This window comes from Ascidia mentula, chromosome 6 (genome assembly GCF_947561715.1).
Source record: "Ascidia mentula chromosome 6, kaAscMent1.1, whole genome shotgun sequence".
In the NCBI taxonomy this organism is placed as follows: Eukaryota; Metazoa; Chordata; class Ascidiacea; order Phlebobranchia; family Ascidiidae; genus Ascidia; species Ascidia mentula.
The window spans coordinates 860,666-1,095,345 of NC_138571.1; the positions used below are offsets into that span (position 1 = coordinate 860,666).

General features: G+C 37.0%; 18 protein-coding genes, 1 long non-coding RNA gene and 1 pseudogene across 49 annotated transcripts; 9 read left to right on the forward strand and 11 right to left on the reverse strand.

The window, feature by feature from the left end:
* The first annotated feature begins 1,437 nt into the window (after positions 1-1,437).
* LOC145905800 (metallophosphoesterase 1-like) lies at positions 1,438-4,847 on the forward strand. Its single transcript, XM_082993088.1, has 8 exons — positions 1,438-1,749; positions 1,876-1,944; positions 2,097-2,333; positions 2,768-2,930; positions 2,993-3,067; positions 3,313-3,432; positions 3,769-3,909; positions 4,053-4,847. Exons 1-8 carry the CDS (start codon positions 1,595-1,597, stop codon positions 4,248-4,250), a joined length of 1,158 nt encoding a protein of 385 aa, XP_082849214.1. The 5' UTR covers positions 1,438-1,594; the 3' UTR covers positions 4,251-4,847.
* A 192-nt stretch (positions 4,848-5,039) lies between these two features.
* LOC145905516 (uncharacterized) lies at positions 5,040-17,110 on the reverse strand. The gene is made up of 31 exons (XM_082992741.1): positions 16,937-17,110; positions 16,506-16,644; positions 16,128-16,280; positions 15,961-16,019; positions 15,845-15,902; positions 15,474-15,626; positions 15,242-15,309; positions 14,999-15,140; positions 14,711-14,787; positions 14,259-14,387; positions 14,072-14,111; positions 13,589-13,892; positions 13,259-13,382; positions 12,943-13,109; positions 12,644-12,826; positions 12,268-12,406; positions 11,696-11,953; positions 11,109-11,343; positions 10,800-10,851; positions 10,453-10,556; positions 9,911-10,108; positions 9,243-9,363; positions 8,822-8,992; positions 8,378-8,577; positions 7,927-8,127; positions 7,494-7,655; positions 6,922-7,053; positions 6,513-6,665; positions 6,087-6,209; positions 5,691-5,875; positions 5,040-5,291 (listed from the first exon to the last, which is right to left on the reverse strand). The coding sequence occupies exons 1-31, from the start codon at positions 17,047-17,049 to the stop codon at positions 5,183-5,185; spliced, it is 4,452 nt and encodes a 1,483-aa protein (XP_082848867.1). The 5' UTR covers positions 17,050-17,110; the 3' UTR covers positions 5,040-5,182.
* A 1,808-nt stretch (positions 17,111-18,918) lies between these two features.
* LOC145906324 (3-oxo-5-alpha-steroid 4-dehydrogenase 1-like) lies at positions 18,919-20,737 on the forward strand. Its single transcript, XM_082993742.1, has 3 exons — positions 18,919-19,142; positions 19,489-19,701; positions 19,966-20,737. Exons 1-3 carry the CDS (start codon positions 18,936-18,938, stop codon positions 20,350-20,352), a joined length of 807 nt encoding a protein of 268 aa, XP_082849868.1. The 5' UTR covers positions 18,919-18,935; the 3' UTR covers positions 20,353-20,737.
* Positions 20,738-21,863: 1,126 nt separating this feature from the next.
* On the forward strand, positions 21,864-22,800 carry LOC145906788 (protein kish-A-like). The gene is made up of 3 exons (XM_082994238.1): positions 21,864-21,947; positions 22,009-22,153; positions 22,610-22,800. Exons 1-3 carry the CDS (start codon positions 21,945-21,947, stop codon positions 22,675-22,677), a joined length of 216 nt encoding a protein of 71 aa, XP_082850364.1. The 5' UTR covers positions 21,864-21,944; the 3' UTR covers positions 22,678-22,800.
* A 113-nt stretch (positions 22,801-22,913) lies between these two features.
* On the reverse strand, positions 22,914-25,380 carry LOC145906787 (proteasome subunit alpha type-7-like). The gene is made up of 6 exons (XM_082994237.1): positions 25,244-25,380; positions 24,981-25,107; positions 24,686-24,810; positions 24,179-24,301; positions 23,621-23,803; positions 22,914-23,228 (listed from the first exon to the last, which is right to left on the reverse strand). The coding sequence occupies exons 1-6, from the start codon at positions 25,340-25,342 to the stop codon at positions 23,130-23,132; spliced, it is 756 nt and encodes a 251-aa protein (XP_082850363.1). The 5' UTR covers positions 25,343-25,380; the 3' UTR covers positions 22,914-23,129.
* Positions 25,380-26,550, reverse strand: LOC145906786 (cytochrome c oxidase assembly protein COX18, mitochondrial-like). Its single transcript, XM_082994236.1, has one exon. It carries the CDS (start codon positions 26,439-26,441, stop codon positions 25,386-25,388), a length of 1,056 nt encoding a protein of 351 aa, XP_082850362.1. The 5' UTR covers positions 26,442-26,550; the 3' UTR covers positions 25,380-25,385.
* A 2,205-nt stretch (positions 26,551-28,755) lies between these two features.
* On the reverse strand, positions 28,756-46,892 carry LOC145905811 (NACHT, LRR and PYD domains-containing protein 3-like). Of its 2 annotated transcripts, XM_082993098.1 has the most exons (19): positions 46,771-46,892; positions 45,158-45,221; positions 44,516-44,625; positions 44,256-44,441; positions 43,845-43,995; positions 36,925-38,576; positions 36,054-36,215; positions 35,680-35,835; positions 34,894-35,055; positions 33,869-34,030; positions 33,373-33,507; positions 32,936-33,097; positions 32,635-32,748; positions 32,349-32,446; positions 31,622-31,804; positions 31,083-31,317; positions 30,940-30,994; positions 30,772-30,876; positions 28,756-29,429 (listed from the first exon to the last, which is right to left on the reverse strand). In XM_082993098.1, the coding sequence occupies exons 2-19, from the start codon at positions 45,183-45,185 to the stop codon at positions 29,416-29,418; spliced, it is 3,870 nt and encodes a 1,289-aa protein (XP_082849224.1). In that variant the 5' UTR covers positions 45,186-45,221; positions 46,771-46,892; the 3' UTR covers positions 28,756-29,415. The 2 variants fall into 2 exon arrangements, with proteins under 2 accessions (XP_082849224.1, XP_082849225.1); XM_082993099.1 differs by lacking the exons at positions 33,373-33,507; positions 33,869-34,030.
* Positions 46,893-83,131: 36,239 nt separating this feature from the next.
* Positions 83,132-127,082, reverse strand: LOC145905981 (uncharacterized). Of its 27 annotated transcripts, none has more exons than XM_082993332.1 (44): positions 126,935-127,082; positions 122,948-123,037; positions 122,318-122,479; positions 121,688-121,849; positions 120,805-120,966; positions 112,493-112,654; positions 111,597-111,758; positions 110,942-111,103; positions 107,058-107,219; positions 106,412-106,582; positions 106,157-106,210; positions 105,793-105,948; positions 104,232-104,393; positions 103,347-103,508; positions 102,460-102,621; positions 101,574-101,735; positions 100,688-100,849; positions 99,369-99,539; positions 99,114-99,167; positions 98,750-98,905; positions 97,959-98,120; positions 97,076-97,237; positions 95,755-95,925; positions 95,500-95,553; positions 95,135-95,290; positions 93,572-93,733; positions 92,686-92,847; positions 91,801-91,962; positions 91,149-91,310; positions 90,480-90,650; positions 90,225-90,278; positions 89,861-90,016; positions 88,383-88,544; positions 86,979-87,140; positions 86,774-86,896; positions 86,429-86,590; positions 85,971-86,081; positions 85,467-85,564; positions 85,196-85,378; positions 84,420-84,651; positions 84,274-84,337; positions 83,887-83,981; positions 83,660-83,771; positions 83,132-83,381 (listed from the first exon to the last, which is right to left on the reverse strand). In XM_082993332.1, the coding sequence occupies exons 1-44, from the start codon at positions 126,989-126,991 to the stop codon at positions 83,350-83,352; spliced, it is 6,123 nt and encodes a 2,040-aa protein (XP_082849458.1). In that variant the 5' UTR covers positions 126,992-127,082; the 3' UTR covers positions 83,132-83,349. The 27 variants fall into 27 exon arrangements, 26 of the variants coding, with proteins under 26 accessions (XP_082849458.1, XP_082849457.1, XP_082849462.1 ...); XM_082993331.1 differs by having other exon boundaries at positions 122,948-123,109; XM_082993336.1 differs by lacking the exon at positions 110,942-111,103 and having other exon boundaries at positions 122,948-123,109.
* A 7,015-nt stretch (positions 127,083-134,097) lies between these two features.
* On the forward strand, positions 134,098-140,777 carry LOC145905646 (nucleolar protein 11-like). The gene is made up of 16 exons (XM_082992900.1): positions 134,098-134,300; positions 135,319-135,483; positions 135,856-136,071; positions 136,259-136,400; positions 136,533-136,630; positions 136,893-136,962; positions 137,053-137,129; positions 137,492-137,653; positions 137,881-137,931; positions 138,395-138,579; positions 138,701-138,826; positions 138,982-139,035; positions 139,291-139,369; positions 139,706-139,780; positions 140,363-140,470; positions 140,651-140,777. The coding sequence occupies exons 1-16, from the start codon at positions 134,172-134,174 to the stop codon at positions 140,768-140,770; spliced, it is 1,857 nt and encodes a 618-aa protein (XP_082849026.1). The 5' UTR covers positions 134,098-134,171; the 3' UTR covers positions 140,771-140,777.
* LOC145905647 (inositol polyphosphate 1-phosphatase-like) lies at positions 140,766-143,892 on the reverse strand. Its single transcript, XM_082992901.1, has 7 exons — positions 143,581-143,892; positions 143,155-143,306; positions 142,884-143,011; positions 142,596-142,767; positions 142,262-142,337; positions 141,767-142,043; positions 140,766-141,498 (listed from the first exon to the last, which is right to left on the reverse strand). The coding sequence occupies exons 1-7, from the start codon at positions 143,797-143,799 to the stop codon at positions 141,317-141,319; spliced, it is 1,206 nt and encodes a 401-aa protein (XP_082849027.1). The 5' UTR covers positions 143,800-143,892; the 3' UTR covers positions 140,766-141,316.
* A 3,030-nt stretch (positions 143,893-146,922) lies between these two features.
* LOC145906025 (secretagogin-like) lies at positions 146,923-153,129 on the forward strand. 2 transcript variants are annotated; one of them, XM_082993398.1, is made up of 10 exons: positions 146,923-147,059; positions 147,589-147,659; positions 148,832-148,921; positions 149,067-149,156; positions 150,219-150,275; positions 150,987-151,064; positions 151,296-151,397; positions 151,583-151,642; positions 151,849-151,962; positions 152,508-153,129. In XM_082993398.1, the coding sequence occupies exons 1-10, from the start codon at positions 146,954-146,956 to the stop codon at positions 152,628-152,630; spliced, it is 891 nt and encodes a 296-aa protein (XP_082849524.1). In that variant the 5' UTR covers positions 146,923-146,953; the 3' UTR covers positions 152,631-153,129. The 2 variants fall into 2 exon arrangements, with proteins under 2 accessions (XP_082849524.1, XP_082849525.1); XM_082993399.1 differs by having other exon boundaries at positions 151,849-151,917.
* Positions 153,130-153,490: 361 nt separating this feature from the next.
* LOC145906830 (RNA 3'-terminal phosphate cyclase-like protein) lies at positions 153,491-154,811 on the forward strand. The gene has a single exon (XM_082994304.1). It carries the CDS (start codon positions 153,559-153,561, stop codon positions 154,687-154,689), a length of 1,131 nt encoding a protein of 376 aa, XP_082850430.1. The 5' UTR covers positions 153,491-153,558; the 3' UTR covers positions 154,690-154,811.
* Positions 154,731-161,285, forward strand: LOC145906829 (U4/U6 small nuclear ribonucleoprotein Prp31-like). Its single transcript, XM_082994303.1, has 10 exons — positions 154,731-155,017; positions 155,403-155,585; positions 155,913-156,039; positions 156,271-156,469; positions 156,820-156,963; positions 157,099-157,178; positions 157,430-157,552; positions 157,984-158,199; positions 158,578-158,743; positions 160,852-161,285. Exons 1-10 carry the CDS (start codon positions 154,839-154,841, stop codon positions 160,986-160,988), a joined length of 1,554 nt encoding a protein of 517 aa, XP_082850429.1. The 5' UTR covers positions 154,731-154,838; the 3' UTR covers positions 160,989-161,285.
* A 22,536-nt stretch (positions 161,286-183,821) lies between these two features.
* Positions 183,822-186,839, forward strand: LOC145906027 (uncharacterized). The gene is made up of 2 exons (XM_082993402.1): positions 183,822-184,276; positions 184,820-186,839. The coding sequence occupies exons 1-2, from the start codon at positions 183,842-183,844 to the stop codon at positions 185,795-185,797; spliced, it is 1,413 nt and encodes a 470-aa protein (XP_082849528.1). The 5' UTR covers positions 183,822-183,841; the 3' UTR covers positions 185,798-186,839.
* Positions 186,840-187,103: 264 nt separating this feature from the next.
* On the reverse strand, positions 187,104-195,491 carry LOC145905920 (kelch-like protein 38). The gene is made up of 18 exons (XM_082993248.1): positions 195,278-195,491; positions 194,688-194,801; positions 194,283-194,400; positions 193,964-194,149; positions 193,362-193,460; positions 192,891-193,004; positions 192,268-192,394; positions 191,728-191,934; positions 191,248-191,496; positions 190,840-190,904; positions 190,595-190,683; positions 190,470-190,529; positions 190,132-190,296; positions 189,702-189,794; positions 189,193-189,362; positions 188,982-189,044; positions 188,584-188,778; positions 187,104-188,233 (listed from the first exon to the last, which is right to left on the reverse strand). The coding sequence occupies exons 1-18, from the start codon at positions 195,459-195,461 to the stop codon at positions 188,093-188,095; spliced, it is 2,439 nt and encodes an 812-aa protein (XP_082849374.1). The 5' UTR covers positions 195,462-195,491; the 3' UTR covers positions 187,104-188,092.
* Positions 195,492-198,808: 3,317 nt separating this feature from the next.
* LOC145906422 (zonadhesin-like) lies at positions 198,809-202,335 on the reverse strand. The gene is made up of 7 exons (XM_082993840.1): positions 202,316-202,335; positions 201,876-202,126; positions 200,939-201,118; positions 200,426-200,662; positions 199,862-200,110; positions 199,379-199,484; positions 198,809-199,084 (listed from the first exon to the last, which is right to left on the reverse strand). The coding sequence occupies exons 1-7, from the start codon at positions 202,333-202,335 to the stop codon at positions 199,066-199,068; spliced, it is 1,062 nt and encodes a 353-aa protein (XP_082849966.1). The 3' UTR covers positions 198,809-199,065.
* Positions 201,914-203,909, reverse strand: LOC145906656 (uncharacterized). The gene is made up of 4 exons (XR_014402847.1): positions 203,855-203,909; positions 202,827-202,961; positions 202,262-202,441; positions 201,914-202,049 (listed from the first exon to the last, which is right to left on the reverse strand). It is a non-coding gene; the product is annotated as an uncharacterized LOC145906656 (long non-coding RNA).
* Positions 203,910-205,100: 1,191 nt separating this feature from the next.
* LOC145906597 (zonadhesin-like) lies at positions 205,101-209,460 on the reverse strand. 2 transcript variants are annotated; one of them, XM_082994052.1, is made up of 9 exons: positions 209,359-209,460; positions 208,955-209,089; positions 208,215-208,394; positions 207,748-207,921; positions 207,402-207,581; positions 206,843-207,064; positions 206,353-206,592; positions 205,656-205,750; positions 205,101-205,244 (listed from the first exon to the last, which is right to left on the reverse strand). In XM_082994052.1, exons 1-9 carry the CDS (start codon positions 209,408-209,410, stop codon positions 205,152-205,154), a joined length of 1,371 nt encoding a protein of 456 aa, XP_082850178.1. In that variant the 5' UTR covers positions 209,411-209,460; the 3' UTR covers positions 205,101-205,151. The 2 variants fall into 2 exon arrangements, with proteins under 2 accessions (XP_082850178.1, XP_082850179.1); XM_082994053.1 differs by having other exon boundaries at positions 205,652-205,750.
* Positions 209,461-211,800: 2,340 nt separating this feature from the next.
* On the reverse strand, positions 211,801-215,476 carry LOC145906599 (SCO-spondin-like). 2 transcript variants are annotated; one of them, XM_082994056.1, is made up of 8 exons: positions 215,403-215,476; positions 214,594-214,773; positions 214,210-214,455; positions 213,844-214,017; positions 213,485-213,670; positions 212,790-213,020; positions 212,381-212,557; positions 211,801-211,904 (listed from the first exon to the last, which is right to left on the reverse strand). In XM_082994056.1, the coding sequence occupies exons 1-8, from the start codon at positions 215,458-215,460 to the stop codon at positions 211,891-211,893; spliced, it is 1,266 nt and encodes a 421-aa protein (XP_082850182.1). In that variant the 5' UTR covers positions 215,461-215,476; the 3' UTR covers positions 211,801-211,890. The 2 variants fall into 2 exon arrangements, with proteins under 2 accessions (XP_082850182.1, XP_082850181.1); XM_082994055.1 differs by having other exon boundaries at positions 212,790-213,023.
* Positions 215,477-219,966: 4,490 nt separating this feature from the next.
* Positions 219,967-221,947, forward strand: LOC145906423 (uncharacterized; annotated as a pseudogene).
* Positions 221,948-234,680: the final 12,733 nt, after the last annotated feature.

The window sequence follows — 234,680 nt, forward strand, 5'->3', positions numbered from 1 at the left end:
TGGACTTTATTCAAATATGGGTAAAGATGCAGGAGTTCCAGCGTTTGCACTGCACGAGTCCCTGCATAAAAATGCCCCAAATATAGAAATCATACCATGGATCAAATTACTAGCAACAAAAACATTGCGAGTGGCATTGCATCCACGTCATGCTACTATGATACTTAATTGTGATGAAATAATCAATCGACTGAATCAAGGGTGCAGAAGAATTGACCTGATCCTCAACTCAACTTTAAATTCTGATGCATTGTTCCAAGTGTACTGCAAAGTTGTGAGTGGAATTTTACGTGGGTCAGTTGTGAACGCTTTGGTGATCTGCAACTTACATTCCGTCGACAAATCTGATTGGTTGTTTCAAGTCTGCTTTGGTGGTGAGACTCAATCTATGAACAAGACAAAACCTCCAGGAAGTAACGTTGATGTTTGGGATGTTGCGTTAGGAGAAAGCTTCGATGAAGAAGATAATATTTCCAGCAATGAAGATGGACTTTATGATGATTTAGTTGTAACGGATGAAACTGGCCACACTGTGGTGCCACAGAGCGTAACTGAAATATTTTTGGAATATTCCACGAAACTTTCATTGGGAACCTTGTTAAATGTGGAGAAACTTAAGTTGACGTTCGTTCCAGGAGAAAATCTAGTTGATGATGCATTGAATAAACTAGAAATCTTAGTTTCAAATCCCAGTTCAAATGTTAGTTTGATATTTCTGCAAAACTTTGAAGTAAAAATTCATCGGATAATAAAGTTTTTTGAGGGACTTTGTTTGTCAACATTATATAGAAATCAACAAGTAACTGAATTACGATTTGCCGATTGTTATATTTATGATGAAGGTGATGACTATAATGTGGAAAGTTGTTCAGAGATTACTGACAGCGACCTGGAATATTCTTTAAAGCATTTGTTTATGGACAGTGTGAGGTTTTCCTGCAACAAATCACTGGAACTTTTTTGTCAGTTTGTGTCTGACAAGTTGATGCCACAAGAATTAACTGTCTCCAGACAATGCATTAACTTTGAATCTCTAACTTCTGTGAACCTTAAACTTTTTACTGAACTTCATCGAGTTTTCCCCAAAAAGAGTTTGTTGAAAAGATGTAACATTTTTATTCCAAAACCTTTCAAAACAGCGGAAAGTTGCACAATTGAAGCATTAGAAAGTTTATCTCTGGAAACATTAACTCTATCCCACGAAGTTGGTGACAAACCTTCAAAAGATTTTTTGGAGATTGCAAAACACCTTGTTAGAAATTTTCATATCAAAAATACGAATGTTGTTCATGAATTCAGTGGCAATGCTATTGAGGATTATGTTTCACAAATGTGACTTTTCGTGCTATTATCAAAATCAAATAGTTGTTAAAATTTTAATTAAAATATATTGTTGAAACCTCATTTCTTTCAGAATATTTCTTCAATACCATTTTATATTTTCCCTACATTTCAAATTTTTGTTAAAATCACAACTGACCAAACATGTTTTGCATCTAAACATTATTTTTGAATTATTGTTTTTAACATGTTTAAATTACTAACGTGCAAAAACTTCTGCATTCAGATGTCTGTCTTGTAATCGGGGTCTGTCATGTGGAAACCTGGGGCTAAAAAAGTTGCATTTCTGTCTCTGTCCTGTGCAATATCTTTGGGTTTTTTTAATGAATTTTGTGTTTATTACCTTGTTTTATGGAAATGTAACTGGCCGCAGGTTCCACAAACCTTTTCACAAACAGGAACATTAAGGTATGAGTGAGATTAGAACATTTAGTTAATTGCATTGTATGTGGTGATAAAAAATTAACTTTCTGCCTTCAAGTAAATTTAACTAATTTTCTGTCACATTAAGGAAATGAAATTTGCTTTTTTTAGAGCAATGGTTTTGGCAGACCCCCATTTGCTGGGTGACAGGGAGGGTCACTGGTTTGATCAACTAAGAAGGTGGGGATTGTTGGGGATTATCTAAACTGTATTGAAAAATTACTTGGAGATGTAGAGGATTGTCAACTTGTTTCGTGTTTGGCAACAAATCTCACAAAATATTGAATTGCATTTAAAATAATATTCTGTAAAACAACAATCATGTACTTTAGGGAATGGCAAATGTACAGATCTTTCCAAACAGCGATCCAATTGCATGAACCAGAAGTTATTTTTATACTCGGAGATTTGTTTGATGAAGGAAAGTGGGCTAGCGACACCCAGTGGCAGAAATATGTCAAAAATGCCCGACATATTTTTGCAACGCCAAAGAATATTCCTCTACATGTTATTGTTGGCAACCACGACATCGGCTTCCATTTTGATGTAACACAAAACAAGCTTACGCGGTACAAATAAAAGCATGAGAAATCAACTCTTTTTTCACTACATTTATTACAAATATGATTTTTTTATGTTTATGTAATAAGTTCCTAATTTTTGAAAATGTTACATAAACAAATAACAATTCTGAGTATAAAGAGACTGGCCCATATTGTTATTAACACTGTCATGTGACGTCACCACCCGTGCGAGCCTTATCTGTGACATCGGTCAGGTCAGCTCCTTATAATAATGGAGCTACACCAACCGCGTCATTTAAACTGATGCTGACATAAGTTTTTGTCAAAACGTCTTATTTTAACATGACAATTATGAGAAAACCTGTGAGTTGTGTTCACAAAGTTGTCACAATGAAGTCATAAAAATATGTGTTCTCCGGTGCCAATATTTAAATCTTACGGCTGAATGACTGCAAACCAATAACAAAACTTTCTCAAAGGTTTCTGCAGACTTACCACAGGAGGAATGTTGAACTGCTTCCCATCAAAGGAATCAACTTTGTGATTATCAACACAATGGGTTTTGGTGGTGACAACTGCCTCATGTGTCAATCAACCAAAACACAATTAAAGAAAGTTGCAAATATTCTAAATTGCTCAGAGGTTTAATCCTAACCCTTAAAGTGGATTTGTTAGTTTGTTTTTTATCCAAAGTTTTTGTTTAGAAAAATGTGTTGAACAGTGAATTTTGTGAACCTGATGAAAGATCCGTTATCACATCAGCTCCTGTGCTTTTACAGGTGGATATAAAGGTTGTTTGGTTACAGTTGTGTCACAGTCCGGCATTTACCCAACTTAATATATTTTCACATTTGAAAACATGAGCTTTCCCCATTAACTTTGACTTTCAGTCACAAACTTAATGTAATAGTTTTTCTAAATTACATTTTTAACTGTTTTCAAACAAGAAGACATGAAGTTGTGATTTTCATAATGGTTGGTGAATTAATTGAAACTGTTATATTTATATCAAATTTGTTTAAAGCATTTTCCAATGTACCGAGAATCTGATGAGAGTTGCAGCGAGATCGATTCAACTCCGAGAAAAAAGTTGTACAAATATGTTCAGAATCATGACGTGTTGGCCAAACAACCTTCAGATCAGGTTAATTGTTGTTGTACCTTATGTTGGTGGATTTTTTTTGTTCTTGAAATAAAAAAATGCACAAACTAAAAGAAACTATCCAAACCCTGTTGTTAATTGCATACAGACCGATATCCTAATCACACAAACAGTTTTACTTACATGCCTGTTAATAATGAGTTGTGCCATATGGTCAAAAACTAAAACATGCTTGATGTTATTGGTGTGTTGGATATTGGATTGTTTTATATTTTGTCTTCGTTTTTTTTGTGCATACATATGAGCATGACAGCCACAAACCACAAAATCTACTTACACTGACTGTCCCTTCATCATGTTTCATTTGTTCACATGCAGATAATGGAAATGTTAAAACCACGACTAATACTGAGTGGGCACGTACATGATGCATGCGTCTTTAAACACAAAAACAATATCACTGAAATAACTGTGCCTTCGTTCAGTTGGAGAAATAGAAATAATCCAAGTTTTTTGCTGGTAAGTTTTAACAAAATGATCAAAATGGTAAATTGTGTAAATTTTATACTGACCTCATTTCAATTTGTTAAAGGTTTAACTTGGGTGCTTCTCTAATTTGTAAAAAATTTTAGGTTAAATACACCTACTTTGTATTTCTGTAGATCACCTTAACTTCTTCAAGTCACAACACTGAAAAATGTTTCCTTCCAAAGGAAACAAATGTTTTACTCATGTATGTAATCGTCATAGCAACACTGTTCCTTAGTTTAATCCATCGATCCGTTGCTTGTGTAGTTCGAAGCCCATTTGGGTTTGCAACTTTTGCCATTCTTACTTTTGCCTTACATTACTGCACGTAACTCACAAGGTTTTAATATTTTTACCATTTGTGCCTTTGTCTTTAAAACAGGTTCCTGAATTTTATAACGTTCCCTAACCAGTGTGTTCCAGGGCTTGCGTGTGTTTGTTGTTTTTACTGAAGATTTTTATGCATTTTATTGTATGTAATATGCAAAGTATTTTTTGGTGATAAAAAATGCAAAGTTGTGAAAAGCTAATTTTAATGTCATTTATAAACTGTTAAAAGCTATTGTATTGTGTGACAATACCAACGACAATTATTCTAATATGTTTTACTTAAATAAATATTACTGCGTTCATTCCTCTAGTGTCTTATGGTTGTTGTTACTGTGTTTTTACTCCAATTGAACAAAAACTGTTGCTTTTGAATGCACTGTAATGTTGAACTTAAGTCAAGGTTACAAAATAATCTTTCATTTTGACACTTGTGTTTTAAATATTTACTGAGGGTTTGCAACAAAGTTCAATTGTGATGAAACAATGTCCATTCTTTGACAATCAACACTTGTATATTTGTTCATAATTGTCATGTGGTGTTGGAACTATTATAATGTTGATATGTTACTTAACATATTCTCTGTGTGTTTCAATATTATTCAAACCATCATTTTGTTCAATGCAAATCTTTAGAAAGTTGGGTTGGTAGGATATAAAATTTAACGCAAAAAATTGACCCAACTTGAAATGATATCATTTGGACAAGCAGGTAAAAAACTTGTTTGCACTCTGTTTGTTGGAAAATATTTGAGTTTTATTGAAATAGCTTGGAAACAAGTTTATTTGTGCACAGTGGACAGGTGCTTACCCCAACATACAAATAGTCATATTGCATACATCAAAAGTAGTGAAAATACCCCATGAAATAGGAAGTAATAGTACAGAATATTTTCAAATGAACCAATTATGAAGAGCATTAGGTGGTAAAGATGGATTAGTAAGCCATGTGAACATAAGACTTCTCAGGTACAAAGTATTTCTGGTGAGTGTTGGACTTCAGAGTGATGAGAACTGACTGATATCCACTGAACAATTCGTCAAACCTGAAACAATTTCTGATTAATTTCAAACTTGCTCATTACAAACATATCTTGAGTTAATGAATCTGAAAATAATTCCTTCCAACGTAAGTTTGAAACTTTCATTTCTATTTTTAATTTTTAACTATTAGTTTTTAGGCTAAAGTTTCAACTTCATTTTATGGACGTAAAAAATATTTCATTTCCAAAAATTTATGCATTCATAGAAATGATATCAAGGAAGTAAAGTTTGTTAAAACAAAACCATATGCTTTGGTCCTGGTAGCAAATAAGAAAATTATGTTGTGTGAATAAATGTTGATGTTTGCCTCAAATTAACATTCTTAAAATTCCTCAATATTTTTACATTACTTGCTGTGGATGCAACCTGTTGGCAAATTTGCTCCGGAACGAACAACTTACCTATCGACTTCACTCGGGAATGGATTTAAAGGAACTCTTGTGATTGGGAGATTCAGTTTGTTTGTGAATGAAGCCATGAGATCAGGGTAGGGTCGAACAAGAGGATTTAACCGATATTCGAATGCGAGTTCCTGTCGGTGGCGGATTCTCTGTGCCGTGTGCATCTCCCCAAGACGAACAATCGCCTGGAAATATTTCAAAACTTATTTGGTTTGAGATCTTTGTCCATTAACACTGAGAGTTTGTGTATGTTAAACATTGAAGCAAACATATTGATTGAAGGTAATTTGTCGACAAAAATTTAATATTTCAAAACAAAATTGCAAGAATTTTTCCACAAGACAAAACCAAATATTATTTTTTAATCAATTTTCTCAATTGTTGTCAAAACTTCACCTGTGGTCCCTCGAGTTTGGGAAGAACGAGGACGGTGTTCTTGGTCGGTTCCGGTTTCACGTTCGCGAGTCGAACTCTTTCCAACTCTTCCTCAAGCATGATTTCGCAGAAGTAATTCACAACCTGATCCCAATAATTGCCAAGGAAACATTTGGTTTAAACTCATCACCATCTTATTAACCGTGAAGGTTATACCAAATGCAAAGGCCGAAAAGTGATTTTTTCTGAGTTTTTTTTTTTGAAACGAAATTGGAATGACAAGTTCTTAAACCAAACTTCTTGATTGGATTTGAAATGAAAACCCACATGATATATTTAGTTTTTTGGCCAAAGAAACATTTTTTTGTCTAACAGTGAGGTAAACCAACCAAGAAAATATATGAAAAACTGATGATTATAAAAAAATGATAAAATAATAATTTTTACCTCAATAGGAGAAATATTTTTGAGAGATGAATCTGAAGGTTGGACAGAAAACTGAACCCTCTTTCCTTCAGAAGTTTTACTTTGACCTGAACGACGTATTTTGCCTTTGATGTCCCCCCTTCGAAGTTGCTCCATTGTTTGTTCCAAGTGGTTCTACAACAAGTATAAACTGTGAGGTTTTAATGGTTTTGATAATCTAAAAAATTGTGATCAAAGAATCCACCCCAACACTGATTTACCCCCAAGTTTGCACATGGGGATGGGAATGAATGTGATTAGATTTTATTAGTTTTAATTCAAACAAATGAAAAAGACAACTTTGAGTAAATGCAAATAAAAATAAAAAATTAGCTTTCAGCCACAACCAAATTAGCTTAAATAAAGTGGGATCGTTTGTCAAACCACAAACCCTGAATCTCATGTTCCAATCCATGAACCACCTCTGGACCATTGATCGGATTTGGGATTTAATCGGTTTTGTTTCATCCAAGTTCCAAATTTCCCAGGATTCAAGTTCTTTGCTCAAATACACATGTGGATCCTGTTTCAAGACACAAGCATTATTTGTTTTAAATTCAAGATTAAAATTTATTCTAACACAATTAGGATGGGAAGTCTGATAATAATATGTAGACAATCAGCTTGGTCAAACTGCATGTCTGTGGACCAATTACAGATCGAGATCTAATTTTTAATGATTCTGGGACTTCTTCAAGCTAATATCCATGATTTGTTATTCATAATTTTGTCAATAAATAACAATTCAAAACTTTGTTGATACCCATTTGTTATGTGTATTATTATCATAAAGGCAAACTTAGAGGCAGTTTTTTATGTTGCATAAATATGGAAAATTAGCAAAGTTTTTTTTCATTGGCCACACCGAGTACATCACAATTTTTACAAATTCTGGGATTTTATCAAAGTACGCTTATCTATTCTGCATGAGCGCACACACATTGTTGAAATCTTCCTGCTCACCTGCAACCCCAGATCAATCAAACAATTCCTCACAAAGTTTTTATACGCTTGATCGCTCTCCAGATACTGGGTGAGAATTTCAATGAGGAAATCCTCACTCCCTCCATTCACCGTCTGATAAAGTTTCACAGTCGACCGAAGAAACATCGCTTGGTCCGGGTCCTGGGAATAAATGGATGTTGTACTTTATTACAATAACGTCAAAGTTTCTTAACTGATGAAAAATTCCATACGATTTTGAGAATTAAATTTTACCATGATCCAAACTGGACACATGGATGAAATACCACATTTATGTAAGAAAATATAGGAATTGCATCAGATATATTTTTCTAATTTATCAGGTAAATCGAAGGCATTCATTCCTTTCGAAAAAAATGCAAATTTTCTTGCAATCTTGGAAACTAAATGTGTGTGATTCAAGAGAACAAACCTTAGGATTGGGAGGCACTGAAGCATTAAGAATTGAACCAAGTGCTGCCACCAGGTGGCGATGATCCCGCAACTCCTCCTGTTGCCATAACAACAGCAGTGCATCGGCAATCCCACATCGATGAGCCCAGTCAATAGATATTCCGATCACATCACAGATAACATTGAAGTATTGTGAAATGGAATAAGGTTTTGTGATTCTCTGAAATGATTGGTTGTTTCAAAGTTGGGAGTTTCCCTTATGCATTAATTTTTTTTCAAATCAACAGATAATTATTATCTTTATCCATTCGATGATAATATCATTCATTAATTAAAAAACTGTTGTGAACAAAGTTTATGATTTAATTGGCTTTATGGGGAATATATATTTAAACAATCTTAAATTTTATTCCAGAAAAACCATTTTGAGACAAATCAAAATTTTATTAGTAAAAAATACCACCACAAACCTGGTTGATGTATGTCTTGTGTCTCTCAAACCATGACAACCCATCAAACTGTGTGAGGTAATTGGGGGGTGGTGTGGGTGGAGGTGGTGTAGGTGGGGGCGGTGTGGGTTGAGGTGGTGTGGGTGCTTTGGGTGGAGGGGGTCTTGAGACAAACTTGACTATCGGCTTCGATGGCTTGGCCGGAACCTTTACTTTCGGTTCTTCAACAAAATATAAAGAATTACTCTGAATGGATAATCAATTTTTCCATTAACAATATTGCAGATGTGTTTATTACATATAAAGTAAAAATTGGTGTAAAAACAATTGTACAAAAATAAATTTTATTATCATGAAAATGTTTTTATTTTCTTTTGGTTCATTTTGCAAAACACAGTAGACATTAAGATTTCAGCAAAGCAGTAATTGTTAAGATTTAACCACTGTCTATAACTCTACTGCCACCTGGTGGTTGTGGAGGTGGCGTGGGTGGAGGAGTTGGATCTTTAGGAGGAGGAGTTGGAGTCCTCATTGCAGATCTCATCTTCTCCATCAAGGCAGACGGCTTCTTCTCAATTGTTTTCTTCTTCGGTTTCTGAATGCTGACTTTCTTCTTTGGTTTGGGTGGAACTCCAGCTAAAGTTTAAATAACTTCAAACAGAGCAAGTAATCATGTGAACCATCATGTGAGTAGAGCAAGTAATCATGTGAACCATCATCTGAGTAGAGCAAGTAATCATGTGGACTTTCATCTGAGTAGAGCAAGTAATCACATGGACTTTCATGTGAGTAGAGCAAGTAATTACGTGGACTTTCACGTGAGTAGAGCAAGTAAGGAATTTTCAGTAAAACATCCAAGATCATATGGCAGTCTAATTTGACTCACCTGATGGTTCGATTGTTTCTTCATCAAAAACTTCCTCCACGACAGAATCTGTGTCAGACTCCATGTAAAAGACAGCATCCTCATCTTCCTCCACTGCATCCTCTTCTTCTGATGGAAGTTGCTGAGTAACAACAGATGTTGAGTGAATTACAACAAAGGTGTTAACATGTAGCCCACTTTCCAGCAACAAAAACACCTTAACAACTAATTTTTGCATTTTTTTTTACTGAAATTTCAATTTTAAAGACTGTGCTCTGTGCAAATGTACTGAACTCAATTCAGAATAACATGGATTAGTTCTTGCACTTTGTACACTTGACTGATCTGTTTAAATAGGCAGATCTGTTCTTGCACTTTCTACAACTTTTTTTCTATTCTGACTAATTCTTTAATATTATTCCTTAGAAGTCATACCATGCCTGTTGACAATGGTGGCAGCTTGATATCTTTGTCGGCCCAAGTGATTTCCCCCTGCCAACAAATATCAGCTGGTTTTCTCCTTTTAAGATTGACAGCTCGACATTTCAACATAACAACATACTGCACTGTATCTCGTGTGAATAATTAAACATAGAAACCTGAATACCTCTATAACTAAGAGTAACAAAAAGTGATGATATGAGTTTCACTGAGGCCAACACAGATGACTCAACATTAAACATCCTTACAGCTTTTGCTTCCTTCTCCATCTCAGCAATCATCTTCAATTGTTCCTCGGAGAGAGTTGGAGGCTTCCATGCATCCTCCGCCAACTTCTTCACCTCACTTTGTGGCCAGAGGAGTTTGACGAGGATCGAGTTAGGAATAAAACCACAGGGATTGGTGATAAACTTGTCACCGTAATCGGGACCAGAGTCTGTCAGATGCTGTGGAAAAATACAAAAAAGCCACAAATAAACAAATGTTTTTATGTCTTTAATATTTATACCCATAATTAAAACAACTGTCAGTAAATATAAAGCCATTTTTTGTAGTTTGTTCCTTCGCTGTTTTCAGATTAAAATTATATAGGAATTTGGTCCTTAAGTAAAAGTATAATTATTGAATTATGTCGTGAAACATAAGGGGTTTACTGAGCAGAAATTTTAACTTTTATTTTTGCATTTTTATGCTTTTCTTGTAACTAGGCAACGAGTTATATTCCAATAGAAGTTTTTTATCCAATTTTACAAAGAAACAACGAATATTACAAACAAATTTTAAATTTAACCTTTTCCTTCTCGAGTCCATCTTCCAAAATATCTTTCATGGGTTTTGCAGTATCAATTGGGGGGAAAAACCCAATCTTTCTTTCAGGAAGCCATTCTTTGGGAGCTTGACAAAAAAAAATAATTTTTTCAAAATAATTGTCCTCAAAATTCTCCAAAACTCTGGGAGCCCCAAAACTACTAGAAATGTGAAGTTGTTTCAAACTTTCTTGTTTGTTGGAAATTTAAATTTTGTGGCTAGTGGGCTTTCTTTAATTAATAGGATTTCTATAAAGATCTCCAATAAAATTAAAAGCCAGAAATTCTTTCGGTTCAAATAACTTACTGTTAGCAACAAACTATAACTTACTGGGTTCACGCACAGGGTGAGGGTCCGGGTCGAAATCGTCTTCATCAGGAATCTGAACCAGAGAACAAACAAGTCAAAGATTATGTTTGAAAAATACCAAACAACACACATGGATGCTTTCAACCATGCGTTACCTTTACAATAGGAAGGGAATTAAGTTAGTTCAAAGCAAACTGTTCAATATTGTTTGTTGTATCGTCTTGATTTTTTTATTTTTGTTGCTTGAGGTTTTGCAAAGTATTGCTAATATCCAGTTTAGTTATTCACATGCCTTGAAAATAAAAGTTTGTCGATAAATTCAATTACAACCTTGACTTTCTTGGGTCTGTCCCAAAACAACGCCATGTATTTTTTGAACGCAATCGACTCCATTCTCTTGCTTGGTTTCCTGGAGGCTCTCTTTGGTCTCAACATTCCATCCCGGATGTGAGCAACATCCGACTCTCTCTGTAGGAGGAGTTGATATGCTCCCAACCTCCCTCTCCTCTCCTCTGCAAGCTTCTCCTGCTCCTCCACTGACATCGGATCCCACTCATAATCCATCCTGCATGATATTGAAGACATGATTTCAAGGAGATTTGTTTTCGTGACATTAAGTCTGACAAACACTGATTCGAAAGAAGAAAACAATTAATCGGTTTATCAGCCGAGTGGCCTCCTAACATCCAATGCACCCTGTAGTAACCCACAACTCCTAAGTGTGATAAGCTATGATTCTCTGTAAGGAATAACTTGGTTTTGTCGATTCTTAGCCCATGTTTATTGAAGTGCGCTTGGAAACTTTAAATATCATTCAACTCTTTTTTTTTAAAACTGATCAAAATTCATGACCAACTTTCAGGGAACATTTCATGTCAGATCTTTTCAAATTTTAATTTGTTAAAATTGTGCAAAACCTCATGTAGAGCGCTTTGGCTCCTTGGATCTTTCTCAGGATGTCTTTATCCAACTTCATCATCAACTTCCGATTGATGGAGATCGGAGCTTCCACCTCCTCCTCTGGAAATTCCATGCAAACCATCTTGAAGATGTACATCCGAGGAAGATAGCTCTTGTGCTCCACCCGGTGGAGGTTTCTTCCCAGTCCGATTAGAAGATCACCTTTCTGGTTGCAGAAGTCGATGCTTTTTGGCTCATCGTTGATCTTCAGGATCCTGTGAGTTACGATTAAAACTTAATCAGTTGTCTGTGTTTTGCAAATTTAATGTTGGTGCTTTTTAGATGTAAATGGCTGCAGAAAAAAATCAACGTGGAACACATTTGTAACTCCTAAGCTTTAATCATTTGTCTCTACGAAAACATTCTAATGATACCTTTTTTTTTTAAACTTATGACTTGAATAGAAAAGTTTTTACTATTTAGGTTCATTGTGCTCCAGTAAATCCCCCCAAAATAACATCTAAAGAAAATATTGTCACAATAATATCTTTAATTAAAATTGTCTACGAAGTTAACATTCATAATCCACCTGACGAGATCATTTGTCTCATTCCATATCCTGATTGTTCCATCTCTGCTCGCTGAAGCGAAAAGTTTGAGTCGAGAGCAACAAGTGAGCCCAGTCAGCTCGTCTGTGTGGTCGTGGTCGGGACTGTGATCAGAACGCTCTAAAAACAAATAGGAAACACTTTTTTAAGTAAACAGTTTGAACGATGCAGATTGATTACATCATAAATAAGTCAAGACAACAGTTTGTGATGAATACAAACAGCTACGCAGTTAAAAACACTTAAAAACTTGGGTTACCACAAAAATTACACTTGAAAAATGAATTTGCATTTACTTGGACTTTACTGTTTGCATTGAACAAAATACAAAGGTGACAAAAAAACAACAAAACCAACTTTTTGATTCCAGATCATAGATAACCATTGTGTAGGTGGCAGTAGCGAGCTGTTGAAATGCAACTGCTAGTTTTGATCCAGATATGGTCATGTGACGTGGGGTGTGAGCACAATAGAACGACATCAGTAAGCTCATGGATTCCATTGTGTTCGGAAATATTCTCCACACTTTTACAACATTGTCTATAAAAAAGTCAATTGTTGATACGAGACAACTTACTAGAAATGCATTTTGCGAAACAAAAACAGAACAAACAAGGATTGGTAAAGTTTAAAATAACAAAAAACATGCAAGCAACCTTGTCCAGCGCTGATAACTTGGTCATTCCTGACGTTAGAGAGCAACCCGATCACACCTTTCGCTCCATGAGCTTCAGTTCGAAAGAGAACTTCTCCTGTATTTGTGTCGAGGCTGCTGATGTAACCATCCTTGCAGCCGGCCAACAATAATATTCTGTTGCCATATCTGCACAAAATTAACATGAGTTGGAGTGAAAATAATCCGAAACAAATATACTGTGATGCATTTTTAAAGAAAATTATTTTTTTCATTTTCCCACTGGTTTAATATTAAATTAAATATTTCATTCCTTTCGCAAATTTTTTAATTCTTACTGTGGATTTCTTTGTTTACGTTTCTTGGTGAGAATTTTTGCCTCTTTTAATTTTTTCCATTTCTCTTTAAGTTCAGTGATGTTGAGAATATATTCATACATACACAAGCAGTTGGCATGACAACCTGTTTGAAGACAAAATCATTCTAAAACTGAAACCACATGAAGTCCTCTACAAGTGAGTAATATTAATACATTAAATCCTTGAGTTACAACAAAATAATGGAAATAAGGTAAAGCAACAAAACTAATCAAGAATTATTTCTGTAAAAAAGTGGATTGATTTTAATCTTATTGATAAATCTAAGTTATTGTTTAAAACCAAATTGACCTTCTTCAAATTTCCAGGTCTTTTCCATCATGGCCGGGTTTGAAACCGCGGAAGCTTTGATGAGAACTCCGTTGTTGTAAGCAACAAATAACATCTCCAGTGGAAGACAATAGACGGCGTCAAGTAAAAACTTTTCATTGTCAGGAACAAAGGAGCTGGCGGAGGATCGGCTCCGGGCACTGTTGACTGGGGGGAGGAGGGGATCGATAACGGGGGGTGGAAGAGTCGTTAGGATGGAACCATCGACCGGGGATAATAGACGAACGAATCCATCTTCAGTTGAACAAACTACTCGATTCATCAGCTAAAAAACAATCGACTACATTTAAATATCACTAAGTGCAACTTGTTAATTTTGAAGCAAACCACTGTACGTATTGATAAGTAGATATTGCAATAAATATTTAATATTTAATTTCACAAATATTAAAATATTCAAAAGGGAAAGCATTTAGTGCTGAAGTGGTAAAACTGCTATTAAACCTGTAAGTAATTTGTTGTATTCAATTTCTGAACAGGATTTCTGTAAAATAAGAAAGAATATTTTTATTCATGTGATTTTAAATGTTAAAGTTTTCGATATGATTTTGAGTGTTTTTAAAGCAGCAAAGATTTACGCCAATTATTTCAACATTAGTTGTAAATACATAAAGTGATCGGCCAGTCTTACCCGATAGCTGTAAATATCTGGTGGACATGAGTGATCGCCCACAAGTTGACTGCATACTGTGAGAATGAAAATAATGTGGAATTGTTAGGAGTCGTTCCAAGCCCAACAACCGGTTCATCCATGTTTATTCTGGTAATAAAATACATACTCTTTTTGACAGTAGAAACAGAGTTAAATGGTAAAGTCTGTTTAAATGTTTAATGGTAAAAATTATTACTGGCGAAATTTTTTTTGCAATTTATGCAATTTATTACCGAGGTAGAATTGTACGTCGTGGAAAGAGGTTTCAGCTCGACATGTTTGATTACAAATTCATTAAAATTGTGTTTAGCATTGAAATAATCCTGTTTCGGTTGGCAAAGGGAAACGCTTTTTGCTTATTGTTGAACGGGATGTTTTTATTCAAATCTTGAAGGTAAAATGTTGAATCAGGGGCAGTGACACAAACTCACAAGTCAACTTCATCACACGTATCCATGCTCCATACCCTGATGCTGCAATCGAGGGACGTTGACATTATGTAGGGACCCTGAAAAAAACATGGATTTGCTCAAAATATTCAACCAATCATATTTCAACACAACTTGTAACTATGACAACATGCACGGGGACTGTAGGGAAAACAATTTAAACATCTTATATTTTAGTAGGCATCATTGGTCAGTTATGTCTGGCACAGTTTCCACAAAATGCTTAGTGGTGTTCTGTATTATTACACAATATTATTTGCACAACTTTACCTGTGGGTAGAGATTGAGTGAAGTTACCGGGCCGTGATGACCGACAAACACAAGTTTTATCCCGAATTCTTCATCCCACACTTTAATGGAACCGTCCCGAGAACCCGTTACAATAAATTTGAGTGGATTGAAAAACAAAATACTGCAAACGACAACACCAAGTGTTTTTATTCAGCACAGAAGGATTTTTGTGCACTAATATTTAGAGTCATCGTGTAACTTATAAACCTTGAAACATCTGACCTAGTAATATTTCTGACATGAAGATCTTTCTTGTATGTCAGCAGAATTCCATCATGCAAGTTGAAGACCTGACAAAAAACATACAAAAAAATATTTCTTCAATCTAAACAAATTTAGAAGATCTTCTGGCAATTAAATTAATGTAGATTTTATTGTAAAGTATTTGAGTAGCTTGAAAATATCAGTTAGAAAATTGCCTTGACCAAGAAAACATATTTAAGCACAAACTTACAGCAACAGCGGTCCCACAAACAGCATAACATTTCTGTGTTTGACTTGCTGTGTTTTCAAGTGTGATTTTCTCGAACACATCCCGACAAGTGAGACCTTCCATTATGACCTTGTGTGGAATCATGTAACGATTTCCATATCGGAAACACCAGGTCTGTTTAAACAATTACTTGTTTCCAATGGGTTCTCACAGCTGATATAACTTGCTGTTGCATTTAAGCATTAAAGTTTTTCATTATGTCTAAAAATGTGTCTGTGTGTGTTTTGATTTGCTTTTGTACATTTTGCATATTTTACATTACTCTCCTCTCCTCCAACTGTGTGTGTGACAACAGTCCAACAACTCTAACATGAGATTATATTTTAACTTACTGTAATGTTTCCTGGTCCAGTTGTAATTACTTCGCTTGTACTTTCGTTGTAAATTAAACTGAAACAGTGAAGCAGAAATGTTGGTTTGTTTGCAGAATTAAATCAGAGGTTCTCACCAATATATTTTGTGTTGGCTTTTTGCTGCTGAAACCAGTTCAAATTCAGAATTAAACAGCTGTAATTCAAAATAAACGTGTTACGTATTTTTTTCTCAATTTCCCTAAAATGTAGCCTTGACATTTTTAAATTGTGACATTAATAAAATAAGCACATTAAAAATCACCTTCATTTCATCGTTGTTGAAAAGTCCAACATATTGAAGAGAATGACGACAGAATATTATTTTGTTGATTCCATCACTGGAGTCGATGATGTCTTTTCTTCTTCCATCTTGATAATAAACACGAAGAAACTGATGATCCAACGTCACAATCTCCTAAACACAAAACGTGAATAGAATATGAGGGAAAATACACCTATTATTAGTCAATAATACACCACAAAAATTTAAAGTCTAAAGTTGGCTGTCATTGTTACTAGATAACGAAAAAAAAGAAACAATCAAAGGTTAAATCTGTGGTTGTAATGCAAGTTTAATTCTTGCAAAGTATATATTTTATATTCTGTTTGATTTGATTTTTTTTAATCTGTTAGTCGTTACCTCAGCCAATGGGTTGTAGAGGACGTCAAGAATTGTTTCATCTTGACTTATTTTCCTCACATGATGAGCTCCGTGACTTATTGTTGAGGGTTGGACGTCAGCTTTCTTCACTCGTTCAGTTGTTAACTTAACACTGTCCCTAAAATAATCAGTTAAGTTTGTTAGATCCTGGGACAATGTCCATCATTTCTAACTGTAACATGACTTGCAGTCACATCTCATGTCTGCTGTTCACAAAGCTGTGATCCAATAGTTATGTAAATTTACTTAATTAATAACAAAGATAGAACTGATTTTACCTTGTTTTCGGGCTAAATCTCGGTGGGGGCCCTTATTTTACTCATGTGAAAACTAGTTTTTATGATACCGCAAAATTAGTAAAAAAGTAGCATTTTTTTTATTGAAAGTTGACATAAAGCAATTATTCCAACCTCAAAAGTGTCCACAATTCTTTTGCTCTCTCTTTATTCTTTTCATTCCAGCTTGGATTATCTTGTGGTGTTCCAGGTAAATTAACTGGATGCTCAACAACTTCAGCAGCCATGAGAATTTTCACATATTTTTCAAAACATTTTCAACAAACCTAAATCCATATTCTGCAATCATATCCTGGTGCAAACAATAACTGAACAATATAATTGAGAGCTGGAAACAGGTGTGACACAATGATCCAACATGTAAGGTCTCATCAGTGCAGCTGGTGACTGTGGCATAGCTCTCTCAGCATTATTGTTGTTTTGCACGTATATAAATTGGATGCACTATCGGATACCAAGCAGTCGTTTGGCCATACACTCCACAGTGGTTTATATCTGTTTATTGGTACCTAGTTGAGTACTCAAAGGATCAACGTTGACCGAAAGGAACCACAAAGTGGAAAATAGTGTGCCCGCTAGTGTAAAAGCAAGCCCAGTTACCAGCTGCACTGATGAGATCTTATTGACCGAAGCAGTGTGTACACCTGTCTACAGAAGTGCCATACATAAGAGGTCCAAGTGTTCAAACAGCTGCAAGTGCTGTATGTCTTTGGTATTATATTCTGAATTATGTAGACCTTGAAAAATTTTGTTTATGGAAAAAAGTTTAGTGAATCACAATAGAATAATTTTCAGGGAATAAAATAATTACATTTCTAAAATCATCAAAAATGTCTGCATTTTCAAGAAAATTAACTGTCTTTTGACCCGGGGCATATTGGCTTTAAAACCGAAAATAAACTCAAAAGTGAGGTTCACTCTGGAACTCTACGTACGCCTAACCTAAAGCGCTACCTTTTGTACCAAACGTTGCAGCATCTTTCAACAGATTTATCAAAACAACCCTTATAAGATATTTCTACAACAAATTACAACGATTACAAACAATCAAAATACGAAATTATTGAAGATAAGAAATAAAAACAAGACCAAGTTCTTGGGGAAGTACCCAGACAAACTGCGTTGCTTAGCAACTCAATAGATCAAAACTCATAGAAATTGTACTTATATTCATGACATGTAATTAACATTAATGAATATGTATAGCGGTATTAAATATAACCAAAATTCTATGATCAAAAAACAAATAATTTTTTATAACCACATAAAAATAATTGATGAAAAAAAGCGGCTGAATTAACTTGATTAAAAAAGTGTGCAAGGAAATGCAAATAATGTATTTGAATTTAATACAAAATACACAAACATATTTAAATCAGAATATGTAATACGGAAAAACGGAAGTTTAAAAAACCATGACCTTTGACCACCTCTGTATGTTATCACGTGGTTTCTGAATCAGAAGCGGGTTTCGTGTTTTGTCCTTGGAACAATCAAGCGAGTTGCTATTCGAAAATGTTGGAAGTCGGTGTGATAACGTTGCTGAAGTATTATGTTTTGTGTTTTAAACAAACACTATGTGTTTGACGATCGTGCAATGTGTTAATAGATTATCAATGATTTGTAATTTGCAAACAGGATTTTTTTTCCGCGAACGATATCAAATCATCAGCTCGTTTTACGTAGATTCCCGATAAAATGTATGTGGAAGGATCTCGGCATTCCTCCACTTCACTCACATTTGTGAAGTTGGGTGCAATCCATATGCAAGTCCAATGCCTGCTTTTGTGGAATATGTTTGTTTATTATTATATAGACTCGAATTTCATGTAAACCTTCTATTCCGAATTTAAAACCAGTCTACACACTGCACCTTATTGTGTATAAATTTACTTGTAGCATCAAAGTGTTAAGTGGAACTAAAAGTGCCAACAAATTATCACTTATGCTGTGTGGGCAAATTAAACTTAAACTACAGTGTTGAGTGGTTTGCTTGGCACAGTAGCATTGCAAGAGGTGGGAAATTTTAAAGCTTTGATTAGAAAATAAAAAATAAAATAACGAAACAAAATTATTTTTCTCTTTTGCTATTTGCTAGTAGGCTTTCAGCACTATGCCAAGTTACTTGTTTAACTTTTACAACATCTTGATAAGTGGTGATGATGAACTGGCCAGAATTAACCTAATGGCTGGAATTTTGATTGGCATTTCACCAATTATCCATCTGATACTCATGTCTGGTATCAATGCACCTTATGGAAGATACACGTCAGATAGTTGGGGCATTCTACTGGATGCAAGATTAATTTGGTTCCTACAGGTAAATATTGTGTGCTTAAATTCCATGTAAGGTATTTATAAGGAGCTTTGTTCTGTTGTGTTTTTGTATCACTGTTGGCCTGTAAGGAAAGAATAGCAGCCTCAATAACTACATTTTTTTTAATGCCCCTGTCATTTGTTAATAATTTGAAGCAAATTAACACTTTTGTTAGGTTTCTGCAGCAGACCAAAAGTTATTTTAGTATTTTCTTGTGTGCTGTTGAAAATATGTGTAAAATAACCAACAACTTGCATTTTGAGTAGAAAATCTGATGTGTGATATGATGTTTAGAAGCAAATAGTAGTCATGAAATGCACATATCCAATTCCTAAATGTTTGTTTGAAGGAACTGCCCTCGTTCGTGATCCCAGTTTTTATGTTTCTTACGAACGAAAGATCCGACCTCTCTCTCCCCTCTACCATCCTCCTCAGTATCTTCATCGTGCATTATTTCAATCGGACGTTTGTGTATTCCTTCTCGATCAGAGGGGGAAAACCAACTCCACTTTCAATCTTCTTCATGGCTCTCTTCTTCTGTGTATGCAACGGATACATGCAGGTAAACATTCACTTGGTTGTTTATGGCCTGTGTTATAGTAACATTATTACATGTAAGCATTGAAACGTTCGTATCCAGGTTGAAATATATTAATTAAGTAATATTATGACCAATCAATTTTAAGTGTTTTTTAGTCACTAGTTAAAAATCTGTAGTTAAAAGTAAGCAATTGGTGGATTGAATAATTTACATTTTCTCCATTGTTCCATATTTTGCTCGTTCACCTCAAAAGTTATCGTTTGCATTACAAATAATGTTTTCCAGTCTTCATACCTTCTCCATTTCTCCGACTACAAACCAGAGTACATACTGGAGTGGAACTTTGTTATCGGAATGGCAATTTTTGCATTTGGATTTTATGTGAATACAACCTCCGACCAGATATTGAGGAACCTTCGGAAACCTGGTGAAGTGGGGTACAAAATACCTCGGGGTGGAATGTTTGAGTACGTCGCAGCGGCAAACTTATGGGGAGAAGCTGTAGAGTGGTGTGGTTGGGCGTTGGCTGGTTGGTCACTACAAGGGTTTGCTTACGCTGTTTTTGCAGTTTTGTATCTTTCCGCGCGAAGTTACAACCACCATGTTTGGTATTTAAAGAAGTTTGACGATTACCCAAAGAATCGCAAAATATTTATTCCATTCATTGCATGAGTGATGTATGTTTTTTCAACACGTTTTCCTGAGTGGTTATTTCATGTTAATGCTGCTATAATGGTTGTTTTAATTGTGTTTTTAATTATGCTTAAGTTATTGACTTGTGCTGCTGTCCTTGACTGATTTTTGTTCAAATTGTTTGGATAAATGTTTGTTCCCTTAACAGATTTTCAATTTGGAACTTCTAGATTATTAAAATCACTGTGAAATAAAAAATATTTTTTTGCCAGCAGTTACGTATATTCGTGAGTGCAAAATTCTGTCGTATGTGTTTGTGTGTTTGTGTGAAACAGTACAAAATACAGTGACTGTTGCTGTCAGACGTAGTAAATTTAAAAGAGCTGTCAGTTGATTCTATTGTGACGACGTATCCATCCGGCGAGACTTCAGGGTTTTGGAACGCAAAAAACACCAAAAACTCGTCACGTGACCAGGTGTGCAATAGGTTTGTAGTCGCTGGAAAGTACACACATTGTCCCTTGTCATTCACACAATGGTTGTTCTTGTGAATGTGGAGCGTCTCTAGGAATAGACGTTTTGTGTGGTCCTCCTCCATCTCTAGGACTCGGACCTCGTCAAAGTTAACTCGGTGACTGAGTGTGGCAGCGTTAGTGATGTGTTGCACCGGATCAGGGTACCCGGACCCGGCCGGATATATTGACCAATTTTTAATACCCGGAACCGGCCGGATAATACACTTAATTTTACCGGGTAGTTGGGAAAGCATTTTTGTCCTAAAAACGGACACTTTTTGCAAATTACTCGTTTTTGGGACCCAGTCTGTGATACTCGCCGACTTCCGATTTTCTGTTGTTTGTTATCAAGGTTTTTCGTGACGTGTTATACCATATTACTAAATGCCCACGTTTATTTGTTTCACTAATGATAAACATAGCATTCTGTTTGGCAATCAAACAGTTTTGCCATGCCGATAAAATACACGAATCGGTGTTAACTAACTGCCGGATCCAAATTATCCGGCCGGATTTGATTGAAAGCTATCCCGATCCGGCCGGGCCGGATAATTTGGATCTGGGAACATCACTAGGCAGCGAGTCATTCAACCCCAAATTTGACCTTACTGAATCACCGGTTTGAAATCATACAAGAAGTATAATGTGGATTTGCGAGGACCAGTTTTGGCGATCACGTAAAATTATAAGTGGAACCCGGCCTTCACAAACGAAAAAGAAATCCCCATTGCTGTTCTCTAAACCTCATGTGCCCTGGTGCGCCAAACCGTTTGAACCCTCTCGTGGATCCTGCTAGGGCTGTCTTTACGTTTGACGGATTGTTAGATCATTTTTAACTCTTGTACATTTAAATTTTGGTCTGCTACTGGTTATTTAATAAATTGCTTCGAAACATCAAGTTTTGATAAATTGCAGCATAGAACACTAAAACAAATAGAATGCTGCTTTAGTATTCTATGATTGCAGTTTATTAACTGAAAATTACCACCGATTACTAAAATCTGGGGAACCACCAGGTACTTACGTGTCGCCTATTTGGAATTTTGTTTGAAGCGAAATTTGTGGTTTGATCGTTTACTGTGGAAGTTTAACAAACCTGCAAGAAGAACCACAACCATGGTAAGGCAATAGGTCGGTTATAACAACATTGTAATGTTTTTTTTAATCAAATTAATTACAGGTAGCGATATTCAACTTCCAAAGCATGCTAGCAGTCGTGTTGTTGTCCATATGTACATGTGCTTACGTTCGGGCGATGGCGCCGAGCTTGCTTGACAAAAACAAGACTGGGTTTTTGGGAATATTTTGGAAGTTTGCAAGAATTGGTAAGATCACTTTTGTTGCTGTATTGTTGGAACATTTATGCACAAAATTGTGAGTTTCCAATTGTCCAAACGCTTCCTTACAAAACCGGACAGATTTTTGCGAATAAGTGTTATTTATTTCTGTTTGTGATTCACAAGCTCTCCTAGCAAAAACTTTATACTTGATCAAACTTTTGTCTGTTATATAATTGACATACATTAGGACATAGTGGACAAGTCTTGCACAATTTGTACTTAATAAAGCCATATTTTAAAATTACAACCTAGTTTGTTGCATATTGAAGTATCTATGCAAGTCAACTTCATTGAAAAATATTGTAAATTGAAAGTTTGCAGGCACAAACCTAAAATAAGTTCATACAATGAAGCGTTATTGAAGCTTTTCAAATAAATAGATTAAAAAATAGGCTCCTGTGCCCCTCCCATTGAACTAACGCCACCTTGTTTTTGTTGCAGGTGAAAGGTTAAGTCCCTACGTAGCAATCTGTTGCCTAGCGATGGGACTAAGTGTTCTCTTCTGGTGACAAAAAATTTTTAAATTTACAAAATCCATCGAAGTTTTTAATATGATGGAAGGTAAATGTTATTTTTGCGCGCTGTGATAAAGGTTTGCAAATCCTTTATGCACAAACATGTTATTTAAGTTGGGTTGTTTTGCTGATTATTGATTCAGAATATTCATCGTTAGGATTTTTTGGTTCTCTGTGAAATATATTTTATGTCATTGGAACGTTAAATTATAACAAACTTTGTGATGATCAACGGAAACATGTTTGATTTTATTCTCATTCACAGCAATAAATGCTTCAATGCAAATCACCCAAACGTTTTCAACGACAAACAATGGTGCAGTTAGCAGCACAAAACTGTATCAGTTCCTAAATGTGGAGAGGAAATTAACAGAAAACTTTGTCATCAGAAAGTGGTTCTGCTTAACAACAGATGTGAACTTTGGACAATATTTAAAGTTTAAGTTTTAGGAACTTTTTCCCTTCTTCTGTTTCTTCTCAGCTTCTTCCTGTTTCTGCTTCTCAATTTCAGTCACCATTTTTTCCACTTCATCAGCATTCAACATCTGCTCACACAAATGCTGTTATTAAAGTATGCAAAATGTTTTTTCTAAATGAGTAAAAAAGTCCCAGGTTTTTTTCTTCAAGGAAATTACGGCCAATGTAAATGCATCGTGCAAGTACACCTAGTAATGCTTTGAGATCTCAATAGCTGAAAATATGCAACAGGATGTACATTGCCACATAAAACTCCAGAGATATCGCTCATTGATTTGTAACAATGGATTTTGTTATTGCGTTTTGACAATTGCTGATTATACGTGGTAAACGTCCGACATTTGAAACTTAAGTCTCACTGAAGGAGATGAAATCAATTGAAAGTGGTCGCAAGCAAAAAGTTTGGGAAGCCTTACTTTGAACTATGACACTACGTGTTAAGTTATATTTATATATTTACCTTTAAAGGTTGATTTCTTCTCATGATGGCAATCTCCATACTTTTACTTCCTGATTGAACGACTTCCAACAAAGCCTTCACGGCAAGTTTGATCGTTTTCTCTTCGCTCGCTGCAACGTCAGCATTGTAATTTTCTTCAAGGAACTCCCTCACAGTTTTAGCACTTCGACCGATAGCATTTGCCTGCACACACATTGTGATGCATGAGTACGTGTTTAAAATGGAAAAATAAAATTTAACCAATTATAATTGGTATAAATACCACATAATTGCCCCTTGCTAAATTATTGTCATACAAAAAGCCAAACAATACCAAAATGTGTTGCTAGAAAATAACGGAAGTTACTTTTTGTTAAATTCCTTCAATTTTTTCCCAAGCAATCCAAAACCAAGCTGGATTAAAATCAATGCAAAGTATAATGAATAGAAAGAAAACTAACTTTACTAAACTAACATAAACTATTTGTTTTAGATTAAATATTATTGCACGTGGTAACATAGTTTTCCAAAATCCCACAATGTTAATTTGGGTTATTTACAAATTAATTTTTAACCTACTTTCCATGCATGGTAAGTTCCAGAGGGATCAGTTTGATACAAATTGGGAGTTCCATCGTAATCAAAACCCATAATGAGAGCAGAGAGACCGAAAGGACGTCGACCATTGCTTTGGGTGTATCTCTACATTACAAATATCAAACGTCAACAACGCCAGCTATAAACGTTCAACACACCAGCAGATTTTACCATATTTATAAAACAAATTTAAGTACAACTACATGTACAACATGCATAAAAGAAATGCCTGGTAGCGTTAAATTAGACCAGCTTGGTTAAATTAGACCAGCTGTTTGTGTTTTAAACACCCATTAACAATAATAAACAAAATTCCATCAACTTGACAAACAAGCTGATCTACAAAGCAGATAACAATGACCTGTATTTAAACATAAACTGGGCAATGCCGTTTATCCCGATATAAGTTGGCAGTGAAATATTTAATAAACTCTGTATTGTAGAGCATTTGTGTCAGCATCAGAAATTCATGTTCAAACCTACACCAACCTGTTTAACAGTTGCAATATATCTAGTAATATATTCTATGGTGACGGGATCCTCAACAGTAAGACGATGACTTTGACATTCTATTCTTGCTTTGTTCACAATGATTCGTGCATCTGCTGTTAAACCTTTAACAAAAGCATTAAGTTTGAACTAAATGCATTAGCAATCAAAATATTGGTGAAATGGGTTTGATGGCAAAGTTCCAACACAAACTTCTAATGTCTAGGCAATTTCCAGTAAAAACTACTGCATTTATAGAAAGTTTACAATATCAATATATTGGATTTAAACTCACCAGCAAATGCCATACACACATGATCATCGATCGTGCAGATCTTTCTCACTGTTCTTTCCTCCTGTAACTTAGCAACCGACTTTTTTTCAACGCCAAGTACCACAATATTGTCCCCGCGGACACCAACCTGTTTGCATCAAAACATTACTCACTAAATCCTAAAAAATGCGAAAGAATGAATTTGAAATACTTCACACAAACACCACATGTTGGCCAATTAAAATTGTTGTCAGTCCAATAAGCTCACAATAAACTTTACTCACAGCAGTTGAACCTTTCTTCACAGCTTCTTGAGCGTACTCAACTTGAAACAAATGTCCGTCAGGTGAAAATACAGTGATGGCTCGATCATATCTTGACATCTTGCCTAACTCTTATTCAAATTATTTTTACCTGTAAACAAAACTACTTTTTTGTAAAATTGAACCGACTCAAAATATCTCGATACGGGGATTTCGACTCATTTTTCAAAATAGGAATTTTAAAAAATTGTTTTACTTTAGGAGATCTTAAGAATAGTGCTTGCACTACTCCATATAAACTTGAATAAACCCAGTATAAAACTACACCAGAGGGCAGTTGACAAGCGACAGGAAGCAAAACTATCGACAAGCCTCGGACGCTGTAAACCAGGTATTTATAAAAGCCCTGCAATGGAGTTTTTCCATCGCCACGGTAAACTTCAATAACAGACAAATTTGCCAAACAAAAAATTACAGGCAGAATAAAATAAGGGTCCGGTGCCAACAAGTTGGTGAACCACAAACAACCTTCATGCAAAAGTTGGTCAGCAATGGCCAACTTTTCTATGCTGGGTTGAGTTAAGGTTGGTAAGCTCATTGTTAGGTCTCTCAGTGCAACTGACAATGATACCCACAAAGGTATTTGGACCCAGGGTAATAGAAAGCGACGAAATACACCCGGAACTTTGTGCTTTTCAAAAATATTTTTCTGATGACGTTTAATGTTCGATCGATACTGCAAGTTCGCCATCTCATCTGACCATTCATATTCATCTTTTGCTACTTTTACTTCTGCTTTAAGTTCCTTGTCGACCTTTTTAAGCAAGGGCATTATTCGTTGGAATTTACCCATACTTTGCAGTTGTACGATCATCAACGGAGTCATGACCAAACTTCTCATTGCAAATGTACAAATCAAAATCGACAGCCACCAGGGGGATCCAGTGACATCATGAACCGTTGTTAAATATTCTTCAACAGTTTTTATCCAGCTTGTATCAACTAATTCGTGATAGATGCTTTCAACTTTGCTTGGTTCTGCATATTTCCCATAATCTGAGCCAACATTTCCACCATAGCACCTTACGGCGGTGTTGGACGGATGGAAAGGATTTGTTGATGAAGTTTTGATTAAATTAGCAGCACTTTTATCACAACATGCGATAATGTTATATACATTAAACACTGAAGTTTGTCGGTTGCACAGAATACGAATCATCACGTCAAGAGATTTTTGCGGCACCCAAGCATCGTTGCATTGTCACTGCAAAAACTTAAGTTCGACCTCATTTAGAATAAATACAATTTGCAATTTCATTCACGTTCCTAAGGTTTCATTCATGCGTGACGATTTATCAAATCCATGTTGTCATGATATTTTTAATCCAGGTCTTCACAGTTCAAAACAAAAATTGTGAATTTCGACAATTTGCGTGAAACGCGTTTTCTGATCAAATCTAGTTTTACCTCCATTGCAAAAAATCATAAGTGAAAAAGTTGAGAAACATGGCACAAAATTCCAACGTGGAAATCGAATTTCTTGTTGGTAAAGGAGTTGGGAATAACATTTTTTAGATTCAGGTAAAAATGTTTTTTTACAATCTGAATTCTGAAACAGTATTCTATGCTAAAACAAAAAATATTTCTAATGGAAAATAAAATAAATCAAAACAAAAGTATCTTTTTCAACAGGAAACATATAAGTTAGTAAAAACTACATCGACAGAAGAGTCTCTTTGTTCGCTGCAACATTTGTAATAGAATAGCAACACATTGGTTTGAATTTGGAAGGTATCATTCACAAATCTGTCAACAACCTTTTACTATAAGGCAAACTTTCAAATAAAAGGATTTTTAGATTACGTGAACAGCATGGAAAAAAATCAACCGACTGCAACTTAAAACGTACATTCGTATCTCATATTTTTAGTTCGCTGCCATGTCTGACATGAAACAAAACGCTTCTTGAAATAAAAGGTATGAAGTAATAAGGTCACCTAAAACGCAGTAATGTTCCATGCAATCGACCCTCTGCGCAGGTCGTTTGGCGAATCGAGATCATCAGGTTTACAGGCTTCGTGGCCCCGACATTGCATCCTACTTAGATTAGCCACTTTTTCCCGACAAGTCGGAGCGAGATTTGAAAGTTCAAGCTCCTGGTGAGGCTTGAAGTCACAAATGCAAAAAAAAACACCGAATCTCGAGCGTTTTAGCTGCAAGCTCAAAAGAGAGAACACGAAATACTATACGTTTGTTCTCTTAATGTCTGACTTTGTCACTTAAATCAGCAAACTATTTATCAATGGAAGAGTTGCAACACTCAAAGCACGCACGCCACTCAAACGGATGACCAACCGCGACCCAAATAAAAAAAACGAAACGAATAGAGAGCACGTTGCAGTATCGGGCATTGAAGCGCTGATTTACAGATGGACTTAACGAGATATAAGTTAGAGTAGCCACGCGTGCCAGTAACAGTGACTACAAAACTAACTCATAAAAAATAAAAAAAGTTTTTTATTACGTGGCGTCAGGGAAAACTTGTGTGGTCGATCCGGATGCCTGAAGGCTGTTGGAGTTCTGCAAGAAAGCCAAGCTTCGTTTGGGTTGTGGGTGCTTGAGGGAAATGCCCTTCTCGAAACCAAGTTAATTGTGTGTGACATTAACAGGCTACGCATGGGTGCCAGAGTTTGGGTTGAATGAGCGCAGATGCACAGGCTGTTGCCAGGGCAATCTTCAGCGAGTTTGGGGCAGTTTTACTTTGGTTTTCAGGGTTTTTAGTCTGGAAGTCAATTGGTAGAGGGCGCTGTTAAAAATGTCTAAATCATTTAGTTGGGTTTTGTGGAAATTTGAATTACAAAAAGATTTAGTGTTATAGTCTTTTATTTACGAATTATGGTCAAATTTATTATTTTCGAGGCAACTACCTTAACCTCTCCCCAAGGGCAATTTTTCCACTGTTGGAATGGCAGTTTTGGGGCAAGCCTGTGCAAAACCTCAACGTGTGCTGTCTTACTGCAGCTGCAATCTTTTTTTTTACTGTTGAGCAAAAGTAGTCCTCTTCCATGAGTCATCAGACCCCGCAATTGTTTTGCAGGCAGCATAAGCGTTGTTAGCGCCCTTCACGTTTTCCTCGTATTATTTCGTTGTATTTATCCCTGCTGAAATTCCAGTTAAGACATTTTGTAAACACTTTCTGGTGTCGATCATGCGTGACCAGTTTCAACCAATCACGTTCTTAGGCCTCTTTCGAGGGCGACTGTATTCCCATTCTCTTTTGTCACGCCATTAAATGTTTACTGAATCGCAGAATTATTGATCACAAGATTGATGCCAACCTTAGGGTTTGTTTGATTACACTCAGTTATAATTGTTGTCCATATTGTCCTGGAAAGCTGAGCATGCGTGCAAAACTGGATCTGCCACATTCTCCAACTTAAACATTTCGACACCCAAGGCCAAAATACCTGTTCTTGATATCAGACCTGACAAAACTTTTCTATTATATTTTGTATTTTTATTCGAATACAGGAAGAATGAAAAAAATTGAAATATACACCAAAATACAGATATCCTGACAATGTGTTTGTCGGCTAACCTATCTACCAGCATACAAAACGTCCAACTGAGCAACGTAACTAAAATCCGCAATGATTTGTGCGTATATCGAGTGTGTGAATTAAGTTGCAGAATATCAAGTACATGAAGGTATCAGTTGAATCTGGTATGAAAATATATCATGGGGTCGAGAAATGTAACGGTTTATGAAGGAACGGAGCAGTGTTTTTATCTGCGGTGAAGGGATTACTTTTTCGAAACAAAAGGAAACCGAAAGTACGAGAAAACAGAACACAATTCATGCAAACGGAGATTAAAACATAACAATTAAATATGGCGACACAGTCATGATTTGCATATAATGCAGGTGACTTCAAGCAAGATTTGAAAAAATACAAACGAATACGCTACATCTTCTATTGATTATGAAGCAGTAGTTTAAACAAAGATAATCATAAATTTGTACACCATCAAAACCTGTGGTTGGGCCGTTTAAACCCCGGGGTACGATATAATGAAGGAGATATAATTTGCACAATGAACATGCGAATTTTTGAGCTCTTTCCTCATTCAGTTGAATGTGATTGAATTCTATATCAGTGATGGCCATCATAAAGGAATTGAAAACTGTGGCTTCAAGGTCCATCATCTAAATAAACACATATTACATTAAACGTTAACTGCTATTGGTAATTGATACCAGCTTTTGTCACCTGAGGGATGTTAGTTGACAAAAAAAAATCGCCATTTAACAAACGTTTGAACGCGAGTTACTGTCGGGTTGGAGTAAGTTATTGTTGAATTCCGCATAGCCAACCGGAGCCTTATTTGTTAATTTTTTTTTGATTGTTTGATTTCATTCGATAGTAGGAGGTTATAAGATTGTTTTTGCAAAAGAACAGCCCGGGCAAGGCTTGTGCGAAGTTTTATCGACGTAATTATGCAGCGAACCACTCCTAGACCGTGTTAACAATAGGGGGGTATGCGTTTAGGTGTATTCGACTCGTACAGCGGAAGTTCCCTGTATTTTTAGACAAGTTTAATATTTTTGGAAAGCTTGATTTACGTGCTTTCATTTGGTTGCAAATTGAAAGTGGGATCGTAACTATGGAAAAAGTTATTGAAGAAAAGTCGATATTTTTTCATGTTTTCAAAACATAAATTCATATTTCGGGAATTTTCCAATCGATTTTTTAAAATATTTTAATATCCTTTGAAAGAGTTACGCGCGTAGAATGCTTTGCGTTTAACTGGGCGAATCTCTCTTTCGCTACTTATGACATGATCTTTAACGTGTAAACTGTCAGACGACTTTGCTGACCAAACGGCCAAGCAAAGACTTCCACTTTGTGGTGACTATGTCACCACCGTCATCCGTTGGGCACCAAACTAGGTGCAACCAAAACGGAGAAAACAAGGTGGAAACACTATGGCCAAGCAAAGCTGAAGCAATAGTGCCGTCAGGCCCTATTTCACAATTTCAGTAAGTTTTTTTTTGGCAGGAAATACACTTTTTTGCCCTCTGTCTCGGTGGTTAAGAATATGGATTAAAAACTAACGTTAATTTGTGGGAAATAAATCACAAAAACCTTGTACTGTCCAATGACACAAGCCAGAAATTGTTTTGTAAAATAAGCAGAACAGTGGGTATTATAAAGAGGGCCCTGAAAGTAAACTTTTTGAATTTAAACTAATATCGGGTCTTGTCATGCAAACGTTGAAAAATTAACTTCTTTAAATTGTTGCACCGAAGTTTTCAAAGCCACATCTTTTTGTTTAAAGTGCAGATAACTTGAGTTAATGTGTAACTTGAGGTCACAATTGTGACACCATGAAAATTTGGCCAATTTTTAGCGCCGTTATGCGGAATCAAATTAGAGTACTTTTGCAACATCTGTTGAACATAATTAAATAAATTTGTGTGTCCGCAGGAATAGAAAAAGAAGCGTTCTCTAATAACTATTAATGAATTAAATGAGCACCATACAAACCTGGTGATGAAGTTGGTGGCGGTTGTTGAGTGTTTGATGTGGTTAATGAGCTACCTGATGTGTTTACGTTTGAGTTATTCAGCACACAGTCAATAATTGTAACATCTGGATATGACAAATAAACAAGATTATAAAAAGCATTTACATTTTATATGTGTTTTGACATACTTGCTTGTGGTCCTTGTGGCCTAGCACTTCCAATATCACACTGCTGTTGTTCATTCTGGCAAAAAAAAGTATGTATGGTTAAATCATAAAGCAATATATGCCAGTTCTTACAGTAAACTGACAAAGGATAAATTATATCTTACTTGGTTTCGTTGTTTTTTATATTCTACAGGAAAGCTGGCGTCCTTTACTCCGCCGTTGACTAAGTCCAGTTTAACAACAATTATTTGGTAACCATCGTGTGGGTCCAATTTTAAAACAAGCTGGTGTGTTGCTGTATTGTTTTCGTAAAAATCGCTTAACTTGAGTCGATTTTTAACAAAGGTAACTCGACCACTTTCATTTTCAAGTGTTAGTGTTGCTTCATTTTGATCCCGTCTAGAAAAACATTATGTAATGCGGTTGGTTTCTAACAATATTCAAAGGAAATTTTGTTAAATTAAATACAAGATATTTCTTATTCACTTCTGTGCATTAACATGATGAAATATTGCACTTTTCAGTTTGCTAGTGATGTGACAACCAGAAGACGTCAAAACCACTGTACAGATTCTTTGCATTGTTCACCCATTTTTTATTTAGAATTTTGATTAATGGACTTAACGCGTCTGAATTAAATATCCCCTGTTGATAAGTTTTAGGAGAATAACATATGCATAACAATTATTTTTTGCTTTATTACCTTAAAGGGAAACTGAATAACTCGTCTAAATTTTGAGGATTTTCCTGGTTAAATTCCAACTTGTCACAAATATATAATTTCCATACTCTTTCAATGCTGTCTAAACTTTCATGTTTTGGAAATCCACCAAAAAACTGTTTAGTTTTTGACCAACCCCAAAAATTGGCAATTGATGTTCGAAACCTGAATAAATTACATTAGATCCGGTGTTGTTTATTGTATTTTCATCGGCAAATTACATTAGATTTACAAAAATTCTTATCTACAGTATTTATTAATTGTAGGCCGCTTGTTTGTAGGCAAGTGTACAAAAAAAAAATTAATATTAATTATATATATAGTAAGCCACATATAAATGTTTAAGGCCAAGTTAGGAGCCTTACAATGATAATTGTAAACAAATCTGTCCTCCAAAGATATGGTGATAACTGTGCGTAACTAAACTTATCCGTACATTAGAGTCGGTTAATAGTGAATTTTATTCACAAACAGAGCTATAGAAATAATGTTGGTGTAACATTAAAATATGTACGCTGACTTCCATAGTAAACTGCACAAACGGTAGGTTAAAAGAGTTGACTTACCATCAAGTAAATACGGTGATACAAATATAATTGGGATACAAGGAATTTTTTTTTCACATAACTATTGACTATCATACACTTAAAAAGTGTTTTTGGAACAAGAATGACGTCAAACAAAACAGACAGAGAAATGTTACACTTACCACGTAAAGTGAGTTACTTTAAATGTAATCTTCCCTTCCCCATTGTAGGATAAAGTTTGATAATCTTCCCATGTTTTGCCGTCTTGACTTGTTTTAACCTTAAATTTGGGATTATGTCTAATTATACTTCCTAAAAAAACACAACTTAGCCAAAGATATAAACAAACATTTGTTTGGTTCTTCACACTCTAAAGTTTCCAAACAACAATGAATTAATATTGAAAGCTATACAAATGTTTACAGGTTTATAAAAAATCCTGGCAACCTGGTACTGCTTTTCACTTACCACAACAAATTGTGGAAAACTTTCACACACAAAACATGTTGGTAAAGTGATGGTGACATCTTTGGTGAACTCCAACCCACTTGGTCCACAATACAACAATGGAGTAATTTCCATCTGTGAAATTAAGTAAATGCAAGTTATTCAAATTTGTTTGCTAGTTATGGTGGACAAAGCTCTTCAAAACAATTTAGTTTAGACACAAAAAAGTGAAAAAAAATTCTGTTCCTGGAAATTTAAATGTATTGAAATAAAAAGTCAATTATGCTGATTTCTAATGAGAATTGCAACATGAACCACATACGCTAGGCTCCTTATTTCCATAGTAGCCTCTTAACCAAATTTTTGCATCTGTATCCAGTGCATTAGGAGGAATATCAACAATACAACCCATCACTTCAAGTTTGCCACCTTCTACACCAACGAATGTGGATGTTGACTGGATTACTTCATAATCGGTGTGTTTCTGTAAATATTTCAAAAAATTGTTCGACCAAAACTTTTCTTTCGTTTTTAGTTAAATTTTTTTCAATTATTTCTATTAATGTTGTAAAAATAAAATTTATTTTGACATTTCCTACTGGAGCATTTGTTTAGTAAGAATTTAGAGAAAGGTAATATTTTGACATTTTTTGATTAACACAGACTCCATAAATCTACGATAATGCTGAAAGAGTTGCTTGCTACATCCCAAATTGATACACATATATATCAACAGGTTTAGTGCTGACTTATTTCTACCTTCAATCTATTGAAATCCTTATTTGCTTGTCCCCATTCATAAATACACAGTGTATTAATGTTGTGAACGCATGCAGCCAATGACTCAGCACTTTCATTCGTCAAATCATTGAATAAAACATCAAGAAACCCCATCTAAACAACAAAATAACTCAAAAAAAAATAAAAAATTGTCCAGATGCAAATACAATATTTTTGGCTGATTAGAATTTATTCCTTGTAAGCCAGAAACTGCAGCCTCTAACAGTGCTTGGTTTATAATGTTACACAATGAAAAATGTCTTTATTATGTTTGCTGAATGTATGTATATTTCTTATGTAGCAAGAAGTCTATGATTGATATCAGTTGAGGATTGTAACTGAACACTTCTCATAATTTGATGTTGCTAATGTAAAGACCATGCTTGGTTTCCTCTGGTAAAAAGAGATAAATTTGCTATGTAACTATGTTTATTTTCTATGACCACATATTTGTAAATGATAAATGTTGTCTTACAGGATTTTCCAAATCTTTAATGTTCTTTGATAAACTTTCCACACCATGATCACCAATGTTACAACCTCTAAGATAAAGTTCTCTAATGTTGTGAATGCAATGGGCCAATGCAATTGCTCCACTATCTCCTATCTTGTTACCGGAAAGGTTGAGTTTCTTAAGCTAAATAAAATAAGAAACAAATGATAACAACATTGTTGCAGCCATGGATGTGAAATGAAATGTGATAGGCATAGGCTTATCCAGAATTTTTTAAAGGGGGGGGTCCAATTTTTAGGTGTAAACCAAGGTTAATTGTGGTCGAGAATCGCAAAATACAAACGCCTGGCGCGAGTAGTCACATAAACGGTGGCTTCCTGGCTTGCGCAATTGTGTAACGCTATGGAACACTCGATGCGAGTTTTAGCGGTAGTACTTTCGCCATAGTCTTATTACCACGACCTTCAAAGAAAGGCTTGAATATATTTGTAACCAAAAGGGATCAAACGTGGGCTTACGTTGTCAAGAAAACAAACAAATAAAAACTATTTTTCCAAGCAGTAGCCTTATATCCCTCTTTGCACCTATGCGAGCGCTAACATTTGTTTTCAACATGCGTAATATTGGCAACGTGTTTAACAACTAAACTAATTGACTTAACGTGACCTCTAAAAAACGACGTTTCGTCATTAGACTGACGAAAAATGACACTTATTCCGTAAAAATGCAACATGTTTGGTAACAATGCCAAGTGTTCGGTAACAATGCTCCCTGTTTGGAAACAATGGCGAATGCAAGCACGATGCGGTTTTCAGGTCAACGTCAAAGATATTTCTGGTTTTCACGCAGATTTTGAAAAAAAAAATACAGTGGCGTTTTCTTAGCTACAAACACAGACCAAAATATTTCCCAAAACGGTGCGTCTGGGTTTCACACACTTCAGGACCTTGTAATACATGGAGCAAATTCACATAAATACAAGAAAATTTGACACATGCAGTTGTGTTGCTAATTTTTTGTTACATTTTGTTTTATTTCATTCTTACAGGTTTGGGCAAATCCTTAATCTTCTCAGAGATGATTTCTATGCCATATCCTCCGATCTCACAATCCCTCAGATCAAGTTCTTCAATGTTATGAATGCAAAGAGCCAATGCAGCTGCTCCAATATCCCCTATCTTGTTAAAGGGGAGATTGAGCTTCCTCATCTAAATGAAATAAGAGAACAGCACATGACAAGAAAAACCTTGGTTAAACGCCATTGGTTAAAAATGAATGTGTCAAAAAAGAGTGTGTAGTAGCCATTCTGGACAATCAGAAGGCATCCATTGCGGTTATTAAGCTGGACAAATCAATTGTTCACTTCTGTGTGAGAATTGGCTGGTGATTTTAGGGGTGCCGACAAGTAAATATGTTTTGTTTCAAGTGTGAAAGACCACAAACGCTTAGAAGATAAGTATTCTATGCCACCTTTCTGAAGCACAGGCCCCTCTTTCAGGAGTGGGACACGGTTTTGTCAAATGAGTCAGGGGAGAACCCGTAGTTTACCCCCCCCCCCCCCCCCCCCCCGAACGCAAGAGAGTAATGGTATTCTGGATATGTTTCAAAAATAAAGGTTGATGTGAAGTGTTTTGGTGGCAATTCTTAATGTAAAGAAAAGGTGGGTTTGCAGTCTGTATGAAAATCCATAAAAGTTACCATGCACCAAAAAAATACAGAGAATCATTAACCAACACTGTTAGGGAGTGTTTCTTCATATTTTTATATGCCCACAGTAAATAAGCATGAAAAAAACGACAAAACAACATTTATTGATGCCTGCTGCTTCTTACAGGTTTTAATAAATCTTTGATCTTCTGTGATAGAATTTCTACATCTCCTATGTGACAATCACCCAGTCCAAGTTCTTCAATGTTGTGAATGCAATAAGCCAAATCAGCTGCTCCTTTATCTTCTATCTGGTTGCCATAGAGATTGAGTACTTTCAGCTACATAAAAATTACAAATTTTGTTACAATAAACATAGGCGAAGTAGGTGACTGCCTATCTTAACACAAGTATTAGGGAACAATGATACAAGCTAAGAAAATAATTTCTCTGCAAAAAAGGTTTAATAATTTTTGCAACAAGTTTGGTACATATTTTATTCCATTTAAATCTTGCACTTTGCACAAATTTGACAGATTTTCAAGATTAAATCGCTTACTGAATTTTTCAACAGTTTCATCGCCTTAGATAAATGTCCTGCACCACTGGACAATATGCCGCAATTATTAAGAATAACTTGTTCAACGTTTCGGATGCAGTATGCAATGTAAACTGCACCATGGTCTTCTACAGTGTTGTCGGCAAGGGTGAGCATCTTCAGCTGAATGAAGTAAGTTGAAACAAATTATATATAGGTAACAACTTGGAATGCATACAGGATGAACATAACATGCTTTTAAAATTTGTGCTTATTTTGTGATAGTGTCTTACAAAACGTGCACATTTTGGACATGCTTTTCCCATCTAATCATTTTTCATTAAACACAGATCATGAGTGATATTGAATTTTGGGACAGACTAGCTTGACCTTATTAACCATTAGAAAAATTCGGTATAAAAAACAGAAATGAGAAATTTCGTTTGCAATGTGCAAAAGAAATCTGTCAATTCCGCAGATAAGTATTGGTCTAGTTTTTCATGGTTGACTCAGTAATTTAAGTCCAGATTACACAAGTATGTTCACAACTTCGAAGCATGGTAAAACTTTGCCATCAGTGGTAACATCCGGTATTGATAGTAAGTTTAAGTCTGCTTGCACATAGTTGTAGTTAAAGCATTGACGCACACCATGTAATGATCATGCAACCGGCAAAAGTTTATATGAAGCATATTGATATAAACAGAACAAAGATATTATGGTTATAATACATAACCTGCAATGTATCATTCTTCATTCAACATTTCTTTAAACTAAACCATTTGCTTCATTTTGTCTTGTAAACTTTTAAATGACACAGCAACTAAATTGAGAATTAAATGGCCAAAAATCAACTTTGTTTTAAACAAATTTAAATTTAACAACATCCTACCGGTTTGCTTCTCCTTAAAATCACTGGGGTGAGATTCTCGAGGTCGGTCAGAAAGACTGATAACGGGTTAAAACGGATCTCCTCAGGGAGTAAGGAGGACACGGATGAAGTTATCTCCTCATCGTTCGCTTCATGAGCCCAGCTGCAACATCGAAGTATCGCTTGGTTGGTTGGTTCCCCCATATACGACGATGCGAGATCCTTCAGCAGCTTCTTCTTCGCTTTCAAATATTCACGTGAACATCCGGGAACTACGGCTTCAATATCGTTGAAAACTGAAGAATCGCAAATTCCGAACGCGATCTTGGCAACAACCTCCCATCTAGCATCGGTAAATCGGGTGTATTGTTCCCTGAATTCTTTCAAAGGCATGATCGTCATCAGGTAAACCGCGGAGAAGAATTCTTGCCAAATGAGTTGTGAAAAATGCCTACGTTTATCTCCGTCCAATATTGTCAACTTTAAGTTTCCCTTCTTTGCAACTGAGGTATTCATAAAAGCATTAACTGTTGAGTCATTCAATTTTGCGCTTTTGAAATCTTGTACTTTGAATACAACTTTCTTGTTCCGAAACCCGTCCCAGGCCAGTTTTGAAAGTTTGTTCAACTGTGGATTTTCATTCTTCAGGTGTTCAGTTTGTGAGTACTGAACACAAGTAGATGCCAGAACACGGGTAAGCGAAATATGCTGACTATCATCATCATGATTCAGCAGATAGTTGACGGTCAGTATGAAATTAACCGGAACGTAACAGTAAGAGAACATATTGGTGTTTTGTTCAAGTTTGTTCTGTACAGAGTCATATCTTGCACCGAATATCTGTTGTCCAAGTTCTCTCTGTGAGTTTGGAGTTAAGCCGAGTATCTGAACAATAAACCTTGGTCGATGTGAAGGATGGAGTTTGTAGAATGGAGCCGGTCGTGACGTGAATATCTTCCGGGAACGTGGAAGCAAATTTCCACTCAATAAATGCCTGAGATAAACTTCTGCTTTGTTTTCTTTATCCAACAGGGGAGTTGGAGCTTTACTTGAGAATGATTTAAAAGCTGCTTCATTGACTCCGTCGAAAACCAAGAGAACATCTGGATCACCATTGATTGCTTGCATTATGCCCTGAGCTACCTCTGGGTTGTATTCCCAGCTAAGTAGCATGGCGTGGAGGAGAAACCGAAGGAAAGTCATGCTTGTTTTGAAATTTATATTTCGGATTACAATGTAGAAGATGAAGGATATTTTCCCAAACAACTCTCTATGCAAAGCTTGTAAAGCCCATTTTTTGCATGAAGTAGTTTTTCCGATGCCCGCTTGACCAAGAACGCCAACAATATTTCCATGTTTTTCCACGTACTGGAGTTTTGCTTCCACTTGTTCTCGTTTAAATTTCTGTTCTGCTTCTCTCTGTGCTGTTTGCTTTGCACGAGTAAACATTTCTTCAGGGCTAATGTCACCGGATGGTCGATCGTAAACTTTAGCCAACTCCTCTCTACGATGGTAATGTCCTTCTGCTTGAAACTCGTCATCAATTTGTTGTGGTTTGCTGACTATGGATAGGTTGACTGGTGTGATGTTTCGTTGGATAATTTCTGCAAGTGATGATTCTTCACTGGCGATGAATTCCACTTTATCTTTTAAAGTTGACTTCAGTTCTTCGCCTACAATAATATGTTTTTTTTGTAGAACGTGTGAGGTGTTTTGTAGAACAAAAAATGGATGCCTACGCATTGGTTTGTGATGTCACAAAGTAAGCAGATGAACCCTTAAATTCATGTTCTTAAACATGAAGCACAGTTAATCCCACGAAACCAAATAAAAAGTATGACCCAACGAATTTGCATGTGTTGATAAAACAATGGCGAAAATGTTCGTTCTGTTTCACTCAACAATAACTGACGATCAGTAATTGATTATATTGCATTATGTCCTAATAATATGTTCCTTCTAGAACGGATAAAGTTCCGCCACTTGTCGCTTCATGGTGTTGGGATTCGACAAAACCCAAGTCCATGTTTATACCATCCGATTTGGTAATGCCCACCGTACAAGATAATAGCTTGTCGTTCAAGTTGATGTAGTGCTCTCCCTCGGCGGCAATTTAAAAATCATACAGAGTCTGTTACGGTGGCTAAGGACAGATATTCCACCAGGAGCGACAACGAAACACTAGACTGGGTGGGCTTCATCGCGAATACATCCAACTCGCTTTTCGCGCAGCTCATTGAGTACTCGTTGATCAGTGCCATCCTTCAAGCCACAATCTCGAATGTTGACCTCGGCGATGTACGGTTTTTGACAAGAAATGGTCAAACGCATAACGACTTCTTACGAAACGATCACGTCACCCGCTTGAAATGATATCGGTTTGCCTCCACCGTCATATAAAGCAATTTCGATGACGTCGACCTCGTCGCACGCGAACCGGATGTTAAGCCAAACGCGTGTAGCGCACTCGATGCGTTTTGCCGATTTCACCCTCAGCCGGAACGATCTCCAGCAGCGGGCTCATGGTATTACCAACAGAGCGCGACTGTACGATGTCTGTGTAGACGAATATCCCCGAGAAATCCTAGGAAACGTCGCATGGATGCAATCTCGTATGCCGGCCTGGTGGCAGCTCGGTGCGCTTGAAACCAAGCATTTTGGTCGAAAGCGGCACTGCAAATCCTTACGGAATGTGTGCAGAGGAGCGTGTTTCGTCGAACGTAAATAGACCGTGACCGACCAGGCGCTTGATCTTGAAATCGCATTCGTTGTACCAGAATTCGACCAGTTTCGTAATGACCGGTTTCGAGCGTGTATCGAAACGTGCTTCCACAGTGCGAAATATCAAACCAGCCCTCGAATTCGTCTATATTATCCAATGAGCGTGGGAAGATTATTTCGCTGAGGCCGATCTCCCATTCACCGGGCTCCAAGGAAATGACCGTCGGCAGATTCGTTGTGAAATTGGACGGGCTATTGTTCGGAAAGTGTTCGACCGAGTTGTTTGACGGAAGGGTCACGTATATCGCGCTATTTCTTCATATTTGGGGCCGGTAATATACCCACTGAGCTGGAAAGCAGGGCGGTCCACAGGGTTTGGTAAGGACTCTCCATCGTTAGGTTAAACAAGCTCGTCACAACCACGGAATATATGATGATACTCTGAAACACGAACACCACCTCTGATCACGGAACGTCCCTGTCGAAAAAGCTCAACGATTCTTCTTGGGTCCCCTTCTGAAAACTCGTCTATCGATCCAGGAGTTAAACTGCTCGCCATAATGTCACCACATCACCAGGTATTGCTTGACGCTAAATTGAGCGACCGCGACCGGGTCCATGGCAATGCTACGATGATGGCTAGGATTGTAACTCGCCACTATTTGCATCACATCGATAAACTTTTGTCGACGCTCGTCAAATAGCGCCACACTCGATCTTCCAGCGTTCGATTAAATCGTTCCTCGACCGACGCTTTCGTTTCCTAATCGTATGTGACGTAAAATCGAATTCGACGCCTGGAAAGCCACTTCTGAAAGATCTCGTTGAAAAACTCACGACCCGCATCGGTTTGTAACAGATCCGGTCGATGTCCGCTGGCTCGCATCACGTGATCGAAAACACGGACAAGATTTGAACCCGTTTTTCTTTTAATGCCAACAAACCCAAGCGTGTTTCGTAAAAACATCGATGATGGTTACCAAATAACGCTCACCACGGTTTCGAGATGACAGTGATTGCACATCAACCAGATCCATTTGCCATACAGCGTCGATACCCGATACAACAACACGCGAACTGACCGACGTCTGCGTTTCACGCTGTCAACGCTGACGCCGCCCAAGCTACCAGGATGAGCAGGATTAAGGTAAGCAGCACCTAAATCTCTTGCCGTCGCGTCAATGACTCACGTACAATGTGTGAAGTGGAAGGGATTGGAGCCGGCGCAGACCTTTTACCCAAAAGCGTCTTGGGCGCGTTCTGGTGATTTAGAGCCACGATAAATTCAGCCTCACCGGTCGGTTGCAAGTTTCGCGGTTCCCTTTTCCGCAACACACTGTGTATCAGGTCCTCGATATTACTATAAGGGACGCGTTGTCCTTTCAAAACTAATTCGCCCGACGGCAAAAAATCAATACCGCTTCCCGAATAAACAAAACTAAAGAATCCGCTTTAACTTCAAGTGTTTTGGGGATCGTCCGGATGACGCGTTGTGCAATCGACTGCTTTCGATCGATCAGGTTGTCAGCTGGGCGCTCGGTTATCGTCATCATTATGATTTCATTCGTCTGCTCCTTGCTGAGTAATCGAAAGAGCTGCAGGGCTTGATCATAAACCTTCACTTTATTTTCATCAGACCTTATTGCATTTAGGATATTCGACATTTCACGATCATATTCCGTTAAAAACAGCTCCACAGTTGTCACGCATTGTCTTTAAAACATTGGGATCAACCAGAGCCATTTTTGCACGGATTCCATTAGCAAGGAGCGACTAAACCCGCTTCAATGAGAGGCCCCAGGAGTGCGGACAGGAATCCACAGGGTTGAATCAACTTCCGGATCGCCCTGTACGAATTCAATTGTGTCAGGTAGGTTCTGGTACGCAGGATGCCATTGACCATAGTACGAAATAATCCGTTCTGGACGGGGCACGATGAGATTTTCCTTTATCATGCGCGCGACAAAACAAGTCTTTCCACTCCCGGTTGGCCCAGAATTAAGGCATGCAAACGGGTGCGCCTATTCCATATTAACGCAAAAACGAACAACGCAAATTAAATACTTTCCACCGGTCGTTGCCCGTAACCCGCACACGAATCGGTAATTAAGCCCAATTATACCAACATGAATTTCAAACGCAATGTCGCAAAACCCACACCGAGATCAGCTTCAAACAGCGATAGGCAAAATAATTTTCACCGAAAGGCATAATTTACACATGCGATCAAAAATATTGACGAATTACACTTTTATTGCCACTGAGCGGCGAACATAATTCACGAAATTATTTAACTCACCCGCCTCCACGCAATCTTTGTAATGATATTATTCATGACGCCATGTAGACATTGTCCGAATGTAGGAAGCAATTCAACCTCCATTAACACGATTTAGCTTTGCAATGGCCGAGATCAACAAGCTTCGGCACACCGAGACGAAATGTCGATGTAATCGGAAATAAAGCGACAAAACGTCATATTGCCATGCGCTCAGCTAAGTTCACAGAACATATTGTCGCAAGCTGCATGTAACATAAGAAACAGGAAATACAACAGGACTTTGGTAAGAAAATTTCTGTTTGATTTTGAGGGGGCGGGGCTTAATTAACACCCCTCTGCGATTGTGTATTGCGAGTGACCGGATAATCAAGCCTGTACATTGTGAAACATACATATGGCCCGACATTGGAGGGATCATTAAAATCATGACGCATTTAATTTGAGCCATCGTGATGTCATTAAAATCATGACGCGATTTAGACCTTACCCGAATCATACAGGAAGCAATTCAACCGCCATTAAAACGATTTTGCTTTGCAATGGCCTAGACCAAAACAAGCTTAGGCACACCGAGACGAAAACGCCTAACAACTCGATGGACAAGGGTCAAACCGGGGTCAAGACTACACGTTGTGAACGTAATAGTTGTTATGATCTGCCTTGGCGTCCTTCCACGCTGCTGAAATGTCGGACTTAAATCCGAACCCAAATGCGTGAAGCGATCTTGGGGCATTTTGTTAATTTCACCCCAAGCTCTGACAATCTCCAGCAACCAGGCCAATAATCTGCTCCGGCCGCGGCACGATAAGATTTTCCTTTGTTTGACGCGCGACTAAACAAATCCTTTCACTCTCAACGTAATCTGATCGATCAGCTGACCGAACAAACGCTTTTCATTCCTGCTTTCAAATCAGCGCCGAACACCTGCACACGATCAGTGCCTACTTGATGATGTGGCAAGTCAAAAAATACGAACAATTACAACTTAATCAATCACAACACCCTAAAATCTCACTGCGAAATTAACTACAGAGGTTATAAAAATTCCGCGGTAAATCGAGTGGAATAATTCCGCAGAAGGATGAAATTTCACTCGTATGACGTCAAAAGTGTTAACAGCAGTTTTCCAAATCACACAAAGAAATGCTCGTAAATTAGAATTATTGTTCTAGCGACAACCGTGTCGGATTAAAGGGGTCACGACCTTCCTGATGTCATTAAAATTATGCTACAGGCAAAACACATTTCCACTGATGTATACAGGAAGCTGTTCACCCGCCGCAAAACGACTTAGCTGAGCAAAGACCCAGGACACCACTGCTGTCACCCACCCTCGGCTTACAAAGTTCTTTGTGCTCGGCGATGGATGGAAAAGGGTCAGGCAGGGTAGAAGGCAATAAATAGAATCACAGATTTCTCCCGCGTTAGGGAGAAGAATATGGAACTCCCAATCGAGACCGAAACAAGATGTAACTGCGTCTTCGTAAGACGATTTGCGATTTAAAATGCACGGATGTGAAAGGAAACATATCTTCCCTGTCCCCAAATCGAAAGAGGAAACACAAAGACAGGAAGCAAGAATATTCAAAATGCATTGTGTCACACATTGTTGTGTTTAATGCGCTTCTATAGAATATGCCCTCAGGTTTCGTGCAGGTATTCGTGGCCGCTTTGACATCTGCATGATCGTTTTGGTCGTTACATTACATAATATTATAAACAACCCTATATGTAGAATAGCACAGTAGCGAACCGCGAATTTATTCTGGAATCTTATTATTATTCATTGCATGAATGTAAACAAATCACTTCTTTCGGGCTAGCGACTTTTCAGCCCTCACCCATGTAGAATTTGTGACGTACTGTGCAGCCTTTGTATATTCTAGGGTGGCAAGTTACCCATGTGTGACAACACTTTATTCTACCAATGTTTACTCACATTTTTCCTGTATTTCTAATTGTAGGTTGGATTGTTGTGGTGCTGTATGTTGAACAACGTTGACCTGTTGTTTGATCGTAACTGCGTTGAAGACTGAACCAGTTGTGTGGATGTGTTGGTCGCCAAGGATAGGGCCTTCTCCTTGGATATTCTGCATGTGACGTGTCAAAAATTCAGGGTTGAAATAGGCAGCTAGGTGTACTCGATGTGTAGTTGATACAACCAAACATTTCTATCGACAAGTTGCACTAATCACAGACAGAATATTTTGTAACAACAGATTATTCTAGTTCATGAGAAATAAACAACACATGGATTGGCCTCAAAAGGAAAATTCAACCTCGTCATGCAGTGATTGAAAATACCAGCAGGCCTAGCAACGCTTACCACACAGGGGAGTCACCGACTTACAATTTCACGTTGTCCAGATGTCCCTGGAACATCAACTACGTCATGTTGGCTGGTCATTGGTAGAACATCCAACATTGGTTCTGGGTTTTCTGCACATTTAGGAGCAGTTTGATTCACATCTTCATCTGCATCACTCGATTCCTGACTGGAGCTATGTTGTGATGAGTCATCCGTCGTTTGTGATGACTAAGCAGAATCACACATTGCAACATTGTAGCAAAATTATATTTTCTAATTGATATCTCTACATTATAACTTACCACTACACGTTGTGCAGATGTCCCTGGAACATCAACTACGTCATGTTGGCTGGCCGTTGGGAGAACATCCAACATATGTGAGAGATCATCCACATCTCTTGAACTGCCAGCTTGATTGATATATGAATGTTTTAGTTGTATGGAACATGTTAATTTTAATTGCATTAAAATTAACCACACAAAATGTTTATTCCTAGAAACGCTCCACATTCACAAGAACAACTATTGCGTGAATGACAAGGGACAATGTGTGTACTTTCCAGCGGTTTAGAACAATTTGTTGTGTTACGCCCCGCTACAAACCTGGTCACGTGACAATACAAGCTGTGCCAATGTTACCCGTTCCCCCCTTTTTCTTACGTTTTTCTTGCGTTTTTACTGTTTATGCGTTTGATGCATTATCGTTGACATAACCCTGAGGAAGTCTCGCCGAATGGCAGACGAAACGTCAAATAAACACTTTAGAAACTAAGTGCCAGAAGAGCTATTCCGATTAATTAAAATTACTGTTTTGTGAACATGCATGAAGCTTACGTTATAGCAGTTAAACTATTTCATGTGGACAGAGCAGAGGGATTATATTCACTGAACCAACTCATTTCTAGAGCGCTTATATATTTATAAAAGTTGATTCGACGTTACCTGGTTCTTGTGGAGCAGGAGATGACATATTTGTTTTCAAGTTTCAACGTTACTGCTATGTTTTCTGAAAATAAAAAAATAATGTGAAAATAAAACTCACGATTTTATAAATCTTTAAGACAAACAAAGACCATGTGACAACTAAGATATTCATTTTATGGACGTTTTGGTCGTTGCCATCGTTACCGCTGTATTTTGTCCGCATTGAGAATGATTGCAGTAACCATTGAAACGTCCGTAACATTAATTTCGTTGAAGTTACATAGGCTATATTTTTGTCATGCAATATTTAATTTTTTTCTCGTCATAGAGATAATATAACAAAATACACTAGGAGTTCTGATCAATAGCCAGTTTGCCTGGATAGTTTGTGACACGACAAAATTTATGAATTTATATATTCGCACCAAACACCTGGCAAAGTGATATTGACAAGACGCCCAAACCCAACTGCTGCACAACTTTTATTTGACGTTGCATTCACAAATACTTATTTGACAAACATCAACCTAACCTAAAACTGATAAGGCGACAGCATATTTGTAAATACTGAGCAAGATTCACTAAAGTCTTAAACAACAAAATATCACATATGTACTTTCCTTAAAATATCTCCTTCTGAATTCTCAAGCTTTCGCAACCACAGCAACTTCACGTTCATCTAAACCCAGCCTGTCAAAAGCTATTTGATCACACCCGACTCTACTGTGTTCATCAGAGTGGAACATAAGCATCACTTTAACCAGCCGACGGTTTATCCAAGCCACACTTACCCCAGCCAACGGTTTATCCCAGCCACGTTTACCCCAGCCACGTTTACCCCAGCCACGTTTACCCCAGCCACGTTTACCCCAGCCACGTTTACCCCAGCCATGTTTACCCCATCCAAAGGATTACCCCAGACACGCACATCGTCGCTGAAGCGTATAAACCTTTACCCGAAAAATGTACAAAATTTGTTTTGACCTCAATAATAAAGATTTTTCAATTGCTGTTGCAAGTTGGTTTTAAATAATGAGTCAAATGACAGTTATCAATACCATACAATTGTTAGTGATTTGCATGAAAACGTCAACCAAACACATATCTTGTTGGTTTCGCTTTTCTCAATAAGTTTGAAAAACTGTGCTTTAGTGTTTGCGATATTGTTTGTGTATGGAAACGGTTTGTATGGACGTTATAATTGGTGCGGTTACAAGTGACGTACGAATTATACATGTGCTTCCTTGATTAAATTTTCGGTGATTCTTATTTAAATGCATCAGAGGAATGACAACCAAACTTTACATATTACGCCTGAATTCAAAACGCGTTGTTTGAGTTGAATGGTTTTTGAACGAATACAATCAGGATCGGAGTATTGGACTGAACTACCGTCAGGATAAGTCAAGCGAAACGTCAGGAGACGACGCATTCTTTGTGCAGCCACCTGTAACGAACGCTTGGTAACGAACAACGTTTCGCCAACGTACATAAACTGAAACGACTTTAATGCACTGTACGATTGTCAACCAAACTTTTATCTGACAACGCGAAAGTCTTTCATGCAACCACGTGGGAGATAGGATTGTCGCACTGTCCAGACTGGCGTTTAATTTCAATCCATAACTTACCTTATAACTGGGCTTGGTCAGGCTTTCAACATTACTTGATCCACGTTCAATTCACTTTCGACCACACAACAAATAATATCCTTCACTATAATAAAACCTAATTCCTAAACCTGCAGGTTTCTTTGCACAAAGTCTAACATACAACATTTAAATGCAGGTTCCATTAATTACTTACAAAACAAAACCGATTTTTTGCAACAACAAAAGTCCCAATATGTTGTTAACATTGAATAAATTCAAAGCTCTTCTGGCTGAACTTATTTATTCGGTCGATGCTTTGAAATTGTTTTAGGACGCGGATTGGTATTTCTATAAAAATAAATTTTAGTGCTGGGAAATGCCCACCGTGTAGACTTGTGTCACAATGTCTACAAATTTTGATCAAAATTAGTCCCTGGAAAAATGGTTTAGCCATCCCCCTAGGGGCATTTGCCCCCCTGGTTAGTCAATATTTTGGTTGTGTTTTGTTGTTTTAATGAATCGATGTGTTTGTTGTTTTAATGAATATAATTGGAGGGTAAATCTTAAAGGTCTGAAGACTTTGTTTAAACAAGTAGAGCAGGATTCAGATATACGGCAGTGTTATATTTTGTACTACGCCCCAGTACGGGTCAGTGCACCTATATAGGTCCTTAAATAAAAGTTTCCTTTAGCAATTCAAACATTTACTGACATCCTGAAACAAACCCCATGCATTTAAATGAATTTGGATGTCACACACTTATGATAATAATTAATAATTCCTTGCATTCACAACAACAAACCTTCTTTGAACAACATTTACCCAAACACACCACGCTTCAGTGAACGCCCTGCCCTTTCTGGAGAGAGAGGTTGATGGGAAGGTTGGTCGTGCATTTGGCAAGCTGAGGTTCCCGGTAAACACTGACATCGACCGCGACAAATGTAAACGCTTCGTGTTTTTCGCTCAAACCAGGCAAGCTAAAACCTCCATAAAATCATTTTCCCCAGTTTTCCCAGGAAATTGTTTTAATACAGAATAGAAATATTACTTTCAAATCATTTGTTCTCGTTTGAAATTAGTTTTGATCTTGTCAGATTGACGAATGACACCAACGTTGACCAACCGCTTACTTCGTTCAACTTCGATGGAATTTCACACACGACTTACTCTGTTTAATCTATTTAAACTTCAACACTTGTTGGAGATATCAGGTGTCCAAATTGTGACAAAGCAAGCAGTGTAGGTTCGTGTAGGAATCAACAATGCAACAAACCCACGGTCAAACATCTCAAAACTTTTACATTCAAGGAATGGAATATCACAAAGTTCTTGAATCGAGATTTTTTCATTTTCAGAAAAATTAAATTGTTGTTGAAACTAAACCATGTTGTAGACTGGAGAGAACATTTCTAACTCGGTAAACTAACCTGGTAACAAAACAAACAACAAGTCGGCTTTATGACGGGACAAAAGTGAATTCTTACGTTCTGTCAACATAACGTCCCTACTAACTAATACGCGGGTGTTAGTTAATACCATATAAGGGCATGGAACGAATGATGGCAAACATTTATAAGTAAATAATGAATAGTTTTGCATCACTATTGCTTCCCATATATGAGAGTTTGGTTATATGACGTTTCGTCACGCTTCAGTGAAGGCAGAGAAATATCTCAACAGAAGAAGGGAGGGAGATTTAGGTGAAAGTTTACCGCACAGTGTGACGATATGGTTGGCGTCAAACACCGACATCTGATGCGAACCATTTCTACTCATGAGCGACATCTAGCGTATCACCTACTGTGTCTGGCGAGAAGAAGGGAAGGAGATTTAGGTGAAAGTTCAGCTTACACGAAAAAATTATTGTTTATCAATCAGTCGTACCTACGGATGTTGTGTACAAGAACCAGTTATAATTGTGCAATGTATGCGTGGAGTCTTTAATCGTACGCTTTAATTCAATTCAACACCACATGATGAAAAGGCCGAAGACCTTTCTCCCAACAATTGCGTGCTGTAAACCAACTTATTCCAACAGGAATTTGGTGATATGTGGAAGTGATATGTTCAAAGGTGGGTAATACAAGTCCTATGGATTCTATTTGAAAAAGATATTGAGGATGATTTTCACAAAAATATCTCGCCTTACCCAGACTGACAGATTTTACCTGCGAAAAAACTTAATGACTTTGCCCGAAAAGTTTTCTTGATTGTGGTACAAGTCCTATGGAGACAACAATACATTATTAAGACAGGCCATATGCTTTCAAGCCTAAGAAAACATGAGTGCAATACCCCCAACAACGAGAAGAACCGAAAAATGCAAAGTACAATGTCTTTCATGCTTTTATAAGACACACGAGTTCAATAAGATCAGAGAGATGTTAACAATGCAACTGGGATCTTCTGCCATCGGGGAATTAACTTGAACTTCACCTTTAACATGACCGGTGCAGTTCCTTCACTTACAGAAGAAGTTGCACTCACTGTCGCCTACTTGTGTAGCCATGGAGCACTTCGTTTTTATAACTTGTAGTACTGCTTGAACTTTATACTATCTTTTGTAGGCTACACTAGTATGCGTTTCTATCCTCTTTACGCTATATTTTGATGGGTTATGACCGAATACGAGCAAAATTACTTGCAACCTCAGCAAAACAATTCAATAAACTTTTTATAATTTTAATGCAGAAAAGTCACGTTTCTTGCAAGAAATGTAGATAAATGTCATTGAATAAGCGATTTAGGAAAGTTGTAAGGACTGAAATGAGAGTGGAGTCAAATTGGGCAACGTTGTTTTGCCGAGTGATTCACTTGGTGCAATATCAAGTGCAAGCACTTTGCCGAATCCTGTTGTGTGAAGTTGCTCCAATGAGTTTAGACCACATCACTGCTGCGGGTGTTTGACGATAGTGACCGCAAAGTAAAGTAGTCTGCCTGGTTAGGTAACTGGCCACCTTGCTGTGATGTGAGTGTCGACTCCAGGAAGAAACATCGTGATTGTGTGATGTGAGTGTCGACTCCAGGAAGAAACATCGTGATTGTGTGATGAGAGTGTCGACTCCTGGAAGAAACATCGTGATTGTGTGATGTCAGTGTCGACTCCAGGAAGAAACATCGTGATTGTGTGATGTGAGTGTCGACTCCAGGAAGAAACATCGTGATTGTGTGATGTGAGTGTCGACTCCAGGAAGAAACATCGTGATTGTGTGATGTCAGTGCCGAATCCAGGAAGAAATATCGTGATTGTGTGATGTGAGTGTCGACTCCAGGAAGAAACATCGTGATTGTGTGATGTGAGTGTCGACTCCAGGAAGAAACATCGTGATTGTGTGATGTGAGTGTCGAATCCTGAAAGAAACATCGTTATTGTGTGATGTAAGTGTCGACTCCTGGAAGAAACATCGTGATTGTGTGATGTGAGTGTCGACTCCAGGAAGAAACATCGTGATTGTGTGATGTAAGTGTCGACTCCAGGAAGAAACATCGTTATTGTGTGATGTAAGTGTCGACTCCTGAAAGAAACATCGTTATTGTGTGATGTAAGTGTCGACTCCTGGAAGAAACATCGTGATTGTGTGATGTGAGTGTCGACTCCAGGAAGAAACATCGTGATTGTGTGATGTAAGTGTCGACTCCAGGAAGAAACATCGTGATTGTGTGATGTGAGTGTCGACTCCTGAAAGAAACATCGTTATTGTGTGATGTAAGTGTCGACTCCAGGAAGAAACATCGTGATTGTGTGATGTGAGTGTCGACTCCTGAAAGAAACATCGTTATTGTGTGATGTAAGTGTCGACTCCTGAAAGAAACATCGTGATTGTGTGATGTCAGTGCCGAATCCAGGAAGAAACATCGTGATTGTGTGATGTCAGTGTCGACTCCAGGAAGAAACATCGTGATTGTGTGATGTGAGTGTCGAATCCTGAAAGAAACATCGTTATTGTGTGATGTGAGTGTCGACTCCAGGAGGAAACATCGTGATTGTGTGATGTGAGTGTCGACTCCTGAAAGAAACATCGTGATTGTGTGATGTCAGTGCCGAATCCAGGAAGAAACATCGTGATTGTGTGATGTAAGTGTCGACTCCAGGAAGAAACATCGTGATTGTGTGATGTGAGTGTCGAATCCTGAAAGAAACATCGTTATTGTGTGATGTGAGTGTCGACTCCAGGAGGAAACATCGTGATTGTGTGATGTGAGTGTCGACTCCTGAAAGAAACATCGTTATTGTGTGATGTAAGTGTCGACTCCAGGAAGAAACATCGTGATTGTGTGATGTGAGTGTCGAATCCTGAAAGAAACATCGTTATTGTGTGATGTGAGTGTCGACTCCAGGAAGAAACATCGTGATTGTGTGATGTGAGTGTCGACTCCAGGAGGAAACATCGTGATTGTGTGATGTGAGTGTCGACTCCTGAAAGAAACATCGTTATTGTGTGATGTAAGTGTCGACTCCAGGAAGAAACATCGTGATTGTGTGATGTGAGTGTCGAATCCTGAAAGAAACATCGTTATTGTGTGATGTGAGTGTCGACTCCAGGAAGAAACATCGTGATTGTGTGATGTAAGTGTCGACTCCTGAAAGAAACATCGTTATTGTGTGATGTCAGTGTCGACTCCAGGAAGAAACATCGTGATTGTGTGATGTGAGTGTCGAATCCTGAAAGAAACATCGTTATTGTGTGATGTGAGTGTCGACTCCAGGAGGAAACATCGTGATTGTGTGATGTGAGTGTCGAATCCTGAAAGAAACATCGTTATTGTGTGATGTAAGTGTCGACTCCAGGAAGAAACATCGTGATTGTGTGATGTGTGTGTCGACTCCTGGAAGAAACATCGTGATTGTGTGATGAGAGTGTCGACTCCAGGAAGAAACATCGTGATTGTGTGATGTCAGTGTCGACTCCAGGAAGAAACATCGTGATTGTGTGATGTGAGTGTCGACTCCAGGAAGAAACATCGTGATTGTGTGATGTGAGTGTCGACTCCAGGAAGAAACATCGTTATTGTGTGATGTGAGTGTCGACTCCAGGAAGAAACATCGTGATTGTGTGATGTCAGTGTCGACTCCAGGAAGAAACATCGTGATTGTGTGATGTCAGTGTCGACTCCAGGAAGAAACATCGTGATTGTGTGATGAGAGTGTCGACTCCAGGAAGAAACATCGTGATTGTGTGATGTCAGTGTCGACTCCAGGAAGAAACATCGTTATTGTGTGATGTGAGTGTCGACTCCAGGAGGAAACATCGTGATTGTGTGATGTGAGTGTCGAATCCTGAAAGAAACATCGTTATTGTGTGATGTGAGTGTCGACTCCAGGAGGAAACATCGTGATTGTGTGATGTGAGTGTCGAATCCTGAAAGAAACATCGTTATTGTGTGATGTAAGTGTCGACTCCAGGAAGAAACATCGTGATTGTGTGATGTGTGTGTCGACTCCTGGAAGAAACATCGTGATTGTGTGATGAGAGTGTCGACTCCAGGAAGAAACATCGTGATTGTGTGATGTCAGTGTCGACTCCAGGAAGAAACATCGTGATTGTGTGATGTCAGTGTCGACTCCAGGAAGAAACATCGTGATTGTGTGATGAGAGTGTCGACTCCTGGAAGAAACATCGTGATTGTGTGATGAGAGTGTCGACTCCTGGAAGAAACATCGTGATTGTGTGATGTCAGTGTCGACTCCAGGAAGAAACATCGTGATTGTGTGATGTAAGTGTCGACTCCGGGAAGAAACATCGTGATTGTGTGATGTGAGTGTCGACTCCAGGAAGAAACATCGTGATTGTGTGATGTAAGTGTCGACTCCGGGAAGAAACATCGTGATTGTGTGATGTAAGTGTCGACTCCTGGAAGAAACATCGTGATTGTGTGATGTAAGTGTCGACTCCGGGAAGAAACATCGTGATTGTGTGATGTGAGTGTCGACTCCTGGAAGAAACATCGTGATTGTGTGATGTGAGTGTCGAATCCAGGAAGAAACATCGTGATTGTGTGATGTGAGTGTCGACTCCAGGAAGAAACATCGTGATTGTGTGATGTGAGTGTCGAATCCTGGAAGAAACATCGTGATTGTGTGATGTGAGTGTCGACTCCTGAAAGAAACATCGTTATTGTGTGATGTAAGTGTCGACTCCTGGAAGAAAGATAAGATGGAAAATAATATCAACACCTGAACTAATAAGAGGATACACGGGCAGATCCGACCCGGGTAACAGAATATACGTCAATTAAAGAGAAAGTTACAGATAGATGAAGGATGCAAACAAGGATACTTAAGACCGATAGATGAAGGATGCAAACAAGAAACAAGGATACTTAAGACCAGCAATGATCCTAAGTGGCGTCTGTGCAAGGAACACGATGAAACGATCAGTCATATCCTGACCGGATACCACAAGATCGACAACACCGAATACCTAAAGAGACATAATAACGCACTTGTTCACAGGAGCATATGCGAACATTACAAACTCCCAGTGGCAAAAAGGCAGTGGATGCATAAACCGGAGACCTTAACCGAGAACGAGATGGTGAAGATTCTGTGGACAGGGAAATATGAACTGATAGAAAGATATCAGCACGGCGCCCCGAAATCACAGTGATCGACAAGCTATCTAGAGCCGCGACAATAATAGTCTTCGCATTCCCGGACGACGGAAACATCGATCTCAAGAAGCAGGAGAAGATAACCAAGAGAGTCGTGAGATGAAAGCGGGGCCCCGGAGAAAAAGAAATTTAATTTTATTTGTTGTTGATTAGTTGGGATTACCCTGAGGAAGCCTTGTTGAATAACAGGCGAAACGTCGGTGAATAAAGTTACGTTTTTGTATATGCCAGAAGAACAGATTATTAAGTTGGGATTAGATTTAAAAAATGTTTTTGAGGCCACAATGCTGCGAAAAAAATTAATAGACCTTCCCGACGGTGTATCAACTGACTCTCCCCACTTTTCATGCTACGATTCAACGAATTTGTTGTGCTAAAAGTAAACTTGGTCGGTTTCGGCCTTTTTGCTTGTATACGAGCGAATTAGGTATTGCATGTCACTTGTTCATACCTGCTCCATATCAGAAGGTTTTCTACTGAATGCTCTTCAGAGTAACTGTGCAGTCTATTGCCAAGTTATTTTATAACGTCATCACAGCAGGTCTGTCGTAATCAACACTGTTCCATTCCCATTGCCAAACATCTTGCCATCGACATTGTAATACAACACAGGCACATTATAGAAGAAAAGGCATTTTACCTATTGTAATATGACTTGCCTTTAAGCCAGGTTACACAATGTTAGAAACAGGTTCTGCAGTGACGAGCAAACGACGAACTCAAACAATGACAACAACGTCCTTACGTGTCAGGGGAAAAGTTGGAAACGAGCTTCACGGCATTTACGGTTGTTTTGTTTTAGAATCCAAGTCACAATTACATATTTTATAAATGAAATATTAACATGTTCGCAACAAGGGCACGCGCGTGCCAAATGTGGATGTAAAGTAGTTCACACAAATGTTTTTTACGGGAGTAAACACAACAAACACGATCCGGCTTACTACAAACTATAATGCTTCGAACTTGTGTTTACAGTGGGCATTAAGTAATACCATTTATAATCTATTGCTAATTTTCCATGATATATAAAAAAATAAGGCAGCCCAGCGTTTAGTGCAAGGTTGTTTTCACTTTTATTGAAAATGTTAAGCATCTGAATTTAAAAGACATCTTTAAGTATTATAGCATCACCATATTAGGAATTATTGTCAAACTGAACTCGAATGAAAAAGCATTTCACAAAATTTTTGCACGCAATCCAAGAGTCCTAACTTGCTTCTCGTAATGCATCGCTGGATTTTGGTCACGGTATACTGCCCCCGAAGGCAAAGCACGTGTGTTGACCACCCTCATTCTGGCAGAATTCTGGCAGAATTCTGGCAGAATAATTTTGCAAATTTGCCACATTTTACAAGGAAAAACAGGCATTTACTCAAAAACTGGTTTCTTTTGACCTAATACAAACAATTCTGCTCGGCGTTCTTGTAACAGGTGCCAATATTGACCAACACAAAGAGAACGGAAATTTAATGTTCTACAACATGCAATTAACAAATTTGAAATTAAGGGCCGGACGATCTCCAAATCGACCATTGAAGACGACCCGCTTTTCGCGAATCAGCATAATAGCGTAATGTTGGCATGCGAAAAACTTCCCTATTAAAACAATCCTGCTCGGCGTTCTTGTAACAGGTGCCAATATTGACCAATATCAAGAGAACGAAAATTTAAGCTGGTAGAATATCTGTTCACAATCTAAAGGTGTGATCACCCTGTTTCCTAAAAGTGGGAAAGGTTTTCTTTATCCCCAAAATTATCGCCCGATACCTTTGCTAAACGTGGACTACAAGATCTTCTCAAAAGTCGTCAACTCAAGATACGTGGTTTTGTATTGAAGGAGCGACACGGCTTCCAACCGCACCAATATATAGGGTCAAATATCCGGTTGCTGTTCGACATGATTGACATTAGGGACCATTGCCATTTTTCCACATACATGTAAATTTTCGACACTATATTTCTTGGAATCGTTTGACATACGTGGCGTCAAACAAGGTGACCCACTCTGCTTGTATAACTTTGTTCATGGGCTGCATGAATAAAAATCATCCCTATTTGCAGACGATACCATTGTTTTACGAAAGGTTCGGATACTGATTTCTCAAAAATCTTTCAAATTTTATAGGACTTTGGTGAAATGACTGATTGCAAAGCGAATATGGAAAAGTTCTCTGCCTTTTTCGTGTGCCCGAATCGCTGAATCCATGCAATATAAACCCTTTCAACATACTGGACTTCGGACTTAAGGTGGTAATAAAAGGATCTGGAAATAATTGAATTGAACTTTCTCCCTTCCCTGAAAAAGTCAACATAGTTATGAACCTTTGGGCGACCAGAGGTATAACCCTTATCGGGAAGATAACAACACCTAATGGGAAAGAAATAAAAGCGTTACCATATTCTAAATTTTGGATGGGCGGGGCGGGTATGATAGATAATGAGAATCATATGTTGCCTCTTAATTTAAAGCGCTGTTATCCAAGTTATCCAAGTCCCCATAGCTTGACAAAATTATAAAAAAGCGCAGTAAATCATTTTTTAGAAAATTTTAACGAGGAGGGAGTATTTGCTCTTGTTGACCTGTTGGTATATTCGTTACAGAGTTTGGTTTTGAGCCAAATACAACATTTTTCTTCAAGTTTCTAAAGTTTGTAGCAAGTCTACATGAGGAGTGGGTCGCAGTTCCTTTGCAAACAAAAAAGCCAACATACGTCTCAAAAAATATCTTACAACACTGTGGGTACACAAAGACCTTGTATACTTGGTTACAGAATGGTAATACAAATCCAGCCAAAGCATTGGTTTATGGGACTCCTTATTAGCGGATAGGTTACCCTGGAGGCTAATCTCCAAAAAAGCTGTAGTGGAGAGGAAACTAATAAGCTCCAAGTTTAAACCGAACCCCATGGCTGTCACGACCAACAAACAATTAAAGGAATTTAAGCTGGCAAAACGGGCGATTTGAAGGTCATCCGGCACCTTAAATGTGGCAAATTTTCAAAATTATTCTGCCAGAATGAGGGTGGTGATTTTTGTGGCACCCAAGCATCGTTGCATTGTCACTGCAAAAACTTAAGTTCGACCTCATTTAGAATAAATACAATTTTGCAATTTCATTCACGTTCCCAAGGTTCCATTCATGCGTGACGATTTATCAAATCTATGTTGTCATAATATTTTTAATCCAGGTCTTCACAGTTCTAAATAAAAATTGTGAATTTCGACTATTTGCGTGAAACACGTTTTCTGATCAAATCGAATTTTACCTCCATTGCAAAAAATCATAAGTGAAAAAGTTGAGTAACATGGCACAAAATTCCAACGTGGAAATCGAATTTCTTGTTGGTAAAGGAGTTGGGAATAACATTTTCTGGATTCAGGTAAGTTGGAAAAAAATGTTTAGAGAAAAACATGTTTTTTTTTTCTCTCTTTGTCACTGCAACCATAGAATAGAATACTGTTTTAGTATTCTGTGCTGCAACATTTGTAATAGAATAAATTTAGAAGGTATCCTTCCCAAATCTGTCAACTACCTTTTACTAAAAAGCAAACTTTTAAACAAGGGGGTATCTTACCTGAACAGTATGGCATAAAAATAAACCGGCTGCAACTTAAAACGTACATTCGTATCTCATATTTGTACTTCGCTGCCATGTCTGACATGAAACAAAACGCTTCTTGAAATAAACGGTTTAAAGTAATGTAGTCACCTAAAATGCAGTAATATTTCATACAATCGCATGATTGGCAGGATCGCCCCCACTGCGCAGGTCCTTACTTGGCGATCACAGCTATCGTATCGAGATAATTAGATTTACAGGCTTGGCCGGCCCGACATTGCATCCTAGTTAGATTAATCACTTTTCCTAAGAAGTCGGGAGATTTGAAAGTTCAAGCTCCTGGTGAGGTTTGAAGTCACAAATGCAAAAACACACACAATGCCGAGCGTTTTAGTTGCGAACTCAAAAGAGAGAACACGAAATAATATACGTTTGGCCTTAAGATAAAACATTTGTTAATGACTGAATTTGTCACTTAAACCTGCAAACTATTTATCACTGGAAGTGTTGCAACACTCGACCCGTGAAAAGCACACGCGCCACTCAAACCGACGACCAACCGCGACTCAAAGCACAAAAACGAAACGAATAGAAAGCACGTTGCAGTATCGGGCAGCGGGGCGTAATTTACAGATGGACTTGACGAGATAAGGTAGAGTAGTAACAGTGACTACAAAACTAACTCCGAAAAACAAAAAGGTAATTTTTTACGTGGCGTCAGGGAAAAGTTGTGTGTCAATTGGTAGAGGGTGGAAATGTCTAAATCATTTAGTTGGGTTTTGGAAATTTGAATCACAAAAAGTACATTTCAAATCACAGAAATATTTAGTGTTAGTCCCCATATCTACTAATTCTTGTCAAAATTATTTGCGAGACTACTACCTTAACCTCTCCCCAAGAGCAATTTTTCCACTGTTGGACTGGCAGTTTCGGGGTAAGCCTGTGCAAAACCTCAACGTGTGTTGTCTTACTGCAGCTGCAATCATATTTTTTACTGTTGAGCAAAGGTAGTCCTCTTCCATGAGTCATCAGACCCCGCGATTGTTTTGCAGGCAGCATAAGCGTTGTTATCGCCCTTCACGTTTTCCTCGTTTTATTTCGTTTTATATTCGCTGCTGAAACTCCAGTCCCCACATCAGTATTAAATCCCCAAAATCAAGTTTTGAAGGCTATTAACATCAACACCCATACTGAGTGATTGGCTTGTTTGCCAACAACAATTCCTGTGGTCAGCTGCATCGGGCAAGACACAGCAAGGATTTAAGGAGCCTCCAGGAGGATCTTATGTCCTATAGGATAGCAAAAACAGTCCCAGGGGGTAACCAAAGCAACTTTTCTGTGACAATTTTTTGGGAAACTGCGTAGAAAAGGGTTGGGGCCAACAATAAATTGCAAATTGGATGAGGTTTTTGTGATTCATTTTTTGCAAAACCAACTTACATTTTCTGCAGCCTGTTCAGCTAAAATAATATCTCACCATGGGCCGAAATGCCCCCTGGGGGGCGCTTCAAGCAACTAACTTTGACCTGAATGCGTAGCCAAGAGGCGGGCCTAACATAAAATCACATATTAAGGCATACTTCTGTGATTCAATTTTGAGCTATGAACTCTTGAACATTTTGATGCTTTTTCAACTAACTTTTACGTCCCGTAAATAAAGTTTGCCAGAAGGGCAGTATTCAGCAACGCCATTGAATGTTTACTGAATATTGATCACAAGATTGTTGCCACGTTTCGGGTTTGTTTGAATCCAATACTCAGTTATAATTGTTGTCCTGGAAAGCTGAGAATGCGTGCAAAACTGGATCTGCCACATTCTCCAACTTAAACAAATCGGCACCCAAGGCCAAAAGACCTGACAAAACTTTTCTATTATATTTTAAGTTTTTGTTTGAATACAGGAAGAACGGTAAAAAATATGTTGGTTGGCTAATTTATCCCACAGCATACAAAACGTTTAACTGAGTAACGTAACTAAAATCCGCAATGATTTGTGCGTATCTCGAGTGCACGAAGTTGCAGAATATCAAGTACATGAAGGTATCAGTTGAATCTGGTATGAAAATATATTATGAGGTCGAGAAATGTAACGGTTTATGAAGGAACGGAGCGGTGTTTTTTTATTTGCGGTGAAGGGATTACTTTTACAAAACAAAAGGAAACCGAAAGTACGAGAAAACAGAACACAATTCATGCAAACGGAGATTAAAACATAACAATTAAATATGGCGACACAGTCATGATTTGCATATAATGCAGGTGACTTCAAGTAAGAATCGAAAAAATACGAATACGCTACATCTTCTATTGATTATCAAGTTGATTATGAAGCAGTAGTTTAAACAAAGATAATCATAAATTTGTACACAATCAAAACCTGTGGTTGGGCCGTTTAAACCCCGGCGTACGATATAATGAAGGAGATATGTTTTGCACAATGAACATGCGAATTTTTGAGCTTACAGCAGAAAAGCTTTCCTCATTCAGTTGAATGTGATTAAATTCTATATCAGTGATGGCCATCATAAAGGAATTGAAAACTGTGGCTTCAAGGTCCATCATCTAAATAAACACAAATTACATTAAACGTTAACTGCTATTGGTAATTGATACCAGCTTTTGTTACCAGAGGGATGTTAGTTGACAAAAAAAAATCGCCATTTAACAAACGTTTGAACGCGAGTTACTGTCTGGTTGGAGTAAGTTATTGTTGAATTTCGCATAGCCACCGGAGCCTTATTTGTTAATTTTCCATTCGATAGTAGGAGGTTATAAGATTGTTTTTGCAAAAGAACAGCCCGGGCCAAGGCTTGTGCGAGGTTTTATCGACGTAATTATGCAGCGAACCACTCCTAGACCTTGTTAACAATAGGGGGGTATGCGTTTAGGTGTATTCGACTCGTACAGCGGAAGTTCCCTGTATTTTTAGACAAGTTTAATATTTTTGAAAAGCTTGACTTACGTGCTTTCATTTGGTTGTAAATTGAAAGTGGGATTATAACTATGGAAAAAGTTATTGAAGAAAAGTCGATATTTTTTCATGTTTTCAAAACATAAATTCATATTTCGGGAATTTTCCAATCGATTTTTTAAAATATTTTAATATCCTTTGAAAGAGTTACGCGCGTAGAATGCTTTGCGTTTAACTGGGCGAATCTCTCTTTCGCTACTTATGACATGATCTTTAACGTGTAAACTGTCAGACGACTTTGCTGACCAAACGGCCAAGCAAAGACTTCCACTTTGTGGTGACTATGCAAAGCTGAACCAATTGTGCTGTCAGGCCCCGTGTCACAATAATAATAAGATACGCAAAGAGGCCGACACAGTGGATGGTTAAGAATATGGATTAAAAACTAACGTTAATTTGTGGGAAATAAATCACAAAAACCTTGTACTGTCCAATGACACAAGCCAGAAATTGTTTTGTAAAATAAGCAGAACAGTGGGTATTATAAAGAGGGCCCTAAAAGTGAACTTTTTGAATTTAAACTAATATCGGGTCTTCTCATGCAAACGTTGAAAAATTAACTTCTTTAAATTGTTGCACCGAAGTTTTCAAAGCCACATCTTTTTGTTTAAAGTGCAGATAACTTGAGTTATTGTGTAACTTGAGGTCACAATTGTGACACCATGAAAATTTGGCCAATTTTTAGCGCCGTTATGCGGAATCAAATCAGAGTACTTTTGCAACATCTGTAGAACATAATTGAAGAAATTTGTGTGTCCGCAGGAATAGTAAAAGAAGCGTTCTCTAATAACTATCAATAAATTAAATGAGCACCATACAAACCTGGTGATGAAGTTGGTGGCGGTTGTTGAGTGGTTGATGTGGTAAATGAGCCACCTGCTATGTTTAAGTTTAGATTATTCACTGTACAGCCAGAAAATGCAGCATCTGGATATGACAAATAAACAAGATTATAAAAAAGCATTTCCATTTTATATGTGTTTTGACATACTTGCTTGTGATCCTTGTGGCCTAGCACCTACAATATCACACTGCTGTTGTTCATTCTGGCAAAAAAAAGTATGTATGGTTGAATCATAAAGCAATATATGCAAGTTCTTACTGTAAAGTGACAAAGGATAAATTATATCTTACTTGGTTTCGTTGTTTTTTATATTCTACAGGAAAGCTGGTGTCCTTTACTCCGCCGTTGACTAAGTCCAGTTTAACATCGATTAGTTGGTTACCATCGTGTGGGTCCAATTTTAAAACAAGCTGGTGTGTTGCTGTATTGTTTTCGTAAAAATCGCTTAACTTGAGTCGATTATTAACAAAGGTAACTCGACCAGTTTCATTTTCAAGTGTTAGTGTTGCTTCATTTTGATCCAGTCTAGAAAAACATTATGCAATGCTGTTGGTTTCTAACAATATTCAAGGAAAATTTTGTTAAATTAAATACAAGATATTTCTTATTCACTTCTGTGCATTAACATGATGAAATATTGTGCTCTTCAGAAATATTGTGTTTGTTAGTAATGTGACAACCACAGGACGTTAACACCACTGTACAGATTCTTTGTTCTGTTCACCCATTTTTATTTACAATTTTGATTAATGGACTTTATGTGCCTGAATTAAATATCCCCTGTTGGATTCGTTCACTATTTATTGTAGTGCCATTTATGTCTATGGGGTAATACTTCACTAATACGTTGATTGATAAGTTTTAGGAGAATGACATACGTATAACAACTTTCCTTTATTACCTTGAGGTGAAACCAATTAACAAGTTTAGATGTTGAAGATTTTCCTGGTTAAATTCCAACTTGTCACAAATATATAATTTCCATACTCTTTCAATGCTGTCTAAACTTTCTTGTTTTGGAAATCCACCAAAAATCTGTTTGTCTTTCAACCAACCAAAGAAATTGGCAACTGATGCTCCAAACCTGAATGAATTACATTAGATAAAAACTTCTTAACTACAGTATTTATTAATTGTAGGCTGCTTGATTGTAAGCTAGTGTACAAAAAAAATGAATACTAAATTTATGTAATGTAAGTCACACATAAATGTTTAAGGCCAAGTTAGGAGCCTTACAATGATAATTGTAAATAAATCTGTCCTCCAAAGAAGTCAGATATGGTGATAACTGTGTGTGACAAAACATATCTGTACATTAGAGTAGGTTCAAAGTGAATTTCATGAAAAAACAGAGCTATAGACATAATGTTGGTGTAACATTAAAAAATGTATCTCTACTTCGATTGTAAGCCACACAAATGGTAGGTTAAAAGAGTTGACTTATCATCAAGTAAATACGGTAATACAAATATAATGGGGATACGTGGAATGTTTTTTCACATAACTATTGACTATGTTACACTAACCATGAAAAGTGAGTTACTTTAAATGTAATCTTCCCCTCCCCATTGTGGGATAAAGTTTGATAATCTTCCCATGTTTCACCATCTTGACTTGTTTCAACCTTAAATTTGGGATTATGTCTAATTATACTTCCTAAAAAACACAACTTAGCCAAAGATATAAACAAACATTTGCTTGATTCTTCACACTCTAAGTTTCCAAACAACAATGAATTAATATTGAAAGCTACATAAATGTTTGCAGGTTTATAAAAACTCTTTACAACCTGGTATTGCTGTTCACTTACCACAACAAGTTGTGGATCTTCACACACAAAACATGTTGGTAAAGTGATGGTGACTTCTTTGGTGAACTTTAACCCACTTGGTCCACAATACAACAATGGAGTAATTTCCCTCTGTGTAATAAAGTAAATGCAAGTTATTCAATTCAAATTTGTTTTCTAGTTATGGTGGACAAAAGCTCTTTAAAGCAATTAAGTTAAGGATTTATTAAAATATAAAAATAATGCAAACAAAGGTAAACATAAAAAGAGAATAAAACTTCTGTCAAATAAACTGAAATAAAAAGTCAATTATGCTGATTTCTAATGAAAATTGTAACATGAACCACATACGCTAGACTTCTTATTTCCATATGGTCGAAACGTCGATATAATAAAATTATTGCCAGAAGAGCCGTATTGCAGCTACATCTTTTTTCTTTATTTCTGAAATAAAGTCCGATTTTTGTTACCAACACCGAAAAATTTTCGCACTAATAACTATAGTTTCCTACAAAGTATTGTAGGAAAATTGTAGTCATTCTGATTTCGGGTTTCAGATCGATGACGCGGTGGTCGCCGTTAACACCTGACGATTTTCTTCGCCTAAGCGTAATTTATGTTTGCAGTGCTTGGAACTTATAGGTTTCAAAAATTTCTGCAAATAAATCGTCCCGATTCATGAAAACTTCAAAAATATTTGATGCCCGAATGCTGATATTGCGCCGACTTTGATTTCAGTTGATTTTTAAATAAAAAAAAATGTTTGTTAAAACTTGTTAAAAAGCACTATTGTCATTCTGGCAGAATCCTAAATTAAATTTGTACCAAAAACGTTCCGCTTCAATGAGCAGCGTTTCACAACAAGGTTTAACTTCCACAACTGAGTTTCTACTGGGTGTATAACAGAAAATGTTACAAAATTGAAAAATAATTCACTTGACAATTATTTCGCATAATTATTACATCATAAATCTATGTCTTTCATCAGAATGACCTCAAACACGGACCTTTATTACTATTTATTTTTTTGCCGGTGACGTCACGTCCAATCAGGTGCGAAACCACTTTCCGCTCCCTAGAATTTTTTTTAAATCTCTGTATCTGTCAAGAATTGCGTGCTGAACAGCGTGAAAGTAATAAAAATCGGTAGAGATATCACGTATTCCATTAGAATGACCTCAAACATGGCCTTTTAACGTTTTGCGCTTTACCGGTGACGTCACTTTCAATCAAGTGCCAAACCACTTTCAGCTTCCTAGAATTTTTTTATAATCTCAGTATTTGTCAAGAATTGCGTGCTGAACAGCGTGAAAGTAATAAAAATTGGTAGAGATATCACGTATTCCATCAGAATGACCTTCAAACAGGGCCTTTTTACGTTTTGCGCTTTACTGGTGACGTCACTTTCAATCAAGTGCGAAACCACTTTCCGCTCCCTAGAATTTTTTTTAAATCTCAGTATTTGTCAAGAATTGCGTGCTGAACAGCGTGAAAGTAACAAAAATTGGTAGAGATATCACGTATTCCATCAGAATGACCTCAAACAGGGCCTTTTAACGTTTTGCGCTTTACTGGTGACGTCACTTTCAATCAAGTGCCAAACCACTTTCCGCTCCCTAGAATTTTTTTTAAATCTCTGTATCTGTAAAGAATTGCGTGCTGAACAGCGTGAAAGTAATAAAAATTGGTAGAGATATCACGTATTCCATCAGAATGACCTCAAACAGGGCCTTTTAACGTTTTGCGCTTTACCGGTGACGTCACTTTCAATCAAGTGCCAAACCACTTTCCGCTCCCTAGAATTTTTTTTAAATCTCAGTATTTGTCAAGAATTGCGTGCTGAACAGCGTGAAAGTAATAAAAATTGGCAGAGATATCACGTATTCCATCAGAATGACCTCAAACAGGGCCTTTTAACGTTTTGCGCTTTACTGGTGACGTCACTTTCAATCAAGTGCCAAACCACTTTCCGCTCCCTAGAATTTTTTTTAAATCTCAGTATTTGTCAAGAATTGCGTGCTGAACAGCGTGAAAGTAATAAAAATTGGCAGAGATATCACGTATTCCATCAGAATGACCTCAAACAGGGCCTTTTAACGTTTTGCGCTTTACTGGTGACGTCACTTTCAATCAAGTGCCAAACCACTTTCCGCTCCCTAGAATTTTTTTTAAATCTCAGTATCTGTCAAGAATTGCGTGCTGAACAGCGTGAAAGTAATAAAAATTGGTAGAGATATCACGTATTCCATCAGAATGACCTCAAACATGGCCTTTTAACGTTTTGCGCTTTACTGGTGACGTCACTTTCAATCAAGTGCCAAACCACTTTCCGCTTTCTAGAATTTATTTTAAATCTCTGTATTTGTCAAGAATTGCGTGCTGAACAGCGTGAAAGTAATAAAAATTGGTAGAGATATCACGTATTCCATCAGAATGACCTCAAACAGGGCCTTTTAACGTTTTGCGCTTTACTGGTGACGTCACTTTCAATCAAGTGCCAAACCACTTTCCGCTTTCTAGAATTTATTTTAAATCTCTGTATTTGTCAAGAATTGCGTGCTGAACAGCGTGAAAGTAATAAAAATTGGCAGAGATATCACGTATTCCATCAGAATGACCTCAAACAGGGCCTTTTAACGTTTTGCGCTTTACTGGTGACGTCACTTTCAATCAAGTGCGAAACCACTTTCCGCTTCCTAGAATTTTTTTTAAATCTCAGTATTTGTCAAGAATTGCGTGCTGAACAGCGTGAAAGTAATAAAAATTGGCAGAGATATCACGTATTCCATCAGAATGACCTCAAACATGGCCTTTTAACGTTTTGCGCTTTACTGGTGACGTCACTTTCAATCAAGTGCCAAACCACTTTCCGCTCCCTAGAATTTTTTTTAAATCTCAGTATCTGTCAAGAATTGCGTGCTGAACAGCGTGAAAGTAATAAAAATTGGTAGAGATATCACGTATTCCATCAGAATGACCTCAAACAGGGCCTTTTAACGTTTTGCACTTTACTGGTGACGTCACTTTCAATCAAGTGCCAAACCACTTTCCGCTTTCTAGAATTTATTTTAAATCTCTGTATTTGTCAAGAATTGCGTGCTGAACAGCGTGAAAGTAATAAAAATTGGCAGAGATATCACGTATTCCATCAGAATGACCTCAAACAGGGCCTTTTAACGTTTTGCGCTTTACTGGTGACGTCACTTTCAATCAAGTGCCAAACCACTTTCCGCTTTCTAGAATTTATTTTAAATCTCTGTATTTGTCAAGAATTGCGTGCTGAACAGCGTGAAAGTAATAAAAATTGGCAGAGATATCACGTATTCCATCAGAATGACCTCAAACATGGCCTTTTAACGTTTTGCGCTTTACCGGTGACGTCACTTTCAATCAAGTGCCAAACCACTTTCCGCTTCCTAGAATTTTTTTTAAATCTCAGTATCTGTCAAGAATTGCGTGCTGAACAGCGTGAAAGTAATAAAAATTGGTAGAGATATCACGTATTCCATCAGAATGACCTCAAACAGGGCCTTTTTACGTTTTGCGCTTTACCGGTGACGTCACTTTCAATCAAGTGCGAAACCACTTTCCGCTCCCTAGAATTTTTTTTAAATCTCAGTATCTGTCAAGAATTGCGTGCTGAACAGCGTGAAAGTAATAAAAATTGGTAGAGATATCACGTATTCCATCAGAATGACCTCAAACAGGGCCTTTTAACGTTTTGCACTTTACTGGTGACGTCACTTTCAATCAAGTGCCAAACCACTTTCCGCTTTCTAGAATTTATTTTAAATCTCTGTATTTGTCAAGAATTGCGTGCTGAACAGCGTGAAAGTAATAAAAATTGGCAGAGATATCACGTATTCCATCAGAATGACCTCAAACAGGGCCTTTTAACGTTTTGCGCTTTACTGGTGACGTCACTTTCAATCAAGTGCCAAACCACTTTCCGCTCCCTAGAATTTTTTTTAAATCTCAGTATCTGTCAAGAATTGCGTGCTGAACAGCGTGAAAGTAATAAAAATTGGTAGAGATATCACGTATTCCATCAGAATGACCTCAAACAGGGCCTTTTAACGTTTTGCGCTTTACTGGTGACGTCACTTTCAATCAAGTGCCAAACCACTTTCCGCTTTCTAGAATTTATTTTAAATCTCTGTATTTGTCAAGAATTGCGTGCTGAACAGCGTGAAAGTAATAAAAATTGGTAGAGATATCACGTATTCCATCAGAATGACCTCAAACAGGGCCTTTTTACGTTTTGCGCTTTACCGGTGACGTCACTTTCAATCAAGTGCGAAACCACTTTCCGCTCCCTAGAATTTTTTTTAAATCTCTGTATCTGTCAAGAATTGCGTGAAAGTAATAAAAATTGGTAGAGATATCACGTATTCCATCAGAATGACCTCAAACAGGGCCTTTTAACGTTTTTCGTCTTTGCCGGTGACGTCACTTTCAATCAAGTGCCAAACCACTTTCCGCTCCCTAGAATTTATTTTAAATCTCTGTATTTGTCAAGAATTGCGTGCTGAACAGCGTGAAAGTAATAAAAATTGGTAGAGATATCACGTATTCCATCAGAATGACCTCAAACACGAGTCTGTTTACCGTTTTTTGTTTAATGACACGAAAATCTTTGCAAATCCGAAGCTTCACAATTTGGAAGGTAAAAATCGGCTTCCCCTCACCATATGGTGGAACACTAATTAGACCTGCATGACCATTTTATTGGCTGATAAGCATTTAAAAAATTTCCCGATTTTTTGAATGTGTAAAAATGACCATTAAGTTAACACAAGTATAATAAAAAAGAAGTTTGAAATGAAATGAACAAAATTACACGATGTATATGAAAGTATGTAAAACACAAATTTATGCATGATATTAATGCATGCATGATTGGTAAAAGTTAATCACAATGTTTGATGTAAAAAATTTGAGAAAACTCCAATGACAGTTTTGATAGTGGCACAATAAAACAAGCATGCAGGTTTTTTTTTCTGGCAGTTTTAATTGATCAACACAGACTTTTAAAAACTGCCAAATTTGTTATATTTGGATCAAAGATGGCATGAAAAACTTCTGTGCCATAGGTGGTCGCTTCTGGTGACAGGATAAAGCATTGCTGTAGTTTTATGAATCTGAAAAAATAAATATACCCCAGCAGAAAACTACTCTTGAAATAAGGAAATATAACATTTCTGGCAATATTATTGTCAATCACCCTTGTTCAGTATAATTGTACAATGCATACAAGGGCAAAAGCTAGAAATATTCTATAAATGCAGAGATAAGGTGGTAATATCAATGATGATTTTAAAATTATTGAAAAATTTTTTTCCTTTATTTTTTAACAAGTTACCTTGGCACATTTTTTGTACGAACAATTACAAAACACAATGATACCATTTTAATGTTTACTTAAATATGTGGCAATAAAACCTAAAGATAATGATGCCTTGTTATATGACAGTTTTTCTGTAAACATCACTAACAAAGTTATACCTTCTATATACAAAACTTGTGATAAATACGTATCAACATTCAGCAAGTTACTCTCAAGTTTTTTCTGCAAACTACTTCCATAGACAACAAATTCAGGTTTTATAACTTTACCAACAAAAGATTCACGAAAAAGTTGATCCCCAACAAAGCACTGTCGCCACTGATGTTGACAAATGGAATAATTTAGAAATCGAATAAGGTTTTCAAAATCAAGATTTCTTAGGTTCGTGTTGGTTAATGATAATAAAGAGTTGAACTCAATTAGTTTTTTTCTCTGGTCACTGAAAAACAAATGAACCCTGTAAAATTCTGGAAATAGATTTGCTTCACAAACAGTTTGGCGCATTATTATGGATAATGTTTTGAGTATTTGTTGGTAAGTAAAATTTACATTATTACTTAACATCGCTGGGGTTGCACTATCAATTAACTTGCCATCAATATGCTGGGTTAACTTGACATCTTTTAAAATCAGTTTTTCACATGTTTTGACTGCATCCAAGTTGCAGTGGCGACGCTTTCTGGGGATCACTTTAATTGGCATTTTAACAAATTCCTCTACAACACGGTAATAAAATATACATCCACCAGTATACAGAGCCTCATTCACTACTCCTAAAGGCACACACCTAACCACTTCATCATTAAATTCAAGCACCCATTCCTCATCAATTAACTTATAAGTAACATAATGTCCACAATTAACATTTGACCCAACATGAACAATTACAGAAACCAACTTAAGCATAAATTTATGGGAAGGGGACTGAAAAGTCAAGGTTTTGTCTGGGATTACTTTCTTCATACATTTTTTACCACCAATGTTTCTATTTAAAACTATGCAAACAACTTGAGACATCTTTTCAAATGTCATTTCAAAAGCCATTTTACCTTTAGAATTACAAGCTTGGCAAAGACTGACTGAAGTAGTATTAAATTCAGTTTTACAATAACTACTAAGAAAACAACCATCCAACATATTTTCAAACATAGGCAAAGTGAGTGCTGATTGGTTTCTGACAAATCTTTCAATTTTACTGCAGGAGTGACATTTTTTTATTGTGACCAATTGAAATGTGACATCTAACCCACACTTCTGAAAAACAGTACCTAAGTCAAAAACAAAAATGAACTCATTGGGATCTTGTTGCGCATTCAAAACCCAGTGTAGGTGCTTGCATATATCTTTAATTAATTGAAGATACATGACCCTGTCTAATCTGCCACATGCAACTTCACTAATCATGAAAGCTAGTCTACCAGCAACACCACCTTTGCATTCCAAACTCATAGGGACTTCTTCGCAAAGACATCTAATACCCTGTACAACAGAGTTTAACCAACAATTGTTATATTTATTTGTAAGTCCAATAAAAACAAATTCAAAACTCTTTAAACCACACCTGTAAATTGCTTCCTCACAACTATGTGAATTACACACTAAACTAAACACCATCCACATTCGAAACATCAAAGCATTAAAAGGTGAAATTTGCACTTTTAAGATCTTACATGCAATACAATCCACTGCGTAACAAACACACAGACCACAACTAGCATCATCACATTGTTTCACAATTGAACCATTTTCAAACATGACTGCATGGCCAGTAAACATTTGCAAAGTGGGAATTAGGTTATGCTTGATCAATGCTGTCAATTCTTCATCAAAGCTCAAGAATGAGTTGTATAATACCAGTTTATTACCAGATTTGTTAAACCACAAAACAACGAAGTGACTCTTAAACAAAACAGGAATGAAAACATTTTCACACATTGTTTTATCATCACAAAAAATACTAGCGAAAGCCTTAGGCGCATTCTTAAAACATTTACCACTTAACACTTCCATAGTCAAAGCAGTTGACAAACATGCAAATGTTTCAGGCGATACAGCATTACACAATGTAACTGTTCTGGCTATGTAAACATCAACTACCTTATCAGTTAGCCAACCTAAAGTGGAGTCCGAATGTGACTTAGCAGCATTTTCTGTCAAAGCGATGTAAGTTTTATTACATGGTTTCAAACAGAGTGAACACAAATCCAACCATGACAATGACTGGTGACAATGCATAATCAAAGCAGTTTCAAATATTGAAGTTTTGTTTAACTGGTCGTGGGTCCATATTTTATCAGCTATGGGTTTACAAATCCGGTGAACTACTTCTTCAGGGGGGCAGAAAATATATGGTGAGGCAAAGGGAGAAGGTTTCATGTTGTTATTGTACAAATGTTGAACTGTTTCATTTTTGTACTTAATTCGTTTTGAAGCAGTACTGGATGAATAATAGCTACTAGGATTGTTCTTACGTTTTTTAAACTTCGATTCAAAAACATGGGCCCCATTTCGTTGTAAATTTGAGATATTCGAACTACAAGATTTGTCCCGAAATGTTTTAAATTGCATAAATGTATCACAGAATATCTTAATCAAAATCTTTAGAGAATTGTAATATTTAACAACAAAGTCATCAATTTTTGACATTCGCTTGCCATCTAAAATGTTAGTCTTTAAATCACGAAAATGTTCTTCTATTATACCTTGAGTGTGATTGTCGCGCATTATTGTTTGGTGATCCTTATTTTTTAATGCATTACAATGGACTTTCTGTGGATGATACATTTGTGCTTGTGCATTACTCGTTGTGTCACCGTTAACATGTCGGGACAAATCTCCCAGCATTAATTTGGAAGTTGAACATATTCTTGAAACAATTACCTCCAAAACTTTTGTACAAAAATCAGGGTTGTGATAAATGTTCTTTGAAATTTCTGGGTCAATATGTTGCTTATAAATATCAGAGATAAAAAAATCATCAAGCTTTTGCTTATATCTTTGATAAAATGGTGAGCGTTTTTCCTGTAATCTATCTGTTGCTTTTGCAGTAAAAAAATAATCAGTTCTGTCTATGCCATTGTCACCATCAATGTCATGGTCAGTTTGAGTTTGAGTAATCCTTTCTTTAATATGATTAAAATGAAATTCAACAATTGAGGAAGAAGCTTCACAATTAGTTAGAATAAAAAAACTTTCCATTACTTTATCTAGTCCAGCCAATGTGTCACAAGAAAACATTATGTTAATCCAATACAGATATGTTTCAACAATTTTCTTACTTTTGCTATGTTTATGACAAAAAATTTTGGCAGCCCTCATTGCATGGCTGTAGCAATTGTGCAATACAGTCTTGCTCAAATCTTTCTCATTAGGAATACCAGTTACAATACGATAACAACGATTGTAAAAGTCTAAGCGCAATTCTTGACAATATGCCTTCAAAACTGCATTCCACATTGCCATGGAGCCATCAATGATGAGCAGGCTGGGCTTTTTTGCCACGCTACACAATTTTAAGCAATCAAACATAAATTTTTCCAAAAAATGACTAATCGTACTTGAATCATGGTGCGTTGTCAAAAAAGTTGCCACAGGAAGTGGAGCACCACCCTGTTTTGGATTTCTGACAAGCAAAGTGTAAATTTGAAAATCTGAATACCTATCAATACGTCGGAGGACACTTCCCGTGGCATCAAAATAGACAATGTCCCGACAGCATAAATGATTAAATATTTTGATCTGACTATTACAATACAATGCAACTTCTGGGGGATGAATGGCTATTGTTCGAATATAATGTTCTCCTTTCTTTAGCATTTTCAGACGGATTTCATTTAAATTAATAAACCATAAGTTACTAATTTTTTTACGTTCGCTTTTGATGTTGTTTAAAACAGATTGCGATGGCAAAAAAGTATGAGCCCCAAGCCAGCGTTCTTCTGGTGATAATTCGTTGTAAATTTCCCGAAATCGTTTAACAGCGGTTTTATTTTCTAATGAATTGCGAAGCTTCTTCCTCATTACTCCTGTTACCCGCCTACATTTTTTGCAGCCAGGACAATGGCTTCGGTTACCAGACACTTTAACGCGCCCCTCAACTTTGTCAACAAACGACCAAAACGTCACCACAAAAACAACTTCACACTTGCAATTCTTACACTTCCTATGCGCACAATACAGGTTCACCCATCCCTCTCTATAGCAATCATCATTCCGTGTAATGTTCGCAACACTTTCTTCACTTCGTAAATAATTGTTTAAGACGTTTGGCACGCAACCATTATAAATTTGATGCACATTTTTAACTGTTAAATCCACATACAAGTTGTTTCCAAAATGATTGGCCGTTCTATTTTTTATCGTGTTTTCCCATTTCTGAACTGAAATCATAAATACACCACTAACATCAACTTCAACGGAACGCCTAAATTTGGAACGAATGTCTGCACCAATTTCACTCACATCGAAAATTACATTATCATCATCATCATCATTATCATTATCATCATCATCAACAACAACAACATTCTCGCCCTCAAAAACAATACAATCCTCATCACGAACGGTATGACTTGCAGAACAATTGCTACAATCAGAGTTCCTATCTCCTGAACTCGCGTAAACAGGCGTACGAGAATTACTGTCAAACAGTTCATTGTGCTTTTGTTCCTTACCAAATGTTTCAACAGGAGCATAAATGGGCGAAGCATACAAAATTGTTGATTTCTCGTCATCCGAACTAAAAGAATTTGGGCTGTTAGCTACAGTGTCATTTAAGCTATTGTTGCTTCCGTAAAAAACAGTCGACACGTCATCGTCACTGCCAGAAATAGTGCTACCCACATGCGAATTGGTCCCAACTAGCGCGTCTGTATTTCCAGTTTGATTTTCGTCTGCAATGCACTCAGTTGTTTTGTCAATGGTCGATTTGTGCTCAAAACGCGGGTTTAAAAACGTTCCAGCACCAGGACAAACCAAATGAGACCGATTCCATTCATTAGCTGACAAAGTCGCGGCAACACATAGAGGATCAAAAACACAGCTCGGGTGAAACCATTTGCTACAAGTTTCGCACTCGACCATCAACCTGCCATCATACGGAGTATTACAAACGCAGTACAACTTAATTACATTAGATGATTGACATGGTTGAAAACAAACTGACAGTTCCTTTGACGATTCACAGTTGTTGTCAAGAGCAAGCTTGCATTGGTTTTGAACCATTCTCCTAAATTTGTCGCTTTTTACCCAAACCTGGTTCATTTTGAAGTAATTTTGTTTGGTAAATTTTTTTTTCATGTGTGTTAGCATTGTTCTTGCAACAACTGACGGTAAGTTTGTCGTATTAGGGTAGTTCTTAAAGCATTTTGCCAATTTGGAAATGAAGTTTGGGCAAAGCAACTTTGACTGCGTATTGTTGCCATGTTTGTTAGTACCGGAGTGATTTATAACAATCGAATCTATTTTTGTCCGATTTAATTTGCAAAACTTTAAAAGAAGTATTAGGCGTTTCGTTATATGCTTATCTTGCCAAAAAGTGTTGCTTTGCAAAAACTCCTTTCCTGTTTTGACATCAAAGTGGTTGAGGTTATGTGTAACAAAATACTGGGCAACAGCGTTAATCTTGTCTCCTGACGTAGCAAAATGTCCACCGCCTGTCATTACCAAACGAGCAGGATAGCGCAGAATGTTGAAAAAACTAGACCGACGAAACAAACGTTTTCTGTCAATGGCAGTCGGTTTGGCGCAATTTACGGGAAACAAGGCCAACAGGTGGTTCAAAAACAACTTCAAACAATCCAAAACCTGCAGAAATCCAGAGGAACAAACCAAAAAATACAAAAAAAATGCATAAAACAAAGCCAGCAATATAAGACAGCGAAACACAAGTTTGCAAAACCGTAATACTAGCCACAAACTCGTGAGCAGCCCAAACGCGCTGGCCAAACCATGATAAAAAAATGACTGCCTTAAATTGTAATTACCACCAAAAACTTCTACATCACCTTTTTTGTGGCTCAAACAAGGAACGCGTTTCCGTGGTAGTTTGTGGCTCGACGTGGACTTGGGTGGCACCGCTACATCTCTGGCATGTAGCTTGGGGCCCGCCGTGGACTTGGGTGGCACCCCTTCATATCTGCCATGTAGCTTGGGGCTCGGTGTGGACTTGGGTGGCACCCGTACATCTCTGGCATGTAGCTTGGGGCCCGGCGTGGACTTGGGTGGCACCCCTTCATCTCTGGCATGTAGCTTGGGGCTCGGTGTGGACTTGGGTGGCACCCCTTCATCTCTGGCATGTAGATTGGGGCGCGGTGTGGACTTGGGTGGCACTCCTACATCTCTGGCATGTAGATTGGGGCCCGGCGTAGACTTGGGTGGCAACCGTACATCTCTGGCATGTTGCTTGAGGCCCGGCGTGGACTTGGGTGGCACCTCTTTATCTCTGGCATGTACCTTGGGGCCCGGGGTGGACTTGGGTGGCGCTCCTACATCTCTGGCATGTAGATTGGGGCGCGGTGTGGACTTGGGTGGCACTCCTACATCTCTGGCATGTAGATTGGGGCGCGGTGTGGACTTGGGTGGCACTCCTACATCTCTGGCATGTAGATTGGGGCCCGGGGTGGACTTGGGTGGCACTCCTACATCTCTGGCATGTAGATTGGGGCGCGGTGTGGACTTGGGTGGCACTCCTACATCTCTGGCATGTAGATTGGGGCCCGGCGTAGACTTGGGTGGCAACCGTACATATCTGGCATGTTGCTTGAGGCCCGGCGTGGACTTGGGTGGCACCTCTTTATCTCTGGCATGTACCTTGGGGCCCGGGGTGGACTTGGGTGGCACCCGTACATCTCTGGCATGTAGCTTGGGGCCCGCCGTGGACTTGGGTGGCAGCCCTTCCTCTTTGGCATGTAGATTGGGGCCAGCCGTGGTTGTACGTTGTCTTTTTGTGGCATGGAAATAACAGTTGGTGACACATCCAAAACATTCGATGGTGCGAAACCGCTTTTTTTTTTCCTTTGTAGTAGCAGTAGTGGATGTTGATGTTGAAGGTTCTGCAATTAACGGAATCCTAATGAAACCATCATAGAGGATAACATAAACTGCATGCAATTTGCATTTTGTTGCATGTCGTTTTAATTTTGCATTGATTAATTATGTATATATTTAGGCCTAAACAGGATAGCACAAATTCCAGCATTAAGCACGGTAAGGTCAATCCTGAATATACTCATTTATCATTTTCAAACCTTTGGTATCGGAAACAGCAAAAATGGTATGGACATGAGCTTCCAGGCTGTCCATATAATGGCGCAGCCCGACGTCCGAGAGATGAAGGTTGTCGCTCCAGTTCTCCCGGTCGTCAGTAATATTAAAATCAAGGAAGGTCAATCCATTTTCCACAGCGAGGTTTTGAAGTACCTGGTTGACGCAATAAACGCAACGTAGATGGAAGCCTGTTTGCGGTAGAATACCAGCTACAACAATCTGTTGAAAATGAAAAATCCACAAATTGTAATGCTGCAGAGGCCAATTACAGTATTCTTTCTACCAACCTGACATTGCGGGTACTTCTGTTGACAAACCTCAATCAACTGTTGATACTCGGCCCCGATGCTGTCGTGGTGGTGATCAGCGCGACGGGAAGCAACGTCGTTGGTGCCAAGAGCCAGGATGATCACATCGACTGGCTCTAATCTATTCCCGTACACAATCTCCTCAGCGCCGTGTCCGATTTTCCCCCCTGGAATGGAAATCGCATTTAAAGCAAAATGCTCACTGCGAGACGATACTACCTGGGGACAGACAATGTTCCTCCCGTTGCTATCGGTCACCAACAACACGGAGGGAAGTTGTGAACCTTTAGCACGGAGGTAACAGGTCTGCTTTCCGCAGATCCCTGTGCTGTAGTGAACAGGTGGCGTTCTTCTTCCCATGATGTTTAGCCTGGATCAATTCTTTTGAAATGCTGAGTTGATCTTCGTCTGTTAATGCGTACTTGGACCCTTTTCTTCAGTGTAAATATTCAGCAGTAGATATTGCAGACTTAGTAGCTGATGCTTTGTTATATCAGTTTTCTTGGAAAATAGGAAGAATTTTTAACTAAACAACAAAATGATATGCGCTGAATGCGTTATTTCTGAACGCCCCTATATTCACTGTCACAAAAGTTTACCATGTACAAACAAAATGTAGCAAAACTTGAGGTATTCATACGACCCCTTTCCAAAACATCCACTAAGCAATGTGAAATAATGCAAATATTTTTTTAAATCATCAAGTCAACTTAGCTGGTTGTTTCGTAACAATTGGAACTATGATATTGGAATGCATCACCTTGTGATTGGCTTATTCTGCGTGGCCTGACTTTCAGCAAGAGGAGGAAAGCGTCAATGAAGAGAAAGGATGGAGCAAACATAACTTTAAACACGTTTGGCCAATTGAAGTTAATGTATACTTACAAATTATAAGTTGTTGTTGTGCAACAGTATCTTGTCCGGGTTCCTTTGCTTGAAAAATGTCATGTACTGTAGTTTTACATACGAACTTCGTCAATATCCAGGGGTTGCCATTATACCGTCCATATTTTTAATTTGCTCCCTATTTGTGACTGGGCGTCCCTCATTTTTGGCTTTTTAAACTGGTTTGGTTTTTATTCGTTAATTTTGAATCAGATGTTTGATTGATATTTTTACACCCATTTTCACAAGTATATCATTTTACCGAGGACTGATTTGTGGGATTCCTAACTTAAACCCTCAACCCTACGTCAGAATAAAACAGCGCATTTTTATTTAAGGTTGTTTATCGTTCCACTTCTATCACTGATGCTACTTGAACAAGCAACATCAAATTGGAACAAACTGTATTGTATAATAACAAACAACAATGGACCAAAAGGTTTGGCCAAAAACTAGTGGTCTTGTCCCAAACATAATCTACGTTTAGGATTTACACGTGAAATTACAATTTGTCTCGATGATCTTGGGCCGATGGGTCTCAATTAAAAAGGTCGACTGCTCTGCTGGCTATTTGCCTCTAAATTGTCCGTTCGCCAATGCACTAGGCTGAGATGCAGACAGATGCGTATAATTGTTTATTAATATAATGCAACCAAATAGCATAGAATAATAATGGATTCAAATAGAATGGAATCGATTCAGAATCAAATGAAATGGTCAGAAAGGGCAAAAGCGTTACCGATTAAACATTATAGTCTCGTGATATGAAAAAAATTTTCATCACTACCGTATGTATAGTTGCTAAGTAAATACGTTTCCACACGTGCTAGACCTCTGTTTGAGCTCAGTTTTTTACGCTGCTTCTGTGTTTTGCATTCCGAAAAACTGATGACGCCCTTTACAAGGCCTGTCACAAACAAACTCCCCGAACGATGGAATGCGCTACAAAAATGCAGGTTCCAGCTTTGGCATTGTCCCGCATGCGGCTTGGTAGGTGTCAATGCAAATTCTTGTCAACGCGATTGCGTCCCCTATTTCACCCTCAAAACAATTACCCATATGTCAAAGGCGGCTTACATCACACGACTGCAATTTAACCGAATGAAGCTACAAAGTACTCAATCCCAGATATTAGGATATATTTTTATATATGGGATGTGTCATGTGACAAAGGATTACCACATAAAATATGTCATGACAAAAACATATAGGCGTAAATGAGAAGAATTAAATCGATAAAGGGCATGTAAACAAAACGTCAGTTTCACAATTTTTACTCGAAGAAATAATGTATGTTTACAGGAGGTTTTACACTCCAAAATGACGATAAAGGTGTGCATAATGCTAATAATAGGCCTAAAAAAAAGAAAAACAAACGAGAGGTAAAATCAGTGTTTCAAACCTTCCTGGATCATGAAACCACGGAAGTTAATGCCGGCATAGAAATAAGTTAAGAATCCGACGATTTTGACACTAACATTCGTCAATACAAACTTCCAATCGGATAGTATTAAGTACTTCACAGGCTATATCGATGGTTGATAAACATGGGAAACTCACCTTCATGATAAGATGTTAAGCAGAAATGTTTCATATCGCACGACAAGACAGGATCGCCACACTGCAAAAATCCTCATTTGGTAGCTATGGTATTTAAAGCATGAACTGGAAACATTATCGAGTTGTCTGATTACAATGGTAGATATCGTAAACTGTTATTGTTTTTCAGACATTTTTAAAATCTTTTATTATGTTTACTGCAGGAACTGAAGATGCCCAAGGGGCGAAATATATATCCCTGATTATAAGCCGGGCTGATCCTATAATAAAAAGCTACTGCTGCTGCATTTTCTAGTAGATATCGTAAATGTACATTTTGCCAGGCAATTTGTGCACTTGCGAAACAGTGCATCTAGGCCAAAATCTGTATTCTCTAATCGATGTGATCAAGTATAGCTTATCTGGTGGAGCGGTGGCTGTGATTTTAAAACGATTTTCTGATGGAATACGTGATATCTCTACCGATTTTTATTACTTTCACGCTGTTCAGCACGCAATTTTTGACAGATACAGAGATTTAAAAAAAATTCTAGGAAGCGGAAAGTGGTTTGGCACTTGATTGAAAGGGACGTCACCGGTAAAGCGCAAAACGTTAAAAGGCCCTGTTTGAGGTCATTCTGATGGAATACGTGATATCTCTACCAATTTTTATTACTTTCACGCTGTTCAGCACGCAATTCTTGACAAATACTGAGATTTAAAAAAAATTCTAGGGAGCGGAAAGTGGTTTGGCACTTGATTGAAAGTGACGTCACCGGTAAAGCGAAAATCGTAAAAAGGCCCGTGTTTGAGGTCATTCTGATGGAATACGTGATATCTCTACCAATTTTTATTACTTTCACGCTGTTCAGCACGCAATTCTTGACAAATACAGAGATTTAAGATAAATTCTAGGGAGCGGAAAGTGGTTTCGCACTTGATTGAAAGTGACGTCACCGGTAAAGCGAAAATCGTAAAAAGGCCCGTGTTTGAGGTCATTCTGATGGAATACGTGATATCTCTACCAATTTTTATTACTTTCACGCTGTTCAGCACGCAATTCTTGACAGATACTGAGATTTAAAAAAAATTCTAGGGAGCGGAAAGTGGTTTGGCACTTGATTGAAAGTGACGTCACCGGTAAAGCGAAAATCGTAAAAAGGCCCTGTTTGAGGTCATTCTGATGGAATACGTGATATCTCTGCCATTTTTATTACTTTCACGCTGTTCAGCACGCAATTTTTGACAGATACAGAGATTTGAAAAAAATTCTAGGAAGCGGAAAGTGGTTTGGCACTTGATTGAAAGTGACGTCACCGGTAAAGCGCAAAACGTTAAAAGGCCCTGTTTGAGGTCATTCTGATGGAATACGTGATATTTCTACCGATTTGTATTACTTTCATGCTGTTCAGCACGCAATTCTTGACAGATACAGAGATTAAAAAAAAATTCTAGGAAGCGGAAAGTGGTTTTGCACTTGATTGAAAGTGACGTCACCAGTAAAGCGCAAAACGTTAAAAGGCCCGTGTTTGAGGTCTTTCTGATGGAATACGTGATATTTCTACCGATTTGTATTAGTTTCACGCTGTTCAGCACGCAATTCTTGACAGATACAGAGATTTAAAAAAAATTCTAGGAAGCGAAAAGTGGTTTGGCACTTGATTGAAAGTGACGTCACCGGTAAAGCGAAAATCGTAAAAAGGCCCGTGTTTGAGGTCATTGTGATAAAAAACCTGGAACTTCTGCTGTGGTATTGATGCGATATAGTTGCCTAGTTGATTATTTTTCAAAATTATGTTTCATACTATGACATAAACCCAGAAGAAACCCATTTGTGTAGGTTTAACCTTATCCTGAAATGCTGCCTAATGATGTGGAACTGATTTTTCGAAAAATTTAATTTGGATTCTGCCAGAATGACAATAGTTAAAAAGCTGTCCAAGATATCACCGGTCTCATCCGATGTTACCCCGGTACCGGGGTGACTTCGGACATTTGAGACCTGATTAAAAAATGAGCTGAATGGGCAATTTTCGCGAATCTTCTGTTTTTTGAGCAATGCTTCACTACAAAGTAATAAAATATAGGAATGTGGTACATAATGTAAAAAAAATATGAGCAATTTTCTAAACATAAAGTGCGAGCTATCTCCGGTCACAACTGAGAACTTTTAAACAACGAGCTATGCATTTTTAGTGAGCTGAAAGGAACGAAACGCCTTCTGATGTTTGGCCAATGCTTTGCAACGTACAAACTTTCCGAGCTAACCAGGTCTGCCTTCTGGTTTCATTTTTGTTGAATTTATGGCATTAGGTTGTCGACATTCGAGTCGTTTGCCATTAAATATGTTTCACAAACATAATTTACAAAACTTTTTTTTCTCATGTTGTTGTTCTCAAAGTACTCACTGCTCAAAATATGTAAATAACTTGGTAACATTTTATTAAAACTTTAATTTAGTTAAAAAATAAAATTTTCAAAAAAAGGCACAAAAAACTTCGCAACAAACAGTGATTCACTGTAACTTTTGTCATCTGCGCATTACGAAGGAAAAACACAAGCATTGGCAACCAATGAATAGTAGTATTTACATAGGTATCAAATCAACAAAACAAGCTGAGCTAAGGAAATGGAAATGCGGAAATTATACAATCCATGGAGTAAAAGAACACAAGAAGTTTGAAGACAATAATACTAAACAAGAAAGCTTTTATTTTATTACATGTTTTTAGTCGCATATCAATTTGTCTTGTAGCTATGTTGGTTAACGTTAGACACTTGATGCAATTAACATTACATTGGTTGAAGTGGATATAATTGTAATCAATCAAAAGCACAGCATGGATTGGAAGATGGAATTAACAATCTTTGCTGCATGATGGTTCAGAATCTAAAAATAAATTAAAACCATAATTGTCTAGTTACTGTTTCCCTGACACAATTAAACGTAATTTTTATTGACCGGCGTTTCACCTGTTCTTACACTAAGGAAGCCACTATCTGAATAGCAGGGGAAAAGCCGGTCAATGAAAATTACGTTTAATGAGTCAGACGAACAGACTATTGAAGTATAATATGCCTGATAGCAACAGCAACATTGTATATACAAGTTGTTCCGCAATTTCGTTTGCGTTAATTTAGACAATAATTTTAATCTTGTTTACTGGTAAATATAACACACTCAAAGTGACTTGATTGTGTATTAATTTATGGCCATTTAATCAAATGACTTTCAGTGAGATTTATTACGGATGTGTTACGCTAAACAAACGAATTCCCCAAAAAATAACATATTTGCCGGATTATGTAACAAAATTGTGCATCTTCACTACAATCGACGTGACTTATTGGAAATCATTTATCTTAGTTAACAAAAATACAAACCTTCTGATGAAGTTTGCATCAGTTGTTGACTATTTGTCATTTTACCTGAGGTTTCTGTCGCATTGACTTTTTGATTTATGAATATATTTACCCATGCTTAGTCATGAGCTGATTAGACCGGTGTATATGGTGGCATAATGCGCATCTCGCACCTCCACATGGGTATGTCCCAAAGTTCTCCTTGGTTGTAGTCCCCGTGTGGGTTAACAATGTTTTCAGGTTTGGTGGTTGGCGATAAGCGATAACCGGAAGCTGCGGGAACACTGCACACAGTCTGCTATCACCATGCAAGATGGGCTGTAGGTCTTTTGCGATTTTTTTTCAATCTTGCCATCGGTTTGTTGTATGTCATGACGATGGGGATCCGTGTGTTTTTGCTACCACGCTGGATCTCTTGAATAAGCCCGGCCCGTGGGACGGTCGTCGCTCTTGTCATCTCCGCCTTTACTTAAGTGCTTAAACTAACGCATAAAGAGAAAGAATTGAAAAGCCAAGCAAGAATTGTTTACAAACGACCGCCATCTTTGGGAAATATTCTGACCAACTACCGGCAACTGGCATTGCAAACAGACTGCAGCAGTCCTGCGGGGAGTTACGCTTGCAGACGGTGCGCAATGTGCGGACATCATGTCAACCATAAATCTATGGTTATTGAAACGACCAATTTAATGACTACAAAAACAATACAAGCTAACGCAACATCTAACCTGTGCAAGTTGTGGCATTTACGTTGCAACGTGCCAAATCTGTCATGAGCAGTACGTTGGTCAGACCAAAAATAAATTCTCAAAACGATGGACGCAACAAAGGTCAGATTGGAACATGACAACAGGCAAAACGGGGAGTACCGAAAAGACGGCCCTGCGCCACCATTACTTATGCGCACACCCTTCGTCAAGTCAACACCAGCCGATTGACAGCTCTTTTGCGGTGACGTTTTTGGAACAACCGACGGTCAACAGACTGGATGTTTTCGAAGCCAAATGGTTAAACCTTACGCAGGCCTCAATAAGCATCAAAAAAATGATCATTCCCAGAATTCGTTGAATAATATCTTGTTGACGGTTTATTGATGTGTCCCACGGTTGCAACGTATTTCTGTTCATTGGTTTTTATCATCGCCCTTTCTACGTTCTCATGTGTTGTGTTTACGGCGTAAACGTTCGTGCTGCAGGTGGTGTAGCGTTGCGTTGCGTGTCACGTCATTCGGCTTATCTTTGCGCCTCTGAAGTCTGAACGCCTTCCATTGCAGTGTAGTGCATAGGGAAGGCAGCAGTACAGGGTTTCTTGCTTTTTAACTTTAGTAGTTTTATTATATTTTATTTTAATTTATTCTTGGATTTATTTTACCGCATAGCTTTCTGTGTTTATTTGCAAATTCGAATTTGCAGAAACTGAGGATGCCAGTTCAGGCGAAATCGATTTTTTACTAATAAATCAGCTGACTCAATTCGAAACTTCTGCTAGTTTCATTGAATTCTTAATGCTAAATAGGAGATTGGTGTCGCTGATCAGTAAACAATGCCAACCAGAGGGCTAGATTCGGAAAAAAACTAAGGGAACAGTATATGACTTTGATTATGTTGTTTGTAAAATAGGCTCAAAAACGTTCATTAAAGTTTACTGTCCGGGCTATACCCAGTCACGTCCGAGACCTATTCAAAAAACGAGCTATGCACTTTCGTGAGCTGGAACGAAGGAAACGCCTTCTGATTTTTGATCAGTGATTTGCAACGTATAAACTTTCCGAGCTAACCAGGTCTGCCTAATACTGGTTTCATTTTTGTTGAATCTATGGCATTAGTTTGCTGATTCTTTGTGTCATTTGACATTACATATGTTTCACAAACATCATTTACAAAACTTTTTTTCTTATGTTATTGTTCTCAAAGTACACACTGCTTAAAATATGTAAATAACTTAGTAATCTAGTGTCATCTGTGCCTTACGAAGGTAGAACATAAGCATTGGCTAACAATAAATAATAGTATTTATGAAAGTGTCAAATCAACAAAACAGTTAAACTTGGACAACGGAAATGCAGAAATTATTGTGGATTTAATTGTAACCAAAGTAAATCACAGACTGGAAGATGAGAAAAGAGAACTAACAATCTTTGCTGCATGATGGTCCAGAATCTAAAAATAAATTAAAACCTTATTCATAAAGTTACATAAAAGTTCTTCACTAATTTTGTGTGGGTGATTTGTTTGTGTATTAATTTATGGCCATTTTATTCAAAAAATTTATAGTGAGAAAGTTAGATTTGTATGTGTTACGCCAACCAAACGAATTGCCGTTTTTATAATCATGAAAAAAGTTAACATACTCATCACTACATAATAAAATTGTGCACTACCATTACAATCAGTGCAACATACTGGAAATTATATATTTGAGCAAGTAAAGTAGAAACCTTCTGATGAAGTTTGTATCAGTTGTTGAGTTTTTGTCTTTTTACCAAAGGTTTCTGTTGACTTGAAGTTTTGATTTATGATTATATTTACCCCAGATTGATGTCCAATGTCCTGCGAACAGCATGCATAGTTAATATAAAAACAAATATTATTCGCAACTTGCGTTCAAAACAACGCGAGACTAATATAACTTTCACTTATGTCTCACATAGTATAATGATCCTACCTGTATGTTTCCAGAATGTTGATGGACATCACCCTGAACTCCAACTATACTGTCTGTTATGCTTGAGTGTTGTGCCTCTATGTCCTGAGATTGACCTGGTTTAAAAATTTGCTTTAATGTGCTGTGGCCTTACTAAAATTTGCCTTTTATTCCAAGACTGTTCATGCAACTTAAATTTCACAACAATTGGCGTTGCATTCCCATTGTCAAAACAAAAACATTTTGTGAAAAAATTTAAAATAATGATTTAATCGCTTAACTTGGAAAAGGGTTAAGTGTATGAAATAAAATTAATGTTTTCTATGTAAACTATAAAATTTATATAAATAATAAAAAATATAAGTATTATTAAAAAAAAATAAAAAATTAACATGGACAATTTCATACTTTTGTTGGGCAACGGGCGTTGTGACTCAGGATGTGCTGAACTGATTTGCCGCATTGTATCTTCCTGCAAAAAAAGAAAATACCCACTTAACATTAAATATAACTTGTACAACGCCTTTTCTGTTTTTAATTCAATGAAGTCTTACTTGTTTGTCTTCGGTATTAACATCAACAATAAAGTTTGTTTCGTGATTCTTTCCATTAAAATCCAGATTAACATCAACTGATTCCATATCATTGCATGGCGCAATATTTAAACAAAAATTGTATTGTATTAAATTGTTTGAAAAAACATGAACCAACTTGATTTGATTTTTAGAAAATGTAACTCGACCAGTTTCACTTCCAAGTGTGAGCTTTGCTTCGTTTTCATCTGATCTAAAGAAAGCAGCAACGAAATGTTAGACCCAATTAGTTAAGTTATCTTTTTTGGACTTTTGAAACTTGAAAAGTTCGTTTACACATCTATTTATTAAACTGTATCTTTTAAAGAATTTAATTGAGTTGAACTGAAAAGAGATTTGATTTTCAAGCGGTTTTATTTTAGGTCATTCATAATTGTACACCATAATAATAACAAAGTTACTGATTGGACAATATGTAGTTAATGTTGGCAAGTTGATCAACAAGAAACTTTTATTAACAATGGAAAAACTTACGATAGTCTACGAAGTGTTGAGCCTGACAAAAACAGACTCTGACATTGTGCAGATAATCTTGTTTATTTTAATTCTAATGCTTAGCTGAGGCCTACTAGATGTTATTTTAAGGTTTTTCCTGCGTAAAAATTTGGCAACAAATTTGCGGTTTACCTAAATTATTCAGGTCAACAAACTTGAAACCTGTATTTGTTAAGAGTTGAGACTAGAATGATTACTTTCACCATAATAAATATATATTAGACAACAGATTTAAAGTTCACCTTAACTTGAGACCAAGTATCAATTTGAGATTAGGATTTGCAGGTTTGTTCAACTCCAAGTTGTCACAAATGAGAAATTTCCAATGCCTTTTCAGACAATGAGAACTTTCCTGTTTTGGAAATCCTCCCATGACCCATTTTTCCTTGGACCAACCAAAAATGGTTTCGGTGATCACATGAAACCTGTGAACAAAGTACAAAAGCAGACATATCGTTCCCATACCTGGGTAAACTTTCTGTTGCCAAACATACATAAACCTGTTACACTTACCAAGTGAAGTGAGTTACTTCAAATGTAATCTTCCCCTCCCCATTGTAGAATAAAGTTTGACAATCTTCCCATGTTTCACTATCTTGACTTGTTTCAACCTTAACATTTTGTTGTTAGTAGGTACACCATCATTTAAAATAAAAGTTCTTTTACTTCACAACAATCACAAATTACTTTCTGTACGCTGCAGTTCTCCAATATACACTTTATTACTTTTTTTGATAGTTATTGGCTGAACAAATTAAAAATAAAGAAATTTAATTTTATTCCATTTTAATTTTTATTGGTTTAACAATGAATAAATCCAAAAGTTAGGCATAATAATAAAAACTACCAGAAATACAGCATGTATTTCTTATGCCAGAAGAGCAGTACATTTTTAAATCGCAATATGCCAGGCAGCAAAAAGAATTTCATACCAGAAATGGCAGTTTTATGCACTTTTGCAAATTGAAGTGAAAGCACATTCAAGTGAAGGCCACAATAGGCGATAGTCAAACTTACTGTAACAAGTTGTGGATCTTCACACACAAAACATGTTGGTAAAGTGATGGTGACATCTTTGGTGAACTTTAACCCACTTGGTCCACAATAAAACAGTGGAGTAATTTCTTTCTGTGGAATGAAAACCCAATCAAAAAATTTTAAATATAATAGTTGAATAATCAAACTGTGCAAAAAAGCATTATGTGCAAAAAAGCATAATATAAGCGAGCTGCTTACAGGTCGAAACAGTGCATGTACACACCCTGTCTGCAGCTCGCCAATATTATGGTTTTTTTTGTTTTCTAGTTATGGTGGACAAAGCTCTTGAAGGCAATTAAGTTAAGGATTTTATAAAATATAAAAATAATGCAAACAAAGGTAAACACAAAAAAGAGAATAAAATTTCTGTCAAATAAACTGAAATAAAAAGTCAATTATGCTGATTTCTAATGAGGATTGTAACATGAACCACATACGCTAGGCTCCTTATTTCCATAGTAGCCTCTTAACCAAATTTTCACATTTGTCCTCAGTGCTTTAGGAGGAATATCAACAACACAACCCATCACTTCAAGTTTGCCACCTTCCACACCAACAACTGATGATGTTGATTGGATTACTTCATATTCTTCATATTTCTGTAAATGCTTTAGAAATTTGTTTGAGCAAAACTACTTGTTTAGTTTTTTATTTAAATTGTTTTCTATTAATGTTGTAAAATGACAGGTGTTTGATGAACACAGACCCTACAGAAGTCATTTGCTACATTCCATAATTAAAATATTTTGTACATCAACGGGTTGTGAACTGGCTTTTTCTACCTTCCATCTAAAGGAATCCATCAGTTTATCAACAAACAACTCCACAATTTTGTGAACACATGCAGCCAATGACTCAGCACTTTCATCTGTCAAATCATTAGATCTCAGATCAAGAAACAACATCTAAACAATAAAATGATTAATAAATGATTAATTAATAATTGCATTTTATTAACATTTGTAAATAGTAAATGTTGCTTCTTACAGAGTGTTTTAAATCTTTAATCTTCTGTGAGAGAATTTCCACAACCTCATCTCCTATGCCACATTTATCCAAACCAAGTTCTGCAATGTTGTGAATGCAACGAGCCAATGCAGCTGCTCCACTATCTCCTATCTTGTTCCCGGAGAGATCAAGTTTCCTCATCTGAATAAAAAAAGAGATCAGCAATAAAAAAAAAGGAATGAGTGTTCGTCGTTCATCCAAACAATCTAAAGGGATGGTATTTAGCAAATGTGGTTGGTGGGTGCGGAACTATGTACTGAGTCAAAAAGCTGGGAAAAGAAATTTTTTACTTTAGTTATAACAGCGTGTGAGAAATGGCTGGTGATTTTATGGGTGCTGACAAGTAAATATGTTTTGTTGTAAGACATGTTTGAGAATTGATTCTGGCCCTGAAGATTTCCAACTTATTCTGTCTAAGAAACTTTCGTTTCAGGAACAAGACTGAAAGATTTTAACCTCAAACGAAAGTTTCTTTGACAGTTGTTCTAAGACATGTGTTGAAAACAATGACAAACACTCTAGTATGCCAATCCTTCCAAGCATAGGTCCCTCTTACAGGAGCGGGACACAATTTCGTGAAATGAGTCGGGGAGGAACCCAGTATCATAGATAATTTTTCTCTCTTTCTATAGTCTGGTTCTCTCCGAGCTCAACCTTATGTGTTATGGGGCAGTGCCAGTGACACACATTAAAGGAGTATATGAAATTTTGTTTGCTTGTTGTAGACTAATTTTACAAAGTAATTAGGGCAAATGATTAAAAAATAATAAAGTTAAAAGAACTTTCTTATCAATGAAAGGGTTCCTGTTGTTTTAAAACAATTAAAGTTTAATGCCAGTGCTTACATGGCATATCACCTTGTTTAGAAACGAAAAACAGGGAAACAAGTTTGTGAAGAAATGACAAATTCATTTTGTACTTAAACATGCTTGCCATATTTTAAGGTAAATATTTATGTCAACATTTTGGTTAATCGCATAAAACAGAGAAACTATGTGCATTTATCTGTATTATTGGTCTGGTCCCTCAATTTTCACAAGCACACCCATAATCAGGCTTAAACTTTGTGCATCAAATGCTGTGATTTGCCTGTATGGACTAAATTTGTCATTGATAATGTGACCCCTATAGAGTAAATTCCTGATGACCGATTCTGGGAATCAGTCCCCATTCCCAACCCAATTGAGGACATTATGAAAAAATACATTTTCTGGGTTAAAATCTATTGACTTTCAAGTGAGACATCTTCAGTGTCAGCAAAAACAATGTAAAAGCTTATCTACTAGAAGCGACACACATTTGCAACAGAAAAAAAATATTCTCTTGATATTTATTGTGGCTTTAATTCAAAAAAAGTAACCACTGGTCTAACATACAACTTACTGGTTTGTTAAGTTGTGATATGGAATTTGCAATCTTACAGATTCCACCACTTGTCATCTTACAACCCCGCAGAGACAGATTCTCAATCCACTGAATGCATGAAGCAATAGCAGATGCACTTTTATCATCAACTGCGTTCCAATCAAGATTCAATGACGTCATCTGAAATAAATGAAAAATTGCTGGAATTAATTTTTATGATGCAGATACTATCAAGCACAAACACAAATAGATTCGATGAATGGTAGCTAAATTGTAATATTCATGGACAAATATTTATTAGAGCATAAAATGATAGCTGTGTTATATAGCAGTAAAGTTGATGTGTTTTTTCTAATCATCTATAATGACACGACACTGCTACTGACACTACAATAAATGTGCAGTAATTTTTCCATTGTTTTATCAGGAACAACGTAAATGGTGAATTTCAATTGAGAGCATAATACCAATCATTTAACGTTGTATATAATCATGATGGCCACAACAAATCATAGATTCTAATTACAGTGTCTGATTTCAGGAAATTAATCAAACTGTGTTTGGCAGAATTCAACATTCTGTAACCAGTCGCAGCCTGAGCAAAGTACTTTCAAAAAATGATACAGGCGACCAAGCTTTTAGTAACATCACAATTTACATATCAATATATTTGTTTGGTTAAAATCAATTACGCACATGAACAATAAACGTGATAGATAAATTAGAAACGATCAAACCACAAGGATTATAGAGTCAGGCCCCCATATTCATAGCCACTAAACTTGAATCTTTGTCAATTTAGGACATCCTACCACACAACGGTAATGTGACGATATCATGTGTGAAATTTATCTTTGAAATATTTATCAGTCACCATGTTTTCTCACACTTTGCTAAGGTTCATAAATTTCTGGTCACCACATGGTAAAAGTTAACATGTTGTAATGAACCTTGTAGATATAACCATACCACAAAAAATACCACCACCTGATACAAAATATATGTTACTTCATCAACTATTGGGTTTTTGGGAGTGAATATTTAAAGTAAACAATGTGCATATATAATAGATCAGTTAAATATTTTGTTCAAGTTTGAAGAAATTGATTTTTGTTAGGAGATATTGGGTTTGCGATCAATTAAGATGTGGTCCCACATATTGCAGCAACACAACAGCGAGTTTCATAGTTATCTACCATCAAAACTGACATTATGACCACATTGCTTTTGGAACAAGCTTTAAACAATAAAATATTATCAAAATGTTTTGAAAAAACAGATGATATTTCTTTTGCCTTTAATGCTGAATTCCACCTTTGCAATGCAATTTGTTTGCAGATTACTTTTGGACAAACTGTTGTTGCACAGTTTTGGATACAAGCATTCTGCATATTTATTATATCCACATCATATAAATATTGATAACAAATGCTGAGTGCTGAGTGGCCTTTGGCCAATGTCCTTTTAGAAAGACTTCACAAATTCAGCTAATCTACCTTCTGTTTTATTGCTGCAGCCACTTCTTGTATCGCATTCCCATTAATATTTCCCATGGTAAGTTCAAGTGTTGGAGGAAATAAATGTAAAACACATGACAAAGCCAAGGCTTCTTCATCACCATTCACTGTAAGCTGGTTTGGAATGGAATCAATCTGGTAAAAAAATCTTAGTTTACATAAAGTTGTTTAATCAATAAATATTGATATTTACAAAAAGATGGTTTTGATAACGTAAAGCATTTGTTAACACAGATAACTGGATATAGTTTTATTATAATTCAACTAAAAACATATCTCAACAAATTAACCTTGAGGAAAATCCAGATTTACAGATAAGTTTCTTAGAACAACGCTTACAAACCTCAAATACTGAATCAACAAACATCGTTGTCATGTCCTCTTTCTTTGCTAACATCTGAAAAAAATGAAATATTCATTGTCAAAAAACACATGTTGGCAAACTGCATTGTTAACATAGAATGTAAAATGAAAGAGAAAGTTTCTCCAATTTCTAAAAATATTTTGTGTACTTGGTTCAATATTTCAACTACAATAATAATTCCATCATTAAATGTGGTTTCAACTTGTTCATGTCAAAATATTAAATGCTGGTAACCTTTGAAAAGCAGGGGATAAGATCACATTTTCCAATTTTATGGATGCCCTTTTCTGATATTCTGAACTTGGATGTATAAAGTTTGTTAACATTTTTGTGGACTGCTTCATTCATGATAGATGATATGAGAGATTTTGAAACCAGATTTCCACTGATATCCAAACATTCCATCTGTAATGATTAAAGTAAGTGGTTTTACATGAGAAACATTTAAAAAGCCCAGAAAAGGCTCTTGCTATTGTTGAAAAGGGGTGACAAAAACATTTGGGAATACTTTTCAAAATTAAATTCCAGTGACCAATTGTTTCCACGCAAAAAACAACCACTTTAATTACCAAGTTTAGTAAATAAACATCACACGAAAATTAACATAGTTTAGTTCGGAAGAAGGCCACAAGCTGATTCTTTTTTTTTTTTGATTTTAGAAAAAAACAACAATATTTTCTAGTTTATGGAATATCTGTACATCTAAAAATATGCCTAACCACTTTGATCTTATTTATTCTCAGTTCCAAAATTGAGTTTAGTACCAAACCTTGCTAACTGGATTTAAACATTCCTAAATTTGTTGAATAAAAAACCTCTTGTGTTAAGCTGAGGAATGTATGGAAGAGATATCAGTTTGGATTTCAAAATATTGGAGAATCACTGGTCTAACATACAACTTACTGGTTTCTTAAGTTGCGATATGGAATTTGCAATCTTACAGATTCCACCACTTGTCATCTTACAATCCCGCAGAGACAGATTCTCAATCCACTGAATACATGAAGCAATAGCAGATGCACCGTCATCATCAACTGTGTTGTAATCAAGATTCAACGACGTCATCTGATACAAACGAAAAATTGCTGGAATCAGTTTTATGTCAACAATATCATTGTATCAGTTATGACACCACAGAGACAGAACAATCACTTGGTGAATTTAATCGTTGAGCTCCGGTAGCTCAGTTAGATACAGAAAGAACACGAATCACACATGGCTCCAAAAGTAACACGTTTGTGACTTTGGTCACCTTTATATGCATGCAATGCCATGAGACGAAGTAACTGTGTTATGCTATGAAAACTGAAACACGTGTTTTGAAGTGGTACATGCGCCTGTTTTGTTTAGTTTTTTGTTTAAGTACAGTGAAAAAAATATTTAGAAACAAATAAAGATATGAAAAATACACATTTTCGCATATACTCAAAATTCAAACAAAAAACCTTTGAATTTTGATATAAAGTGGCCTGATGCCAAGGTAAGTAAATTTTGAGTCAGTCAATGGCTATTGCTTGCGAGTCCGCTCTACTGAATCACAATCTCTGCAACATACTGGTTTAGTAAGTTGTGATATGGAATTTGCAATCTTGCAGATTCCACCACTTGTCATCTTACAATCCCGCAGAGACAGATTCTCAATCCACTGAATACATGAAGCAATAGCAGATGCACTTTCATCATCAACTGTGTTGCAATCAAGATTCAACGACGTCATCTGAAACAAATGAAAAATTGCTGGAATCAGTTTTTATGTCAACAAAATCATTGTATCAATTATGACATCACAGAGGCAGAACAATCATTTGGTGAATTTATTCGTTAAGCTCAGTTAGTTGGAGAAAGAACCCAAATTACACATGGCTCCAGCTCAGTAATACGTTTGTTACGTTGGCCACAGTTATATGCTTGCAATGCCAAGAGACGAAGTAACTGTGTTATGCTATGGAAACTGAAACATATGTTTTGCGGCGATACATGCGCCTGCTTTGTTTGGTTTTAACTTGAAGTAAGGTTAACAAATATTTAGAAACAAATAAAGATATGAATAAATACACATTTTCGTATTCAATGAAAATTGTAACAAAAATATTTTGTTTTTAAATATAAAGTTGCCCGATGCAAGTAAATTTTAAGTTAGTCAATAGTTATTGCTTGGGAGTCCGGACCTACTGGATCCCATTCCCTTAAACTTACACACAACCTTGTATGTTGGTATCAACAGCTTAATATGTGGGCGTTTTAACAACAAATACACTGTATTTATTTAAAAACAAACATAGCCTACATTTAAACCATGGGGTGTACAACCAGCATTGCAGTTTTAACACAAAATTATTTAACTTATCAAAATTAATTCTGTGTTTAAACGAATGTAAATCATCCAAGTGTGTCGTGATCCTAAAATGTTTGGAAACCACTGGTCTAACATACAACTTACTGGTTTCTCAAGTTGTGATATGGAATTTGCAACCTCACAGATTCCACCACTTGTCATCTTACAATACCGCAGAGACAGATTCTCAATCCACTGAATACATGAAGCAATAGCAGATGCACTTTCATCATCAACTTTGTTCCTATCAAGATTCAACGACGTCATCTGAAATAAATGAAAAATTGCTGGAATCAGTTTTTATGTCAACAATATCATTGTATCAATTATGACATCACAGAGGCAGAACAATCATTTGGTGAATTTATTCGTTAAGCTCAGTTAGTTGGAGAAAGAACCCAAATTACACATGGCTCCAGCTTAGTAACACGTTTGTTACGTTGGTCACAGTTATATGCTTGCAATGCCACGAGACGAAATAACGGTGTTATGCTATGAAAACTGAAACATATGTTTTGCGGCGATACATGCGCCTGTTTGATTTGGTTTTAACTTGGTGTAAGGTTAAAAAAATATTTAGAAATAAATAAAGATATGAATAAATACACATTTTCGTATTCAATGAAAATTGTAACAAAAATATTGTGTTTTTGAATATAAAGTTGCCCGATGCAAGTAAATTTTAAGTTGGTCAATAGTTATTGCTTGGGAGTCCGGACCTACTGGATCCCATTCTCCTTAACCTACACACAACCTTGTATGTTGGTATCAACAGCTTAATATGTGGACGTATTAACAACAAATACACTGTTTCCATTCAAAAACAAACATAGCCTACATTTAAACCATGGGGTGTACAACAAGAATTGCAGTTTTAACACAAAATTATTTAACTTATCAAAATTACTTCTGTGTTTAAACGAATGTAAATCATCCAAGTGTGTCATGATCCTAAAACGTTTGGAAACCACTGGTCTAACATACAACTTACTGGTTTCTCAAGTTGTGATATGGAATTTGCAATCTTACAGATTCCACCACTTGTCATCTTACAATCCCGCAGAGACAGATTTTCAATCCACTGAATACATGAAGCAATAGCAGATGCACTTTCATCATCAACTGTGTTGCAATCAAGATTCAACGACGTCATCTGAAACAAATTAAAAATTGCTGGAATCAGTTTTTATGTCAACAATATCATTGTATCAATTATGACATCACAGAGGCAGAACAATCATTTCGTGAATTTAATCGTTAAGCTCAGTCAGTTGGAGAAAGAACCCAAATTACACATGGCTCCAGCTCAGTAACACGTTTGTTACGTTGGTCACAGTTATATGCTTGCAATGCCAAGAGACGAAGTAACTGTGTTATGCTATGAAAACTGAAACATATGTTTTGTGGTGGTTCATGCGCCTGTTTTATTTGGTTTTAAGTTGAAGTAAGGTTAACAAAAATATTTAGAAACAATTAAAGATATGAATAAATACACATTTTCGTATTCAATGAAAATTGTAACAAAAATATTATGTTTTTTAATATAAAGTAGCCCGATGCAAGTAAATTTTAAGTTAGCCAATAGTTATTGCTTGGGAGTCCGGACCTACTGGATCCCACTTTCCTAAACCTACACACAACCTTGTATGTTGGTATAAACTGCTCAATATGTAGGGGTTTTAACAGCAAATACACTGTTTCCATTTAAAAACAAACATAGCCTACATTTAAACCATGGGGTGTACAACCAGCATTGCAGTTTTAACACAAAATTATTTGACACACTAAAATTACTTTTGTGTTTGAACGAATGTAAATCATTTAAGGGTGTGTAGCAACACGCATGTTTTCCTACTTAATTCTTCTCACATTTAGAACACATACGGACCAAAGGATGCAGGCGGAGTTAAGCTTTCCTGCAGGAAAGCTCCCAGAAGCTTTCTGGCATCTTGTTGGACAACACATTTTTTTTGACACTTTGTTGTAAAACGCCCATTTCGTAATCCTTCGACAGTCAAGTCTAGTCTAGTCTCTTAGTCGCTCGTACTCTCTCGGCCCTGTTGTTATTCTCGCCTTCACGCTGTAACGTTCGCACGTTCTTTTAAATAGTTAAACTGCTGTTATTCAGTCACATGTTAAACACGCTTGAAACAAATTAAACTTAAGCCACCTGGTATTGCAATCGTGTCTTTCCATTAATAAACAAGTCTGTCACGGAGTCGAATTTAGTATTAACAGCGAGAACATGCAAGCAGACTTTAGCTTCAGTTATAGCAGTGACTGGGAATTCAAGTTTTAAACAATAAAATATTATCAAAATGTTTCGAAAAAACAGATGACGATGATTTTTTTCGCTTTGATACTGAACTCCACCTTTTAATAAATGCAATTTGTATTCAGATTAAATTTGGACAAACTGTTGTTGCACAGTTTTGGATACAAGCATTCTGCATACTTATTATATCCACATCACAAATAGATAACATATGCTGAGTGCTGAGTGGCCTCTGGCCAATGTCCTTTCAGAAAGACTTCACAAATTCAGTTAATATACCTTCTGTTTTATTGCTTCAGCCACTTCTTGTATCGCATCCCCATTAACATATCTCATGGTAAGTTTAAGTGTTGGAGGAAATAAATGTAAAACACATGAAAAAGCAAAAGCTTCTTCATCACCATTCACTGTAAGCTGGTTTGGAATGGAATCAATCTGGTAAAAAACATGTGAGTTTACACAAAGTTGTTCAATCAATCAATATGGATATTTACAAAAAGATGGTTTTGATAAAGTAAAGCATTTGTTAACACAAATAACTCGATATAGTTTTATTATAATTCAACTAAAAACATCTCACAACAAATTAACCTTGAGTAAAATCCAGATTTACAGATAAGATTCTTAGAACAATGCTTACAAACCTCAAATACTGAATCAACAAATTTGGTTGTTATGTCCTCTTTCTTTGCTAACGTCTGAAAAAAACAAAATATTCATTGTTAAAAAACACATGTTGACAAACTGCATTGTTAACATAGAATGTAAAATGAAAGAGAAAGTTTCTCCAATTTCTAAAAATATTTTGTGTACTTGGTTCAATATTTCAACTACAATAATAATTCCATCATTAAATGTGGTTTCAACTTGTTCATGTCAAAATATTAAATGCTTGTAACCTTTGAAAAGCAAGGGATAAGATCACATTTTCCAATTTTATGGATGCCCATTCTTGATATTCTGAACTTGGATGTATAAAGTTTTTTAACATTTTTGTGGACTGCTTTATTCATGATCAATGGTAACTGAGATTTTGAAACCAGATTTCCACTGATATCCCAAGATTCCATCTGTAATGATTAAAATAAGTGGTTTTACATAAGAAACAATTTAAAAAGCCCAAAACAGGGTCTTGCTCTTGATGAAAAGGGGTGACAAAAACTTTTGGGAATACTTTTCAACATTAAATTCCAGTGAACAACTGTTCCCACACAAAAAATAACCACCTTAATTACCAAGTTTAGTAAATAAATATCACACGAAAATTAATATAGTTTAGTTCGGAAGAAGGCCACAAGCTGATTCTTTTTGTTTTTTTGATTTTAGAAAAAAAAACAACAATAATTTCTAGTTTATGGAATATCTGTACATCTAAAAATATGCCTAACCACTTTGATCTGATTTATTCTCAGTTCCGATATTAAGTTTAGAACCAAACCTTGCTAACTGGATTTAAACATTCCTAAATTTGTTGAATTAAACTTAAATCTTGTGGTTCAAAAAATTGCTGGAATCAGTTTTAATGTGAACAATATCATTGCATCAATTATGATATCACAGAGGCAGAACAATCACTTGGAGAATTTAATATTTGAGCTACGGTAGCTCAGTCAGTTAGAGAAAGAACCTGAATTGCACATGGCTCCAAATTAGTAACACCTTTGTGACTTTGGTTACAGTTATATGCACGGAATGCCACGAGACAAGGTAACTGCTTTATGCTATGGAAACTGAAACATACGTTTTGAGGTGGTACATGCGCCTGTTTTATTTGGTTTTAAGTTGAAGTAAGGTTAAAAAAATATTTAGAAACAAATAAAGATATGAATAAATACACATTTTCGTATTCAATGAAAATTGTAAAAAAAATACTGTGTTTTTTAGCATAAAGTTGCCCGATGCAAGTAAATTTTAAGTTAGTCAATAGTTATTGCTTGGGATTCCGGACCTACTGGATCCCACTCCCTTAAACCTACACACAACCTTGTATGTTGGTATCAATAGCTTAATATGTGGGCGTATTAACAGCAAATACACTGTTTCCATTCAAAAACAGACATAGCCTACATTTAAACCATGGGGTGTACAACCAGCATTGCAGTTTTAACACAAAATTATTTAACACACTAAAATTACTTTTGTGTTTAAACGAATGTAAATCATCCAAGTGTGTCATGATCCTAAAACGTTTGGAAACCACTGGTCTAACATACAACTTACTGGTTTCTTAAGTTGTGATATGGAATTTGCAATCTTACAGATTCCACCACTTGTCATCTTACAACCCCGCAGAGACAGATTCTCAATCCACTGAATACATGAAGCAATAGCAGATGCACTTTCATCATCAACTGTGTTGCAATCAAGATTCAACGACGTCATCTGAAATAAATGAAAAATTGCTGGAATCAGTTTTATGTCAACAATATCATTGTATCAGTTATGACATCACAGAGGCAGAACAATCATTTGGTGAATTTATTCGTTAAGCTCAGTTAGTTGGAGAAAGAACCCAAATTACACATGGCTCCAGCTTAGTAACATGTTTGTTACGTTGATCACAGTTATATGCTGGCAATGCCAAGAGACAAAGTGACTGTGTTATGCTATGAAAACTGAAACATATGTTTTGCGGCGATACATGCGCCTGTTTTATTTGGTTTTAACTTGAAGTAAGGTTAAAAAATATTTAGAAACAAATAAAGATATGAATAAATACACATTTTCGTATTCAATGAAAATTGTAACAAAAATATTATGTTTTTTAGCATAAAGTTGCCCGATGCAAGTAAATTTTAAGTTGGTCAATAGTTATTGCTTGGGAGTCCGGACCTACTGGATCCCATTCTCCTAAACCTACACACAACCTTGTATGTTGGTATCAACAGCTTAATATGTGGGCGTTTTAACAACAAATACACTGTATTCATTTAAAAACAAACATATCCTACATTTAAACCATGGGGTGTACAACAAGAATTGTAGTTTTAACACAAAATTATTTAACTTATCAAATTACTTCTGTGTTTAAACGAATGTAAATCATCCAAGTGTGTCGTGATCCTAAAATGTTTGGAAACCACTGGTCTAACATACAACTTACTGGTTTCTCAAGTTGTGATATGGAATTTGCAACCTTACAGATTCCACCACTTGTCATCTTACAAACCCGCAGAGACAGATTCTCAATCCACTGAATACATGAAGCGATAGCAGATGCACTTTCATCATCAACTGTGTTGCAATCAAGTTTCAACGACGTCATCTGAAATAAATGAAAAATTGCTGGAATCAGTTTTATGTCAACAATATCATTGTATCAGTTATGACATCACAGAGGCAGAACAATCATTTGGTGAATTTATTCGTTAAGCTCAGTTAGTTGGAGAAAGAACCCAAATTACACATGGCTCCAGCTTAGTAACACGTTTGTTACGTTGGTCACAGTTATATGCTGGCAATGCCAAGAGACAAAGTGACTCTGTTATGCTATGAAAACTGAAACATATGTTTTGCGGCGATACATGCGCCTGTTTTATTTGGTTTTAACTTGAAGTAAGGTTAAAAAATATTTAGAAACAAATAAAGATATGAATAAATACACATTTTCGTATTCAATGAAAATTGTAAAAAAAATATTGTGTTGTTAAATATAAAGTTGCCCGATGCAAGTAAATTTTAAGTTAGTCAATAGTTATTGCTTGGGAGTCCGGACCTACTGGATCCCATTCCCTTAAACCTACACACAACCTTGTATGTTGGCATCAACAGCTTAATATGAAGGGGTTTTAACAACAAAAACACTGTTTTCCACACAAAAAGATAACATATACTGAGTGCTGAGCCTTTGGCCAACGCCGTTCCAGAAAGACTTTACAAATTCAGCTAATATACCTTCTGTTTTATTGCTGCAGCCACTTCTTGTATCGAGCAGTTACCAACATATATCATGGCAAGTTTAAGTGTTGGAGGAAATAAATGTAAAACACATGACAAAGCACAAGCTTCTTCATCACCAAAAACTGCAAGCTTGTTTGGAATGGAATCAATCTGGTAAAATAATCTTAGTTTACATAAAGTTGTTCAATCAATCAATATGGATATTCACAAAAAAATGGTTTTGATAAAGTAAAGCATTTGTTAACACAAATAACTCGATATAGTTTTATTATAATTCAACTCAAAACATATCTCAACAAATTAACCTAGAGTAAAATCCAGATTTACAGATAAGTTTCTTAGAACAACGCTTACAAACCTCAAATACTGAATCAACAAATTTGGTTGTTATGTCCTCTTTCTTTGCTAACGTCTGAAAAAAACAAAATATTCATTGTCAAAAAACACATGTTGACAAACTGCATTGTTAACATAGAATGTAAAATGAAAAAGAAAGTTTCTCCAATTTCTAAAAATAATTTGTGTAGTTTGTTCACTATTTCAACTACAATAGTAATTCCATCATTAAATGTGGTTTCAACTTGTTCATGTCAAAATATTAAATGCTGGTAACCTTTGAAAAGCAAGGGATAAGATCACATTTTCCAATATTATGGATGCCCTTTTCTGATATTCTAAACTTGGATGTATAAAGTTTGTTAACATTTTTGTGGACTGCTTCATTCATGATCAATGGTAACTGAGATTTTGAAACCAGATTTCCACTGATATCCAAACATTCCATCTGTAATGGTTGAAATAAGTGGTTTTACATAAGAAACATTCAAAAAGCCCAAAACAGGGTCTTGCTCTTGATGAAAAGGGGTCACAAAAACTTTTGGGAATACTTTTCAACATTAAATTCCAGTGAACAACTGTTCCCACACAAAAAATAACCACCTTAATTACGAAGTTTAGTAAATAAACATCACACGAAAATTAATATAGTTTAGTTCGGAAGAAGGCCACAAGCTGATTCTTTTTGTTTTTTGGATTTTAGAAAAAAAAACAACAATAATTTCTTGTTTATGGAATATCTGTACATCAAAAAATATGCCTAACCACTTTGATCTGATTTATTCTCAGTTCCGAAATTGAGTTTAGAACCAAACCTTGCTAACTGGATTTAAACATTCCTAAATTTGTTGAATCAAACTTAAATCTTGCGGTTCAAAAAATTGCTGGAATCAGTTTTAATGTGAACAATATCATTGTATCAATGATGATATCACAGAGGCAGAACAATCACTTGGAGAATTTAATCGTTGAGCTACGGTAGCTCAGTCAGTTAGAGAAAGAACCTGAATTGCACATGGCTCCAAATTAGTAACACCTTTGTGACTTTGGTTACAGTTATATGCACGGAATGCCACGAGACAAGGTAACTGCTTTATGCTATGGAAACTGAAACATATGTTTTGAGGAGGTACATGCGCCTGTTTTATTTGGTTTTAAGTTGAAGTAAGGTTGAAAAAATATTTAGAAACAAATAAAGATATGAATAAATACACATTTTCGTATTTCATGAAAATTGTAACAAAAATACTGTGTTTTTTAGCATAAAGTTGCCCGATGCAAGTAAATTTTAAGTTAGTCAATAGTTATTGCTTGGGATTCCGGACCTACTGGATCCCACTCCCTTAAACCTACACACAACCTTGTATGTTGGTATCAATAGCTTAATATGTGGACGTATTAACAACAAATACACTGTTTCCATTCAAAAACAAAATAGCCTACATTTAAACCATGGGGTGTACAACCAGCATTGCAGTTTTAACACAAAATTATTTAACACACTAAAATTACTTTTGTGTTTAAACGAATGTAAATCATCCAAGTGTGTCATGATCCTAAAACGTTTGGAAACCACTGGTCTAACATACAACTTACTGGTTTCTCAAGTTGTGATATGGAATTCACAATCTTACAGATTCCACCACTTGTCATCGGACAACCCCGCAGAGACAGATTCTCAATCCACTGAATGCATGAAGCAATAGCAGATGCACTTTCATCATCAACTGTGTTGCAATCAAGATTCAACGATGTCATCTGAAATAAATGAAATATTGCTGGAATCAGTTTTTATGTCAACAATATCATTGTATCAATTATGACATCACAGAGACAGAACAATCATTTGGTGAATTTAATCGTTGAGCTCAATTAGTTGGAGAAAGAACCCAAATTACACATGGCTCCAGCTTAGTAACACGTTTGTTACGTTGGTCACAGTTATATGCTTGCAATGCCAAGAGACAAAGTAACTGTGTTATGCTATGAAAACTGAAACATATGTTTTGTGGCGATACATGCGCCTGTTTTATTTGGTTTTAAGTTGAAGTAAGGTTAAAAAAATATTTAGAAACAAATAAAGATATGAATAAATACACATTTTCGTATTCAATGAAAATTGTAACAAAAATATTATGTTTTTTGGTATAAAGTTGCCCGTTGCAAGTAAATTTTGAGTTGGTCAATAGTTATTGCTTGGGAGTCCGGACCTACTGGATCCCACTCTCCTAAACCTACACACAACCTTGTATGTTGGTATCAACAGCTTAATATGTGGGCGTTTTAACAACAAATACACTGTATTTGTTTAAAAACAAACATAGTCTACATTTAAACCATGGGGTGTACAACCAGCATTGCAGTTTTAACACAAAATTATTTAACTTATCAAAATTACTTCTGTGTTTAAACGAATGTAAATCATCCAAGTGTGTCGTGATCCTAAAATGTTTGGAAACCACTGGTCTAACATACAACTTACTGGTTTCTCAAGTTGTGATATGGAATTTGCAACCTTACAGATTCCACCACTTCTCATCTTACAATACCGCAGAGACAGATTCTCAATCCACTGAATACATGAAGCAATAGCAGATGCACTTTCATCATCAACTGTGTTGCAATCAAGATTCAACGATGACATCTGAAACAAATGAAAAATTGCTGGAATCAGTTTTTATGTCAACAATATCATTGTATCAATTATGACATCACAGAGGCAGAACAATCATTTGGTGAATTTATTCGTTAAGCTCAGTTAGTTGGAGAAAGAACCCAAATTACACATGGCTCCAGCTTAGTAACACGTTTGTTACATTGATCACAGTTATATGCTGGCAATGCCAAGAGACAAAGTGACTGTGTTATGCTATGAAAACTGAAACATATGTTTTGCGGCGATACATGCGCCTGTTTTATTTGGTTTTAACTTGGAGTAAGGTTAAAAAAATATTTAGAAACAAATAAAGATATGAATAAATACACATTTTCGTATTCAATGAAAATTGTAAAAAAAATATTGTGTTGTTAAATATAAAGTTGCCCGATGCAAGTAAATTTTAAGTTAGTCAATAGTTATTGCATGGGAGTCCGGACCTACTGGATCCCACTCTCCTAAACCTACACACAACCTTGTATGTTGGTATAAACTGCTTAATATGTAGGGGTTTTAACAGCAAATACACTGTTTCCATTTAAAAACAAACATAGCCTACATTTAAACCATGGGGTGTACAACCAGCATTGCAGTTTTAACACAAAATTATTTAACTTATCAAAATTACTTCTGTGTTTAAACGAATGTAAATCATCCAAGTGTGTCGTGATCCTAAAATATTTGGAAACCACTGGTCTAACATACAACTTACTGGTTTCTCAAGTTGTGATATGGAATTTGCAACCTTACAGATTCCACCACTTGTCATCTTACAACCCCGCAGAGACAGATTCTCAATCCACTGAATACATGAAGCAATAGCAGATGCACTTTCATCATCAACTGTGTTCCCATCAAGATTCAACGACGTCATCTGAAACAAATGAAAAATTGCTGGAATCAGTTTTTATGTCAACAATATCATTGTATCAATTATGACATCACAGAGGCAGAACAATTATTTCGTGAATTTAATCGTTAAGCTCAGTCAGTTGGAGAAAGAACCCAAATTACACATGGCTCCAGCTCAGTAACACGTTTGTTACGTCGGTCACAGTTATATGCTGGCAATGCCAAGAGACAAAGTGACTGTGTTATGCTATGAAAACTGAAACATATGTTTTGTGGTGGTACATGCGCCTGTTTTATTTGGTTTTAACTTGAAGTAAGGTTGAAAAAATATTTAGAAACAAATAAAGATATGAATAAATACACATTTTCGTATTCAAAAAAAATTGTAACAAAAATATTGTGTTTTTAAATATAAAGTAGCCCGATGCAAGTAAATTTTTTGAGTTAGTCAATAGTTATTGCTTGGGAGTCCGGACCTACTGAATCCCACTCACCTAAACCTACACACAACCTTATATGTTGGTGTCAACAGCTTAATATGTGGGGGTTTTAACAACAAATACACTGTATTTATTTAAAAACAAACATATCCTACATTTAAACCATGGGTGTACAACCAGCATTGCAGTTTTAACACAAAATTATTTAACTTATCAAAATTACTTCTGTGTTTAAACGAATGTAAATCATCCAAGTGTGTCCTGATCCTAAAACGTTTGGAAACCACTGGTCTAACATACAACTTACTGGTTTCTCAAGTTGTGATATGGAATTTGCAATCTTACAGATTCCACCACTTGTCATCTTACAACCCCGCAGAGACAGATTCTCAATCCACTGAATACATGAAGCAATAGCAGATGCACTTTCATCATCAACTGTGTTCCAATCAAGATTCAACGACGTCATCTGAAATAAATGAAAAATTGCTGGAATCAGTTTTTATGTCAACAATATCATTGTATCAATTATGACATCACAGAGACAGAACAATCATTTGGTGAATTTATTCGTTAAGCTCAGTTAGTTGGAGAAAGAACCCAAATTACACATGGCTCCAGCTCAGTAACACGTTTGTTACGTTGGTCACAGTTATATGCTGGGAATGCCACAAGACGAAGTAACTGTGTTATGCTATGAAAACTGAAACATATGTTTTGTGGTGGTACATGCGTCTGTTTTATTTGGTTTTAACTTGAAGTAAGGTTAAAAAAATATTTAGAAACAAATAAAGATATGAATAAATACACATTTTCGTATTCAATGAAAATTGTAACAAAAATATTATGTTTTTTAATATAAAGTTGCCCGCTGCAAGTAAATTTTAAGTTAGTCAATAGTTATTGCTTGGGAGTCCGGACCTACTGGATCCCACTCCCTTAAACCTACACACAACCTTGTATGTTGGTATCAACAGCTTAATATGTAGGCGTTTTAACAACAAATACACTGTTTCCATTTAAAAACAAACATAGCCTACATTTAAACCATGGGTGCACAACCAGCATTGCAGTTTTAACACAAAATTATTTAACTTATCAAAATTACTTCTGTGTTTAAACGAATGTAAATCATCCAAGTGTGTCGTGACCCTAAAATGTTTGGAAACCACTGGTCTAACATACAACTTACTGGTTTCTCAAGTTGTGATATGGAATTTGCAATCTTACAGATTCCACCACTTGTCATCTTACAATCCCGCAGAGACAGATTTTCAATCCACTGAATACATGAAGCAATAGCAGATGCACTTTCATCATCAACTGTGTTCCCATCAAGTTTCAACGACGTCATCTGATACAAATGAAAAATTGCTGGAATCAGTTTTTATGTCAACAATATCATTGTATCAATTATGACATCACAGAGGCAGAACAATCATTTGGTGAATTTAATCGTTAAGCTCAGTTACTTGGAGAAAGAACCCAAATTACACATGGCTCCAGCTTAGTAACATGTTTGTTACGTTGATCACAGTTATATGCTGGCAATGCCAAGAGACAAAGTGACTGTGTTATGCTATGAAAACTGAAACATATGTTTTGCGGCGATACATGCGCCTGTTTTATTTGGTTTTAACTTGAAGTAAGGTTAAAAAATATTTAGAAACAAATAAAGATATGAATAAATACACATTTTCGTATTCAATGAAAATTGTAACAAAAATATTATGTTTTTTAGCATAAAGTTGCCCGATGCAAGTAAATTTTAAGTTAGTCAATAGTTATTGCTTGGGAGTCCGGACCTACTGGATCCCACTCCCCTAAACCTACACACAACCTTGTATGTTGGTGTCAACAGCTTAATATGTGGGCGTTTTAACAACAAATACACTGTATTCATTTAAAAACAAACATAGCCTACATTTAAACCATGGGGTGTACAACCAGCATTGCAGTTTTAACACAAAATTATTTGACACACTAAAATTACTTTTGTGTTTAAACGAATGAAAATAATTTAAGTGTGTGTTGCAACATGCATGTTTTCCTACTTAATTCTTCTCACATTTAGAACACATACGGACCAAAGGATGCAGGCGGAGTTAAGCTTTCCTGCAGGAAAGCTCCCAGAAGCTTTCTGGCATCTTGTTGGACAACACATTTTTTTTGACACTTTGTTGTAAAACGCCCATTTCGTAATCCTTCGACAGTCAAGTCTAGTCTAGTCTCTCAGTCGCTCAAACTCTCTCGGCCCTGTTGTTATTCTCGCCTTCACGCTGTAACGTTCGCACGTTCTTTTAAATAGTTAAACTGCTGTTATTCAGTCACATGTTAAACACGCTTGAAACAAATTAAACTTCAGCCACCTGGTATTGCAATCCTGTCTTTCCATTAATAAACAAGTCTGTCACGGAGTCGAATTTAGTATTAACAGCGAGAACATGCAAGCAGACTTTAGCTTCAGTTATAGCAGTGACTGGGAATTCAAGTTTTAAACAATAAAATATTATCAAAATGTTTTGAAAAAACAGATGATGATGATTTTTTTCGCTTTAATACTGAATTCCACCTTTCAATAAAAGCAATTTGTTTGCAGATTAAATTTGGACAAACTGTTGTTGCACAGTTTTGGATACAAGCATTCTGCATACTTATTATATCCACATCACAAATAGATAACATATGCTGAGTGCTGAGTGGCCTCTGGCCAACGCCTTTTCAGGAAGACTTTACAAATTCAGCTAATATACCTTCTGTTTTATTGCTGCAGCCACTTCTTGTATCGCATTCCCATTAACATTTCTCATGGTAAGTTTAAGTGTTGGAGGAAATAAATGTAAAACCCATGACAAAGCAAAAGGTTCTTCATTACCAAACACTGTAAGCTGGTTTGGAATGGAATCAATCTGGTAAAAAAATCTTAGTTTACATAAAGTTGTTCAATCAATAAATATTGATATTTACAAAAAGATGGTTTTGATAAAGTAAAGCATTTGTTAACACAGATAACTGGATATAGTTTTATTATAATTCAACTAAAAACGTATCTCAATAAATTAACCTTGAGTAAAATCCAGATTTACAGATAAGTTTCTTAGCACAACGCTTACAAACCTCAAATACTGAATCAACAAACATCGTTGTCATGTCCTCTTTCTTTGCTAACATCTGAAAAAAATGAAATAATCATTGTCAAAAAACACATGTTGACAAACTGCATTGTTAACATAGAATGTAAAATGAAACAGAAAGATTCTCCAATTTCTAAAAGTATTCTGTGTAGTTTGTTCACTATTTCAACTACAATAATAATTCCACCATTAAATGTGGTTTCAACTTGTTCATGTCAAAATATTAAATGCTTGTAACCTTTGAAAAGCAGGGGATAAGATCACATTTTCCAATTTTACGGATGCCCCATTCTGATATTCCAAACTTGGATGTATACAATTTGTTAACATTTTTGTGGACTGCTTTATTCATGATCAATGGTAACTGAGATTTTGAAACCAGATTTCCACTGATATCCAAAGATTCCATCTGTAATGATTAAAATAAGTGGTTTTCCACCCAAAACAGTGTCTTGCTTTTGATGAAAAGGGGTGACAAAAACTTTTGGGAATACTTTTCAAAATTAAATTCCAGTGAACAACTGTTCCCATGCAAAAAATAACCACCCTAATTACCAAGTCTAGTAAATAAACATCCCACGAAAATTCATATAGTTTAGTTCGGGAGAAGGCCACATGCTGATTCTTTTTGTTTTTTTGGTTTTAGAAAAAACAACAATAATTTCTAGTTTATGGAATATCTGTACATAAAAAAATATGCCTAACCACTTTGATCTTATTTATTCTCAGTTCCGAAATTGAGTTTAGTACCTTGCTAACTGGATTTAAACATTCCTAAATTTGTTGTATAAAAAAAGTCTTGTGTTAAACTGAGGAATGTATGGAAGAGATATCAGTATGGATTTCAAAATATTGGAGAACAAATGGTCTAACATACAACTTACTGGTTTCTCAAGTTGTGATATGGAATTTGCAATCTTACAGATTCCACCACTTGTCACCTTACAACGCTCCAGAGACAGATTCTCAATCCACTGAATGCATGAAGCAATAGCAGATGCACTTTCATCATCAACTGTGTTCCAATCAAGATTCAACGACGTCATCTGATACAAATGAAAAATTGTTGGAATCAGTTTTTATGTCAACAATTCATTGTATCAATTATGACATCACAGAGGCAGAACAATCACTTGGTGAATTTAATCTTTGAGCCATGGTAGCTCAGTCAGTTAGAGAAAGAACCTGAATTGCACATGGCTCCAAATTAGTAACACCTTTGTGACTTTGGTCACAGTTATATGCTTGGAATGCCACAAGACAAAGTAACTGTGTTATGCCATGAAAACTGAAACACATGTTTTGCGGTGGTACATGCGCCTGTTTTATTTGGTTTTAAGTTGAAGTGAGGTTAAAAAAATATTTAGAAACAAATAAAGATATGAATATTTATCATTTATTCATTCAAATACACATTTTCGTAAACAAACAAAATTTTTGTGTTTTTCAGGATAAAGCGGCCCGATTCAAGTAAATTTTAAGCCATCCAATAATTATTGCTTGGGAGTCCGGACCTACTGGATCCCACTCCCCTAAACCTTCACACAACCTTGTATGTTGGTATCAACAGCTTAATATGTAGGGATCTGAACAGCAAATAAACTGGTTGTTTTTAAAAACAAACATAGCCTTCATTTAAACCATGAGGTGTGCAAGCAGCATTGCAGTGTTAAAGCCGTATTTCACAATGAAATCATGAAAATTGAGCTTTAGAGGTCTTTCGCCTTCATGCACCTGGTGACAGTTTCTCTTGTTTGCCAAAAACAATTGCCGGGTCTGATAACTCACGGAGGTGGACTACTATTGCATAACAGAAAAAATTGATCACATTTGCATTGACACAGCAAATTCGGAGGTTTCGGAAAGGTTTTCCGCCAAACTGCCAGTCCTGGGGGATACAAACAGCCCTGGAGTGCGCCATAAACAGTTATGAGACATCTAATTCTGAATGCATTTTGTAGAAGAGGGTTATTGACTTTACTTAATGATAAATAAAGGGTACTCTCCGTGATTCATTTTTTCATAAAACAAACCTGTTAACCTTACCTATTTCTTTGAATGTGTTTATTTGACTTTAAAGTACTATTTTCTTTATTTATATTTGAATTTATTGCATAAGTGATTTTGTATATGTAGCAACATGCATGAACTGTCACTCATGCTCCTCATTTGGTGCCCATGTTTGTGTTAGAGTTGAGTTATCTACTTGTTAGCATGGGTTTGTTATATGTTTGTGTTAATGCTTATGATTTTATTTTATTTAAATAAGGTCTAATCTAATGATATAAACTGTGCACATGTGTGCATTTGGATCCTTTTGACTTTTAGAATAAGATAAATTTGGCTTTTTTAGCCAAAATGATGTCCAACAGGGGACAATTGCTTCTGGGGAGCATTTAAAGTAGTTATATCAAATATAATTTTGACCAGAATTCCTAGACAAGGGTCGGGACTAACAGAAAATTACAAATTGACCATACTTTCTGTGATTCCTTTTTCCACAAAATCCACCTCAATATTTGGGTAGTTTTTCAGATACATGTTCAACAGCACCCTGTTCCAATTTACTGCCTGACTAATAACCTTGGAAACCACAGTAAAACTGCCCCAAACACGCTAAAAATCGACCAGAGGGATGTTAGTTGACAAAAAAAAACGCCAGTTAACAAAACTTTGAACGCAGGTTACTCGGCCACCTTACGGGGTAGCGCCATGATTTTTTCACACGATACAGATCATAGGCTGACCTTTCAAACGATATTATGACATAAGTCGCGAAAACAAGTTTCGCTTCGCTAAATTTTAAAGCATAACATTCTACGCGCTAAACCCTTTCAAACGGTATCCAAACTTTTGAAAAATTCGCTGGGGCTTGTGCAGAAAAATGAATTTATATTTTTGAAACATGAAAAAATATTGATTTTTCCTTAATAACTTTTTTTATCGTTATGGCCCAACTTTCAATTTACAACCATACGAAAGCTCAAAAATCAAGCTTTCCAAAAATATTAAACATGTCTAAAAACACATTGAGCTGCCGCTTTACGAGCCGAATACACTTCAACCCCACACCCCCCATTGTAAACACGGTTTGAGGGTGCTGCTCTGGTGCATACTTTCGCCGATAAATATTGCCACAAAGCGAGTCGCAAGCTTTTCTTTTGCACAAACAACCTTCTACCATCCCACTATCGAATGAAATCAAAGTTGAATCAATTCAGTCGAAGATGCTATGCTAAATGCAACGATTACTTACTCCAAACCGACAGCCGCCCGCCGCACTTTTTAAACTTTTGCACAAAGAACCTTATACCATCCCACTATCGATCGCCCCTGGCAATTTTAAATCAATAATTATTGTCCGGACCTACTGGATCCTATGCCCCTAAACCTACACACAATCACATAGGCTGTTATGAACAGCCCAATATTGAAGGTGTCACTTAGTAGCAAATACCATGATTCCATTTGAAAACAAACAAAACCTACATTCAAACCAAGGGTAACGGTGTACAACCAATATTGCAGTTTTAACAGAAATTTAGTTAAACACTATTATAATTGCTGTTAAAGTGCAAGTGACACGGAAAAAATCAAACATACTAATAATTAAACTAAGAGATTGTCATAACTTTAAAATTTTTTTGCGAAAAAAGTAGCTTGATACGGCGACTAGATACAGCTGATCAAAGTCGCACTTTTACTGTAGCGACCAAAATCATGCGAAGCCTTATGCGTAGGAATGGAAAACATTGTAAAACTGGTTTAGCATAGTTTTGCATTAAACAGGGCACAACAAGTGAACAAGTGCAACAAACGGATTTTGATGTTAATTTAAGCTGAAGACAGATGGCCGCTGTTTCGACCTATTATGTCTTATTTAGTTGTGTAATAATAAACAGTTACTGGGACAGGGTGTTCTTGTTGTTACAGCATTTATGATCGCTAACGTGATACATGAACTTTTTAAAACACGACAAAGACCAAGCGTCAATTTAGCATTGTCATTTTGTCCACTCACAGCAAAAGATTTTGAGTTTGGAAAAGGCCGAACAAATTAGCTGATTAAGCAACACAATAATTCTTTTATAGTACCATTTTTTTTCGACAGTAACGTTGCCTACGAGTTCGCGTCATATATGATTTACTTAATTCGCCAAAATCAAGCACTAATGTTTTTTTCGCAATATAGTTCTAGAAATGTTGGAATCATCATATTAAAGTCAACACAAAGATGAGGTTATAGTTATGACATCACATCCAAAATGACTTCATGTAGTGTCACTGAGCAAAGGAACGCACCATTCCCGTCTTATCGAAGTACAGAGTTATGTCGTTTCTCCTATACCCTATAGATAATTAGGGACAAATAATCCTTTGGTTTGTGATGTCATTTTTGTGTGATGTAAAACCTTGTCCTGATCTTTGAGGTAACATAATCTGTGGATTCTCCTATGTTTGAAACTATCCGATATCTCCAATATAAGGCGCCTTGTCCCATCTAAACAATGCATTTTTTCGATGCGGGCACCTTGTGTGATGTAATTTCACCACAGCGCAAAAGGTTTACGATTTATGGCTGCCGCTACTTCTTGCACAGTTTTCTACATTTTTTGGTTGACGTAGAACTGAAAAAAACTGGATATATGTTTGTTGTAGATGTACCTTAATTTTATGCAAAGTTGCCATGGGCGTGTCATAAGCACTTTAATAAATGAAGAACACTCAAATTTGTTGTGATCCTAGAAAAGTTTAACATACAACTTACTGGTTTCTTAAGTTGTGATATGGAATTTGCAATCTTACAGATTCCACCACTTGTCATCCAACAACCATTCAGAGACAGATTCTCAATCCACTGAATACATGAAGCAATAGCAGATGCACTTTCATCATTAACTGTGTTCCAATCAAGATTCAATGACGTCATCTGAAACAAATGAAAAATTAAGGGAATCAGTTTTTGTCAACAATACCATTGTATCAATTGTGACATCACAGAGGCAGAACAATCACTTGATGAATTTGCTGAGCTCAGGTAGCTCAGTCAGTTAAAGAAAGAACCCGAATTACACATGGCTTCAACTTAGTAACACGTTTGTGACTTTGGTCACAGTTATATGCATGCAATGCCATGATACAAAGTGACTGTGTTATGCTATGGAAACTGAAACACATGTTTTGAGGTGGTAATTGTACATGTTTTATTTGGTTTTATGTTGAAGTGAGGTTAAAAACATATTTAGAAACAAATAAAAATATGAATAAATACACATTTTCGTATTCAATAAAAATTGTAACAAAAATATTGTGTTTTTTAATAAAAAAGAAGTAGGAAGATGCCATCCTAAGTAAATTTTAAGCCATCCAATAATTATTGCTTGGGAGTCCAGACCTACTAGATCCCAATCTCTACAACTTACTGGTTTCTTAAGTTTTGATATGGAATTTGCAATCTTACAGATTCCACCACTTGTCATCTTACAATTCCGCAGAGACAGATTCTCAATCCACTGAATACATGAAGCAATAGCAGATGCACTTTCATCATCAAATGTGTTGTAATCAAGATTCAACGACGTCACCTGAAACAAATTAAAAATTGCTGAAATCAGTTTTAATGTCAACAATATCATTGTATCAATTATGACATCACAGAGGCAGAACAATCACTTGGTGAATTTAATCTTTGAGCCATGGTAGCTCAGTCAGTAAGAGAAAGAATCTAAATCACACATGGCTCCAGCTTACTCACATGTTTGTGACTTTGGTTACAGTTATATGCATGTAATACCACGAGACAAGGTAACTGTGTTATGCCATGAAAACTGAAACACATGTTTTGAGGTGGTACATGCACCTGTTTTATTTGGTTTTATGTTGAAGTGAGGTTAAAAAAATATTTAGAAACAAATAAAAATATGAATAAATACACATTTTCGTATTCAATCAAAATTGTAACAAAAATATTGTGTTTTTAAATATAAAGTTGCCCGCTGCAAGTAAATTTTAAGTTAGTCAATAGTTATTGCTTGGGAGTCCGGACCTACTGGATCCCACTCTACTAAACCTGCACACAACCTTATATGTTGGTGTCAATAGCTTAATATGTACGGGTTTTAACAACAAATACACTGTTTCCATTTAAAAACAAACATAGCCTACATTTAAACCATGGGGTGCACAACCAGCATTGCAGTTTTAACACAAAATTTTTTAACTTATTAAAAATACTTCTGTGTTTAAACGATTGTAAATCATCCAAGTGTGTCGTGACCCTAAAAATTTTCGGAAACCACTGGTCTAACATACAACTTACTGGTTTCTCAAGTTGTGATATGGAATTTGCAATCTTACAGATTCCACCACTTGTCACCTTACAACGCTCCAGAGACAGATTCTCAATCCACTGAATGCATGAAGCAATAGCAGATGCACTTTCATCATCAAATGTGTTCCAATCAAGATTCAACGACGTCATCTGATACAAATGAAAAATTGCTGGAATCAGTTTTTATGTCAACAATTCATTGTATCAATTATGACATCACAGAGGCAGAACAATCACTTGGTGAATTTAATCGTTGAGCTCAGGTTGCTCAGTCAGTAAGAGAAAGAAACTGAATTACACATGGCTCCAACTTAGTAACACCTTTTGTGACTTTGGTCACAGTTATATGCTTGGAATGCCACAAGACAAAGTAACTGTGTTATGCCATGAAAACTGAAACATATGTTTTGCGGTGGTACATGTATCTGTTTTATTTGGTTTTAAGTTGAAGTGAGGTTAAAAAAATATTTAGAAACAAATAAAAATATGAATAAATACACATTTTCGTAAACAAACAAAATTTTTGTGTTTTTCAGGATAAAGCAGCCCAATTCAAGTAAATTTTAAGCCATCCAATAATTATTGCTTGGGAGTCCGGACCTACTGGATCCCACTCCCCTAAACCTTCACACAACCTTGTATGTTGGTATCAACAGCTTAATATGTAGGGATCTGAACAGCAAATAAACTGGTTGTTTTTAAAAACAAACATAGCCTTCAATTAAACCATGAGGTGTGCAAGCAGCATTGCAGTGTTAAAGCCGTATTTCACAATGAAATCATGAAAATTGAGCTTTAGAGGTCTTTCGCCTTCATACACCTGGTGACAGTTTCTCTTGTTTGCCAAAAACAATTGCCGGGTCTGATAACTCACGGAGGTGGACTACTATTGCATAACAGAAAAAATTGATCACATTTGCATTGACACAGCAAATTCGGAGGTTTCGGAAAGGTTTTCCGCCAAACTGCCAGTCCTGGGGGATACAAACAGCCCTGGAGTGCGCCATAAACAGTTATGAGACATCTAATTCTGAATGCATTTTGTAGAAGAGGGTTAGTGACTTTACTTAATGATAAATAAAGGGTACTCTCCGTGATTCATTTTTTCATAAAACAAACCTGTTAACCTTACCTATTTCTTTGAATGTGTTTATTTGACTTTAAAGTACTATTTTCTTTATTTATATTTGAATTTATTGCATGAGTGATTTTGTGTACGTGGCAACATGCATGAACTGTCACTCATCCTCCTCAGTTGGTGTTAGTATTTCTTTGTGTTAGAGTTGAGTTATCTACTTGTTAGCCTGTGTTTGTTATATGTTTGTGTTTATGCTTTATGTTTTGATTCTATTTGAATAAGGTCTAATATAATGGTATAAACTGTGCACATGTGTGCATTTGTTGGATCTATTGACTTCAAGATTAAGATAAGTTTTCATGGTAGCAGAGGATGGTTAAAAGGTCGCCACCAAAGTTTAACAATGACTTGCCATATTCTAATTGGAAGAATGAAGTTGGAATGTGGCAACTGGTCACTGATGTTCCCAAGAAGGAGCAGCTGTTGTAATTTTGGAATCATTTGATGGCAATTCCAAGGCAGAAAGAGCTGCTTCTGAACTTAGAACTGAATTTATACACAATGATAATGGAATGGAGCGCTTGCTCGCTTACATAGACCTTGCCTTCAAAACTGAAAAGGTGGATGATGCATATTCTGCATATACAAATTTTACAAGCTTTTCCAAAAAAGCAGGTATGTCAATTAATGATTATATCTAAGAGTTTGAACACTTGCACCATCGGCTAACATTGCATGACATGAAACTGCCAGGAGGAATCTTATATTGGTGGATCAAAGTTTCTTACAAAGAGAAACACTTTTAAAAGTGCTTTGAAAAGTAAACAAAATCCTCCTGATAAATTGGGCCGTCCCACTAGATGTAGGATTTGTGATTCTATCATGCATTGGGCACCCACATGTCCTCATAAAGATGGGACACACTGTGTGAAAGAACTGACAAAAGATGTTGGTGTGGAGCAATGTGAAGAAGTGGAGATAATATTGGCTACTGGCCTGTCTTCCAATGAAATTTTTGTAGTGGAATCTTCATGCTCAGCTATTTTGGACACTGCTTGCACAAAGACTGTGTGTGGTAAATCTTGGTTTGATGGGTATTGTAAAAAATTAACTGACCGTCTTAAAAATAAAATCAAAATCATTAACCAGCAATCTATCTTTCAGTTTGGAGGTGGTAAAAAGATAATCTCCTTGAAGCAAGCCGTAATTCCTGCTTTTATTGCTGGAAAGAGTTTATCTATTAGAGTGTGTATTGTACCGTCAGAAATCACTCCTTTGTTGAGTAAAGCATCTTTGAAAAAGGCATCAACTCAACTTGACTTATCTCAAGATAAAGTGACAATGTTTGGTAAAAAGATTCAAATTCATTTGACCAGCAGTGGTCACTATTGCATTGATATTTTACCTAGAGAAAGTGTTGATATCCTGATATTGGATAATTTATCTCCAGATGAAGCTCTAAAGTGCATGAAGAAGTTACATGCTCAATTTGGACATGCGCCAGAAGAAAACTTGTTGAAATTATTGAAATGTGCAAAGGCGTGGAAAGATGATTTTTATGCAGTAATCTGTAATGTGATTCAAGATTGTGAAGTTTCTGCTTTACACAAACGTCCTGTTACAAGACCCGTAGTTGCACTTCCCTGGGCAAATGATGTAAATGAAACTGTAGCAATGGATTTACATGAAATTGAGCCCAGTTTGTGGTATTTCCATATGATTGATTTGTTCTCACGGTTTAGTTGTGCTGTGATTATAAGAAACAAGTCTGCTTCAGTCATTGTAAAAAACTTTTTGAAATATTGGGTAAGCATTTTTGGTGCCCCAAAGAATGTACTGAGTGACAATGGCAGAGAATTCAATAGCCAAGAATTCAGAGACATGTGTTCTAGGTTTGCAATTGAAGTAAAAACCACCCCTGCATACTCTCCATGGAGTAATGGTGTTTGTGAAAGACACAACATGATTATCACAGATATCTTGCAGAAGATCAAGCTTGATACAGGATGTGATTGGGACACGTGTCTTGCCTGGGCACTTTCAGCTAAAAACTCACTCGTTGACAACAATGGATTAAGTCTCAGTCAGATTGTTTTTAGAAGCAATCTAAGACAACCTTCTATTTTTACAGACGACCTTCCAGCTTTAGAAGAAGGCTACGGTACTGTTGGGTCGGATCTGTCAGTCTTGCATGCAGCAAGGAAAAAATTTATGGCAGTTCAAACCTCAGAAAAGGTTGGGATGGCTTTGCGTAAACAAACACGCCAAACTGGGCAAACTTACAACATTGGAGATCATGTCCTTTATAAACGAGATGATCAGGCATGATGGAAAGGACCTGGCAAAGTTTTAGGACAAGATGGAGCAGTTATTTTTATTCGGCATGGTGGGCAATTTGTTAAAGTTAATGTTTGTCGAGTGCAGTCCGTGCACAACAAAGTGATTAGACAGGAGTCTGGTGAACACCTTACACCACCAAGTATACCTCCTATCAGATACGATAAAGAAGATTCAAGTGCAGATGAAGACCCTGAGCCACAAACGTCAACACAAGAACCAACAGTTAACAGAAACAGACCATTGGGTAAAAGCCTCCTATACAGGAATGTAAGTTTTTCTAATTTGGATGGCGTCGATTGTACTGCAAAAGTGTTGAGTAGAGCTGGAAAGGCAACCGGAAAATACAAAGAATACATTTAACACTGAATTCATTACTCCTGGCAATCTAGCTGGAAAAACAACATGGGTTAATTTTGAGCATGGGTTAAAGTAAATGATTTGTCGGTGATGCCAGAGAAAGTTGAAGTTGTGGATGAAGTTTATAATTGTGATGTTTCTTTTCAAACAGCAAAAAAAAGAAGAACTGGAAAGCTGGAAATGAAATGGTGTTTATGAAGTTGCACCCAAGAAAAATCAAAAGTGCATCTCTGTGCGGTGGGTTTGCACAATAAAAGAAAATGAAAATGGAGTAAGGCTAAAAGCTAGGTTAGTTGCAAGGGGATTTGAGGAAACCAATACGGATTCACTTGATAGGGAATCACCAACTTGTTCCAAAGAAACCTTATGAGTTATTCTGAGTGTGGCAATACAACAGAAATGGGAAATTAATTCAATTGACATAAAAACTGCGTTTCTACAAGGGAAAATATTAGACAGGGATATGTTTATTAAACCTCCAAAAGAAGCAAATTGTTCTGTTAATGTTATTTGGAAGCTAGTAAAATGTGTTTACGGCTTAGTGGATGCTTCTAAATCCTGGTACCGAAGAGTTAAACAATTTATGCTTAATCATGGTGGCAAAATGAGTGTGCTGGACCATGCAATATTTTACTGGCATAATGGTCAGGTCCTTCATGGATTTGTTTGCGTTTACGTGGATGATTTTCTGTGGGCTGGTTCAGTTGATTTCCAACTAACCATCGTCAAAGAAATTAGAAAGACGTTTTGCATAGGTAAAGAAGAAAATCAGCATTTTACATACATTTGATTAGAATTGAAACAGGATCAAGAAAGCATTTTATTAAGTCAATCCGTCTATGTCATAAACTTTTTGGAAATTCCCATATCATCTCAACGAAAAAAACAACTTTCTGATGAACTCACACAAGAAGAAAGGGATATTTTGTGGTCAAAAATTGGACAACTTCTTTGGCTTGCAACTCAAACTAGACCAGATTTAAGTTTCGATGCTTGTGTTTTAGTTACAAATATAAAAAAATTCTGTAGTCCGGGACAAAATAATTCAGAATTCGGTATTAATTTGAAATATTCTAATCTTGGAAGCAACTCCTCTTTGAAAATTTTTGTATTTACTGATGCAGCATTTGCAAATCTTTCTGATGGAGGAAGTCAAGTTTTGATACAGCATTTTTTCTTGCGTCTTTATGGAATGAAGTGTTATTTGGGAACTACAAACTGCCTTGCTTGCCAATTTATTTGACTTTTCTTTCAAGTACTATTTTCTTTATTTATATTTGAATTTATTGCATAAGTGATTTTGTATATGTAGTAACATGCATGAACTGCCACTCATGCTCCTCATTTGGTGCACATGTTTGTGTTAGAGTTGAGTTATCTACTTGTTAGCATGGGTTTGTTATATGTTTGTGTTAATGCTTATGATTTTATTTTATTTAAATAAGGTCTAATCTAATGATATAAACTGTGCACATGTGTGCATTTGGATCCTTTGACTTTTAGAATAAGATAAATTTGGCTTTTTTAGCCAAAATGATGTCCAACAGGGGGCAATTGCTTCTGGGGAGCATTTAAAGTAGTTATATCAAATATAATTTTGACCAGAATTCCTAGACAAGGGTCGGGACTAACAGAAAATTACAAATTGACCATACTTTCTGTGATTCCTTTTTCCACAAAATCCACCTCAATATTTGGGTAGTTTTTCAGATACATGTTCAACAGCACCCTGTTCCAATTTACTGCCTGACTAATAACCTTGGAAACCACAGTAAAACTGCCCCAAACACGCTAAAAATCGACCAGAGGGATGTTAGTTGACAAAAAAAACGCCAGTTAACAAAACTTTGAACGCAGGTTACTCGGCCACCTTACGGGGTAGCGCCATGATTTTTTCACACGATACAGATCATAGGCTGACCTTTCAAACGATATTATGACATAAGTCGCGAAAACAAGTTTCGCTTCGCTAAATTTTAAAGCATAACATTCTACGCGCTAAACCCTTTCAAACGATATCCAAACTTTTGAAAAATTCGCTGGGGCTTGTGCAGAAAAATGAATTTATATTTTTGAAACATGAAAAAATATCGATTTTTCCCTAATAACTTTTTTTATCGTTATGGCCCAACTTTCAATTTACAACCATACGAAAGCTCAAAAATCAAGCTTTCCAAAAATATTAAACATGTCTAAAAACACATTGAGCTGCCGCTTTACGAGCCGAATACACTTCAACCCCACACCCCCCATTGTAAACACGGTTTGAGGGTGCTGCTCTGGTGCATACTTTCGCCGATAAATGTTGCTACAAAGCGAGTCGCAAGCTTTTCTTTTGCACAAACAACCTTCTACCATCCCACTATCGAATGAAATCAAAGTTGAATCAATTGAGTCGAAGATGCTATGCTAAATGCAACGATTACTTACTCCAAACCGACCGCCGCACTTTTTAAACTTTTGCACAAAGAACCTTATACCATCCCACTATCGATCGCCCCTGGCAATTTTAAATCAATAATTATTGTCCGGACCTACTGGATCCTACGCCCCTAAACCTACACACAATCACATAGGCTGGTATCAACAGCCCAATATTGAAGGTGTCACTTAGTAGCAAATACCATGATTCCATTTGAAAACAAACAAAACCTACATTCAAACCAAGGGTAACGGTGTACAACCAATATTGCAGTTTTAACAGAAATTTAGTTAAACACTATTATAATTGCTGTTAAAGTGCAAGTGACATGGAAAAAATCAAACATACTAATAATTAAACTAAGAGATTGTCATAACTTTAAAATTTTTTTGCGAAAAAAGTAGCTTGATACGGCGACTAGATACAGCTGATCAAAGTCGCACTTTTACTGTAGCGACCAAAATCATGCGAAGCCTTATGCGTAGGAATGGAAAACATTGTAAAACTGGTTTAGCATAGTTTTGCATTAAACAGGGCACAACAAGTGAACAAGTGCAACAAACGGATTTTGATGTTAATTTAAGCTGAAGACAGATGGCCGCTGTTTCGACCTATTATGTCTTATTTAGTTGTGTAATAATAAAAACAGTTACTGGGACAGGGTGTTCTTGTTGTTACAGCATTTATGATCGCTAACGTGATACAAAACATGACAAAGACCAAGTGTCAATTTAGCATTGTCATTTTGTCCACTCACAGCAAAAGATTTTGAGGTTGGAAAAGGCCGAACAAATTAGCTGATTAAGCAACACAATAATTCTTTTATAGTACCATTTTTTTTCGACAGTAGCGTTGCCTACGAGTTCGCGTCATATATGATTTACTTAATTCGCCACAATCAACCACTAATGTTTTTTTCGCAATATAGTTCTAGAAATGTTGGAATCATCATATTAAAGTCAACACAAAGATGAGGTTATAGTTATGACATCACATCCAAAATGACGTCATGTAGTGTCACCAGGGGCGTATCCAGGAATTTTTAAAGGGGGGGGGTCCAAATTTTTTAGGGAATTCCCCGATTTTCAGGTATAAACTAAGGTTAATTGTGGGCGAGAATCGCAAAATACGAACGCCGGTGTTCGCGCCAATCGTTATATAAACGGTGGCTTTCTGGCTTGCGCAATTGTGTAACGCTATGGAACACTCGATGTGAGGTTTTGCCGTATAGTGTTTGCGCCGTAGTGTTATTACTACTGCTTTCAAAGTTTAACAACTAAACTAATTGACTTTCACGCAAGTAAACCGCTTGTCATTGCAACGTGGCCACTGAATAACGACGTTTCGTCCGTAAACTGACCTTTGTTTCGTAACAATGCAACATGTTTGGTAACAATGTCAAGTGTTCGGTAACAATGCTCCCTGTTTGGAAACAATGGCGAATGCAAGCACGATGCGGTTTTCAGGTCAACGTTAAAGAAAATTTCTGGTTTTCATGCGGATTTTGACAAAAAAATACAGTGGCGTTTGTTTAGTTATCAAAAAAGACCAAAATATATCACAAAAGGGGGGGGTCCGGACCCCTCGGACCCCCCCCCTGGATACGCCCATGAGTGTCACTGAGCAAAGGAACGCACCATTCCCGTCTTATCGAAGTACAGAGTTATGTCGTTTCTGCTATACCCTATAGATAATTAGGGACAAATAATCCTTTGGTTTGTGATGTCATTTTTGTGTGATGTAAAACCTTGTCCTGATCTTTGAGGTAACATAATCTGTGGATTCTCCTTTGTTTGAAACTATCCGATATCTCCAATATAAGGCGCCTTGTCCCATCTAAACAATGCATTTTTTCGATGCGGGCACCTTGTGTGATGTAATTTCACCACAGCGCAAAAGGTTTAAGATTTATGGCTGCCGCTACTTCTTGCACAGTTTTCTACATTTTTTGGTTGACGTAGAACCGAAAAAAACTGGATATATGTTTGTTGTAGATGTACCTTAATTTTATGCAAAGTTGCCATGGCCGTGTCATAAGCACTTTAATAAATGCAGAACACTCAAATTTGTTGTGATCCTAGAAAAGTTTAACATACAACTTACTGGTTTCTTAAGTTGTGATATGGAATTTGCAATCTTACAGATTCCACCACTTGTCATCCAACAACCATTCAGAGACAGATTCTCAATCCACTGAATACATGAAGCAATAGCAGATGCACTTTCATCATCAACTGTGTTGTAATCAAGATTCAACGACGTCATCTGAAACAAATTAAAAATTAATGGAATCAGTTTTAATGTCAACAATATCATTGTATCAATTATGACATCACAGAGGCAGAACAATCATTTGGTGAATTTAATCATTGAGCTATGGTAGCTCAGTCAGTAAGAGAAAGAATCTCAATTGCATATGGCTCCAACTTAGTCACACGTTTGTGACTTTGGTTACAGTTATATGCGCGGAATACCACGAGACGAAGTGACTGCGTTATGCTATGAAAACTGAAACATATGTTTTGCGGCTGTTTTATTTGGTTTTAAGTTGAAGTAAGGTTAAAAAAATATTTAGAAACAAATAAAGATATGAATAAATACACATTTTCGTATTCAATCAAAATTGTAACAAAAATATTGTGTTTTTAAATATAAAGTTGCCTGCTGCAAGTAAATTTTAAGTTAGTCAATAGTTATTGCTTGGGAGTCTGGACCTACTGGATCCCACTCTCCTAAACCTGCACACAACCTTATATGTTGGTGTCAATAGCTTAATATGTACGGGTTTTAACAACAAATACACTGTTTCCATTTAAAAACAAACATAGTCTACATTTAAACCATGGGTGTACAACCAGCACTGCAGTTTTAACACAAAATTTTTTAACTTATTAAAAATACTTCTGTGTTTAAATGATTGTAAATCATCCAAGTGTGTCGTGACCCTAAAAATTTTCGGAAACCACTGGTCTAACATACAACTTACTTGTTTCTTAAGTTGTGATATGGAATTTGCAATCTTACAGATTCCACCACTTGTCATCTCACAATCCGTCAGAGACAGATTCTCAATCCACTGACTACATGAAGCAATAGCAGATGCACTTTCATCATCAACTTTGTTCCCGTCAAGATTCAACGATGATATCTGAAACAAATGAAAATTTGCTGAAAATAGTTTTTATGTCAACAATAGCATTGTATCAATTATGACATCACAGAGGCAGAACAATCACATGGTGAATTTAATCGCTGAGCTCCCGTAACTCAGTTAGTTAGAGAAAAAACCCAAATTACACATGGCTTCAACTTAGTAATAAAGTCTAATAGCTTAAATTACAAGGAATAAACAAACATGTCAAATATATATTTTGAATTGTCCATTGTAATAGGTTTTTATTAGGGGGTAGAAATAGCATAAATATCCAGGCAATTTCCTATTTTGTGATATTGCATTACTGTACTACAAACTATTCATTCCTGCATATGATTTATTTTTGCCATAAAACACGGGTTGTTAACTGCGTTATGAAAACCAAAAACTGAAAGCATGTTTTGTGGTGGAGTGTCGTGACCCTAAAATGTTTGGAAATCACTGGTCTAACATACAACTTACTGGTTTCTTAAGTTGCGATATGGAATTTGCAATCTTACAGATTCCACCACTTGTCATCTTACAACCCCGCAGAGACAGATAATCAATCCACTGAATACATGAAGCAATAGCAGATGCACTTTCATCATCAACTTTGTTCCCGTCAAGATTCAACGATGATATCTGAAACAAATGAAAATTTGCTGGAAATAGTTTTTATGTCAACAATATTATTGTATCAATTATGACATCACAGAGGCAGAACAATCACATGGTGAATTTAATCGCTGAGCTCCCGTAACTCAGTTAGTTAGAGAAAAAACCCAAATTACACATGGCTTCAACTTAGTAATAAAGTCTAATAGCTTAAATTACAAGGAATAAACAAACATGTCAAATATATATTTTGAATTGTCCATTGTAATAGGTTTTTATTAGGGGGTAGAAATAGCATAAATATCCAGGCAATTTCCTATTTTGTGATATTGCATTACTGTACTGCAAACTACACATTCTTGCATATGATTTATTTTTGCCATAAAACGCGGGTTGTTAACTGCGTTATGAAAACCAAAAACTGAAAGCATGTTTTGTGGTGGAGTGTCGTGACCCTAAAATGTTTGGAAATCACTGGTCTAACATACAACTTACTGGTTTCTTAAGTTGCGATATGGAATTTGCAATCTTACAGATTCCACCACTTGTCATCTTCCAATTCCCCAGAGACGGATTCTCAATCCACGGAATACATGAAGCAATAGCAGATGCACTTTCATCATCAACTGTGTTCTCATCAAGATTCAACGATGACATCTGAAATAAGTGAAAAATTAATGGAACTAATTTTTATGATGCAGATACTATCAAGGACAAACCCAAATAGATTCGATGAATGGTAGCCAAGTTTTAATATTCATGGACAAATATTTATTAGAGCATAAAATGATAGTTGTGTTATATAGCAGTGAAGTTAATGTGTTTTATCAAATCATCTATAATGATATGACACTGCTACTAACACTTAGGGATGGGCAATATAGAATAATAAACTATTCTAGAACATTCTAGAATAGTTATATCGAATCCAGAATACCAAATCCTATTCTGTTTTTGTTTTAGCTTGTGCATTGAAGCACAATAATCATAAAAGATTTTCTCACAGGACTCCAACAACAAAGCACAATCAAAGAATAAATTTATTGCACTGTAATATATTTGGGCTCTCTATGTGCTTGCCTTCCAAGCGACAACATAATTTTGTGGCTGTCAAACCTGCACGTCACAACCGTAGCAGAAGATTAACTAAAAAAGATACGCACCGTATTTACACGATTGTAAGCCGCGGCTTATAAAGTTGTTTAAGCTACCATTTGTGATGCTTACAATCAAGGGCGACTTATATTATTTAATGTCAAGTTTGTCTGCGTCAAGTTTCAATGAAATTCACCTTTAACTCGCTTTGTCGACACAATACATTTGATCAAACACAGTTATTAGTGTACCTGACAATTTTAAACGACAGATTGCCCATCCCTACTGACACTCCAATAACGGTGCAGTAATTTCCCATTGTTTTATCAGGAACAACGTAAAAATGGTGAATTTCAATTTAAAGCACAAATGCCAATCATTTAACGTTGCATAATAATCATGTTGGCCGCAACAAATTATAGACCATAATGATGGTAGGCGATTTCTGGAAGTTTATCAAACTGTTTGATTTTTTTCTCTTAAATACTGAATTTCACCTTTCAATGAATGCAATTTGTTCGCAGATGGACAAACTGTTGTTGCAGACTTTGAAGGACGCATATTGGTATTTCTATGAAAATTAGTTTTGGTGCTGGGAAATGCCCACCGTGTAGACCTGTGTCACAATGCAAAGTCATGCATCACCAAGCAAAGCAGTGACGCAATTAAGTTAAATTTACGGTTGAATGAGCGCACATGTGCATGCTGTTGTCATGGCGAATTTTAAGGTGTTTGGGGCAGTTTTAGTGTGGTTTTGAGCTATTCCAATTAGGTAGTAACTTGCTGGTGGGTGCTGCTGAAATTTATGTTGAAAATGGAGCAAAAAAATCAGGCTGTGTTTGTGGCAAAATGAATCGTTTAAGTGTCCAATCATTTGTGATTTTATGAAAGATCCATTTCATATCTACAAATTTTGATCAAAATTAGTCTCCGAAAAAATGGTTTAGCCACCCCCCTAGGGCCATTTGCCCCCCTGGTTACTCAATATTTTGGTTAAAAGAGCAACCAAAAATGGAACTGGATTTTGCAGAAAAATGAATCGTTCAACTACCCACTCATTTGCATTTTTTTGTAAGTTCCAACTCTTCTCTATGCGATGGCATCAAATTTAGTTGCTGAAAAAGTGTCTATGCCCTCCCCCAAGGGCTGGGTATACCCCCCTGTTGGTCATATGATCTTCCAGGAGGCCCAAAAAGTCCTTGCTCTGTACAGTCTCATCCAGGAGCAATTTTTTTTTTTTCAACTTTGTACAATTCCAGGTCCCTATGTAAGTCACAAGACCCATCAACGGTCATTGGGAAACAAGCGGAACAGTCGCTAGATGCATTACAGCCGAGGGCCTTGAACACAGGATTTCTCCTATCTAATACCCATATAGGTCCTTAAGGCGAAATGTCAAATTTTTTAAATGGTGAAATAGACATTAAATTTACACTGAAATATGTTTATTTATGTAAGTTAAACATCATGGGAGGATTTTAAACCAGCTCCAGTCATCAGTCGCCACCTAGTGACAAAAATGAATTTTTTCAATGCCCTAATGTACATAAAGTATGGGGTCTGTTGCTTGACTTTCAGCTTTCAAACAACTTGAAATATAGCTTAAAATGCATGCATTTCCTCTATTGTCATTCCGCAACACATTTTGAGTCATTTATAACACATAGTTTTTGCAATGTATTGTTCATTCGTCATGGCATTTGTTGCATGTGCTGTCTTTCACAGCATCCATTCTTTTGTTGACCTATTTTGCAAAATCTTGAATTAAAGGCTATTTCATCTTGTTTAGTTATAATACATAAAATATAATTATTTTGTGGCCTAAGTACTGTATTTATTGCCACAGAAAGAAGTGGTCCAATGCCGGTGGGTGATACTTCATACGAAAGGATTCCAATAAACCCACTGCTGAAACTGCCGCAACCAACAATGTATTTCCTGTATGTACTGCACTTGTTGACATGTACAGTAGTTCCTAATTGTGTTTGGGCCATTAAATTTCAATACAAAACACTTTGCAAGGTCTTGTAGGCCACTTAACAGCACTTTTTTCATGTCATTTTCATGCTTTGGAGATAGCCATGATTTCTTACCATTATGCATGTGACTAATTAGCCTTGAATATTGATTAATTGAAACTTTTGTTGTGTCATTGAGCATGTGTGCATACAAATGGGTGTTGCCATGACTGGTGCATGATGTTTCGGTGTAATTTATGTGAACCGCTTAAGGTCGGTGGCATCATTTTCTGCCTATTAGCTGTACTGCTTGTAGCCCTGCTGATAAGGCCATTTTCTGTTGTTTTGGGGGGTGTTGGTAAAACAGCCATAACTCTGGGATCGATGATCAACCAGGTGTGAAACTTCACATTGTGATAGGTGAATGTCCCATATACTTTGCGGCTTAGGCCAATTGGGAATCTGGTGCATTGGCCTCCTATTGAAGGACGCATATTGGTATTTCTATGAAAATTAGTTTTGGTGCTGGGAAATGCCCACCGTGTAGACCTGTGTCACAATGCAAAGTCATGCATCACCAAGCAAAGCAGTGACGCAATTAAGTTAAATTTACGGTTGAATGAGCGCACATGTGCATGCTGTTGTCATGGCGAATTTTAAGGTGTTTGGGGCAGTTTTAGTGTGGTTTTGAGCTATTCCAATTAGGTAGTAACTTGCTGGTGGGTGCTGCTGAAATTTATGTTGAAAATGGAGCAAAAAAATCAGGCTGTGTTTGTGGCAAAATGAATCGTTTAAGTGTCCAATCATTTGTGATTTTATGAAAGATCCATTTCATATCTACAAATTTTGATCAAAATTAGTCTCCGAAAAAATGGTTTAGCCACCCCCCTAGGGCCATTTGCCCCCCTGGTTACTCAATATTTTGGTTAAAAGAGCAACCAAAAATGGAACTGGATTTTGCAGAAAAATGAATCGTTCAACTACCCACTCATTTGCATTTTTTTGTAAGTTCCAACTCTTCTCTATGCGATGGCATCAAATTTAGTTGCTGAAAAAGTGTCTATGCCCTCCCCCAAGGGCTGGGTATACCCCCCTGTTGGTCATATGATCTTCCAGGAGGCCCAAAAAGTCCTTGCTCTGTACAGTCTCATCCAGGAGCAATTTTTTTTTTTTCAACTTTGTACAATTCCAGGTCCCTATGTAAGTCACAAGACCCATCAACGGTCATTGGGAAACAAGCGGAACAGTCGCTAGATGCATTACAGCCGAGGGCCTTGAACACAGGATTTCTCCTATCTAATACCCATATAGGTCCTTTAGTACATGCATTCTGCTTATTTACATCATTCAGTTTTATCAAAAGTCACTTTATGAATAAGTTGAATTTAATGATTTTTTCAACTTAAAATCAACTTTAGTCTACACATACCGGACTTGCTTGATTCTGGCAAACATTTGAACTGCTACCATCATATTTCCGATCCATTCTAGTTGCTATTGATGCCAAATTATTAAAACAGTTTTGGTCAATTCAACAAGTGCTACATCTTTTTACCTTCATGTGTCACAAAAATTTGTTTTCTGCAAAACAAAATGCTTGTCATTTTCATTAAACAGACAAAAATTCTTTCCAATAAATGATGCTATATATATATAACAATACTTTGAAACAGGTAGAAAAATAAATATAATATAACAGTGTATCTTACTGCCAATTGAAACTCACTTTAAAAAACTTGGCCTACTTTCAGTCAATTTCATAAAATAGATCGAAGTGTAAGCCAAAAGGATAAGAGTGGTCTTAAAGTTAGCCAACTTTTTAAAATGACTGAAATTGAATCAGAAACTTTTTGTAGCTTTGCTAAGGCCAATGTGGTTTGTCATAAGTCAGGTAAGAACAGCTTAAAATGAGAAACTCTTGGATTTGTACATGATCAATTTATTTCTGGTTAAACTAAGCATATGGTTATGGTAGCATATCAAAATCACAGAGAGGAATTGACGAATATTTCAATCTTTTATTGAAAGATGCAAGTTTTTTTGGTACATTCACAGCAATCTCACATTTTACTCCTTTGAAAATAAAGTACTGCAATCAGATTTAATTGGGATGTTCAAGTTCTCATCAACTGATATGTCGCAAAAATGGCTCAGAAAAAAATAAACCACTCTTAGAGCTGGTGCTTGAAGTTCATCTTGTGGCGATGTGACCTTATATGAATTGACATATTCAACAACAAATTGAGTCACACAAGTGTTCACTATAGGACAAAACACACTGTGCTTTTTAAATACATGCAACACCTCTCCAAAGACAGGTAAATTGTGTTTAGACCCAATTATCACAAAGCATGAAGGCTTGTACATTACCTGATTCATTTTCACCCATTTCACACAAAAACTGTTCTGGCCACACTGCTTGGATTTATCAAAATCTCTAACACAGTTTTCTGTTTTGTTCCAGCCATAAGCTGGACCACATTGAAGTTTGCACTCAAATATTTTTTTAACAAAATTAAATGCCATACACTGATGCCGCAAACAACTTGTGCTTTGTTTCATACAACATGCACCAGAAGCGGACAGGAGAGCCTAGCTGGCGTACATCATTGGGTATGTGAATTAGGTAATGTTGTTGTGGTATAATATTTTTGTTGGGAAATACCTTTTCGAAGAATTCCAAATGAAAAGAAATACACTGCTCAAGGTATGGTAGTTGCTCACTACCAATTTTTGGTGATGTTACAATACTAATTATTTTTAAAAGAAGCACCAGATCCCCAAAAAGAAAAGGCAACAAACGGCCAAACAACACCATCTGATGCACACTGTCGAAGGGTTCCTTTTGTAAGATGTTTTTGCTGAATTATGCTCGGTTGATTTGTCTAAATAACTATAGAAAAAATTTGATAAACGTTCGTTCAGCTGTGCACAGGTAAACCTTTTCTCAAGAAAGAAGTATTGTTCCAATATAAGTTTCACCATGTATGTTAACAGCCTTCAAAGATGACATGGATGATATTGATCCCAAATTGAAGTGAGGAGTCTGTGTCAAGATTTTCACACTGCAACATGTGGTTATGTTTGTTTCTTGAAATGAAATCTCCCAAAGAATTATGCTTGTGAATATCTTCAAATGTTGCCATGCAATGCCTGCAGGTAACTTCCTTACATATTACATACTTCCATTTCATCAAAAAATGACAAAATTTTGATTGTCAAGTATAACACGTCCACACATTACCCACTCAAACATAGAATAATTCATAAACAATGAACACTGAATGCTTTATAAGCGACTCTATTATGTCACAAACTTGCTTACAATTGACCCGTCAACAACACATGCATGTATGAACAAGATAGGAATCATATGTATATAGTTGATCAGTGTGTTTGATACATTTTATGCATGAGCAAGGCGTGGGTGTTTTCCTTGTGGTTGTCATTTTCGGAGAAGTGCAATGCGGTAAGTGGCTGCGGTATTTTTTTTTGTTATTTACTGCATGGTTTTCATGAAGTTTTTCATATTTGTGTATTGTTAGCAATCTTTTTAAGACCTGCAATGTTTTCAATTTATTTTGCACGCGATCAGAATGGATAGATTTTTAAATCAATTGGAAATTGACAGTCATGTAAAGATTTTGTTGGTAAATATAAGGCACCTTTTCTAAATGTGTATATGTTTGTCAAATATTTGCAAAAGAACAGTGGTTCGCAACTTTTTTTGGTCCCTGTATATCTTAAGAGTTTACAGACTTTGTGGCATGAAACTTGAAAGGTAAGAATGTAATCTTTGGGTTTTTGTAAACAGTATGCCCTGTACAAAAATCTCATGAGGGAAATTTATAGTATTATTAGGTCCAATTAGCTAGAAAGTCCACTAAGGAACGGAAACTTGTCTGTGTTGGGCTTGTAAGGGAATACCCAGTACTTGGATGTGGATATTCAGGACACTCAGCTCTATATGAAGCATTACAAAAAAAGAGCCAACAACCAAGAGGCCCAGTTGGCAAGATTATGGCCAAAAAAGGATAAGAAAGAAAACAAACAAATTGTGGAGACGACCACAGTTCTGTTAGAGGAAGAAAAGTAACGAAGAACAGGCCTTACAAGGAAAAAATGTATTACGCCTCTTGATGGAAAGGTTAGAAGCATAAAAACAATTAGGATCTTTCCACAGTTTAAGAACCCAGTAGAATGCATAAAAAATGAGTATTATATTGCTGAAAAGGTATGAGGATGTAATGAAAAAGCTGGGGTTACATGGAAAATAGTGGACGAAAGCCCAACAACAAGCATTGATAATGGAATGGGTCTGTTATATCACAGCATTTCATCACTATGTGAGGAACAACATGAACTTAAATATGTTATTCAGTTTGGTGATCGAGGAGAGGTAGTGGCTGGAAAAAGAAAAGACAAAAATCAGCCTTATATTTTTGTGCTGTGTCCATGAGAGATCCGGGTGACTGTCATATTACCATTGACTGCTGTAGTGTATTTACGTTGTGTGCTTCTAACGCACTAGAAAGTGTTTAGCCTTGTTAGGTGTTGATTATATTTTGGACCTAGACTTTCCAAACCCAGCTTCCAATCTGTATTTAAAAGTTTCAAACAAAACTACTTGATATTTGAACCAATTAAAGGGTTTAGTGAAGTAATGATTGATTGTGGTATTGCTGATTCACCGAATTTTGTAAAAACCAGCCACAAATACGCAAACCTACTTTTTTCCACTTTTTAGGCCATGGCTGTGTAAACAATAACTTGTTGTGTTGCTTCTGTTTCATTGTGATGCCTTGGAAAGCCAGTAAATATACGCTTTGCCAATGTAACATGATTTGTTTTCTTTTGACATTTAATCTTGTATTAAGCCAGCAAAATTGGCTTGCTGGAATGAAATATTACTAATAATATTTTGTTTTAGCATGCCAGTTGTACTGGCTATTTGAGAGTCCAACAGTTTGGTTTACTGTAAGCCATTATACAAGACAACTTACCTGGCCTCAACAAGAAAAATATAATTACCTCTGGTCGATTTTAAGTAAAGTCATTTTGGGACAAACAAGCCAATAACTTGAAGCAAGTCAAACTTGTGAGACCAAAATAACGACTTGCATAATTAGCCAATAGCAGCAAAGCATCAATGGCTCTACTGAAGTCGAATATCATGGCTTGCTAACAGTCGGAAATATTGACTCAAATGCAGACCTTTGTCAAGCCATTTTTGTAAGTCATTTCTGGACAAACAAGCCATTTTTCAGGACTTCAAAAATGACTTTTGACATTTAAAAACATGTTGGTCTATTTTTTTTCAATCAGCCACACAACAACTACCTTTGTTTATCCAACTGTTTAGAAACAGAGGAAAATATTATTACTACACTGGGTCACAAAGTTTATGGTAGATGCTGAAGACCAGAGGGATGTTAGCTGACAAAAGTGCGAACACAGGTTACTCGGCCACCTTACTAGGTAGCGACTTACTTTCTTCACACAAAAATAGATCATAGGCTGTGCTTTCCAATAACAATAGAAAACTTTTAAAAAAAATTATATTAATATTTGAATATGAAATGTAGGCTATGCTATAACCATAAGTAAAAATTGATTCCCGCTGAAATCCTTGAGGGCAGATATTCCAGAAAAACACGAACCTTCTCAAATTTAAGGAATATTTACCATACCCTCCCTACTTTTCTGCATCATTGCAGGAGGCCTTGAAAACATGATTTCTCCAATTTAGGCCTAATACCAATAGGCCCTAAAGTAACGCCAACAGAATGAGAATGAGTCGAGGTATGAGATTCACATATATGTTATGATAATTTAAAGAGTTATAAAGTAGTATTTTGATTTCAATTTAATAAAAAAAATAACAGTTGGTTGCCTTGTTCACACTGACCGTTAACATTCGCACAGATTTCTATGTTTCAGGGACTTATATGTGGATCGCAAAATACATAACGCGCCAACATTCCCACCGCTGATTGATGAACATAAACAAAAACAAAATGGATGATAAACAAAAAAATATCTATAGTGTCAAACCATAGAATACAATACTTTCAGAATTCTATGCACAAATGCCAAAAAGCCTCTGTTTATAAAATCAGAGCAAAAAAATGAAAAAAGAGCAAAAAATAAATTCTATTTGGGCCTTTTACATTTGGACACATCATCCACACACTGGAAAGATATAAAATGAAAGAGAATTTTACTGGAGTTAATAACATAAGTCACAAAAACCAGTACTTGTATTGTGTAATGTTTTGTGTGTAGCATTGCACAAGTGTTGCACAATCCATCTCGTTCGCAACTTTGCACACAAGCATTGGCAAGCCCGTTACCATAGGCATAGGATATTTCTCAACTTACGACTCAAGTGTAAACATAATCCCACAATGTGACCCGAATGATTTATCCAACGAATGTTCTCGAGTAAAGTGATTCACTTAATATCCTGTTTAACACATAAAATGTTCTCCTAAGCTTATGTCACACCACACCACAGTGACCACACCTTTGTTCTTGTATAATATTGTTTCTGTCATAATGTCACGTGGCAATATTGTCCAATCACCTCTCATTATATTGAGAGCTTTAAAAACGCCCAATGTGCACCTGTAAACTCATAACTCAACTAATATTCTACTATCATTCCATGAATTCTACTATTCGACATTATGACTGCAATTCTCTCTAAACCTGGTAGAATCGACGTTCGTATTGCCAATTTCTCCATGTACCGTTTCGATGAAGCATGTAACAGATTTCAATATAATCATTACTCGGATATTTATCCAAGGTCTGATTTCTTTGCAAAACGAGGTAGAAGAAATCATCCAAGAGACTCATCGCGAGGCACTGTTACATATCTCTGAGACAATTAGAGTTATTTACAAGTTCGTAAAAGCGACAAAAATCCAGAACGCATAAAAAGTAATTGGTGGTAAAAATTCCTGTGCCTAATGACAGGTAAACATTCTGCGAGAGAATTATTTCTTGCATTCAATAAATACTCTCTTTTGACTGGAGTGCACACGTTGAGCTTTAGCTATCGTAGCCACCTAACAATTTCTTTTGTATGTATATTTAGGCCACTTGTCACACTTTGCTTCAGAGTCAACAGATTCTTTATCCAATACTGTCGTGTCAAAATTCGCTCGTTGCAGGGACGTTGACAAAACGGATTCTTGGGAAATTGATAAAACACAGCCAAAGTAGCCGTGTTGCCAAATCTCATGGCAGCAAGGGGAATGTGATCGTGAAAAGTGAGTGTTCGCTCGTTGCAGGGACGTTGACAAAACGGATTCTTGGGAAATTGATAAAACACAGCCAAAGTAGCCGTGTTGCCAAATCTCATGGCAGCAAGGGGAATGTGATCGTGAAAAGTGAGTGTTTATCTGTGCACATGTATATCATATATACAGCAACTCATAATTGAAAGCAACAGTGTTTCATTAATGGTATAGAATAAAGGTTCTATGCCGCATGTAGCCTGGCGCTATACGTGTTCAAGCGCGCGTGGTTAATATTTGACAAATTTAAGAAGGTTTTGCTTTGCTTCAGACTAAAGCTTGATTTTATTCAATACCAAGGTCCTGTCAAAACAAAACCGAGATCTGGAGACCAAAAGCAAAAGCAATGATGAAACAAAGAGAAAACAGAGTATAATCACTGCGATTACGCGACAAAGGAGACTTGGACGAAGTAGCGCAAGTTGAAAGACGTAACGTAAACAAGACATATTTGTTGAAAATGTAATCCTTTGCAAACTATAGTTAGCAAGGCAATACACAAAGGTATTTTTAAACCAGCAAAATATCTTACCTAAACGAAACATATCGTTCACCACGTGCTTATATAGACGAAATTCACGGTCTTCAAACAATCCAGCAAAAAAAAACACAATATGCTCTTATAGTACCTAACAACATGTTTGATTAAATAATAGAGTCATAAAGCAATCTGTGGACAGCTCAGATTTTTTTTAATGTGGAAATTAAAAAAATCTATCTGAGCTGTCCACAGATTTCTTTATGAAATAAATATACAATTATATCGATACAGTGAGCGATCGACAGCCTGCCAGGGGCCTTTGGTTTTTAAACTGATCCAGTTGTTTATTCATTAATCACATTAGAGTTACAACGGTTACAATATTGCCAAATCTTCGTAAAAACGCGATAAAATAGCCACGCAAAAACCGGGGGAATTCCTATCGAACGTTCATAGGATGGTTACTGCGATAACTTAAAAACCTGTTATTCACTCCAGCGACTGCTCCTCCCCTCTTATTACAACTCTGGAAAACTGTTGCAACATAAAACATAAATAACACAAAAAAAAATAATTAGGCCCTGTGTTTAGTACAAGCGTAGTTTTACTAGCATCTTAACTTGTAAAATATCCTCAGCATTATTGTGAAACTATAGAATACTCTTATGGTAGTGCAACGGCTCCTCTACTGTGGTGAAACGACATTTTGATTTTTATGAAAAGAGCGTTTTCCAAAAATCTTTTGCATCGCTGGATTCTGGTCACGGTTTACTGCGTACAAGGCAAAGCACGTGTGATGTAGTTATGTTTTGTTTTTGTAGGAATTTGTTTGGCCACTTTGTTAAGTAGAGAAAGAATTACTTTTGCAACTAAAAGATAAAATGGCTTCGTTCGGAAAAAAAGTTCGCTTGATGCAAAAAAGTTTGAATCGTAAATTTGTGGGAATTTCTCCAGACAAATGTGAAGAGAACGTTATCATCACGTTTGACAACAGTATTACTGTTTACGATGTAAGTATTTTGCTGTGATATTACCCTGGTTGTTCTATTTTAGCACATTTGGCTGTGCAACGACCTTATAAAGTAAATCCTGTTTCCCAACTGTTAAGTGCTAGTCCATGATATAGCGTAAATTGTTTCCTCTGGACTGCCTGTGTTGCAGTCTGGTGTTTGGTTATTCTATTCGAAACTATGAGACACATGCAATGCTAACTCTTTTGATTTGAAGAGACGACTTTATTACTTTTGGGGTGACCCGAGGCATATTTGCCTTTAAACAGACAATAAACTCAAAAGTGAGGTTCACTTTGGAACTCTACGCCTAACCTAAAGTGCTACCTATTGTACCAAACGTTGCAGCCATTTAAATGGTACCTGTATAGTGTTGTGTTTAAACGTTATGGTTCCCTTGGTTTGTGCATAAAATATTGGTGGTATCTATTAACCAGTCTGCAGCAGAATATGGCAGTTCTCGACGAGATCTCGGGCGTGCAAGACTAAATATTTTCGCGTGCGCGCTGGCACTACCGACAACCCCTAAGCCCGCGTGCAACGAAAACGATAAAATGTCTTTATTTTAATTGTTTTACGTATAGACATCTGCGCGCCAAAAAATTTTCGCGTGCAGTCAAAAAAATTTGGCGTGCAAACAAAAAAAGTTTAAGAAAAAGTTGTGCGTGCAGCTGCCATACTCTGCAGACTGGTCTATTAAGGAGATAGCGTGAAGAAATGACTTTCAGTTGCAGGGGTGTTTTGTGTGCATTTTAATTGCTTTCATTATTACTATTACGTTATGTTTACTAGTGATTCTTATGGTAACTTACATAAGTGAAATGGACTTTTCACAATAAAATCTGCTGATGTATATCAGAGGCTTATTGCTTCATTATATACATAGATATATACACGAACTAAAGTAATTTGCTGTTGCAGATAAATAAGCAATGCCTAACCGGGGACTAGATCTCTCTACAGCTATTAAGTAAGTGATTTCTATTAATGTTTATGTTTTGCATGCAATGACTTGCAGACTTCCAACAAGCGTGTGGTGAAGTCATGGTCTGTGGGGAAAGGTCAGAGCATCACGTCACCAACAATTTACAACAAGGATGATGATGAATATGTGTTTGTTGTCAACAAGAACATCATCCATACAAATTCAGGCAGCAACTTCGATAAAACTGAAAAGTTTACAGTGAGTAGTTTAAAAAACAAACAAGTTTACAAACTGAAAACTTTTGTAATGTAAAATGCAACATGAGCAAAATTTCATGTAGGTGTTGAACATGCAGAATGAAAAGTTGGTTGTTTGTTCAGTGAAAAATTGATTGACCACTAACTGTGTAGTGAAGAAATCTGTTCAAAGCTTTTGGTTGTTTGCAGTTATGCAATGTGAAATGTGACAAAACACAAACGCCTTCTTATGTCAGGATTTTGACATGTTGCACTCCTGTGTATGTAAACCCTTCATCTGTGCTTATCCTTCAACCAAATAATTACACAGAAACCACTTAGTCACACCACGACTTCTACAAATTATTTCACATAAAATTGTCCGTATTTAAAGGTTAGCTGCGACATTCATTCCATTCTTCCTGACTGCGATGACGAATCTTTCGTCATTTTTACGAACGGGCAAACAACCAATCTGACGAAAGTTTTTGCTGATCCCAAGTTTTCGCCAAACCCAAGCAAATTTGTGTTGAATGACGAAAAAATCATCAAATGCCAACTTGTTGAACTCGCACAGAAATATCTTGTACTCTTGTGTGGTTCGGATACGGTAATTATAAAAAAAATTTTATAAAAGTATTAACCTTCCTTGCAATTGTAGTTGGCAGCTATTACATTGTTAGAAGGTTTACTCTTTTAAATGTTTTGTTTTATCAATTTACAAATAGGTAAATTATGAATTTTGTTAAACTTGAAAATTAAATCTGGTAGTAATGTTTTTTCTATTTATTTTGTAGAATTACTTCTTGGCAATAATAAACATATCGAACAATGGATCGGCTGAGGGATTCAGGATTCCAGTTGAGTTTAAGAATCATCGACTTTGCAGTGCTTGTTTTCATGTTCAGAATAATTCAGCCACCACACTTGCAACATTATGTAAGTGACATTTTACATGTCTTCTATGTATTGTTGTGTAGTGAGATGCAAAATGCCATACTGATATTACAGTTTTTCTAACATTATATAACTCATTTATTCATGAGAGATATTTTAAAAACATGTTTTCAGGGAATAACAATGTTCTTTGTACTTCGATTATTACATCACAATGCTTGCAGTTAAAATCACTGGAGTTTACAAAAGTTGCAAATATTGTTGTGCCAGAGGTAATTTATAATTTGTACGAGTAGAACTCCTAATATATCTGAAAATAGGAATCTTCCAACAGTCTTGTGGGCAACAAGGCTTGGTATCTGATTTTTTTAACAAATTATACAAGAGAAAACTTTGGTTTTCTAACTTAGTGATACTGATGATGTCGAATTGTAGGGGAAATAATAATATCAGATAAACATTACGACAAATGACTTTGATGAATACAAAGAAGCGTTTTAATCTATATTAATTTTACTAACTTTCTTTATGTAGAACATTTCGTTTTCTTCGATGTCTTTTGTATCAGACGATCTTGTTGCTGTCGTTTGTGAGAAAGATGAAAGTTTGTTGGATTTTTATTATTTTTATGTAAAATAAAATCCAATAATTTCAGTGCATTATTTACTGATAAACAAAATTTACGCTTTCACAGATACGATCGTTTCAGTTCACGATTTAAAATTTGGGTTGTGCCATGGAAGGATTTCTGGAGTTTCTGAAAGCACGCAGGTGTGGTGTGGGTGAAATCAGATTGGTTGTGAATTTCAAGTTCCTTAATTGTCTTGTTGTCTAAAAATCACCATTTTACAAGTCTTGTTTACAAATACACATTTTAAAGTTTTCACTCAAAATATGACTTTTTGTCTTTGTGACTTCAAAGTAAATAAAAAAAAAATTGTTTTAAATAGTGAACACAACAAGTTTTGTTTGCAGTGAAGAATTAAATCTTGACATTCATTTGATAAAATTTTTGTATATTTGAGAGAAATGTTTGTCATCTATAATTTGGTTTGTTATAAAAGTGTGACAACTTTTAATTGCATTTTTTTGCATTACTGAGTTAAATGTAAATTCACAAATTTTAATTTCAGATTGAAAGTTTGAACAACCACCTTGTGTTGATCGAAGACAAGGAAATATCAAGTGTTTCATTCACAACAAACTCTGTTAATCTTTTAACTGCATTCAAAAAGGAATCCAACATTTCAACAAGTCGACCAAGTCAAGCTTTGTGGACAACGCAAAATGCAGAGGTATCGCATCGTCGAATGAACAATATTGCTGTAAAATGTTTGTGATGGTTGAGCCCTTACATAAAAGTCCTCATTATAAAAAATGTTGGGATATTGTAGATTAGAAGATAAATAATTATTATGGAACAGGTTGTGAACATATCTGGATGTAAAGTGTTTTTGGAAGCGATTTAAGCCATCTTGAAGTTGACACAAGATTTGTCATAAAATTAATTTGAATTCTTTAGGTTGAAGAAAAAAACTCTACTATGGAAAAACATGTCAACGTTCTTTTGAATGTAAGTGGTCTGAAAGTTTTTTAATTTTAGCAGAAATCAGGTGCTGCAAAACGTTAACAATATTGTGTTTTTTAAAAGGAAAAGCTAAGCTGTTTTGAAGTAAGACTTGTTAGTAAACTATACAAGAATTGGCTCTAAGTTAGGCATTGTCCCTTTTGCTGCAACAGCAAATTACCACAATTGGTATAAGTTGTTAGCAACATGCCTCTAATTACGTCTTCATTTGAAAATAAATCTGCTGACATAAATTGAAGACTTATTGCTTCAAAAACATCTGCATTGAAGCAGCGATGCAATAGTTGTTGTAGCACACTCAAAAGTAACTTTAACATTTACATGTGGCTTACAGTTGAGTAAATGTGGTATTCAAAAGTTATATGTACAGTTTGCAATATGTAATAAGATAAAGGAAAAGTAGTTGATTATTTTAAGCATCATTTTAATGCCAAGCTTTGTTACTTAGAGCACGAACAAAGAAGAAATAAAGAAATCGTGGAAATTGTTGTGGAAAAAACAAAATACATCTCAACAAAAAGTATTCGCTCTGTCCTCTGTTATGTCACAATTATTATCAAGAATAACTGACGACATATTGTGGTGTCCTGTTTTGGTCGATGAAGTTGTTTCGACCGGCTACATAAGCTCCAGGTAATCAATTGCTTTCTTGTAATTTTTAAGTTAATTTCAACTTCCAAATGAACTCATTTCACATTATTTAAAATCTTGTGCCTTAGCTAAAGGTAAAATATTTTTTTGTGGTTTGTTTCAGTGTTTGTCCACAGCTGGTTAGTAAAGTTTTGAAACACAAAGATTTTTGTCTTTTATCCGTTTGCTTGAAACACGTACGGAACATTCCCGAACGAGACATTGTTTCTTGTCTCAATTTCATCCTCAAGTAAGAAGTTTTTACTTTTTTATACACTATTGTATTTAAATTTGCTATTTTTTCATTTACACAGTTTAAATGTTGATTGTGATTCAGACGTGTTGTGTTTATTTAATCCCAGTATAACTTGTTTCCGACTCAATACAATTTTTTTTCATGTTCAGATGTGAGGAAAATGAAATGGAAATTAATGAACAGAAGCAAGATGAAGATTTTCTGTATCTTTTTATATCTGCATAGTTTTTATTAAAAGCCATTTTCACATTGTGTTGTCATGCCTACACATAGGCCCACTGTTGGTAAAATACTCAATTAGTACAGAATGGAAATCAAGGCATATTCTTCCACTTTTTCATTCATTAATGACACAATTATTTTTCCATGGTCGATGTGACATTGCAGTTGCAACTGGATTAATTAGCTGATCTTATGTAGTTTATATGACAGTGACATTTCCTTAATTTCCATTTAAGTTTATCCATTCTCACTCTTCCATTCACTGAAGCTCAAATGAAAGAAGAATTGCAGCATTTGTCTTTCAAGAAAGTTTTGGTAAAAAAACTGAACTTTTGTGACTTTTTGAGTGTTCACATCCCATAATATTCATTTGAAATGAGCATTTATGTTATATACCTGTGTAGGAATGTGGATGTGTGAGTTAGTTAAACTTCATGGTTAACAAAACATTCCTCCCACTTACAACAATGTTTTCATTTATTTCTTGGCAAAACCAAACAATATTTGCGTGAAGATGTTACAGAAAAAAACAAATTATTAAACTTGCAATATCAGTCTATATGTGATAAATTCTTTCTCTGATTGGCACTCTTTTGCAAAAGACTGACTTTTGTATTGTAAAACAAATAATTCTTGTAAATTTATGCACAGGTTTTGTTGGGAAATTTAAATGCAAGATTGAAATTCTTCTCTTTCGAACATGACAGAGTAGTTGGGTTTGACCAGGTGAGATACAAAACATGTTGGTGTACTTACAGCGAACCTATTGATAAAAAAAAATTATTGCAACTATATGTAAAATTTATTGCAACTATAACTATACAGTAGAACTGGGTTGATCTGGATTTGGTTTATCCAAAAATTGTGCTGATGTGAATGGAGTCTGTAGTAAAAATAATTCTTAATCATCCCAAAATCCGTATCAGAGTGAATTTTGTGCAAAAAGAGCTGTTTTTGAATGCATATGAATTGGGTTTGGGCCATTAGCACTATCGTATACCAAGCAGTTGTGTAGCGGTAGTGCGCTCCGCGGTAGTTCGTCTCTGTTGTTTTGGTACAAAGTGGAAAGTAGTGTGCCCGCTGGTATAATAGCTAGCACAGTGCCGCTGTCAACAGCTGCACTGATGAGTCCTCATAGGTCGAAACAGTGCATGTACACCCTGTCTGCATATCTCAGATTGAAGTTTCCAGGTTATCACATTGAGTACAACAACTTAATATTTAGTACTTAATATGTGAGATGTAGACAATGCCACTGTACTTTGTTGAGAAACAAAATTGTTATGTGTGAATATGTGTTGATTACAGATCATGTGCTGGGTGTGTTTGCTCCTCGACGCTCACTTCACACAATTCGTTATTTCACCCGATGCTTGGGAAGTGTTGGTTGCCATGCAGGAAACTGTTGGTTGTCAGGTAAATTATTTTCGGATTATTTTAATTAGTGTCTTGCAAGAAATAAACTGGAGAAAGGTCACAATATGTTGGTGTAAATATCTTGCTTAATATTAAATAAAGTAATTCATTAATCTGTTTTTTTCAAAACAGTCACCCCCAATCATTATGTTGTTTTCTTAATCCCACATCTAACAACAGGTTGAGGTATTTGATGAAGTTCACCAAATCAATATATTGTTGACGAAGATCAAAGAGTCGTTAAAAAGATCCCAAAAACCAAAACATTTTATGTATAGAGTTGATGTCATGACAATATGAGAAATAAAGTTTTATTGAACAATTTTTGTGTAATGAAGAACAGTCATGAAGATATAAATTAGTTGGTGAAGATGAGCATGTAATGAACTAGTTCAAATGTGGAAAAGATTTTTACTACAAAACTAGCTAAATTTTCAAAAACAATACATAAAAAAACATTGTGCAAAACATCAGAAAAAATTGTATAAAAATGAAGTGTGACTCGTATAAGGTGGGCGACTGCATCCACGACACCCCATTAACACAGAGTATGTTTGTGATAAAAGTAAGTGCATGCATGTAAACATGACCAGCATAATACTGAGAAACGCAAGCAATAGCTGCCATCAAACATTAGTTTTAAAAAGGTGAACAAGTCATGATGAGAAATTGAACAGCAATGTGGAGAATGATGTGCAATGATCATTGTATATAAATGCGATATAGAAAATATGGAAGCAGTGGAGAAACAATATTAAATATTGATAGAAGAATGAGTGTTTATACATATGGTAACAAACAAGACTTGTAGTCAAATAATAACAAATTTTGGAAAAAAACAAACAATTATTTTGTTGCAAGTTTTTGGGCCAAACAATCAACAACTTTTTGAACACAGTCTTGACTCCTCACGGAATTGTTGAAGGCAATCAAACCTCCCACATTCGCCCACGGAGAATATGGTGGTGGGTTTTTATTGTTATACGTCAGTTGTTTGGAGTTGATTTCGTTCATCTTGCATACTGTACCTGAATATATTGGAATTAATACTAATTGAAATGTTTCAGATAAAAAGTGACAAATATGATCAACAGTTCATCCCAAACAACAGTGACTGCAAATTGACTAATGTACATAGTTGTCCTAATAAAATTTTAGAAGACCAAGTTTGTCATTGAACATTTCTCTTTGCAAAATTGTTAGAAATGCTGCAAAAATTTAAACACGAGACCATACAAGAATTATCAGCAACGCAAGCACGAACATTACTTCATTGTTATCAGCATAACTACCTACTTTTGCAAGCCAAGGCTTCATTCAATTGCACAACATTTCCTCCAAGTACTTTGCATAAAGCTTGAGTGGCACATGTATCCCACTTATAACATGCATCATCAGAATAGAGGAACGCATCCACCAGCCCCAGTATTACGCACAGAGATTTGTATCCGGCCCCACCTGCCGTGCACAACTCAACACCTGGAATACTGGGGATCTGCTCACAAATATGTTTGTCGTTTACACTCGAAACAACCAAGAAGTCAGATTGGGTTGAACGTTGTTCGATATTATTCTGAAACAAATACATAAATTCAGCATTAACAATTGTTTCACAGTTAATATTTATATGTGTCTGATGACCTGTAAAGGGTTAACTGGTCAACTGTTTTCATGTTATACGAATTCACAGATGGATTTGTTTAAATAATTTACTTTTAAACAGCATAGCTTGAATGCAGGTTGGATTCAAGTGGTTTCTCAGTTACAGGTAAACATTAAACATGAACCTACCTCAAAAATGTCCTTAAAGTTGCAAGCATGTTTTCCGTTATGACTGATTCCCCAAAGAAACCTCTCCTTCCATTTCCTGAAACAATGATGAGTGAAATGTTACATTAAACAAAAACATAGTTGATTTGGGCTCCTTTTCGTAAATGAAGAATAAAATAGGGTAATATAGTTGTGGTGATGTAACAAATATTCACATTCACAATTAATCAAATACCTGAGTTCCATTATTCAAACTCCAATGTATTCAAATTGTAGGTGTATGAAAAAATTTTAGATAAAGTTCTTACGAACTCTGAAGTAAATTTTTGATTTATATGAAGTTGAAAAAACGCACCTTGTTTCCTGCTTCTCATAGAAAGGTTGATAAATGACCCCAGCAACGGGAACACCGCTCTCCGTGTTGTAAGCTCCGATTAAGACGGTTACACAATGCAAACCCCTCTTATGTACGTGGTGGAAATCTGTCTGAACTTCCTCAATTCCTTTCACATACTGCGACGTTCCATCTGTTATCAATATTAACAAAACATAAAAATATATTCTCAATAACGTGATAGTTGGCAAAATAGTGATTTTACCAAATTATTGGACACTTGATATTAAAGAGCCAAAAGAAACAAACCTATTGGGTCGATCCAAAATGCAATCTGGTTAATGTCAATTTCACATGCATTTATTCCTTGCAATTCTTCCTTAGTGAGCTGGTCTGACTTCATTTCCTCATCTTCATGAGCTGCTCCAGCAAGAAGCCTGAAATTAGCAACAGTTTAACGAAGAACAGGAAGTCTGAAATTAGTAATTTGTTTACAACATAATATATACCAGTTAGATGATGAAATCAACAGGTAAATTGGACCACATGATAACATAACTTTACCTACATTTTTACTCACCTTGCTGCATTCTCGTTACCATCCACAACTTTTCCAAGTAGTCTGGATGTTTCTTCCACCGTTTTCTCAACCTTCACACATATTGTTTCACCAAGAGTGTTCGTAAACTCATTGTTTTCTTCTCCGTAAACTCTTTCGCCGATACCGGGGAACTACAAATAACCCAGCTATTGGAAAGTTTGTTTCTCGCACGGAGGATTTTACGCGGACAATCGCCACGTTTTTTCGTATGTTAATGCATTAGCTAATTAATATTGTGAGAATTATCGGTAAATCTTTTTCCAATCTTGCAAATATTCAACATTTAGTGGAATCTACAGTAGAAATATTCTTTTTAGTAACTTGCATCAGTCAACTTATTCAACTTATACCAATGTTCAAAAGTCTGTCCTTAATAAATCAACAACACTTGTTTCTAAGCATTACCTCTTTTTCCAGCTCTTCTTTAGCGACTTGCTGAATGAAAACATCGGCTAGTGTTTTGAAATCAAGGTCATTACTCTTTAACCTTCCCTTTTCCTGAACCAGAATTCCAAAAACAGATTTTTCTGCTCTGCATAACTGAGCTATCTTGCTTGCTTTCTGTCCGGCCCTGAGCATCCCAAGTATCAGTTTAACAGATGTGTCCGAACCGCTAGTAGCCATGATAATTTGCTTCTGTGTGTGATTTGCTTACAGACTTTAGCGGTTTGTGGGCAATTGTTGCGCAAAACGGAAATTACGTCATCCAGGTAAACAATTGACAGATCGTTTAATCCATGTAGGGGAACCACCTACAAAGCTCTGACGTATAATCAGTCGGGCGTAAATGGTAGTCATGCATGACAAACGAAATAATATACTGATATCTTTTAAGTCCAAATAGGTCCTGCTTCGATGGAAATAGGGACTTAAAGTAGATTTAAATACAAAAGTCACCAACACCGTTGTTTATTCTTCCACATTACTCATAATAAATAAAATATAAGTCATCTCTTACATGTTTGTATAATTTATTTATAACTTAAAAGGTACAAAGGGTATGTGACGTAAGGAAGATGTATTGAAAACTGAAAATAGGTTTTGATCTCCAGGTGACACGATGCACACTAAACTGTTCGTTCGTGAACTAAAACAACAAACAAAATGAGTATATTGGTTATTTTTTCACCGGAAGAACGAAAGTTTAATATTCAAGAGATGTACTTTTAATATTTTAAATGATTTGCAATTCACATTGACGTAATCACTTAATTCTAGAGTCGTCATGTATTCATTTCGTTTAACGCCGTTGGTTGCAAATGATGACGTCACAGTTTTAAAGGGTTCATGCAGGTGTCGCACTATGATTGATAATCAATAAGTTGCAAAGTGTTAATTTCACCGAGTTATCATGGGTTGGGGAGGGGGGGGTATTAATCAAGCTGGTCGACCTCCTATGTGGTTGCAGGGTTAAACCTCTTGCCCTCCACTCACTTGCGTGTTTTTGTGTCACCCAAACGTCACGAGTCGAAGATTTCCGCGTTAGTTGCAACATTTGTCTTGGTCACGCGATATATCTTGGTAAGAAGTTAAGGAAACGTGACTGGAATATTTCCTGATGAAATCAAAATACGTTTGTGGAACCGCGAACTGTTTTGCGATATTCTGCATCAAACTGCGATGATTTGCTTTAATCAGCGGAAGTTTAATGAGTTGGTTGGACGCTCTCTACATCGGTGTTAGTCATCTTGCTGTGTGATGGATGCGGTGCATTATTGTTTTGCATGGAGGTGACTCCTCATCACAATCTACCCAGCAGTCAGTTGTTAAATGCTTTCAACGGTTGTTTTATATTTGCCTGATTATACTTGACGTGTACCAAGAAGGGAAAAGGCTGTTAGAGGAAACAACTTGTGCAGTTTAGTTTCATAATCACAAAGGAACAATGAAGATGCGCCATTGTTTCATGCCAGGAGTTTCTTGTTCAGAAAAGCTTGTGCATGTGACGTCCAAGGTCGGAACAAAATATTCATGTGCCAGCACTAGTTTTTCTGTTCAGGTTGTTATATTTGCAATAATTCGATCAAGGTCTAAGTTTCAAAATTGAATTACGGATAACAACCAAGGGTGAACATAATGATTTGCCACGTCATTGTGGTGATGTATGTTCAATGGCCAGCATGTGCTAAGTGGTGACGACGTTCAATTAGTTAGTTGTCGTAATGAAACCTTTCTCTCCTCCAGTAATGTTCTTTACGCACAAATCACTTTGTTACTTCGTGCAATTGATTGGACAATTTGATTGGCATTATTAATTTAATGTGTTGTGCGTTTGAATTTCGTTAAAAAGGTTAGATTAGGTTGAAAACTGTTTCATTTTCTAATACAGCACGAAAACCTCGTTCACAGGCCGAAATGAACAGAATTTCTTAGATAGAAGATAGCAATGCGTCTTAACACCCCCAACAAGGCGAATAGTTCAGACAAAACTTTGCATCAAGGTTTTCATTGAAGCCATAAAAAGTCGCAGATTATCGCAATATCCAAAAATAATTAGGTTTTAGCGCAAGACTTCACCATCCCTCAGTTCTGTTCGTCAGCAATGCCAACACGTGACAGAGTGTAATGACGTTTGTACCTAGTTTTTGGTAATTACTTCAGCTACTCTTGGTGCCCGTACAAGTCGTTTTCATCTGACGTTAGCCGTTTCCTCTGCGTAGCAGTGGATATCCTAACTTTCTGCCGAGGTTTCTTTGTTGCAAGTGACACCACACACAGGTTGCTATTCAAATCCCAGACGAAACTATGCAAGAACTGCTTTAATTACTGCTGGAGAGTGTTAAGATGTTGGGCCGTTTCAGACATATGTTGTTAGTATACACTGACTACCTGCGAAAATATTGCATGTTTAAAAAGTTATTCAAAATGTTTGCCGCGAGTATGTTTGCGAGTTGGTGGTTTGGAAGTTTACAAGTGTTGGGAATAGAGTGGTATTTACCATGCAAACAATACAGAGAATGTAGAAAATGTTTGCTTAAACTTCTTAACCGTCCAGTTGTCCAGCTTGCCTAATGTTTGTTCGAAACCGAACCGAGTCTAAAAGAGATTTCTGATTTAATGCAACTAAAGTTTTCACCACACCGAAGGTTTCAAGTCAGGGATTTTTTATTGTTTCTTAAAACGATCTATAATGACAATCAGTTGTTTGTGTGACGTCACATATGGGTTTGTGACGTTACAAAAGGCACAAATCAGGGACAACAGAATAGTGTTTAGATGAACGGTGATGGTTGTTGAACCGATATTGTAATTTCACTGTGTAAAAAAACATGAATTCAATACATCTGGTTGTGAATTGTTGCATAATTATTAATACATAATTGTGGTTTTGCTGGTAAACCTGCAGGTTTATTTGAACTGAACGCACAAGATACGATTCGAGCGTTGTGCTTCAAGGGGAAAAAAGGAAAAAGGGCACTCGGGGCTTCAGGCCTCCAGCACCATGTTTGGCTGTACATAGGCGATCACCTTGGTTGTTAGTCAGTGCACGTTGTCGACGGGTGAAAGACGCATGTTGAATTTATTACATGATTATATAACATTTGCTGGGGTTTTTGTTTACATCTGCCTTGTATGTATTTGGATCCTTTCAATAGTGACGTCATAGTGGAATCTTTGTTTGCAACGTAAACATTACGTCAAAACATGTGAAGTGTATATAATGCGTCAGTTACCTTATATCAACTAAGCATGCTTTATTAACAAGCGCTCTGTTAGAACGAACATTAAACTACGAATATTGTTGCTAGTATCGTATAGAAATATCTAAAAAGTTTTAATGTGCTTTAAAACAACGAAGAAAATGTCAACAGTGCAAGCTGCTAAACTGCCTGGTGTAACTGCCGAGGAATTTGCCAAAATATGGAAGGAATTCGACATCAACGGTAAAAAAATTATAATGTTGATTCAAAACGTGAGCAAGTTGTTTGCAAGTGTTAGTGATGAAATAATGGGAAGGTTCATTAATCAGCCTTGAGATACGACTTCTGTTTGCGCGTTGTTTTTATGGTGATTCATCCACCGTTGTCGTTATGTTATTATACAAAACACAATATGCACATTCCAACTCAAGCACATGCATACCATGCATGCACATTTAAATACGCGTGCATACATGTTTGCATAATGAATGCACGCTTGTGGAATGCTTATTGAGGCGGAAATTTAAAGCATTGACAGCGATAGGACCACATTACGTTGAATGCAGCATGATTAATGCATTGTGTACACTTTCCACATGATTTTCTAGTTCTTTGTAATGTTATTACATTCAGACAATTGCTGTTGACACATTATGACGTTATTAACATATTTGTCCGCGACATAATGACTTGGTGGGAATAAAATAGAAAAATTCTTGATGTAATCATAATCAGGTGATTTTTTTTTGTTAATTTATATTTCTACACACAGATAACGGATATATTGATGGAAACGAACTGAACGCTTTCTTCTACGAATTTGCAAAGAAATTGCTGAAAAAAGTGAGTTGGTCGTAATACAACAGGCAGTTTTAACCTTTAGATAACAGTTGGGATAATGGTGAAAACGTTTTTAGCGTGGTTATGTTGTGTTGACAACAAAGGCAGTACAATAACTACCTTGCTAAACGGTTAGTGGCTGAACAGGAAGTTGCCACTCATAAATGGGGGGTTGTTGGTGACCACTTTTTCATTCAAACACGCGGATATGTTTTCACGTTCGTTTAGAAAACTATGCGACGTAAGATGATGACGCAATATTTATCGTGACGTCACATAATATTTCTTCGATGTTGTCAGTAATTTAATGAATGGTGACGTCACACACTTACCTCAGCAATATTGCTTGGATTCAGGTGGTGTGTGGCGGGATAGCCTTCATATTCACAAAGTAAACTCCATGCGACACCACTTTGGTATTTTATGTAATAGTTTACAAGTTAAACTGCCGCAAACTGTGATTAGGGTAAAACATTAACCGATAATTTACCCACGGAATGGTACAGCTGAAACGCTTATGACATCATAATGCCGTTTACAATTAATCACCACGTGCTACATTTTCTTTGGGTTTGTTAACTTGATTACGTCACGTTCCATTTCGAGGGTCTAAAAGTTAGTATAACAACGTCATTACTTCTACGTCACAAAACCATCAGCATTATCGATGTGCGTAGTTGACAAATGAGGGGGGTGTCATTTGACTTATGCCTGAATAATGATCGTGACGTCATGCGCCATCTTCATTAATTTGTTGGCGAATGATTTTGACAAAGCAACCAAATTATAAACCGTTTAGATATGTTAAAGCTTCTTAAAAAACTGTCAAAAAACTGTATTGATTTTAACTGTAGGTAGTTCACTAAACTTTAATTGTTTGTAATTTTGATATTGTTGAGTTAAATAAATACAGTATGTGATACGCTTGTCCTTAACTACAAAATCAACCAAGGATAATTTCATGATCGGTGTAAGGCAGAAATCGATTGAATTTTTCTTCATCGATTGAATGCCAGGTTTGAATGAAAACGTTTATCGAAGTCAACAAACGTGTTATTCTACACCCATTATGTCGTCACGATTTTAACACCCCAATATCATTCTGATGCAACAGCATCCTACTACGTCATAAGGATTGCTTGTTGCTAAAATTACGATTGTTGTTACGTCACAAGGAACCAACAGCAGAAGAACACGAAGACATCAAAAAAAGTTTTATGTCCGCTTATGACAAAACAAAGGATGGACGGATTTCTATGAGCGAGGTTATTATTTCTATGTTTCTCTGCTGGACGTGCGCATGTGTTTGTTATTGTATAACTACTGAATATTGTTCTGGAATCTTAGTTCAAGTAACCTGTAATGGCAGACTTGATGCCTTCCACATAATTGTACTTGTTTGTTTATTAGTTGGCGAAGATGTTGCTCCCGGAAGACGAGGAGTTTCTTCTGCTCTTCAGGAGGACAATTCCTCTCGACTCCAGCGTAACTTTCATGCAGGTATTTCTAATTCATTGAAGCTTCAGCATGAGTAACCTTGTCTAAATTGACCACAAACCACAAAAAAACACAATACTTTAAATTCTTGGGTCAAAACTGCATTTAATTTTCTTAATAGCGTCGATAGTGGTGATAATATGGAGAGTATGTGAGTATATGCTGGTAAGGTTCGGGCGAATCATTTTAGTTTCCAACCAAAACCGACTGTTTAAGCCTTTATTTCGTATTGGACCCGGGAAACGTCAATCAAACGTCCACATCCTGCCATATTGTCAGCTCATATGTCCTCGATTTAGAACAAATCTATTATGTCGGATTTTTCCCAGCACAATTATAGCTGTATCTGAATTGTGGCAATTTTGGTAAAAATATGAAAATCTCCACAGATAGGAATTATCTTTACGAAGCAACTGCATAATATGTGCAGTGTAAAAAAAATCATTTATTTTACAACTGCGGAACACTTGTACATGCGGTAGTTTAATTTTCCCTTCCTTGAAATTGAGACCGACTGTGCGCGTTGGCAACTGTTTGCAGATATTGTTTTGCTTGCGTTTATTGTTGCGTTTATTCGGGGAATATTTAACGAACTGCTGTGAGCGGAACGATGAAAATATCAACGCGGTTTCACGTAATTAGCGTTTGACACAACAAACGTTCGACAGCTTAAAGTTTTTGTTGAAACAAACTTTCGTTAAAAAACATTTAATTCTCGCACAATGGAAGGTAGAGCCCCCAAATACTCAATTACTCTTACGTAGAAATTTTACTATTTATGTAGAAATATCCAAATTATTATTGGCAAATTGGGGTATTTTAATGCGTGTAATAAAGGCTTATGTTTTTTCTCATGTCCTTTCTACCAATCTGTTTTTACATTTGTATCCGAAAGTGGTTGTGTTATCGGTTCGACAACTTTGGCAACGATCAATATGCACTATAGCGTGTTATGTGCTTGGGGTCTTTTTTTTATAATAGTGTAACGGCGTATTTCTGTTAGCTGCAGAAATCACATTATTGACTCCACTTTGTTGATGATAATGACGTATGTTTGTGTTTCAGTTGTGGAGGAAATATGACAAGAACAGAAGCGGATTCCTCGACACCAAAGAAATCCAGGTAGAAGTTTTGAAACCACAGATATTTGAGAACCTCCAGATGCTTCTGCCCTCATAAATAATTCATTCGAATCGATTTTGTTTCTCTACAACGTAACGTAATTGAAAATTGTTTCATTAATTTTTAAACAACAGAACTACAAACATTATGACCGAACTATGAAACAGGAAAACGTTTTCAAGTAACTTCTGGAATTACTTTTTGTCCAACATATTCAACATGCAACACGGTGACCTCATAAATACACGAAAAATATTTGTTAAACTCCCCTGGCTTTGCTGAAGGCATCATCTCATATTAAAGTTTAGATAAACGTGAGGAATGCTTAATAAAGCCGAGAACCTTTATGACGTCACAAAGGTTGTAATAAATTTTGTGACGTCGTCAATAAGCTTGTGTTTCTAACATAAATTATTAAACGAGAAAATACAGGGGAACCATTACATCGATTTAATGCATGTTTGTGGTAAATGGTTTCCTTTAAAAATTACCTTCTAATGTAAGAACAAGTACTACCTTAATAACATAACTCACGGTTTTGTACATCTTTAATATGCAATTTTGCATTGATAATGATTGAAGAACACAATCGAAACGTTTGCATGAAGTTTTCCAGCATTGTATTGGCTATCTTGTTCATATTAAAGAAGTACTACCTGCCTAGTGATTCTACACTGGCCATATTCATAATTCAGTGACGTTTAATTTCAGAACTTCATTTCCGATTACGTCACCGCTGCAGGGTCCACAGTTTCCAGCAAGAAATTAAAGGAATACGCCAAATGCATTGTGGGTGTTTTATTGTTGTGTAAAGCGTCGTTTATTAATTAAATGACTTGCATATCTCACATACCCAAACCCAGTAACCCTAATACTGACATTTGTAATGCGTTGCGTTTCTCATTACTAATCCTCAGATACGTTAGTAGTGTTCATCAGATAATTGCTGCAGCCTATTTTAATAAGATTGCTTGTTTTTTTCCTGATCTATTTTGCAACAAACGTTGTGACGTCATTTAGATGAAGTTATTCGACCGTAACGGGGACAAACTGCTTGACCTTCAGGACATGGCGCGACTCGTCAATGTTTCCGAAAATTTTCTACTCCAGTTCAAAATACAGGTTATTATTTGTTTTGGTAAACGTTTGTTACCGAAGCGTGAAACAAATATTGTGAAAAATAAATTATGCAAGAGTCGTTTCCTCCCTTGGGTCTAAACGCTGTTACATTTAAACCTGGTTTGCGTTAACGCAAGCTTTCAGCTAACGGATGTTTCTAGTTAAAATATATTATTGATGCTTTGCAGGATGGATCTCCGGCCGAAAGACGTCGTGATTTTGAAAAGATTTTCAACCATTACGATCAGGTCTAATAACTTGTTCTTTCCTCTTCATTCGAATTTTGTAATTGAAACACTGTTACGTCACAAAACATGATTTTATTTACAAAATGCAAATTCTTAACATTATAAGAGCTAAGTAGAATTGGAAATTAATGCTAAATTTGCAACATATCAGTTATTTACAAGATATTATTACGATTCCGAAAAGTTAAGTGACTTTTGTTCGACAGAGCCAGACGGGGGCGCTAGAGGGAGCAGAGTTGGATGGTTTTGTGAAAGATATGATGGAGCTTATCAGGGTGAGCGAGTCAAAACCATTCTTGCATAGGCAAGACGGAAACGAAGTAAGATGGGAGGGGGGATTTTGGGGGGTGCATGACGTCACTGGAGTGCATGGAAGGTGGAATATGGGTTTGGAGATGGGGCTCGTGATGTCATAATTTATGACGATTTGGTTTGTTTAATCTGGGGTTGATTTGGAATCTGAGAACGACTTGATTCGAATCCGACTCAAATCGTTTTTATTTCTTTCTTCACTTCGTTTCACGTTGTTTGTCAAAATATTCTCAATTTCTATCAGCAAAGGTTCGTCTGATGTTAACCTTGTTTACAAACAACTTTTATTCCAATGTGAAAATTGAATTTTCACATCTTTTCAATTGTTATTTTTTTACATTTATTTTCATCACAAATCAGCGACTGGAATCGCGCATAGTAAAGAAAATCATAAAAGATTTGTTTAAACTTTGGTTTTGACATTTGTTGTAATTTAATCTGAAGTTTAGCAGAATAACTACACAAGAACATTGCTGCGGATTATATAACAGATAGATACAAGCTTTTTAAATTCAACAATAATCATTAAACAAAGATGTTTTTAATTGATCAGGGTCCACTGAAAGCTGCTGAGCTGGAAAAAGTTAAAGAAAAATTGATGAGTCATGCTGACGTCAACAAGGACGGAGTAATCCAGAGAAATGAGATGGCAATAATGATGGGGGTGCATTTGTAAAGTGATCCAAGTTAATTACTCCATGAGCATAACAGTCATCATAACTCCAACGACTTTAAGGCACTCAAGATATTGCTGTCTCTCCTTTCTCATCTGCTATACCTTTGTTTTTTGTATGGATTTTGTGCTTATTTGCATCATGTGAGTAGTAAATATCAAACGAACTCAAAGTTCGATGTAACATGTGCTTTTTTATGCTTTATATAATAGTTTCACTAAAACCTGGTTCTTTGGTATTTACGCAACTAAATTGAAATCCATTAATTCAAAAAATATTTTTGATTGTCCGCAAATGCTGGGTTCGATCGTGTTTAACCGTGTTTTTTTTACTTTTACGTCTGTTGATTATTATTTACACTTTGCACTGCGAGTGTTTCACAGCCACTAAGCCTGGTTTCTTGTCCAAAGTTTATTGAAATAAATTCGCTACATAGAAATAAAAATATTTATGAGATGTCTGGTTACAGGCCATGAATAAAGAGAACTGTGTTTCAATTTGTGGATTGTCTAGCTTGTGTTTAAAAAAAAGTATTATATTAATTATATGCTGTAATTGCTGAAAAGAATAACACTTAATTAGACACCACAATGCACGCGGGCGAATTTTACCAAGCCATTGGAATTATGTTTATAAATAATACGGGTATATTTGAGCTTCTTTTAACAACGCCTCGGGAAATATAGCTGCCACTTTTTGAATAAAAGTCTTAGTTTTTAATTTATTTTGTCATTTTCACTAAATTGCATGATAAGACCTCTACGGCACGCAAAGAAACATTTCTCTGTCATTTTTACATCCTGGCAATTGTACTTGTGAAGGTTTTGTAATATTTGTTTTCTGAAAACGCACCAACCGGAACGAAAATGAACATGCTGCGTTTTGGGTAAAAAAGAATCTCAGTTTTTGTGTAGTTGATAATAGCTTGTCATGTCTGCTGGTGTACTGGAATACGAGGGTTGCAATTACCTCAGACAACGCCTCATACTTTCTACATTAAGCGGAAAAGCTGTGCGGATTTCAAAAATACGCCATAAAGATGAAAATCCTGGACTCCACGAATTCGAAGGTAATCTTCTTCGATTATTGGACACAATTACTAACGGCACCAAAATGACGATAAGCGTAACCGGGACCACGCTGTTATACCAGCCTGGAATCTTACACGGCGGCAAGTTTGAACATGAGTGTAACAATGATAGATCAATTGGATATTATTTGGAAGTATTATTGTGTCTTGGTCCATTCTGCAAAACCCCTTTAAAGGCAACCCTTCGTGGAATTACGACTGACCAATTTGACCCTTCTGTTGACTATTACAAAGATGTGGCTCTTCCACTGTTGCAACAATATGGTGTTGTTGGTGATCTCGAAATAAAGATTAAAAAGCGAGGTAGCGCCCCCGGTGGTGGAGGTGAAATCATGTTTCAATGTCCTGTCGTTAAAAAGTTGCGAACCACGCAGATAACTGACCTTGGGAAGGTGAAAAGGGTCCGTGGTGTTGCTTATACCACAAAAACTTCACCCCAGTTTGCAAACAGACTTGTCACCTCCGCTCGTGGAGTCTTGAATAACTTTCTCCCTGATATTTACATTTACACGGATGTGTCAAAGGGTCCAGCAAAGTCGCCTGGGTTTGGAATTTGCCTCCACGGTGAAACTACGACTGGAAATTTTCTTGCAGCTGAGACTTGCTCTCTTCCCAGTGGAAACGGAGATGAGGAGCCGCTGGTCCCGGAAGATGTTGGAATCAAGGCTGCAAACTGTCTTCTGGAGGAAATTTACAAAGGAGGATGTGTTGACTCAAATAGTCAATGTTTTTCTTTGCTGTTTATGGCACTTGGAGAGCAGGATGTCCAGAAAGTTTTGTTTGGGCCTTTGACAAATTACACAATTCAGTTTTTGAGACATTTGAAAGATTTCTTTCAGGTGATTTTCAAGTTAGAGTCGAAGTTGTCGGATTCAGACGATCGTGAAATGATGGAAAATCACGAATACACTCGAGTCTCACTGACTTGTGTTGGTTTTGGGTTCTTTAATTTGAACAAAGCTACAAGATAATACTTTTCCATGTTTGTCAATTTATTGTCATGTAAACAAAATCGTACAATGCTGCCCAAATGTTTCTGAGGTGAAAATATTGAAATACTCATGTTTTTTACTTGCTTTGATAAAGGGACATATTACATAGCAAGAAGTAGGTTATAAGAATGTCATTAGCTGATGAACTTTTGGCTGATCTTGAGGAGGCAGGATTAGAAGGTGAAGATGCAGTGGTGGAGGAACAAGATGAAGATGGAATTGGAGATATCGATGATATTGATGACATTAATGGGATGGATACAGGACAAGCTGGTATTGATCCGGAGGGGATAAGGAATGTTGCCAGGTAGGTTTGTATGTAAGCAGAAGATAGTTTTGAATTTATGTTTTCTTGTTTTATAATTTACATGTGTTTATTACACTGAAATACTGATAATTAATAAGCTGATGATTGATTTATGACCCAGTATAATTTTATGCTTAACATTGATAATTTGTTGATGCCAATCCCAATTTGGGCAGCTGTTGGTGAAAAAAAGTCTGTACGATGCAGCTTGCATTAATAAAATGGTTGTGCGTCTGTGGACTACATATTCATGGACAGAGTAAACTATTTGTCCCAAGTAGCAATGGATCTGTTATCGATTATCCCAATATTATGTCACATCGTATGTAGTTGCTCAGATACCAGCAACAAATAGGATTTTTCATTTTAATTGTATTCTAATCAGGTTAATCAGCACTGACCAGTTCAAACGGGTTATGGAGGGGATAGAAAAGTACGAAATGACATCAGGGGCTAAAAAAGTTTGTGGAATGGTGGAAGCAGACCCTGAATACAAACTGATCGTGGAATCTAATAACCTCACGATGGAGATTGATAATGAGATAAATATTATTCACAAGTTCTGCAGGTAAATACATTGGTGGTTATGTAAAAAAGTGGGGCTAAATTACCAGCCTGGGGTTAAATGTGACTGGGGTCAAATGTGAGGGAATAACAAATCTATGCTAATTAAAAATTGACCAATTTATAATATTTTAGTGGCATCATGTGATATTATGTGGCTGTGAATAAAAAAAATGCACATTTCATGGATTTCATGAAAATTTGTAAAGTTTTCTGTCTCACAAAATCCAGGCAAGTGGCCCAAAGCACTGAATGAATTTGGTGCCCCTGCCTTAAGATATCAAGGTCACTGAGATGCCTTGAATGTTTTTACTTGTAATTAATATTGCAGAGATCACTACTCGAAGAGATTCCCAGAGTTGGACTCTCTCGTGCCAACTCCCCTTGAATACATCAGAACAATCAAAGAACTTGGAAATGATTTAGAGCAATATAAAAACAATGAAGCATTACAAGAGGTGACGAGTTTATATTTAATATTTTTTTGTGAATTTTTACGCAAATGCCAAGAGATAGTTGAGGTTTTTCAGTATAAATATTTACAAATGATTTCTGCTTAATAACTAAGCATGTGTTTATTAGTATGAGATTATTCACAAATTTATGTGGTCTCTTTAAAAAAACCCCACCTTTAACAGTGAACATATGCTGGAATATATTCCATTTATTGGACTTTATATTTTTCTCAGGTTATTTCCAATGCCACGATCATGGTGGTAAGTGTGACGGCTTCAACCACTCAAGGACAAGTTTTATCTGAGGAAGAATTGTCCCGAATACTTGAAGCTTGTCAGATGACCGAGGATTTGTTGACGGCAAAAGTTCGGATTCTCACTTATGTGGAGTCAAGAATGTCCTACATCGCTCCTAACTTAACTGCAATCATTGGTGAGTTGTGAATATGGACATGGTGAATATTAAAATTTGTGTTTCTAAAAAAAAAATTTTTTCAAATACTTGCTAAAGATTTTCTGCAAAGAATGTTGAAAATGTTTGATACTTTGTCATTGTTGTAAAGTTTGGTGAAATGAGATTAATATATGTGCAAAAAAGCCATAGTATTGGAAAGCTGCAGACAGGGTGTGTACATGGACTGTTTCGACCTGTAAGGTCTCATCAGTGCAGCTGTTGACTGTCGCACTGTGCTAGCTTTTACACTAGCGGAGATTAATATATTTGTTTAAAATGTTTATAAAGATGACTAGTTATGTAAAAACTCTGAAAATTCACCGTTCCAGGTGCAACCGTGGCAGCAAAGTTAATGGGAGTGGCAGGAGGTCTGACTGCTCTTACAAAGATGCCAGCATGTAACATTATGTTGCTTGGCTCACAGAAACGAACACTTGCTGGCTTTTCAAGCACTGCCATCAACCCACATACGGGTAAGTTTCAATTAAAGTATTTCCAGAAAAGATTGAACTTAAGATTGTTGAATTTTGTTGTTTTTAAATTTGTTCATTTTTTCAATATCTCAAGAGAAATTGCAAAATGAAAAATATTTGACTGCCTTTTTGTAGGGTTTATTTACTACAGTGACACTGTACAGATGATGCCTTCAGACTTGAGAAGGAAAGCTGCAAGATTGCTCGCTGCCAAAGTTCGTTGAAAACCATTTGTCCAACAAGCGTCTTGGTTATGTGACACATAATAATTGCCATTTAAAAAATCCAAACTAAATCCTATTGTTTAAAACACTCATAAAACTAGACAAGAATTTAAATAAAACAATCTGTTTCCTTTAATTTAATTTTGTCAAAACTAAACCATGGCCCATAATTTATTGTGATAATCCAGATGTTTACAAACATGTTGTACTTGGCAATGTATTGATCATGTGAATGTTTGCAGGTGACTTTAGCTGCTCGTGTCGATAGTTTTCACGAAAGTCCGGATGGAAATGTTGGATTTTCGCTCAAGGAAGAAATCACCACAAAGTTTGACAAATGGCAAGAACCCCCTCCTGTTAAACAGGTGCAAAATTGTCTCTTGGAAATAAAAAATAACTTGTTTATAATCTAGTGAAGTCTGGTAAAAATTCCTTTTCTTTGTTGTTGATAAATTTTCTTTACTTCAAATAAGTAAAAATGTTCTTTTCCCTTATTTATCAAATAGGCAGAATTTAGGTAAATCTGCATTTTAAGTTCATTTGATTATGAACAGACGGAAGTACTTTGGGTGGTGCTTTGCCAAAGTGTGGAATTGATTTTGATTTCTACTTAAAAAACTACTGACATGAAATCATTCTGCCACAGAAATGATTGTGATCAAAATTTGCTGCAATTTGCGATAAAACAAAACTTACGTGACTTTTTTGTTGCTTTCTCGAAGCAGAGTTGATGTGAACGTCGATAGTGAGCCAGGAATTTCTACCATAATATGTTGAAAATCTTGGTCTCTCCCAGGTGAAAGCTCTCCCTGCTCCTGTGGATCCAGGGAGGAAGAAGAGAGGAGGAAGAAGGTATCGGAAGATGAAGGAGCGATTAGGGATGACTGAGATGCACAAACAAGCGAACAGGATGAACTTTGGGGAGATAGAGGAGGATGCTTACCAAGACAGCATCGGGTTTTCCCTCGGACAACTTGGGAAGTCTGGGAGTGGGAGAATTCGAGCTGCTCAGGTTGAAGAAAACAATTAATGCTCATATGGAAATTTCCTATTGTGTTGGTTGCGATACAGGGTTACTGTAACCTTGAAAGAAGTTTTTGTTCTTGGCTAATTTTAATGTTACCACAATTAAACAATCCATCTCTCCAATTGATGTTAATTCACGCATTTATTAAGCTATGTAATGACTTAAATAACTTGCAAAGCATGCCATCAAGTTATGATGTCTATGGATATAAAATTTTGTGAGGAAGGGTTAATTAGTCAGTTGCATATTTAAATAAGTTAACAGTCGGCATTCATTATGTGTGGATACAATTCCATGCACAGTAATAGACCTGCACCGAAAATAATTTATTGAATAAATAATCACCAACATTTTTATTTCAAGGTTGACAACAAAACACAAGTACGAATATCAAAAACTCTCCAAACTAAGTTGCAACGAGCAAACAGAGCAGCGGGTTCGGCAACAGTGACCACTTGGGGGGGTAAAACTACAGTAAGAGACCGAGGGAGTGGAACTGCTTCATCTGTTGCCTTCACGCCGTTGAAAGGTTGGTTCATTATTACTTGCTGCTGACGTCACCACGCGAAACGTCACATAACACAGTTTCTTCTGCCAAAAGAGATTTGCAATGAATATCAGTTGCATTACAAGGGATGTATTTATAATGTTACTCAATCATTAACTACGAAGTATACAGAAATGTTCATGTAAAACATAGACCTCTCACTGATAACTTTGATTGTAATCGTGACACAAAAATTCTTGCAAAAAGTGATTACTAGGACTGACCTAGATTATTCAACAACTATCTCTGGTTTACAAAATATATATTTCACTTACACGGCATCATCAGTAGCTACGAGTACAGAGTGGTTACACTTGCGCTTTGTAATTTTAGAAACTCAAACGGTCTCTAATTATCTCCCCCTTAACACAGAAAAATGTACAACAACTTTGTAAATTTGAAATCGCAACTTACAGGACATGCAATGCTTTGTCCACCGCAAACCTTGCACAAATTAATCACGGTTTAGGTTTGATTTACTCGGCTGTGTATTGTGACTACAGAACAAAGTTCACTCACTATTTCACTTGATTTACAACACTTAAGACACAGTCAGTACATTACAGACGTTTGTTAATCCTTTTACAATCGACTAATACTACCCGACGTCCTTGGGTGCATATTGAGACGTGGGAACATCTGTTTGTTGCATGAAATGTTTGCAATTAAACCTACATCTACAAAGTTAATGCACAAGAAATTCTGTTTTGAAGTTTCGTTGGATCCATGGTGGCATCGGTAAAACACAATACGTTACATTATTCCATGACACAAGGAGAGTTTTTGGAATTGAAACCCTTCACAAACACGAGGCCGTACAACAATCGTTCCCACGCACGTAATAATTGCACGCAACGCGGTTGAACTTGCAGTGAATGCAGTATTAATGGAAGGAAACAGGATATCAGAGCCAGAACAATATTGTAGAGTTTTTAAGCAGCTTCCACTTCAGAATCGCCGCGATTTGCTGCAACACCCACAGTTGAATGTTGAACAATCATTGTTGAAGTGAAGGTCACTTAGCAACTGTTGTTATGTCAGAATCGGATTGTGATTGTGACCACAAGTTAGAACCACAGGAGTTTTTTATTTACGATAAATCGAGGGACCGTTGGATAAAGGGTTTGCGGGGAATCCCCGGATACCGGTCGGTGAACAGTTGTGAGTTTAGCAGGACTGACAACCTCCATGCAGATTACCTTCATACTTACCTGAGACAGCGACGACCTTTCCTCGGGGAATATTACTACTTCGATGATAGTTGCCACGCTTTAATGAGCGGAGGATACCACGAACGCGTGACCGCCATCCGACTGTTCCGTGGTTTGCATCTCTGTCAAGTCATGGCATGGTTTAACGTGGAAGGTTCACTCCCCCCCGTGCCAGATTCAAACAACATACAAGTGATGACAGCGTTGCGTCGAATTCGAGGACCTCGAGACGTCATCACGCCTTGTGACGTCAAAGTGGATATTACGGTCGAGTTCATCGCGAGGCGCGCGACGTTTGATGTTCGACCCCCCATATTATATACAGCGAAGCTGCGTGTTTATCAATGGGATCCGAATCCGCCTCCACTTCCAACCCCCCAACTTCGTCTACCCACACCCGATGCAGGCTGAATAATAACTATGACGTCACAAACCAACCGCAGTGTAAATGTTTAATTTAGAAATTAAACCTGCATGAACACGCTTTTCAAAACGTATGTGTTATTCTGTCAATACAACTTTATTTACGCTGGGTGTTGTGGTTTTATGAAGGTTTCTTCCAAACATCCAATCATTTGCAAAGAATACAGAGGACTTCCAACCAGTGATTGCCAAACAATAAAATTAATTCCAATTAATTTGCATGAGCGAAAATACTCTATCCAGGAAACTGTGAAACGTTCACCCGAGGTTGTCTGCGGTGTATATTTGAGGTCGTATCAAACTAAAACAATTCACTGACGAATCCTGCAAATACCCCTCCTGTCACACCCCTACCACTATTTCATGTTTCACATTTAAACCTGCTTTAAATTTAAAGTTGTTTTCGCAAACTTCATGACGTCATCACTAATTAATTATTTTTGTTGTTTTCCGCAGGCATAGAAATCGTAAACCCGAATGCGGCCGAACAAAAAGCGGAGGAGGAAGATGGATGCAGCACTTACTTCTCAAACATGTCTTCATTCGTTAAACTCGCTCCTAGAAACATTTCCAACAGTAAAGGACAGACATGATGTTGTGGATGTTGTTCCAACAAGATGGTGGGTTGTATTTCTCCAAGTGTGGGAATGAACATTCGTGAAAACGAGATCGGTTTGTCATTTTTGACGGAATTTCGAATCTTTTGTTTGTTGAAGTTTAACATTCAGGGGAATTAATTTGAAATCGAAATTAAGTCGTACACCGCGTTTAAGGCCTGGTGTGTTTATTTCGCTCATTTTCTGTGTTTTGCGACAATTATGTTACGTAATAAACACCCCCTACATGTCGTGGCAGAGTTACCGAGGTTATTTCCCTACCCACCGACTTTTTGTGGTTCATAAATTGTGCTTGAAAAGTAAAAGCCGATACATGTTGAATTAGCGACCTCGTGTGGTAGCTTTTCCAGTGCAGTAATGCCGCAAGGGGGCGTGAGTGTTGCGTTACGCATTGCGCTCAGCGGTTACCGAAATATCTTTGTCTGTGACGTTGGAACTCAGAATTCTTTAATTCTAGTGTACTTTTGAACCTATTTGCATTTTTTTACCACACCGGGATTCGAACCCGGAATATCTTGGCCAGGAATCCCGATCAGGTTTTCTTCTTGGTATAAATTGGTCGACCACCAGAAATGTGCTTTCGGTGCGCACAAAAACTATTACGAGTCTACGGTTTGTGCTTAGTTAGGATCTGATGGCAAGTTGTGACAAGTGGTTTCTGCATGAATTGCGTTCACCAAGAATAAGAAAGGAAGTTGTAAACTCCCGACAAGTTTGTTTTTATTGGGAATTGATGATCGCACTTTGGAATTCAAATCTATCACACTTTGAATCAGTCTTAGAACTTTTGTGGCGGTTTTGTCGGAACACTAAAGACTCTTGTACATTTGCCGCCATGTTGGCACTTCATAGCGCCACCAATAGCCGGCCTGTCAACATGTTGTGTTTACTTTATACAAAGAATTGTTGGTGTATCGGAATATGTACACACTGTGATGTCACAGATACTCAACAATAGAGACATTGTGGAGCCTTTAAGAATGTTGTGACCACTTGACAGTTGATAAACATGACTGACCATTGGTGAGTTTTGGTAAATATGATGTGATTGGTTGGAAAACATGACTATTGTTAGGTTTGATGGCTGTGTGATGAGAATGGTTTGTCGGTAAACAACAATTTTAATGGAGTACTTGTGTTATGTTGGGCTCTGTTCAACGTATTGGACAAACCCAGTTAAAATCACATAGCAGATATCTTTTTTAAATCACGTGGCAAAAAGAGTTTATTTTTACGCTTTGTTCAAAAGAGCGATGCATTGTGAAGTTTGATAGAATTCATTTTTATCGTTTCGACATTTAGGTAAAGAACTTATTTCAAACAAATACGCAGATAAGCCATCAAATTGTTAAATTACTTATTGATAACCCCGTGATCCATCAATCCAATTGATATTTATTAAAAGTTCTTGCAATACAGCTTTGTTCAATGACATCACTGTTTATGTTCTAACCAAACAATGCGTCAAGTAAACGTGGGTATGTGAGAAGCGAAGAGCTTTCACTGAGGAAATCCTTCAACAAGTTGTGCTAATCTTATCTCAGTAAGTGTGAGGTTTGGTTTTGTCAGCTGTGGTTTCTTCAGAAAACCTCAAGAATCTCGCCACAATGCCTGACTCATAAAATCACCGACAAGGTGTTTCCCCAGGTTATTCGACATGTTGATTTGTCCAATCTTACCAGGATATTTTCGCACATATGTTGAAACTATTACGACAACAAGTATAGATGCATGACGTAACAAATGTCATTGTGAGACACAGGGCAGCCATTCGACATGAACGAGACAAAGGATACAGCAGCAATCTTGGCTGCCAACTTGTCAGCTTGACAGTTGCTGGGAAATAAAAGCAAGGCTATGGTTAAGCTTTGTTGACTTTGTGGTTTAGTCTGACAACGCTGATTTACGGCAGGGATTTAACGATGTGTAGACAATGATTAAATTAGTTGCTTGACAAATTCAAAGTGTTTCAGGGCAGAGTTACACCAATACCACCTGTATGACTTTGCAGTGACATTGCCAGGTTATTAGGAAGTTGACTAAATGTTTCCGATGTAATTCGCAGTACTCCGTGGCCCGTGGGCGTTACGCTGAGTGAAAACCTGTACTTTTTTGGTAAAATATGCGGTCCAGTATTACTTTTCGCCGTTGCGTGGGCGGTGTTTGTTGCTAAACAAAATAATGCGAGAAAAAATTTATTGCTGAGGTGTTTTTTGCTTGGGTGGAAGCATGTGAGTGGCGCTGATAAGACGGGACAGAGATCGCCAAGCCCAGAAATCCGAAATATTTGATTTTATCGCCGTATTTTTGGCTATTATTCGGTTAATCGTGCGGTTAATGCCCTTGTTGGAATGTGGGTTGAAATTGAACTTTCAAGGTGATTCTTTGATGTCAACATATCCATTCTTACTTCATACTAGTTTTGCTTGTGTAACTTGACGAGTAGTGGAGCTTATACAACTCATCGTTACACACATTTAAGGTATATTTAAGGTGTTTTTTCGGTCATTGAGTTGGCAAGCGTAGATCGTTTGTTGTATTAACGAAATGTTCTGGAACGTGTATGGCGCTTTTAACAGTCAAGTTGGAGGCAATGTTTTCTTTATAAGCGAGAGGGTCATCAGTCAAGTTGGACCCCACAGAAACCACGAATTTGCACAAAGGTGGTCGCAGTCTTGTGTCTGCCCTGTGATTAATTACGAAACGGAACTTGTTGACTGAAGACAGGGGAACACGGTTTAAAATTATGTTGAAATATTTAAAGTATTCGATCAAGTAGTTGAGGATATAACAGGCTTAATATCTACAAACGTATCCCATTGCCACGGGAAACGCATACAACGCTCCATTCTGTTGCTAAAAATACTTAAATTTTAATCAAATTAGTGATTAGGAAATAGAGGAAGATTGGTTCAAGTTTCTCGTGGCGTAGATTAGTGTAACACATATACTTGGACATGTAGTTTGCACCAGCATTAGAAGGCTTATCGTGTTTAGTTACATAGGTTAGATATACACCAATGCAATCAATGTATAGCGGAAAACCTAAGTGACCAAAACTGTGCGCTTGACTTCCAGAATTAGAGCACGCACGTGTCAAGTCAGTGTCAAGGTGTGTGTGGTCAACTTTAATCCTGATAATAACAAGGTTCCAATCTCTCATCCACGAGAATCATGTCTACCATAACCTTCCATCTTTCAAACCCGCCTCGAGCGCTTCGAGCAATTCTAGAACGTTGCATCACATGTCAAGATCAACCACAACAATGCGACCGCTGCCAGTTCTTGATTCTTTGATGCGTTCACCTCTTTGTGACGAAATAAATTACAGGGTTCGTCGAAGATGACTTTTCGAATTTCTCCGATTAAGTTTTGATGTTTGTGTAAAATGCAGATGTTATGTTGCGGTTTAATCGGAGAGATCAATACTTGGTTAAGATTTTTATCTTGTCAAGTTGATTGCAACTTTCATGTTCATCCAGGTGTGAAGAGCACTAACTTACAATTTTAAAATGTGTTGAAAATTTCAATCCATCAATTTCAGTTTTTCTTTGCGAAGGAATTGTGGGCTTCGCTACGCAAGGTCAGCTTGCAGGGTCGGCTTGCCATAGCGTCTATGATTATTCCGCATTAACCTTATATGGACTTTGACTATTTGTTCTTATGAAATCGTGAAACTACTTTATAACCAACATAATGTCATCAAAATATATTTATTTCTGTTCATGTCAAGCCGTTGGTTTTCGATAAATGTTTTTTCCGCCACAATTACAGACTGCTTCGGCTTAATTCGCATTTCAGGAACTTGCTTAGGGCGAATTAAACACGCAAAAATATTTTCTCACGGTTTAACGTAGCAGGTTTGTCGGTTGGATACAAAATCGTCCAGAAACCAACAAACACCTTGGATTGGCGGCATCCCCTGTTTCAAATATTAACGCCCTATTCAGTATTTATTGAGAAGGTACATCACATAACAATGTTAGGTTATTATCTAATAATAGCAACAAGAATGAGTTGTTTGACTTCCGTATCCCCATAACTATAACCCCACATCAGCCCCAAGTAAATGGGTGAATTTATCCGTTCAAACCTCCACCGAACAGTTAAGGTAAGATTACACGCGTGGTCGCCTTTGGATGATATTAAGCCGGGATGTTGTTTTACTTCTATCGGCTCAACAACAGATCCACTTATGACGTCACAATGTAAGTTGTCAGTCATCATAGCGTAATAATGAAAGTGGGTATTCGCGTGTAATTGAGCGTGCTATATTTGCTTTGTGGGTGTTCGATGGTTCTTAAAACAGCTTTCTCTGTTGGATTGAAAACGATTGAAAAAAATTCCCAAACTTTTGAGTGAAGCCACAAAATTGGCGGGAAATAAGCGAGGAGCAAGTCAACCCTAAATTATAAAATCTTACCAACAAGAAAACGCGTTTCTTTTTACTCTTGGTAATAATAGGGTTCACTCAACTGGAACCTGCTGCTCATATTTTTGTGGAGGGATGTTTGTGTATTTTGGCGGGAAATGATTTTCTGTAAAGTCGACTGGAGATCTTAATATCAGGGATTGTAAAGCAATTTTGACCTTCAGTAAAACTTTGCCCTCACATTTCGGTTGTTTAATTGTGGAGATTTGCAACTTATTTGTGTAAAGTTTAGTTAGGCGCAGAACATACTTAACCATCAACGTTTATGCATCTATTACTGGCACTGGCAACGTGGAAGCGTTAACGAGCACTTGAATGCAAAGTTTGTTCGGAATGTTCAACTTCAACAACGCTATGAGTGGATCAACCACAGCAGCAGATTGTAACAGTACAGAGAGGTTGCGTTTTGCAACGGGCGGGTTTGTTGCTCACACATTGTCTTCTGTCAAGTGACAAAGGGGCTTTTTTCGTTATTGTGATGTCACAAAGCAAATTTGTTATGTCGAGATAAGTTTGGCCTTGAAACAAAGGATGGTTAATGCTGAGAATTTGTCAGCAGGCTGCAATTGAATGTTGCAGATCACATTCCAGTTTGGGCTTGAGTGACGTAATGTTGAGTTGTGAGATACTTGCTGTGCTGTCAGAGGTTTGCTTGTCGCCTTGAAATGTCTTGCATCTACATTTAAAAATGTTTTATTTTGCGCAAATTGTCGTAGATTTATGTGCATGACGCATTGAAATTACACGTTTTTATACGTATATAAAATTATAATTGACTCAAACCCTGTGTCACATGAAAGTTTTCAAAAATAGTTCTAAAAGTGTTATACGTCCATATAATAGCAAATGTATCTGGAATTTTTTTGGTTACATCTGAAGGGTTTTGTTGTTGTTAAAAGTTTAGACAACATGTTTACAAAATTTGTTGTAATTGCAATGACATGTATTTTTCGATTGGGTACAAAGTAATGATTAAAGTAACTTAAGTCAAGGTTGCTGTGCTGTGAAAGGGATTCTCAACATTTGGAGACAAACTAAAAGTGTTAGCAGTTGTATTGCGTCTGTAACGTGAGTGTAATGATCTGTTATGTACACAAGATATGTGTCTGTGTATATTGGCTCCACAGCAGAAGGGAACTGTTTGCCTTCGCCAGCCTCTTGTTTGGCAATAGACGGTAGTTTGTTACGTAACAAATTGTGACCCGAAACGGCGTGAAGGCATCCCTACTTTGCAACCAATAAATATTGAAGTTTGTAATTTGGTGCAGGAGTAAAGGTTAAAATAACTTACAACATGATACCTATTGATAGAATTACATAAACTGTTATCTGTGCTTAGATGCTGTTTGACCCAAAACGTGCATTGCTGCTGTGGAAACATCCTAAAATATGATACATGGCAAAACGGTATAAATTGCTGAGACATGTATTTTTTAGCCATAATAGCTAAATCACCAACCACTGTAACACATGGTTCAAAGTCCACTTTGGTCAGTCACGATGGGAAGTTAAACCTCAGCCCATCGTCTCGTTACACCATGCAGTGCCCTTTTTCCCGTTTGAACCACATTCAGGCGTGGGATTAACCAAGCGCGAGAATCTCACGGCATTTCGGTGCTTCTAAATCCGCCGACAAACTTTATGTTGCCGAGGTCACCGCTTGTGTTGCAACAATAAGTTATTCGCTTGAATGATGCTCGCTAAGAAAACACCAGAAGCCTGACGTTGTTGTTAGCTTTAAATAGATTTGGTGCCATAGGTTTTTCTTGTTGATTTTACACATTTTGAAGGCAATTGTATGAAGATGGCATCCGTTTTTGTCGCGTTGATTTTCTTGTCACCGCATGAAGTTTTTCAGTGACCTTTTCTTCTGTTTGTCACGCTTGAAAAATTATCGACCTCTCAATCCCAATTTGCAATGATCGTAACACAGTTAATATATGTATGAAAATACATATCGGAGAACAACTGTGGTGTGAAGGCAACAGAGGTATTTGTGGTTTCAGGAGTCGTTTGTCACAAACCTGAAAAGGTCAGTGGTTTTTTTTTAATGTTGTGCTGAGTGTAGGGAAACCACCCATGGTGACACTAAATATTACCTTTCACTGTGGAGAGCTTTGACCTTGCCAGGGGTCAAACCGACGGGCCTTGACCCTGCAAGAGACTATATGCGAACGTTGCATTCATACTGAGTTTAAAAATATATTGAACCTATAATTTCATTTTGCAATTTATTTGTAAATGTTTAAACTGTATGAATGCAAGTTACACTCTCATGTTGTTCAAGGTTATTTTGTGTGGTGTTGGGTTGAGGAGAACTCGTGGTTCAACGGCAACTTAAGTTTGTTTGTTTGTAACTCTTGTGTGAAAGTGAATTTGAAACACACGTGTTTAACAAGTTACGTCATTTATAGAAAGGTCGCTTTCAAGGTCAAGTGTTTTCCACTTGTGTGAAAAATAGACTTCCATGACCTTTTTAATGGAGTCTGTTCAAAAATGACTTTGCTCAGTGTCTCTGAATGTCATGAATATTATTTATTGTCTTTTGTGCAAATTGTCCATGCGTAAATATACTTTATCATATACCCATATTATTATAAATGTAAATTTCATCACAACCAAAACCACGTGTTCGAACTCCATGTGACCCCAGCAACAACCTGGGTGTAAGATTTCGATGCAGTGATTGAAGAGTTGTGAACTTAAGCTCATGTTATATTTGAGCAAGCAACACCTAATGATCGCCAACACGTCCCTCTGCAGTTAAGCGAAGCGAACACTTGTAATGTGATATATGTTGTTGTTCAATACTTTCCGCTTCATCATCGGGTTTAACTACCTCAGAACTTCCACACAAGCGTGACTCAACTTATTGGTGGTTGTTAAACTCTATCGTCATTTCTCTCCACTCTAATTGGTTGATTTATTGATGGAATAATATTAATTGGTTGATTTGAACGTTAATTTTTGTCTCACGTGATTATCCATTCTGATGGAGGTCGTGTATTGTTTAGGTTTTAACTCAAGGCAATAATACGAGTATTTCATGCTAAACCCCAAATCCGGTTGTTCTGCCTTTTATCAGACTGTGATTACTACGTGTGTGGTAATCTTGTATGTTATCCCGGTCTTCACCAACCTCTCATATCCCGAGATAATCCTCAACCCCAGGAATTCTCAAGATGACGTTTAAATCGTCACGGAGGTGGGGGGAGGTGATTGTTCTCGCGTCTCGTGTTTGTTTGCTCACAATTGACCTTTTTATCTTCGTTCGAATTCTCGATTCTTTTTTCACGTTTAAAACTCGTTCCGGTGTTGATTCTCGGGTTTAAAGATGGTTTGTTATTGCGTGGCATCCCATGCAAACCTATTGTGTGGCTTGGGTGGAAAGCAAACCAATAACAAACTACATGATGCTTGGGATACAAAATGTATCGCGAACATTTGAAGAACAAGTTGAGTTTTCATGTTTGATAATCATAGCTTTGTTGTAAGTGTGGCGCATTTGCCAATGCTCTAAACCACAGTGAGGATTGCAGACTAGTCCTGAAGTTCTTCATCAACGTAATCGTTCATCACTTTAAGCAGCAGCTTGTTGGGGGTGTTGGGGGTACAAGGATATCAGAATGTCGAAGATTTCATGACCAACTTTCTGTTGTTTCATTTATTCGGCGACAACTTCGATGGAAATATTTCAGTCATCATTCTGTCGACGGTTTAATGGGTTTTGGAGCGCCGCTAATGTCCGGCCTGTCAACATGTTGTGTTTACTTTATACAAAGAGTTGTTTGTGTATCGGAATATGTACACACTATGATGTCACAGATACTCAACAATAGAGACATTGTGGAGCCTTTAAGAATGTTGTGACCACTTGACAGTTGATAAACATGACTGACCATTGGTGAGTTTTGGTAAATATGATGTGATTGGTTGGAAAACATGACTATTGTTAGGTTTGATGGCTGTGTGATGAGAATGGTTTGTCGGTAAACAACAATTTTAATGGAATACTTGTGTTAGTTTGAGCTCCTGGGGAACTTAAACCTTTTTCGTTGACGTTTTTATGCTTTGATTCAAAATATAACAGTTTGTGTTCATGAGGTGTGTTTTTGAAATTAAGGCAGACGTGTTATTTTGTGATTACTTTTCTTTTGATGCTTTTGTAAATATACTGAGTACACTGTACTGTATATTAGCGTTGTAAATCATAGCGGGTTCGAATATTAGTTGAACAACATCGTAACATCATTTTATTATTAATTATGTGTGACGTAATAATAACGCTTGTCTGTTGTCGCTTATGGTTGGACGTAATAATTATAAAAGTAAAAGCTGAATTACCGTCTATAAAGGTTACCTATAGTTCACACCTGACCGTTAACATTCGCACAGATTTCTATGTTACACGGACTTATATGTGGATGCAAATCTCGACCTAGTCTTGTTGACGGTTCTTTTGCATCTACTAATTATAAACACTGAAGTGGTTTGATTCAGTTGCTTAAATGAGCAAATGTAGTAAAACGTGGGTATGTGAGAAGCGAAGAGCTTTCACTGAGGAAATCCTTCAACAAGTTGTGATAATCTTATCTCAGTAAGTGTGAGGTTTGGTTTTGTCAGCTGTGGTTTCTTCAGAAAACCTCAAGAATCTCGCCACAATGCCTGACTCATAAAATTACCGACAAGGTGTTTCCCGCAGCTGAGTAAAAAATGATATTCCCTGCTGTTCACATTGTAAGCTCTTATTAATGCATTTTTGCTGTTCAATTTAAAAGCTTGGCTGCGGGCTTGTGCATTTTTTTCAGTTGCTGGGTAATAAAAGCAAGGCTATGGTTAAGCTTTGTTGACTTTGTGGTTTAGTCTGACAACGCTGATTAACGGCAGGGATTTAACGATGTGTAGACAATGATTAAATTAGTTGCTTGACAATTTCAAAGTGTTGCAGGGCAGAGTTACACCAATACCACCTGTATGACTTTGCAGTGACATTGCCAGGTTATTAGGAAGTTGACTAAATGTTATAATGCTTCCGTAATTTACTGTGGGCGTTGTGTTGGAAGTTAACCTGTGTTTTTTTGGCAAGATAAGTAGTTTCAACATTGCGCTCCGCCGTTGCCTGCGCAGTGTTTGTCGTTGAAACAAAATAATGCGAATCCAAGTCATGATTTCGATAATTTCGAATTATAGCTGCCGGGTATCAGAATTCTTGCATTTTATTTTTACCGTGGCAATTTATTTAGCAAATGTTTTATCCGCCAAGTATAATAAATGCGTGAGGATTTTGAAATTGGGAAATTAAAGAAATTGATGTTTGATAGCGTTGGGTTTTATTGTATTGAGTTTTTTGTCTCTACTTGAAGCCAAAGTTGTCAAATCTTGAATCCAAATCTTTGAACTCAAACTTTAGAAATGTTGTTTCGGCAAAAAACTGACGTCAGAGATAATCCCATGCACCTGTTACGTATTGACTTACAGAGGTTGAAAATGCTGTTTACGCCTGCGTTTAGGCTGGTGTGGGTCCTGCAGCCATTTTCACGCTTATTGAGTTCTTGTGAGGAGAAAGTTGAAGGGATAAAGCATGAATAACTTCCACTGTTGTGGTGGTGGCCCAACTACTATATGATTTCTATAAAAGTGTCGTTTTAGACACAAACTTATCGTCTCAATCGAAACCGAGCTCAAAAGTGAGAAAACGACGCTCCTGAAAACATATTCGAACCCAGTGGCCTGGAACACGCACGTGTCAAGGTGTGTGTGGTCAACTTTAATCCTGATAATAACAAGGTTCCAATCTCTCATCCACGAGAATCATGTCTACCATAACCTTCCATCTTTCAAACCCGCCTCGAGCGCTTCGAGCAATTCTAGAACGTTGCATCACATGTCAAGATCAACCACAACAATGCGACCGCTGCCAGTTCTTGATTCTTTGATGCGTTCGCCTCTTTGTGACGTAATAAATTACAGGGTTTGTCGAAGATGACTTTTCGAATTTCTCCGATTAAGTTTTGATGTTTGTGTAAAATACAGATGTTATGTTGCGGTTTCATCGGAGAGATCAAGATCAAGACTTCGTTTCTTATTTCTTCAAAGCTTTCCTTTGAAGTTGTTTCTCTCAAAAACTCAAAGACGTTAATCTAACTTTGTGTTTTGATTTGTGGGCTTTGATTGCAATTTTTTGGTTAAAGATTCGAATCATTTAAAGAACTGGTCTTTTGGCAAGGTTACAATATTTTAAATACAACCGACGACATTTTTTCTGCCATCCGGTAAGACTTAAACATTTTTTTGGCGCATGTTTAATGCATGCAATTTTATGTGCTCCAAAAACATATTTAAAGAAATTGTATGAACATTATTTGATTGTTGGGGTTCGTTAATAATTGAAGCACTTGCCAAGAAATGCAAATGCAGTTTACGCAAACGTCATGCAATGATTTGCGTTTAAAATCGCTTGCGCCAGCTTTAAATTCGATAAGTCATCATAATGTTGCGCATCGGAAAGTTGCTGATATTCAAATCAATAGACTATGCATAAATCATAAATCATTTGACAATGAACGCATGAATACCTTTGATGAAATAGTTTGTATGTTTCGAAATGATTAAGCTTTCTGGTTGTTTTATTTTTAAAAATTCGAAATCAAATTGTTTTTTTTTCCAAACTGCCTTTGTTCCTTCTTATAATTCACTGTAAATTCCAACAGTGGCGTAAAATCCAAGACCGTTGAAAAATATCACAACATGTAACGAATAAAGTTGCGGTGAGCTGTGGTGGTTTCACATACGGGGGAGATTAGATGGTTGGTGGTTGAATTCAACTCTATATAGTAATTTATGCAATTAAGCTTAATATTTTTAGTGATCACTCGCATTTGTGAGATAATATCCTTGTATTAACCTCGACAAAACTCAGCAACTGTGTATCGGACAGCATGGTTGGCAACAAATATCAGGTTGCGCTGACGGCGGGGAAGGAATGAATTAATGACAATTGGTGATTCCCCATCTTATACATCTACGATTTATCACAAAAACTTTAATGTTGATAAATAAATTGTTTAAGACTGTTTTTTTACAACGAACTTAAAGGTGAACTTACAGAAAAATTATACAACACTACATTTGTACGTCACAATACAACACGTAGGTTTTGCCTGAGTTTGTCTAAAAACATCCCCAACGTAGTCACAACCACTTCAGTTACAAGCGCTATAATGGGCGGATGAGCGGAAGTTAAATAAACGACCCCGTGTAAAGCGGGTCGATCTCCACTACAAGGTCATGACAAATTACAAGCAAATATCATCGAAGCAATGCTATTGGTTGGATGGCAGCATTCAATAAATCACTCTGGGAAAAAACGCAAACCAAAAACCCTTCGCATCTGCTGTTCTCCAAGTGGATCGACAGCAAAGCGAACTCAATACACCTCCTTCGAACGGATTGAGCGCTTCGTTGCTCCTCTTGCGCAAAAACGATAGGAGCGATTGAGCGAAGCGCATTTCAATTTGCTTCAATTGTTCATGTAAACGGGCTTAGCAAGCACAGACAAATGCCAAGTTTGTCACATTGCATTAGATAAATGATAAACATTAAAAGGCAAGTGCTTGACATAGGTTTTAAAGTTGTTTTAGGTGTGGACCTTCCACATTGCATGCAGTGTATTGGATTCAACCCCACTAAATGTTTTTAGTTTATTTCTTTTTTTTTCCAATTTCATCGCAAACGGCATTTTATTCAAGAGCTCAGTGCCCGTTTCACTCAACATCATCCACGTTCGTGCCATGCATAAAAATCGAACATTTCAATTATGCGTCTGGGTTTCTCGCAAAAAAAAACCGTTAGGAATAAAGGAATATTCTTCGACACCTTTACGCCCACAATTACAGACTGCTTCGGCTTAATTCACATTTCAGGAACTTGCTCAGTGCGAATTAAACCCGCAAAAATATTTTCTCACGGTTTAACGCAGCAGGTTTGTCGGTTTTACCGAGAAAACCTTGTCATAATTTCCAATTAAATTTGTGGCTTTGGGTCTTGATTTGTTTTTGAATCCATTCTTGCTCAAAATATTGCTACAGGAAACAGCAATTATCTTATCCCAGAGTGATTTATTGAATGCTGCCATCCAACCATTGCTGTTTGTTTGTTGATTTCTTATTTGTTTGTTGATTCTTGTCATAACCTTGCTGTAGTTGAGGTCGATCCGCTTTATACGGAGTCGTTTATTTAACTTCCGCTCATTCGCCCATTATAGCGCTTGTAACTGAAGTGGTTGTGACTATGTTGGGGATGTTTTTAGACAAACTCAGGCAAGACCTACGTGTTGTATTGTGACGTAGACACTCTTATTGTATTATGACGTAGACACTCATTCTGCATCAACATTAAAAGTTTAAATTTAGTGATAAATTGTAGATATATGTGATGGGGAATCACCAGTTGTCATTAATCCATCCTCTTTAAAAACGCAACATCATAATGGAAGACGAACCGCCTTCTGTATTCTGTGTGAAAGTCGTTATTCACAACTATTCACGTTTTATTTCGGTAAAATCACAAAAAGCCAGAACGCATTCCGTGTGGACCAAGAGCTTGTGGGGAGGCTGAGTTAAACCTGTTCAGAATGAAACGGAGCCAGGAAATTGGCGGGAAAATGATCGGATTTAGATTAGGAAGGAATCACCTTCAAAGTTGGTGTTGGAAATCTAATCTTTGCCACAAGATAAATATTTCTATCTTGTATTTGGAGAGCAAACTTTATTCGCTCACTATCTTAATGGGATCAAAGTGAACTTGTGAAGATTTTCTTAAGTCTGTTTGCGTTTTGAGAAAATTGAGATTTGAAGATCATAATTTGCCTGAGTGTGAGTTGTTCGGAATTCTTGTTTATTTTATTGTGGTTTCTACAAAATTTTCATCCATTGCTTTCCTTGAACCCCAGATAGCATTATTGTGTTCAAATTTATGTTGAATATTTAACCGTGTTCCGTTAGTTTCCACTGCTTAATCCAGTAGGATAGTTTTTACCCAAACCAATCCACACATTCTGACATCCCACTGCCGACTTGAACGCAAAGCACTTGAATGCAAAGTTTGTTCGGAATGTTCAACTTCAACAACGCTATGAGTGTTTCAACCACAGCAGCAGGTTGTAACAGTACAGAGAGGTTGTGTTTTACAACGGGCGGGTTTGTTACTCACACATTGCCTTCTGTCAAGTTCGATATGAGGACAATTCCGGGATCGTATTTTATTTTCTTTAATTATAAAGGATTGTTTGCCTTTGTGACGTAACCATGCCGCGCCGCCCACTGGCAAATACACTTTGTTGTTTAGAATAAGGCCTTTGTCCTTGAATGGAGAATTTTAATGAACAGTTGTTTGAGGAAAGGTTATCCTCATCATAGATATACTCTGCGTGTAGGTGTTGCAATGAAATTTTCAAATTAAATGAGACGCTTTCAAATCAAAACGATCGACGTTGATTGAAATATGATGTCATAATGCACAAAGTAGTTTTACAAACAGCCAAACAGATTGTAATTATAGTGATGCATCTCACGTTGTAATAAGAGTTGGCTTCCTTGCGTTTTGTACTAACAATCGCGTGTATTACAAACAATGGGCTCTTCGGCAATGTATTGTCGTGTTTTTCGCGTCACAATCCGCAGCATTGTTGGAAGTAGTTTGAAGTGTTTCGTCGTCAACGAGAATAATCGTTACGGCAGCTTATCTCGAACCATAAAAAGAACGTTATTACGGTCTTAGATTAGATTGTATAATGAGGTGTGCTGTATCTTGTCATGGTAGGTTATCAACCCGCTATTCACACAATACATGCTGTCATGTCTACTGACTTCACGCCAGACCTCAACACAACTGTTTGCCAACCTCTTGTTTGCCAATAAAGGGTCATTTGTTACGTAGTAACTCGTGACCCGTAACGTCGCACAGGTGTTTGCAACAAGCTTGGCATTTTTTCAAAGCGCGACGGCCTAAAGCCATCAATGATACCCGAGTATTTATGGGAAGCAATTAAACCCTACTTATCCAAACCTGGCTAAACTTATGCGATTAATCAAGTCACCACAGCATGTGGTCTGTGTTCCAACCACCATAGCATGGGAAGTAGGTCCAGGCGTTTCCGAAAAACCACCAGTCTATCATCTTACTTAGCGCAATACGGTGCCTTTTTCGTGCTGTGTCTCGCATAATGATCATACAACGTGCTGCGACCTCCATTCGAACGTCGGCAATTTGCGGATTGTCGGCGGGACAAGATTGCCGCAAAACCCGCTCTGAAATGTTAAGTTCGACGAGATTTCATTAAGTTTGTTTTACAGCAGTTAGGAATCAGCCAGCATGTATCTCAGTAAACCATCAAGTCGGTTTGTTAGTTTTGTTGAGCCTTGATTGAGTTTAACACTTTTTTGTATGTGATTGTTAATATTGAATCCACTCACTCAAATTGAGTCAGGCAGAGAAAGGGGAATCACCTAATCGTTAATTTTGTCTTTCATTCCACGTTCTGAGCAACTTCCTGTGGTGAGTTTGAACTCATTTCACGTCTCTGGGTGTTGTAAGCGTCTTGAAATGAGTCAAGGGTCAGTGTTGAAGCTTTGTCGGTTGTTGAGTGATGCAGTTGGTTAAATACGAGGTTCGGTGTTTGCATTGCAAGAAATGTGTTAAGTTAAAACTGGAACTTATTTGGTAATAAAGGTTAATTGTGACGTGTTTATTGGGTTTGTCACGTGAACAGATCAGGGCTTTTTTTAATTTAACTTTCATTAAAATTAATTCAGTCGTCTGCCCTCTAAGATCCAAACGCACCAGCGTTAACATTTACTTTCAAAACCACAGATTCGACACTGGAGTCGGCAGTCACGTTTTGGTGAATGATTATGACGGGGTTTAAATATTCTGACAACGGGTATGCGTGTGGTTCCGTGATGTTTGAGTTTGGCGTTACAACATGTCTGATATATTAAAACCGTGCTTGCATTGTCAGATTGAATTTGTACATTTTCGATACAATGAGTAAATGATATCAAATATTTAAGCATTGACATTGTGAAATGATCAAGAGTTTCAGTCGATTTTGTAACATATTGAGGTTAGGAAACTTGCGAGATATCTAGATGTGTTTCAATGCTTTCAAATGAAACCCCAACACCAAGGGAAGTTATTCGTATCCGGTTTGCATTGAGAAGTTGCAGAAACATCATGAGGTCATGAGGTTCCCTTCAGCAAGTTTGTCAGATGCGTAGAAACCGCTTTGGATAAAACAATTATCACACTGATTCGAGTAAACGTAGTAAAGTAGGTAAGGTGTGTCCTTATTATGATGAACACAATAATGCATGCAATTACGATAAATCTGTTATGTTTGGACAGTGTTTGTGTCAAAACTAACTATTTTCTGTACGTTTCGATGAGAGATTTTCACTCTTGTAATTTCGAGAAAAGTTGAACATTAGTTCACAAAATCGTCATAACTTATCGCTAGTTTTCTATAATAAAGCAATTTACAACAATTTCACTGATGTTATCTGACTCTCTGTGTAGATGTTCTCTACATTTTCGCATCGAAATTACATTGTTCAGTTGTCGCGTATTTGTTGAGCTGGGAAGGTAACACAATCCTGTCATTATATAGATCGGGTAAAAAATTCAAATCCGCCGGCCTCGCATCACTTATTCTTCGTCAAAGTTGGGCGGTTGCTTGGGTAAAAAAAGGGATTTGTTGCAAATAACTTGGGAAGCATGAAGCGATTTAAACAAGTTTTGTAATCAGACTTTGCTGTTTGGATAAACTTTACAGTGAGAAATATTTGTTAATGCCAAAATAAAACTACTGCCTTTAACACTGCTTTCTGATGGAACGGAACGTGATGTAATTATGACGGTTTAAATTTCGCTTTGATAATGTCATGATCAGGTTTTAAATATTCCGCCAAGATATAAAGGCGACATCGGTTTATCGGATGAAATGTCATTCCACAAAACATTACGTAAATCCCCCCATGGGACAAAACCTTAAGTCGGGAAACCATGGATGAAAAGGTGGTGGAATATCTGGCAGGAAGATGTGTGGTTGTGGTGAGTGTTGGGACGCCACCCATGGTGACATCAAATATTGACTTTCACTGTGGGGTGTCTTGCCAGGGATTGGACAAGGAGCTTGCAGGTGGGGGTTCAAAGACAATGCTACTAATGAGATCATATATTTGCTGTACAATGCACTTAGGCAAGCATGCGTTACATGAACTCGGCAATAAATTTATGTCGTTTGTCATGAGTTGTGGAGGTTTTTTGTCGTCACAAACGTCGCGTTTTGGCGCTTAAACTTTAGTCATGCGTTCCACTCATTACGTCATTTTGAAGAAGGTCATTTTCAAGGTCAATTGGTTTTCTAATTGAACGCGGGAAGTAAAATATTTAGAACATGAGGTCATGGGTTGACGTAATGCGTGTTGTGATGCAAAATATCCGTGATCTTATTGTTACGTCACTATGTAAAAGTTCAATACTTCAATAATTTATTTCCTAATTTCGAAATGCGAGGTATGTGAATACTTTCTGTGAATAATTTTATTCTATACAGACCCCCTATTTCCTATGCTTCTGTCAGTGAATCGATCACCGAAAAATAGGGTGTAAGATTTCCATGCAGTGTTTGAAGAGTTGTGAACATAAGCTCTCGTTCACACCTAATTTACTCCAATTTATCTTCACTCGCTCAGTGCAGTTTAAAAACGGTCGCCACCTCGTAATTCGATCCAATTTCTCCCGCCACAGTTTGACATTCGATCACATGACGTCACGACGCGGTACCCTGTATTGTTGTCCGTTCCATTCCATACTTCATGTTCCCTGTGTGTTTGTCCTTGTTTGTTGATCAAATTAATCAGGGTTGAAGCAGATTATCTCATTTCCCAAATTCCCAACATTACACACATGATAAAAAATCCCATCGTCAAGCGATTAAAATACCCCAAAGTATATGAGGCAGGAATATCTCAGTCAGAATCCGGTTGTTCTGCCTCTTATCAGACTGTGATTACTACGTGTGTGGTAATCTTGTATGTTATCCCGGTCTTCACCAACCTCTCATATCCCGAGATAATCCTCAACCCCAGGAATTCTCATTGTTGTCGATGACGTTTAAATCGTCACGGAGGTGGGGGGGGGGGGTGATTGTTCTCCAGTCTCGTGTTTGTTTGCTCACAATTGACCTTTTTATCTTCGTTCGAATTCTCGATTCTTTTGTCACGTTTAAAACTCGTTCTGGTGTTGATTCTCAGATTTAAAGATGATTTGTTATTGTGTGACTTCCCATGCACACGTACTCGGTTGAAAACTTACTTGTATTCAATTATGAGTTTGCTGCAATTCAATCTTCTGTGTTTTGCTTATTTATCATAACACTATTTATTGGTGTAGGATTAATAAAAAGTCGGTATAAGCTGTCACAAACCTGGCAGTAACTTAGGATTGCATGCAAATTTTCAAATGTGCAAATAAATAAAATTTTCAAATAATCAAATATTTGGAAATTTCTAAATTCCAACCAATCACCAACCTCATGGCGATAGATTGCCCAATTCTCCGTCTGGCGCCTGAAGTTTTCGATACCAGGCGTTGTTCAGGATTACAAGCCTCGTAAAGTGGCAAATTCTACTGCACTAGTTGCCGGTTGATGTTGGTCGCTTACGAGAGACGCCAAGTCACTACAACTGCCCGGATTTCCACTTCAACGCTCACTTATCAGTTACACTTGTTGTTGTGTTGGTGCCCACGCGGTCAATAATTATCAACTGAAACAAAGTGGCAAAGATATCTTGCAAGGAAACAGGTTATTTTCATGTAAGAAAGACTTTAAATATGCACTGAATTTGTTTTTCTGGGTGCGTGATTGGCGAATCCCGCTTCCTTATCAAATTACAAGAAAGTCAAAAGGTTTCGTAACATTTCGACGGTTTTGCTTTAAATAAATGCGTATTTTCCCCACGCTGTGTTTTTTCACTACATCTTGTTGCATAGCAACCGAAACGTTTGTTTTCCTAACTGTTATTGCCGGAATATTTTTTTTGTATTGATAATATTCCTGGCAACAAACAGTACCGAACTAATTCACATAGAAATGTAATCTGTGGTGAAAACCGCTCATCGGTCAGATCGGTGACGTCACAGGGGGAAGCAGCAACTTTATTCCCGTGTGAAGCCGAGAAAACAAAAGACTGAAAGGGAAGGAAAACGCGAATCTATTGTTCCGATTTCTTTCATGCGAGCATCGAACCACGTGTAGCGAATTCCACAACTCGTTACTCGACTTCTCGCGTTGTTCGGTGTTTCGTTTGATTTGTGGGAGAGGAGAGGATGGATTTGATTTATCACCGAGTTCGTCAGGAAGGTTTATGGTATATGTGGTCGTTGTTAAACAACCAACCAGCGTCCAGTATTTGATCACGTGTTTTTCTTCGGTAGTTTTGTTAGTTTGTTTTCCAAAGCTTTGTACTTACGTCATTTTACTTGAATGGACAAATCTAAAGTTTGATTTCTGCGCATACGCTCTTGTCATTGCTACAGACAGTGTTAAAAACAGCGTGTCTTGATCAGTCATTATCACCAATACATTGTGAAATAACAGAGACTAATGCAGTATTGTTTGCTTTCCGTTTTATGTGAAGTGTTTAAGTTATTTTAATCTTGCGTGAGCTACCAGGAAATCTTTCACTTTCAACTCCAATTCCATAAATCCAGCGAAATTTTAAACCCAGCAAGTTTCCCCTGACGATCTTGTCAGGCATTGCTCGTGTGCAGCTTAGCAAACATTGAAGGCAGGTGAAGATTGTGACGTTCGTTGGAACTTCTTGTGTTTCAGCTGCCAACCATCTGCTATCTGACATGAGACCAGGAGCCACCCCGCCATCCATCAAACCAGATATGATCGGGAAGACTTGGATCATCTCCGCATTCCACTGTGAGGAAGCCGCCAATCACAGGCACGGGATAACGGTGAGTTTGGAAAGCATCCGAAAGGTGTTGAAGGGATATCTTGATTTCTTGCTGATGATTGAGAAAACTTTTCCTCTCACTGTCGGGCGTTTAATGGAAATTCACTGAAAATCTGTCAGCTTTATTGAGATTTTCCTCCGTATCGCGAGATATTCTTGCGGCTGTGAAGCTTTTAGAGAAAAATTGTCTTGACGGGAATTTTGATTTGCGGAAAACGCGGTTCAAACTTTGGACAACCTTTTGTAACCTCCTCTGTACGAAGTAAAACCAATTGAACTTTACTGTAGAGGGGAGGACGGTTCATGTCTTCATATTTCCTTCCCGCTCTACTGCGTAAAATGCTTCTCAGGGAGAAATGAAATGAATTTATTGTCTTTTAGTCAACTTTGTTCAGGTCTTTTCAAAACTCTTCACTGTGTTTGTTAAACTTGACAACATGATTCATGACACAAATTTTTTCCAATTCAATTATCCTCTTCAATTACTCTTTGAAAATTACAAGCAATTTTGAAGGTTGAATTGACGTCTGTGTCAACCAAGCAGATTCATTTACGTCATCTTGTGAGATTTATTTCCCAGCTTATCTTACGTGGTTCATAATGGTCGGTTTGCAGTGAGAGTTGTTTATCATGGTGCATGATGACGTAACGCGGGAAGTTAATTGCATTATTTCTTTGCATAAACAAAACACGGTTGCCTGAACGCAACAGCAAGACCTTATTAGGTGAGGTGTAGATCCCGCTGTAGTCGCAAAACCTCTTCAAACCTGTTGTTTCCTGCTGGGCGAGCTGTCAATCAAACCCGAGCCTGATAAATCGACGCGTCTGATTGTTTTGTGTCGCGTTCTGTGGGTGGAAGTGTTACGTCACATCCCGTGCCCAACCTGACTAAAACTTGGTTGAAAAACGTGAAATTCGCGAATATCGGAGGACGTGTGACGTCATATGCCGCCGGCTTTGTTGTTGTTTGTTTGGTGTTCGAGTTGTTGTTGTGGTTTGTGGAGATAAACATGTGATCACTTTTGCCAGGTCAGATATGTTACCTCAGACAACATAGGTTTCGTCACAAATTAAATTGATTTAAGTGTTATGTATGTTGTACCTTACGTATGTCATATGTAAAACGACTGAATCGTTCTTGGTGAAAATAATCCTTGCTGATAATTTTACTTTCGTTTACCTCGCATTTAAATGTAATCGCACGGACATTACACAAGAAAAGGTAATGATTTTTAGTCAAAAAGTGATCACGTGATTTAATGACGTCACAACGTTTGCAAAAAAGAAAAATTTTTAACACTTGGCTTTGCGCGAGGTTCCAGTGAAGCGAAAATTGATAAATATGGACGTCATCAGTTCTTCGAATACTTTTTTGCACTTTCAACTTTTTGCCTTGCAACGTTGTGACGTCATTAAATCACGTGATCACATTTTGACTAAAAATTAAACTTTTTTTGCTGAAAATAAACAGCTGAAAAATTTGTTGAATAAATTGACACAAACGATCAAACACTGAAGGTTCACGATAGAAATGTTGGTTCTGTGGCTGTGTTAAGCCGACATGTTTTCGCGCTCTGTGGAAAACCATTCAGAAATCCCAGGCTGGGTTGGACCTTCAATTATAGAATCCACATATGTGAGTTGGTGTCAAACATTCGACCAATAACCGTGAATTCCACACAAATCCCTTCAACAGATGTTTTTAACGAGGGGTTGTTCAGTGTACAATGGAGAGGTGTTATCTACGTTCGGTCCGAAGCAAGTAATCGTCACTGATGGTAATGGCTCTTGTCAGATCTTCACGGAGCTCTGTGGCATTAAGTGGTCGCCTTCGATCGTCCGACTTCACACAGGTCTGGACAGAAGCGCGACAAGAGTCTGTCACCACTCATCCATTCTCAGCTACTCTGTGTGGAGATTCAGGGAGAGAGTCAGATGTTCGGGTTTGAGGTCTTGCTTTAAGTGCGGCAGAGGCGGGAGGGAGGAATGACAGATATTTCTTTTAAGTGTCTTCTCTGCTAAGCTGGCGATGCGGCGGCGACAGTCATTGGTGCGCATCGGGACGTGACGGTTGACGTAGGGTTGATTGATGGGCGCTGACAGCTTTCGTTCGTCGAGTGGCAATTAAGGCAGCGATTGAGACTTGCTAAGTGTTTTTTTTGTATGTGGTACCTTTATTATGATGTCACCCACATAAAGTTATGTCCATCTTGTTTAGATTCAACAAATGAAGCTTAAGTTTGTCTGGTTTGGAACAAAACGTTACATACGTCATAAACCTAATGACGTATTTAACACAGAAGGTTTTTCCCGCGTCGGGATTGTGGAAGTTCGCTATTTTTCTTGTACCAACATATCGCCCATGTCCGGAACCCATGACAGGATGCAGGTCATGCTTCAATGCGCTCAACACATAAATTTCACCGAAATAAAAAATCCGTTGCCTTGTTTACGGGGAATTCCCGGAACGTTCGTTGTCGCCTGGTTTTGTTTCCTCTCGAATTTGTGGTTTAATGGCGGCAAAAATTCTACAAAACCTTTTGAGTGTCGGTTTTGTAAACTTTCTTTTTTGGCATTAGAGTCGTTTCTTTGTGTGTGGTTCAGCGTAATGTGGTTCAAGTTGTTACACGTTCGAAACCCTTCGAAAATATTTGTTGCTTCAGGTTTTAGGTTGAACTCAACTGCTGATTAAAAATTATCCGAACTGGGGAAAAACTAAACGAAACCATTTCAGCGAGGTTAAATATTTGCGGTGGAAATTATTTCACGCTTGGCTTCCCACAAACTTCCTTGATATGTTTACATGTAAACTTCATGGTTGGAGTTCCTGTTTCTTCGGTCGCTTTAGTTTCACCAGAGTGAAGTTTCAAGGTGTTTGACGGATGATAAATCACCGGAGATATTTGTTTCCCCTCATGGGGTTTTAGGAACCGGCAGAAAGTAAATATTGTCTTTGTTTTTGTTCAACGGCCTCCAATTTTCGTGTTTTCTTCTTGTTAGTTTCCGTTACAACTAATCTGCTTCGAAAACAAATACCAGGTTATCTGTTCTGCTGAGGAACTTATTGTTAACGCGGTTGTTTTTCGAATAAAAAGCACATTATGTACAACTGCACAAACTTGCGAATCCTCGTAAGTTTCGTCAATCTAATATTTATTTTAAAACTGAAGCAATTTATGTAATTTTCCAAAAGCGGACATAGAAATTATTGCTATATTTTTCTGTAGATTTTCTTTTTTTTGTCTGTGGCAACTTGTATTCACTTATTTTGCGTTTTGTCTGCGAAGATTCTTTCGCGTAATTTGCTGAACATTTGCATCGGGTTACCTTTTGTCCAAATTTTTCAGGTGTAAAAAGATTTTAGGAACAAAATGAAACGATATTTTGAAACCACAATGCTTAACTTTTTGCTGCTTCTGCTAAGCAACGGTTGCCTGGCGACCCGTGATTTGCCCCTTGATTATCCGGATTCGTTCCGCTTCGGTGACCTCCAGCACGGGGAAATCCCCTACGATAATTTCTATGACCTTCAAGATCTCGAAAAGAGCCTTGACCAAAAAATAACCGAAACCACGTCATCTCGTCGTTACGTCATCAGCATCGTGTATTTCATCATCGCGGTTGGGGGCGCCGTGATGAACGTGGCGGCCATTGTGACGTCACAAAGGTGTAGCTCTCTCCAGTATTCGCAGAGGTTGTTTATGCAGAACTTGTGTATTTCCTCTCTCCTCCTCATCCTCTCCATGGGATTCTCGGCTCACGACAGATTGATGGAAACATGGAGTCTTGGCTCTGTTATGTGTAAGGTAATGCGTGACGTAAATTCTACTTAACATCGTGGTCTGTTTATCTTGCCTTGTTTAATTAAGGCTGGCGATTCTTCTGGAGATCGATTTTGAAATATCGTTGCTATAGGCAACTTTCAACCAAATTAAATTAAAATATTTTTTGGTGGAAATAATTTAAATTCTGCTCCCACGCACAAACCACTAAGATATTTCCAATAAAGTTTCACAGGTGGTTTTCCCATGTTGTGTATTTCAACATTCTGTGTTGTCATAAGGCCTCAAAATAGCTTTGAACATTGGGCTGTGCTTTCTACGGTTGGTTAAATTTGTTCGTGGGTCACTGGTCGTTCTGCCTCCGGTCGCTTCAATGTTTAATGTGGTTGTCGTCATTTAATTACTTGGAGGATTCATTATCTCAACACAAACCAATAATTTTTTGTTTATTTATTTTAACAAGCATTTATTTAGAGACTTGTCTGCAGCTAAATAATTTCTTTCACCAAAACTCATCCCATAGATTTCCTCCCGTGACCGAGTTCATAATCTGTTGATTTTTTCCAGTTGGTCAACTGCATCAAAGCACTTGCCGTCTTCGCCCAAGCTTTCTTCACCGCCACCATCTGTGTCGACTACGTTATTCTACGCAAACGTCCTCGTATCGGCGATGTTTTACGCACAGTTCTCGAAATCACTGCCGTTGTATCGGGTTGGGTGATTTCCCTAGCTTTCGCTTCTCCCATGTTGGCGTTTTCAGAAGTTGAAGATTTGGGGAAGATAAAAAAATGCGAGCTTGTCTTCCAACCTCCACCACTGGAGGATCCTCATCTGACTCCTCCCGAGGAAGAGATGGAGTACGTAGATGTTTATTACGATGATGAAGATTATTCGATCCTGGATGAGACGACGGTAGAGGATGAGATCAAGGAGCCGATTGTAGAATGCAAAGATGGAGAAAATGATCCTTACAAGATGTGGATCCTCCTTAGCTTTGTTATGACCTACATCATCCCACTTCTCGTGGTTCTCATCTTCTGCATCCTCCACCGTCTTCTTGAAACTCCTCATTCCGTACTCCAAACCCAGAACGCTTTCACAGAACCGACAACAGTTCATCAGAGATCACGTGCGTCAAAGAACCAATCACGACCATGCATGCCGGCGGGCACGTGGGTGGCGTTAATATGCTTGGTTTATTTCCTGTGTTATTCCCCGTTCTACGCATACCACGTGGGTCGCATACCGGGACTTCCCCTTGGTATAAAGTGGTGTGCCAACTTCAGGGATTACAGTTTCGTCCAGGGTTACTTCACCTGCATCCTTCTCCCCGCCCTTGTCATCGCATACTCTCGACCAATCGGCATCCAGTCCTGTTCCAGAACAATCACCACTTCATCTATGTCGTCATTCGCGTCATCATCGAGCAGTAAGCGAAAATCTACGTCATCCGGGGAATCCCAGACACCTGATGGCGCCGAAAGTGGCCAGTTTGGCGCCCCGTTGCTGGTTGGGGGAAAACCCCAACAAACCTCTGCGCTGTGACGATTTTGAGTTTTGATGTAACCTGGAATCGTGTTTAAGGTACAGTGTCGAAGAAGTTCTTGACGATACAAACAAAGAGAGCGTATTTGAAATGTTTCGTTATTTGTAACCAGCGCAGTATTGATTGTGTAACGTTCAAATCTTATCACATTTTTTAGGCCGTCGTATTTCACAACGGAACACATGGACGAGCATAGCTGTTAATTTACTCCCTCAACACTTAGTTGCTGTCGTGTTTTGTGTAATTGACAGTGACGTAATACTTATCTCTGTACATATTGCTCCATTCCAAACACGGTTGCAACGAATTCCATTTTATAAATCAACTCTACTTTGTTGCTTGCATTTGTATTGTATCATAGGGTAATCCCCGTGGTTTGCTCTTTAAACAGTGTCTTATTGTCCATCGATTATTACCTCACTCGTCATTGTTACGTCACACTGCCATTTGTTCCGTTCTTTTACGTGTTTTTCTTCCCCTGTCCTTTTGACCTCTTCGCTTTTCTTTTCCCCCCTCAACTTGTCACAAACTCAGAAACTGTCTCTTGCGTTGCTGCTTCACTATTTCAGCTTTGTGGCTTAAGCGGTTGGCGGAATTTGGATTGAATCAGGTTTAAGTTTGTCCGTTTTTATCATTATTCAGTGAAACATGTATTACTTTGTTGTGGGCGTAGCATGGGTGTGTCTTTCCATTTAATGTACACAGGTTTCGATACAGTGTTAGATTTTCACTTAAGTTTTTTTACCATTAAATCCTTCATTGCCATGCACACTTACATTTATTTACAAGTGGAAATTTCGCCAATTTAAAAAAGCCGCATTGAATTCTAAACCTTTCTTCTTAATAGAGCTCGAATGACGTCAAATGTAGTTTTAAAATATTTGAACTCCAGACACAACATTGTTGACCTGCCGGTCGGGTCGTAAGTTTTTATGAATGACTTTATCTCGGTACTTCCCCTGCAGGGACTTCTTTATTATCGTCGTTGCTTGTCATTTTAACGTTTGTTTGTTTATGAGAATCACTTGTTGTTTTGTGACAATGCGGTATTGTTACGAATTTTCATTGTTAATAATCATTTATATGTTTGTGTAACACACAGCAAGTAGTCACTGGCGTTTCCATGGCAACGTGTTCTAACCAATGACAGTTTAGCGTTGAGACAGGGATAGAATCCTAACATAATTAACAGAAGTTGATGATTCGAATCCTTGCTTGAAAGGAAACATTCCTCTCTCTAGCGCCATCTGGAGGTACGAACAGATTAAGAAAACTTTACAAAAATTATCCACATTCACAGCGATGGTTTTATTTGAGCACATTTACAATGCAACTAGAAGTAGGTACTATGTACGTTCATTGTATGAAGGGAAGAAGTGCATTCAGCAAAACATTCAAACATGGCAAAATATATGAAGTGCTTCTGGTACAAGATGGCAAAGTGGTCGCATGAATTGTTGGACATTAAACTTGACAACATGTAAACAAAACTAAAATAACAGCAGCAACTTCGTAAACATAACAATATCACAGATTTAAATTATCAACAAAGTTCACCAGAATCAACAAAATGTTTGTTAATTTTATGATTGTAGAAAACATTAAACACAGTGCAAAAAATAAGGTTTGTTGTGTTTTTCAATGTTGAATGAAAGAAAAGTTAAAAATTGGAGATATTTTACCATTCAAGTCTATCAGCAACTTTTATCACCATGTTCAACACAATATGCAAGAATAGAATAGTGATTTGAAAGCAAAATAGAAAATGTGCAAACAGTGGCAAAAACATGATAGTGAGAATTGTTTATCTTTAAATTTGAACTTAAGATTGGAAAATAAAGTTATAAAACACTTGTGTCATGGCTTGTACCTCAACAACATAAAACAATAAAAATAGGCAAACGGGGCGTTTTGCTAATATTACGTAGCACGACAAACAACATGCATTGAAGGTATGTTCTGCACCTATGATGGACAAGGATATTTCACTGAAGTGAATTCTACCCATAAAAATTGTTGAAATAATTAATACATAGTAACAAGGCCAACACAACAGAAACCAACATCAATAAAGTAACCACGGAAATTTTATGATTTCGCTAATATCACGTTGCACGACAAACAACATTCATTGAATGACAACACTATGTTCTGCACCTATAACGGACGATGATGAATTTGAACTTCTCGTTCTATTCGAGTTATTCTGCCTTGCAGCAAAACAATGTTGGCAAAAAACTGAGAACTAAAACTCTTCAGACAAAACATCAGAAACCCAAAGTACAACAGAAATATTAATATTTTGCTGTTTGGTTGTAACGTGGGTTTGTGTAAACGTAGATAGGTGAAGTTTGGTACCGGGTGTGCGGACGGATGATGGTCTTGTATTCTCTCCATGATGGCTTGTACATCAACCCTCGCGTCTGTTTCAGATTCTGCACAAAAATATTTGCTGTTATTCTTCGAAAGAAAACATGAATTATATGTGCAAAAAAAGCCATGATAATATTGGTAAGCTGCAGACAGGGTGTGTACACGCACTGTTTCGACCTTTGAGGTCTCATCAGTGTAAAAGCTAGCACAGTGCCACTGCAACAGCTGCACTGATGAGACCTCACAGGTCGAAACAGTGCATGTACACACCCTGTCTGCAGCTTACCAATAAAACATGAAGTATTTATCCTGAAGCTTAATCACAAAAATACAGGCAGAAAAATAATAATTTTTATTGGAAATTGTTGATGTTGAAAGCTTTGTTATGTCATCGCTCTCAATTTAGTCCCACCTTATTTGAAAAAGGTGGTCTCCAGGCAACAGTTCCTGGAATTGAATCAGTTCGAGGGGAATTGCTGCGAGGCGAGTTTATATTTCCAAGAATAACCAGCATACCATCGTACACGAAGGGGGTGCACATACCAACCTTACCATTAGTTGCAAAACAATGCAACCACTCCTTAGTAACTGGGTTATATCTAGAAACCTTTAATAATGAGAATGAATTTAAATGTTGTCATTTTACTGATATGTTTGTCATGAAAGGCAAAAATGAAGTTCTATAAAACACATATTTCAAATTGGTATCTGCCTTCTTTGCGTTGGTACAAAATCATTCATTTCAAGTTGTAACCGTTTCCACCCTAATATTTTCACATTGTTATTCACATGTGAGACTTCCTCACTTACTTGGTACTGATCCTTTCCTGTGTATTGGTTTCCAATCAGGTATATCATGTCATCCATAACAAACTAAAAGCACAACAAGTGAATATTATGTTAATTGGAACTTCAAATTTAGGTTTATACAAGTATATTTGGTTCAATGGAAACAGAAATGAGATGATTTTACAAAAGTTTGAAAGGTAAAAAAATTATGTAGAAGTTGAACCCACATTACCATGTCATAAGGATCAGCGCAGAGCAAGTAGTTGAATGGCAAGACAACCGCTTCCGACCAAACCTGTTGTTTTGTGTCGTACGACCGAAGTAAAGCAAACGATCTTTCATCACATCGAGTAAAAATATAAATTAAATTCCCCCGCGCTGCACAGACCGTCCTGGAAGTAACTGAAAACAAGTAAGTCTGTAAATACATTGTAGGACATTTCTGTGTTGTAACTTGGTTACTATTTTCAATGCCAACTCTTATATATAATCATCTTTATTTTCTACCTTTAAGAAGTTGTTTATTTCTGCAATGCAAACATTGAACTGTTCATATATAGAGTATAGAGGAAGGTTAACACATTATTGATATACCAGTGTGAAGAGAATCTACTGGGAACATTAAGGTTGCATTATCATCTTTGCACATGAATGTTGCCTACTGACTGCCAATAGCTTTTTGTTTGGACACTGGACAGCGTAGAAATGTCAAGTTGTCCCAAAAACACCTAAACTTTATACCTGAATGCATGGAGGTCTCCTCCACCCACAAACTTTCATCTAATCCAAATCTCTCGATCGTCGTAACGAAGTTTTCTTGACCAGTTCTGCCTCCTTCAGAAACATAATAATTTTTGTGTGAAGAAACTGAAGCATGCGAGATGATTGACTTACAACGAGATACGTTAACATATCCCTTGTTCGTTGTGACTTCAACACTTATTATATCAATTAATGACTAAGGGATTTATATCCAAGATACTGTGCTGCAAGTTATATTCTTGTAATTTATCTATTGTTTAGATTTTGGTAATTAATTTGGCACCAATACTGACACGCAAGCCGTACAATTGAACAAAGTATAAAAGAACCAACTCTAACTGTGTTCTACAGAAAAATGCTTGAAAGTCAGTTTTAAAACCAACTAACTGAGTTATGAAAGCATCCTCACCAATGGCATAGAGTCTGTCGCCTACAACCAGCATATGGTGACTATATCTTGCATGACACAATTCTGGTCCCTGGAACCATTTGTGTGGAACAGCCGGGTTGAAAATAAACATACAAGACAGTGCCACCTTGTGTTCAGAAAAATTTCTGGGTCGATGTTGTCCTCCTGTAAACATTAAAAGTTAAACATGTTGAACTCATATCGATATCTTAATGATTAAATCATGCCCAGATACATAGAAGGAAATGTAAGTGTTTGTTTGCAAACCCAAAAGTTGGTCGGTGATGTTTTTTTAACTGAAATTACCCACGCACACATTCAATCCATGTTTTTTATACCTGTTATGTAAAGTTGGTTGTTGAAAGTTGTAACAGAAAAGTTGCAGAAAGTTCGATAATCTACAAAAATAAATTGGTTTCATATCTTTTCAGTTTTATGATGAAAATGAGGAAGATTTACTGACTGAGTTTGACTTTACAACAAAGTTCCATTCCAAACATTTCCTCTGGGTTTCGACGAGATTCTGAGTTTTGTTGTCTGTTACGTTTTACACTGTTTAAAACAAACAAAACATTTGAAATCGTTCATTCGAATATTCGGTTCTAACTAACTTTTCAACTAACAGGAGTTGCAGCAAATTATGTTGTTTGCTAAATTCCCCAACACTAACACTTCTGCTTGGTGTTTGTACAGAGTTATAAAACTTACCTCACAATATTCAGGGTCGATTTATTTCTCCCTGGTTCACGACAAGGAATCACCACCAGAATATTCTGGAAAGCAAATAAACTTAGGTTAGCATAACAGGTTTATCATCTGCATCGTGTGATTGTCAAACTGTGTTGCATAGTCTTAATTTTGCACGGAAGGCATAAGAAAACTTAGGAAAATGGAATGACAAACAACAACTTAAGTCAGCTTTGAGTGACCATGAATTGTAAATATAAAAAAAACTGTTTTGCACGTGAAAAGTAAATTGTCTACTGATCTACATTGTTGGTAATCAAAAAATAAAACAGAAAAGAAGAATTATAAAAAAAAATCCACTCATATTATTACCTTGAAACAGAACAAAAAAATCTATGTTGCCAAATGACAAAGGTGATGAACACTTACCATTGCATAGCAGTCTCTCAGTTTCTGTTTGGATTTGTGAAATCGTATTTCTGCAGGTTCAAATGAGGTTATCTTTGTCGTATCTATTGTAGTTTGCAATGCAGCATTCTGCACTAAACTTAGTCTTATTCCCTTGCATTTATGCAGTTCATCAGAAGACATTAAAGTTGATCGAACACACTGAAATACTCTTTCCATTGTTGAAGAATCGTGCTTTCCTTGATCCCAATTCAGTGCAGCTTCAAATACCTTAAAAAATATAAAACGCTAAAATTTAATCACAATTTCTTAAATGCAAGTAATCGAGAAACAATTCATCCCTGTGTACATCAAGGTAGTCCCACCAGAAGGGGTCATACCATAACCTTACTTCAAATAAAATTTTCCATAATAAAATTATATCTTGCCAACAAAACGGTTTAGTGACAGCAAGCTGTGTGACAACTAGCAATAACTTGAAGAATACTTCAGCAAACCCACCAACTTTTCTGATTCCACTGCTAATTTGTCTGATGATAAATAAGCACAAATATCATCAACTGATAATTCATGAAACGACCGAGTGTCCATCACTTCTTCCAGGTAAGAATAACAAACATTGTCTGCTTCTGTTTGCAGATTTTCAAATGAATATTTGGCAGCAAACTTGGAGAGTTCAATACAGTTTTCAAATGTAACAGAATTTATCTGAGAAAAACAAAACTTTGCCAAACTACAAATATCAGCAAATCAGGGTAATACAAGCTGATGCACAAGCAGTCTTTATCACCCTCAGCTACAAAATGTCAAATACATACAGAGGGTGAACATTTACAACTGTAGGGTCAGCAACACCTGGCATGTGAGGCAAGCCAGTAAGTTTATGTCTCTTTGCACATATTTAAGTGTGCAAATATAGGTTGGCATGCAAAGCTAAACTTTGGCATAAAATTTTTGCATGCCTTCCAAACTGCTGCAGACTCCAGCTTACATAACAACAATGATTTATTAAATGTCCGAATATTCTGTGAGCAAAGTTACCAAATGTGTTTCAGCAATATTCACTAAATCATCATCAGCCAACATCCATCTGCCGGCAACTGCAACATTCCTCGCACTTTCATAGTCAAGAGTAATTTTTGAAGTGTAAATATATCCAACTAACAACCTGCAAATAAAATTCAAAAGGTTTGGTCTTGAACGTTTTAAATAATTTCCTCAGTTTGTTTATTTAATTTTAACCAAATCTAAATAAGTAAATATTACCTTGGAAAATCTTAGTGACCAGGTTTACCGGTTTACATTTTATAAAATGTAGGAGCGGCGAAAACAGCCATTTCTTTAAATGATTATGGAAGTATTAAATTTTTTTAGATATTACTTGAGATTTAAACAAATTTGTTGAAACAAACTAAAGGAAAATTCCAAACATTTGTAAGAAATATAGTTTAACTTCAGTCTGGGACTGTGGGGATATTTACTGCGACCATTTTGGTGAAATCTATGTGAATTCTTCAAGATATAATTTTCAACAGCTTATTCCAAACACAAAACACTTATTCCAAACAATAAACACTCATTCCAAACACAAAACACTTATTCCAAACAATTGACACTTATTCCATACACAAAACAGTGTTTAAAGATGCACAATGCATAGTTACCTCAATGTCTCGATATCAACATCTTGCAACAAAACCTCATTCTTGTAAGATTCACAGAACGACAGAGAACCGAACATTGCATGAAAATATTCCCCAAAACTTGCAAGAAGTTCTCTGAACATTAGAAGTAAACCAAGGTAGAAACAGAGTTGTTTAAATATTACCAAGTATTCAATGTAAACAATTTCATGAAAATCATTCTAGAAATGTTGCTTAATGTTCAATGCTGGAGTTTTTAGTTACACAATCTCATTCTGAGAAAGAATCTCTAGGCAAACCTTTGGTGGAAAACCTTCCTGGTGTGTTTATGATAACAATACAATAACCATTCTATAAGCATTGGGGATGTTTTTGTTTTGCAACAAAAAATTATATATGTTACTAATAGGAACACAGTCAATCGTCCTCATAACATAGCAAATCCCTGAAGGAAGCATTTATTTGAAATGATATATGACACTATCTACTAACCTGTGACAAGACAACTTTCCACCTCCCATTGTACAAAGTCTGAGATTTGTTTTAGGGAAAATCCCTTCCTCTTGTTGAAATTGTGCGAGGACACTTAACCTAAAAATACCACTTTTATTACAAATATATTTTGCTTTGAAAACCACCACCAGTGTATATATTTGTATATGTTAGTCCTGTACTTTCTGAAGCAAATTATCTACAATCTTGTCGATAATAAATTGGACAGTGCTACCAAATATAATTGGATCATAATATTTATTTCCACCTATAAGGTCTTATAAGTACAGCTTGGTGTGATTCTTCCATACGACTTCCACTTTGTGGTGACTATACAATCACCGTCATCCATTGGGCACCAAACTAGGTGCAACCTTAACGGAGAAAACAAGGTGGAAACACTTACCATAGCTGCACTAATAAGACCTTATAGGTTGAAACAGTGGTCATCTGCACTGCAAATCATATTATTAGCCACACTTGGTTTATAGAAGCAATATAATAAATATATACACACTTTATTTGCCTTGTGAAATGTGAGTTAAATAAGGTAGCAATACACAAGGAGATAACATAAAACCATATGTGTGAGGTTTGTATACTTGGTCTGGACTGTGGTTTCCACATCTGTGCTTTTAATGTTTAAATATGGTAGAAGCATTTCTTCTTCTGTAAATATTTGTTGGAACAGTGATGAGGTGGAAGCTCTTAGCACATATTGACCAAGGACAATCTTCTGAGATGATACAATATCCTCCAACTGCCATTTAGATGCAGCTTTAACATATCTACACAAAAATAATGATTCAGTACATGGAGGGAAATACTTTATCACTGGAACAATAAGCAAGTAATGAAAGAGATGTTTTGTTCTAGTTATATGTGCTATATTTTGGAAATTAACATGCAGCATTAACTTACTCTTGCACTTTGTCCTTTGGTATATCAATGGAATTTGTGTAAATAAAGTTCAATAAATCTTCAACAACAGCTGGACGCATTTCATCTTCTGATATTTCAAGTAAAGTTTTGTTGGGATCTGGCAATGGATCATAGAATGTTGTCAACACTGGAGCATTTCAAATATAGTAAAAACTATTCTTATTTCCCAACGGTACCACAAAGTGAAAATATGTGTGCCTGCTAATGTAAAAGCTAGCACAGAGCCACAGTCAACAGCTGCACTGATGAGACCTCATAGGTCAACACAGTGTGTTTACCCTGTCTGCAGTTCTCATTTCGGGTTGAAAAAGTCAAATTTTTACACTCAATATGAAAGAACAAAAAAAATATATTTTTTACAACAAAAACAGTTTTGAGACCCACCATAAAAATCAGACATAATCTTGTACTTGAAATAATTTGATCTTGTTAGTAAGGCAATAGAGTGACAGCGGAACTTCTGGTTGTCACATTCTATCACAACATCTGTTAATATATCTGAAAAAGCAATGAGCATTTTTGAATATAAAAAGAATCATAAAAAACATTAAATATAAGAGTTGGCAACACGTAGGAAACTTTATGTCTTGGAACATGTTTCAAAATAAGCGCCAAAATTGCTGCAAACTGTTTATGCCAGTTGGAAATTGGAATTGCTCTTCTGGCACTTAAGTTTTGAAAGTTAACCCTGAAGAAGTCTCGCCGGATGGTGGACGTACCGTCTGTTTCAATAAACACTTTCGAAACTTAAGTGCCAAAAGAGCAATTCCTATTTATTATGAAATATGTCTGGCAGAAAAAATAGTTGTATGTTCATGTCAGATTTGAGCATTAATGTTAAGTCAAATTATTTTACCAATATATATTAAAAGCCTGTACAATTTTAGTGGTAATGTTTGATAATAACAATAAGACATATTTAATTTTTTGATTTTGATGTATTATTATTTTACATTTCTACACTTTCAGCTTACCTGACTTTCTCATCTCATCAAGCCTTGACAAAATCCTTGCATAATGATTCTTCCCTTTGTACTGTTGAGGTTGTCGCACTTTTGGAAGTTTGTACAGATTTGATTTTGAGGCTGGCTGCCCCACATATTTTGCATCATCACATTTTAACTCTTTACCGAGACTACTTGAACTAACTTGACCCATGTTTTAACTAAATTAACATAAAGTACAAAACACTTCCATTAGCTTTGAAAATAAATGCCAAAGTTAGGATACTGATTGTTATTTTTAAGCAGCAGCTCCATATTTTAGCACATGAATGTATCAAAAAGCCTTGATTTCAGGTAGGTAATTTGGGGTGTTTCTAAAATGGCTATTACGACTATTACTGCTATTACTGCTATTACGGCTATTACGGCTATTACGGCTATTACGACTATTACTGCTATTACGGATATTACGGATATTACTGCTATTACTGCTATTACGGCTATTACTGATATCATAGTATGCTAAGAAGTGTACTATGCTGCTATTACGACTTTTACGAGGGATTTTCCCCAAACTATTACTACTAGGCTTTAACTGCTATTACTGTTTTTCACCAACTTGTATAGGAAGAAGGCTTTTAAACCATATTTAACGAGCCAGCATAACTGTTTTTTGCAATTTTCACAATAGATACAATCTGTTCGGCAATTTTTTTTACATCCCCCACAAGGCCAAAATTTTCTTCGAGGCATTTTTATTTGCAAAAACCAAAGTGTACACTTTAAGAATTTACTGTAAAAAAATATCATGTCACTTTGAACCTGGTTTGTTACAACCTAATTATATCTTCCTGAGGTTAACTAGCTGTTTAGTTCTTTAGGTACACTATTTTTAGATGTTGTGTTCATGTATTTCCTAAATTTTGTTCCTTCTTCGTTCCAACTTGCAAGACATTACACATTTTTTTTCAAATATCAGGTGTTTTTTTCTGGCAGTTACAGAATAGTTAGGGATGAAAATAGCAGTAATAGCAACAATAATAGGAGTGACTCTAAAATGCCATAGTAGGCGTTGTAAGCACGAGTATAGGCATGGAGTCTAGACATTGTAGGCATTGAGTGTACGTATCGTTAAATTTGGATAAATATTCATAAAACAGTTATGCTGGCTCGGTAAATTTGGTTTAAAATATACAAGTTGATGAAAAGCAGTAATAGCAGTTGAAGCCATAAAGCCTAGTAGTAATAATTTGGGGAAAATCCCTCGTAATGGCAGTAATAGCCGAAATAGTCGTAATAGCCGTAATAGCCGTAATAGTTGTAATAGCTGTAATAGCCGTAATAGTCGTAATAGCCAGAATAGCCATTTTAGCAACACCGGGTAATTTGTACACAACATAAACTGTATTGGGTTCAATTACACAAAACAAATATTTGATGGAAGTTCTTCAATAAACGTGTGTAGCACAGCAGGAATTCCTTTTTTCCTGAATATAACAGCAACTAACGCGTGTAGCAGGTACTTAATACATCAGGGAGTTTACATAAATATTGACAAATACTTCAATGATTTGATTGGAAATCTGCCAGACGTTCTAGTTACCGTTAATTCCAGGAATTTTTCTTCCACGAAACAGATATTTTCGTTTTTGGTACTTTGTAATTATATTTCTTGTCAATTTCTGCTTTGTCTGATCATAAAAAAGTAAAATCATTAAATTTACACAGATTTTTTTTAAATTCATGGTTCCGAATTCGATTGGCAGAAAATGCATTGGTTTAGATGGGAGTTATTTACTAAATCATGTATAGTGCAGCCCTAAATCCTTTTGTGACGATAAGTACGTACAATAGTACACTAGACCCATCTAATCTTCTTACAACGGTTTGTTAACAAAAATTACGCATCAACTTACCAACCACTGAGCTCAACTTGTGCGTTTTTCCAGATCACCGATTTTGTTTACAAACAACTTGCAATAAATCGAATGAGAGAGGAATGAGGTTTCTTAAATTTTCGAAAAACAAAAACTCGTTATTTTTCCATTTCTATTTGTGTTCGCCACAAGCTACAGGAAAAATTACTTATAATATAACATTTTTTGGACAACAGTAAAAAGATGCAGCTTTAGTTTAAAAGGCTTTTCAAAATTGCCGTTCCAAACTGCCTAAATATATTTTAAATGCATATGACACGGCCATGACAACTTTGCGTAAAACTAAAGGTACATCTACAACAAACATATATCCAAGGTTTTACGGTTCTACGTCAACTAAAAAATGTAGAAAACTGCACGAAAAGTAACGGCGACCAAAAATCGTAAACCTTTTGCGCGGAGGAGAAAAGGACATCATCATATAAGGCGCTTGCGTCGAAAAAATGCATTGTTTACATAGGAGAAGGCGCCTTTTTTTGCAGATATCGAATAGTTTCAAACATAGGAGAAATCACAGATTACGTTACCGTAAAGGTCAGGACAGGGTTTTGTATCACACAAAAATTTCTCATTGTGACGTCACGAATCAAAGGCTTATTTGTCCTTAATTAACGGAAGACCATATGGTGTAGCAAAAACGACATAACTGTGAGTGGACAAAACGACAATGCTAAACTAACGGTTTGTCTCTGTCGTGTTTTCAAAAGTTCATGTATCACGTTAGCGATCATAAATGCTGTAACAACAAGAACACCCTGTCCCAGTAACTGTTTTATTATTACACAACTAAATAAGACATAATAGGTCGAACAGCGGCCATCTGTCTTCAGCTTAAATTAACATCAAAATCCGTTTACTGCTCTTGTTCACTTTTTGTCCCCTGGTTAATGCAATATTATGCTTAAACCAGTTTTACAATGTTTTCCATTCCTACGCATAAGGCTTGCTGCGAGCACTCGCGCACCACCGAAGCGCCTTCTATGACGTCACGCAACAATACCTCGCTTTCGCACGATTTTGTTCGCAGCGGCAAAAGTGCGACTTTGAACAGCTATATCTCAGAAACCAGTCGTCGTATCAAGCTACTTTTTTCGCCAAAAATGTTCCAAAGTTATGAACATTTCTTAGTTTGATTATTAACATGTTTTATTTTTACGTGTCATATGCACTTTAAAGCCAAGTTAAAATGAATCCAACACCCAGGACATTGATAAATAATAAAATGTCGGCAATGTTAAAAACATATGTGTGAAATGCAACTTTTAAATTTTGACTTTTTTCTTTCAACACAATATGAAAGTTGCCCATGGCTTTACCCAAACGTCCTAGATTTAAATTTTCTAATATGTGTAATTTGTGGCACACTGGATGTTAGCTGTTTCCCGAGGCTGGGATTCAGCCACAGAACTTCACTCGCTTGTGCGAAAAATATTTGGCCACCATCAAACGCTGGCTACCATTCCCAACCAAGTCGGTTTGTTTCTAAATTCCTTGTGTGATCCTAATTTTCTACGAGGAAAATTCAACATTCTTCATTGATGCAGATAAAAAAAGCTCAGGCCTTCAGCAAAGCTGGTTTACTCATAGAACTGCTGCTGTACATGTTTATTGTTAACTCGGGCATTGGTTGAACCAAAGACTGTAACCTCTAGTTGAGAATTGTTTGACAAAAATCCTTTTAAACAGGCACAAATACGTTACGGTAGAAACACATCGTTTTTAACAAAAACAGACAATAGAATTTGTTTCAATGATGTAATAACCGGGTTATGTTAGAAAACGCAATAGCTGAGTCATTTATAAAAGAATTTGGCAGTTAAGGTCATTGACGTCAACACAATGTTACACGATGTAGATTCAGATCGTTCCTCACGTGATGATTCAGAATAGAGAAATCCCGCTATAAAATACAAAGATATTAAAACACTAGGTTTGCAATTAAGTTGTATAAATACTGCGGAAATTTGGATTTGGTAGAGTGCACTAAAACATCTGTAATATCATGGTTTTGGGATTCTTGTTTTTTTAACTGGCCACAAATCCCCATACTAACTACTACAAAAAAGTGTCAAAAATAAAAGGAAATTTGCATTTTCCTTTGTTCTTTACAATTGCAGGAAATAAGCAGGCAGTGCCTTCACCAAAGAGAGAAACAGGTCTATTGGTACCAATTACGTAAAATGTGTAAGATTACCTGCTTTCGGAATGACAATAGGAAATGCATCCGCATAGTGAGGAATATAAGCATGAGATCCTACAGGTTTGGCCGGGACCACATTCATTACAACCTCTTGTAATCGCTAAATGCATTGCGAAAGTTAAAGGGAACGCAACCGGGACATTTCTATGAAAGTCATTGTTGTTGATTAATTTACAGCAAATAGTGGCTTATTATTTTCAATTGTTCAAAAATGGAAACTGCAGCGAAACATTGCTTGGAGCATTAATTTATCTTTTATTAGATCAGCAAGATACTCGATTTGATTAACTTTCGTTGCAATACTGTCCATTTGGCATAAAACGCAAGTCGTATTAAACAAAAAAAAAATTAAATTTTTAGTCACTTAATTTTAATACACATCCTAATATTATTACAAGTTGCTCTCTCATAAAGTTTTTTAGAAGAAGTTTTCAACAAGCGGTTTTAGGACTGGGTTTGAAAATATCTGTTACATACGTTCTGGGCAACCGAGATCGGGCAGTGGACGTAATAAATTGATGAGATTATTGATTGGGAATCCTTGCGTGGGATTGATGGGGGCACAAGTTGATTTGTCGTCCCTGCAGTAACCTGCCTTGCACAGACACCCGTCCATACAAACTGCCAGGCAAACTCTGCTATCAGCAGGTTGTCGTAAGACTCTGCAAGATGTACAAGCTGACTGGCATGAGCCCGGAGGGAAGTAGACCTCATTCAGGCCGCACGCTGTGGAAACAACAATACCTGAACTTATGCAAAATTGATCTTAATTTGAACAAATAGGCAATTTTATACTTGGGACAGACGTTGCCAATGACAACAAAGAGCAGAACGAACTGAGAAATATTTACATTTCACAAATATTATTGCACGGTCGGCGCATTTGCTTTAAATGACTTATTATGAAAATTTTGTTCGTAACTCATTTTAAGGCCAAACATTTCAAGATTTCTCAAAGCCACTTGAAAAATATACAACTCTCGTGGTTGAATATACTTCATTTCAATTTACTAAATAATAATTAATCAGTAAACAAGGTACCCAGTCCATTGGAAAGGGGGCGATTGACAGTGAAAAAGAATCCAGAGTTCTGTGCACGCCTGATGATCGGAACACATGCACGATTCCCATCCTTGCAATATCCCGGTTTACAAAGACAACCATCAAGACACGAGGTTGGACACGTTCTGAATCCAACCAGACTTCTTAATGCCGAACATTTTGTGCAGCCTCTCACGCAGCTTCCCAGAGGGTAAAAAATTTGGTTGGCTCCGCATTCTGGCCAACAAAAATCATTCGTTGCATTCATTCAAGTTGTGAAACATGGGAGGAATTATGATGTGATCGGAGGTGCGTTATTGAAGAAACATTTTTATATAAATCTTGTTATAGACTGGGCAGTTGATGAGACCAATAGAAAATAAATTCTAATGACAGAACACGCATTGTTGTCAGTAACGTTTATGGAACATTTTTACGACCCAAGCGGACAACCAGTCAAATAATCAAACAAATACCAAAATTACGTAAATTAAAAAAATTGCCAATGAAAACCTGTTTTCGTTGATGTACACACGCCGTTTATATCTCTGCAATATCCCTTCTTGCAAAGACAACCATTCGTACACACAGTGGGACAAACTCTCTCTTCCGCCGACAGTCTGAGGGACGCGCAGGTTGTGCATCCGCTCTGACATTTCTCAGGTGGATGAAATTCCTCGTTTATTCCACATTCTGTTGCAACCATAGAGGATGGTGAGTTGTAAGAGGATGGTGAGTTGTAAGAGGATGGTGAGTTGCAAGAGGATGGTGAGTTGTAAGAGGATGGTGAGTTGTAAGAGGATGGTGAGTTGTAAGAGGATGGTGAGTTGTTAGAGGATGGTAAGTTGTTAGAGGATGGTGAGTTGTTATAGGATGGTGAGTTGTAAGAGGATGGTGAGTTGTAAGAGGATGGTGAGTTGTTAGAGGATGGTTAGTTGTAAGAGGATGGTGAGTTGTAAGAGGATGGTTAGTTGTTAGAGGATGGTGAGTTGTTAGAGGATGGTGAGTTGTAAGAGGATGGTGAGTTGTTAGATGATGGTGAGTTGTTAGAGGATGGTGAGTTGTAAGAGGATGGTGAGTTGTAAGAGGATGGTGAGTTGTTATAGGATAGTGAGTTGTAAGAGGATGGTGAGTTGTAAGAGGATGGTTAGTTGTAAGAGGATGGTGAGTTGTAAGAGGATGGTTAGTTGTTAGAGGATGGTGAGTTGTAAGAGGATGGTGAGTTGTAAGAGGATGGTGAGTTGTTATAGGATGGTGAGTTGTAAGAGGATGATGAGTTGTTAGAGGATGGTGAGTTGTAAGAGGATGGTTAGTTGTAAGAGGATGGTGAGTTGTTGTAAAGAAATGGCGAATTTAGGAGAATGTTTTGGGAGAAAATGAAACAAATGGAAGCTGAATAGTAGACTTATAACGTTTAAATACATGCAATGTAGGGAATGTGTGTACTCACCTATTACTGGCACACATATGTTGCTCGCATCCCGGCAATATCCTGGTTTACAAAGACACCCGGATGCACAAGACGTTGGACAGAATTGAGGTTGAGGTTGACGACGAAAATCACAACTTTCGCATGGACTCTGACAACTCCATGGCGGGAAATATCGCTCATTCCGTCCACATTCTGTATTGTGACGAAACAATGATATTACAGGGTTCGCGAAACTACTTTTCTGTTGATTGATATAGTGTAAAAAAATTCTTGCAAAAAGTTTGGTTGATTTTGTTGTAGCTACGCGTGGCGGGATTAAAGCGTTCAAAGCGTTTGCAAAAGTACAATAATATTTCGAAAAATATTAATAATTAAACTTACACGAAGTTTATTACACAACTTACCTGGCACAGTTAAGACGCAAGTGTTATTGAAGTCTCTGCAGTGCCCAGGTTTACAAAGACATCCGCTCCTGCATTGTTAAGTGCAAACTCTGTTTCCTGGTGGTTGTCTCAACGACACACAATCAACACATCCTGATTCACAGCTCTCAGGGGTACGATATGCTTCATTGATTCCACATGCTGTTAATATGAGAACCAGTTGACACCAAAGTTAGGTCGGGTTTGCAATTAAATGGAACTTTTAAAATCCATTATTACTTTAAATTCATTCATACGTCATCCATGATAACTCAAACATTATGTTGGTATGGTACAGTTTTACGAATTTAATACGAATAATTCGCTACTCTGGAATGGCGGCTCGTTGCATAACGATTTTGATACCCAAAAAAAGTAAATGATTGAACCTCAACCCATCTAGCAAGAAGTAGGGTAAAAGATTAAGGTAAATTTATTGTTGTGATTTGGATTCGCAAAACGTGATGTTTTCGGCAACCATCCTCATTATTTTGATGAAATAACTTTATATTTTGAATCATAATTAGATAAAAATGTTCCAACTTACGATCGATGTTACATTCCCCGTCGTTAAGCCATCTTCCATTCCAGAAGAATCGAATCGAACAAAATCTGGACCTGCACAAAGCGGACGGGAATCTCGCGCATCTTTTACCTCGACATGATGGACAGTTGAAAAATACTGGAGAGAATAAAAGTGAGATAATGCTCACAACTCGGAACTTCAGTCTTAAGTGAGATAATGCTCACAACTCGGAACTTCAGTCTTAAGTGAGATAATGCTCACAACTCGGAACTTCAGTCTTAAGTGAGATAATGCTCACAACTCGGAACTTCAGTCTTAAGTGAGATAATGCTCACAACTCGGAACTTCAGTCTTAAGTGAGATAATGCTCACAACTCGGAACTTCAGTCTTAAGTGAGATAATGCTCACAACTCGGAACTTCAGTCTTAAGTGAGATAATGCTCACAACTCGGAACTTCAGTCTTAAGTGAGATAATGCTCACAACTCGGAACTTCAGTCTTAAGTGAGATAATGCTCACAACTCGGAACTTCAGTCTTAAGTGAGATAATGCTCACAACTCGGAACTTCAGTCTTAAAACATATAGTTTTTGGTTGATCGGCGGTTAATGCGGATAGTAAGTTCTTGGTTGCTTTTATAAGTTTAACTTTATTCAAAACAAAACTAAATCCGTTTTACTTGCGCCAAATACAACTACGCATACGAACAATATACAAAGAATAAAATGGCATGGGCACCGATAAAACTATAAAGGTCGAGTCAGGCGCCCATGTTTAAGGTGATTTCCTCACGGGGAATCTATCGTAGGATCGCAACCAGTCGCACTGGGAAGTGATGGGTTGCGACAAGCCGCATAGCACCTTAGGCGGCTCAGTTAAATTGAAATAATTTAGGTATAAATAATCAATGGAAACGTAGCGGCGCGCACTTGGTTGCGAACAAAAAAAATTATTATTGTAATTCCTAGTTTGTAGAATGGCATTTGCGCCACGTGTTACTCCCTCGTACTTTCCTATGCAAAGAATAGAATAACTGAAACGTTGCTCACCTGCTTTTGCACCAACGAAAAGTAAAACCAAAAGTATGATTGCTTTCCTCATAGTTTCATCCGAAATATTTTCTGCTTTTGCAGAGAGCGGACGTGACTTCGTCTTTTGTTCACTTGAATATTTGTGCAAAATTGCCTGTGGCATTTCGACAGAAGAACGTAAAACAACAATTTGTTGAATCCATGAGACGTGCATTGCCACTCTCACTCTCGAGCAAGTTGACATTTGCAAAGCGTCAACCAGTGCTGACCTTTGAGGATAAAAACAATTGGGACCGCCAGCAAAACAATAAAAAACTATGGTGTTTTTGAGTTTGTTAAGAACTTTTTGCCAATTGTTTGTAGTGTTTTCAATTAACTAAAAATTCACAATAAAAATTTGACAAATATGAAAAGACTAAATAGTTGGAAAACAGGTATTGATGGTGTCTGGCGCTACCAGATTGCCTCAGGCCACTGCATGCAAATTCATGGCGTGCAACTTGGAACTTGAGAGACAAATTTATTTTTCGTTGTAACTAAGATGGCCACCCTTAACTTAGTCCACTACAACTAACCAGGGCGATTTAAATCATAATTACCATAGTTTGCATTGAAATTGAGGAATTTCTGTCTCCACAAAGACTTGGCGCCCCCTTACTACCCAACGTGATCTCCAAATAATTATCTCGCAGTTACATTTTGTTCCCCCTTCAGAGAAAAATGATAAGTAAATTTTACCACTTTGCCACAAAATACCCCGTAAACCATTGAGCTCAGTTGGTAGAGCGTTGGGCCTGGTTAGTCCAATGTTGTAAGTTCCAACCTCACCGAGAGATTGAATCTAGCTCCGACTGTGCTGCCAAGCCTAATAATCGACCGTATGATCGTGGAAATTATGTTTGTATTAAAGTGTTTCCAGTATTTTTTGTAACCGAGTACGTGTAAATATTGTATCACAGGCTTCATTGTAAACTTTTTCGTTGTAAAATGTCTTTTAGAGGACGATTCCTACCAAACAGTTGACCTCATTCAAGTTTAAACATCTCAATGTATTTGCAGCTCCAGATTGTTGATGTGTTGGATTGAGTTTAATGCGTTTATTACTGCTAGGCGTGGCTGTGCAATGCATTTGCATGCGAGTCTGTATATTACCCATGGTAAAACGTCACCGTTTCGCCAGCACAATGTTATTATCAGATACCAGACATTTCTATGCACGTAAAAGCTGTTTAGTCACATTTATTATTTCCAGGCAACCCACAGATTCAAACAGTTATTTTATTTACATCAAATATGGTGAAATATTTCGTCAAATCTAACATTCCTCCGTCCGAAGAAAAAGTTCAAAACATCTACAAACATCGAGATTTCGAGCATTCCTTTCTCTTCCATCATTTTCCCAGACCACCTAAACAAGAAAAGTATAATAAACGCAACATCCCAACGATTTGAAGAAGGTCGGAAGCTTTTTCAACCCTTAACGCCTTATAGCGTGTCAAATGCACACCCTGCTGTACTGGAGTACAAACTCATCGCATACCAGGGGTTGACAGCACGCATACCAGGTAATGACAGCACGTGGTTTAAAGTATCAGCATTGCTTTTGCTTCAAGCGATACAGGAAAGCTTTTCTCAACATTTAAAAGTGTTTAGTTTCGCAGTGCGCAGATTTTTCTTAACCCAAGGCAAACATCCCAACCAACCCCATTAATAAAATAAGTTAATATTTATGTTTGTTTCAAACGACTGCTAGACTGACTTATTGAAAGCAATCTTCGGTCGAAGCAACAATATAAGTTAAAAGAACGTGCTTGCCTACAAGTTCGCGACAACTTGGAGAACAGGATCTGCAGTTGAAAACGTCGAGACAGTTGGGAGAACAAACCTCTCCGATTCCGCAACCGCCACAATCATCTGTGGAATGAGATCAAAATGGAGTAAAAATACGTTTGCAAAATGGTATTGGTAAAATGGTTGTAATTTTGTTTGGCACGACTGTGTTATTACAATATGTTTGTCTGTTTAACCAAAGCTAATGGCAACGCAACCAATAAGACGGTTGTTTCGCTGATGGCTTGTATCAGGAAATTATGGTTGACCTAATGATAAGGTTTCCATTGAAACAAACTCTAAAGGCGTGGTTTCGATTCTATTAGCAGCGATTTTATCCGGAATTGATTTTTTTTCAGAAAACAATCGAGTTCAAATATAGTCACAGATGACTGGTTTGTGGTCACGTGATATTTCAAATGTCTGACAGGGAATGTTTTAATTTCCCATGGCAGAAAAAATGCAACTTTTCTCAGTGCTCCGTAAACGAAGAAGATAATTTTGTGGCTAAAACCGCTACTAAACTTTAGACAAATATTATTTGAAAACCTGTCGTCGTGATGTACTCTTGTACAGGTAATGAGGTTTGATTTAAACTTTTTCTATCAGCTAAAGCGATGAAGGTAAATGCAGGTTTTGTATTCCCCGATAACCAGTTACGTTCGCAATTCTAAACGAGCACTCACGCGTGATGTTCCGGTCTCGGCATGACGACATATCGATCGCGAGCTCAAAGATTGTTCTGGGTTCTCTTATTGGGATGCACTGAGATCTTTCGTCTCTGCAGTAACCTTTCTTGCACAAACACCCATCGAGACACAAATCAGGGCAGACTCTGGTGGAGATGGATTGCCGCAAAGTCTTGCAAGATCTACAGCCTTCCTGGCAGTCGTAGCGTCGATGGTAAACTTCGTTGCTGTAACAAGCTGTGAAAAAGAAGGTTGTACTTTTATTAAACACAACTTCAATGTTTAAAATTGGCTGAAAACTAAATTAACTTCTTTTTCATATGGTAAACTAATAATCCTTAGTTTGTTTGTGAATATTCATACATATTATTTTTTTTAGTAAAAGATTAGTTTGCCGATCAGAAAAAAATTGCTACAAGGGGAGCACGTTTATGACTTGCAAATGGGGGAAAATTATCGTTTCTATAGGCGTCCTTAATCAACTTACACAATTCCGGTGGATTGCCGAAGAAAAATAGAGAAGGTATGAACCTTCTGATGGGAACACAGGCGTTTGTTTCATCTCTGCAGTATCCAGGCTTGCAAATACAACCACTGCGACATCTCTTCGAACACTCCCTGAAATGAACTTGCTTTCTCAACGATGTGCACTTGACACACCCGACCACACAATGCTCGGGCGGATAGTAAACCGCGTTCCTCCCACAATCTTGTGGAGAAAAATATAAGGTGGTAAAGCACAAGAGCTGTTCCGGTAAATGTGTAGATAAGAGTTCATTGGTGTTGATACTTATTTCGGGTAACAAAGTATCATGTTCCAAATAAGGTCATGAACTTTGGCCAAAAAAATCTTGTCCCGCAGGGAATATTTTTATTACTCCCTGCTTATAAGAAACCCATTCATAAAAATTTATCACAACACCCAGTTATTGAAATATCGATTGCAAAAAGTGTTTTTCAACATATCGGTGTAGTTTTTCTTTTCTTGCTTAACATAGAGAACCTTTGATTTTTTATTTATGGTAAATTTTGTGTAAACATCTAACCTGGTATAACCGACACACACTGGTTATTTCTGTCTCTGCAATATCCCTTCTTGCAAAGACAACCATCCGTACACACAGCGGGACAAACTCTCACCTCCGCCGAAAGTCTGAGAGACGCGCAGGTTGTGCAGCCGCTCTGGCATTTCTCAGGTGGATGAAATTCCTCGTTTATTCCACATTCTGTTGCAGGCATATATAGGTTGTTGCGTTAGTGCTTACAGTCATGATGTAACTGCAGTTCCTTCTACGGATTAAGGTTTGAAACACATGACAAGTTTTGTGATGCAGACCATCCAACAACAAACAAAATAAAAAAAAATAAGAAAATGTATAGGTTGCTGTTTACGTAATACTGGCACACATCTGTTGTTCCCATCCCGGCAATATCCAGGTTTACAAAGACACCCGGATGCACAAGACGTTGGACAGAATTGAGGTTGAGGTTGGCGACGGAAATCACAACTTTCGCATGGACTCTGACAACCCCATGGTTGGAAATAACGCTCATTCTGTCCACATTCTGCATTGTGACGAAACAATGAAGTTGCAGTTATCCAACATTATCAAGAATTATAACGTTTGTAAAACTAAATAATCATTAAAACTGTTTGTTGGGTGTATAAGGATTATGTAAAAAATTAAGAAGCTCGCTTATAACGAAGATATCACAGTAAATTTCGTTTTTTTCATATATTCTTATGTATGTTTTCATGTTAAAAGTTTGATGATGATCTCGTTGAAAAACATAAGTTTTTGTAATTTTATTTCCCCACTTTATTCTCTAGTTTTATCATTGATACAAATATACATCACCTGGCACAGTTAAGACGCAAGTGTTATTGAAGTGTCTGCAGTACCCAGGTTCACATAGACATCCGCTCCTGCATTGTTGAGTGCAAACTCTGTTTCCTGGTGGTTGTCTCAACGACACACAATCAACACATCCTGATTCACAGCTCTCAGGGGTTCGATATGCTTCATTGACTCCACATGCTGTATTTAAAATATATTTACTCACAAACAAATCTATTTTCAAGAATTATTTTTACTTAGAACCAAAAGCGCCAATAATGGTAAGTGTATGAAATGTGACTGGTGACACGTGACGGTTTTACTCTCCAAATAAGCACACGGACGAATTTGGATGAACTTTTGATATGTCGAAACAGTGGCGCTGTGTGCAACTAATGTTTGTATCGCTTTTATATTTAACAGGGTGTTGCTGTAGGAGTTGAAAGGAAAGTGATTGATTTGTCTGAAACAAACCGCGCACTAGCGGGGTACAGTGTACAGAATATTTGTAAATTCATAGAGTTTTAAATGTTGCAAAATATTGTAATGTTCTGGAATAATAAAGCCATCAATACATCAAAATATAGTGTATATTCCAAAAGTTTTAGTGTTGTAACCATCTTTAGCTGTTTTTTGTATATATATTTTTTAATTTTGGGTTGAAGTCTTTAAACCAACACGTTCAGAACTTAAAAATTTTCCGTATTCTGTGTATTTGGACTTTGATTTCGCTACATAAATATACAGGACACCTAACTTACGATTGTAATCACATTCTGCGGTAGTCATCCATCTCCCATTCGCGTAAAACCGAACAGAGCACCAGTAGATTCTACATACAGCTGTTGGGTATCTTGAGCAGGTTCTACCGGTGCACGACGGACAATTCCATAAAACTGAAGAAGAAACAAACTTCAAAAATTCTATTTTAAGTTTCTGCTTTATTCCGTCGCTCGAAAAATTTTTTGAGAAAAAAGCATTGAAGAAAAATTGTGTTCAGATTAATAATTTTCCCAATTAGCCCTGAATCGACCAAGTTGAGGATTGCGGCTGTGCTAGCGGGTCAGTCCGTACTTAGTAAAACATTCTAACTGGTTTACAAAAGATCAAATCTGAAAACTGAACCAAAACAAGTCGAAACCAAACTATAGTTAGTTTTACTCACATGCATCTGCACCGAGAACAAGTAGAAAAACAAAGATAATGAAGTTCTTCATGATTCGAATCAACTGCTTCCTTCAAGCTTCGGATGCAGTTGACGTTTATTTCCATCCTTATGTGTGGACATTTTTAATGGAAGAAAAATATTTGCCTCAGGGGCTCAGACAACAAAATCATAAAAAAAATGAAATCGGGTGGAGGTAACATTCTGTGCCTGGCATAACCTCAGGCATGTTTCTGTTCCTGTTGTTGTTCAGACGCCCTTTCCTTGAAATGACCTTCAAAACTGAAACCTCATATCAACCATGACTAAAGGTGAAAATTTACGACGTTGCAAAAGGTTGCAGCCCATCCTCTGCAGCAAATTCGAGTGAGAGTTTTGAGAATCATACAGAAGTTAAATTTTGCGGAAAACCTTCACAATGCTTTAGATTTAACAGCGTTATTGCTTTGCAGAGATATCTTTTTGCCTCGGGCAACCACAAGCTTTTGTGTTTTTGTCATTTCCTTGAAATGAAACGTATTACACTTGGCCGACACAATGCACGCTTCCATTCATTTGTAAATTTCTTCGAAGTGCTCATTTGTGACACAAGAATATTCCTGCGTGAGAGAGATGTGATCGGTTCGGACGGAATGCAAAGTTATGCAAATAGTATGATGCAATGAAACACGTGGACGCCATGCTGTTGTTCGGTTGATTCATGTGATTGTTAAAATTGCTTCTGGTGTAATATTTTATATCTACAAAATTACGTAACATGAAAAAACATGAATTTTTGAATCTCAACACTTTTATCTTGCACGCAAACTTATCACCAACAATAAACATGAAACATTTGTTGGGAAAGGTTGGGATTTGACTCGATAACACTCATAATTTTGTTGGTGATATTTTATTTTTCAAATTGATTCTTCATATGCGTTCAAATCCTTTCGTGCAAAACTGAATAAAAAATGGTGCAGCTGGTGACTGTGGCACCGAGCTAGCTGATACACTGCCAAGCCAACGGATCGATGATGGACCACAAGGTACCATAGAGTAGAAATATGTGTGCCCGCTATTGTAAATGCAAGCCCAGTGCCATAGATACCAGCTGCACTGATGAGACCTCACAGGTAGAAACAGTGCGTGTACATCACGTCTGCAGATTCAAAGTGATGACTGTGGGTTCTTTTCCACACACAAATTAAATTGGGTGTCGGGTCTGAGCCCACGTTGAGGCGATGCCGGTCGGTCACGTGATCGCCTCAGGCGGTGCGCAATGCAAAGGCAAACAGAATGATGCAACGAGGAGCAACATACTGGTGCCCAGCTAGGCAAAAATTAAAATATTTATATTTAAAAAAAGGTTTGTTCAAAATAAAATCACTTCAAAAATCTTAAATCACTTCAAAAAAAATCCTTAAAAAGTATTCACAAAATCAATTTCATCCTATTTACCTGAAAAAAAAGAATAATCACTCCGTCACATCTGTCGAATTGTGTTTTCCTCCAACTTTTAGTTGTGATGTTCAAGAGTGATTTGAAGGTTGTTCAACTCGGTAAAGCGATAGAACATTGGATTATTTTTAATTTGGTTTTATTTCGGCATAATTTCTAAACCATTTCATCCTTCTATGACAGTTGAGCAGTAAAATTCCAAAACACATTATAAGTTTTAAGGCATGTTGGAGTGCATTCTTCGCAAAACAAAGGTTTGCGACATTTTACAACATCGTATTCACATTTTCCACAAGAATACTCAACAAACATTTGGCCAAATAAAAGTGCTTGAAATGACAACGGGTGAAATTGTATTGGAGCCGTCCACGTGATTGCTTCGAGCTACAAAGTCATGGAATAAAAGTCATCCAATGCAGAGCAACCTTTTTTCTCCTAACTGTAGATTGCTCATCTCACAAGTATGGAACCAACAGTGCGTGACATTTAAAAGAAGATTTAAAGTTCATGATTCGCATCTCAGCGGAACCCAATCAAAAGACAACAATCGACACATCCCGATCTATAGCTTTCATCTACAGAAATCTACAGAAATACGTCACGTTTATTCCACACCTTGAAAGTAATACGTCACTAGTTTGGCTGCTGCTTATCTTAAAATTGCCTCGGGTGTTTAGCAATGCAAAGTTATGCTTTGAAAATGATACAGTGAGGAATAACTACGTCTCGTGCAGTTTGTAAAGTTTAATTGAAATAAAATTACCTTTTTTTGGTTTGTAAACTCCTGCCTATTTTTTTGTGTTTTTTGCTCTTCAACATTTACACACAAAGCCCCACACTGTACTTTTGTTTGTTCTTAAACATAAACCTGTGCATTGCTTACATACATGCGTAAATTTCCTGTGTGCTTACGTTAGTTTGAAAAGCTTTGTGCTGGCATCTGATTCCAAAATAAAACCGCGAGTGTTTGGTCGTGCTGGAATAAAACTACTACAACTAATTTCATCACAAGGTTTAATGCAAGAGGAGAATATATTTAACGAAACTTCATAACATGTTGAGCAGTCAGCTGATGTAGTTCAACTCATCGGTTCACTTTCCAATACCTAAACAAAATATAGTTACATTGGAATACAACGCCCATCGAGGTTATTGTGGTGGCCCATAAACTTTGAAGTTGTTCACCAAAAACTGATTTTGTAAATAATTTACGGTCCAGATAACAACATGGTTGTGCGACTCCCTCATAGGTATGTTGTACGTTTTAAGACTACCCGTGTCACATAATAATTGCCTCCTACATTGACAGTATAAGCAATGTGTTCGCACTAATCCACTAAATTGATCTTGTATTTGGGAACTTGAGGATTTAGGATAGAAATTTTTTAATAAACCTAAAGGTCTAGTTAAATCAATTGTTACTGACGCTGCCAGGCATACTGATCTTCTGGCAAATATTATTTTATCGAAGTTTCGGCTGTTATGCAACAGCCTTCAACAGTAGGTATGCAGCCTAAAGGTCCAGGTCACGTAACCAGTCCAACTGCTCGTAATTATCGTTACACGTTCTGTTTAAACTTACTTGAAGTGGAGGGAACGCAGTTGTAATTTGCGTCTCTGCAGAATCCAGGTTTGCAGAGACATCCCTCTGAACACACAGCCGGACATATAACAGGGGGAGGCTGAGATAAGGAGGAACAACTTGTACATCCGCTCAAACAACTACCAGGAGGATAAAACTCTTCGTTCAATCCACATTCTGTTTAAATATTTGTCTACTTAAGTAAGAGCTGTATTGTAGAAAACATGTATTCGACATAATTTTGCCCGTTTTGCCTGTGATAGATGACAATAAAACATTTATATTTCTAGCCCATCGTTCAAAATTTGTAACAAGGTTTAAACACCTTGTGGTTTACACCGGTTAATATTCGCTTCAAACATTCTTTTAAGGAAAAGAAATGTGAATATTTTCATTCAATCCACTGTACCTGGTTGGATGGTTGTGGTAGCTGGTTCTGTGGTGGTCATGGTAGCTGGTGCTGTGGTGGTTGTTTTGATTGGAACACAACGATCAAGGTTATCACGGCAATAACCAGGTATACAGCGACACCCACTGACGCAATCGAGTGTACAAACTGTGCCACTACCTGCCACTATATTCCTACACAACTGATCACATTGAGCGCATGGTGGTTGGTGTTCTTCATTCACAGGACATTCTGCTGCCACAAATAGTATGGTTTATAAAGTGAGCTAGTGAGTGACTTAGTAAGTAAGCTAGTAAATGAGTTAGTAAGCAAGATAGTGAGTGAGTTAGTAAGTGAGCTAGTTCATGAGTCAGTAAGCGAGCTAGTGAGTGACTTAGTAAGTAAGCTAGTAAATGAGTTAGTAAGCGAGCTAGTGAGTGAGTTAGTAATTGAGCTAATTAGTGAGCTAGTAAGTGTGCTAGTACAAGACTGGTTTATTTAGTTCTCAGCGGTTCACGTTTTGTCGATTTACTGGAAAATACCTCAATGTGACAATGTTAGTTACAAACTAGAACTTGCGGGTTAAACGCTTATAGCATCAAACAGGCATGCGAGTCAGCAGATTTGTTTGTAACCGCAATAAATTAAGCAGGAGGATCAACTCATGTTTCGAAATAAACCGTCATTGCTACAAACCCCCATTTCATCACACAAACCTCTTAAATCCGGACATTGATTCACATCAACACAACTTCCATTGTGTAAAACCAGAGGTGAAGGACAAGTACAACCTCCTGTGCAAGGAAGTAGATCTATGCCCAAATCACATGGAGAAGGGAGACCCAAAGGACAATGGGGGAGACATCTCACACATTCAGAGTAAACCTGGTTATTTGCACATTCTGCGAACATGAAACATCACATGGTCAGGTTATTGTTTAGATGTTAAAAAGCAGTAAGCAATAAATATAGCAGGGAAGGTTTTTACTTTATTAATTACGGCTTTACATTAGAATTTCGAATGTTGAAGCAACATTTGCAGTAACTGCGTATGATGTTACAACCTTTACTTGACCTTGTATAGGAACACACGTGTTGTTCTCATCCCGACAATATCCTGCTTTACACAGACATCCATTGAGACAAACAGCAGGACAAATTATTGGTGGTGGAGATCGGAGTGAGTCACAACTTGCACAACCACTTTCACAACTAGTTAGTGGGAAATATTCTTCGTTTATTCCACATTCTGAATGAGGACAACGTGTAATTATCTGACTTGTGCAGATCGATTACGTCATGGATCTTGTAATTCTTTACCAGTAAAACTGCCCAACAACACTAAAACAATGTAGCACAACCCATAACGTGAACGCTTATAGATCTATGCAAAATAAAGTAAGTCTAAAATATTCAAATTGACGATATAACGCAAAAATACCTGGTTGGGCTGAAGTTATGATAGTTGGTGTGGTTGTTGTTGTGGTTGTTGGTGTGTTTGGTGTTGTTGTTGTTGTTGTTGTGGTTGGTGGGTAAGGCACACACCTATTGTATCTATCTCTACACGTACCACTCTTACAGCGGCACTTGAATATCAGCCAAAGTGAAGTAAAACATGAGGGTTGATCGGGGTTGCGACAAGATCTCTCACACAAAATAAACCTGGCCTCGTTCGGTTGCTTACATTCTAAAAAAAAAGTTCGGGATTGATTTTGTGATTTAACGCCAATTAATATTGAGGACCAAGAATTTCTTCATGATTTATTTGTATGATTTCGTCCAATTTCGTGAAATAACAAAAAACTTTTGTGAAATATTTACTCACGAAGAGCTTTCCTACACTCTGCTTTAGTGACACAGCGACCTTCGTACAAAGCTTTTCCCGTTGGACAAGCACACCTTGCTCTACATCCGAAAAAATATCTACAAGAACTTCGAAATCTCCCAGCAGAACATTTCTCAATACAACTCGAACAATATTTTAGAATCTGATTGTTCGGACAACCTGTGGTTAAACGAAGCACATTTCAGTTAGGAAACATAACAAAGTTTCTACCGTGGGGGGAATTTAAACAAACGTAATTAATATTTTAGATCACATGTAAGGAGTTAAATTTCACTTCGTTTCTTAAATATTTCCCCCATAATAAAGTTGAAAGAGATCTGAGACAAACTTTAAAACCCATGAAACGTTTTTCTCAAAAAGAGATAAGTGGAAAAACTCTGACGCGGGTCTAAATGATGGAATTTTCCCGATCTAAGAAAAACATGGCTGAGATTTCTGGAATAACCTTTGATGTGACGTCACACAATAGCGCCCAAGGCGTTTAACGTTTTACGCCTAGCGTGAAATTTAATGTCACCAATTTTAATTAAACTCTATGGCTCTGTTTAATTGAAACAGAAGAAACTTAACAGGCAAAACAATTGCTTATGTTTATCGGTTTTGCGGTATAATAATTTAAAGCTGCATTTTTTTCATGCTATCAAATTGATTTTGTCTTCAATCATTGTTTAAAAGTAAAAATTTTAAATTTCGCGTTTCTGATGTCAAGGACAGTTTTTAGGCAAATTACGCTTGTGCGAAATATCAGTGTCAGAACACTAGAGAGTACGCCCTATTCTAAAACTTACTTTGTCCTGAAACAGCAGCAAAACTCACACACAGGATGAACAACAGCAAGATCTTCATGTTTCAAAATCGTTTTACTTTCCTAAATGAAACAGTGATAAAATCTACTCGCTTCCCATCAAACCCGCCTCAGGCAACAACTTTTCTCCTCAGCAGAAAGTTTGTTGTGTCCAGAGTTGAACTTCAAACCTTTATTTGAGCCTTGGGATTTTTTCAGTTTGGAGAAAATTGTATTCTGTGAAACAACAAAAATGACGTCGCGTGTTCGACAGAAAAAACATAGAGATCACAACAAACTTCATGTAAAGGTAACTTCGGGTACTTTCCCCAATTGGTTTCCCAAAAATTGTCAACGGTTAAAGTGGTTAATTATTAAATTATTTGTGGTCTGCTATTTGAAATACAACTCAACACCTTTTAGTAAATTCCTCATGTCAGTTCTGTTAAAATGTGCATTTATAACTTGTATTAGGTGGCAAAAATTTCGTATATCGATACTCTCTAAAGTGCAAAATACTTGGAGTTAATTAATTTGAATAAGATAGCCAAAGCTATTATGCTATTGATCATTTTACGTAAGTTGGTATTGATCATTTTACGTAAGTTAGTATTGATCATTTTACGTAAGTTGGTATTGATCATTTTACGTAAGTTGGTATTGATCATTTTACGTAAGTTAGTATTGATCATTTTACGTAAGTTAGTATTGATCATTTTACGTAAGTTAGTATTGATCATTTTACATTCTAGTACTGATGATGACCCAGTTCGATTTCGAAACGTCTACTAACTTACGTAAAATGAACAATCTGTTATTGTTATTGTTTTATTGTTACGTGACTTCATAGAAGGCGCTTTGGTCGTGCGAGTGCTGGCAGCAAGCCTTATGCATAGGAATGGAAAACATTGTAAAACTGGTTTAGTATAGTTTTGCATTAAACAGGGGACAACAAGTGAAAAAGTGGAACAAACTGATTTCGATGTTAATTTTAGCTGCAGACAGATGGCCGCTGTTTCGACCTATTAATCCACTGTTACGACCTATAATATTTAGTTGTGTAAAAATGAAATAGTTACTGGGACAGGGTGTTCTTGTGGTTAAAGCATTTATGACCGCTAACGTGATACATGGACTTTTGAAAACACGACAGAGACGAACCGACAATTAAGCATTGTCGTTTTGTCCACTCACAGCAAAAGATATATTAATTCGCCACAATCAACCACCAATGTATTTTTCGCAATATAGTTGTAACAAGAAATGTTGGAATTAACAATTTGAAGTCAACACATGGATGAGGTTAAAGTTATGACATCACACCCAAAATAAAATCACTGAGCAAAGAAACGTCGTTGCTGCTATACCCTTCAGTCTTCCAATAATCAAAATATGCCTTTGGTTTGTGACGTCACAGTGACATATTTTTGTTTGTTTGTTGTAAAACCTTGACCTATTTGAGGTAACGTAATCTGTGGATTCTCCTATGTTTGAAACTATTCGATATCTGCAATATAAGGCGCCTTCTCCTATCTAAACAATGCAATTTGTTGACGCGAGCGCCATGTGTAGCGTCTAATTCGCTGCAGTGAAAAAGGTTTACGATTTTTGGTTTTCGCTACGTTTCGTGCAGTTTTCTACATTTTTTAGTTGACGTAGAACCGAAAACCTTTGGATATATGTTTGTTGTAGATGTACCTTTAGTATTACGCAAAGTTGCCATGGCCGCGTCAAATACACTTACCCCGTTGAACCAAATTTACCATAACATGCTAAAATTCCTACTAACAACTGTCCTAGTGACGCAAGATAGGACTGTATGGTTGTTTTTAGTGTTGCCAAAGTGAAACCAGTATGAGGTATTTTGGCTTTAGTGGTGAGCCGTTACTGCAGGGTCCGCCCCTTTTCTGAATTAGGGCGGCAGCGTTGGGTCGCCGAAATAATTCCGTGACAAATATCTTCATTATAACTTGAGTATGGTTTTTCTTTGACTGTCTCAATTTAGGAATCTAAAACAAATCCACTCTAAAACAAATTTCCAATGTGATTTATGTAAGAGCCTACACTGAAGAAAGCTTTTAGATGGATGTTAGACTTGTAATATATCTCCAATATGAATTCGGATATGGATTCACATTTGTTGGTGAACTTTCTTTACGTGTGAATAAAAATAAGAATTTTTGCTGAATGTTTTTGAACATAAAGTGCACTTGTAAGGTTTCTCTCCAGTGTGAATTCGTTCGTGTGCCGTTCGATGGCTTGATGTACTGAAAGCTTTGTCACATATTTTACACTTGTACGGTTTCTCTCCACTGTGAATTCGTTCATGTATCGTCCGAGAGCTTGATTTGCTGAAAGCTTGATCACAAATCTTACACTTAAATGGTTTCTCTCCAGTATGAATTCGTTGATGGATTTTCAAATCTGAGCTACTTTTGTAACATTTTTCGCAAAATTCGCATCTGAAAGGTCTATCTCCAGTGTGAATTCGTTCGTGTGCCGTTCGATAGCTTGATTGGCTGAAAGCTTTGTCACATATTTTACACTTGTACGGTTTCTCTCCACTGTGAATTCGTTCATGTATCGTTCGAGAGCTTGATTTGCTGAAAGCTTGATCACAAATATTACACTTAAATGGTTTTTCTCCAGTGTGAATTCGTTGATGGATTTTCAATTCTTGACGAGTTTGGAAACATTTTTCGCAAATAATGCATCTGAATGGTTTCTCTCCAGTATGAATTCGTTCGTGTACCGTTCGATGGCTTGATTGACTGAAAGCTTTAACACATCTGTTACACTTAAACGGTTTCTCTCCAGTGTGAATTCGTTCGTGTGTAGTTCGATGGCTTGATTGACTGAAAGCTTTAACACATCTGTTACACTTAAACGGTTTCTCTCCAGTGTGAATTCGTTCGTGTGTAGTTCGATGGCTTGAATGGCTGAAAGCTTTATCACAAATATTACACTTAAACGGTTTCTCTCCAGTATGAATTCGTTGATGGATTTTCAATTGTTGGCGAATTTGGAAATATTTTTCGCAAATATTGCATCGGAATGGTTTCTCTCCAGTATGAGTTTGAACGTGTTTGCTTAGATGACAGTTCCTGGTGTATGCTTTAGAGCATAATGTGCATTTGTAGGGATTCATTCTTCAAACTTCGTCAACGTAATATTTCTGATAATTTGTGTCTTAAATATCAGTATGGTTCGTCACTGATGCTACAACAGCTTTTCTGTTTCGTTTGTATTTCGTCTTTCTTATACCTCACATGTATTTATTCCCAAGTATTGCGCGCATATAAAAAGTTTTTCGCTGCGAAGCAAGTACATTCTCATAAACCATAATAAAGACAAAAACTTACTTTTACTTGTTATTTCAATAATAATATCAGCGCGCAAAACAAATATCTTGGATTTAAAATATAAATTCACCATTTGTTTTGTCTCTGTTTGTTGCATTGTCATTTGTAGCAAATATTGAGTTATTTCAATCTCAACTGCTTAAAACGTTATCGAATCACTATTGTCTTTCCCTTTTTAAACTGCAAACTTAACGCCACCTTCTAATCTTCTATGTGTAAAATACTTCTGCTTCTATTAAACGGTTGTTACGCAAATTCTTTCTTGCCTTGAACGAAGTGATTTTAACTGAGGCCAATGTACCTCCACATGCTCGGTGTCAACACTGTTACGCTTACCCGAGGTTCACACATTTCCATGCGTAACTTTCACGTAGTTTGGTGACTTGTTGGCCACAAACACCACAGCTTTACTTGACAGGAAGTTATTAATCTTTCACACTTAGTTCCCACCACGGCATGCATACAGTTGTTGTTTTTGTGTGGTCTGTAGTAATAGATCAGCTACACGTGTTTTGCACGGATGATTTAAAAGTATTTTAAAAGTAAAAGCCTCCATAGAATCTATTCATAAAATATAGAATGCGAATTTCGAAAAAATCCCCAAAATGCAAAAAGCAATAAACGTACGAAATAAAGCTGGGGTTTTTATCTAAGAAACTTGATCAAGATACAAAAGAAATATGCAGGTTATAATTGAAGAAATTGCACCGTACGAAAAAAATGCATTTGACACAAGGTTATTTTGTATTGTAATTTTGCAGACGTGAAGTTTCCACCATGGCAAGCACAACAAGTGGCGTTATAGAAAAGGCCGATTTCGGAACGAATATATTGAATGTTCTGGTTATAGCGAAGTTCTCGTGTATTCGACAAACATGACATGGGAATATTAGAGCCGACGGTAATATGGATACCTCTGTTGTTACCTACATGCCAAATGTTTACTTAAAAGCTTGGTCTTAACAATATTAAATTTCGGGCGTTAATGACGAGACTGGCTGTTGTGTGACCAGGTCAGGATGGTACGTGGGCAGGATGGTACCTGGGTAGGATGGTTCCTGTCGTTTAAGTCGGCATATCCAATACAGCACAAGACAGCGATAGTGCGGTCACTGATGGATAGAGCAGAAGCTCTGGTTTCGAGAGAAGAAAACCGTGACAAAGAGGTGAAGTTCATTAAGAATGCTCTACGAAATAATATCCATCATGGATGTTAAGAAGAAAGCCCGCGGTCAAACCACAAGAAACAGCGCCAACTGCCGGTACGATCGTTTTGCCATATGTTCCTGCTCTAACAGACACTCTAAGGCTTGCTTTGGAAGTAGGTTGAACGTCGAAGGCCTGGGCTTTGTAAGCGGATGATGATGTGGGCCAGAGTACTTTTTGAGTTTAATTTCTATTGAAAATTAATTGCAGCATTTTTTTGAATTAAACGGTTGTTTAACAATACATCTTACGTTTAAAACCGAAATATAAATTTGTTAATTCGTGATCGTTTTATCTTCTTTCTTTGAGAGGTTCTCTTCAATGTTGTGTCTATACGTTATTCTGTGTTTATTTACCACTCATTGCGAATTTGGTGTAATTGTTCCTTTTTGGATGCAAACATTTTTGACCAGAGTCTTTTAAATGTGGTAATTGCAGAAGTTGTGCAAAACCAGACAAACATACTTCAGTTGTTCTTCGGTAATAAACAACACAATTCAATTGAATGGTTTACAAAAGAGAGCACCAAGTGTGAAAACTGGCAGCGAAAATACGCCGGGCTCGAGTGAGGACGCCGATTTTTTCTTTCCACCAACGCGCGAGCTCGCCAGCTAGAAGTTTTTCTGTGTGTGCGGAACCAATTCGCTAGCGCGTGAACGCACGGGCGTACGCTACGTTTGCGACAGTTTCTGTGCGGACGCGTACTTAGAAAGAAACCGAAAACTTGGAAAAAATTAGTGTAATCACTCTGTATCTGTGGTAAACATTGCTTTGCATTATAGCATTGAACTTTGCGTTACTACCATTCATAAACACGCAATGCTGTCAAAAAGATTCATTGACGACATAATCTGGGTCTGTGCAAGTCCAGGTGATGCCAAAGCAGTGCAGGAGAAACTCAAAAATACGTTTGCCAGATTCAACCTGTCGCTCACGTTTCGACAAGCGTGCTCAGCCCAATCTGGAGGAATCCTGAAATTCCTAGACGTTCTACATGTGACTTCTGTTGTCGCTGAAATAGGTTTCAACACAAAAGACTTTGTGAAACCGACGGCCTTGGGAAGACGGTTCTTAAATGGGTTATCGCACCACCCTTGTGTGTTTAAATCAATTGTGTATAAATATCTACGGTCTCATTTCCCCAAGAAGATGACATCAGATGTCATAGCAACAGCGGCCAACTGGAACAACGGCTTGGCCCCGCAACACGGAAAAGTCCCACAAAAGGGTAGTATGGGCCACTGCATTTCCAAACCAATTAAAACTCTCCACAAAGGAAAGAGCTCTTAAAACCTGCAGGATCCGTCACTTTCAAGCGACCAAACACACTTTTTTTAACAAACCATCGTGCCCTTGCACTTGGAAACACACAGGCTGGTGGGTATTCTCGACCTTGCGGAAAATGCGCATTATGCAGCGGCCGAAAGAATTTTAAGACAAAGGTTCACTCTACCACCTGTATCACTACCCTTTTCCACCACACCATCCCTCTACGACAAAAACTTGCATGGAATTCACACCGTTCCACATGGCAAGCAGGACTTTTCAAAGATGCCATAGGGGACAAGTTGGCGCTAGTAAAACACCATCAAAATAAGTACCCCATCATATTTAAAAGCAAACCGGCATGGCAGATTGTTTTAGGGCAATTTTCGTCCAAGAACCTCCCACGGTCCTTTTAGATAATTGTGAAGACAAATGGTTAAACGACCTCGGGGCGTGCATAAACATTCAGCCTATGATTTTCTCCCCTCATGAAATGACCATTTTCGCGCTCTTCCATCTTTTTGTCTTCATTTCCATCACTGTTTTTGTATTCTGTGTGCGTTATTGCGTAATCGCCTTTTCGCTGTTCTACGTCACTACCCTTGCTCCCCCCACCTATTTTTGCGTTTGGCCACAAACACCTTTAGTGCAGTCTCTCGTCGCTTCTCTTGCTACCACAGCGGCGTGTCGCAGAAAACAGTTTTTATCGTTTTAATCGCATTGGCTTTTTGTCTTGGCAGTCCCGAAAGTGGACTTGCTGTTGAGTATTTTGTTTTTGTTGAGGTTTTTAATTTTTTATTGCTATTCTGTTTTAGATAGAAACTGAAGATGCCAATAGGCGAACTTAATATTTCTGTAATAAAGATCTAACACTGATACTGGTACTGATCGCTCTAATATTACATTTCGAAAGATATCTTCATTATAACTTGAGTTGGTATTTCTTCGTCTGTCTAAATTGAAGAATCTAAAACAAATCCACTCCAAAACAAATTTTAATGTGATTTATGTAAGAGCCGAAACTGCAGAAAGCTTACAGACAGATGTTACACTTGTGATATATCTCCAATATGAAATCGGATGTGGATTTACAATTCTTGGTGAATTTTTGTGACGTGTGTATTTAAATTAGAATTCTTGCTAAAAGCTTTATCACAAATCTTACACTTGTAAGGTTTCTCTCCGGTGTGAATTCGTTCGTGTGTTGTATGATGGCTTGAATGACTGAAAGCTTTATCACAAATCTTACACTTAAATGGTTTCTCTCCAGTATGAATTCGTTGATGGCTTTTTAAATCGGAGTTACTTTTAAAAAATTTTTCGCAAATTTTGCATCTGAAAGGTTTCTCTCCAGTGTGAATTCTCAGGTGATTTGTTCTTTTGCTTGCATCAGTAAAAGCTTTGTCACAAATATTGCACTTGTAAAGTTTCTCTTCAGTGTGAATTCGTTCGTGCCTTTTTCGAGAACATGATACGCTGAAAGCTTTATCACAAATCTTACACTTAAATGGTTTCTCTCCAGTATGAATTCGTTGATGGATTTTCACTGTTGAGCGAGTTTTGAAACATTTTTCGCAAATTTTGCATCTGTAAGGTTTCTCTGCAGTGTGACTTCTGGCGTGTGTACTTAGATATGCTTTCCGAGTGAATGAGTTAGAACATAACGTGCATTTGTACGACTTCATTCTTCACACTTCGTTAGAGTAACTGTTTAGGTCACTTCTGTTCCAAACGTATGAGTGTTTCGCCAGTGATTGTGATCTATGATTCGTAAAAACTTCTTTTCTGCTGTGAATCAACAAAATTGTCATGAACCACAAAGGAAAGTATTAATACGTTGAACCTAAATCCTTCATGTAAAACAATAAACATTAATATATGTAAAATAAAAATCTTGGCGTTAAAATATACATTAATCCATTCAATTTTACCACGCAGTAATATTTCATGCAATGTCATGATTGGCAGGATCGCCCCTTGCTTGGCGATCACAGCTAACGTATCGCGATCATGAGATTTTCAGGCTTGTCAGCCCAGATATTGCAGCCCAGCTGGATCAGCCACGACCCTGGAGTTACCAGGCCCAACGGTCTACCAATTGTGCTACAGGAGCTCAGTGGTTTCACGGGATATATTGTGGCCCAGGTACACGAGTGCGTAAACGGACAACTTGCCAGGCAACCTTCACATATACGTAGGGGATATTACTGCGTTATCTGATACGGTGGTAGAGTAATTCCGCGCAAATGTTGGTCTAACAAGAAATGTCATGCACATACATTGGTGTAGGGTTGGGTGACAAAGAACCATCGTGATGCGCATTACTCTGCTCTAAGATAAAATATCTTTGCTTCCTTCAACGAAGATTACATCGAATTCGGTCATTAGAGAATAAACTCTCAAACCTCATGCTCATAACACAATATGTTGGAAATTACTACTACACCGGCTCACAAAGTTTTTTCAAACTTGATCCACATATAAGTCTGTGCAAAATTGATAACTTAGTGCATTTTAAGAGTTAGGTGCGAATAGGGCAGCCACCTGTTGTCTTTAGTTACATATTCAAATTGATATGCTACACTAAATAATAGCGTTAATATTCCCCCAGACACAGTTACATGTTCACACATTTCCATGCACAACTTGTGTTTTTTTGGCGTGAACACGGTGCTGACATTTTGGACAGGAAATTAATAATCTTTCCTGTAAAATAGCAATAATTTCAACCAGTTGCGTCTCAAATGAAAGATACTGTTTCAAACATTACAACCACTATATGATGTGCTGAGTGCGGCAGTTTTTGGCGGTCGTGTCTTACTAGCCTAAACAACGAACTAACAACAATTCCTGCAAACAAATTGTAACTGACGCTGCCAGGCATATTTGATTGCTGAACACTGCTCTTTTAGCAAACTTTACTTTATCGACGTTTCGGCTGTTATGCAACAACCTTCATCAGCAGGTAACAAATGTAAGTTAAGCAAAGTGGACACGGTTGAGATACATAAACAAAGAAAAAACGCTACAAAAGAAAAGAAGAAGTGAAAAACGATAAGAAAGGTGCGAAAACACCTGCACTGTACAATTATCAGTAACCGCACGGGTTATCAAGGTTTTTGGAGTGCGCGATATTTAACGGCAAATTTCCTTGCAAGTGTCGATACACCAGTGGAAACAGAGTTTGCTTTTTGTCATTGAGTGATGACGCATGCGTATTAATGTTCAATGACTAAAAACATCCTCTTATACATATCGGATTCGCGTTCCAAAATGATCGTCCTTGTAAAGTCCACCGCATGTCCTGTTCCCTGCGGTGGTTGCAGCGACGTATACATTGGGGAAACTAGCCGTGCACTAAAAAACAAGGTTAAAAGAGCACCAGAGGGACGTAAAAAACCATGAAGAGAAAACAGATCTTTCTAAACATGCGGCCGAAACAGGACATACAGTGGAAATATTTTTACAAATAATATTTTTACAAATTTATTTTCACAAGGTTTCAACCCCTGTATTCAAGTATTCTGGCACTAAAAAATCAGTAAAGGACTTGCTTAATAGCTGTAGAGGGATCTAGTCCTTGGTTAGGCATTGTTTATTTATCTGCGACAGCAAATTACTTTATTTGGTGTATATAATGAAGTCACAAGTCTCGAATTTACGCTTTTCTTTAAGCTATCTCATCAAGCTCACACTACAGCGTGGTAGCGAACCTAGTGGTGATAGCGGAGATAATGAAAAAAAACACGCTCACACGTGACCGTAAAAACCTGAAGCACAAACGAGTGAACCAGGAGCAATGAGTGCGACTAAAAATGGAAATAATTAGTACAAGGTAAAATGCAATAAAAATTATCTAATTCTCAGTAAAATTATTTTCTGAATATTTATAGATGCTTGCGTCATATGAAGCCATTTGGCCTCACAACAAAAGTAAACCAATGCGTTCATTTCCTGACAAACGAAACAATCGTATGGCGCAGGGAGTAATAATGTGTTCAGAGAAACACGCAGTGGGTGGGTGAGTGCGACAGAAACTTGAACAAAGCAACTGCAGTCGTTTATGTATTGATTGATTGCGTTGTTTAAGGTAATTAGTTTTAGTTATAGAACATTGTAGCGTTTTTGCTATGTATTTATTCCCCTTGCATTTAAAGAAAACGTAATAGGTAGCGCCATATCGACTCAGCAAAGTATTTCTTATCTTAACGGTAAACTTCACACCATCTTCTAACCTACTATGTTTGAAATATTTAATAAAAGCAGCTGTTACGCATTATTTCTTATACCTCCACATGCTTGGTATCCACACTGTTACTTACCAGTCGTTCGTTCACACAGTTCCATGCTTAACTTTCACACAGTTTCATATCTGCTTGCTCACAAACGCCACAGCTTCGCTGGACAGAGATCCTTGCTTGGCGATCACATGAGGATTGCAGGCATTGCTGCCTAGCTGGATATGCGATCTTAACAAACTTAAAATTATAAAGTTATATAAACGCAATAATGCAAATTGTTACGTCATCACCAACACCAAGATCACCGCTGAACTATGCAATGTGTTTCTGTTATGCAAGCCACGTTTTCCCATGTTAAATGTTAACATAGTACAGCGTAATTTCCTCTGTTTCTCAACAATAAATCTTTGTATTTTACTTTGATGTAGTTCTTCGTGTAAATCGGCTAAAATTTAACCTATAACCTCCGAGTATCCGAAACATTTTAAATGTATACCCGCCATATGGAATGGTGTACACACCACCTTATACCGAACCAATTGATTGTTTGCATTGAGAATTGTTAATTGTTATATTTTTGTTATGAAATAATAGCTTGAAATGCAAAAAGCCTCAATGGCATAAACTACAGAAATCTTTACTACGTATTCGTTACTCTGAAACTTTATGACGGGATTTCGCAAGTGTAACGTAATTTTACGTTACATAACAATGTGCATTTATGGAAGTAGGTTGCATGGCCAGTATGTCATTGTTCGGAATTTCTCATCATTGGGTTGGGTAAAGTCATAAGTAGGTCGTCTTGCCAGGCGTGTTCATTTCAAACTGTAGCGTTAGCAACGGTTGTGTATTCACGTGATTTGTGTCCTATGTGTCCTTTCCAACTGTTTCTCAACTGTTTTGGTGTCATATTAATGTTAAGACTTGTGTAGTTTTAAAGCAACTGTTGCGTTGTCAAGTGATTTGAGTGGCCAGTTTGAAGTGTTTGGTGTGGTAGCTAAGAGACGAAAGGCGTAAAGACGCTAGACGCTTTCTTGTGTGACTGTCCTGTATCGTCTTTCAAACGACCTGTCTTTGTTAAACTGTCCGCTGATCGTTGGTCTTTTGTATTCTCGCTTTATATAATGAGTGTGCGTGGTTTGCAGGGTGCGTGAGTTAGTGGTTACTATTTTGTAATTCGGTTTTGTTCAATTCTGTCTGGACGTTTGGGCGTAAATTCACTCAGTTTGGCGTTGGTATAATTGCGCATGTTAATTTCGTATCCAAAATTGTTCGTGGTAAATAAATATTGGTGTAGTGTTTGCATCGAGAGTTAAGTAAAGTCAGGTTAGGAAAACACAACAATTAGAACTCACGTGCGATCTAATGTCAAATGCGCTAATCAAATAGGATTCCCATCGATCATAAATAATATTGTTGAGACAAAATTCGAGACTCATATTTGACATAATAGGTCGCAACAGCAAGTGTAACCTTTTTATTCAACACGTGTATTGTCACCCCTGGATTTCGTTTAAATCAAAACTTATTATCAGAGAAACCACAAACATTATATTATTTAAGCTATAATTTCACTCGACCTGTATTAACACCGTCACAATCATGACAAACACAAGTGTCTCGTGTATTGTTGCGCAGCGCAGCAGTTGTTGTAGCATATTGGTAAGAATTGGCATTATTGAGTGTAAGGTTGGTTTGTTACTTCATAATTACTAAATTTACAATAGACCGAGTGAAACAAAAATGTGCCGCTTTCAGTTGGGGGGTTCGTTATCGAATTGTTTAAAATTTAGTGTCATGGCAACATGATTTATGGTATAAAAAGAAACTGACACGAAAGGGAAATTGAGTCGTTTTCAATGTTTAGAGGAATAAGACCGACGGAATGTTTTTTGCGTGTTTTTAAAACCTGAAAAAGTCACCCTTCATATGTTACAAAACGTTGAAAAATCGAGGCCCATGCGACCAATTAAAGAACCTACATATTTTTTACAATTTACGAACGTATTTGGGCACCACAGTAGAAAGATTGGTAAATATGTGCCATAGTTGATAGAAGTAAATTGATTTGCAAAATGGGAAATGAAGAATATTTCTATGTGATCAAAAATAAATTTAAAATATATGCCTGGCAAATTATTTGCTGGACTGATTGCATAATGTAGCGGCACAAAAGTGAGAAATACGTTGAAACATAAACAAATGTGTAGCGAAAAAGACAGTTTTGATGGACAGGAAATTTTCTGTTATTGAGGAAGATTAAGGACCATTGATGTTTGTCTTGGTCTCATCGGATGTTTTTCCACCATCTGCAGCAAACTTACATTAGCATTTCACTTGACTGAGAGTTGTCCGGTTTGCCGGATGCAACAGACTGAACTTAATTACGTTCACACTAACGTTTTTGGCACGATTGTTGTTAGTAACGAAACTCTTTTATACTTTGAAACTAAATCTTTCATGTAAAACAAGAAATATTAATATAGGCAAAATAAAAATCTTGTCTTTAAAATATACATTAATCCATTCATTTTAGTAATCTTTCATGCAATGGCATGATAGACAGGATCGCCCCACTGCGCAGGTCCTAGCATGGCGATCATAGCTGAGGTATCGCGATCATGAGGTTTTCAGGCTTGGCAGCCCAGACATTGCAGCCTAGCTCAGCCACTTTTTCCTTACAGGTCAGAGTACGATTTGCAAAATCGAGCACCCAGTGAGGTTTGAACTCACGCGCAAGCGCACAACTTGGCAGACAACCTTCGCATATGCGTAGGGAATATTACTGCGTTATCTGATACGGTGGTAGAGATCCCCTGCGTATATGTGAAGGTTGCCTGGCAAGTTGTGCGCTTGCGCACCAGTGTTCGTTGGCCACAATTTTCCCCGTGAAACCACTGAGCTCCCGACGCTCAGTTGGTAGAGCGTTGGGCCTGGTTAGCCCAGGGTCGTGAGTTCAAACCTCACCGGGAGCTTGATTTTTCAAATTTTGCTCCGACTTGAAAAAACAGTGGCTGATCCAGCTGGGCTGCTATGCTTGGGCTGTCAAGCCTGCAAACCTCATGGTCCAATTTCACCATAAACTTACTTTGTTTCTCCCAGCAGTTGCAATGTGTAGTGTTGCCATGACGTTTACATTTATATATGTTAAGATGGTTAATTTTGGCATTCAAACTGTTTTTTTTTCATTAAACTGCTGCTACACATAATTTCTTTCTCGACTTGAACAAAGTGATCTCAACTCTGGATAATTATTCGATTCTGAATATACCTCCGTATGATGTATTTTATGTGCGATCGTTGTAAATAATGTCACCTAGCTATCATTTAAATAATGAACACGTATTTCTGTATAGCCATTACCACTAACTATCCTAGTAAATACGATGAGTAATTCCGCACAAATGTTGGACGAACAACAACTGTCATACACATACATTGGTGTAGGATTGGGTGACAAAAACCCTTTTACTTAACACCTTGTTGATGCGCATTAAGCTGCTCTGAGATAAAATGTCTTTGCTTCCTTTAACGCAGATTGCATCGAATTCAATCATTAAATAAATCAACTATCAAACCTCTACATGTTTGTAGCACAATATGTTGGAAATTACTACTACAACGGGTCAAAGTTTTTTTGAAACTTAATTTTTATATAAGTCTGTGTAAATTTGGTATCTCAGCGCATTTTAAGAGTTAGGGCAACCCTCTGTTCTTTGGATTGGAAATTATTACTTTTTCCTGTAAACTCGCAATACTTTCAACCAGTTGCGTCTCAAATGAAAGTTACTGTTTCAAACATTACAACCTCTACATGATGTGCTGAGTGCGGCAGTTTTTGGTGGTCGTGTCTTACTAGCCTAAAACAACGAACTAATAACAATTTCTGTAAACGTGTAACCAATAGCTGATCCTGTATAGCGAACAGCTTTAACTCTCATCAACACCAATACAATGAGGTGTTCTGCATATTGATGCCGGACAAATGAGATCTGTCGTATTGCGTTTTCTCATACATTGGTGTAAGACCGCATAAATAAACTCTCAAACCTCTGTATGCTCGCAACGCAATCTGCTGCTCGCCCGTTTCGTTCACAGTGTTCCACGCACAACTTTCACATAGTTTCGTGCTGCAGCGTGATTCGGTTAAAACTGCAGTCTTGTGATGTTAACCGCCTTTGGAGTACAATCAATTGTTTCGAGGGAGTAAAAATGCGTAACAAAGCCGCATGTGGGACAACTTCCAGCTGGAAGCTGTTTTGATGAGAATTTGACCTCGCATTCCAGCGTTCGCGGAGTTCGTATACACTGTTCCTAAGGTGTCGGTTTTAACGCCCAGTTTGACTTTTTTCAACATCAATTTGCGGGTTATATATTGGGCGGATTTGCCAATAACACTTTCAAGTTTCAACCTCTATCATCATGTATTTTGGCACTAATGTCTCATACCATCTCGCTTAATAACTGTAGAGGAATCTAACCATCAGTTAGGCATTGTTTATTTATCTGTGAAAGCAAATTACTTTAGTTCGTGGTGTATGTAATGAAGCAACAAACCTCTGATTTACGTCAGCAGATTTTAATTTTGAAAAGTCGATTTCGCGTATGTAAGTTACCATAAGCATCGTCAGTTTCTGCAAATATTACGTAATAGTAGTGATGAAAGCAATAATTTGCACACAAAACACCGCTGCAACTGGAAGTCTTTTCTTTACGCTATCTTCACAAAGCTCAAACTGTGAACAACGGTGTGGTAGCGAACCTAGTGGTGATAGCGGAGATAAGGAAAGAAACGCACGCTCACACGTGACCGTAAAAATCCGGAAGCACAAACGAGTGTACCAGGAGTAATGAATGCGAGTGAAAATGGGAAGTAATTCAAAATGCTATAAAAATCATTTTCGGATTGTTTACAGATGTTTGCGTCATATAAAGTCATTTGGTCTCACAATAAGAGTAAACCAATGCGTTCATTTCCCGACAAACCAAACAATCATATGGCGCAGGGAGTAATAATGCGTTCAGAGAAACACGCAGTGGGTGGGTGGGTGCGACAGAAACTTGAACAATGCAACTCGAGTCGTTTATGTATTGATTGATTGCGTTGTTTTAGGTAATTGGTTTTAGTTATAGAACATTGTAACAGAACCAAAACGTTAAAAACGTAACCACGGTAGGTTAAAGCTACCAAGTGCGACAATTCACGAACAGTTGCCGAATTCCAGCTAAATCAGAGTAAATTTGGGCTGGTTTTGGGCTTGTTTCAGAAAATCCTTGTTTGGGCGGTTTTTGGGCTAGTTTTGACCAGGCGTTGGGAGGTTTTAGAAAATTGTACCTGGCAACATTGACTGCAATTTAAACCGAATCAAATCGAATCACGAAACTATGTGAAAGTTGTGCGTTGGTGCTGTGTGAACGAAATGAGGCGAGCAACAGTTTGCGTTACGAGCATACAGAGGTTAGAGAGTTTATTTATGCGGTCTTACACGAATGTATGAGAAAGCGCAATACGACAGACCTCATTTGTCCGACATCAATATGCAGAACACCTCGTTGTATTTGTGTTGATGATAGTTAAAGTTGATCGTTACAGGATCAGCTATTGGTTTAATGTTTGCAGAATTTGTTGTTAGTTCGTTATTCTAGACTAGTAAGACACGACCACCTAAAACATTACGTCACCACTCAGCACATCATATGGTGGAAAACATTACGTCACCACATTCTGGGCGTGCTGGTCGGATACTGCCTGAAGTTCCGCGTTAGTTTCTGACACACAGAAGGATCTACGCGTTTCATGCTGCTTAGAAAACACAACCTCACCACATTCTGGGCGTGCTAGTCGGATTCTGCCTGACGTTCCGCATCAGTTTCTGCCACACACATGGAAATCAGGTGATTTTTGTGTTCTTGGTTAAGTTTATTCAACATTTCAGTCAAAAATAGCTAGCAAGAGTAATGAAATGACAAATCGCTCCGACCCACAACATGACGGTAAGTTGTTCCAACTAATTATTTTCAACTGTTGTAAACTATACAACCAGAAGTCGTGGAAAACTATCCTGATGGCTAACATTAGAGTAAAATATAGTCCAAAAGCAAACGTGTACCACAAAAAGCAAAACATTCAATCGATTCAATTGCTTTGTTTTGTGCATGTTATCCAAACCTAACAACAGTTTATGAGGAACCACAAGTACCAGAAGAAAAGACTTTTCAAAGTTACGTACTTAAGAGAATGAAGACTTTGCTGATGGTGTTGGTTGTGATTGTACTGATATTTATTGGCACGACACTCGCCATGGTAAGATTTTTATCTGATTTTACTTTGTCTGTTGACGATAGAGACGGGAAAATATTTCCATATTAATGCGTGCTGGTTGGCTGCCAAGGATCTCTTGGTTAGAGAGTAAGATTGTGAAATCAAAAACACGCAGCAATAAACATTTCGTATGTTTATGTAAGTTGTTCAATCTGTCGACCTCCAGCACTTAAATGCGTACCGTGTGTAACGTTTATGCTGTGACGTAATGTTCACATTTACGTAATTTTCCATTAGGTAATGGAGAGTGACTTGCAGTTTTGTACCGCCCAGATAAATACCACAGTTCTCGGAACTGCCCAGGGAGAATTGATCGTAATCGCATAATGACAGTATCGTAGCTCACGTGAACGCATAATTCAAGTGCGTATAAGTTCTAAGTTCTTGTGGTCACAATTCATTCAACATCGTGGAATCGCCACTCTGCGCTGGGCTTCTGCCTAGTGTAGTTTAACCATTCCATTCCACTCTTCCTCTTCCCATACTAATCCATAATGTCGTCAATTTTGTAACAAGATTTGATATCACGTTTTTCAAAAATAACAGAACCTAATAGCTGTGGTTAATAGCCCAAAAATTAAGACGAAACAGAAAATTCTTAATATTTCACAAGCAAGGCGATTTCATCTAGTGGAAAATACAGGTTTAACGCCTATAAGTTAAGTGTAGTTATCTACTATATTACCATTCCTTCTTACCTGTTTTTATTGACTCTTTGCATCACCAACAACAGGTGAAACAGGGTCGACCGGGCTCAAGGAATCCAATGGTTCCAAAGAAGATGCAGGAGAATCACGTGACTTTACTCCTGCACTAACTGACGTCAATCCTCAACTCGTTAAACTACAACTGAGAGTTTCAAACCTACAAGGCAGGATATGTCTCTTAACAATTACGTATCAGAATATCTCAATATCATAAATCAGAAAAGTTCCTGAAGTGTTTATTTGAAACCGACTTTTCGTCTGCCAACCGGCGAGACGAGACTTTCTCAGGGCATCAAGCGCATAAACACTAAAAACGCCAGAAAAACGTAAGAAAAAGTTTTCTACCACCTGGCGGATCTTTGAAAGTATTTTGCGACCAAAGAGAGACGGTGGAGGCTGCATGGTAAGATTTTGCAAAGAATTTCATGATTACCAAATTAGTGCAAAAAGCTCTCGTTGGACCGAGTGTTGCTGTGGAAACTATTTCCTCTTTTTGTCCACTTTTCCATGCGGTGTTCCTAAGTTCAAATATGCTGTGTTTTCACGTCGATTTTTAACCGTAAATTTGTAGCGATACCGATGATCCCTGCACAGACAGGCGACATATATGTCGTAAAAACTTGAAACAGACAAACGACTTAGGAATATTTATCATTTTTTACTTGAGTCTGGTCATCAACCATACCGTGGTTTGGTCATTAACTATAGTTAGACTGGGATAGTCACTGTTAAATCGAATTTACAAATTTTAAAAAACAAGTCTTTGCTTGGCCGTTAGGCAAAGTCGTCTGATAGTCACACAAGCTGCACTGATGAGACCTCATTGGTCGAAACAGTGTCCATCTGTATGAAGTTTACACAACTACTCAAATTTTGTTTTCCAGGAGATAGCCTAAGTTACCATAACAGAAAACCTTTCACAACCTTAGATCGGGACAAGGACAACATGGCAGCTTTCTCCTGTTCGAATTCACACGGTGGTGGATGGTGGTTTGGAAACGGCCCAATGTGTTATAGCACCAACCTAAATGGTTTTTACGAAAATGTCCAACTTCGAGAATGGAAAGGTGTCGTGTGGAATGGTTTCCGACTAAATTACTCTCTGAAAAAAGCAGAAATGAAAATACGGAAAATCCCATTTTCATATTAAAGTTCAAGCGCACGTACGGACAATCCAATATCATCACAAGATTGACGAAATGAATTCCGTTCACAAGCAAATATTTTCCATTATAACAAAAAAAGAAGATTTGAAACAATTTATGAACATTCATAATTTTGTATGGACGATTTTGACGATAACTTGAGATAAATTGGTGATGATGGAAACAGTTTGTGTTGAGTACTTGCGTCAACTCAGATGCATTAAAAAGTTTATGCACCGATGTCTCCGCAAATACTCAACTAATTTTAGAAAGCTTGGTATTACTAAAATCGGCATTACATGTACCTTCAACTTGTGCATAGAAAGAAATTACTGCAAGGGCACTTTGACGTAAAACAGAGTAATTTTTTTTTTGCTTGAAACGTCGTGCAGCATGTCAGCTTAATCTAGTTTTACTTAACGTTGTTTAAAGGCGAGTAAGCAAGATTGTAGTGAGAGAGGCCGCTACAATAACAAGATTAAAAGTAAAGAGTTCTTTAGAATCTTCATCAAACAACCCACAAGCATTAATATCCGCACGCTTTTAGTCCACAAAACATGTTATTGTAGTGGCCTCTCTCACTACGTTTACCGTTCCCTTTGCGCTCCAAAAGCGAACCGGACAGATTGCCTTCTTTCTTTCTCCCTCGTCCCTCGTGGCTTATTTGCCCATTGTGTATTCTATCTTGATATACCTTGAATAAACACCTCGCTAGATTATGGTAAATCAGTCCAATACGTTTGTGCATTTTTTTTAGAATAAGTTGATTACCAATGTACACAGTAGAAAGCGGTAACAAAGAAGTTTATTTTATCTGATTCTCTGCATGTTGTTTCATTAAAAGTTGTGAAATTTACTTTCACGCTTAGCGCGAAAAGTTAAACGCTTTTAATGCAAAATGCAATTGTGTGACGCCACACGATATGAGTTGACAGAGGTTTCAACGAATTGAAAAGTGTTGGCGTTTAAGGCTTAGCGTATAATAGAGATCAGATGCCTTCAAAAATAAAATGAAGATAAACAAATCAAATCC

Excerpts from the sequence above, each read along its gene's own strand:
- LOC145905800 (XM_082993088.1), top strand. The coding sequence starts at position 1,595 with ATGTGGAAACCTGGGGCTAAAAAAGTTGCATTTCTGTCTCTGTCCTGT. Across the intron at positions 1,750-1,875 it reads TCACAAACAGGAACATTAAG|AGCAATGGTTTTGGCAGACC; the intron begins GTATGAGTGAGA and ends TGCTTTTTTTAG. Across the intron at positions 2,334-2,767 it reads ACACAAAACAAGCTTACGCG|GTTTCTGCAGACTTACCACA; the intron begins GTACAAATAAAA and ends ACTTTCTCAAAG.
- LOC145905516 (XM_082992741.1), bottom strand. The coding sequence starts at position 17,049 with ATGGCTGCTGAAGTTGTTGAGCATCCAGTTAATTTACCTGGAACACCA. Across the intron at positions 14,788-14,998 it reads CACTCAATCTCTACCCACAG|GGTCCCTACATAATGTCAAC; the intron begins GTAAAGTTGTGC and ends TGTTTTTTTCAG. Across the intron at positions 8,578-8,821 it reads GCCACCTCCACAACCACCAG|AACCGAAAGTAAAGGTTCCG; the intron begins GTGGCAGTAGAG and ends ATTTTGTTGAAG.
- LOC145906324 (XM_082993742.1), top strand. The coding sequence starts at position 18,936 with ATGCCAAGTTACTTGTTTAACTTTTACAACATCTTGATAAGTGGTGAT. Across the intron at positions 19,143-19,488 it reads GATTAATTTGGTTCCTACAG|GAACTGCCCTCGTTCGTGAT; the intron begins GTAAATATTGTG and ends GTTTGTTTGAAG. Across the intron at positions 19,702-19,965 it reads TATGCAACGGATACATGCAG|TCTTCATACCTTCTCCATTT; the intron begins GTAAACATTCAC and ends AATGTTTTCCAG.
- LOC145906788 (XM_082994238.1), top strand. Across the intron at positions 22,154-22,609 it reads TTGGAAGTTTGCAAGAATTG|GTGAAAGGTTAAGTCCCTAC; the intron begins GTAAGATCACTT and ends TTTTTGTTGCAG.
- LOC145906787 (XM_082994237.1), bottom strand. The coding sequence starts at position 25,342 with ATGTCAAGATATGATCGAGCCATCACTGTATTTTCACCTGACGGACAT. Across the intron at positions 24,811-24,980 it reads TGTGTGTATGGCATTTGCTG|GTTTAACAGCAGATGCACGA; the intron begins GTGAGTTTAAAT and ends CTTTTGTTAAAG. Across the intron at positions 23,229-23,620 it reads GAAGAAATCAACCTTTAAAG|ATGTTGAATGCTGATGAAGT; the intron begins GTAAATATATAA and ends TTGTGTGAGCAG.
- LOC145906786 (XM_082994236.1), bottom strand. The coding sequence starts at position 26,441 with ATGATTCGTATTCTGTGCAACCGACAAACTTCAGTGTTTAATGTATAT.
- LOC145905811 (XM_082993098.1), bottom strand. The coding sequence starts at position 45,185 with ATGTCATCTCCTGCTCCACAAGAACCAG. Across the intron at positions 36,216-36,924 it reads TTTTAAGGAGAAGCAAACCG|CTGAAGATGCTCACCCTTGC; the intron begins GTAGGATGTTGT and ends TACTTCATTCAG. Across the intron at positions 34,031-34,893 it reads TTAAGGATTTGCCCAAACCT|CTTAAGAAACTCAACCTTTC; the intron begins GTAAGAATGAAA and ends TATTTTATTTAG.
- LOC145905981 (XM_082993331.1), bottom strand. The coding sequence starts at position 126,991 with ATGGATCGGAAATATGATGGTAGCAGTTCAAATGTTTGCCAGAATCAA. Across the intron at positions 98,906-99,113 it reads TTGTTGATTCAGTATTTGAG|ATTGATTCCATTCCAAACAA; the intron begins GTTTGTAAGCGT and ends TTATTTTACCAG. Across the intron at positions 86,897-86,978 it reads TTAAAGATTTAAAACACTCT|ATGTTGTTTCTTGATCTGAG; the intron begins GTAAGAAGCAAC and ends TTTATTGTTTAG.
- LOC145905646 (XM_082992900.1), top strand. The coding sequence starts at position 134,172 with ATGGCTTCGTTCGGAAAAAAAGTTCGCTTGATGCAAAAAAGTTTGAAT. Across the intron at positions 136,401-136,532 it reads CACCACACTTGCAACATTAT|GGAATAACAATGTTCTTTGT; the intron begins GTAAGTGACATT and ends ACATGTTTTCAG. Across the intron at positions 140,471-140,650 it reads AGGAAACTGTTGGTTGTCAG|GTTGAGGTATTTGATGAAGT; the intron begins GTAAATTATTTT and ends ATCTAACAACAG.
- LOC145905647 (XM_082992901.1), bottom strand. The coding sequence starts at position 143,799 with ATGGCTACTAGCGGTTCGGACACATCTGTTAAACTGATACTTGGGATG. Across the intron at positions 143,307-143,580 it reads AAGAAGAGCTGGAAAAAGAG|TTCCCCGGTATCGGCGAAAG; the intron begins GTAATGCTTAGA and ends GGTTATTTGTAG. Across the intron at positions 142,044-142,261 it reads ACTTTAAGGACATTTTTGAG|AATAATATCGAACAACGTTC; the intron begins GTAGGTTCATGT and ends TATTTGTTTCAG.
- LOC145906025 (XM_082993398.1), top strand. The coding sequence starts at position 146,954 with ATGTGCTTTAAAACAACGAAGAAAATGTCAACAGTGCAAGCTGCTAAA. Across the intron at positions 147,660-148,831 it reads CAAAGAAATTGCTGAAAAAA|GAACCAACAGCAGAAGAACA; the intron begins GTGAGTTGGTCG and ends TTACGTCACAAG. Across the intron at positions 151,963-152,507 it reads ATAGGCAAGACGGAAACGAA|GGTCCACTGAAAGCTGCTGA; the intron begins GTAAGATGGGAG and ends TTAATTGATCAG.
- LOC145906830 (XM_082994304.1), top strand. The coding sequence starts at position 153,559 with ATGTCTGCTGGTGTACTGGAATACGAGGGTTGCAATTACCTCAGACAA.
- LOC145906829 (XM_082994303.1), top strand. The coding sequence starts at position 154,839 with ATGTCATTAGCTGATGAACTTTTGGCTGATCTTGAGGAGGCAGGATTA. Across the intron at positions 156,470-156,819 it reads TAACTTAACTGCAATCATTG|GTGCAACCGTGGCAGCAAAG; the intron begins GTGAGTTGTGAA and ends TCACCGTTCCAG. Across the intron at positions 158,744-160,851 it reads TGCCTTCACGCCGTTGAAAG|GCATAGAAATCGTAAACCCG; the intron begins GTTGGTTCATTA and ends TGTTTTCCGCAG.
- LOC145906027 (XM_082993402.1), top strand. The coding sequence starts at position 183,842 with ATGAAACGATATTTTGAAACCACAATGCTTAACTTTTTGCTGCTTCTG. Across the intron at positions 184,277-184,819 it reads TTGGCTCTGTTATGTGTAAG|TTGGTCAACTGCATCAAAGC; the intron begins GTAATGCGTGAC and ends GATTTTTTCCAG.
- LOC145905920 (XM_082993248.1), bottom strand. The coding sequence starts at position 195,461 with ATGGGTCAAGTTAGTTCAAGTAGTCTCGGTAAAGAGTTAAAATGTGAT. Across the intron at positions 194,401-194,687 it reads GATTATGTCTGATTTTTATG|ATCCCAACAAAACTTTACTT; the intron begins GTGGGTCTCAAA and ends ATCCATTGCCAG. Across the intron at positions 190,905-191,247 it reads TGAGAGACTGCTATGCAATG|AATATTCTGGTGGTGATTCC; the intron begins GTAAGTGTTCAT and ends TTTGCTTTCCAG.
- LOC145906422 (XM_082993840.1), bottom strand. The coding sequence starts at position 202,335 with ATGCAGGAGCGGATGTCTTT. Across the intron at positions 202,127-202,315 it reads ATGCAGGAGCGGATGTCTTT|AATTTTTTTACACTATATCA; the intron begins GTAAACCTGGGC and ends ACTTTTTGCAAG. Across the intron at positions 200,663-200,938 it reads GTGTACATCAACGAAAACAG|AATGCGGAGCCAACCAAATT; the intron begins GTTTTCATTGGC and ends TTTGTTGGCCAG.
- LOC145906597 (XM_082994052.1), bottom strand. The coding sequence starts at position 209,410 with ATGAAGAACTTCATTATCTTTGTTTTTCTACTTGTTCTCGGTGCAGAT. Across the intron at positions 209,090-209,358 it reads TGTTCTCGGTGCAGATGCAT|TTTTATGGAATTGTCCGTCG; the intron begins GTGAGTAAAACT and ends TTTCTTCTTCAG. Across the intron at positions 205,751-206,352 it reads CCGAGACCGGAACATCACGC|ATGATTGTGGCGGTTGCGGA; the intron begins GTGAGTGCTCGT and ends CTCATTCCACAG.
- LOC145906599 (XM_082994055.1), bottom strand. The coding sequence starts at position 215,460 with ATGAAGATCTTGCTGTTGTTCATCCTGTGTGTGAGTTTTGCTGCTGTT. Across the intron at positions 214,774-215,402 it reads TGCTGCTGTTTCAGGACAAA|GTTGTCCGAACAATCAGATT; the intron begins GTAAGTTTTAGA and ends GTTTAACCACAG. Across the intron at positions 212,558-212,789 it reads TACCACAACCATCCAACCAG|AATGTGGATTGAACGAAGAG; the intron begins GTACAGTGGATT and ends ATATTTAAACAG.